Here is a 204,967-nt window from a genome sequence, read left to right as displayed (position 1 = left end):
TGCGTCTGTTCCAGAGTTTTTAAAGGGAGAGAGATAGCTAGCCTGCATTTAAAATCATGTCTGTTTTGGACGAGAAAAGGGAGAGCAATTCCTTTCCAGTCGAACTAAAATTGTTTGTGTGTGCGCAAGCGTGCACTGGAGGGAGAAGAGAAAACATATAGATTCGCCATATAGGGTCACGTCTTATTTAAAGAAGAAAAGAATCATATATTAATACGATGAGGAGGACTCCGAATAGATTTAATACTGTGGGGGAAATGCTGAACAAATATACATACAGAGGCACAATTTCTGCAGCACAACACACTCAAAGAAGGAGTCTTTGGACTTCTCCAGATTTGCTTCGGGTTCTTTTTGTTCCACTCCGACTCCCTTTCTGTTTCCACTACCAAACTTTGAACTCTTAAGGACATAAGTACATATATTCCAGCACTACAAACAAAGATCCAAACATGAACTTTTCAAATCTGTTTTTATTGTCTTTGCACATACATAGTGTGATAACAGTTTTTTTTTACTGTGTAGCCTGTCCTTTTTCAGGGTTCCCTTTGAGAGTTATAAATGATTATATATTACTGTTATTAGTGTCAGAATGATTTCCCTCCACCCTGGAGAAAATTGTGCTGACTTCTAGTGGAGGTTTAGTTGCTTCATCATCATCATCATCATCATCATCATCATCATCTTATTTTACTTAAACAGAAACAAAATCATAAAAATAATTCAAGGGATACCACGGATGCACCCGATGCAAAGATATTTAAACTGGTTGCCCGCTTAAGTCAACAGCAAAACCCACCAATCCTTTATCTAGTTATTTATTTGCCTTTGAACATCACAGAATCACATCAAGGGCAAATGACGTTTCTCTAAGTAAGCTATTCTACAGCATAAACATTTAGGAAATACTGATCTCCGTGAGCGCCGTGCCTCAGGCAAGCGCTGCAAGGGACAACAAAGACCAGAAGGCTGGACCCTCTCAGCCTCCCCCTCAGCTGAACGTATCCACAAGAGGTCCAGGTCACACACAAACATATACACATCTTGCTTTCTACAGCACAATTCCATTTTTTAACACTGTATATACGGCACAGGTGGTCTGACAACACGGATCGTGGCTCCAGCCCCCCGCTCGCCCCTCTTCGGGCTGGGCAGGCAGGGCCGCGCCTCGCCTCGCCAGACCGGGCTCGGGCATCGGGAGCTGTCCAGCTTACGGACCTCCTGAGGCGACCCTGGCACACCCCTCGGACAGCCGCCCGCCTTGATCCTCGCGCCAAGTCCCTCTCCGCGATTTCGGCTGTTCCGATTTTTTAAAAACAGAGAGGAATTCAGCGAAAAGCCTCGCGCGGGGGGATAGGAAGGGCGTGTTGCGTTTCGGGATCGCGTGGACTGGCTGGCGACCGTGCAAACTTTGGTGTGTAGAGTATAACATTGAGGGTTTTACAGCTGGGGGGAAATAGATGCCTCCAGGCAGCGCTGCTCAGAAACACACCTGCTCTTTTGTTATGCACCTGGGGCGCTTGGATCCCTAGGAGGGGGAGAGAACCCTAAAATAACGACCCCCAGCAAAGCCAGCCTGTGCTGGTATCCACACATTCTCCATGCCGGAGACATCCCTCCCCCAGCCCCTTTGCTTTTTCGCAGGTGCGCTTTCGGGAAATCTGCAGCTGCTCAGCCAGCGATGCCCGAGCCCGGGAACGTTGTCGGCAGGTTGTGCCAGGTGGGCACCCCCCGGAGCGACGGGGGCGGCCCAGGAGCGCTCAGCGAGGGGGGCTCTTGTAATTGCCATTGATCTCCTGGGAGATTGTCACAGCCTCGGCCCCGAGAGGGAGCCGGTCGCTGTACTCCGAGCCCACTTCAAATTCCTCGGGGTTGGTTTTGGACTGGGATTCGGGGATGGAGCTGGCCGCGATGCTCTCCTCGTCCCTCTCCAGCGCTCCTCCCTGGGCCGTGCCCCTCCCCTCCCCCTCGCCCTCCCCTCCCCCCTCCTCCACCTCCCCTTCCTCCACCTCACTGGGATCGAAGTTCTTCTCCGACTCCAGGTAGGACGCCCGCGGGTCAAAGTCAGCCACCATGTGCTTCTCCATCTGGTCAGGGTTCTGGGTTCTCATGATGAGCTTGTAGGTCTTGCCCTGGTACTTGGAGAGCAGGTGGCAGCAGGCAGCGCCCAGCAGCGGGATGGTGGCCAGCCCGAGCAGGAAGACACTCACCACCACGATGATGATGAGCGACGGGACCTCCTTTTTGGTGGTGAAGAGCACCTGCACCTGGCACTCCTCGCCCACGTACGTCATGCAGACCGAGTAGTTGGTGCCGGGGCTCAGGCCCTGGAACCAGTACGAGTTCACCCCTTCCTCGATCTGCGACCACTGGACCAGCGAGTGGCCCTGCCGGCCCTGCTTGCACAGGTAGAGCCTCTGCAGGTGCACCATTTCCGGCTGGGTGTAGAAGGGCGTGATCTGCACCTTGGCCGCCCTCTCCGAGACGTCGAGGGCGATGACGCCCAGGTCGAAGCTGTGGGGCTTGAGGTCGGCACTCTGGTTGAAGGCGTGGTTGGAGACGTACTGCGAGAGCTCGCTGGAGCCGCACTTCTTCTCGAAGCGGGGCGGCTGGAAGGGCGCCCCCTCCGTGCCGCTGCTGTTCCTGGGCGTGGGCGCCACGGCATAGTGGTTCCGGGGTGTCGGCCTCCCCGGAAAGCCCTTGGCTCTCGCGTCGGGCTTCATGACGCTGTTCTTGGAGGCCTTGCCGTCGGGCTTGCGGTCCCCCGGCTGGCGCTTGGGGCCACCGAGGGGGCCACCGGTGTCCTTCGGGGAGTCGGCCACAGCGACGTCGACCGAGGTCTGGTTGCTGCCCATCTCGTTGGTGGCCAGGCACGTGTAGGTGCCCTCCTCTTTCTTGCTGAGGTGGGGGATCAGCAGGGTGCCATTGCTAAAGGCCCGGAACCTCTCCTGGGCTCCCCCCGGGGAGCTCTCTGGGGGGAGGTGATTGCCGCCCGCCTCCCCCCCGGGAATATCCAGCGTCTGGCCTGATGCCTGCACCCTCCAGTGGACCACCGGGGGGGGGCAGCCCCTCCGCACTGCAGTGCAAGGTAAGGGCGAACCCGTAGTAGAGCGGGGTGTGCTCCAGGTTGGGGTGCTGGAGCAGCCGCACCTTCGGGGGCGTGCAGTGCAGGTAGGGAATCTTGGCCAGGGGCAGCCCCTTCCAGGGCTCCGGGGCAGCGCACGTGATGGAGTCCCTCTCCGGGATGGAGATCAAGGTGTTCTCCGTCCAGTTCTTCAGCCACATGAGCCGGCAGGTGCAATTGAAGGGGTTGTTGTAGATCTGCAGGTGGGACAGGGAGGTGAGCGGCTCGAAGGTGCCCTCAGCCACGTCGGCGAAGCGGTTGCTGTTGATGCGCAGCGAGCGCAGGTCGCGCAGGGTGTGGAACGCCTGCCCGGGCAGGTGGGCCATGCGGTTGTTGTTCATCTTGAGCAGCTGCAGCGCGCTGAGGTTGCGCAGGTCCCCCCAGGGGAAGTCCACGATCTGGTTGTGGCTGACGTCCAGGTTCTTCAGCTGCACCAGGATGGCCAGCGTGCCCTCCTCGATGGCGCCGATCCTGTTGTGGGCCAGCCACAGCGAGGTCACCTGCGTCACCTCCACGAAGGAGCCGCGCGGCAGCGCCGCGATCTTGTTGGCCGACAGGCTCAGCGTGGTCACGTTGGACGGCAGCCCCGCCGGCACCGTCTGCAGGTCCTTGTAGGCGCAGTCAGCGAACTGCTGGGCGTACTTGTCCACGCAGGCGCACGGCTCCGGGCAGCCGCGGCCCGGTGCCCACCAGGAGGCCGCAGCCGCCAGCCACAGGTGCAGCAGCGCCGGCGACGGCATCCTCGCCCTGCGGGGGGGGAGACGGGGCGGGGAGAGCAGGCGCCCGTTAGGCTGGAGGGAGAGCGGCCGGCTGCCGCCCCTCCCGCGCCCCTTCCCCGAGCCCCCCTTCAGGACGGGGCCTGCCCCCCACCCACTGGGGAAAGGAGCAGCCTCGCCCCGCCCGGCCCTGGGACGCCCTTCGCCGAGCTCCCCTTCCCCTTTCCTGCAATGCGCTCCCTGCAGCCCCACTTCGTGGCGCACAAGCCCTACCCTGCCCCGCGCCGCGTCGCTGCCGGCGCCCACCTTGCGCGGCAGCCCCGAGGGGCGTCTCGGGCAGCGCGGGGCGGCGGCCGCTTCTTCTCGCGGCCGCCCCCGAGCCCTCCGTCCCTCGGCCGCCGCCGCCCACCGCCCCGGGAGCCCCGTCGTCGCAGGGCTCCCCACCGCTCCGTCCCGCCGCGCCCCGAAAGTTCGTGCCTGCGCGCGCGCCCCGGTCGGAGCCCCGCGGCGCGCGCTCGTCCCCCGGAGCGCCCGCGGTTCCGCCAACCGGCGAGGGGCCGCCCCCGCCCGCGCCCAGCCGCTCCGCCGCTGCCGCGTCGCCGCCCGACGGCGGAGCCGTCCCTGGCCGAGCAGCGCCGCCTCCGCGCCTACAGGTGGCGGCGCCTCTCGCCGGCCCGGGACGCGCGCCCCGACGTGCGCGCTGCCCGCGGTCCTCCCCACGCGGTCCTCCCCGCGCCGCGCCGCTCTTACCGCTGGCTCGGGGTCCGGCCGGTCTCCTCAGGGGGGCAGCGTCGCCGGGAGGGACCCCGCGCCTGGGCGAGCCCCGCGCGCCTGCGAGCCGCGCCGGGGTGCCATCCACGCCCGCGGCGCCGGGGCGAGGAGGCAGGCAGCCCCGCTGCCTCCGGAGGGTCCCCCGCGCCCTCGGAAGCCGCCCCGCGCAGCCCGAGCCTCGCCTCGCCTCCCGAGCCGCCTCAGCTGCAGCCCCCTTCAAACAAAATCGCCATCTATTTACTGGGAGAGCCGGAGCGCGCGCCCGAGGCGCCCGGGCACGCGCGCCGCCGGTTGCTCCGGTGGGTGTGGACGAGCAGCGCCCCCTCCCCAGCGAAGACCATGCAATATTTAGCGCGTCGATAGGTCTCCAAGCGTCGCCCCCCTCCGCCCAGCCCAGCCCAGCCCCGCCGCCGCCCCGCCCTGGGATGGTGGGCCAGGCTATCCTTTGATTGCATTATATTACTATTTGATCGTCTTACTGGTTACAGGAGGGCGTGAGGCGTTAGTTGAAAGCATGTGGCTTGGAAACCGATTCCTAGCCCAGAAAGGGGCCTTGGGAAGAATCCGGAGAAATCCCTTTGCCCAAACCTGTCTCCTGCCCATCCGGGGTTCCTGCCCCCTCCTCTCCGCCTCTCTCCCCCAAACCCCCCTTTCTTCATACTCAGTGTCCCCCTAAACGCAGCTCAGCAAAATGCATCCGTTGCTTTATTGTCAGAACTGGAAACCACGCATCCATTTACTCATTCTCTTGCCCCTTTGGAATGAAAGAAGGGGAGAGAAAAGCAAACTCGCCTTCCAAATCAAGGCTACAGGCATTTCAGCTTCTACAACAAGGGCAAACAAAAGGGAAAAGGGACACAAAAATACCTGTGCTTCTACAAAAATCCAGGATCCACCAGCAGCCAACGGGACAGCTTGAAACCAAGTGTGCAAGCTTTTGAGTCCAGCAGAATTCTTCTTCAAGCAAGGTGGAACACAAAGCGGGGGATTGGCGAGGAAACCAGGGCAGAGTCTCCTTGCCGCCGCCCCCCCCCCCCCCCCCCAATCCCAGCTTGGGAACTTCTTCAAGCGACTGTCAGGCAGATTTTCAGGTTTTCATTAATTACAGATGGTCTCTGCTAATTAAAAGAGGCGCGAGTGTTGGAAGGGGGCTCTTTGTCGGAAGCAGAGGTGTTAGCCTACTCAGTCCAAGAGAAGCATCGGCTTGGTGCGCGCTGATACTCCTCTTTCCCCCTCTCGGAGAATGACTGAAATGAGTGGCTCTTTAGGGAAGGGAGCAGAGAAGCCGCTTTCCAACGGAGCAGCGCCTCCCTTCACACCAACGCCTTCAGCCAAAGGACCGCATCAGATTTTGGAGAACTTCTCCAAGTGCTGCGTTCCAGTGATGGCCAGGGCTGGATCAAAACGGGGGAGCAAAATATTCCAGCTTGAAGCTTTTATTTGCAAGGAGTGCAGGACATGACGGTCAACACCCTTCTTTAAGAATGGGTCTGTCTGGGAAAGTTTGGAAGTTAACTCCCATAACCACTGGTAACTGATCAGGCAGTCTGTGGAGGATGGGCATTGTAGATCAAACTATCTGGAGGGCGCCTGCTGTGGAACCAAAGCCAGAAGTGTCCTCTCCCTCTTTTTGCTCTCTCTCTCTCATTGATGCTTGTCATATTCTCCCTCTCTATCCCCATTCTGTGCTTCTGACTCCCTGCTCCCCATTAAAAGGGCTGCAGAAGGAAGGCAGTTCTTCCTAGAAATCAGGCCAAAGTGTGTAGCTCTCCCACTCCTGCTGTGGAAAACCTCAGAATGCCATCGCAAACCCACTTCGTTGGGAGCCAGTCCCATTGACCTCAATGGGGCTTTCTTCCAAGTGTACGTATACATGCTGGGCAGACCATGGGAAAGACCGGCCCGAGCAGAGAAGCTCAGAACCCGTGCTCCGTGGTGGGGACCTATCTCGGGGGCGCAGTTCAGCACCTCGGACAGAGCCTGAGCCGCTTGGCGAGGCCCTCCGCTGAGCTAGGGATCCCAGAGACCAGTAGGATGTCCTGCTGCTCAAGCCAAGCCCAGCAGGAAGAAGTCCTCCTGTCCCCCTCCCTGCCTGGCAGGATCGGGCAGCTGGCCTCACGTCACCCGCAGATCAAAGTCCGCCAGTGACTGATGACACGCCAAGATTGTCGTCCGTTGACACCAATGAGGCTTCGGCAAGGGGCGGCATAGAAATGTAATAATAATAATAATAATAATAATAATAATAATAATAATAATGATGATGATGATGATGATGATGATGATGATGATGATGAAGAACAATTTGCTCACTGCAACAGCTGGAAGCGTGGCTCACAAGCTCTCTGCCCTTGTTGGCATGACCCAACTATCCCACATTTCCACTTACTGAATGCGCTGGAACTCATGACCAGGAAGCCTCCGGGAGGAACCTCGCAATGGCTGGAACTCCAACAGGTGTTCACTGGCATCTCTACTGGATTTTGCATTTTATGTGCTACCGGAAGCCCACAGAAAGCTTCTGTTACTGGGCCATATAGGAATGCCATTCATAATGCCATGAATAAGTTTTTAATACCTAACGGGCTCACCACCAAGAAAGCCTTCCTCGTCTTTTGCAGTAGATGTCTGTTGGAATGGAAAGCTAAGATAAAACAGTGTGCCGCTTCCTGACATCCTCTGGGTGTGCTGGACCACAGTTCCCATCATTCCCAGCAGCCTTAGCAAGCATAGTGAAGACCAGAATAAGGACAATCGCGCAACATCCAACCAGAGCAGAGAAGCCTCCATTTTCCCAACTCCTCAAGCCCACGTCACAGTGTTCAGAGCCGTTCTGCCTGGATCCACAATAGAAGGATTCAATCAGCGGCTGTGCCAAGCGAAAATAATCTTAACTGCCTACAGATTGGAATATCCTTAACAGATATTCATCATAAATAAGTGACCGCTGGATCATTTTCGGACGTCGTGTGTTTGTCGGTTTGGCACTTTGGTGGAAAATGCTAACTTCCTTGAAATTGCATTCTGTGCGCTTCAGGGGTTCCCTAAATGGAACACCACTAGCTTGTTTCTGCCCACAGGTGCTGCGGCAGGGGGGTCACTGGACCTGCTCTTCGCTTTCTTCTCCCTTTCCCCTTTTTTTGCAAAAAATCGCAGGGCTGTTTTTTGTCATAGAACGCACCGGGACAGCGTTCCGGCACCTTTTTTTGACAGATTTTCCCATGTGATTGTGAATCGCCTGTTGGGCGTAGCAGGTCAGCAGCAAAAATCGTTAAAATAGTGCTTGTGGGATGCTTGTGTGTCGGCGCTGATTGTGAGGGCGCTGCTTGGCTTGGGACGCTGCTCGGCTTGGGACCGGCCGTGTGGTCGCGTGCTGAGTGCTTACTGCCGGCGGCGACCATTATGTTTGTGTGTGTGTTGAGTGACCGGCTACGTGCAAAAGGTAAATAAGTTCTTTATTTCAAAAAAAGTTGGTGAAAAGTTGGTGAACGTCTTTTTTCGTGTCAAAGTGTGACCCCAAGAGGTGAGTTCCGCCACCTTCTTTTTTTTTTTTTTTTACAAAAAAGCACAGCAAAGGACCCCCGGTCACGGACCCCATCCACCAAGGTACATGATGTGATCCAGCAAGCGGGTTACTCATCTGCTCTGAAAACACATTCGTGAACTGAATTGCATTTCGGAGAAGTTCTCGGAGACGCCCTCCCACTGGTGGATGGCACAAAGACCTGAGACGTGGGGCTGGAGGGCAAAAGGGCTGGGAGAAATATAAACAGACTCTTAGGCTACCTGACGTGTTGACGGTAGCTAAGAAGTGACCTTTTTTGAATGGATCTGCACCAAAACCAGAAAACAGCCAAACTCGGTAGCTGGGGAGAGTGGGGTCAAAAGTTGTGACATGCTGGGAGTCTGGCCCTGAAGTTCTCCACTCTTGACCTAGTCCCCTGTCCTCTTCACTGGCCACAGTGAGGGCTAGATGGGGCAGGAGCGATCGCATGGCTGACAGGCTGGCTAAAATCCGGGACAGAGACAGTGCGGTGTAATGGCTACAGTCCACACTCAGCCATGAATTTCACTGAGGTTTTTTTTTCCTGGCAGGAAAAAAGGATAGAAATATAATGGATAATACACAGAAATATTGTGTGCTGCAACATTTTGCAGCAATCCCAGTATGTTTTGCTTTGTTTTCAATTCTCCTTTTCATGCTGGTTAGGAAAGTATTATCCTGGGATGTATTTTCCGAGTCGTCTCCCACCTCCACCAATATTCAAATATGGGATCGCCACATCTGCTAACCTTCGCCTCTCTCCAGTTTTCCCCAGTGTAACCAAAATACTTTGGCTTACACAGGGAAATGAACCCTGCTTGGGCATTAGCAGAAGAATTTTGATGAGAAACATAATCCAGTTAAGTACTTTATTGACCTCCCTGCGCTAACTTAGTAGTCACAATTCATCCTCATTCCCAACTCTGGCGAAATCGCGTGGCATAAACCGCTGCAAAATTCTTCCCCTTTGGCTTTAATTATTTTTGAGGAAGGGGAGAAATTGATTTTCATAAATGCACTGGATTTGTGCTTTCTGAACAAAACTCTGCCAAAGGCTCTTGCTATTTTTTATGAATGGCTTAAATTAAGCAATACATTATTAATAACACTGAAACAGGATGGTGCTTATTATGAGCCATTTCAGGAGATTAATGCTAAGCGGCAAAGCTACACAGTGCCCCCACCCCACCGAAGGAGAAACTGTTATTCCACAGGCAATTAAAAATCTTTCCACATTTCCCACTGGAATCGGCTGGACCGACCCACCAAAAGGAAGTTCGGACGGCCACTGGCGGTCCAGATGTTCACCAAAGTGCCCGTAAGCACCGTTCCCACCTTCAGAGCTGCAATGATCTCTTCAGCTCCCTGTGCGATCTTGCCCGTCTGCCGAGATGTTTCACAGGATCACACAAGTGAATCCAGCTGCCACCATGCCGGGCTTCAGCCCCTGGATGTGATGGACCAGAGCGGAGACCCTTCACAAGACACCTTCCTGCATTTACCTGGTCCCCCCCCCCCGCCAGTGCAGGAATCCAGTTCAAAGCATCCCTGACAGATGGCCCGACCAGTCTGTGTTTGAATATCCCCAGTGATGGGAAACCCACTGCTTCCCCAGGCAGCTGATTCCACTCTCCAATGTTCTGTCAAAATGTGCTTCCCTATCATTTCAGCCTGGTATTTTGCATCCTGCAGAAGATTCAGCAAATCACACCAGCTGCCCAGTGTGATGTTGTGCAGAAACAGAGCACACAGCTCTGGCCACAACCGCAACTGCAACTACTGGCCACAACTTCGGCCATTTAATGACATTTAACAACCTATTAATGCTGTCAAATGGCGTTAGTCTCTATGCAGTTTGTCTTCCCAAGTCCATCGCTACCTCTCCGCCACTACAAACAAACCATATGGTTTCATTTAGTATCAATTCACCCAGCCTTTCTCAAAATGACAATTTCAGAGAAATGCATTCGCATCCTCCACCAAAATGTTGGAGAATTTCTGAAAGTCTTCCAACAAACCCCGATGCCAGTTCTGTAACCGCATCTCCCCTTCGAAGAAGAAAGGACCTTTAGAAGACCTAACATGGTGACCCAAAACTTTAAACCCTTCTTCCCCCACCAACACGCTGTGCGCCAGCTGCCAGCAAGAGCTTCCTGCATTTTACAAAAGGCAGCCTCACTAGAAAAAATAAGTAGACACAAATCGAAAATAGCTGCATTCAGACCATTGGGAGCACACACCAGCTCTCTGGGACACTGTCATGGAGCTGAAAGCTGCCAGTGGCACAAAAGCCTATCAGACAGGAGTTAGAAGCAGAAATGACTAAACTGGAATTCATCCAGGGAAGAGTGAATGGGGATTATGGATTTTTATTACACCAAAGACTGAATCCATAAAGGAAGCCCCAGCCTTGAACTTGGAAGAGCTGAGCCAGTGTGGTGTAGTGGTTAAGAGCATGGGACTGGGACTCAGAGGATCTGGGTTCGAGTCCCTGCTCGGCCATGGAGCCAACTGGGTGACTTTGGGATAGTCACAGACGCTCAGCCCAACCTACCTCACAGGGTTCTTGTTGTGGGGATAAGATGGAGGAGGAGATGTAAGCTGCCTTGAGCCCTTGGTAGGAAAAAGGCAGGATATAAATCAAATGAATGAATGAATGAATGAATGAATGAATGAATGAATGAACGAACGGAGCTGTCATGGGCAGCATATTTCAGAGGGCTTTCAAGGTCACTTTAAGTTGGAGATGACTTGATGGCACATTTATTTCTGCAGAAGGATCTGGGAAATCAGCTTCAAGATCATTATCTCAGGTACTCTTCCCTGCAAGCTGAAGGCCTTAAGGAAATGTAAATTACTATCCTCACGTTTGGACACTAACCTTTTGGACACCCTGAATAACCTCTTCACTTTTCCTCTGTAGAGCCTCCGAAATTCAGCTGCTCTCTTGAAATTCTCAAGCAAGAGTGACCTCTGCTGTCTAACACTGAGAAACATGCTCTAAACAGGAATCTGCCTTTGGCAAGCTCTTCCTGCTTCTCACAATCATGTTACAAGAAGGATATGCGGTAATTTAAAAAAAAGCTTTATTATTGCGATAATATTCGGCATCGATTCCCTCCGTCAGCTGTTTCTTTTCAGCAACTTTGGAAAGGCAAGCTGAAAGTATGACAAACAGCTGACAAATCATAGACAAGTATGTCAAACGGCCGGGAGCAACTAGGAAAGAGGCAGAAAACAAAATCAAGTAGAAGTGGGTGCTTAGCTTGACAATGAGCACAAACGGGCTCAGAAAACCAAGATGCAGAAAGGGCTCTGCTTGAGCAGGCGAACGGTCCCTCGAGTCCAGCTTCCCGGCAGTTTCTCCATATTCCTGCTTCCAGAAAGCTGCAGTCTCATCCTGACTGGGCCACTACAGTCCTGAGGTGGGTCGTGTCCCCTCCGCTGCCGCCCTACTGAGGGTACCTGCTGGTAAAACAGCAATCCCAGGTCTGGGCGGCTGGGGAAGCCATGGCGAGGCGTGAAAGCCTTAGAACAGACTGCTGGTTCTCCGTGTAGTTTCAGAAAACTAATCCTACCTTGCAGGAAATCCAGATCAGGTCTGGACAACTCCAAAAACCCGCCAGGGTGAGGAGCAGGGGCTTGTCTCATCATGCAAACTCGCCCATCGCCGCAGGCTAAGTGACTCCACTTTTGAAGCTCCCCAGGCCGCTGGGGGGGGGGCACACCTGGGTGGCCACAGACTCCTCAAAATTGAGCGCTCAAGCCTGAACAGCACCACAGCCTCTGAGCTCGGCTTATTGCGGCAGTGCTGGCCCAGGGACGCCTTTATCCGTTTTAGGGGAACAGAGCCAGTCCCGGGTTCGAATACACATCTTTTGGTTTTGCACTTTCTTACAACTTCCAGTTTACAGCAGAATGTATCCATGAATGGATATCAAGCATGATCTTAGGGTACATATTTTAGGAAAAATGCGTACAAACATGCATGTGGTTTCAAAAAACACATTTTCATGTGCTTCTTTTTGTGGAAGATCGACGCAGAAACAGGGCAGAGCAGGTTTCTGAATACACACAACTGACACGGGCCAGTCGGATCATCTCAGCTGGAGCCTCTAGTATGAAAAAACAGGGCATATAAAAAGAAAAGCTACACAGGGCTGTTTGGTTTGTCTTTCCCCATCATCCAGACAGAAAGGCCTGTGTGTGACGGAAGCTCGGAGAAGAGGTAGCACGGAGGCGAGCGCCACCGTTACAGATGCTTTGCGCATCTTTCCTTACTGAGTCCCCAGAGAAATAGTAAGAGAGGGATCAACAAAGAATGAGGCAGGCCAAGCAGCTGCGGGTCTGCAACTCTTCTGTTTGCCCAACTAAAAGGGAAGTTGAAAGAGGAGGAGCATCTTCTTTTGGGGGAGTAGTGAAGGAAAACCAGGTGATGTCTTGGACCACGACTCCCACTGATGCGGGATCGCGGTAGACCTGGAGGCCAAACAGGGAGTGTGTGTGTTTGTGTTCGGAAGGGCCGGATCCAGCAGCCTGCAAGGAGCATTATCAGCTGCTGAGCCCAGGAAATGCTCAGGGCAGCCGGGCTGCCTAAAACAGTTTGGGACGGAGAAGCGGTAGCAAGAGAGGAGCTGGTTTGGAGACAGATCTACTGAATTCTCTCTCGACTCTGGACAGGCAAGAAATGGGGCGAGCTGGAAGCTGTCAGTGAGGTGGCGGCAGGACAGAGGCCACCGTGAAGAGCAAGGTCTGCGATGAGAAGGGTCCTGGCATGAAGTCACATGGGCCAACCACACTCCTGTTGTGGCCGATGGGCTCAGCTCACTGGGGCACCTTTCAAGCCAGGGAGGCAGTCACTGGAAAGGAAAGAGAAAACGGGTTGCACGGAGAGTTGTGTCTGGACAGATCTCATGGGAGATCCCTGATGGCTGGGGCCAAAGAGCCGCCACAGCCTGCCTCGGTTTCCCCACAGTGGCCAACCAGATGCCTCGGGAAGAGCCGGACCAGGGCATGAAGGAAACGCCCCACCCGCCCCTTGGCTGCTCTCTTCCAGCTCAGGGCTCTGCAGAGCCCAAGATGACGAGAACAGCCTTCGGGTGCCGCTCAGCCTGGTCCCCAGCCCAAGTCAGCTTCCACGGCCTCTTCGCCAGAGACCTGTGTCCTTCGGGTGCCCATGCGAGGCTTTTTGCTTCTCTGCTAGAGTGCCGTGCAGGGAAGGGCAGTGCCATCCAGGGGCCGGGGCCGTGCCGTCCACTTTGCCACAGGGGGCAATCCCCTAACCCCCGCCCGCAATCCCATCCAGTTTCCCGCCGCCACCAATGTGCAGTGGGAAGGGAGGGCTACCTCCAGGGGATCGCATCTGGGGGGTGACCTGGCAGGCCCCATGGCCTGTGGGTCCCTGTAGTGGGTGCCCTCTGGATGGGGTGGACTGCAAGGCCCATCACTCCCAGCCAGCCCAGGCATGTAGGGGTTGTAGTCCAACACATCTGGGAATTGGGGCAAGATGTCGCCCAACGCCGCACTTGTGCAGTGAAGGACGGAGGCGGGAGTTCATATAGCGCTCGTGGCGAAACAGCTTAAGGGGGTCACAAGGTCTGCAGAAGTGTAAAAAAAAAACAGGCGAAAAATGTGGGCTGTGGGGAAGAGCAAAAGAGCCCGAGGAGGCCTCAGTCCGCTTAATCGCTGCTGAACATCTTTTGCTTTTCCGAAACCAACAAGGGGAAGGGAATGGAGTACCCTGGAAAAGGGGCACGGCCCGCGAAAAAGACGCCACCTTGCTCTGTTTTGCCTCGGCCACAAGTCCTTCCCCTCCCGCCGAGTCCCACTCCCGTCCTTCCACGAGGCACTGAGCCGCTCGGATCCCGCCCGTGGGTATCCTGTCTGCTGCAAAACGAAGCGTGTTGACCTGGCTCTGTGCCCCGAGTCTGGTGTAGACGCAGCTGCGAACGGCAAGGGCCCGCATCCGGCACTCACCACCTGGTCATCGTCGTTATCGTCGGAACTGCCGATCACGATGCTGGTGGCCTCTGCAAGCAAACAGAGCGCAGGCCGTCGATGTCGGGGGCACCCAGGACAAAGCCTCCGCCTGCTTTGGGGCCACCCCTCCTCTCGCCCTACCTGATTCGTGCGTCTCAGGTGAGGAGTTCACCTCCACCACACCAGTGGACCGTTCTGGCTCTTGCTCAGGGATCGCTGCGCAGGTCGGACTGGGCCTGGCGCTCGCCGCAAGCTCCTGCATGTATCTGCTGGAGGGCTCCCCGATTTGGCAGACGTGGTTTTCAATCTTCAGCACCTTGGCAGAGGCCTGGACAGCCTTTTCGCTCTGGCCGAAGGCTCGCTTAGCTGGGTGGGCGATCGGCGTGGCCTGCAAAGCAAAGACAAAAGCTCAGAGGCTCCTCGCAGGTACGCCTGCCATAGGTGAGGCGGGAGGCCGGCGCAAAACTCAGGTGGCAGGCAGCCCTCTCAGAGATCTATAATTAAAAATAGGTCATAAGGACATGAAAGCAGCCCGGCTGGACCGAAACAATGCTTCATCTCGCCCAGCGCTCCATTCACGTAAGAGCAAATCAGCCGTTCCCAGCATCGCTCCGGCGGGATGGGCCCACGAACTCCGCCTGCCGAAGCTCCTTCGCGACGGCGTGTCCGCAGGACGCAGCTTCCCATAACGGAGGGCGCACACAGCCAGCAGGTCGCCGATGGCAGCCTGCTCCTCCGTAAATTTCTCCAGCCTCCTTTTAAAGCCACCCAGATTGGTGCCACCAAGACCTCCGAGGGCAAGTGAACGCCAAAGGTTTAAGGATGCACCGTGAGGAAAAAGTCTTCCCTTTCATCTCCCACCAAGCAACTTCATGGGATGACCCCACTGGGTTTTATTATTCATTTATTTTCCGGTTTATATCCTGCCTTTTTCCTACAAGGGGCTCAAGGCAGCTGACATCCTTCTCCTCCTCCAGCTTCTCCCCACCACAACAACCCTGTGAGGTAGGTTGGGCTGAGGGTCTGTGACTGGCCCAAAGCCACCCAGCTGGCTCCATGGCTGAGCGGGGACTCGAACCCGGATCCTCCGAGTGCCAGTCCCGTGCTCTAACCACTGCACCACACTGGCTCTCACTGGCTTTATTACACCAGAGGAAGTAAAATTACTCCACTTTCTCCACACAGCCAGGGTTCTTGGTTATTAACATCTTGGGCCTCCACATTTAACGGTCACCTTGTGTTATTTCTTTGATTTCTACCTTACCTTTCCCCGAATCAACCACCATGCAGGTGATACAATGCACATGATCTTTGCCCCAAGCAAACAAGCAAAGCAACCACCAATATAACTTTGTACACAGAAGTAACATTTCAAAAATTCATTAAAAACCATAGATTAAAACTTTTAAATTCTTTAAAATACTGTATTTGAAGATTGATATAAGATGGATAGAAAGAGATGTTTCTGTGTGCGCACATTTTTAAAAACTATTTTAAAAACAGATATTGGAGTAAAACATGTATACAATAAATGCATTAAAACAGAATTCAAAACAGAATTAAACCAAAGGAAAAACAGCATCCAGCCCAAAAGACCAGCCTATAAAGCAAAGGCCAGCTTGATTGAAAAGATCTTTGCTGGCAGAGGCAGAGCAAAAATATTATTTTTCTTTCTATAAAGAACGGTGGGAACAGAAGAAATTGCAGGAGGGAGGGAAGACCGACAAACAGTAGAAATTAAGCTGCTATGGAGGACTTACACTTCCTCGAAATGTCTTTTCAAGGTTTAGCAAGTTTCGTTGTGTGGGCACACTCGTCCCCAGAGGCCTCGGCTGCTTTTTGCCATCCTGCAGAACTTCCTGTACACAAAAGTAGCAAAAGCAGAAGCGAAAGCATCAGACTGGAACCTGGCAGTTCCGGGTTCTAGTTGCCTCTCGACCATGAAACATGCAGGGTGACTCTGAGCCAGTCACTTACTCTCAGCCTAGCCTACCTTGCAGGGTTCTTGCAGTGAGGATACAATAGAGAGAGAGAAGACTTTGCAAACTGCCTTGGGCTCTTTGCAAAAGGAAGAAAGGTGGGTTATAAATGTAATGCAATAACAAGCATGCTGGGTTTCTTTATGTCCCGATTTTCTATGCTATCAAGATTCATCACGAATATTGTTTCTGTCTTCGAGGCTGTTAGCTATCCCACCCAAATAGCATCACGAGTATCGTTTCTGTCTTCTAAGCTATTAGCTATCCCACCCAAATAGCATCACGAGTATCGTTTCTGTCTTCTAAGCTATTAGCTATCCCACCCAAATATCATCACGAATATCGTTTCTGTCTTCTAAGCTATTAGCTATCCCACCCAAATATCATCACGAATATCGTTTCTGTCTTCTAAGCTATTAGCTATTCCTCCTGATTTTTCAGTCACTTGCAAATCTGATAAGCATTCCCTCCAAGTCAGGACACCTCCCTCCAGTATGAGGAGGAATCGTTTCTGTACACACTTGGGGTATGATTCCAGAACCAGCTTTGGATCCAGCTAGCAGAAGCGCTATCCAGTCACCTCTGATTAGGAGAAAGACTTTTCCACATGCACACAGAGCTTACCGAGTTCGCCGCCGACACAGCAGGCTGAGCAATGCAGGTCGTGTGGGCCATGCCTACAAAACAACCAGAAAATGCAATGGTACATTTCTTTCCCTGCACTGCATTCCCAAAAGGCGCACGCCCCCTTCTTGTTGCAGGATGTGCCAGAGGAGAAACGAAGCACGGAGAAACATCAGGAGACTGGAGATGGATCTGACAATCCAGTTCACACATGATGGCCAATCCGTGGCTTATTTAACCCATAAACTGGCAAGGGCGAGTGGCAGCAAGCCAATTGTCCCTGGCAGACTTCTCAAGTCCGATTTCAATAGACAAGCTACGATCACCCCATGCATATCATCCAAACCCAGACCCTCTGGGCTGGTTTGGGGTAAAACCAGTGCAAATTAAACCCCCCCCCCCAAAAATCATAAGTTAAAAATAGTCACGGTGATGACTAATTTCACTTCTCCTAGGAAGGAAACCAACCATAAAAGCACCATGTAGGGGCTAAAAAATTAGACTGTGCACTATCCTAAAACAGGGACCCTGGAAATCCTGAAAAGACCCCCTCCTCACAACCCTTTGGTGGCTTCCAGGCTTTGTCCAGTTCCCCATAGCCCTGCTCCCCCCCCCCCCCCCAAATCCTACAAGGCTGAAATGCCTCTTCTAGGACTTAGTTACCGCTACAAAGAGCTTTAAGCTGCAATATGTCCATCTCTTTATCCTCCCCTTTGGCTTTCAGCCTCACCTGAGAGCACCTCTGAAAGTAATTTGGCTCTTGGGCAGGAGAAGCCTGGTCACCCCCCCCCCTTCCCTATCAGCCACAGGATGACCAACAGATCTTAGAAGAAAGACTAAAACCGGACGCCATCCTCTGAAGGAACAACCGGATGCTGGAGAGCTCTCCTTCCTTCTCACCTCTCTCTCCTTTCACTCTCTGAAACAGAGAGTGGAGCTCGCTTCGGACCTCGGCAAAGTCCTCCATCTGGCCCTGGACGTTCACCACGGGCAGCTTCTCCCTCCGGAGCTCATCCAGGGACTCCCGGATGAACGGGTGCATGTCCAGCACCTCCTGGTCGGAAGCGAAGAGGTTCATTTTCTCCACCAGCTGCTTGCCGGACTCCATCCTGCTGACAAAATGCTCGGAGACTTTCAGCTTCTTCTTGACGTCCTCGCACTCCTGGTGCAGCTGGTGGTCCACCTTCTCCAGGAGCTCGTCTCCCTTCTGGCGCAGCCACTGCACCATCTCTTCCACCTTCTCCTGGATCAAGGTTTGGGTCTCTTGGCGCAGTTTTTGCAGATGCTGCATGTGATTGTGGATGCAGTTGTGTGCTCCGTCATGGGCCTGTCTCTTCTCCTCCAGCTCTCTGCTGATCCTCTGGAGGTCCTCCTTGCGGCTTTCGATTTCCGCCCGGATGTCACAGTACAGTTTGGCGTTGTAGTGCTCCCCATCAAGCAGGGCGCAAGAACAACACAAAGGTTTGCGGCACCCACGACAATAGATGCTGTGAACACAAAGCTTTCTTTAGTGGCAATTATTTCGTGGCTGTTCTCAAGGTGATGTTGTTCAAAAAAGAATCTCGTACAACCACGGAGTTCGTGTTGGAAGCACAGTACAAACAAAGAAGCAAAAATGTGTGAGAGCCAGGGTGGTGTGTGAGAGCCAGGGTGGTGTGTGAGAGCCAGGGTGGTGTGGTGGTTAAGAGCACGGGACTGGGACTCAGGCGATCTGGGTTCGAGTCCCCGCTCGGCCATGGAGCCAACTGGGTGACTTTGGACCAGTCACAGACTCTCAGCCCAACCTACCTCACAGGGTTGTTGTTGTGAGAAGATGGAGGAGGAGATGTAAGCTGCCTTGAGCCCTTTGTAGGAAAAAGGCAGGATATAAATCGCAATAATTAAATCGCAATCGCAGTATAAAAAATGTAGAAAGCTGCAACATGGAAAAGGCCTCCTCTGGAAATATCGGAATGCTTTGGTAAATTATTCTCATTATTATGAAAGATGGTAGTCTTACCAGAATTAAGTTGCTAGCAAACATCAGTAAATGGTTAATAGATCAATTTATTGAACTGTGGACTTGGATTGCAACCTTCTGGGACAGGTTAATATTCAACCTTATACTTAATTCTCTTTCACGAACAATACAGAAGAGAGGTTACCGCATGGTTCACATGTGCATCGCTAACCGGAGGCGAGGAACCTCAGATCCAGGTCTTGGGAGGTCCCGATCTGGCCCCTGGGGATTTCCAGGTGGCCACGCCCCCCCTTCCCTTCGCTCCACCCCTTGCATGGTTTCCCTGCTACGGAGGGTTTTCTTCCCATTTTTAAAGGCTGAAAGCCTCTCCTAAGGGTTCGGTATAGGCAGGAATAGCTTCAGACTGCAGCAGCCTTCAAAACCTTGTGCTCTCTGGGCACACTTGGCCTGCAGCACCCACAATTCCCAGTCAATGGCCCTGCTGGATGGGAATTCTGGGTGTTGCAGTCCAAATGCCTCTGCGTGCCACCAGGTTTGGGAAGGTTGATCTACAGCATGCTGGGGTGAGCTGAGGTTTTATTTTAGCTACACCAGTTTGATGCTATGCTTACCAACAGAAACGAGTCTAAACCAAACCTTAGATTGATGACTCTCCCTCTCTCCTCCCTCCCCCCCCCCCGCCAACTTGAAAGGAAAATAAACCAGGATTCCCTTTCATTTTGGCCATTTCCTGGTCTGCCACTATGTGCAGAACAAGAATGGCCACTAAAAAAAACTCTAGTCAGTTACTGAACAAGTCAAGTACAACACCGGGCGGACTGTTTAGCTAATTTGTTTAAGGAAGTACCGTAGCTTCCTGGTTTCGTAGCCAGCAGCTGAAATTTCTGAAAAGCGGCTTTCAGTTGCTTGAAAACCGTGGCTCTGAAGGAGTTGTTCAGCAAGGCGGGATTCAGACCACGGCCTCGGTCTTATACTCAGCCCCTTGGCAGCTTGTGGGTCTTTTGCATGCCCCCCCCCCCGCCCCTCCAAAGGTGGCCTTGGATGCAGGTGGGTTCTGCTTTCATTTCTTGCACTGCCATTTTAAAATCTATTTAAACCGCATCTTTAAAAAAAAACCTGCCCACTTTATCCACAAATTGGGGGGCACTTCCTCGGAGGAAACAGGAGGAGACAGGTGCACGGAGAAAGACACACGAATACTTCCCCTCGTGAAACCTCGGGCGCCTTACCTTATGACCTGGTTGTTGTGGGAGGGCTCCGAACAGAAGAGGATGCAGGACTTCCTGGCTTCTTCCAGGAAGCCCTGAGCAGTGTTGTTCTTCAGATCTAGGAGCTTCTGGGACTCATGGTTCTTCTGCTTCAGGTACCACTGGTGGGCGTCGTGGCACCGCGAGCAAAGAAACTCGTTGCACTCGTTGCACCAAAACTCTGCCCCCTCTTTGCAGCGGTTGCACGCCAGATCCCGGTTGGTGGTGATCTTCTGGTACGTGCTCAGCTTTTCCTGAAGGCTAGCAAAAAGCATGTTGTCCAGCAAGGCCTCTCCGCCGACCCGCCGGATGGAGATGAGGCAGATGGGGCACTGGCCGATGGGCTTGCTCTCCTCCAGGCATTCTGTGCAGAGGTTGTGAAGGCAGAACAGCAGCTTGGGGTTCTTGGCTTCTTTCCTACAGCGCTGGCACAACAAGAACTGGAATTCTTCCTCCATTTCCTAGGAAAAGGAGTGGAGGAAAATGGGTTCAGGACATGATGATGGCGGGCCAACTGTCAGGGAGCTTGAAACAAGGAACTAGGCTGGGTTTACATGAGCCTTTGGTAAAATGACTGGATTTTATTGACCTCATCCAGACGTGAGACAAGCCACATCTATTTTCCAGCAATAACCTATTTATTTTATTTTTAAACTTTTCTATACCATCCCATACTTAAAAATCTCAGGATGGTTTGCAAATCTACAAAGACTGTATTCACAAGCGGTTACTCTGACATCCAAACCAGGGCACTTGGCATTGTTTGTGGGTTAAAACCCCCCCCAGATTAACCCATGGTTTGTTCCTGGGTTAACCTCGGGTTGCTTAACCCACACATGCAGCACTTTTGGTGGCTGGGAAACCTTAGTGACATTTGCACAGAATGCATCCCTGCCATTTGTGGGTTAATTAAACCATGAAATTAAACCAGCTGCCACACGCTGCTGTTCGATCCAAAAAGCCACAACGTCTCTGCTCGTTTGCTCTCTCATGCTGGTTAACACTGCACTATTAGAATTAGAGCTTCTATTTTATTATTTTATTTATCGCTGTTGTAAATGTGTGCAGGGTTCAGTTAAGGTGCCCAGATGCAAAAGGAGGGGGGATTGTTTCTGTGCAAATGTAGAGAGAAGAGAAGCAAGCCAATCATAGCTAGCATCATGGGCTACCCAGAGATTAAAAGCACAGAAACCTTGCTCTCTTTTGGACTTGGCCAACCTAATTATGCCCCTCAGCTCCCCAACAAACCAAAAGCTATGCCAAGACAGTGCAATTCTTCACTTACCTATTCAGGAAGCCGTCTGAATTCAACACTGGACTTAATTCCACGAATCTATGACTAAGACTGTGACTAATTTCCTGTGTAAAGTACACAGGTATGAGCCCCATTCAAGACGGAGCTGCGCAAGCACAGACAGATGTTAGGATTTATTTGAATTCTCGCAGCAATGAGCAAGAGAGGGTGGAGGCATTAGCCCCATTGTAGACATAAGGAACGATGGCTTCTCTCCAATACCTGCTTACCTGGAAAGTAAGTACCATTGAACTCAATGGGGATTACCTCTGATTAGTTCATAAGCCGTCCAGAGACGCACAACTTAATTGGACGGAATAAAAATACCCAAATAAATAAATAAATCAGCACTGCTTGGGGACTCAGAATCTAAAAAACACTCTGCGTATGTTCTAAAAGCTCGTAGTTGGCAGTGGAGACCACCACCTGGTAGCAAGTCACTGCAGGGGCCCTGGGTGATCTCCCACTGAAAACGCCGGGAGTCAAGGCCATTCTCTTCCCTTGCGGGTCCTGGTAATTCATTCTCACCATTGGTAGGGACTCTGAGTGTTGACTACGAAACCCCTTGTCCACAGCCAGGAGAAGGGTGCTTTAATTGAACCTGAGAAAGCAGGAACTGCGAGGCCAAAAGCGCGAGTGCAAAGCGGTGTTTCTAGGAGGAGCAAGCCGCGAAGCTGCTTCCAAGAAGTTCAAAAGGCAGGGCAAAACCAGCAACTAGTTTTCATCAAGGACGTGGAAGGAGGGAGAACCGTCCGCTGGTCAAATTCGCAGACGACACTAAAACTGGAGCAGTGGCCACGACTGAGGAGCAGGTACTCCGGATCCAAAAGGATCTGGACGGACTACGGAAGTGGGCAGGAGACAACAGGGTGGCATTCAATGTGGAGAAGTGCAAGGTCTTGCACTTGGAGCATAGGAATGGGTGTCATAAGTACAGGTTAGGGGCAAGTGGCTGGAGAGCAGCACTTGTGAAAGGGACCTCGGGGTGCTGGTCGGCTGCAGGCTGAACATGAGCCAGCAGGGTGATGCGGTGGCCAAGAGGGCGAGCGCCACCCTTGGTTGCATAGCCAGAAGCGTGGCTTCTAGATCAAGAGAGGTGTTACTACCACTCTATACGACTCTGGTGCGCCCGGAACTTGAGTCTTGGGCTCAGTTTTGGGTCCCTCGTTACAGGAAGGATTGGGCCAGGTTGGAGTCAGTGCAGTGAAGGGCCACGAGGTTGGTGGCCGGTTTGCAGGGGAAGCCGTATGAGGCGAGACTGAGGGAACTGGGTCTCTTCAGCCTGGAGAAGAGGAGACTCCAAGGGGGTCTGTTGGCGACATGCAGGTATGTGAGGGCGTGTCACACGGAGGTGGGTAGAGACCTGTTCTCCCCTGCAGAGGAAGGCAGGACTCGCTCCAACGGAGCAAAGCTCAGGGAGCCAAGGTTCAATTTGGATGCCAGGAAGCACTTCCTGACAGTTAGGACTCTGAGGGCATGGAATGGGCTTCCCCGGGCGGTGGCTGAGGCCCCATCGGTGCGGGTGTTCAAGGACAGGCTGGACATGCACATGGCGGGCATGTCGTGAGCGGAGCCGGCTGGAGCCGGGGGTCAGACTAGATGGCCTGGGAGACCCCTTCTGACTGGCTCTGTTTCTATGTTTCAATGTTTCAATCGCTCTCCGCCGCGTGTTCCGCCGCCGTGGGAACACGGGCTTCCCTCGCTGGCGCAAATACGCCTTTGTTCCTTTGCTTCGGGTCAGAGCGGACTCGCCCCGAGCAGGACGGAGACGCGGGCGGGTGGGCGGCCACCTGGATTTCGCCACGGACAGGTGTGCTCCGCTTCCCCACCGCCCCCACGAGCCCCATTCAAGCCCCACTAAGAGCGAGCGCGCAGAGCCCGACCCGCGCGTTCCCTCCCTGCCGCGGAACGCCAGAGCAGGCCCCGGGTCCCGCCGTTCACACGAGACGTCTGCGCGTGTTCTGCGCGGCGGGGGCGAGCTGCTACACCGCCACGTGAGAAAGCAGTCCCTCCGACCTTGGCGGGAGGGAGGAAAGGATACCTGGGAAGGTCCGACCTGCTTGGATCCCGCGGCGGCGAGCCGGAGTTCCGTTCCAATCCGGATCGAGGGCGCAGCGGGCAGCCGCGGAGTTCACTTTCGTTTTCCTGGCGATGACGAGCCGGAGGAGGAGGAGGAGGAGGAGGACGGAGGGCTGTCGGGAAAGGCAGATTTCGAAAAGAGGGAGGGAACGGAAGAGAGGCGGCCGCGGGCGAGATGCCCCTTCCCCGCGCCCCTCCGCCCATCTTTGCCCGGCCCCCTGCGTGACGCTTGGGGGGCGGCCGGGGGCCCCAGCCCCCCCACAAGCCCCCCAGAGAGGAGCACGTGAGGAGGCAGCCGATGCAAGCGCCCCCCTTTGTTCCTGCAGGCAGGGCGGAGTCCAGACGAAGCTGCCACACTGCACATGCTCAGGGGTTGTCTTGCCTCGCCCCCGCCCCAAAAACCCGAGCCGGGAAATCGCTTTCCTGCGCTGAGAAACCCGGCGTGTGAAAGGGCTTGCAAAGCTTGGAGGGGGGCAAAGAGACACGCTCGCCGAGGGAAGCCCCCCAGAAGACCCCTGGATTGAATGGGGCGTATGGCCAACAGAAGCATTAATTTAAATTATTGTTGTTGTTGTTGTTGTTGTAACATCTCTGTCTAACAGATGCCTCTTTCTTAAATTTACAGTGAAATAGGTGGAAAAGGCCCGATATAGATCAGGATTCTCTACAGAAAAAACAGCTTAATAGACTGAATGCATAAATAGGAAAAGGATGTAGCTGAGGCCACAATCCCGTGCACTTAGCAAGGAAGTAAAAGCTGCAATGCAGAAATGCGAATGTGAAAGCGCCACTGCATTTCATGGGACTTGCTTCCGAGTAGACATGCATCAGATTGGATGGAATGAGCTGCTCGTGTTTCAAAGCAATTGTGTTTCAAAGTGTTTCAATTCCAATTGGATGGAATGAGTGCGCAATTGTGATTATTTATTGTTGTGAGCCGCCCCGAGGCCTCGGTGAATGGGGCGGCATAGAAGCCTCCTAAATAAATAAAATAAATAAATAAATTAGAGTAAGCCTATTGAATTTAATGGGTCTTGCTCCCTATTGAGCATTTGTTGGCTTGGCATGAGAAGTTCCGTTGCACTGGGCCTTACTTCTGCGTGAAAATGGTATTTGAGCAAGTGATATCTGATCTCTAGAAACACTGGACACAAGCCCCCTTTAGTTTCTGCACATGTAAATCCAAGATCAAATCTGATTAATATGCTAGGAATTCGCAAGTAAGATCCTGCTTAGCTTTTGGCTTGACCGATAGCTGAATGTTAGAGAGGGGGAAGGCGACGTGAAGAGAAGTGCGCTAAAGGGCTCTTGGAACATCCCGTCCTGCAAATCTTTCCCCCTCGCCCTATTAGTCAGTGGCCACGAAAACTCTTCTGGCACCCAGACTAACAAACGTGTCGCAATTTTCTGTGGACTGGAAGCTTGCTCAGCGCTTCCTGCAAACGGGGTGAGGGCAATGAAAAGTCAGAGGGAAAGCAAATGCCAAAAGAACAAACTGTGACCATAACATAGAGCTGTAACCAAGCAGTGGCTGCTGAGAAAACAAACATCCGCAGTGGCAGGCTTAACACGTGTAACTTTGCAACTCGGGAGTTTTTTTGCTTGTCCTTCCCTCCCAAGTTCCTTCCCTCAATAATGTTTTTTAGGACAAAGCCGGTGTCCTGGGTAGGATGCCGAGTCCCCCCCGCCCCTCCGCCCCAGTGGCCTGTACCTATGGGCATTCCCAAGATCGGATCGGTGCCCATTTCTCCTTTTTCTGGAAGATGGCCACGTTTGTCCGCGGCTGATGAAGAATTTCCCCTTACATTCTGAAACTTGCTGACCATGTTGTGATTCTTCTCGTAGGTCACAAGGATGATGTCGTTGCTGTTTGAACTGTGTTTTGTCCCGGGGGGGCTGCCTGCATTTCCTTTGCACACACGTGTCTGCGCGCGCGTTGTGTGTATGGTGCGCTTCCACTCCAAAGCGCAATTCCTATGGGCCGCAGCTGCTCTGGAAAAGCGAGCGACCCAAACCTGAGATCTCAGAAGCTCTAACCAGCATGAAGGGCGGCCTTCCCCGCCGTGGCGGCTTCCAGGTGTGTACAACAATCCCCATGCTGGCTGGGGATGGTGGGACTTGTAGGCCAGCACATTCCGAATGGCACCAGGCTGTGTACTGAAGTCCTCCTGGGGCCAGAGGGAGCAACATGCTCGGAAAAGCAGCATCGAGGCCCTTCCTGCTTCCTCCGCGGGCGGGAAGGAAATATGCAACCGGGAAGGAACCAACGCGGGTCAGGAGGTCGTGAGTTCCGGGACGTTTGCGTGCTTCTGCCTGAGCCGCTTTTTGAATCTCTCTGCGGTTTAGCAGCCACAGTGATGTAGAAAGCAGGAATAAAGAAGGGGCGGAACAGATCAAGAGGTCTGAAAGCAGGTTGGTTTGTTGTCGTGCCCGGTCAAGCCCTCCCCACTTTGGGGCAGCGCCTGGATCAAAGCCCCCCAAAATCTCCAGTTCGCACCGCTCGCCCTTGGCCTTCCTTTTCTCCTTCTGCCTTCGGCTTTTCCTGGCATGACTCACTTTCCCCAGGGAGTCCCGCCTTCCCAGCTTGTGCTCAAAGGATTTCAGCCTCCATTTGGCATTTTCCCTTCTCGGGAAAGCTCTGCTTGTTTTGATCTAGGACCCAAATGTTGCAATCCAAAGGACCAAGCAATGGCAAAGCCCGAGAGAGCCATTTTCTTAGTGCTTGGCAATTCGGAAGACTGCAGGGCCTTTTTTTATTTAGGAAAGTGTTAGCCAGTGTGCGTAGTGGTTAAGAGCACGGGACTGGGACTCAGAGGATCTGGGTTCGAGTCCCCACTTGGCCATGGAGCCACCTGGGTGACTTTGGGCCAGTCACAGCCTCTCAGCCCAACCCACCTCACAGGGTTGTTGTTGTGGGGATAAGATGGAGGAGGAGAGAAGATGTAAGCTGCCTTGAGCCCTTTGTAGGAAAAAGGCAGGATATAAACCTCAATATAAAGAAATAAGTGTATGTTGTACCCTTACACCCTTTGGGACAAGCTATAATTATATTATTACATGTTGCGTATCTATCCCACCTTTTTCTCCTCGTGGGGAAAGCTGGTGTGGGTTTATTGCAAGAGGAGAAAGGATGTACAAGCAGTATGAAAGTAATAATAAAAGCTACGGTTCCTTCCTGAGTCTCCTGATACACCATCTCCTAAATGTTATCAACTCACGGCGTATCTCATTAGCTGGCAAATTTGGATCTTTCCTGATGGTTTTTCTTTGCAGAATTAAGGGTCTGGCACTGCGAAGAAAGAAGAAAAATGGATCCACTCTTTAGAGAGGAGAGGGCTTAGCTCAGAGTTCGTCCAAACATGTTCAGCCGCTCAGGATACCAAGCCCTGCCGCTGAGTGATGTTGAAAGATGTCAGTCCTCTCGGTCCAGTTTCTTCTCATCGGGAGCCACGCAGGACTCACTGAAGCAGGTGCTGAAAGAAACAGGTAAGTCCTGGATTTAAGAACGGAGAAGGGGGCCTCCTAGAAGAGACCAAGCACTTACTATTCCCACCCCATTTAATAGAAACCAAATGCCCCTAAAAGCCCACAAGCAGGCCATGAAAAAAATACCCCTCTTTTACTCTTGGTTTGTCATTCATACCCCACCTTTCCTTCTCCAAATGCTCAGAGCAGGTGAAAGCAAAACATCATAAACAGAAAACTGGAAATAGTTTTACCACTGAAAATAGAACTCTCTAAACCTTAACATCCCCCACAAAAAGGGCAAATCAGTGGAGGATTAAACTCCAGGAGCAGTCCAAATAGTGGAAATGTTTTTAAAAGCCCCATTGGGATGGATTAACATGGCAGGATTAAAACCCTTGATATGAAATGGTTTTCTCGGAGAGGTCTTCCCAAGTTTCTGCTGAGCAAATTGCTGAGCTGCCACAAACTTCTCAGAAGGAAGTTTCACCCCAAAAGACAGCTGCTGAAAAGTCACTTTCCCTATTCCTAACCTTTCCTGGCTGGTGCCTTCCAGATGTTTTGGCCTGCTTTCCCAGAAGCCTTAACCAGCACTGCAAGCGATGATGGCATTTGTCCAACAAATCCAGAAAGCACCACATTAGGAAAAACTAATTCAAACACAGTGAGCGTGTAGTTTTGTTCCTAATTACATGCGAATGAACAAATAATACACTGTTCATGATGCATTAATTATAGTGATATTGCTAGTGTATGTTCTAAAGGTGTGTAGAATCATGCAAGGGCCAGTCTGTGCCAAGAGGGCTGGTCTTTCTGTCTGTCTTTTTTACTCTCCTTTCCGTCAGACACACCCCAAGGATGCTTATCGTGTATTTGCCATGGGCTGGTCACAACTCTCGTGTTCCTGTTCACGATCCTCTTTTTCCCCATCTCTGGCTGGTTTGTTCTGAAGGTAAGACTGGAGAAGGTGCGCTCACCTGCCACAGATCACAGGGGGGAGACCGTGGTGTGCTTAGCATCCTCGCACCTGTGCCATTTGTACCACCTGGAGAAGTGTTTCTGTTTCCGGGAATATTGTGTTGCCCCTGCCAAGCAACAGAACCATTTCCCGCTTTTTATTTAGTGTAGTTTTGAGATCTCCTGCATGCAGGTTGAATGCACTTAAGCAGGTGACGCATCAAAGTGATGAATCTGTAAAGACCAAGTTTCCCCGGCAGACTGATGCTTTGTAGGCATGTTTGTACTGGCTTGTACTTTGGCTTCCGTGTGTCCCTGCAAAAGGGGGTGAAAATAGACGAAAATGCTGTTGGCCTGCAGTAATTTGAGACTCTGGCCTTAAATTGGACTTATAGAATATTTTTTAATTTTTTATTTTCTAAAAAGCTACAAATACAAAGATCATATAATCAAAAACACACAATACATAAAATAAAATTTAAATGTCACCCAGAGTGCACTCTTCCACCGGAATGACGACTGCCTAGTCATGGTTTTTTTCCTTCATTTTTCTGCTCTTTCTGGAACACGCCCTTCCTTCCAAAATTGCAACATCTCCACTGGAGCTTGAGTACCTTCCCCTTTTCTTAAAACACACTGAATAAACAAACCCCATATAGTGTTAAAATCAATCTTCTTTACCAGTCCGATTTTCCCCTTTATCGCGCATGCCAACTTGTCCTTAACTGCTATATTCCAGACTTCTTCATTCCATTCAATTAATTGGAGATCCCAATTCTTTGCTATCGGGTCTTAGAGAGTATTTAATAGGCATGACTCACTGCAGTACAAGCCGCCCCTCGTTGGGGCCCCCAAGGCTCCATGCCAACGTCCTGGCCTGTCATCACTGGGGACCCCACCCAGCAAATCTCGTGGGGGGGGATGCCCCCCCACCCTTCTGCCTTACCCAGAGCCTTTTTTAAACAGGGATAAACAAGAGGCCGCGTTGTCAAGGTGTGATCCCACTGACTTTCCTCTGCGGTCGTCTTCCTGTGTCCAGGTCATTCCGGCATATGAGCGAGCGATTGTGTTCCGCTTGGGTCGGATCCGAGCCCCGCAAGGACCGGGGATGGTTCTGCTCCTGCCTTTCATCGATCACTGGCAGACAGTGGACCTGCGGACACGGGCCTTCAGCGTTCCGCCATGTAAGGTGAGTCCTTCCTCCCCGCAAGGAGGCCAGCGGGCCTCAGCTCCGCCAAGGAGCCACCTGCTCCTGAGCAAGGCGCTGGATCAGAACTGGGCTCCACTCGGCTCAGCATGTTGCAGGGCGGAAAATTCCACCTGAGGAAATTCCTCCCTGGCCTTCCCGTCCAGCTCCTCGTCGTTCTTTTCCCCAGCAAGTCATACGGATCTTGAAAAATCTTTCGGGTGCATTTATTTGTTCCGAGTTTCCATGCGTTGATGTGGCTGGCTGCTTAGGAGCATAGAAAGCTGCCTTGCCCCAGGTAGACCTCAGCCCAGTAAGATGGCCACAAACAGGTGACCGCTTTCTAGAGCTTCAGGCGCGAGATCCAACTGGAGATGGCAAGTACATGGAATCAGAGAATTATGGAACAGTAGCATTGGAAGGGACCAGCAAGACCATCAGGTCCAGCCCCGTGTCCAGTGCAGGGCTCCAAAGCTGTATTGCTGTAATGGTCAGGACATTTTTCCTGATGTCCAGCCCGAATCTGGCTTCCTGTGGCCTGAGCGCATTATTCCATGTCCTGCGCGCTGGGAGGTCCAAGAAGAGATCGTGGCCTTTCGGGTCCTTGAGTGTTCCTGCACTCTCTCCTCATGCAGGTGTGTGCTTTCCGACCGAGCTGAAGCCCTCTCCCAGAGCCAGAGCTCTTTCCTCCTCTTCCCAAATGCTTGGGCCGGGGACGGGAGAACAACAGGCAAAAGCAAAACGAGAATGATCTCCCAAGTTTCCTTTTGGAGCAAGGGTGGGCAGTGGCTTTTGAAGTGGAAATGTATTGTTGTATTGTTATATTTAATGGTAATTTATTATGTACTATTGTATTTCAATGTATTTTATCATGTTGTAAGCCGCCCCGAGGTTTCGGCAAGGGGCGGCATAGAAATGTTATAATAATAATAATAATAATAATAATAATAATAATAATAATAATAATAAAATGTGGAAGTCTCTTGTTATTTGGACAGTTTGGTGGCGAGCCTCAGTTGCTCTTCTTACGCCTAGGCTTGCCCTGGACTGTCAACTTAAGCCGCCGGCCAAGGTTTTTGCTTCCGTTTTCTTTCAGGGATGCCTGAAAAAGGGGAGTATTTACCTCTAGAGAGCCCCTGGGGAGGTGTTGCACTTAGCCACCTGTCGTGAAAGCTGTTGGGATCAATCCTCCTGAGTCCAGATGCTTGCCATATGTGAAGCAATACCTTTCCCTTGACAAGGGCATGTAAACATTCTCAAAGAGTGTGAGAGGGGCATGCCGGGCTTGAACCCAGGGCCTTTGGTGTGCAAGGGAGACACCCTGCTGCTGAGGTATGAAAGGGAACGAAAACAGCATTCTTGGGTCAGCTCCTCTTGTAGCAAAAGGATCTTGGCCATTGGAAGATCCATCACTTAGTGGTAGAACCTTCTACCGTGTGTGCTGAACGTCCAATTCCTGAAAACTCCAAGGAGGGCTAGTGGGGAGCCCCTCCCGAATTCCTGCAGTTCCGTATGGAAGAGACGGAGCTCAGCTCAACAGATGTCTTGCATCCATATGCAACTGCCTGCTAATGTCTGTGCATCTCGCCGCTTGAAAGAATTACTTGTCGCTTGTGCGTAGTGGTGGTACATCTCCGTGCTTGAAAATTACTCGGGGAGATTCACTTATGGGGGGGAATCAGCCACAGAGTCCCGTGTCATCCCCCGCAGCTAACGTCCCGCGACGGAGCACTGGTGTCTGTCGGAGCAGACGTCCAGTTCCGAATTTGGGATCCGGCGCTTTCGGTCATGATGGTGAAAGATCTCAACGTGGCCACACGGATGACTGCACAGAACATCATGACGAAGGTCTTGCTGAAGAAGTACCTGCGGGAGATTCAGACCGAGAAGCTGCGGATCGCAGAGCAGCTCCTGGTAAGGCCTGTGAGCCTTCTCGGGGGTTAGGGGAGGAACGGTCTTGGCCCCTCTGCCCAGCAGCTGGAATCCAGCGCTGCTGACAGTTGCAGTGGCAGCCTTAATTTCAGAAATTCGTTGCATTTAGGCTTTTTAAACTTTGGGGTGGGGAGGCGAGATGTGACCCCTCCCTCATATTACACGGGTGTTCGGAAGGAACCGCACTTCCCCTCCCTAGCAAAGGCCTAGTGAGCTATGGGTGAGCTATGGGTGCAGTACAGAAGTGGAGGAGGAGGAGGAGGAGATTGGAGGTGGGGCCATTTGGGAAGGCCTGGATCAGGTCCCCAGGCAGTTGTCCTGCAGGTCTGGGCTTGTGCACTCCCCGAGTTAGGCATCCTGCTCTTTTTAATTTCTAGCTGGAAATCAATGACACAACCAGATCTTGGGGCCTCGAGGTGGACAGGGTAGAACTGATCCTGGAGGGTGTATTCCAGACATCCCAGGAGAATGCAACACGACCACTCAGCTCAGCGCCCCTGATCCCTGGACTGGATAGCACCTTTCAGCAGCTGGCTCTTCATTTCTTCAGCAGCACTGCAGCGCTGGGAGCCACCCATCCAAAAGGAGGTTCAGAGACCGGTAAGCCCACGCCAATAGTTTGGGCCTGATCGAGGCTCCCTGATTGTTTGCCCCTACAGCTAGCAGCACTGGTAAGAAAAATGTGTGTACAACGCAGAAGAATGCAGAGGCAGGGCCAGTGTGCCGGCATATTTTAGCATATTAAAGCGCCGATTCTCAGTCACTACGCCTTGGAAGAGCATTTCCTCCTCTTGGAATGGAGAAAAAAAGACACGCAGCCTGGGACCCACCAAATGATCTGTGGCCAGGGTGGACACCGCTTCCCTTTGGTGAACCCCAGAAGTTCCAGACTGTCTCCCCACACAAGGGACAGTGCTTTTCAATGTTGTAAGCGCCTTCAGCCATCGTACCGGGCAGAAGCCCAGTAGAGACGTCTTAAACCGCGGAACAATTTGGCCTATTAGATCTCCATGGGGAAAATGGCTTCCACCCCACAGCCGAGTCACCCGTCTGCAACTTTGGCCACCCTGCAGCTCTTATTTACTTTTCCACCAGGCGCACAGATGGAGATCGAGAACGAGGTGGCGCAGACGGCCCTCCCCTTGGGCACCTCGCCCAGCAACAGTGGGGAGCGGAGGAAGCTCGATGCCACGGAGGTCCTACGAATTGTGCAGCCGTTCTTGTCTGAATCCTTAGTGAACCAGGTCAGAGCTTGCTACCAGATCGACGTGCTGCTGCCCGGCGGCACCAAGAGCCCTTACTTCATCGATCTCTCTGCAGGTGAGTGTCTTTCCTGAACCGAGCTGTTGGTAAGATGCTAGTATTCCACCCGAAATGGGCAGGGGCTCTGCCCATCCTCTGCCCCAGGATCCAAAGGACCAGGTACGTGTGCTGACCCCCGTTTCAGAGTGATTCACTCGCTTTGTTCCCCTCGCCCTTTCCCCAGGCTGCGGGAGAGCAGGTCCCGGACCCCCAGACCGCCGTCCTGACGTGGTGTTGGAGATGGCCGAGAGCGACCTGGAGGCCTTTGTCCTGGGCAAACTCCATCCTCTGAGTGCCTACGTCTGTGGGTGGATGCGGGTGCAAGGAGATCTGAATGTCGCCCTGAAGCTGGAAGAGCTCCTGAAGGCCATGAAGCAAGGAAGATGAACGGATTCCGTATGGAAATGTCAGCCGGTTCGGAATGCCACAACCAGGTGGTTGGAGGGCCAGTTGCGGAGAACCTGCGACACCCAGCTTGCGGCAACCACACCGGCTCCCCCTCGGTGTCCTTGGCACCTCTGAAAGACCCTGGGCAAACAACGAGGGGAGCCAACCTGCACGGGCCTGCCCGCACCTTGAGATCTTTCAGAGGTCCTTCTATCAGGACACAAGGAAAAACCTAATCAGTGACGGCCCCCACAGGCCAGTGACACTCCTTTCCTGGAGAGATGAAGGCTTTTAAAAACAAATTCGGCTGCTTCTGGCCTGTCGAGTTGATGCCTTTAAAAAGGGGACGGGTTGCTCTTGAGCACCAGGCCAGTGCCCCAGCCTGAGGGAGGAGGAGCAGGAGGTGCCCCCCAAAAGCGGCGAAAGCCCGTTCTTGTAGCCAAAGGGCTGCTGTGATTTGTGAGGTGGAGTATATATTTGCCCGGGCTGGAAACAAGTCACATCCCTCCGGGATCCCAGGGAGTCTGTCCAGCCCACCTGAAGACCGCAGGACTTTCTTCCAGCTTGTTTTCAGCATCTTTGATCAGCAAGTAGCTTCCACACTCGACATGTTTGTGCTTGTACCGTAACTTACTCTTGTGGTTGGTAGGGTATGTTGCTATGATCCCTCGATGTGAGGCGGCTTATCCATTCTGCGAGGGCAACAGGAAAACAATGCATTGCATACACAGAAAGCCAACCGATCTCAAGGGCGAGGCCTTCCAATTCAGCGTTTTTGCTGGTGACTCAGAAAAAAACATTTCCTGCAGTGAGAGAGATGCACTGCTCGATCCTTAAGATGGCTCAGTACGGGTTCGCTGGCATCGTCAGCCCAAGAGAAGCCAAGAAGGATGAGCTCCTCGGTTGTTTTCATTTCACTCGTTTCTTCATCCCTTTGTTCATACTCAGTAATAAGCAGCCAAGTCGCAACCACCGTCCTCCAAGAAATTAAGGGGTGTTCCAAGTTGCTCCGTGTCTGTCGTTTTTTCACGACCTTATTTTCCTCTGCAGCAGATCCTCTCCCACGGAGGAAAGCTGACGTTTTCAGCATTGCCTACCAAGGGGAATCTTTGCTGTTGAGTGATGGTCACCATTACAGCGCTGTGCATTTTGGGCCTCCCTCCTTACCGTTCTCGTGCCTTCCCGGATGTGCTGTAGATTCACCCAAGTCAGCTTCAGTCCACAAAGGCTTATGCCCAGATAGTTTCATCTGCCACAAAACTTGATCGCTTCTGCTGCAGAGACCCACACGGCTGGAAAATAACTCCGTGCGGCAACGTAATCCGGACGTGGCCGTGAAGGAAGGACTGGGGACAATCCAGCCACAACTTTCACTGAAGATGACCTGCATTTGGTGCCTTCTGGAGGCATCAGACTACAGGTCCCGTCACCCACATCCATCCAGATGGCTAGGATGGTGGGAGGGGTAGTCCGACACATCCAGAAAGGGCCAGGCTGGGGGAAAGTGGCTTTATAGGTTGTGCAGGAAGCAACCCCAGATGAGCACAGAGTGTGGGGTTTAGCTTAGGGAAAGGAAAGTTTTGGGGAAGCCTAAGAGTGGCATGCCATGATACACAGTATGGAGAAAGCGAAAAGGGAGGCTTCCCCCCCCCCCATCTTTCCTAATCCTGGAACCCCAAGGCATCTCGGGAAGCTGATTGGTGGGAGAGTCGGGACACGTAAGACGTATGTGCACATCTCAGTTACTATAGGCCTCACTTCCACGAGCTGTGATGCCCACGGTTTCAAAAGCAGGACTGGATAAATTCTGTGCTGGCTTCTGTGTCGCAGCCTACATGCCTCTCCGTGCCAGTTGCTGAGGAACATGGGTGGGGAGGTGCTGTTTCATAGGATCCTGGCCTCGTCGGAAGCCTGGCTGCAGGGCACCGTGACACAGTGAACTCTTCAGCGTGGGCACAGCATGAACTGCCGGGCTCATGCTGGGTCCTCGCCGCCGCTCTGTGCCGGAGCTCCCTGGGCAAGTTGGGCCAGCTGCCAGCATTCTGCCCGGCCTACCTCGCAGGGCCGTTGTGGCACCAAGCGGGAAGGAGAAGGGCGGAAACCGCTTGGCTCCCTTGGAGCAGAGGCAAGGTGCGGTTACAAAAGCGAGGCTCTCCTTCCCCGGGGACCCCGAGCCGCTTCCGGAGGGCGGCGTTCCGTCCCGTGCAGGGCGGGCTGGGACGGATGACCTCCCGCGCCCCTCCCGGACGGGCGTCGCCGCAGCCCGCGAGAGCCCGTCCGTCTGCGCGGCCCGCGCCGCTGTGCCCATTGCAGGCGGCTCGGGCGCGCTCCTCCGGCGGCGCGGCAGGCGCCGCTTCCTCTTGCGAAGGGGCCGGGCCGGGCCCGTGCGGGGGCAGGCGGGGCGGGGCGGCGCTGCTCCAGTTCGCGGAAAACGAAACCGAGCGCGCGGAGCGGAGCACGCGGGCCGGCGCCGCCGCAGACCCGGAGCGGAGGATGTCCCAGGAGGGCTCGGCGGAGCGCGCGGTGAGGCCCCGCGGGGCAGGGGGGCGCCGCGGGCCCGGTGCGCCCCGGTGCCGGGACGCGCGCGGGGTGCGGGCGCCTCTGGGCAGAACGGGCGGCGGGGGGGGGGGCGGTGGAAGGGGAAACTGAGGCAGGCCGAGGCGGGCCCGGCGGGGACAGGCGGCCGCGCGCTCCGGCCCCCCGCGGGAGGTGAAGTTCGCCGGGGAGAGGCGTGCGCGCGCCCCGGAGAGCCCCGAGGGGTGCCTTGCAGAGAGTAAAAATCCCGGGAAGGGAGGGCAGGGCAAGGCTGCGGGGTTGCGCCCCGTTGTATCCCTGCTGCTACGGCGGAGGGGAGGGCTCGCCCGCACGCACTGCACGCACGCACGCACGCACGCAGGTCTGTTTCGGCGGAGGCTGCACGTAACGGCGTCCCCACGACCAGGAGGGAGGAGTGGGGAACTGCCCGCCCGCCCGCCATATTTCCGGGCCTCGTCTTCCCGAGAGGAGCAGGAAGCGCGGAGGTGCCCGTGCAAGTCCCGGGCACCGTCCCGGAAGGCTGGCTGCAGTGGGACAGCGGCCCGTGCGGGCTGCAGACGCCACCTCTGAGCAGCGGGCCCTCCAAACTGGGAGCCCCCCCTCCCATCATCCCTGGCATGCACGGCCCGATCCTGAATTGCAGGGCGAGCGGCCGAAGTCTCACGACTTTCCTAGTTTCGTTCCCCAGCCGCCGCGTTTCGCTTCCCTTCGCGCTTCCCTTCGGGCGCCCCCCCGGCGGGACCCCGGAGAACTGCGCGCTGCTGACTCCTGGGGGCTCTTCCGTGGTATTTTACTTGGCCCCGATAAAAGCGTTGCCCGGCGGTTTATTTGTGCCCCCAGCTTTGGGTAGACCTTTTTAAAAGAACCGAAGGGTTTTGGGTTAGCAGTAATTGAGGGGTGATCAGCTGCCCCCCCCGTAAGGAAAAGTGGTAGTGTCTTTTTTTTTTAAAATCAAGGACACATTTGCTGCAGCGATTGCATGCCGGTTACCTAATCATCCCTGTTCTTATGTCCGCATAGTTCCAGGACTGTATTTGATATTTACGATTTCCTGTTGCTGCGGCTTCAGGGTGCCAAGAGTGGGGGGAAAACACCCAAAGAGAGCCCGCTGGGGGTCTCCAATCAAAGGCACATTTGCAGTGTATTCAGGCTTACAGGAAGTACCTGCAGCATGTTGGCCTCCTCTGGAGGGACGACCCAGATGTGGGTGAGGAAGGATATGGCGACACAACAGGGGAGGGACACAACCCAGAGGGGAAGCTCCTTCTGGGAGGGCAGGCGTTCACAGGTCCACGTCGTGCCCCAAGGGACCGGCCTCTCGGACAGCAGCATCTCCAGGCTGCCCTCGGACCCGGGTTCCTGGCCGGCTCAGGAATCCCGCCATCAGCCCAGAGCTGTTCTTACACTCTCGGCCTTTCAGCAGCCCTATCATGGCACGACTGTCGCTCGGTTTCTCCCGACAGGGCCCAGCCAGCAACCCTTTTAAGCATTCTGCCTGACGCCCAATCACGGCTGGTGAAAACCTGGAGGACAGCGTGTCTCCTTTCACTTAGGAGTGGAAAGGCATAAAAATCGCCCTTCCTGGAAAGCCTGAGTCCCCTGCAGTTGACAGCTGTCAAAAGCAGGCTGTTTTGCAAACAGCTGACAAAATGGTGCAGGTCTTGATTGCATACGTCACATTGAACAGTGTGGAAATTACTCCCACGAGCAGCAAAGCCCAGGAGCCTCGGTCGAGCTTCAGGGTCTAGTGTAATCTTAGCAGGCAGAAGCTCTTGACCTGCAGTCGAGCGCTGTTGAAACTCCTGCCCTGGCTCTGTGCTTTGCCAACAGGTATTGGATGAAGAATTCCAATTTCTCCTGTGTGAGCGATGCCGGGAGGACATCCACAGCCCGAAGCTGCTCCCATGCCTTCACAGTCTCTGCACCACCTGCCTGGAAGAGAACAAACCCATTGGCCTGTGCCCCATATGTGGGACGGCTCACACTCAGAACGCAGACGCTCCCCAGATCCAGAAGAATCTGCTCTTTGCGAATCTTCAGGCCAAGCTCAATATATACCGGAAGGTGGTTGGCGGGAAGCGCATCATTTGCGACAACTGCAAGAAAGACGGGGAGTTCTGGTGCTCGGAGTGCGAGGAGTTCATTTGCCGCACGTGCTTTGAGTCCCATCAGAGGTACCTGAAGCGGGAGAACCATGAAGCCAAATCGCTGAAGGACCTGCAGATGGAGTCCAGCAGGGACTTCCTCGCAAGCATCCGGAAGCAGAGCACCATGTTGTGCTCCAGGAAGGACCACAGAACCCACAGTCTGAGGTAAGGCCTCCATCCATGTGCCATTCCCAGGCGGAGAGGCAGTTCTTGCCTAGGAGCTGCCCCCCCCCCCCAGGAAAACAGAAAGGAAAATGCAGCTGGAGATGAATGGAATTGCATTCAATTAATCGAGTCAAGATTTTTGCATAGTGTGGCCCTGCAGACTTAATCCTAGTTTTCTCACGCTTGTCTTTTTCCTTCCCCATCCTGTGTCTTTCCAACCCCGGATCCTCACCATGGGTCTTGCTTTGCATCTTCCGGGCTCCCTGCCTTTCCTGATTTGGTCTCTAAACTTCAAAATATTTTGAATTAAAAAACTGAACTGGAGAGTCAGCATGTAGTATAAAGCACCAGCGCAGGACTGTTTCTGTTTCCAGTAATACTTCTGGGAAGTGTGTGGAGGGTGTTGTCTGCTCTAGGGAGGGGTTGCCTCTTTTTAAGAGCAAAGGGCCCGTAACCCTCTGACCTGGAAAATTATAGGCATCCTGTGTAGGAAAGGCGAAGCTCAGAGAAAGGAGGTTCCTAGGCCTGCCTCCCACCCCGCAGACGGCTGAAATCAGCCATTTAAATGCCATGCCTCGACCCAGCGAAAGCAGATGAGGTGCTGCCAGGATCCTTCGGACCTCCCCGTGCCCCAAAGCATCCGCTCCGCCCCACCTCCAAGGGGCTTCTCGCATTGGCTCCAGTTCTGAGCTCGCGGCTATGAGGCCAGCATCCTTTCCCAATCTGGTCGCTGGGTCTCTAAAAATCCTGTGAGCTTCTAAGACTTAGTCTAGCAGGCATATGATTGCGCTAGTAAAGGGGTGAGTGGGTTGGCTGGCTGGTTGATTGGTGTAGGGGGTTGTGTGCATGCATGCGGTTTTCCCAGGTTTCTTTGTAAAGCGTCATGTGAGGGAGTTCTCTGTGTGTGCGTGAGCGAGAGAGAGAGAGAGACTGCCAGCGAGAGAGAGTCGACGGTGGGTTTTTTGCTGCAGGATGCGCTTTTCCCGCTGGAGCCTGTTTCTCTGAGCATCGCCAGTTTTCCTTCCATGCAAGCTCTCATTTCCTTGTACGCTGTGGGGGAAATGGGCGGTTGGGCCGCTGGAGCTCTGGCTCCGCGCTTGCTGCGCTGAACCCCAAGTTTCTTGGCCAAGGTTGCGCCTGCGAGTTTCACCCGTCCGTCTCCTGTGACTCCACAGCATCTACTGCAACGAGTGCCAGCAGTCCATGTGCTGCATTTGTGCGCTGCTGGACAGCAGACACACGGGGCGGCACTGCGACATCCGCGCGGAAATCCAGCGCCGGCAGGAGGAGCTGCAGAACATGAGCGTGGAGCTGCGGAGCAAGAAGGGCCTGTACGATGCGGCGTACAACGGCCTGCTGGAGCAGCTGGGGGACATGGAGAGGGCACGCAACGAGGCGCGGGAGCGGATCCAGCGGCAGATCGAGGAAACGATGCGGGTGCTGCGCGAAAAGGAGGAGCGGTGTCTCGCCGTGGTGGAAGACCACCACCAGCAACAGGTCCAGGAGGTGACGGCGCAGCTGCGGGACATAGAGGGGGTGGTGAAGAGGATGGAGGCCAGCGAGCAGCTGGTGGAGAAGATGCAGCTGTACTCCACCGACCAGGAGCTGCTGGAGATGCACCCCTTCATCAAGCGGTCCCTGGAGGAGCTCGGGACGAAGCCAGTGCCGGCGGTGCGCTTCCAGACCCAAGTGGGGAAGTTTACGGAGATCCACGCCCAGCTCCAGGCTCAGCTTGAGCAAGCGGTGAAGGACGACGGTAAGAGTGGGCTGGAGAAGACAGGCGTTGGGTTGCTCTCCCGTCGGCACGAGGGGTGCCGCATCGGATTCTAGGAGCGAGCAGTGATTCAGATCCAAGACCTTATTTATTTGTGTCGATTTAAAACTTTGATATCCCGTCCGCTGCCGAGGTCTCAGGACGGTCTTGCAATACACGGCGCAGCGCAGCAGCCAGATTAATTACCATGCAATAAAATCCCCACATTAAAATCACACTTGGCTCACAGTTGCGTTGAGACGGCAGGACGAGGTTACCCGATTGCAGCTCCGAACTGAGTCAAGGAGCCTTAGTCCTCTCAAAGGCTAACAAAACCGTTCTCATCTCTTATTTTTGCACTTCAATCAGTCATCAAGGCAAGGAGCTCTGTGTTAGCATTTCTTTTTTGCATGTCCGGCTGCTCTGACTTCACAGGGTCACCCTCCTCTTCCTCCTGGGGGTCAGGGAACCTTCATACTGTCCCAGCCGTGTGGGTCTCCTCCCTTGGACCGGCTGGGGTGGTGGGAGTGGAACTGCTCTGGACCACCCACAGCCCCCCAAAGGCGTTGGGCTATGGCTTCCATCACCCGAGCTTGGAATTATGGGAGTTGTAGTCCAAGACGCCAGGGGGCACCAGTAGGAAGCTGAATTGCAGACCCACTGGTTCCGTGGCCCGGGCAAAAAGCATTCCTGGCGCAATGCAAAGCTCACAAAGGCATGGACACACCTGTAAGATGGCGGCAGCAAAGTAAAGCTCTGCTGCAGCAACAGGAAGCATCGAAATAAGCGCAAAGTTCTTTACTCACATGACCTGTTTTCTAACTCGGTGCTTTTCACTGTTTTTAGAAGCTGCTCCAGTGACACCCGAAACGCAACCCGAGCAGGTGAGAGCTGGCCCATTCGTGTGTGCGCAACTCGGTGCCTTCCAGGCATGTTGGGCCACAACTCCCATCATCCTCAGTCAGCAAGCACCAGATTGAGAGAGGGTGTCTTACCGTATGTTTTGCTGTTCCCTGGGAACGGACTAGAGGGATCAGTGGAAACGGGCTTGAAAACCTACTGCTTTCGACGTCTGTCACACTGTTTGTTTTGGGATGGTGTCTGGACAAAATCATTGCCCACATTTTTGTAGCAGTTCGATGTACGGCCTGGAAAAATTAAAAGCAGCCCTCACAAATAGGCATCGCTCTTTGGGCAACGGGGTGTGTCGATCACTGTGTGTCTTTCCCGTTTGCTCCTTGGAACTTGTGCAAGGACGGTTCCCCCTTGTCCTAATGCTCAAAGATACTTTTGAACTGGCAGTAAAGGTATAATTAATCTCTCTCTTGGCTTCAGAAAAGGATGGTACGTGCCCCCTTCTGCAGTTCTTTTGCGTAGCCTGAAGTGCCGGATCCTGCCTAATTTTGGAAGCTAAGCAGGGTCAGGCTGGGTTGAAATCTTGATGGGTGACTTGAGTCCTACATTGAGCAGGTGGATGGACTGCCTGACCCTTTCCAACTGTGTATTCTGTGAGGAAGGAAGGAAGGAAGGAAGGAAGGAAGGAAGGAAGGAAGGAAGGAAGGAAGGAAGGAAGGAAGGAAGGAAGACAGACAGACAGACAGACAGACAGACAGACAGACAGACAGACAGACAGACAGACAGGGGGAAGTGTAAAATTAACTGCATCAGAAGCTGCTAGCAATCTGGTCTAGCCTGTCGTTCTTTTTGCAAGTTACTAGTGTGGAGGAAACTCTTGAACAAGGTTGCGTAGACTTCATCTCAGTGCAACAGCTTTTCCCATGAATTCAGGGGAAATTCATCGGCACAGTGCAAGAAGAGGAGAGCCGGGCATGATGTGAGCTTTCGCTTTCGTTTCCCCCTGCTGTGAGTGCTTTTATTTCCTCAGGCTGATGGACCGCCGAACAACTGCAGCGGCAGCGGCCGTGACACCCCGAGCTGCAGCTCAGCCGACGTCCCGAACACTTCGCATGCCTCCGTAAGTATGTCCCTCTCCTCCTGCACCTCCAGCCTGCCCTGGAAACCAACCAAAGAAAACAAGGCCAGCGCACAGACGTTGAGAAAGAGTGGTGGCCCCGGTGGGTTGCGTCTGGTGCCAGCGTTGTCCGCGTTGGGCTGAGAGTTTGCTCTACTTCCTGGCATTTAATGGCACTTGTCGGGTGGGGGGGCTGAATTTAGCTCCTTTCTAGCTCTTGGCGAGAGAAAGACACGAGCAAGAACTTGCATATTCTTTTCAGCGGCGCTGTTGAGGCCACCTAACCGTTTGCACAAAGCTTGCTATTGGCTCTCTGCTAGTTTACCTGGCGTGACTTCCCTCAAAGCACCCTGGGAGTTGTAGGCAGGTGTGGAGGAGGCGATTGCAGACAAACCTGACAAGTGACGTGATCTTTCTGCGGGGAAAGAATTTCGCTCGGGGTGGGGGCGGCCGCTGAGACGATAACACGCTGGGATTGCTTTTGTGACCCACGCAGGAACCTCAGATCTCTGCTCAACAATTGCCTATATCCTTTAGGGCCCCATTTTGAAATCGCCAGCAAAGAGGAAACACATTCAAGAGGAAAGAGCTGTTCAGACCCCTCTAAAGGTGATTAAAGCGGAGCCTGAGGACAGAGAATGGGGAGACGCAGGCAACCTCGGTTTGCCTGAACAGCCGGGCACCAGTTCTGAATCTCTCAGAGGTAACAGCGCTGTGAGAAATGGAGACAGCCTAGGTGAAAACGAGGCCAACAGCAATCGCGTCCCTTTGTCTGAGACAATTGGAAGAAAAACCCTGCTTACTAGGTGTGGAAGTATTGGGACCAGTCCAGTTCTCGCGTTGTTGAAATAATCTTTCGTAATCATTGGGGCTGCCGGTAACGCCAGGCTAAGCTAATCTTCTGTGAAAGACCCCAAAAATAGCTAGCAGTAGGACTGCAGTGTTTGAACAGTGATCGGGCTGAATTGATTGAAAAACTTTCGATTGCCTTAAAAAAAAAAAAGCACCGTTAAGCCAGGTAGCAGGTTTGAGAACAAAGGAATCGATGTTAGTGATTTTTAATACAAGGGCTTGTGAATACTGCAGATAGCTGGTCTTTTCTGAGAAGGGGAATTTTCAGTGAGGGGAAAGAGGAGCCCTATCCTGGGAGAGGGGAGATCTCTGTAGTCAAAATGAACAAGAATCTGTTTCCTGATTAATTGGGGGTGCACTGGTATCCAAATGTTTCTTGCCTTTACATCTCACCCTGCCTTATAAATTAACCCACCAAGGTTACAACAAATGCAGATTTTTTTACTAGCCTAGAAGCCTCCTAGGAATGCTGACTACTAGCCACTTGGCCACATTTATTTACTAGCCTGCAAAGGGGGTTGGCAGCCCATCCTCCACAGCCATTCGGTGGTATTTCTGTGCTGAATGCTGATGAAGGCATTTCTTGCCTCCCCGTGAAAAACCAAATGGGCCTGCAGAAAAGGCACAGCGCAATCCATCCCTCCGCCAGTCAGCTTGTTCACGTATAGCAGATTCCTTGTGTTTGCCTGCACGGAATCTCTGCTCACCGGTGGTGACCAGACAAGTTGTTAAATAAAAACTTGTGCAAATCGTGGAGTTGGAAGAGGCTATTTTGGCCAATGAGTCCAGCAACCTGCTCGCTGCAGGAATCCACTCGGCATCTCTGGCAGATGCCTTTGTAGTCCCCTTGAGACCTATAGCTACAGCAGGCCCACCTCCTCTGTAAGCACCTGGATCCCAGTGTCAGGATGCTGTGCTCAGCAGGTTTCTGTCGCTACGAGGTGTGTCCAGAAAATAATGAGAATGATATTTTACAAATTCTTTTTTTGGAAAATTTTGCAGTCAAACCTTGTCTCCCAGCGATTTTTCCGTTCTTCAGCGCATCCCTGGAAGTTTTCCAGTGGGATGCGTTCACAGCCTGTGTAGGGGCTCTTTGGACGTTATCCACACGACCAAAGTGGTGTCCTTTTGAACCATTCTTCATCTTTGGGAAGATGAAAAGGCCGCAAGGAGCCAAGTCGGGGCTGTGGGGTGAATGGGGAAGCCCCGGGATGTGTTTTTCAGCCACAGACTCTGCCAGCCAAAGCACTGACTGGGTGTGTTGTTGTGATGAAGGATCCGAGCTGAGCCGATCTCAACAGTTGCCATCCTGTGCAGATGATAGCGCAGCTTCTCCGTAAGCTTTCCTCACCATTTCCAAAGTTTCTGATGCACTTTTCCCCATTTTCACACAAAATTTTATTGCATACTTGCTTGCATTTTTCGTGATACAAGGCGCTTGAACAGGGTGTCACAAAAGAGGTCGTCTCGGCTCTGACAGGCTGGAATGCAGCTGAATGCAGCGATCTCCTGAGTCCCAGTCCAGCACTCTAACCACTAGACTGCCCCCCCCCCACCCCCAACTTCAGCCACATGCCCTTGCGGCGTTAATCGCACGGCTGCGCTGACGCCCTGGCTTTTTCTCTTGTAGAAGCTGTGTCTTCGGGAGACTTTTTCTCAGATGAGGAAATCAGTGATGATGAATTTGCGGTGAGTTTGGGACCCACCAAGGACCCCGTTCCCCTGCCCCGACAGCCCGGAGCCCGCAAGGCACCCCCGGCCCACAAAAGGACAGTCGCATCCCTGTTGCTCGTCAGGTCAGGCCCACCTGATGGACAAGCCGTCAGAGTGGAACCAGTGCTCCCGCATAGTAGTAGTATTATTATATTATTATTATTATAATAACATTTCTATGCCGCCCCTTGCCAAAGCCTCGGGGCGGCTTACAACACAATACAATACATTGAAATACAATAGGACATAATAAATTACCATTAAATACAAAAATACAAAAAATACACTGAGTTACAAACATAATAATCTAAAATTAAAATTATCAGTATAAAACAAGTAGATAAAGAATATAGGAGGAGAAAAGAGAAGGAAGAAGAAGTTGCCCTGGCCAGATCATATGTTTTAACAATTAAAATGATGTTTAAAGAAAAAGGTCTTTACCTGGCGCCGAAAAACCAGTAACGACGGCGCCAGGCAGACCTCTTTGGGGAGTGAATTCCATAGGTTGGGCGCCACCGCAGAGAAGGCCCTAATTACTCCGCCGATGAAAGGAAGGGAAATGGCCTTGGTGCCAGCACGCACCGTGTGCCGATCGCTGGCACGCAGCCCGCCGGCCTTCACGTTTTCACACGGGCCCTCTCGGGCCCTCCTCTGCAAGAAAGCGGCTCGGCGCCCAGAGCCGGTTTGCATTAACGGATCGCCCCAGACCTCTCGGGTGTCACACCCCTTGTTCGTCTTCCCTCCAGGACATCAATCTGCCCGAGGACGTTGGCAGCGGAACCCACAGCAGCTGTGAAGAATTTGTGGGGCAGCCCTTCGGCAAAGAGGCAGAGGTCAATGCAGCCCAAGGGACCGTGATATTCTTTGACCTGAAGTTGCTGCGTAAGGACCGGGGGTCGCTCTGGGATCCACTCCAGTGGCATGCAAAGGGGAAGAGATGACGGGATGGAGGAGGAGTGAGCTACCCCTGGTGTGCCGCCAGGATAACGTGCAGAACCTCCACCGTCAGGAGCAGTCTGTCTTAGAATATCCTGTGCCTGGGACATGCCACAGGCAGGCTTACGGCCTCGATGCTTTGCTGCTCGAGCGTTCCCAGCGGCACCCGGGTGGCCGCGAGGGGAAAGCCGGTGGTGGGCCCCGTTGGCGTTTAGACTGACCCCGCACTGTGGCTGATGGGTCCTTTTGCAACCCTCTTGCTTCTTTTGCAGCCAGGGACGTCCTTCACCTGGTCGTTGCCGCGGACGAAACACACAGCTTCTCCGTCATGATCCAGCCGCTGCTGGCTTCTCCCGCCAACCACATGAAAAGCAGCCTCTGCGAGATTGGGCTGGACTCGCTCCTCAGTTACCTCGAGACCCTCCACAGGCCCATTCTGGTGGGCTACAAAATCTGGTCCATGAAGCTGCCGGTCCTGGTGGAGACCCTGCGGAACATCGACAAGGAGGAGAGATTCAAAGCCGCCATCCTGGGCTTCCTCGACGCCTTGCCCCTCCTCCAGGAGGCCATCCCAGACCTCACCAACTACACACTCAAGTACCTGGACAGCATCTACCTCTGGGGACAGCTGGATGAGAGCCAAGCTTTCGAGTGCGCCAAGACCCTGAAGGACCTGTGCACGGTCCTGGATATTAACCCGACGATGATGGCGTGGGGGCCCGTGGTCTCCTACTCCAGTGTGCAGTGTTACTGCTCGCTGCAGCCCCTGCTCGGTGAGAAGCTCCTCAGCAGAAGCTCTGTCCAGACCCTGGCCCTGCACAACTGCAGCCTCTCCGTGCTCCAGTCCGTGCACCAGAACGACCCAGCGAAGGGGCTGGAGAAGTTGTCCAGGCACCTGAACGCCCGGCGGAGAAAGGGCGAGAAAAAGATCAGGAGGCTGCAGAAGATTGGCTTCTTTTTCCAGGCACTCCCCGCTGGGGCTTGGCACACCGCTTCTGCAGCAGCGCAGAGCGTCATGATTCCCTGAGCGAGCAGTCCGGGCGCCCTGAGTGGCGGACACGCCGGTGGTGCGGCCGCCATGTCGGGGCGTGCCTGGCCCAGGAGTAGCAACCCCAGGCAGAGCCCGAAACTTCCAGCCACTGAGTTGAACCGTATCCTCAAAGGCATTTGAGCTGTGCTCTTCTCCACCTGGAGCAGAGTTTTTGCAAACGACCGGGTCTTACTGGCCCATGCACCACAAACCCACACCAGAGGACCTCGTGCTACAGCAGGGGGCAATCTGCAGGGGCAGAGGGGGCGGGCAGGCGATGCTCACAGCCCTGCCAGTCAGAAAGCGCTTGAACGATGCCCCTGCGAGGCAGGCCCCACGGTCCCGTTGGCATCCCCTCTGGTGCACGGCGGGGCTTTGGAGTGCGAGGTTCACAGGCGTGGGCAGCACATCTGGCAGCTCCATGCGTTTCCTAAGCACATCTGGAGAAGAGAGGGCTGGGCCCCATTCCCTCCTGAGCGCGCTTCCCAGCTCTGAAAACGAGGCTGTTCATTTTGAGTTGCCCCTGGAAGTACCAAGTCTCCGTTCCACAAGCCTTTTGTGGAAGGGGATCCACAGGGCTGGCGGTACTCGGAGGCAGTTCCCTCGCACTTTATGGGCCGCATTATTAAATGCTTTGTGTCGTCGTGTTATGAGCCCGCTTTCGGTGGCCCTGGAGGGAAGGGGCACGTTCCGGCTGTCCCCGGGTCGCAAAAGAGTTCCACTCCCAAGAAACCAGAAATTCGTCTTTAGGCGAAATGTGCATGCAGGTGGGATCATGTATAGGCAGGCAGCCTTCCTTCCACATTTGTGGGGGGTTGAGGGTGCAGGACCCCCGCGAGAGGGTCCCGGGCAAGAGTCCGAGGCCTGTGCTGGCACCCGCTCACTGCCACGCCAGAGGGTCAGCGCTGCCTGAGCTCTGCCACTGGACGTGCGCCCCCTCCTATTTCGTGGCTTCCTTTCTTTGCACCCCACCCAAGTCATCCCTCACTTCCGCTTTTTCACCGATGTGTTGCCTTTCAGTCCAAACAGGAATCCCAAAGTGACTTACAACTTTAAAAAATGGCTTTAAAATAAATATCTGCGCTCTTGGTTCTGGTCTTCTCTCCCGGTTCCATCTGCTGCCCGCCCTCAGTTTCCTGCCCCTCCTTTCTGGGCATTCAATCCAGATTCGACGGGGATCCGGCGCACTGCAGAAGCGGATTTTGCTGCCCCTGCCTCCCGTGGCAACCTTTTGGTCCCCTGAAAGTCCTGCCCAGAGCCAGGAGCCCCTGCCAAATGAGGCGGCCTGGGGGGGATCCCCAAAATCAGGAGGGACCTTTGCAATGGGGGTGTCAGGGACCAGGGCGTGGGAGGCCTGAGCGGAGAGCAACTGAGATCTACAGCTCTTCCCTCAAGACTCCCAGCTGCTGCTCATCGGTGGAAAGAGAGCCCCAGCTGGCCTTGGGACGGATCCTGCAAATACAGGGGCGGGGGGGGGGTTCTGGCCCCAGAAGAGCCCCAATCCTGACACAGCCCTCCCTGTTGCCAAAGGCAAATCCCAGATCCAGCCAGGAAACCTGGGGGTCTCATGTTCTTCTGCAGCCCTGCTGGTACCCTTCGTGCCTCGCCAGCCACTCCCAGGCACGGAAAGCGTCTTGCCTCCAGGTGTTGGGGGACATTCAGGCGCAGGGAGCAGCTTGCCCTCCAGGTGTTGGGGGACATTCAGGCGCGGGGAGCAGCTTGCCCTCCAGGTGTTGGGGGACATATTCAGGCATGGGGAGCATCTTGCCCTCCAGGTGATGGGGACACATTCAGGCATGGGGAGCATCTTGCCCCCCAGGTGTTGGGGGACACATTCAGGCGTGGGGAGCGTCTTGCCCCCCAGGTGATGGGGGACACATTCAGGCATGGGGACCAGCTTGCCCCCCAGGTGTTGGGGGACATATTCAGGTGTGGGGAGCGTCTTGCCCCCCAGGTGATGGGGGACACATTCAGGCATGGGGAGCATCTTGCCCCCCAGGTGCTGGGGGACACATTCAGACCCTGTATGAAAAACACACCAGACTAGATGAACTTGGTCGGATCCAGCATGGTTCTTCTCATGCACCTTCAACTATAAAACATCAGTGGCTGGGGATGATGGTCTTTGTAACCCTAGAGGGTGCCAGGGTAGGGAAACCCTGGTTTCTAGTTTCACCAGGGACTGCTCTGAGTGAGGCATGGCACATTAGCACGGTCGGGTTGAAGGGTGCCAGTTCCTCATAAAGGCGCCTCGGTGTGTTTTGACGGTTTCAGGGTTTGTGCTTAGCGCATCTGCATGGAGCAGGCCTTGTCAGCTGCTAAAAGGCCGAGGGAACTTCTGGATCAAGAAGAAAAACACTTTTAAAGAACCTGAAATCAAGCCCTGCCCTTGTAGAGTTGCAGTAATTTTAATTCCCCATAGCTATACTCGGGACCCCGGAAATGATTTGGGAAGGGAGCTAGAGGAATCCCAGGGTTAAACTGTGAAATTAAAAAGGAAACCCATCTGTATTGGAAAGGCACAATAATGAGCATTATAAGAGTTCAATCTTCCAGCCACCTAGAGTCCCAACTCTGGGAATAGATAGGATATAAATAAATCTAATAATGATTATATTACTATGCAGTTCCCAGCATTAAAGGTAGCTTGCAATTGATCACAGGAACTTGTGATCCGAGCCTAAATATTTGGCCTATGTTTATTTAATATTTATTTATTAAAACATTTTTATGCCACCCCATTCGCCGAAGCCTCAGGGCGGCTTACAACATGTTGCAATCACACACACTCAGAAGCAAGTCCCGCTGAGTTCAACGGGCTTACTTCTAAGTAAATGTCTCTCTGGTAGACAAGAAACCGGTAGCTAAGAATGCCCAAAGCCCCCTTAAAGCGGTTCAAACATGTTGGAGGCAGCAAAAAATTGTGTGCCTTCTAGGAACAGTCTCACCAAAGCATCTAAGACTTACCTATAAGTAATCATACTTAGAAGCCCCCCTGTGAAGATTATCACTGCAACATATTTAGCATATAAGTCCGCTAAATAAATAAATAAACATTGCTACCAAGCACAGAAGACTGCAGAGGAAACACGTAGGAAGGCAGGGAAAGAGAAGAAAAACGTGTGTAAAGGAACCAATTTTAATCCTGCAAAAAAATCCAGAAGCAGAAACCTCAGTAAAGTGGATGGTTAAAAGCTTCATTCAGAGAAGGCTTTAAACTTCCAAATCCAGCCACTCTGCCCCTTAAATTTTTCCCTATCCATGTAGGACCTTAAAAGTGGGTGGTCAGGACTTTGACCCCCCCCCCCTTTTCTTTGTGGACAAATTTAGGGGGGAAAGTGGCTGCATGGGAACGTTTAAACCTGGCCTATGTATAGTGATCTACTCCAGGTTTTTGCTTGGAGGCAAAAAAGGGGTGAAAGAAACTGTCCTACATCTTTAACACTGGGTGCCTTGAGCCTTCAGCTGTGCCAAAGAGTCTGACGGTGCAAGCTAAGCATTTCTACTCAGACGTAAGCACTGAGTTCAGTGACCCTACTCCCAGGTAAATGCACACGGCAACAACAGTATGGAAAGGACCTCTTGTGCCTGCTTGGGTTGTGGACAACGAAGGGCACCGGTTTCTGCATCCCAAAGGGCTGGATGTGCGGCTTGCCCTTCTGCAAAGAGGAAACGTTTCCCCATCAGGCCTTTCGGAACTGAGCCGCCAGAGTGGTCTCGCTGTTGCATTATTGTTATGTAGGAAGAATTTCTAGGCACGTTGAGAGCAGAAAAGTCTAGAATCCCCAGCATTTTCCCAAGCCAGCATAAGGGATGCCGAGAGTTTTGGTTGGACTTCTCCCTGCCAAAATGGCACATGCACCCTTAATAGATTTATTTGCCACCAGTCAAGATCCTCCTCTCCCCAGAGTGGCTTATAACAGCAGAATTTAAGATCAACACATTTGCAAGCCCCTTCAGCTTGAAAACAAGCTAGCTCAGCTGGGTCACATCAGCCAACGTGGCTAACACTGGGTCACGTCACTGGGACTATGTAAATTCAAAAGTACTTTCAGGACTTCTTCAGAGCACCTGCCTGTACCAAAGCGAAGTACAGGCGGGACTAACGTTAATCCCCGCCTCCCCCCCCCCTTCCCCTTTTTCCTTGCAGTTTGCGCTTGAGTCAGGGACCTGATGAGGGGAGGGGCACATGATTACCTGACTCAGGTGAGCTGAGGGTGGCTGTTAGGTGTTCCATATAAAAGGGTTCCAGAGCATGCTTTGGCTTTCATGCTAGGTACATGTATATGTATTTTTCTTTTTAACAGCCAAGATGGGGCTTGCAGAGACTTTGGTGGTAGTTTTCTTTTGTGGGGCTCTTTGGACTCCTGCAGAAATGGTCTCTTTGGACTCCTGGAACTTTGCTGCAAGGGGACCCATTGTTTGGGGGCCTGCTGCCCAGACCCCATCCCCTGAGGACCAGCTTTATGACCCCAGCTGGTCCCAGTCCTACTCCTGGGCTTGGGTGGATGCTTCTCAGACCAGGGGCTTGTCCGCCTTGACACCTGTGACCGCGAAGTGTGGGGAAGCCCAGGTTGTAGTGACTGTGAAAAGGGACTTTTTTGGGACTGGCAGGCTCATCCAAGCCTCTGACCTTATGCTGGGCTCCCCTGGCTGCCAACCCACGTCACTGGATGCTGCAGAGGAGGTGGTGATCTTTGATGTTGGGCTCCATGAATGTGGCAGTGCCTTGCAGGTGAGCTTCATACCTTCCGTTTCTGTCTCTCGGTGCTGCTGTGCTCGGTTAAAGGTGGCCTTTTGCTCAGTGAGTAAGTAAACTTGAAGCCCTGGAAGTCGGGTGGGTCAAATTCAAATTCTCTTTGAATTGCCCCAAAGAGAAAAGGCATTGGCCCAAGAAGCAGTTTGCATTAAAATAGCATAACTTACAGGTGCAGGTGTGAGTTTAGAAGTGATTTAAACAGAAATAAGGGTGTGAAGGTACATCAGACATCCATCCTGTTGAAGCTCAGTGGGTTTGGAGCTGGCCTGGCCTTGGAGGGGGGGACTGCCAGGGGACCCTGAGTTGCAGAAGGGGAGAAAGGTGGGATAGAAATATAACAAGTACACAAATAGCCTGGAAAGTTGTGACTTGCCTGCCTGTTTTGGTCACTGCTGAAGGAGCATGGCTCTATGAGGGATTAGTGCCTCAGACGGAGGATGACTTTAAATGAAGGGCTGAAAAAGAGGACTCAAGCCCCCCCCCCCCCGCTGCCCTCCACCTTGAAAGGATCACTGCAGAATCACATAGATCTGAAAGGACTAAGCAGTGCTTGCTTCTGCTTCATTCATGCTGCTTTAGGATGCGAGGCAGAGGTGGGCAGAAGGTTGCTTTCTACATCTTTTGGACTTCACCTCCCAGGAGCCTCACCAACATGGCCAATGACTGGAAATGCAGGGAACTGGAGTCGAGAGGACTTGGAAAGCAATGTTCTGTCCAGCTGTGCTGTGGGGCATACAGAGCAAATGGAGGAAGCAGCTACATTAGCCCAAGGGATAAAGCAAGCCAAGAGGTCCAGGCAGCAGTGAACGATCTTGGGGCTGGGGGCAAATCCAGCCTTCCCCTTTGTGGCAGGTGCCAACCATGGCTTCCTCCCTGTGCTAAAGGGTTGAGGTGATCTTCTTAGGGCTTGGTTACTGGCAAGCCTTTTGGCCTCAGGTCCTTGACATGGGAATCGGTTCTTGGACTGGAACAGGTGCGGCACCCTGCTTTGTGGGTAACCGGTGTGTGTATCCTGCATTACTCCTAGATGATGCCGGATTCCCTGGTCTACAGCATAACCCTTTACTACCGCCCCACTCCAGCCCCAAATGCAATCATCTTAAGGACTAGTCCCGCAGAAGTCCCTATTGAATGTCATTACCCAAGGTAAGGTGGGGAAACGAGGCTGGTGTGCAGGTTCTGTAGGATTTTTCTACTCCCATGTTCGTTCATTCTCTCTCCCTCTCTCCAGAAGGAACAATGTGAGCAGCAAAGCCATCAGGCCAACCTGGGTGCCCTTCAGCTCGACTCTCTCTGCAGAGGAGAAACTGAGCTTCTCCTTGCGTTTAATGACAGGTACGTCACAGGATGTGGCATTTCTGAATATAGTTCTCACACTAGCTGCCTGTTAGAGCGAAACTGCAGCTGCCACTAGCGAAGGCTGCGATGGCTTTTGAAAAGTCAGCTGCAGGCCCTGACTTTCGAAAACCTGGGCGTATTTTGACTCTTCTGTTGCCTCAACTGAATTCCCACCCAGCGTCCCTGCCACTGGGCGCTTCGTGGCTGATGCCAGCTCTGCGGAAGCACTGGGAGCCTTCTGGATAAGATTCTGTACCACTTTTGCTTTCCAGATGACTGGAGTGCTGAGAGAACGACCAACGGGTACCAGCTGGGGGATGCGATGTACATCCAGGCAGCTGTGGACACCAACAACCACATGCCCCTGAGGCTCTTTGTCGACCGATGCGTGGCCACGCTGAGCCCAGGCAGGCAGTCCACACCGCTGTACCCAATCATCGACTACAAAGGGTACGCGATCTCGGGAGTAACCGTCACTACCGCATTGGTGTTGGTCGAAGGGCCACATTCAGTCTTGGCTAAGTTCTCCGTGAGAGAGGGTAGTGCTGAGAGGTTCTGATAGGCCAGAAATAATTTCTCAGCCACCGCAATAAGTTGATTTTTGTCCCAGGGATATTTCGTCCCCCAAACCATGGGTTCTCTTCATGGATTGTCTGAGGTTAACAACTGGTGGCTTTTTAAGACAGCTGGGTTCAGCCAACACAACCCGCAGTTCAGCAACCTGGCAATCCATACTCAACCCTTGGGTGTTGTCTGAACCCAGCCTTTGCTGCTCCTTAGCTGCCTTGTTGATGGGAAATCGGATTCCAACTCCACCTTTGTATCGCCGAGGCCCAAGGACGACGTGCTCCAGTTCACAGTAGACACCTTCAGGTTCGCGGAAGACCCCGGAGACCTGGTAAGTGGCTTTGTGCCCAGCTCCAGCAGACTCGCCCCTCACAGGTGTGTCTGTGCCTTGAGCTACCGAAGGGTTGGCTGCTGCCACTTCTTTTGTGTCTGGCTCGTAGATCTACATCACCTGCCACTTGAAAGTTTCTGCAGCTGGCCAGACTCCCGATCCAGAAAACAAGGCTTGTTCCTTCAGTAAAGCAACCAACAGGTGGGTGACCTGGCATTACATCCATGCTAGGGAAAAAAAAAAGTGTTCCCAAGCTATTGCTCTCCGGGCATTTCGCATGACGGCTCTCAGGACCTCCCCGGCAGCGTGGCGGGAGAGGCAGCTTCAGCCCATTTGGAAGGCACCAGAGCGGGGAAGGCGAAACGAGAGGAGGCAGCTGCTCAAACAGCATTCTTGCTCAGTCCTGTTTCTACTCCACTTTTCAACCGTTGGCTATTTGAGCCAATATGGTGCATCATGAACTAGGGGAATTCATAGCCACAACGTACTGTGGTGTCGTGGTGAAGAGCCTGGGACTGGGACTCGGGCAATCCGGGTTCGAGTCCCCGCTCAGCCATGGAGCCCGCTGGGTGCATTGGGCCAGTCAGCCTCAGCTCAACCGCTCCCTCGCAGGGTGGTTGTTGTGGAGATAAGACTTGGGAGGAGGGGGGATGATGCGAGCTGCTTTGAGTTCATGAGAGAAAAGCAGGCTTGTAAATCCAATAGTAGCAGAACCAGCCTTGAGTCATCTTGGATGGGACAGGCCTTCAGAACACAGCCCAGCCCTGTGGCAGCCCTTCAGGTGGAGGATTCTTCTCTGAAAAGAACCAGGGAATGGTGGTCCTGCTTCACAGTGAGCTGGCGTACAACTGAATGGACCTTTTGTGAACCGACTAGGTGTAATTAGGTGATAAAAAGACATTTGGGGGATAGGCAGGTGGTGGTACCTGCCCCTCACAAGACCGGCACTGAGCTACTCCCTGAGGCCTCCTTATAAAGGTCCACGAATAGTTGATTTCATTCTTCTCTCTTTACTTCCCACCCAACCTGCTCCAGGTGGACCCCGGTAGAAGGCACCCAGGACATCTGCGCCTGCTGTGAAACTGGCAACTGCGACCTTCCCGACCAGTCAAGGAGTGTCAACACCTGGGACAGATGGCTGACAGGAAGGAGGCTTGGCCGAGACGCTGCCGCTAAGCAAGGTGTGTTCAGCAAACTGGACGGACACGAAGCCGAACATGTTCCAGCTGCATCCGTGTCCTGACCTAACAGTGAGCTCTCTATGTTCAAATGCAGATAAAACGAAAGACGTGGAGACCGATGTGATGTTAGGTCCCATATTCATCCTTGATGCGTACCTGACCTCCAGAAGACTCGCAGGCCACCGAAGCGGAATGATGGAATCCTCAACTAGTTACGGTAATTTGGAATCCTAATATTTCTACTCCTTGCAACGTTTAAATAAGTTTAGAAATTGGGCTGCTACGTCAGAATAACCTCAGTGCAGATTTCTGGATGGGAGAAGTTAGGTTTCAATTTGCCCACCACCGTAGACCTAATTTGGATCTAACCTACCTTTCCAGTAAAGGTAGAACTCAAGGCTCAGTTCATACGTAATGTCAATGCAAGTTTCAGTGTTCCTGCATTGTTAAACCAGAGGCAATGAAAGAACCCCACTTCTGCATCTGTGGCCCCAGGAACTCATGGGCTTTCATTAATGTGACCCAGATCAAGATGGTAAAGCACCAAATGTGTAACATCATTCAAACATAACCAAAGTAAATCAATCGCACCCATCACAGAGCATTTCCACTGCAGAGCAAGAAGTCCAGCTCCAGGGAGGGGTTGATCTGCAAACCTAACCTTGTTCTCCTCCGCAGGCTTCCTTCAAGCTCCTGGGACACTGGTGGGACTCATCCTGATAGCCATCGCTGTGATCCTGGCTCTCATCACTCTAGGAATTCTCTATTATAGGAAAAGACGTTCTGGCTCGTATTAAGCTGTACCATATGTGTATAAAAAAAGGAAAAAATAAAGCAACTCACTTGGCTTTGTCTACATAACCAGGGTAGAGAGAAGGAAGGGTGTCCATGCGGGAGTAATTTTCCACGAGGTGCTGAAATAACAATTGTGTCCTCTAAGTTTCTTAGTTGGTTGCAAACCCTCCTTTTGTTCCCAATCGTTGGGTGATTCCTGGCCTTTTGGGCAGGTTTACTAAAGTGTTGCAACACCTTTCCTAAGGTTCAGTTACTGGCTTTAGGAGCTGTCAGTTGAAATGTGCTGGGATCTTTCAATTTTTAGCCCTGCCTTCTGTCTTTGGACTCACAAGCCCTGCAACTAGAGAGCTGCTCTGCCGCTGAATTCGGCCTTCGCCACTGGACTACAGGCTAAGATGTACTTTGTTTAGCACAGAGTTTTTGAGCAATTTGTTTCTGGAAGTTGTTTGTCTGCTTTGTAGTGGGGGTGAGATCCTATAGGGTATTGGTAGATGCTTGGTAAAATTATGGCTAAGTTACTTATGTGTTCAGTGTATTTTCTTTAAAGGGGGTGCGGCAGCAGCCAACCTGGCTGAAGGATTTGGCTCAAAACAGGCAATATTCAGCCTGCAGAAGCACACCTTTTAAAATAAAGAGTACATACTTTCCTGGCCTTGAAAGGACTTCATCCAAAAGTTCAGACTTTGATCCTCCCTTGGGGAGGGGGTAGCTTGTGCGTGCCTGTGCATCAATAGAGGTTGTGGGTTTGGTTGCACTAAGAACATGAAAGAGCTGGATTTTAGGATGCCTACTGACCGACCTCATGCTTGGCTTATTCTCTAACACCGGTTTTAATTGTCCTTGCCATGAGTTACAGCTTCAGCACAGAGTTCTGCAGTCTTTGCATCCTGCACCGGGGTGATCAACAGTCTCTCGGCAAACTTTATTTGGAGTTTTTAGACGCCGTCCCATCGCTTAACGCCTCGGGACGGCTTACGTACCTCATCTGTCTCGCCCTGTGGGGCAGCACCCCCTTACGTCGGGAATGGGGCTACAGCAACGCGCACAGCCCTGCCTGCATGGGGTGGGGCGGGTGCAGACACGTGTCTCTCCACTCCACGCTATTATATTTGCCTTTTGTAGGGTTATTTGCATCGTCTTGAGATCTCTGTGGACGAAGCGGCTTCTAACTTTGGAAAGAATGAAAAATGAAGTCCGACGTGGGCCTGCCTTCCACGCGGAAGTCCCGCGTGGGCCACCGTGGCATCGGCACGCGCGCCCTCGCCAGCTTCGCTTCGCTTTGCCCCGCTCTGAGCTTTGCTTTGCTCTCAGCAACGGGATTAACGTGCACGCGCGCCCCCGAGCGGCTGCTCCCTGGCGCGCGTTTCTTCCCGTGAGCATTTGTAAACCGCTCGCGCCGGCGCGCTGACTTATCCCGCGCTCGCGCGGGACGGAAAACGAAAGCGGGGAGGGCGCGGTGCCAACAGCTGACGCGCCCGGAGCTGCTCGCTGATTGGTCGGCGGAGCGCGGTCAGCTGACCCAGCTGTGCGGAGCCGCCGGGGGAGCGGGGCGAGATGGTACGCGCGGCGCGCTGGGTGGGAGGGTGGCTGGCCTGCCCCCCTGGGGGGGGGAGCTGGGCAGGGCCCCCGAAGGCCGATTTGCACCCCGAGAAGGCAGCCGGGGGGGGGGCGGGTGCTGCAGGGCCCCCGCAGGCCTATGCACGGGCTTCCCTCTTGCCACCGTTGTTCTTGCAGGAAGCCGGAGAAGAATGCATTGCGAAATTCACTTCCCAGAATTTGCAGTCGTTCCCCCTTTTTTTATGCATACGAGAGACGATTAAGAACAGAGCTCGTTAGAAATCTGCTTTCAGAGTGTGGGGCTCTTGGAGCAGGCATGATGTTCACTGAGGACTAGAATGATGATGAAATGAACCGAACAGGCAGTGGAATGTGGCTGCTGTTTGTCTAAGGGGCAGGTATTCACGGATGGCCATGGAGAACAGAGGATTGTTGGCTCTGGGGTAGGGGAGGCAGTTGTAACATGCAACAGTGCCTTGCTAATTCTGAAATTCAGGCTTTGAATCCGACACTCTGGGCTTCACAGTTTAAATGTCATGCCCTCCCCAAAGCTGGGATCAGGTCCGAACTCAACTGGGGAAATGTTTGCCCAGTCTATCCATGTGGGCAAGGTGCTGACGGGGGATAGTTTCAGGGGCTTTCCCAAAACTTAGCTCTTCAGTTCCCTTTCTTGCTTTTGTGTGAAGTATTTGGGAGGTCTGATTCAAATGCATTTCAAAAGCTAGGCTGAACTCTTGGTTTTGCGGCAGACTAAATTCTGGGTTGTTGGCGCTAATGGTATTTCATCATGGACGCCAATTTAATTCCTCCCATCAGAGGTTCCGGTTCTGTGGCGACTTGGACTGTCCAGATTGGGTCTTGGCAGAAATTAGCACCTTGGCCAAAATAGTAAGTGAAACTCCTTTTGATACTAGATGTGCATTTTAATTCTGTTACATTGCACTTGGACCTTGAGCTTGAGTTTTTTTGCTGGATTTGGCCTAATCGCTGTAGGACGGGGACGGGGGGGGGCAGACTAGATTGTGGGGTTCGCTTTGCCTTATTCAAAGCTGCAGGCCCACCAGCCACACCAAGTAAAAAGTTGTAAGGCTTCGGCGAATGGGGCGGCATAAAAATGTTTTAATAAATAAATAAAATAAATAAAAAAAGATGGACACTTAAAACTGAAGAAAGTAAAGTCTCTGAGTAAGCTCTGAAGCAAAACAATTTACTGCTAATTACTGTTCATATTAAACGCTTGGAAGGCCGTTTGGCTGACCTGCTGATCTTCCAAGGATCTTCCAGCAGACCTGAATCTACCTTCTGCGACTCTTGAGTAACCATCAGATGCAGTTGTTACAACGTTCTGTGGAAATATTTCTGCTGCAAGTCAGAGCCAGAGCCCAAAGATCAATGACTTATTTGTTGGTTCATCTGTGATTCTAAGTTTAACAAACCCAACCAAATCATCAGTTGATAGTAGTGATGTTTGTGGATACATGTTTCTATCCTCCTGGTTAGAAATAGTTGGATGGTCCAACCTTATCAAAAAAACCCCTTTTTATTCCTTAAAATGAGGGTGGCATGAGATAGCTTGCTTATCAGGACTTCTTATTTGTTTTATTTATTTATTTGGAGTACTTGTATGCCGCCTCATTCGCATAAGCCTCAGGGCGGCTTCCAACAAATAAATAACAATATACAAAAATATACAGAATTCTTCTATGAAATTGATGGAGAAGCTCATGTTCCAGGCAAAATGTTATCAGATGTATTTTATGTTATCATTCTAGTCCTCTGTGAAGCTTAAGCTCATCTGTGCCCAGGTGCTGAAAGACCTGCTTGGTGAAGGAATTGATGTAAGTCTGAGATTCTCTTTTTCTCATTTGTATGCTTGTATTTTCAGATGTGCAAAACTAACTTTGTCCTAATTTAAGGGGATCAGAAGAGGCTGAAACAAACGGGCCTGATTCATCTGGGTAGGCCGACAGTCCCCTTCAGTCTTTTGCAAAACAATAAAAAAAATTTTAAAAGTTATACAGATGGCAGCCCTGTAAATTGGAGGATATGTCTTTATTATTTATTTGTTTAAAACTTTTGTATCCTGTCCTAGACATAAAAGCCTCAGAACAGTCCAACAACACATTGTGAACAGTAGGAATTGTTTTCATATGAACTGCCAGGTATTCTCAAAATGGGCTCCGTCAAAGCTTTGATCTCTTCTTTTGGACTGCAATCCCCATCATTCTCAGCCAGCATAGCTAATAAGGGCAGTTGCAGTGAAACGCGTGTGTCTGGATGGCATGTGTTTCTGTGATGGATAGAAAGACCCTCTTGGGGTTCCAGAAGGTGAACTTGGCACGAGCAATTTAAATATACTTGAATTGTGTGTTTTTCTTGCAGTATGAGAAGATTTTAAAGCTCACCTCAGATGCCAAGTTCGGTGAGTGTCTTTCTTTTTGGAAACCATGGCAGGTGCTTCTAGGAAAAGCAAAAGGAAGAGCAGGAAAGCATTCAGATGAGGGCAGTAGCTTTGTTGGTCTGACCAAAATGTGAGAAAATAGTGAACTAGTTTTCAAATTCTCCAGGGCTCTTCATGCAGGTCACTATTGAGCAGAGCAAAGGGCAAATTGCTGCTGTTATTAATTTCATTTCTGTACTGTCCCACAGCCAAAGCCCTCTCAGGTGGAAGGAGGAGAAATTCCTTACATGAAAGTCACGGAGTCAAGTTTCAGCAGGGGGACACTCTGCCGGACACTGGACTGCAACTCCCATTGGCCTCAGCCAACAGGGCCTGGGATGATGGGAGTTGTTGTTCAGGGACATCCAGGTGGCCGTAGGGTCTCCTCTGCCGTTCTAAGATGGAATATGGGAGTGGGTCAAATCTTGCTGTGCCGATTGCAGCTCGTGGTGTGCCCCATCCCCAAAACGCTAGGCGAGAGGAAGCTGGCTTGAAGGCATCTCCCCGTGTTTTAGGAGAACTTCACATCTGGATTCCAAGGCCTGGCCCGAAATCGACCTGTGGCGTGGCATCGGTTTGCGCAGCTTGGCCGGGTGCTTCCAAACGGACCGGCGGGGATGCATTTTTATTCTGTAGGCGCTGGGGTCGCCACGGGCCTGCCCTCGAGCCGCTCAGCTGCCTCTCTTTGAGGCGCCATCCCTCGCTAGACCGACCGTTCTCCTGTTGCTTCCTCCCACTTTGCCAGAGTCCGGGGACGTAAAGGCTGCCGTCGCTGTTCTCAGTTTCATCTTCTCCAGCGCTGCCAAGCACCAGGTGGACTCGGACTCCCTCTCCAGCGAGCTGCAGCAGCTGGGGCTGCCCAAAGGTGAGCAAAGGCGGCGGCCGAGAGAGCCTTCCAGGCCTTGGCAGAACAAGTTGGGTGTCCGCAGGGGCATTGAGCATCTGCATGATGGGAGTTCAGTCCTTTGCGCCGCTTACCTGTGATAAACGGAGCCATTTGGAGATGGGGGCTGGCCGGGTGAGGGCGGAGACGTGCTCCCTCTGCAGTATCTTGGTCCCCCACCCCTCCTTGTGTCGCAGAACATGTTGCGGGATTGTGCCGGTCCTATGAGGAGAAGCAGGCGCCCCTTCAGGACAGTCTTCGGAGGTGCAGCTTGAGATGTAAGTCAGCCGTTGCGTTTTGCATCCAGACCGCTCAAAAAGGCGCACGTGGAAGTTCGGGTCGATGCTGTCCTAACTCTGGGGAGACTGTGAGATGTTCGCAGGCTCCTTTTCAAACCGTCGTGTGAAAGGTCAGCAAGGCTAAACTACATTGGCCGCTAGAGTCTGCATGAAAGAAAACAGTCCTTTAAATTGCGGGAGGGCATCCTCCAGCCGGGGAGCTTGGCCGTGGCCCATGCGGGTTCCCAGTCCACACGGAGGGCTATTTCTGTTTAATTTGTGCTAGTAAAAAGAGGACATTAGAAAAATCGAAGAGTGAACTGTTGCAGTTCAGGAATGACTGCAATCCGGGGTTTGAGGAATGGATTTGAAATGTGCCATACAGGTGAGGCAGGCAGAATTTGGTCCAGTCGGTGTCCCTTACCTCTTGGCTCTTCTTGCCTGCCTGCAGTGAACTGCTTGGATTCGGTGTCCTGGAGAGTAGATTATACTCTCAGCTCCAGCGAACTTCGACAGGTCAATGAACCGGTGGTTCACCTCAAGCTCAAGGTAAAGGATGTCGACAGGGGAGTCCTGGAGCCAGTTGCCCTGACGCTGTCGGCAGAGAAGTTCCGAGTCTTGCTTGCAGGTGAGAAACTTAACACCGGGGATTTCTCTCTCTCTCTCTCTGCTGTAGCACCAGCTTTTGACCAAAATGGTCAGGGAATAGGATCGGAGAAAAGTTGCATGCCAATTGGGGAAGGAAACGGCTTGCAAAGGTTGGGATGAAAAGCCACAAAATATTCAAATACCTTTTTAAACTGTGCAGTTCTGGACTCCAACCAAACAAGTTTTTCTGACCATTGCAATGCACAGTCTGATCCTCCACAATCAGCATAGATACTGTGATAGATTTAAAAAACCTTGACTTTTATTTTTCTTACTGTTGCTCACAGTTGGGGTTATTAAACACTTTCCTTGGCGTGAGTTCCAAGGGAGACCACCAAGAAGACGCTGTCTCTAGCAAACTTCTGTGTTCAATAAGAGAGGCCAGGCATGGGGGAACAAGGCGTTTCTGTGCTTAATCTGAACCTTAAGTCAGTCTTACGTGCTTTCACGTCTCTTCCTCTCAGAGCTGAAGCAGGCCCAGGCCATCATGAAAACACTTGACTAAGGAGTCGCTGGGAGGAAGGTGCCAAGGCTGGAATGAACTCAATTTTGCCCGAAGGTGAAGAAGTCTCTTCTGGACAGTGATTTCATGAAGTGAGCGAGAGCCCTTGTATGAATGCAGCCGGCATTTCTCACCAGCAAATAGGCTAGAAGGCCAAGACCCAAATCTGTCCCTCTCTTCCACCTGACCTTTCTCAAACCTGAACTGCGGACGGACTCCACTGCAGAGCGCAATGGTGGGAAACAGCTTTTTTGCATTAAAACGCTCTGAAAACCGGCACAGCAAGGCGCATGGAGCGTTTTCCCAGCTGGGTTATGCTCACATGGCCTGTGCTGAAAATCCAGACCATGCCTAGTTCGGTTCCTGTGCGATTTACCCGCCCTGACGAAAACCTTCCCCAACAGCGCCCAGACCAGCTGTCCCTCCTCCATAGAAGGCCAGGCTGCCCTGAAGGCGAGCCCCCTCCCTCGCTTTCTCCCTCTTCTTGGGGGCACGGTGTTGACACCTCGGAGAAGCCACTCCCAGATTACAGTGACGCTAAGATGTTCGGGTTCTACAGTGCTAGGAGGGGAATCTACCTTCTCTTGCCCTCATGGTCTCGGCTGCATCTGTCTCCCCCGTCCCCTTTTGCAGAATTAGGAAAAACCCAGGAGAAATCTTGCCATGCAGTGTCGTGGCTGCTCGTCGTCTTTCACTAATCAAAGGAGGCTGGCTTGTCCTTTCCATTCACCAGGGAAAGAGCTATGTGAAAGTCATGAAAAGCAGAGCAGACCAGCTTGCCCTTCCTCCACCTTTCAGATCTCTGATCCGTGCCTTTTTTGCAGGCTCGGGGCCTGAGAGATTGGCTGGCCAGGTTGTATGCCTTGGAATCTTCTCTTTTGCAGCTCAGCTACTGAAACACTTCGATGGCTCTTTGTATGATCTCTGTCCTTTGTGGGGTGGGAGAAAATTAAACTCCACAGTACTAAGCGATGTTGAGCTGCCAGTGAGTGTGACTGTTGTGCATTTGTGTCCAGCCACTGTTCTTCCTTTTGCAAAGATCCCCAGGGAAGGTTGCATGAATGTTGCTTCGGGGTTCTGTTACGAGGGTGCCCTTGCTCAGCCAGCCAGCCAGCCCCGCTTGCAGGGGGCTCCATTCCGTCCTGTTCCTCACTCCGCTGCCGTTCAGCCCCAGCGAACATTCTCAGTCTTCATTGTGCGGTTTTTCCGGAAGGGTTTTTGAAGGGGGCTTCTGTAAACCTCGGAGTTCCCAAGCCTCCAGCCTTGACACTTTTCGCCTCTCGTACAGGGCTAGATCTGTTTTCCGTATATAAGCTGCTTCTCAACAGCCTGCCATGTGAGTTTGCCGTGGGTCGGCGGAGGAGCAGGACGAGAGTTGGCACTGTGAGGACTGCTCCCACTCAGCGGACTGAGAAACTGCCGCCTAGTTTTTGTCCTCCGAGCACTCCGTGCAAGCTGCTCCTGCGGAGGACGACTGCGCCTGTTGCCACCCAAACTGGGCTGGGCTTGCAGGGTTTCCTCTGCTCCCTTCGTGTGCTCAGGTGGCGTGCCTCTGGGAGCGGGGAACTGGAGCGCCTCTGGGGATGCGGCGGCGCTCTGTCAAAATGCCACGGGACGCAGCCGCTCACGGAAGCCTGTGCGCGCAGACGCGCGAATGCGCGATGCCACCCCGGTGCCCGACGGCGCTGCGAAGACGTGCAGGTGCGCGCTGCGGGCGGTACCTGCGCGCGGTCTTAAAGGGGAGGGCACGGCAGCCTGGGAGGCCCTCCGACCTCGCGCCGCGGGAACTACGGCTCCCGGCGTGCCCCGCGACGCGCCGCCTCCAATGCGAGCAGCGCGGGAAGCGTCCCGTGAGCCTCCGTTCGCTGCGAGAGCGCGGGGTCTGCGAGGCGAGGGAAGCCGGCGCCGCGGCTGCTCCGCTGCTGCTTGTCCCGCCGAAGGCGCGGGCTCAGGTGGGTTGGCCGGAGCTGCGCGTGTGCACAGGGACGCGAATGCACCGGGGCCTGATTCGAGCCCCAAACTGGCTCCGGCCCCCTCCTGCCTTTGCACCTAGTTAAGAGAAACTCTGAGGACATGCCGAGTGCCTCCCTCCCCCTTCCAGGAAACTGTTCTTCCTTTTCTCCTGTCACTCTTGTCATCTACTGCAGTCTTTTCCAACATGGTGTCCTGTGGATGGTTTGGACTTCCTTTCCCATCACCCCCAGCCAGCATAACGAATGGAAAGGAATTCGGAGTTACAGGCTAGAAGGCATGAAGGGTGACACAGGCTGATTCACTGAATGAAATCTTTCCATTGGTTGAACATGATTCATACTAATACAACTTCCTCCTTCCATTGCACTAGTTTATGGTTTCTTCTTTTTTTAATGTTCGCTATGGATCACTATGCACAATTATAAATATTTTAGATCACCTTTAAAGGCCAAAACCTATTTTCCCCTTCTGTGAATTTGTAGCCACCATGTTTTTTTTTTTTTGGAGGGGGGGAGTGTTTGTTTACTTGTTATTGTTTCCTGACTTTAATTTCAGTTCATGTTGTGAGCTGCCTGACGGGTGAATGAAAAGTAAAGGCACTCATCTGGATGAGAAGAGAGTTTCTTTGTGCTCCTGTGAGACGTGTTACAGCTCTCCCGCTCCTCCCAGCCTGGTTCCTCTCCATTTCTAGGATGCCGGAAGGCCCAGAGCTGTTTCTAGCCAGCCGGTACATCAATGCCAAGTGTGGAGAACTCCTTTTCTCAGGAAAGGTGGAGAAGTCGGAGGTGAGCAAGAATCCAGAAGTGCCCTTTGAAAGCGACGGGTACACCATCTCGGCCGTGTCGCGGGGCAAGGAGCTGAAGCTCACGCTAGTGCCGGTCCAGCGGAAGACTTCCTCCCTCCCTCCTCCTCCTCCCCCCAGGCCGGTCTGTCCGGCCCAGGGGCAGAAGGGCGCGCGGGAGTCCATGGATCTCGTCTTCCGCTTTGGCATGTCCGGCGGCTTCAGGCTGGTCCCTGTGGCTGAGCTGCCCAAGCATGCGCACTTGCGCTTCTACACCAAGGAGCGGCCGCCTCAGGCCCTCTGCTACGTGGACGTCCGGCGCTTCGGCCGGTGGGAGGTGAACGGCACCTGGCAGGCCGACCGAGGGCCGTGTGTGATGCTGGAGTATGAGAAGTTCAGGTGAGGAGCTTTGAGTGCCTTCTAGCTGCCCGGGGTTGGGCCGGTCCTTGCATCCCACTTCCACTTCTCCCTCGGGTCGATGGTGCGATTTTGGCTCCGTGAGAATCTGCACTCAGAGAATCCGCACGGGGGCCTCAGTCCAGGGATGGACTGGGCCAAAAGAGGACGAAGAACCAACCAAACTCTCAGCACACTTTTTCTTTAAGTGCTTGCTACCACTAACTAAATCCTTGGAGAAGCAGCTAAGTAATTCTGTCTTCCACCTTTCCTCCTGCCTGGTGCACACCCTTCTAACAAGCTTGGATCTGATCCATTCCAGGGAGCATGTGCTGAGGAATCTATCCGACAAGGCTTTCGACAAGCCGATCTGCGAGGCTTTGCTAAATCAGAAGTTCTTCAACGGCATCGGCAACTACCTGCGGGCCGAAATCCTGTACCGGTGAGTTGACACCTGGTGCTAGCTTGAATCACGATGGTCAGCGTCTGCTTGATTTTTTGCTTGCTTACTTGGACAACTGTTGTCCCCGTGCAAAAGGGCTCGGAGCAGAAGTACTGAGCCTCAGGGCTGTGACCCAAACCTGGCCCATTGGGGAACCCAAGCCAGCCTTCCAGGGTTTTCTAGCTGGCTACTCCTCTGTTCTCTTCACTGCAGAGTTTGCTGGCTTTCCAGTGTTCACAATTTTTCCTGATTCTGAGAGGCCTGAATGCTCTCCTAAGCCATAATCCTTGGCAGGAAAAGCTTCAAGCTAAAATAAGCTTGGGGTTTTCTCTACAGCTTGGGCTCATCCCTTTTGCCTTTCATCCCACCACCACTGAAAAGTACCCCACAAGCTTCTTCAAAATTCATTATAGCCTTTGGATGGAAACAGGCTCAGCACTCGTGTCCTGGGGGCCTCTCCCCACCTGTGAAAGCGTAGCTTGGCATTTGGGGCTGCAGGCAGAAGCAACAAGGGGGTGCAGAGTTTTGCGGGCGTGACTGTGTTCCCAGTTAAAGGCAAATACGCACGAGGCCTCTGGTACATCTTGCCAGGTGTGCCAGCATCGTTACACGATGGCACGGAAATGGTATCCTTCCAGATGTTTGGCTGTCATTTCCCCTCACCTGCATCTCCTTGCAGGTTAAAAATCCCTCCCTTTGAGAAGGCCCGGACCGTCCTGGAGGACCTGCAGCATCGGGGACAGGTGAGGCAAGGGTGCAGAGCCTTGGTTTGGGGTTTTTTCTCAGTGCAGGATTTGGGCACGTTTTTGGCACACGAACGCCCGGGATCCATGGCCCACTTCGCGTGCGATCTTATGCGTGCTTCCACAGAAAGACGGCCCAGAGCTCCCAGCGTGGATATTTTGTCTGAACATGCACAGAATTGTTTGCTTGTGGAAGGCGCCAGTAGTGGGAGAGCTTAGCATTCTGTGGGAGTGCCGATCTGTAGGGCTTCCCTCTCGCCTGAGCCCCACGTCTCTTCCTTGCAGACCTCCGGCATGACGCTGAGCAGAAAGGTGGCAACGAAACGGGCGAACCCCGACTTGCTGGAGCTCTGCCACATGCTCCCGAAGGAGGTTGTCCAACTAGGTAAGGGCCTAGACGGCGGCCCAGTGGAGGGCTCTGATCGTGTGTGGAGGGCGCGGGGTCGCAGGGTTCGTAGGAAAAATCCAAAACCATGAGAAGAAAATTACACGCGGCCTTCATGTGCTTCCTGGGACATCCTGTTGGACTAGAGAGGACCGTGGTTTGATCCCACAACGCAGTTCTTGGGGGATGAAAAGGACTTCTCAGTTGCTGGCATTGCTGCTCTGCAGCGAATCGACAAGAACAGTTTGCTGAGCTCTTCCAGTAGCTAACATTAAGCAAGTGAGGAAGGGGAACTTTCACGTCGGAATATGAACCTGCCTGGCATGGTCTGTCCTGAACATGTTGCCCTAACCCAAACACGACGGATCCATGGTTTCTTCTACTGCCCTAAGTTTCTAGTCCTCATCATTAGAGAGGACTCCTCCTCTCCCCCCACCCCCCAAAAAGCCAGAATGTTTAAGGCAGTCTTGAACATGGGATGTGCATCCATGTACAGGTGTACAGGAATGGGTTTCCAGTGCTATTATGGTTAGAGTGCACGCTTGTTCTCCCCAGCAGGTGGGAAAGGTTATGACCCAGAAAGTGCACAGGATTCCACGGCCTTTGAGGAGTGGCTGCAGTGCTACTCTGTTCCGGGCATGAAGTCCCTGAGTGACTCCAACAACAGAACCATCTGGTTCCAGGTAGGAACAGAGGTGATGGAGAACTGCCAGCTTGATTAGCTTTATGCCGTCCTGGCCTTCGGTTTAGAAGCACAGTCCACACCACGGGTCATCCGTTTTCACACTTCTCGCCGAGGGTCCCGTGTTTCCAAGGCAAAAATGCCCCACCGATTTCTCCCCTGCCGGTACCAGGGAAGTCTGTTTGCTCAAGAACTGTTTGCTCCTCTTTCGCCATTTTGCACTTCAAATTCTGGACTGGACCTTAGTTGTTCTTAGAGAAGGCCCGCTGAAATTAATGGCTTGGCTTAGTCGTGACTGAGGCTCTGTCTCAGCATCCTTTTATAACTCTCCCAAGGATCCCTCTATTAGTATTAGAGAACTTCAGTATTTAAAGCTCTAGTTCTCAGAAGCTTTCCAGAGGCTGAGAGTGGGCAAGAACAGTTTCGGGGGGGGGGGGGCTATGCTTTGCATGCAGAAAATTCCAGATTAAAACCCCCGATTGCCTGTTTCCCATCTCTGGCCCACAGATGACATCTGTCCGGCAGAGCTCCAATGCAGCCCTCGGGGGTCCTTGTCCCCCTTTGGTGCCCCTTTCCCCAACCATTTATTGTTGAATGGTTTCCTGGCTCTTCTACCGGAATTTCTGAAGTGTTGCGATGCCTCTTCAAAGGCATGAACTCCCAAATACACGAGCATTTGTGCTCCTTTGAGCACAAGTTCTTCCAAACCAAATTCAGCCCTTGGGCCGAGAGAGGCCCAGCAGCCCCTTCTAAGCCCCTCGCATCCAAGTCGGGAGCCAACCTGAAGTGTCCTCGAGTTGTCTCTTGCTGTTGCTCTGATCCCTTCTCTGCCGTTTTTCCTTCCACGCAGGGCGATCCTGGACCAATGGCCCCCAAAAGTGAGTGTTGGCATCGCTTCCTTTCCAGTATCTCTCTGAGCCACAAAGAGGTCCAAATGTGATGGTTTGGGGTTTGTTTCTGGGTTTTTGACAGTTCCGCAATGTTTCTGAGGGAGCCGGGGACACATTTCCTTGGATCCCCCTCAGTAAGGACATAAGAGGGTCTCGAATCGGGCGATCTGCTGGACTAGCCTTTAGGTATCTCTTAGGATACAGGCCAAGTCTCAGGTTTACAGGTTTCACAGTCTTGGCATTGTGAGCTGCCAGAGAGATGCACATCCTCTTTTTCTTGTCAGAGGTGTTTTTCATCCACCCAGTGGTAAAAGATCTCTGGAAGGAGGATAGGTCTGAGTTCACAAAGGCAGGATTCAAGGAACAAGCGAGAAGGAAAAAAAGGAAGAAAGCTAAGGAAAATCGTAGAAGCCAGAGAGCCTCTGCAGCGGCTGCCAGCTGGAGCCAAGCGTCCTCAGCCAGCAGCCTGAGCAGCCCTTTACCATTTAGGGCATGATGGTGATCTTTTGGCGAAGATACTAACAACACTGGAGCTGGCCTTTTTAATTCGCTGCTTGTTTTGCAGAGGGAAAATCACGCAAGAAACGGGTGCAGGTAAAGGAGGATCCTGATGCGCCAAGTCCAAAGGTAAGAGAAGTTCTCGACTCTACCGTATTTATACCTTTCTGGGAAGCGGTTTGCAGTACTCCTGGAGTCAGTCCTCTCTGCTCTATTTGTCTTCACCTGCCATTTATGAAGTTCCTGAGCCCATCCGCCCCATTAAGTTTCTTGATCCAAAAATCTCATGCTGAAACCTCTGAAATGACATCTCTGGAAAAACACAGCTCCCTTGCTTATGGAGCTAAAGCCCAAGGCGCAACGCGAGGGCAGGAATATTATAGACCAGTCCTTGGTCACGGGGGGCTTTTCCCCATCTTCCGTGCTAACTGGCTGAGACTGGTGTGAGTTAAGATCACAGGGAAAATATACGAGCAAGATGTGTTACCGAGCTCGAGGCTGGACTGCGCATGGATGGCCTTCAGGAAGGCAGCAGGGACCCAAAGGCTCTGCGGGGGCCATACAAGACCAAACTAAACCAGGATCCATCTAGGCCAAGATGGGTAATTTGTGGCCCTCCCAGTAGTGTGGGACTACAACTCCCATCAGCCAGTGGTTACGGACAAGGGGAATTGCAACTTATAGCCACTTCTGGAGGCAAACAGAAGCCAGCAGTTGACCCGCTACGCCGCTGGCAGGTTTGCTGGCAGCGTCCATGGGCTGCAGAAAGTGGGATGTGGAGCTGGACTGACCTCTTCCCGACCCAGTGCCCTCTGGTGCGTTGGACTACAAGCTCCCATATTCCCCAGGCCAGCATGGTCTCGGTCAGGCTGACCAGGGGTGCTGGGAGCTGTGTCCCCCAGGTGTTAGGCTGAGCAGGCCGGGGGGGTAATGGCCAGCGACCTTTGCTTTGATCAAGCTACCATGTCGCCTCTGCCCAGGTAACAGAGCCAGCAGCCAGGAGAAATTCCAGGATCAGCGCTCCTCAAGACGGCGCTGTGCGAATGAGGAAGGCCGGAGGGCGGAAGGGGAGCAAAGTGGTCCAGGAAACAGAGGACGCTGCTGTGAAAACTGGGGCCAGGACACCGAATACCAGAGCAAGAAGAAAAATCTCTGTCTTGCCGGAGTCTCCACCAAAGGGTTCTCCAGCCGAGTCCCGGAAAAAGCGCACATCGGCTCAGAAAAGGAGGGGTGAGGTGTACTTTGGTTTTAGGATTGCTGGGTTTATAGGACTTGCAGAGAAGTCCTCCCTGACCTCACACCTTCCAGATGTTTTTGGGCTTCATCTTCCATCTTCGTCTTTCCCGTCTAGAAATGCCTTCTAGTCGGGCTGCTTAACTGGTTTTTCCTTTTTCCTTTTAGCCAGAGCTGCTGCTACCACAAGATCCAGGCGAGCGAAGGCTCAGTGACCTGATGCAGAATGGCCCCCTCGCGTATTATGGTCTGGTCCCTGTGCTGCTGACCTAGGAGAAGGGAGCCAGAGCAGCTCTTTGTACGCAGCTTGCCCGTGCGGCTTTCTGGATCTTTACCCTACAGCATCTGGCTTTTTGCAAACAAGATGGCTGATCCGTGGACACTCGAGGGGGATTGTGGTTGCTTGGCTGTTTCCGGGCTTCTGAATTCTGTTCTGGGCCACAGAAGAGCAGCGGCATTGCTTCCCTGCGGCACTCTGTACCCGTTTATTTTCTGAAATCCTGCTAGAGGTGCGGTCCTGGGTTCACAGCTTTTGCTCAAGCCAGCAAGTGGGAACCTTGCCTGTGAGTGAGGCTGGCGGGAGACCTTCTTACCATGAGCCTTAAAAGCTGAAGGTGTGGTATCACTTCCCAGCACACCTCTCCCGTTCAGCCTTTTTAGAATTGCACCGTTGTGCGGTACGCAAGGGGAAAGAGCAAGCCGGCTATCGGTTATCCCACCATCTGCTTCAGCAAAGACTTGGGGGGCGGGGGGTTGTGGAGCTGCATGTTTGCATCGAATTGGTTTTCTGGAAGAGGTGACCCTGGTACTCCTCCTGAAGGGCGTGTGTGTGCATGCGCTCAAATCTGATTTAAAGTTAAAACCTTAAAGGTAAAGGCACCTTTTAAAAATGAATATAGCATCATAGCAGTGGGGGGATTTAACCCCTTCTTCCCCTGCTGCAGTCTGCAGAAAAAGCCTTCCTCCTACTGGACACTTTCCCTGTTCCCCAAACCCAGATTTGGCACCCATGAGAAACATGTCTCACCGTGCGAACATCCGCTTCGGAAGACAGATTTTCCTTGGGACTCCAGCGGGAGAGAAAAGCGTGAAGTCTCTCCTTTGGACCTGCTGCAGTTCCGATAATAATCAACCCCAGTCCTGCTTTATGATATTTGCATTTTTAAAAGAGGTGCTGTTCCTGAAATGCAAAGGCAGCTGTATGCTCTCATGTAAATCAAATGGCTACAGCTTTTCTCTTGTACTTTCTGGAAGGAATTCCTTTCTGGGGCTGAAGAATCACACAAACCATTCAAACACAAGCTTCAGCTAAGATGGCCAAGTAGTCTAGAGATGCTTTTGTCCCAATACGAAGGGAAAGTGGGTCATTTTACCTATCTCCTAGACCGCAAGTGGCATGATTTAATGGTTGCTTAAATGAAATGTTCCTCTTTCTTTGGTGATCACCTCTTCTCTTGGATGAACATTTTTAAAGTGCTTTTATAAAGGAAATCTGCTTTTTGATGCTAATAAAGATTTGTTTTCTTGAAAGAAGTGATCTACTTAAGAATGTTCTGCAATTGATTCAGAACTAACAGTTGGCAAGAAAACTTAGAAATACTGCTACATATCACTCCTCTTCATTTAGTATTGCTTCCATTCCTTTTTATTTTTCACATCAGATCCTTCTTCAAAAGCAGAATCTACAAACCCTTGGATGGATTGCAGTAGATTAGCAACCAAACCTGACTCCCAATTATTTTAGAAAAGGGACACAGGATTTTTCTTCCCCACCTAAATTAAGCTGCTATCATTCTTGATGTCTAATAACTTTGGTATTATTTGCACTTGATTATTTAAGTCGCCCTCCTTCAACATGGGCCTTGCCAGACACGCTGCCCTGCGGCTCCCATCATTCCAAACCAATGTGGTCATGGCGGCTTGGGATGATGGGAGCTGTTGCCCAACATACCCAGCGGGCACCAGGTTGAGGAAAGCTGATCAAGGTTATCCCAGTATGTGGTACGTATTTCGTTCCAGCCGCAGCACCAGGCTCTGCCTGTGGTCCCAGCCTTCTAATTATCTCAGCCTGGACTTAATGTCCACCCTGTACCTGTGCTAAAAAGTCGGGCTCTTGTGTCATGGCAGGCACAGAACAGGTTCCATGGAGATGCTGAATCTGTACTCATTTGCTCTCTGGCTCTTCTGTTCTGCCAGGCTGTTTCAAGATCAGCATGACAGATCGCACCTGGAATGGCGTAAAGGAAAGCTTCAAGCCACGTTCCTCCAGCGGCAGGTGACTGTTTGGGTCAGGTCGCTCCAGGAGGTCACACCTGGAAAAGGGGGTGCCGTTGTTTTGAAACGGAGCTTTTTCAAGCCATCCAGTTGCTGTAATGTTATGTTTCTCCCCTGCCCCCAGCATGTTCTCTACTCACATCACGGCCTCTTGGACTGGGAGGTGTGTTTGGAGCCAGGTGACCACAGTACTGCCGTGTGACTCGTAGAGGCGGACTATCAGTGCACCTGGCCTCTCCTCAGCCTGGAGACAGACAGACAGACAGACAGACAACCCACGCTCAGAGCAAAGGTCTTCCCAGTTTTGTGCAGTCACTCTCCCTGGGACACGCTTCAGATGCAGAAGGACACAAAGGAGAATCTTGCCTTGGAACACCCTTCCCCAACCCGGTGCTCTCCAGACGACTGGACTGCAAGTCAGCATGCCTGACTATTGGCCACGCTGGCTGGGGATAATGGGAGTTACAGTCTCATCTGTTGCTGGGGAAGCCCGCTTCCTTGAGAAGGCTTTAAAAAAAAAATCAGACGGCATCCTTGGACAAGCGTTTGCAAACTTCGTGGGGGAATGGGACAGGAGGACCACTGCTCAGCCTTCCACGGTAGCGCGGAGAAATCAAGAACAGAAAAGCTAGCCAGTTTCCCTGCCGAGGTTGCCGGTTCTCTAAAGGCACAGCTGTGCGGACTCTAGAACGGAGCCCCTGCAGTGTTTGCGCTGCTTCCCTCTTTCCTCACAGTCCTTGGGGCCTGGAAAGTTTGCTTCAGGGGGGCAGAAACAGCCTCAAGAAGCCGACTGAGCTCTCTCGCCAACCCCACCAAAGACTTTTGGAGAAGCCCAGCTCAAGCCCTAAAAGCTCGCCTGGTGCTCCTCTCCCCCTCCCTCGGGCCGCTTACCTGTTTCACCGTCTCCAGAACCACCGCTGGGGCCTCCACAGAGAATGCGCTCCAGGCTGGGCCCGGGGCCGAGCTGCCCAGCACTGTGTGAAGGGGGAAGTTCAGGTTGTACGCGTGACGGATGACCCCGGCCTCCTGGAAGGACCCTGTTCAAAAAAGCGCCATTTAGTGGAGGCAGCGAACACACGTTTGCGAAGTGGGAACCAGCGCTGGAAAGATGGCCCTGTGGGGTAAGGAAGGGGGCCTCCGCCACCCCCACTTCCCAGCCCCGCTTGGAGGCAGCTTGGGACTTCCCACTTGCGCCTGCGAAAGCCAGGTGAGAACTTTAGGCTTGCTTACCCAGGTGAGGCATCAGCACGTAAGTGAACTGGTGGCGCCCCATGTCTGCAGTGGCATCAGGTGACTTTGGCGCTCGCAACCTTCATGGGCAGAGGAGAAACACGTCTTTGTATTCATTTAAGTGATTAAATCCCACTTTTCTACGGAAGAGCAGTGCTCAAGGCAGCTAGCGATCAAGTGAAAACATCGGAAACGTGGCAAAAAAAGCCCCACGACCACGAGAAAGACAGACAGTGAAGAAAGCCTTTCAGCCACAGACCAGCACAAGGTCCACTGGAATGAAATGTCTTTCCCGGCCAGCAGAAGGGCAACGGGGATGGGGCCAACCGAGCCATCCTCGTCAGCGGCTGAGAGCGGCCGCCGAGAAAGCCTTCCCTTGTCCCCTCCAGACATGCCTCCAGCTATGAAAAGCATTCTTGTATCAAACAGCTGCTCCGGGAATCGCCGGGCTGGTTCTCTTCCTGCCTGGCCAATACCTGTCGCCCCCCAAAACTTACAGGGAAAGGCGCATCGTGTTGCCACGGACCGAGCAGCCGTATTTGCAGTCGTTCAGCAGTGCAACCCCAAATCCGTGCTCGGACAGGTCCATCCACTTGTGGCTCCACACCTGGGGGAAGGGAACAGCTCAGCAGAGAAGGTGGGCAAACCGCGTCTGATTGGGCACGCACGGGCCTGGGGCTTGGGCAGCAGTGTTTTTCTGGCCAGAGTCCCCACGGTCCAGAAGCCAGGGCCAGCGAAAGAGTGGAGGGAGGGGGCACAGAATCTCTTTCAGCCCAGGGGCCACATTCCGTTTTGGAAAAGGCCAAGCGGGGAGGCCCAAAATACCAGCATGTGTTAGGAGTTCTCACTACCAGTAGCTAAGTCTTTGGGGAGGCATTTCGATCTTTTAGAATGAGCTGGGCAGACGGATGCCAAGGATGGGTGGAGGGGAAGGGGCTTCCCGTAATGGGAACCCCAGAGGCTCTGCACTCCTGCATAAGCTTGAGGAAACGAGCTGAGGTGCCTCAGCACATGCTCACTCCAGGGTTCAGGGCCAGAGCTGAGCTCGGAGTCCTTTCAGGCGGAAATCATCTCCTGGTTTTCCTTCAAACTTTCTTGGGTTCGGTAGTGTAAAAATGGACGTATTTATTAATTAGGTTTGTACCCTGCCTTTTTTCTCACAAAGAACTCGGATCATTCCCCTTGACAGCCACCAGTTTGGACGGCTTTGAAAGGGGACTGATCAAATTCATGGAGCAGCAGCCATCAGTGGGTCCGGGATTCCGCCCCCGCCCCCCCGCCCCCCGGGACTACAAAATGCGGCAATGCCGTCTGGCACCTCACCTCGAACTTTGCCCAGTCCCAGGAGGTGTTGGAATGCGTTGGCCTCTGCAAGTGGCCAAACTGGATCTCGTACATGGCGTTTGGGCTCCGGACCTTTAGGGGAAATTCCACTTTGAGGAACTTGTGGGCTTCATTCCAGTCAACCTGCAATCGAGAGGCAAACGTGCTGCAGGGCGTGAGCACCGGAGGCGCTACGGCCCACGCCGAGGTGAGGGGCGCGCGGCCGGACCTGCGTCTGGAAGCGAACGCAAGAGCTCGGTGCTGCGTCCAGGACAATCTCTTGGGTGAGCACGCTCCTCTTGCCGATGCGCAGGGAAAACCTCACACTGCCCCGTAACCCCCCTGGCAGGACGATCTCCGGGGGTTTGATCGGCTCTGCGATGGGCTTTCTGAAAGAAAGACAGGCGATTGCAGCAACGGATTTGGTCCAGAAATGGAGGCTGCAGGGGAAAGGAAGGACAGGGACGGGAGAGATGGGTTTGTTTTGCGCAGGAACAAAGCCATCATCCAGGTGGCCGAGGACAAAAGCCCAGAAACTGCTGTTTGAGCTGAACATCTAGAAAAAACAGGAGGTTTCAGCTGGCAGATTGGGCTTCATTTTGCTTCCTCTCTGTGTCCCATGCCTCTCCCATCCCTGCCAAACGGCATCCGGGGTGTGTCTAGTTGAGTGTTGTCGAACCAAGAGCAACTCTCCAAGGTCTCGGGCACTGATCCTGCCCTCAGCTGCTTTCTGGTCCCGGTGGGAGGCGAAGGGATCGAAGCCGAGCCTTCTGCTTGCCCAGGCAGGTGCTGAACGGCTGAGCTATTGTCCCTCCCGTTTGTCACGACACTACATTGATCACCTGGGTGTTCTATTAAAAGCCTCCCTTTGATTTCATTCTGAAAAGCTTTTGCGCATGGGATTAAAAGGCTTCCTGGCATTTCATCCTGCCACTTTTGTGGGATACCTTTGAGGTTTTGTATGTCTGGAGTGAAGGAGCGTACCTGCTTCTTCTCAACCCGCCCCCTCCCCCCGACTCATGCTAACGGAACAGTCTCTGCCATGTTGTCTGTCTTTTATCTTGGGTGAAAGAGCCTGAGTGATTCAGACCAAATCCTGGCACGGGTTACGAGTATTAGGATGGGCAGCAGCACCTGATCTGCATTTCCAGCTGCTAAATTTTAGAAAGAGTGTGTGTGAGAGAGAAAGAGAATGAATACATGACTGAAGGAGTGGCTTTCGGCAAAGAGGGGGTCTCCCTTATCCTTTTACTGGTCGGTTGCCAGAATCCCAAGAGGCACAAAGATTTCTGCAGCACGTGGACCAGAAAATAAGGCCACAGTCATGTACCTGGTCTCCAGGTGATAGTCCATCACATCCCATGCATCCCAGTACAGTGGAACATCATCAAATACCACAAACTGGTTAGCACAGAAACCTTCGGGGACCACCTCTCTGCAACAAAACAGAATGATCGACAGAACTGCGTCACTTCGATTTCCGGCCGATGGCTAGAAATTGGGCAGAAGCAGATGTCAAGTTAACTGTAGGAGGAAGGCCTTGATAGTAAAAGCCATTTGATGGTGGAGCCTCACACGGTGTTGAGAAGAGATATCTGGCCGGGTTTTGTATTGGTCCCCTTCATCTCCACCCATCAGGGGATCAGGCAAGGGAACCTCCCAGGTTCGCTTCCAGTTCAACCCGCGTGAGTCCGAGGAACTGCCTTTTGGACTGCAGGACAATCAAGTACCGTGTGGTTTTGAAAGTACCTCTCCGAATGGGTCAAGCGGAGTGATGTCACGCGCCCCAAGGGATCCAGACGGACTCGGACAACACCATTCCTCATGGTCACGGAACCATCCGCCTGGGAAGGAAGTTTTACGGATGAAACGGACTTCCTCAGACCCTGTGTGGTAACCAAAGGGGTTGCCTTGCCAACACTTAGGGGTCCCCTCCTAGGCACACCGAGACAGCGAGTCTGATTGGCTAGGCTGACTGCTGATTGGCTAGCCTAAGCCCTGACTGCTGACGTGATGGCTAAATCCAGCTTCTGAAAATGCAGCCCAACTCACCTCCCTGGATACAGTCACGGCATGTGGCGGAGGCAAGGAGTCCTGAACGGCGCAGCAGCCCATGCTGGGAACGGTCACCAAGGCTGACATGAAGCGGCACCAAAGGAAATGGCTCGTTATTTTTCCTAGAATCAGCCCAAAGGCAGACATATGTGCAGGCAGGGGCCCAGTAACCCCCAGAGGCCCCCGAGTGAGACCCTCTGCGCATTACTGGATTGCCACGCTGTGGTTTGCGCATGCCTGGGAACTGGGGGCACAGCGGGGGGACCGATCCGCAAATGTGGGCGGCACAAGCAAGCGGGATCAGGGTTAGCGTCCACAGTAAACATGGCCGGGCACTTGTCAAGGGCCCATGGCCTCAGCGTCAGGGTGGGGCGAGCTTGTCTAGAGAATGATTCGCCATGAAATTGAAATCGGAGCATCGCTAGCACCTAATGCCTCGGACCCTCCTGGGCCCATGCGGGAGATGACTTCGGTTCGTTCCCATGGCAATGTGTTGACAACCAGGAGGCGCCCGTCGCTCTCTTGACCGCTCACCAACAGGCCTCCAAACAAGGTCTGCACGGCGTCTTTCAGGAGCTGAGCTCCAGCGCTGCGGATTTCTGGGGGAAAAGGGAAAGTATTTCCGTTATGGGGGCTTGCTCATCCACTGTGAGCAGAGGCAGTATTCACTGTTAAAAAAGGAACCTTGCACAACCAAAGTATCGCTATTTGCACAAATGGCACATGAAACTGGGAAAGCAAAAGAAGAGGAGACACGAAGCAGGACATTTTAATTGGCACAGTCACCCTGAGTCAAAAGAAATCCTAGTCAATCATATGTGGTTCTGAATTTGGCCGGAGAAGAAGAAACAAGTTGGAAGGAAAAGAAAAATCTGCTTGATCTTTTAAATTCTGTATGCACAGATTGTGTTTGGACATCATTGAACATGATGCTGTATCACAGCAGGAGCAAAGCTAGCTTTCCAGCCAATTGCGTGCCTTCCCCATTCTCCTTGTGTAGCCCAGCCACGAGGAAGGGATCAGACATTTCTGCTTCCCTGTTCGAGTGGACCATCAGAGCCACGTACCACGGAAGCCCACCCACTGCCATGAACTCTGTAGCATCGAGGGTCCCCGGTGGGGGAGAGTTTCCTTCCCCCGTCGGCAGTGACTCTCCAAGATCTTCCAGCCCCACCTGGAGGCGCCGAGGACTGAACGCGGGATATTGCGGCACGCAAAACGTGCGCTCGCGCTGAGCGACCGTCCTTCCTCCTCAGGCCCAGAGAAGCGGCACAGTGCCACACAGCTCTGCGGGCCCTGCTGAGGTGCGGTCTTCCGCAGGTGCCCAGCTATACCGACTTCAGAAGCCAGCCCTGCGGGCTGTCCTTGCCATGCCTTTTCCCTCCTGCTCACCTGAATAGTTTCTCATGGCATCCTCGGCTACCAGTTGGATACAGCTCCCTGGCAAGACATCGTGGAATTGGTTCAGGAGCAGCAGCCTGCAGCCAGAGCAGGGAGCAAAAAGAAGCATGGCTCGAGCTCACACTCTGCCCACTTCCCTTCCAGTGAAGCCGCAAGAGAATCAGGCATATTGGCTTCCTCCGGAATTTATTCTTAAGACAGGGCTGGGGAAAATCCAGACGCTGACTTATTTCCTGAAACATCTTCAGTGCTAATTTGAAAGCTGAGAAGTTTCTGGTCTCTGTTGTTAAGATATATTTAGCAGTGTACCAGGAGGACAAATGGTTTAGAGATCTGTGGATAAGCCCATATGGTGGCTTGTTTCTTTCTTCTGGCCTACAGTCCTAGCCTCCAGCTCGCATTCTTCCATTTGGATTTGGTCACCCATGTTAATATTCTTCCAGCCACACATTCCCATCAGCTGCAAAACACTTCTTATTGATACACTCTTACCTCCAGAGGTGCTGCAGTTTAGCAGAAGGGTACTGGAAAGAACTTTCCTTCGACAAGGCAAAGCTACTCAGAACCTCGATGTCACGGAGAAGGCGCTCGCACTCTCGATTCCCCTTTTTAATCTGATCCCCAAAACAGAACACACGTGGGCGTTAAAGAAATGTAGGAGCGGCGACTAATGGACAAAAGGAACATAACAAGCAGTAAAACCCAGTCCATTAAAAAAGACTGTAAATCTTACAAGGAAGTCCAATGCGCAATTCTCAAGAAATAAATCTGGCCTTGAACTGTAGTCTTAACTACTATACAGTGCCTGGTGCTAAGACACTTAATCAAAAAAATATTAGTAAAGCTTTTCAAAATAAGCAGCAGTATAATTGCTCCACTCCCTGCCAAAAGAAAAGTCACATGTTAGCAACATCTGTCCAGTTTGGGCCACCACCAGAAAGAACCTGCTTCTGGCACTTTCCTGCCAAGCATCTTGCCAAGGTTACCTGGGAAAGAGCGGCACATGCCGCCCACGGTGCATAAGGGCTACACACGGGAAAGGCAATCCTTCGACTTCAAGTGGCAAGACATCGCAAAAAGTGCACCACGTTGAATCTGCACCTCTCCCAAGGAAAGATACGAGACTAGAACCATTCTTCTCTTATCCCAAATGCGTCTCCTCCACCAGTTTTATCCTGCCCGGCACCGAACGCTCTAGAGGTACAGCTCATGGAATATGGCCTCATGAGGGGAGATGGAGTAATGCATGGGACATTTATGCAGACCATTCCCTGCCTCTGTGTCTTGTTTTAGGAGGCAGGAGGCAGGAACTGGGGAACACACGGGCCTGCTCACTCAAAGCCAGACCGGGCGCTGCAGCTGTGAGCGCTGACCTTACCCTAACCGCCGCCGACAGAGACAGGTTCTGTGCCTTCTGACCTGTGCGTGGGTGGTGTATGTGCCATTGTGCAGCTCCAGAAACAGTTCTCCAACCCAGGTGCAGAGCTGAGCCTTTTCCGTCTCCAGAGCAGAGAAAAGCTGGTCAGGGGTAGACATCTGAACCCTGCAAGAAGACAGGCGCTGCTGCTAATGGGAATGGCCGAACTCCCCATTAGCCTCAGTCACAGGCGCCTGGAGTGCCTGATCCTGCCCGATCTCGGAAGCTACGCCGTGCCAGGCCTCGCTGGAATCTGGTTGGGCGACTTAAAACGCTGTGAACCTCTGAGAGCTTCAGCTTCGGACAGGGCCCTGCTCAGTACAGCTGCCTTGCCCCACAGCATCTCTGCCCAAGGGCTCTGCTCTCCAGGGCGCCACCTGCTGTTTCAGCTACTAGATGGAAGCTCAGACAGCCTGCGCCCAAGCCCAGCGGCACGAAGCAGAAGCTCCCCATTGCCATCCCAGGCCTCTCCAGGCTGCGCTCAGAAAAGAAGTGATGCTGCCGGCCAGTGACGATCGGGCTTCCCCAACCTGGCAGCTTCCTCGTGTGTTGGGTGCCCATCAGTCCCAGCCAGCATGGCCCAATGGGCAGGGATCCTGGAACTGTAGTTCAAGAAGTCTGCAGAGTACCATGTTCAGGAAAGGCTGCAGTAGGCGAGGCGACGGTCTGACCTAAGGGAGCTTCCTACGTTCCGTGCTTGCCTTCTCCCAGCTCGGACTCTGGGTCCTGCTTTGCTCCATTCAGGGAAGCCACTCTCCTTGGGTCCAGCAGAAATCTGCGACACACTTGCATCACTGCGCTGTTTCTGGAGGGGCTGACGCAAAGAGAGACTGACCTGGGCAAGCCATCGGTGTCCTTCATCCTCCTCAGCCTGTCCAGCATCTTCTGCGTCGGTCCACCTCCTCCGTCTCCAAAGCCAAAGAGAGCAGCACTGTGGTTCACACGGCCCTTGTCCTTATTATTCTTCACGGTTTTTAGCATCTAGAAGAGACGTAGCAACTGTTACATTTGCCACAACAGGGTCCTCTGGTACAGAGGCATCTGAAGGACATGTTACATGTTTTTGTTAGAAATTCACCGATTTTGCATTTAAGTTTTTTAAAGAAATCTAGGGCGGCTACCATCTAGGCCTGGTGGCTTGCTAGCTTTACTGATCTTTATACATAAGATCAAGCATGAAATCTCATGGTTATTATTTGCCTTAGTTCCTCAGACACCCTTCTTAAAAAATACCTTTTCAGGTACAAGTATCTAACTGGTTTATTAGGGCAGTGAATTTTAGCAGACTACTTCCCCAGAGGTATAAAAAGTACACAAAGCAAGACTGCAATATTCTCTTAGGTCTGGTGTTGCAGTTACCTGCCCTCAAAACTGACAGAAGCTTTACCGGACCCCATATTCCACCATGACTTCAGCGACTTTCACTTCTTCCTTTGGGGAAGAAAGCAGGACCACAGAAATCGACTTCACTCACCTCTTCCACACAACCAGCCAGGCCGTAGGAATCTGCAGGGGGGAAGTGGGCCAAAACCTGAGACCCATCAATGCCTTCCCAGAAAAAGGTGTTGTGCTGTAAGGAGAAAAAAAGGTAGCCAATGAACAGCCCAATCCTAGTGGTACTTAATGAAGTTCCATGAAGTCCATGCAGCACCGGACATCAAAGCTTCCAGAACTCTAAAAACAGAGCCATGGAGGCTTCTAGACGAGTCCCTGTGGCCACACCAGAGGAGAAGAGAGTGCGCACATCGACACTCACTGTTGTAAAGTTATGCTATGGTTTAACACTACATCTGAATCAGCTCACTAGTGCAGATGTCCAAGGCCCGGACTCGCACAGCCAAAATGCTATTAGCTAACAAACTCTTCCAAACACAGGTCTGTGTTGTTACACTTCCCCCAAATTCAGAATGTCAGGCCAGTAGAAAACATCAACAAAGGGAGAAATGGATTCCGAATTCTTTCCCTGCCCTTCAACACTGCCCAGGCATCAGCGAAGAAAAAGCTGATGGACAGGCTTACCTACCATATGAAAGTTTTCGAACATCACATTATGCACATTATTATTCTGAATGTTACCACATTCCATCATATGCCCCAGTCCCTCCAGATCATTGGAAAAGTTTGCTAACCTACTAGAAAAATTTTAGCTGAAGGCTTTGCAATTCTATAGTCCATGCATTGCAACTGAACTGAAGAATGACTGTCTTCTAATTATTAATCTTATTAAAAGCTGTTGTTATAACCACTGTAAACCACCTAGAGAGCTTTGGCCACAGGCGGTCTAGAAATGAAATAAATGAAACTTTAGGGCTAAGTTTGGCCCATGCTCCTTGTACTGAAAACATCTGAAAATGAAGTTTTTAAAATGCTAATAAGCTTATATGTTTGGCAGGATCGGGGAAGCCATCAGCCACACTTCAAGCACACCTGGGCACCCTTTGGAGCGAGGCAAGTACAGCTGGTGATTGCTCAGTTTGCATGATATAGACTGTTTTTTCACTTAGAAAAAAGGGGCTCACCGGGAAAGAATTCACGAGGTTCCAGCTCAACTTCTGAGTTAGGAAACGGCGGATCCCGCATCCGTGCATCACTTGGGGAAGCTGTGCCGAGTAGCCGAACGTGTCTGGCAGCCAGAACTGTCCAAAAAGGAAACAGAAGCCAGATGCAGCCAAATCCCCACAGTGTCCACTCAAGGAACCACCTGGCCCAGCGGCCTTGATCCGGCACTGACCAAAGGAGGATGCAAAAGCCATATACCTCCCTCAGTTGTGCAGTGTGCACACACTTGCGCACACAAAGGTGTTCTCTGAAGGCGGATTTCTATATAATGGGGTGCAGAATGTCCAGGTAAGGTGGTCAGACCCGTGGGGTCCCAAGCTGGCCCTCCAGGGTTGCTCGGGGTCACACACTCCCCCCCAGACCCATTTGCCCTGGTCCGTTGGTGGCTTCCTAGCAGTGGCGCTTCTCTTCCCCCATCATAAAATGCTTTTCCTAAGACTTTGGTATTGGCAGAGAGATCTTTACGGTATCCGGGTATTTTGACCGCTGCTCGTTTTTGTTTTCAGTCCCACCTGCCACTGGGACATGGCCTCCAGCGACGACTCTGGGCCCTTGGACTGAAAGAGCGGTGCCCAAGAGGGCCACGTGGGGCTGAGGGGGTGTCGGGGCTGCACAGGGGGGCTCGGAACATCTGCTGCTGGTGCGAATGGAAAGGAAAACTGGTGGGGGGAGGAATGGAATGGAGTGTTCTGTTCAGTGCCGGCGGCCTGAGAAGGAGCAACCGCACCCTGCAACATTCTGCTGCAGAAGTCACTCTAAATAGGAAAGCTCTGTTTGGGTTACGCATAGCAAAGAGCCACTGAGAGGTCCATCTTTCAGGAATAGTTCCAGCTATGTAGAGCTGGGCTGTTTTGCAGAATACAACAGCCCACATAGCACAATGCCAAGAGTGCCAGGAGTAACCCCCTAACTTCTGCAGTTCCATTCAGAAGCTGCAAAAACGGGTTAGATTTTTCAATAGCTGTTGCAGCTCCCCTACACAAGCTGTGCAGTGATAGAGCATTGCTCTGATTGGGGTTTCTGGCTGCCAATAAACAAACAGGCATGGGGAAGGATCCAGCTCAGATTGTGCTTAGGACTGTGAGGGGAAGTGACACTAAGATATACATGTACCTCTAGACAGAGCTTCCCAAACTCCTGCTGGAAGAATCGCTGTCCCTGCAGGAACTGCCGAACCATGGATTCCCCACTTGGAAGGTTCCCATCCTGGGGAAGAATCACATGTTCCCAGAATCACATTTAAAAAATGGGTTTTAATAGTGCATTTAAATGTGATATTTAGTATCTACCTTGGAACTACTTAGGAGCATTTTATATTAAGCATATGCAGACACAAATAATCCTATACATTTATTAAGTCTCTAACTCTTCGTTTCCCTTCCAGATCTGGCAATTATCTTCACACTTGACCCATCCCAAAAAGGTTCCCTCCACAGCCAAGAATTAACTTGATTTTCCCATTCTTGCCTTTCAGGATCCAAAGGGAATTTAAGTTGTACAGACCAGAGAATACAATGAAATCCTGTTTATCATTTACAAAACAGTACAGTGGAAAGTATGTTGGAAAGAAGACCAGATTTCACGTTCCCTGGCCTTAGAAGCCTGTGCTGCACAGCTACCAAGAAAAAAAGAACGAGGCATCCTTACCATTTCTACCCAGGTGCCTCCAACAGGAATGAAACGCCCTTCTTTTGCAAAGTTCTGAATCATAGTATACAGGCCCGGATACCAGTTCTTCACCCATTCAAACTGCTGAGCCTGTAGAAGGAGGAGCATTAAAATTGACTAATTTTATCCACCCTGGGGGCTTACAAATGAAAAATAAGCCCGAAAATCCAGCTCTGAATGAAGTGTGACTCCAGAAGTTTGAATTAATATTCGACCTCATTTATAGGGATCAGTTCTTAATATTTATTTATTTGAAGCACTTTCCATCCTGTTCTTCACAGCTCCCAGGATACCTTACATCTAATTAATAACTCAGTACGACAGTCAGTCTCCATGAACAGACATGGCAGACAAGGGAAAAAGGATGGAGAGAGAAGAGATAGAAAAATTAAGGATTTTGGTAGTCTGGTACATCGGCACTGCTTCCCCTGTTCCTCTGGGCAGCCACCGGAATGGCTATTGGTAGGGACAGCTGAGAAAGGAGCAGCCCCCCGGTGTGGTCTTCCTTCAGGGCTAGTGGAACGGCTCCCCTCTCAACTACTCTTCAGCCAACCAGCGAGGCTACTGATCTCGTCTGAACCGTGGTGCCAGCAGCTTTCCATTTCTCCAGGCCATAAAACGATTGCTTTTAGAAGGCTTACCTTTAAGAAACACCTTCAGAAGACTTCTGCGATAAAAAACAACCCACATGTAAAATCAACAGAAACAAAGGTGTGCATATACGTGTCAATACCTGTGAGCAGACAAAGGTGAACTCTGGATTCTTCTCCATCAGGCGTATGACAGTTACCCAGCTGCGCGCGCATTTACGGATCGTCTCCTCGTAGGGCCACAGCCAGGCTAAGATGACAATTGCAGACATGCGTCGTTACGACTGTGTTGCCCAGCCCAACAAATTCCGCGCTTTTCACTGGCACCTGGCTATTTTGGAAGACACAAATCTACTTCCTGTATTACTACAGTCCCACAGTCACTGCCTCCCTGAAGTTCTCTATTTTTAGGGCTTTTCTCAGGATCAACTTTCCGTACTTGTCTCTGCTCTATAATACTATGCTGTGAGAAGCCGAGAACTCAGCAGTTCCTTCTTCAGCACAGATATTTGAAAAAGTACAGAGCTAACGGCCTTTGGGTGTATCTGATCGGAGAGGCCTGGACACCTGCAGAAGTCAACTTCCTTAGACCCCCAACAAGCAGCTATTCACTGTGGCATTTGTTTTGATTTTGTGGTGCCTGCAAAGTCACAATGCTATCACAATTCTTGGCTTTCCATAGGCCAGGAGGCAGAATATGGTTCTCGACCTGAGTCAATGTGGCAGTGCCCCATCGCATGAATGAGATGCTGGCTCTCTCCGTTCTTCTGACTGAAGAAAGAACAGGCAAGCTGATGCGCTTCAGGAAAAGTCGACGGGTTGGTGACATCGCACAAGTTCACCATCTGGTTGGCTATGTAGAGTGCCTGGAAGCTCCGCTGGTTTTCCTCTCCCAGATGCTGTGGGAAAATAAACGCATAAAGCCTACGCTAGTAAAACCCGTACCCCGAATCAGCCGGAATCGAGGAACACTTTTCAGTTTTGGAAAACTGATTCCTGAATATGAACAACCCACGAGGAGGATCGTTGATTAAGGGTCTGCTACATTCAGATGCTGTTCGTGAATTATCATGCAGTTCATACCATCTGTTGGACAGGCTACCAGGCAGAGCTAGTCAGAACTGCAAGCAAACATGCAACCAAGCCAAGCAATTCTGCACCCTATGGATTTGTTGGCAGCACTGAATCCCACGCTTGTCGCTTTCCAGCATTAGCTAGAAACCTGGATACATTAAAGTGGGGATGCAGGACCTGAGATGCAAAGGTCAAGCTGGCCCTCCTGTGGTCCCACTCTGAACCTTGGGGTTCTATGGGTGACATTGTCACCTACCCCTGGTTTCCCAGCATTTCCATGGTTATCCCCACTCTAAAAAGTTAAATGCTTCTCCTAAGGCCCAGTTAGTAGCAGAGAGCTTTAAGTTAAAAACTGCCGGGGACTGCCCCTTTTGCTTTGGCCTCCCACACCACTGGAATGGCCAACTCTACCCGAGAGCTGCCTCTTCTGAAAGAGGCTCAACTTACTGCGTTAGACAATAGCAAAAATCTTAACCAATGCATAGCTGACACTGAAATGCTAGAAACACGAGCAATGAACTTCACCGTGGCCATGTCGCGAAGGATCTCAAAGTCCACCAGCAGCTCATGGACTTCCCTGTTGAAGACCACCAGCTCTGCCTTGCGCAGGGAGAACCTCTTGTCTGGATCAGGCGGTGCAATCATGCTGCCCTTCCCAGCTCCAAAGAGACCATTACAGGCGACCTCCACATACAGAGACAAGCTGCAGAAGTAAACGAAAGCAACCGGCGCATCCTTTTATTGATTACTACAAGGGCTGGGAACAGGGCCTTCCTGGTGGCTGCACCTACGTTGAGGAATGTCATGCCTAGCTGCTGCTCCTCTTTAGATGGACACTCGGCCATTTTGGCAGGCAGAACTTTGTATGTTGTATCTGAGCTCCAAAGCAGTGGGGCAAGCACAGCCAAAGAGGTTTCGATCCTATAGAAACCAATTCCCTCAGACATCTTACTCTCCTAGTTGCTAGCCATCTGCAATGAACTGCCCCCCATTGCATCAGATGACTCTGCAAGTCACTGCTTTAAAATCAAGATTTGATGAGTCTGTTTTTTAGATGCTAACAGAGTATACAAAAATCAGCTCACATCTAGATAATCTGTCCTTTTTACCTTTCTAGAAAACAAAGAAATGTCCAGTTGGATTGGAGACCTTCCTTACTCACCTGTGTGGGTCTGTTTCTTTTAGATTTTCTGTCAGAATATAGCTGGTCTTCTCACCTTCTTGAGTCAAACCCTGTCAAATGGGAAATAGCTGTTTACCCTTCCGAATTACCTTCACTGCCAGGAAATGGGAGAAAACTTGAGCACATCCTGACAGGTTCTGCCATAATGGGAGACAGGAGCCATATAAAATCTATGGCAAGAGGCATTCGCTTTCATTCTCAGCCCAGTGGGAGGAATTGCTGCATTGCTCACACAGGGACCTTGGGGGGCGGGGGGTCATGGTGCATCCCCTGCCCTATGCTGACCCAAAGAGAGAAGTGTTGAGGGGGATTTTGGCTCATCCATGCTGATAATGTTTTCATGATTGCCGCTTACCTGAACAGGTTGAGCATCCCTCCAAACCATTCCTTCTCCTTCACTTTCCCAAAGAAGGTGTACTTCCTTTCCTGCCCATTCTCTCGGGATTTTGAGTTCTACTTTAAACCAGCAGGTATGCCACCTGAAGAAAGATTTACATTTCTGGACTGTTTTGAAAAATTACCAAGATTATTTTAAATTTCCATGGAACAATTTCAATGGGATGGTTGCTCAACACTTTAACCATGAATGGAAGGACACATCAAATAACCTACATGAGCAGCTTAGTGTGAGCGTTTTGTTTTACTGTGTAAATTTGGTTTTCTGGTCCTTATTTTTATTCATTATTCATTTCTAAATTAAATCTATTTGTCAAATAGTAGACATCAAGCACAGGGAAACATACTCCCTGACAGGCATTTTCTGCTTCATTCCAGAGAAAAATTGCTTTGCTTACTCCAAGAATAAGGTACCCATTTGCTTATTATAATCTAGAAAAAAGATGAACATTTTATTTCTCTGTTAACATAACCAAGGTCAGTTTCAGTATCCTATGTCCCCTTCCTTGTTCCACAAGGGAGTACTTACGTGCTTCCAAAAGAGTCCCCAACTTTTACAGGCCTGAATTCTTGTCTGATAGCTTCATTATATGGAATTCGTTGAGGAGTTTCAAAGCAGGACAGAGATGTCAATGGGCATGTATCACCAAACAACCTGAAATTAACAATATGCAAAAATGACATCAGCTTTTTGAAGTACTTTTTGAAATGATATCTACAGGACCAATTAAATGTAATGATTTTGGTGTCTCACTTTTGTTTTCGTGATTTATATGCCACCACCAAGCCAACGGGCATTTTCATGACAGTTTTAGCTATTTTCATGAATTATAATTTTCATTTGTGTGTTTGTTTTCGCAGGGCATGTACACCTACGTATCTTGGCAGACACTGTAAGCTACAAAAAGGTTAATAAGGAGATTTGACTCACAAAGGTATTCTCTTGCCCTATATGACATGCATCAAGAGGTAAGTAACTCAGGTGGCCAACTGGGTACACAGGGCCATGGCTGAGGACTAGAACCCGGGTCTCCCCATTCCTAGTTCAATGCTCTAACCACTATGCCACACTAACATGTACGCTTTTCATGGCAGAAAGCTAAAACCGCACAAGCTACAAGGGCCGCTTCAGCCCTTCGCAACAACACAGGAGCTTTTGCAGTCTCATAATAAGAACCAAGGCCGCCTCGAGGTTCTTCGCCCTTATGGTTTCAGCCTAACACGGCCGCATCAAATCGGCCGTCCGCAGAAGGGAAAAGAGGAGCGGGGGAAGGTTTTCGTGACGGACCACCCAAGCCCACCTGCCCCGCAGGTTGCAGTCAAGGAAGTACGTGTCGGAAATAAACTTGTCCACCCGCTCGAGGGTAGTGCGCCGGTGCTTCAGTACCGGCGGGTTTACAAGTGCTCCGGACCCCGCCATGTCTGCTTAAGATCCAAGCGCCCCCCCCCCAAAAAAAAACACTTCGGGTGCGGCAGGGAAATGGCTCCTCCGCGTGCAGAGGCGCTCACATTGGTTCCGGCCTTGGCCGAAGGCAAAGAGCCCGGGAACGCTGGCGGCCAAGGGCGGCCCGGCCTTTCCTTGCGGGGCCCGAAATTAATCCTCCTCGGAATGTGAAGACGAGCCCACGGAGAACAGCTCATCCGCGCGTGTGTATCAAAGGGCTTAAGGGGTTTGAGGCCTGCGGACCTAATAGCAACTTTCCACACTTCTTCTCTGTGAAACTGATACTGCACCTTTCCCCCATGCAACTCAAGATGGTGTAGCTTGTCTCCCTCCCGTCCCTGTTTTATTCAACAGTCATTCTTTGAGGTGGCCTAGCAATTGGCCGAAGGGCATCCAGTGGGAATTTGAATCCAGGTCTCCCCAACCCTAGTCCAGGGCTCAAAACTGTGCACCCCAGATGTGCAACTCCATCCTGCCCAAAAGCTGAATTCCGCTTCAAAGAGGTTCTTGGGGTGGACCAGTGCTTTTTTTGTCATAGAATGCACCGGAATAGAGTTCCGGCACCTTTTTTTGACAGATTTTCCAAGTTTCAAAAGTAACTTTTGAAAATTTGATGTTTGGTCCATGTGGATTTGAATCGCCCTGTCAAGCGTTAGCAGGTTGATGGCAAAATCATTAAAACGGTGCATGCGGGCTGCTTGTGTGTCGAATCCGATGCATGCGTACTTTGTCCGCGCTGGTTGTGATGGCGCTGCTCGGCTTGTGATTAGTTGTGTGGTCGTGTGCCGAGTGCCCACTGCAGGCGGCGACCGTTAAGTTTCATTACACAACTGACGTGTGTGGGTGTGTACAGTGATTGATTACATGTGAAAGGTAAATAATTTCATGAGTTCAGGCACCTTTTTTCTTACAAATAAAGCACTGGGGTGGACCATATTGTAACTGTATATGGTAAGAGTAGGGTATAAAACAAACAAATGTAACAAATGGGATGAGATCAAAGGCATAACAAGCAGGGCCAAAAATAGTACTGTTTAGCCAAAAGCCTTTATTCTCAGTATACCTTAAACTTTGAGAGGAGCATTTCAGCCACTGAAAATACGAAAACTGCACAAATGCTGTGAAACCAGCAAACTGCTGGGACTTGCAGAAAAGGATGCACGAAGGAACGCCAGGGCCTGGCGTTTGGCATCCATGTCAAATGTTGTTTTACAGACTTGGAATCAAATTAAATGAATAGTAGCATTAAAATGTTTACAGGGAAAAATAATTTAATGAAATACTTGTGGGTACTGAGTTTGATTGTGGGAAACAAATTCAGGTCCCCGTTAGCTGGACTGTGTCACTGTGGTAAATCTCAACTTATCCCAGTGTATGCTATGCCGCTATTATGCCAAATAAGCACATTAAGAATTTCCAGGCTGAGTCTTACAGCCTGATTCTAGTCACATTTACTAGGAATTATATCTAGTAAGACTGACTCACAAGTTCATAGGATGGGTGGCCCAACTGCACGCAATGTTTAGTTGTTAGTAACTCCAATGAGACAAAGAGACATAGAATTAGTAATCTGGTTCTTTTAGGCATATTTACTCAGGATTTAACTGCTGCAGAGGACAACTGGACTCATTCCCATTTTCCCAGTAATGTTTTCTTGAAAACAACTCAATGGAGCCGTTTCCCAACTCCAAAGTGCGGTCAAGGCGCTGCAGCGACAGTGTTATTAGATGGCGCCCCAAATCTTCGGGAGGCCATCTCCCCGCTGCGCCTTCTGCCCGAGTTTTCCTGAACCCCAACGCCTGCTTCCCTCCTCCTCGACCTTGCACCCCTTTTAAGCATAGGAGCATCCTTAGGCAACACCGTCTTTAAAGACAGACTTCAAAGCACATGCAAATTCTATGCAAATAGCGCCTTTCCCTCCTCCCCTTTGATCTGCAGCCGAGCCCAGGATCGTTTCGGTCCCTGGCACGCCCCGCCCCGCCGCATGTTTGCCCGGCAAGACAGCCCCCTGAGCGGGGCGGCGCGGCTGCCGGCCCTGCCCTGCCCTGGCACGAAGCCTCGCGGGCTGCGCCCCTTCCGCCTCCCGACGCCCCACGTCGCTCCTCCCTGGGCGGACCCTCTCACGCCAACTCTCGCGAGAGCGCCCGAGACGCGCCGCCCGGTCTCGCGAGAGCGGCGGGGGCGCCGTCGCCTCGCCTCCCCCGCCCCGGAGACGCTCGGAGAGGGCGCGCGAGGTCTCGCGAGCCTTCCGTCCGCTTTCCTTTCTTGCGGCGCCCTAGCTCTCGTGAGAGCGCGGGAGGCCGGCGCGGGGGCGGGGCCTGCTCCGGCTCGGCCGCCCCGCCGCTCTCGCGGTGCTTGAGGGGAGGGCTCCGCCCCCTCCCGCATAGTTTCCCCACCAATCAAGCGGGCGACCCTCGCGCCGCACGCGCGCGCGCCCCACATCCTCCTTCTGAGGGATTTAACATGGAGGCGGCCGGGCGAGGTCAGTGGAGGAGGCGGGGAGCGGGGGAGGGGGCCGGTCGCCGGTCTCGCGCGCGCCCCTCGTCCCCCCCCGCCGCCCCTCGTCCCCCCCGCCCCAGGGCTCCCCTCCCCCGCCGCCCCTCCCCCCGCTCCATAACTGTCCCTTTGTGCCCGAAAATACCTGCCCTCCCCCCCCCCACACACACCCCATCCATCCCACAGACCCCTTTCCTTGAAAGGGCAGTGCTGTTTGTCAGCCATCTTCTTTCATTCTCTCCACCCCCCCTCCTCCTAACCCTTCTCTGGGAAACAAAAGCATGACCCTAGTCCTCATTGACGAGGGAATGGCGGGGTGGGGGGCGGTGGGGAGAGAGAGGCCTCGGGGGCGCTCTGCCCGGGGTGCTGGCCCTGCTCCCAGCAGGTGCAGCGAGTTGCATGGGGCCGGGGCCGGGGAGAGGCCGGTGCTGGCCGGGCTCTGCCGCTTCGAGTTGTGATGGCGTGTATGCTTCGCGTGTACACAAGGGTGGAGCGGCTCGCAGGAGTGAAGGCTCTTCCGTGCCTGGTGTGTTGTTATCCCTGTGCATGCAGAGAACTGGCACGACAGGGGAGAACCGAAGTCCTTTGACACTCTCGATTTCTGTACATGTGGAGTGTTTCTTTTGGAAGCTGCCCATCTCTGCACATGTTCTTCTTCTGGAAAGCGGGGTAGGGGTTGTTCATTATCCCACCCTCTAAAAAGTTAGACAGTATTGATCCAGTTCTCCTGGAACGGAGTGGGAATTAAGCCTCTGTCAGTTACGTTTCGTGTAATTGAATGCTCCTCTATGCTGTTGTTTTTTCAATCCCTGTATTTATTTATTTAGAAAATTTCTATGCCGCCCCATTCGCCAAAGCCTCGGGGCGGCTCACAAAATCAATTGAAATATAATACATTAAAAATATGAAACGAATTAACAATATAAAATAAGTCACCCTGGCCAAAGAATAAAATAAGGAAATAATATCAGCAATTAAAATGACGTTTGAATAAAAAGGTCTTGGCCTGGCGCTGAAAAACAAATAATGATGGTGCCAGGCGGGCCTCTCTGGGGAGTGCATTCCATAGATTGGGCGCCACCGCAGAGAAGGCCCTCCTCCGAGTACCTACCCTCCTAATTTCCTTCACGGAGGGTTCCCGGAGAAGGGCCTCTCCCGCAGATCTCATAGAAGATCTGTATATAGAAGACTTGTGTGCTAAGGCTCATTTGTTCTCTGCACCTAGAAAGCTAGAGTTTCAGTGGACTTCGCCAGAAAATTGCATGTACAGAAATATAAAAAGTGTATGGAGGAGGGGTATAAGCTGCTTCCACCTCAACCCCTGCAGTCTGAAGCGGTGCAGCCTTGATCCAAGGCTGCAGCACCTGCTTTCCCAAGTGAACACTAGAAAGTGGTGCTTTTCATTAGTTGTATAGTTTTTCTGTGCCGTTCTTTTAAACCAAAACAGCACTTTGTTTTCTCTGGCCCATGTCTCAGTTTTCATGCTTTTCCTCCACTTGTGTGATGGTCCAGTGTCCGTTTGTTAGCCACATTCTGTGCTCTTTCCTATGCAAGTGGCTGAGGATTTTGTGGTTTGACAAGTGTCAGGATGTTTATGTCTGTGTGTGTGGTTTGACTGTGCAGTTGTTTATGCTCCTTTTACACATTCATATGCTGTCCTGTTTCTTAGCAAAACTGTTAGTCTGCTGAAAGGAGACATGCATGTTCTGTAGCATAGGAAATACAAGCAGTCTTAAGATCTAGTTTGCAGTTGAGTTTTCTTTGTCAAATTAAAAGATTCCATGAGCAAATGGCCTAAGTCCACCATGAGCCCCTTCTACAAAATGGCCAAAACTATTTCTCCCATTTTATGTATATCAGCATATTATGTAGGATAATTAAAATTATATTTTAAAAATTAAGTTGTGAATGCTTGGGAAATGTTCATTTAACTGTGAATTGTTTGTAGATATGGACACATCCAACCATCCTCTAAAAGCACCCCTTTTTATTGTGAACTCCTTGTTGTTCATGCCTTCACTGAAAACAAATATCTTTGGTTTATGCTGCCTCAGATATTGCATGTTTAACAAAATGTTCAGCCAGCTATGTTGCCCACCTTTTCATCCTTATATTTTTGAACAACAGGAACTTTGAGGTATTAACAAATTGGAACATGTTAATAGAGACAATATTTATAGATATATAAATTTGCATAGTTGCATAGTTATGCTTGTAAAGAAAATTAATGCTATATAGTCCATTACAAGGTGTGTAAACTCTTCTTAAAGGGTAATCAAAGTATTTAACTTATACAGTAAAAAAATTACTTAGTCATGACCTCTGGCTTTGCTAACTCTTAACCAAGTGCTCAGTAGCATGTTTTGCCTGTTTTGTTATTTATGCTTCTCAATCCATGTGCAATCCTACAGTTTAATATATCTGTATTAGTATAGCCAGGTAATTGCTAATAGGTTATTTCATGCTTGGTGTCAGATATGTTTTCATATTGTATTGTTTGTTGCTAAAATAATACAAATATTAAACATAATGAAGGAGCAATAAAATGGCAGGGTTACAGTCCAGCACAGTCCTGTTCTGAAAATAAATCAAAATGCTTAACATCTCAATTTATGTATTCTTCTTTGGAAATCAGCCTCACTATGTTCAGTGAGATTTTACTCCCAGATACATTGTGTGAAGGATTGTAGTCTAAAGGTGTTTTTGAATCTTGACCCATTCATGTACTGTGTTCCTTTTTTAGAGTAGGGGGGAAATGTGGTGGTGTAGTTTTATTCCTGCAGATGTTGTTGCTTTCAAACATAGCTCTTGTATAACCAGAATGGAGGGTTAAGAGAGGATTGGAGGAGAGTGAATAAATTTAATCTATTACACAATAACTAAAGACCAGTGGCAGTAAATTGAGCTAAGCTACTCTAGCTTGTATTTAGAATTGTTTCTTATGTCCCTTAGAATTTAATATGGTACAATCATGGTTACCTGCGGAGGCTACTAAGTGTATAATTTCTGTACTGTGCTGATGCACTGTAAGCAACATGAAAGCTTTTAACTGTGTTTAAAGCTGAAAATCTAAGCGTGTGTATTTTGGGTGTCAGCCTGCGTGGCCATTTGCACACACAATGGGGCTGTGAGCACACAGCAGTTCATGGTTGGTGGAGATTGTATTGTGTGCAGTGCACTTGCCTCTTTGACTTTATTCCACAACCCAAGATTGGCTCCTGCTGTGAGTGATGTCCATACCCAAATCACTGGTTGTGTAGCGGCTAAGCACTGCAGCTGTAACCCAAAACAAACTATGAATTAACCCCTGGGATCAGATGCTTTGCGGTCTGGGTTTAGATGTCACACTCATCAGAAGCTGATTGTGAGTTGCTGAGCCAGAGCAACAGCAGCAGTTGTGTACAGATAGTGCGTCCACTCTTTCTTGCTTGTGCACCATAATCACCCTTTCGTTTTAAATCGATGGGCTGTTACATGAAAAACAGGTCAGTGACCAGCCAGGATTCCTGGGTTGTACAAGCTGGGTGCTTACATCAAACAAGCAGCTTACAGCCTCTTTGCTTCTACTTTGCATTTTGACGAAGTCAGTAAATAACCTAGAAATGTTTAGGTTAACATAAATTTGAACCTGAGCTCCTTCTTTGTGGCTCCCAAACAAACCTGGCTTTGTAGCCCAACAGTCACTCCTGGCTTGTTGCTCATATATCCTGGGTTGTGTGTAAACGCTAAGCCATGGTTTACTAGCTCATGCCATGGAGAGCACAAGTAAACAACATCTAGTGACAATTCTTGGTGGGGAAATGCAACATCAATACTTAGTGCTAAAAGCTGCATTATTTCAGTCACTGGCTTGCAGATGCAAATGCCGGCTAAGTCGTTTTCCTGTTTCCTCATATAGGTTTACCCTTGTACTTTGCATCCTATTTTGTTACATGTTTACAAAGTGCTCTTAGTTACAAGGTCAGTCTAGATCATTCCGGTTCCTCAGGCCCAGTTTCAACTGCACCCTGTAACATTGGGGGGGAGCATACACATGTTTTCAAGGAAGTACTTTCCCTGCAGAGGATCGCAGCCTTATATATGCATGTATTGAAGTATATTCCAAGCTGTGATCGATGGAACTTACCTGGGAGTAGGTCTGCCTAAGATAAGCGCCTTAACTTTGTATCATACATGCCTTCCTCTTGAAAGACCATAGCTTCCTCCCACTTCCCACTCTTTTAAATCTGTACTTCTCTGTTATTTTATGTTGATCTTCTCCATCGCTTGTCTTTCAGATTGCCCTTTCAAGCATTTAATTGAAACTCTGGATGACAGGACAGACAAGAAGTTCTACAATGTTGCTAAACTAGGCGCCAAATACGGTAACAGGAATGCTTTCACTTTTATAATTTACCAATATGGCGTTGTTGATCAATTGTGTGGCCTCTGTAATATTTTATGAAGTGAGATGTAAATACCTTTTCATCTCTATGTTAGTATGAGTGTCTGGTTTTCTTCAGAAAGGTTCAAAACCGACAACTTGATTTAATGTATCCCGCATGCTGAGAATTACTCCTAATGTGTAAAGTTAGCCACTTAATTCATGCTATAGACTTTTCTTCTTAGTATTCCCAGAATAAACTTACTGTTTCAGGGATGTTTACATTTAAGATGTAAACTAATACTGAATTGTCAGCTGAAATTCCCATATATCAAGGGAATCACTCTAAAGGGCCTCACAGCTCTGTTACCGTGCAACTTAAGGTACAGCTTGAAGCTAGTTAATTGTCTTGCAACTGTGACTCAGGGAGGAAAGATCAGGGAGGGTTGTATACATTTTCTATTTTCCATTGGGCTGCTATTGGAACGCACAAAGTTAATCATGCATGACTCCCAAACAGCCCCGATTCATTTTAGCAGAACTTAATTAAAAATAGAACGACGTAGATTCTAAATCCTTTACTTTGACCATCATTTTCTGCAATGCCCAGAACAATTTAGCTGAATTAGACTAATCTTAAAGACACTTATTAGGGAGACTTAATTCCAAGTAAATATGCCTAGGATTGTGCACATTACCGTATTGCTGATTCCTAAAATTCCAGGTATAAGACAAGACGTAGCTTCCATGTTGATTAACCCCATCATTAAGGGTGCAATTCCATACACATGTAGACAGAAAAAACCCTTTAACCCTCAGGCCATGCTAGGAATTGTAGGCCTTTTTCTGTTTAATTTTGCACAGGACTGTGCCCTTAACTTTGGCAGTGTTAATGTAGGTTCCATTAAAAAAAGTTCATGCCTAAACTGTTGTTTCACCCTCTTGATTCATGCAAAAGTCGTGGAAAATGTTAAATACATGATATTTATGGAAATAATTTTAATTTCTTTCCCTACTAGCCTTCTAATAGATCTCTTGTTTAGTTTAAACAAAGGTGCAATGCAGCTCATTTCTGTTTCAGAGCTGATGTGTATTTCCACAGCTCTGCTCGATTACTGTACAAAGCAGTCCTGCGTACATTTACTAAGAAGACTTGCTGAGTTCAATGGAATGTACTGCCAAGTAAGCCATGCCTAGAACTGCAGCCTTAGTTTATCAGTTTGTTCAGCCTGGCTGCTGTTGGTCTGCACTTGTTATCTTATTAAACAAGAACACAAACAGTTCTTGTAGTGTTTCGCATCTGAAAAGCAGATTGTGAACGTGTAAGGCCACCTTATACAGAATACAGCCATGCCTCCATCTCAGTTGGCATTGTCCTCCAAAAAGGGATGGGGATCAAAAGAGCTGTCTTAGAGAGGCATAGTCTGAGAGCAGGATTCAAATTAAGTGCGCTTTTAAGGAACTGGGATAGGCTGAGGATCCAAGTAGAAGCTCGATCAGGATATTGCCCAGTACAGGCCTCTGGAATAAAGTGCAAGCCTCTGGTCACAGGTGGAAAGTCCCATGCCTTACAGGGCCAAACCAGGCCTTCTGGGGAACCGCAGGAGGTCATGGCACTTTTCTGTAGCTCCACCCTTTCCCCCCAAACATGGATAGTTTGGTGGTTTCCAAACTATCAACCTATCATTGTTTGTGTGTCATTTCTTTATCATTTATGCATTGTTTCCTCCATTCTAAAAGGTCACAGGGCCTCTAAGTTTTCATCACTGGCAGTAGGAGCTGTAAGCCAAAGCGCCTCTGCCACACTTTGCAATCTTGCCTGTCTGTCTGTCTGTCTGTCTGTCCGTCTGTATTTATTTATTTATTTGACACATTTCTATGCCGCCCCATCGCAACAAAGCCTCGGGGCAGCTCACAAAGAATACATAAAAACATACATAAATAATAATAATATAACAATTTAAAAGAAAAAAACATTTAAAAACCCCCGGTGCATTCTCGGCTAAAAATTTTAAAATCCTAATTAATTCAATAATTTAGCAGTTAAAATAAGTTTTAAATAAAAAGGTCTTAGCCTGGCGCCAAAAAACAAATGACGGCGGCGCCAGGCGGACCTCTCTGGGGAGCGCATTCCATAGATGGGGCGCCACCGCAGAGAAAGCCCTCCTCCGGGTGCTCACCCTCCTAATATCATTCACAGAGGGTTCCCGGAGAAGGGCATCCGTTGCTGTACCTCCTTCCATCCCTCCACCGATGGCCAGGTAGCCCTTTTGTGCTCATTTGCAGCTGTCTAGAAGTTGCGCCTAATCAATTTTGTGGCATGCTTCAGCTGTCCAAGAGGGTAGGCGGTTTTGCACACAGTTGCCAAGGTCTGATCGGCATGTTGTCCATTGAAAAGCACATGCAAAGGGGGGAAAGCAGCAAAAGCCCCCAAAGTATATGTGTGGGGATGAGACGAGAGCTCCCATTTAGCAATGTTATTGAACTGACAGTTCTCCGTATCATTACCAACATTTCTTAAATCTGTGGCTACTCCAGAAAGGGGAGACATTATCTTCCTCCTCTTTTGCAACCCCTTTTAAAAGCACTGTGATTCCCCGACTTGCTTAATATTCTTTTTGCAATTGGCCCACCTTCACTTCTGTTAATGAACTTTCTATGGGGGGGGGAAAGTACCTCAAACTCATTTAGAAAATTTTTTACTCGACATCACTAGGATTACCTGTATCCATTCTAAGTTGGTAATCATTGTCCACAATGTAGCAATATCTGATTTCTCTTAGCTCTGATCTCTCAAATAAGTATCCCCACCTTATCCTCTCTCAGAGAATTCAAGACAGTGTATGTAGAATTCCACGGCATTTTCCCATTCTGGCACTGGTTTGGTATATAAATAGTGAAAACAGCTCAGTGATTCAGTCAGAGACAAAGTATAGTTGGATATCTGTCAAACTGAAAAACTTGAAGATAATTACAATTTATTCAAGGGAAGATACTGCATGCTGTATAGAGGATTTGTAAATAGCTTTCTCTTTGGTTAGCCTTTGAATGAATCACCTAATGAGGAAGAAATTACACTGCCTGTCTTGTAAAACACAATTTTTACATAATTTAAATGAAGTTTTTGAACCCTACAGCAATAGTTTGTGCTCTTCAAAGCTGAAAAACGAGTATGTGAACCTGTTAAACTTGCTAGCTAATACTCTCCTATTTCATTGCAATATTTTATTATAACCTGCTGGAATTATTGTTAAATAGAATAACCGCCAGTTTGTTTTAAGGCAGTGATTCCTGTGTGTGCTACATAATCATTTTAAAAGTATCAGAACCTCCACTTTACCGTTTAGATTGCATTCTTAACTTTTATAGGTGCAAATTATTCCACAATGATCACGGTGGTATCTCAACAAGAAGGCAAATGAAGTACAAATGCATATTTCAAGTTAAAATTCTCTAAATTTGGACCATTTTTAAAAAAATGTAGTTCAGTTGATAGCAAGGCCACTTAAATGAACAAGCTATAGCTAATAAAAGGAAGTTTAAATTGTACTATTGATTTCCTGTCAATAAAGTGACTGCTGCATCATACAAGTTATACTCAAGGAGTTCACTTGCTGTCTTCTTGAATAAAAGAAATAATTGTGCCTTTAATTTTTAATTTAAGCAATTATAGATATTTTGTTTGACATGCAGTATGCCATTGTTTTGTTATAATTCTGTGCTATTTTTATGTTGACATTTTTCTCAAGTTGCCAACCCAAGGGGGGGTTAATTACCCAAGAGGGGGGTCATAGCAATGCAAAAGCACATTAAAATGAAGCACTGTACTAGGGAGTGCAAATAAATACATTGGCTGAATCAGTCATCTGAGACATTAAAATGAAAAATGCAGGAAGTATTTATCCACATTTGTGAACAAAGCAATAATAGACAATCATAGATGATTAACGTTCTCTAGACAAATTATGTTAGTTTGTCTTAGTCATAATAGCAAATAATTTCTGTCTGTGATGTATTCATCTTAAGTCTAGTAAAGGGAAGCCAGTCTTTACAAACACTGAACGCAGAAAAGGACTCTTAACAGTTTAAATAGAAATCTAACATTTTCATACAATGATCAGTATAATAAATAATGTACAATAATAAAAAACTCTTTCCCATACTTTAAATATATGTATATTATAGTTATTTTGATGTTTCTTTGTACTAAAACATATTTTAGATAACAAGACCTCCTTGGTTTTATTAGTATATTAGTATATACATTAGTATAAATATTAGTGTTTATATGAAATGTTTTTGTTGCCTCATACTTGATTTAACATCATAGATTTGAGGCAATCATCTCTGGGCACACATAGCTTTAATAATAATAAAATGTCCCTTGCTTAGCCGCATTAATTTTCAAGCAAACCATTGTACACACATCTCCCTTTTGAACGTATCAGGTAGTGTTCTTGCCAGAAAGCAAAACATCAAGAAGGCCCAGTTCGAATGCATGACTTGTTGTATATGGAGCAGAATTCTTAATGGAAGTTAGTCAATGCTATATAGTAATTATTGACCTGTCACATGAGGATACTGAACTCTTGTTAAGTTCATTAAACCAAAAGGCTAGCAAATAACTCTGACAGAGACCGACTAGAACCTTCTGGAATTCCACTGAGTTCTCAACAGTCTAAAATAATGGGAGCTTGGTTTAAACTGCTAATCAAATTGACACCTGCCAGGTGTGTACTAGATCTGTGCATATTGTCAAGGAACAATAAAGTAAAACCACTATTAGTTTCTGTCTTATTTACATGGGATCATTGGTGCAGATGTGTATCCTATTTTCATTTTGAATTTATTCCACTAAGGGCAGTTGTTCTGATCTGTGGAGCCATTTTTATAAAGTTCCCACTAAGATTTTGAAGGGAGTGCACACGTCAGTTCTGAAAACCCAAGAAAGCGAAATACAGGCTTTTACCTCCTGGCCTGTGCCTGTACCTGGAAAAATCCCAGCATGTTATAAATGTTTTGATTCATTCGGGTCCTGTTTCGAAATTGTGCTAAATGTAAAAGCAGCCCAACTCTTTGTATTGCCTTTTTACAGAGTATGTAGAAGATTCTCCTACCCAGTGAAAGCACAGAAAGCTGCCTTATACCAGGGCGAGCCCCTTGTCCCCCTAGACCGGTATTGCGATGGACCATGGCAGAAAGATCTTTCTCATCACCCTGCTGCCTGGTCCAGGGTCTGAGCCTGGGGCTGCCCGTGCACTACGACCCTGACTTGCACCGTCTGTGTGTACAAGCTTAAGCTGGAGTAACTGGACAATTCTGCTATTAAGGTTTCATACCGTAGGGCAAACATGCCGCCGTATCATAGTTTTGCACTCTAGCTGCCAGTAAGTAAGCCTTGGAGGAAGCATTCCAAGCTCTTAGAGTGGGAGAAATGCCGCACAGAAGCTGGGAAATCATTGAGTGATTGGTGGTTGGGCAGGAAGAGGGTGTGTCCTTCTGGAAAATCCTAGAGGACCAGATTTGGCCCTGGGCCTGAGATCCTGCACCCCCCCCCCCCGATTTAGAAAGGAGCCCGTGCACAGCAGGACCAGTGCCAGAATATTCCCATGTAACTAGCTTGTTCCCCCTTCCTGCAGATACCCTGCCTTACTCCATACGGGTCCTGTTGGAATCAGCCGTCCGCAACTGTGATGGCTTTCTAGTGAAGGAAGAAGATGCCATGAACATTTTGGACTGGAAAGCGAAACAGAACGTCATTGAAGTGCCCTTCTGCCCTGCCAGGGTCGTCCTCCAAGATTTTACGTGAGACTCCTTTTCTTTGTCAGATGTTTTAGCTCGACCCTCAGGCAGTGTGGACTGGATCGAAATGTTCAGGGCAGGGTGTCCACGGTGTTTGGATAGTCAAGTTCAACTATTTGTGAGGGTTTATACTGGCAATGGCTCCAGTACCCGGGGCACGTCTGTTTGGGAAAAGCGGTTGAGATAATGGGGTATTGTAGGGCTGCTTCCCTTCTCGGGATGCTTCCATATGCTCCAGTTACATTTGCATCTCTTCTTGAACCGTGCCGTATTTTTGCATGTGCCATATATTATGCAGCGTCAAACCTTTGGCCCATCTAGCCTGGTCTTGTCCACTCTGGCTGGCAGCAGCGTGTCTCCCTGGTTTTGGATGCTAAGCTTAGGCACTGTCACTTCGCTATGGCTTCTGCCCAGACCTGAGCACTGCCATTGAATTTAAATGCTGCTGATTTCTGTGGTCTTAAGGGTGCCTAAACATTGGATAGTAGCTGCTGAATGCCTGCAGCTAACAACATACTGCATCTGCCAGTTCAGCCTGGGCTCTGATTTAAATAGAAATGAAGGGAGCTGTGTTGGACTGAGTCAGTTTGCTGGACCCCTGCAGTGCAGAATTGCTGACACCAACTGGCAGGAGCTCTTTAAAGTCTCAGCCTCACCCCCCAAAAAAAGCCTTGCCTGGAGACTGCAAGGTTCATGAGGCAGTGTGAGTTATAATGGTTAGAGTGTCAGAGCGGGACTGAAAGAATCCAGGTTTTGGTTCCCACTTAGTTAGGAAATTCACTAGGTTTCTTCAGTCCAGTCACTCTCAATCTAACTCGCCTCACAGAGTTGTTCAGAGAATAAAATGGAGTGGAAGAGACCCATGTAGCCACCTTAGGTTTCTTAACAGAGGGGAAAGAACAGGGAATAAATGTAATAATAAATAAATGCATTGAATCTAGAACTATCTGGATTCAGATCATTGGCTTTGCCACTGAAGGTCAGTCATTCTCCCGTGCACTGAATACATTTTCTATTGATATTATTTCCAGTAACCAGATTTGTATCCTGCCTTTAGATTACTTTGACTCTAAATCTAGATGGCTTACAACCACTGAAATTAAAGCACATACTTTAAAGCCAAGAAAAAAGAAAGTGTTAATTGAGTCTTTTAATCCGTTCTTTGTTTCAGCAATGAATTCTGTGTGATGCAAAAAGCTGTTGGCATAGAATTAGTGTCACTTTTAACCATTTGCATGCTTGGTTGGCAAATGGGTCTTAGCAGCATGGACAGTGGTGGCAGGGATATCCCTTTGAATCTGCCCAAATTGTCAAAATTGAACTGCCCTTTCCATGGGGATTGGAAAAAGCACGTTTTATTCAGGCATTCCAGTAGCAACAGGGGCCTTCTCTTCATCTGTCCTTACTTTCATTGTCTTTGGAGGATAGTCTCAATTAGACCATTCTTTGTGTGAATATTTGTTTGAATAAAATACACATTCTTTATTCATTGCTGAACTATTAGATGGAATCTTCTAACACCATGTCAATAGGATAGGGAACCTATAGTATTGACTTTAAGGAATGTTTCTTCCGTTTGGCCACACTCAGTTAAATATTTTTACATTGCTCTTACTTGTCAGTGGGATTCCTGCAATGGTGGATTTTGCTGCTATGAGGGAAGCTGTGAAAAATCTTGGAGGAGATCCTGCAAGAGTCCATCCTGCCTGCCCAACAGATCTCACTGTGGACCATTCTCTACAGATTGACTTCAGTAAATGGTATTTGTTATAAAGCTGGTTTACTTTTACTCTCTGTTGTGTTTGTTGGGGGCTGGTACTGGTCATCGAATGTGGGTTCCTGTGTAGACAGCCTGGGTCTATTTGAAATTGCATCATGGAGAAGCCGGCGTGTAACCAGGTTCAGCATCTTACACGAGGAAGAAATGCGATCACCCCCAGTCGGTGCTGAACAGTAGTCATGTTGTCAGCTTATTCTTGCCTGACTGTTTATTGTCTGCAACAACAGTTTATCACTGTATTCAACAAATTGTATCTTACCTTTCAAATAAGTGGTGTTGATTTTTCCCGATTAACCTTGAACCTGAACTGAGGTGGCCTCAGCTGGACCAGGACACCAGAGTAATAATACAGTGAGCACCCCTTGCCTTTTTGTAGGTAGAATATAGTCTCACCATATCAGGTTTGGTTTCTTAAAAGGATCTCTTTTACATTGCATGAACATCAAATATCATACAAGGATTTTAAGGAACTTAATCGAAACCTTGCTCTTATCTTCCTTTTTAAAAAGTGCAATGCAGAACACTCCCAATCCGGGAGGTGGGGATCCACCGAGGTTGCCCTCAAAGCTTTCTCCCGTGAAGGGTCCTCGGAAGCTGCCCTGCAGAGGCCAGTCCAGCTGCAAAGGGCCATGTGATGGAGAATCAAAGCGCAACTCGGGTCAGCTTTCCGTGCAGATTGAGAACACCCCCCTGCTGTGTCCTTTTCATCTTCAGCCACTGCCTGAGTAAGTTTGTTTTATCAAGTCCCCTTTTGGCTGTTGGGAGTTGCTTTTGTTCTGCAGATGGAGAGTCCAGTGATTCTTTGACATTACATGTGTTAAATTTTACTTGGATCTGATCATCAGGTAATATTTCATATTTGCCCCAGTTCTAGTTCATTTATTGGCAGTCCTGCCCCTAAGTATTTGGTGGCTGGCTCTTTGTAAGAGTTCACGTCTTGCTTCTCTTTCCACCATAAACACTCAGCAATTCTAATTGTTTTTATTCTAAGGGTCTCTTGCAATACATGTGAACTGTTTGCTTTCAGCATGGAGCACTTTCTGCTTCCAGGGAGTGTATGCGTTCTTGTCTCAAACTATTCATACAGAGAATGAAAGGCTGAACTTAGCAAAAACAGATGACTGCCAATGGGGCTTGATTAGAGGTTTATAATATTTTGCATTATGTAGTTAAATGAGCATTTCTCCCTCTCTCCTAGCACTAAAACTGGTAGTCATGCAGTGAAATTGATAATAGAGTCAGGACCCATGGAAGGTTCCCCCCCCCCCCATGTTATGGAATTTGTTGCCACGAGATGTGATGATGGCTTTAGAGGGAGCCCATTAGTACTATTAGCTGTGATAGCCTGTGCTGAGATTTTGGGCTTCCCTGCCAAAGGAATGCTCTTGCCCTCTTGTTGACAGCCTTCTGCCAGCATGCAAAATATTTTTGTTTAAACAGAGATTTGACCTATAGAGTTGGTTTGTGTTCTCTGCTTTGGTGCGATACTACCTGTTGTTTTAATCCTATGGTATTTTCATTGGCTTCTGTTTTTTGAGATTTTATGGGATCTTACTGGCTTGTTCAATAGTTTCATACTATGTTTTTTATGGACTTTATTGTTTTAACCACTTTGGGTATATTTTAGGGGAGGCCAGAATGTAAATGCGGTAGAAATACATTAACGTAGATAGTGGCACTTCCATGTTCACAGGTAATGCACCTCCGAATACCGTTGCTGCAAGGTATTGTGGCTTCTCAGAAGCACCTGCCTGTTCACAACTGGAAACAGGGCCAGGTCTAAATCGACCCTTGGTCTGATGCAGCAGGAAGTGTCTCCATTAGGACTATTCATTCAGTTTGCTGGCCAAGCCATAGTTCAGACTTCTGTAGTTCAGACTTCCTGCCTATCAAATATCACCCCCCCACACACACACAATTCCCAAGGGCAGGCAGTGGGTGGTATGTGTGCTGCCGTCAGCACGTTTCTTTCTAGCTTTTCCTTTCCAGGGCGCGTTCCCGTTCTGGAGCAGAAAAGGCCGGGGGGATGATGATGTTCGATGGTGGTGTTCGACCCCATGTGGCCGAGGGTCTTTGAGCACCTCGGCCATACAGCCGCTTTGGAGCTGGGAAGGTGGTCAGGATTGCCAAATCAGTTTTATTAATTTATTTTTTATTTATTTTTCAATTTATATCCTGCCTTTTTCCTCAAAGGGCTCAAGGCAGCTTATACCATTCTCCTCCTCCATCTTATCCCCACAACAACACCCCTGCGAGGTAGGCTGGGCTGAGTGTCTGTGACTGGCCCAAAGTCCCCCAGTTGGCTCCATGGCCGAGTGGGGACTTGAACCCCGATCGCCTGAGGCCCAGTCCCGTGCTCTAACCACTGCACCACCCTGGCTCTCCACCACAGTTCTCCTGCATTTGCTGCTCACCTCTGCAGCTTCAGTGTTGGGGTCAACGCTGGTGCTTCCTCTCATTCTGGGACAATAGCGTGATGTTCACGTTCCCCATGGTGAGCCCGGCAATAAGGTGAACGTGACTTTTAGAATACCAAGAAACTGAAAGAATTTTCTTTTCTGTACCAGAAAAACATGCACACCCTTCACTGGCATTTGGTAGCAGTGGGCTTCATTTTATAACGAATGAAAGCTGAATCCTGCCGAGAGCTGTCTTCTCGTCTATTTACTTAAAAATTTCCAACAAAGTCTTGATTATTAGGCACATGCAGAGTCCCTGACTTAGATTCAGCAAAAACATAGTATCTGAAGGCTTTTGTTTGGAAAGTAGGAATACCTCCAGGTATATATGTTTGCCTTGTAAAAAGGGAAATTCTGGAATTCCAGAAGTCATTCATACTGACTGTTTACCTTACTGGTTTACTAATTGACCATAAAGCAACTAGATATAAAATAAGCAGTTTTTTTAATATTTATAGCATGGCTCCTACACCTTCTTGCTTGAGGTTAGCTATCTCTGAGAATGATTGCTCAAAGACACACCTTCCCTTTGTGCTCTTCTCTTCTAAGGCTGCAAAATTCTATTGGGTATTGGGCAGCTTATGGCCTCTGAGATGTTTTGATGTGTGGCTCCTATCAGCCCTACCAGGTTAGCCAGTGGTGAGGGATCACGGGATTTGGAAACTAAGACATCTGGAGTGCTACAAATTGCTCACCCCGGTATATACACTTCCCTGGGGCTAAGTCACATTTAATTTGGTGGAGGTTAGTCCCTGACTTGTTGATTGTCTTTAAAGAGGGAATATGACTGAGTCGGGAGTCTTTATTTCCTGCATTGGGAGGAAACAGGCCTCATCCATCCTGAACCCTAGGGCTAATAAACCTAATAAATAAATAGTTTCAACCTTCATTTTGCAACCATAAGTGAAGAATTAGTGAAATAAACACGGATATTTATATGAATTCTTTTCCTCCTCTCCTTAGGCCAGAAACAGTGTTAAAAAACCAGGAAGTGGAATTTGGTCGGAACAGAGAGAGACTCCAGTTTTTCAAGGTACGTTGATTTGAAGACAGTCTAACCCAACAACACTTTATAGAAAGACAGTCAAGGTCCTATTGGAGACCTGGAAGGACCATTGAGAAATAAACTTGAAGCATCTCCATAGCTTTCAGAATATGTAATTTGGAAGAGAAAAGGAGACTCTTGGTAGTGAACATAACAAATCTTTTGTCAAACTCAAGGCCTGACTAAGGTTATGTCAATTCTTCAAAGGAGTGGTGGAAGACCAATTGTTGAATAGTTTTTATCTCCTGTAGAGATTTTACATTTGTACTGTGAAGAGGAAAAAACATTTTGTGAACCATAATATTAATGTTACTTTCTCTTGACGCTAAGACTGTTTTCCAAAATTTCATCAAACAGAAAAGAGATGTGTTTGTTTACCAAAAAACCTATCTCTGATCCACTGACTGGCATTCACAGTTAACATAAAGAGCATGAAACATGTTTTATTTCTCTCTCTCTCTCTCTCTCTCTCTCTCTTAATAAACTAGTGGGGGTCCAGAGTTTTTCGAAATGTCTCGGTAATTCCACCTGGAACAGGGATGGCACACCAAGTAAACCTAGAATACTTGTCAAGAGTGGTATTTGATGTTAAAGGTTTCCTGTATCCAGACAGTGTCATTGGTACAGATTCCCATACGACAATGGTGAATGGCTTGGGAATCTTGGGATGGGGTAAGTTTAATGGAAAGTCTGTTCACTTCTTTCCCCTTGCTTCATCTGTGCAAAACCATTATCTGTTTCTTCTGGTGGAGTGCTTTAAATTCCCAAAAAATAATGGCTCATAGAACAAGAGAAGGCAGACTTACAAGACGGACTTGGTTTGATTGCTAGAACTCCCATGGTTGACCAGCTGGAGCCAAGTGCAAAGTAGCTGAAGTGGTGGAGCCGATCACCTGTTGAATCCCAGCAGCCACACACTTGAGTGACCAGCGTAAACAGATAAAAATCTTCTCCTGTTTTAGTCGACAACAGACTAAAGATCAGTATCAGTCAGCTTGGTCCATCTGCCTTCCTGCCGTAAAGCAGGTGAAACTGAGGCTTATGCAGAGTTCTCCATTGCGTGACCTTCAGACGAAAAGCAGTTTTTTGAGAGAGACTTCAGTGCACCCTTCGACATTTCAGGAGCTCAAGTGGTGTAATTTCTCCTTGCAGGTGTGGGTGGGATTGAGACAGAAGCCGTCATGCTGGGATTGCCCATCACGCTCACCTTGCCCGAAGTGGTCGGGTGTGAACTAACGGGCTCCGCCGACCCTCTTGCCACCTCGATAGATGTGGTCCTGAGCATCACTAAGGTAAATTAGGACTCTTGGCCGCCAAGCCAGCCATCTGGGGGTTTCTCCTTTGCGAGGTCATTAACAGTGGGTGGGCAACGCTTCACAGCCTGACATTTTGAAACGCGCTGCTGCTTTCCTGGAGAGACGAGACCATTTCCCACAAACCAGCTTTCTGGCAGCCCTCCAAGGTTCTCCTCACACACGTTCCCAGCTAACTGGGATGCGGTGCAGGCGCGCCTGGGCGACCTCCCGAGCAGCTGAATTGTGCTGAGCCCACATGGCACCTCTCTCCCTTAATTTGCCCCCAGTTTCACTCGGGGCGGTGCTGGCTAAGCTTACGAATCGTGCAGCTGAATCAAACGGAAATTTTTCCTTAACCGAAACGATAGAAATGCCACATTGATTTGCAATATTAGATGTAGGTGTGGTACATTTTTATAGTGGGCACCAGAGGACTGCAAGATCAGGCTAATGTTGGGAGTGACGGGGGAGTCGCGGAGGTAGTCCATTGAGGGAGCAAAGCCTTCAGGAGCACGGGAGGGTGCTTGTACAATTTGGCATACATTTTAGCATGTCTCCCCAAATATTTGACTGTCCCTTAGTTTGTGTGTTGTTCCGCCTTTGCTCCTTGCTGATGAGTGGAGCCTGTGGGTAGTCCCCTGCCTGCAGGCACATTTCCCTTCGTAGAATTGATTGTTGGCCTTCTGAAAATGATGACTGAAGAATTTTTCATTGTTCTACATGCAATATTTCAATTTTTTTTCCTCCTCCCAATAGCAACTGCGTCAAGCAGGATTTTCTGGAAAATTTGTGGAGTTCTTTGGGCCTGGAGTTTCCCAGCTCTCCATAGGTGACCGAACCACCATAGCAAATATGTGTCCAGAATATGGTGCTATTCTGAGCTTTTTCCCTATAGATAATGTGACGCTAAGGCATTTAAAACATACAGGTGAGTTGGATACCAGCAGAGTTTTTTAGAATTGCACATAAGAATCTATTGGTTAGAGCAGGATTATATTTCACAATAACTTGTTATAGGGCCAACATTTTCCCATATGTTGTGTTGTAGGTTCAGCTATATTAGCATTATGTCTCTCCACAGTGCATACCTTAGGAATTATTTAATTGGACTCCCTTCTATCTTAAGTACTTTGAGATGCTGTAATGATTCTTCAGGTTACTTTTTCTGGCTGATATATGGAGAGGAATTGAAACTACTGATCAGGGGCAGTCCATCCTTTGCAACAAACTGAATTAGAAAAAGGTAGTTTGTATATCTCATGCTTTCTGTTGTGCAGGCGCTGTTGCAATGTTGCTGTTGCCAGCAAATAGTTTTGCTTTACCTAGCTGGTGTTCCCTCCTAAATCTTCAAATGTTTCTCATAGGCTTTGATGAGGTCAAGCTTAAGTCCATGGAAGCATATCTTAAAACTGTGAAACTATTTAGAAATTATCAGAGCTCCACTGAAGAACCAGAATATTCCCAGGTATATCCAAATAACTTAGCCTCTTTCAAAATGCCTGTATGTCTGTCTCTCTAAATCACATACCCTTTTCTTAAGCCTTTGCCTCCCACTCCAAGGTAGTTTTTATATCTCCTAAGTTGAGAGTCCAATTCTGTGTCCCGACCAGCTTGCTCCTGTCATTTTTCTCACACTTGTAAACATCCTTTGCCCTGTCCCAGAGCTATCGAAGTCTGACAGGTGAAGCCCATTATGTGTTCAGTGTGACATTGGTGAGGCTGCAGTGGCTTGGATCAGTATCTTGAGGAGAGGTCACGGGGGGCTCAGCACTCCGCTCTTTCAGGAGATCAAGAGATCGGGCAGCCTCTGTGGGCTAGCATTTTCCCCTTAACTCGTTGACTAAGTCTCATCCTCAGGGCCAAATCCTGAAGTGTGAGATCTGAAGGACCAGATGCCTTTGCTATACATTCTCTGACACAGATTTATTACAATTAATGCAGCATTTTAATTAATTGAAATTAATTCTATTAATGTTGTGCATTTTTACTGTTGACCAAGTTTGTAGCCAGTCTTGGTTGAAAAGCATTGCAATAGGATTCATTCCTTCACACCTCAGCCTCTAGGTAGATAGCTGATTAGCCAAGTGACAGTTTGGTAATTGCTGAGATTCTAGCCCTTGCTGGGAGGAAGCGGGCAGGCTGTGGGGGTGCTTAGATGGGATGATAATCTCTCATTGCTATAAGTGATTAGACTAAATTATCGCAAATATATCACATGCTGGCACATAGCAACCAACTGTTTGTCCCCTCCCCATTTATATAAGTGGGTAAACCAAACCAAGTGACAACATTGCATGAGGTTGAAATGTCGGCTTCTGGTTTGTTGCCAGGCACGCAAGTCAGAGTTTGTTGTGGCAAAACAAGGCGGGTTACACAATAAAGCAGGAAGCCTATGTTTGGCTGCCATGCAAAGCGTCCCATTTCTGTTTGGTTTTGCACACTTGTGTAAAAGAAGGCAGAATATGCAAGCAGATCAGCTTGCCAGCTTCCTTCTTGTTCACAGTGAAATGCGTATATGCAAGCAATCCTGGCTTATTCTGTACAATTGTGGCATTTTATGTTTTTATTTCAAACACTAGCTAATATTTGTGTTAGGAGTTTTATTGGCATATTGTATTAGTGCCTTTCAAAAAATGACCTTTGCAACATGTAAGTTCTTAAGTAGGGTGACCTTCAAAAACCACACACACACACACACACACACACACACACACACAATCATATCTGATGTCAAAGATTGGTCTTCCTTCTTTTGCTAGTTAGGTTCTTTGCAAAATGTGAAAGCTAGGCTTCAGTGCAGTGATATAAACTGTGCAAAGCTTATTAACACGAGATTTTCGCCATCAGATTATACACATAAACCTGGATTCTATAATGCCCTATGTGAGTGGTCCCAAGAGGGCACAAGACAGAGTTGCCGTGACAAACATGAAAAACGATTTCCAGGCATGCCTAAATGAAAAGGTACGTACAACCGAGTTGGAAAGTTACTTCTCGGGTTTCTACATTTATGAAGTAAAATATCTCTTCTTCCTGTCGCAAGAGTCTTGTTGAAATTAAGTGCTTTCCAATTGGTTGTAGCATTTGAAATTCAGAGAGAAGCAAACTGTCTCAGTGACCGTCCCTCATGCTCCCACTGGGACATGCAAGTACGAGTATAGGAAATGCGTTTGGCCAAAGCCCGTTTCACTTGGGGCGGTTCAGTTCTACCATGTGGGTGTTTGACCTGGCCCACACAAACTCCCATCATCCATCTGGACTGCGGGGAGATGAATGCCCACTGGAGTATCCCATTCAGGTCTGGCAGCCCAGAATGAACTGAAATCGGTGGTGCTTCTTTCCCTGATTGAGTGGAGCTGCTGCCACTGGAGTTCGGCTCCCTGGTGAGCCAGGCTGCCCATCAGCACATTATTCCTATGTCTCCCTTCTTCCTTAAAAGCAGTTGCGGATTTGTGGCGAGACTGACTTCACAATAATACTTTGCTTGCCTAGGTCGGCTTTAAAGGCTTCCAGATCGCCCCCGAAAAGCAAAACGACGTGGTTCCTGTTGAGTATGAAGGGAACGAGTACAGGCTGGCTCATGGGTCGGTCGTCATTGCGGCCGTGATCAGCTGTACAAACAATTGCAACCCCTCGGTGATGTTAGCAGCAGGTACGCTTCGCCAGGTGCCCATCTTTACCTCTTGCCGTAACAGGAAGCGTGTGGTGCCAGGCTCTGCCAGTCTCCCAGCACTAGGAACGCTTTCCACTGTCGAAGCCACGCAGCATTTTTGCCGCTCTAATCCCAGCTGCACCCCTTGCTTGGAAAGGGGCCAGTCGCTGGTGTGGCGCCGCCTTTTCCTTGGAATCTGGTCCCCTTTGGGTGCCCGAAGCAGGGCTGCCTCGGGGGGGGGGCGGCTTTCAAATCCGTCATGGGCATCTTTCGCCTGCCACCCGTTTTGCGGGACAGCAGCTTTCTCACACATCCATGGTTCGGCATCGGCGGGGTTTGCTGATGTCGAAGTTGCAGCGATGCTGCGGAAACCGCATCTTGTCCCGGATTGGCCCAGGAGCATCAGGCGGCCTTCGTGGCAAGGCCCCGTGCTCTCTTTCTGAAGATGGTAAATTGCCAGCCCGTTGGCTCATGGGATCGAGGATCTTGAGCAAAACACCCCAATCCGGTGCCCTCCAGGAGTGTTTTGGCTACAGCACCCATCATCCCCCTGCCAGCATGGTCAATGGAGGGTACCACGTTAGGGCAGCCTGTGTTAGGAGAACAATAAAACAGCATGTATTTATTTTTTTATTTATATGCTGCATTTATTTATTTATGGATTTATATCCTGCCTTTTTCCTACCTTTATTTTTCCTGCCTTATTAGAACTTATACTGAACAGCCTGTGTTAGGAGAATGATGAAACAGCATTCATTCCTTCGTTCATGGATTTATATCCTGCCTTTTTCCTACCTTTATTTTTCCTGCCTTATTAGAACTTATATTGAACACGTTTGTTACCAAACAAAAGATAAAAACACACTGGGCTGCCCAGCCATCATCCTCGAAGGAGCTTTTGAAGATTCCTGCCTAAAACCATTGAAAGGAACGGAACAGGAGGGCTCATTGGACTGTTCCCGTTTTGGCGTTTATACAATATTTAGAGTTCTCTTTTTAAAGAAAGCGGGTGCTCAAACCTGGAGGCACTTTCCTCAAGCACCCCGCTCCACTCCCGGAATGTTGAGTTGGTGCCTTGAGTGTGCTGCTCTTTATCTGCATCTTTAACTCTTTCCTTCCATCTTTCTTTGTTAGGTTTGTTGGCCAAAAAGGCCCTTGAAGCTGGTCTGACTGTTAAACCTTACATGAGGACGAGCTTATCACCTGGGAGCGGAATGGCCACGCACTATCTCAGTTCCAGTGGGGTGTTGCCGTACCTCAGTAAACTTGGGTACGCTCTTCCTCGCTCTTCCGTGTAGAGGGTTAAGAGGCTGTGCGATTTTCACTGACCATCACGAGCACAAAGGGCCATGGTGAAGCCATCATGGGGGCTGTGGTGAAGGAAAAAGCAAGCGCCACATGAACCAGTAGCATGGAGCTTAGAGACTGCTTGGCATGTGATTTGTTCTATTTTTTTAAAGTATAAGCCCCTTGGCTTTTTAGCCAGAGTATGTTTGAGTAGTTCCAAATCTGAAACTGAAGGATCTGTAGCAAAACTTTATTTCTGAGTGGAGTATCAGAACTCGCATGTATTTTTTTAAAGCCCACAAGTTACATTATTTGTTGTTCCTTTGTTTTAATGTGCGTGCTCATTCAGTGACATCTAGCCGAGACATTGCTTGCCCTGGGTAGCTGCCTTTATACCACATGAAGCCCAGTATTGCCTGCTCTGACTGGCTGCAGCTCTTCAGCATTCAGTCAGCGAAGGGTCTTCCCATGCGTGCCCCATGTCCCCTTCCAAAGGCAGGAGAGGGGTCTCTCGGTATGTTGGGTGGAGACTTGAAGCCCAAGCCTTGCAGTAGTTCTTTTGGGATGGTCCCTTATGATTCAAGACAGCTTCAGATACTGAATTGCCTTGAGAGAGGTGGGTGAAGAAGCAGGACCCACCAATGAACCACTAAACCCTGGTTTTCTGCTCTAGATTTGAGGTCATTGGCTATGGATGTTCCACGTGTGTCGGGAATACCGCTCCTTTGCCGGAAGCCATTCAGAATGCAATTGTGGAGGTACGTTTTCAGACCTGAAATATAGCGAGCTTTGATCCTGCTGGCTTTTCAAGAAAGAGGAGTTCCGTGCGACCACACCGATGCTGTCCTCAGCATCCTGAAATACTGTGGGGTTTGCAGGCCACAATTAGAAATGGTTCTGTTCTAACTAGTGTGTGCTTCGGTGTTCCGTGTGCGTACCATGTACAATGCAGTCGTCCTTTCCACATTGCGGCCCCTTCTTTCTCCACCCGTCATGAAGCCTGCCACAGGATTCTGATGACTTAGGAATTTACTTGGTAAAGTATATGCAGTATTGAGGTTCCATTAAGTCATGAGCTGGCTGATAGACTGTTTGACTTCTGTTTAAATTCTGTAGCCAAGTGTTGAGGACCAGGCTGAAATACGAGAAGAGAACAGGCATCCTTGCCCGTAAAAGTACTCTCTTGATTAATTGGCTGTGTTCTGCTTTTCAGGGTGACTTGGTTGCTTGTGGAGTTTTGTCTGGAAACAAAAACTTCGAAGGCCGTCTCTGCAGCTGTATCCGTGCCAATTACCTTGCCTCTCCACCTCTAGTTGTTGCTTATGCTATAGCAGGAACTGTGAATATTGATTTCCAGACTGAGCCATTAGGTAACAGTCTCTCTGATTTCAGCTTGTTTCATCGTGGTCAGTGTTCCCCCTTCCCTGCACTGCTCAGAGAGCAGTTGAGAAGCATCCTTTCCATTTTCTAACGGTGCTTAAAGCATCTACTGGCATCTGTACTCTAATCTCTCTAGTCTCAACTACCTACATTTTCTAGCGTGAAAGACAAGTCACCCATTGTAAACTATTCAGGCAGCTTCCTCTTCGACTAAAGAAAAAGAAAATTAAAATGACTTGCATGAGAGCTGGGGGATTAGTGTGCGTGATCCCACTTCTGCTTTCCAGAGTACAAATAAATTATCATCATGGGTATGATAATCACGCGGCAACGAGCGCCTGGGGATGTTTGGCCTGTTCTCGGGAAGAATGTGACGAGCCGCTTTTGCCACCTGCCCCTGATCATAGGATGCAACATTTTTCCATAGGAACCAGTCCCGATGGCGAAAGTATCTTCTTGCGTGATGTTTGGCCCACTCGGGAGGAAGTTCAGCAAGCGGAAGAGGAGTTTGTAATATCGTCCATGTTTAAGGAGCTGAAGGAAAAAATGGAGGTAGCTCGTTGTTGTCCAAATTTTTAAAAAGTGGCCCGAGCGTCTTCTCCGCGATGCGGTGTTCTGTTGGGCGCCATGTTCGTAGCAAAAGATGTGCTGTACTCTCCTGTCTCAAACATCCTTGCTAGCTTCAACTACAAGGGCAGAATGCAAAGGGAATGTTTTATACTGTGCTAGACTTGGTCCATCTAGTCCAGCAAAGGGTTTCCAACAAGTATCTTTCAGGTGTATCCGTTTCCCCCCCAGGGATAGAACTGGGGCCCTTTTGCATCCAAAGCAAGCTGCCTTCAAAGTCCCGAGACCCAAATCTTCTCCCCGCAGGGCCCCAGTCCAACCTTCCAGGGTTCCTGAGATGGCAGTGCCAGTCGTCCTGGCCCCACCCCCACCCCCTTTGCTCTAACGCTGATGGCTTCACCTTGATGTGGGTTTTACCCCGTTCTGAACGGCTGAAACCCCTCTCTCAAGGCTTAGTTCTTGGCTGGAAGAAGTCTGTGCTGATACTGTTTGCATTTTTAACCCCACTGCTTTTGTACCCCACCCACCACTGAAATATGACCCCTGAGAACGTCTGTCTGTCTTTTTTGCAGAAAGGAAATAAGCGATGGAACTCCCTGGAAGCACCCGAATCAGTTTTATTCACATGGGATTTGAAGTCTACATACATCCGATGCCCTTCGTTTTTTGACAAGCTTGTGAGTCTCCTGGCATTGACTGTGATTCACTGGGATCTCTTGGATCCCATTTACCGTCTGCTTCCCTGTGCCTCAGAAATGCCGACGGGCCCAATGACTGACTTAATGTGGGAAGCAGGCCCTCGTGTCAGCCGGACCGATCTAGCCATCTTGCTTAATTTTACTGCAGACATCTTTGATACGAATCCTGGTATGTCTTCAGCTAACTCACCAGGAAAGAGGTGTATTCAATTTCTTCCCTTTCTTTTATCAGGCCAAAGACCCACTTCCCCTTCAGGGTATCGAAAATGCCCACGTCTTACTATATTTGGGGGATTCAGTCACAACAGATCACATCTCGCCTGCAGGAAGTATTGCCAGGGGCAGTGCCGCCGCCAGATACTTGACAAGCAAGGGGTAAGAATGTTCAGAGGAAAGGTAACGAGAAACCTGAGGATCTGAGCATCTGATCTTCAGAAATGGCTTTATTCTGGCAGTGGCTGTTTAAACAGATGAACCGTGTGTGCAATAGCTAAACTAGGTTACTAAGCAGGATTAGCTAAATTGCTTTCAGGATTTTGATCAGAATTTGGTGCATAATCTCCAGCTTTTACTAGGCCCTGTGGATAGTGTACCTCTTGGTACATTATCATATTCAGAGATAATCATGTAATTTACAGAACATCGGCTGCAGAATTAATGTACAATCAGAAGCGAATGGCATCATTGACTACTATTTATAACTGGCACCCGCTATGAAGAACTGAGACCAGTAGGCTTTCGAACATGACAGGATTAAATGGCGCAGGAGAACACTTTTAGATGCTGTTCATGGAGAAAATCCACTGCCACATCGCCTGTTTATTTTAATAATCTCTTACGTTTCCCCGTAGCCTCACACCCCGTGAATTCAACTCTTACGGCGCTCGAAGGGGAAATGATGCTGTGATGACAAGAGGAACCTTTGCAAACATCAAGCTTTTAAATAAATTCATTGGGAAACCAGCTCCTAAAACCATTCACTTCCCTACAGGACAAACGGTGAGGTCGTAATGTGCAAATAAGGCCAGTGTTGGGGAGTTGCCTGTAGGAAATGCCCCATAACCCTTCTCCCATCTCTCTCTTTCCTCTCTCAACTGCAGCTGGATGTTTTTGATGCAGCTGAGTTATATCGGAAAGAAAATATCCCTTTGATTATTTTAGCAGGCAAGAAATACGGACTGGGGAGCTCAAGAGACTGGGCCGCGAAAGGACCGTTTTTACTGGTACGTGTCTGTCATCTTAACCTATAAGTAACAAATACCCTCAGAATCACAGGCCGCCTGATCTTTGGTTTTGTAGAACTTAAATCTAGCACACTGTCTTGGGGGGGGGGGGGGGCTCCTGTCCTGAAAGACAGCCTCAAAATACTTTGATAAATTATGCCATCCTGTTTCTCTGGAACATGCATGACCTAGTTTTTCACTGAATCTTGAAGAGCAGAAGATTACGGCTTTTGACTACTGAATCCACAAACTGGGACCATGGTTAAGAGATTATAATGATCTTAAGTCAACTGTTTGACACAGGTGATTATGGATCAGAAAATCCCGTTAAATGAGGCTAAAATAATTCCTGCTCAAGTGCCATTATTTCAGTGTCAGATCTCGTTCCACCTGCGTTCTGCTCCTGATTCTCTGCAAAGGCCGCGTACATTTTTAATCCTCCTGCCTAGATCCTTCCCATCTAGCGTTCTAGGTCAGGTTCCAGATAAGCCGCACATCCCATAACTTGGAGAAATATTGGAGGATTAGATTGCATTAGAAGTTGAATGTGGCTGTTTTCACAGGGCGTGAAAGCAGTTATTGCTGAAAGCTACGAGAAGATCCACAAAGGCCATTTGATTGGAATGGGCATTGCCCCTCTGCAGTTTCTCCCAGGGGAAAATGCACCTGCTTTGGGCCTGACGGGCAAAGAGCAGTTTTCTGTCTCATTTCCTCAAGAGTTGTCCCCTGGAATCACCCTAAATGTAAAGGTATCTCCGACTGACTTGTTTATTTGGGTGTCTGTAACAATAGATGATCAAAGAATGCTTTCTTTCTCCCCTACGGTGAAACTGGCTATTGTCATGGCATGCCGCTGCTTCACCAAATGTTATACTTTGTTTTACGGCTGAGTTTGCAAATGTGCTTCTGAGGGGGAATTCAGCCCTAGTACAGGGTGAAGGGGCTCTTAATGCAATGCAAAAGTTTTTGTACCATGCTAAGTAGCTCAGTAGGCTCATCAAAAGCTCTTCAGATAAAGGAGAGTGGTGTACCAAGGTCATGTTGAATGGCAGAAAAATATAATTAGGGTCTGGGTGCGGAACGTCAAGCCTGAGGGCCAGGTCCCATCTCCCTGAATTGCCAGTCTGTGTCTCCTGAATTCCCTGCGCTTTCCCCCCAAATCCACCCCTTTACCCTGAAAATCAAAATGCCGTGTAGAATTAATATGCAACCCCCCAGACCAATGTAGCAACCGAGAAAATAGTGAATATTAAATCCCTCCAGAACATACTGACACATAAGCTGACTTATCACAGGGTGGAGTGTTTTGCTCGGGGATGCTTGGGGGTAAAAGTACACATTACGGTACCCTTTAGTTTCATAGCTTGTGAGGAAAGAGTTGGCGGACATGAGGTAAATCAGAGCTCAGAGAAGCACTAAAGTCATAGACGGCTGCCCAGAGGCAATCCCTGTGTACAACCTCCCAAGCTTTTAAAAAGTTTTGCCTGTATTTTTATGAAGCACTTCAGTTCCACAACCTCTAGGCCCTTGCTTGCTTTAAAGGCAGAGCTGAAATTCCGAAGATCTGGGCTCCACAATAGACTATCACCATAGAATACGTTTACCCTGGATGAAAATAAAGTATCTGATGTTTAGGGGCATTGGAAGATAACGTTGCTTTGTTCTCTCTTCCCTTTAAGACAAATACAGGTAAAGTATTCCACGTGCTTGCGTCATTTGACAACGATGTGGAAATGACATTGTACAGACACGGTGGCGTTCTGAACTACATGGTCCGAAGGCTTTCATAGAGCGCTGTTCACTTGCTGAGGACTGGGCACAGACCTCACTCCCTCGATGGAACTGCCTACAGTCCTGCTGAGCTCAGATACTTCGTCCATGGATGTAAAAGATTGCGAGTTGTTGTAGTGATGCAGCAAGATCCTTCCGGATTTTAAAGTAATATTCAAATGGTGCTATTGACATTGCTAAAAAATTGACGTGTGTGTCGTGAAAGAGAACTGTAAGTATGGGGGAGGGAGGAGGGGGGATATTAGACTATTTTGTAAATAAATGATGTGAAACCTGAAACTGAATTGTGGTGAAAAATTTAAGCAAGAATTTCTGCAGTTATTGTCTCCCTTGGGTTTGGCAAGTTTTAACTTCCTATTGCTATGTGTTAGTTTGCAGACAGCACATGGTCTGGAATGTTAAGGTCGGATAGTTTTCCTTTTTATTCAGGCATCCCACTTTCCAAATCAAAAGCCAGTCTTAGATCGCTGGATTTGGCCATAGATTAGAAGGTTGAAGGGAGCCCAACGTAGAATCGGTATATGATCTAGAACATTTTCTGTGAAGAATGCCAAGATGAAGAATCCGGAGCGTTTGTAGTGGCAAACAGATAAAATTGCAGCCTAGCTTGTTGCACCATACAAAGGTACTAATGAGCTTTTGACGTGTGACTAGCACGGACCTGCACTGGGAGAACTTGCCGTGCAAGAGGCAGTCTGTCCCCTAATTCGTCTTGGGCAGCTAAAGGTGTTCCCCTTCGCCAGTTGAGGCTGGGAAAGGCCACAAGCCTCGCATGCCCCTGCTTTCTAGGCTTGCAAAGCTTGTCTCTTCACAGATACTAGAGCAGGAGCTTCTGCCGCCCTTCACTGAAACGCTGAGCTGCAGCAACAGGTTCCTGCTTGTCCCCTTCTGAGTACTCTGTCCTTTTGATAAACCACCCAAAATAGATGGAACGATTTGGCCCGAGGAAGGTTGTAAATAACCCCTTGGATTGCTGAGGCCCTGTGGCCCTGTGCTCACACCCGGTCCAGTGGCCACGCCTAGAGGCCCCTGCATTCTAGCCCACACCGCCAGACATGCCCGTGCCATTCTCTGCTGCAGTCGCTTGGGCGGTGTCAGCACTGCTGGAGGGAACATTTGCCTTGACGTGTAAGAGTAGATGCTGCCTCTTGGCATCAAAGAAGGCAGGTGGGTCTTCACTGAGTCATGTCAGCTTAGTTTTTTTACCCCAGGTTCCGTGGAAATGGCTTTATTTGCAATGTGACCTATGGTTAATTATTTTAATAGTGAGAAGCAATCTGTAATTAAGCATTACCTCCTCCACCAGCTGTACACATTGTTGGTTTTACACTGTGGTGATTTCTGCTGCAGAAAAGATGTTCTTCGTAATTAAATTTTAATTTCAGTTTACTGTATATAAAGCTGCTTTTAAAAATCATGCAGTAGAATGTACAATATATTCATGAATATTGTACCACATAAAATATCTACTGAGTTCTGACTAATTTGGAAAGTTATTAGATTCTGATGGGGAGGTCAAATGACATGTAAATGTAAAGGACACAAATGTACAATTTTGTTTGGCAACACAAAAAACCCGCATTTCTTTCTGGACTCTTTGGAACTCAGCTTAACTTTTCAGATGAGTAGTGCCGAAAATTCTTTTAAGGACTTGTCCTGTGGCATTTCTTCGAGTCTTCCTGTGAATTGGGCATTTCCTATACCATTCCTGCGGTGCTGTCTGCATTTTTTCAGGACTAACCCCTTTCAGAGATTTCAGTGTTGACACACTAGCAAAGGCTTCCACATCACTGAGGTGTGAGCAAGAGTGCTTGGAGGTGCAGTTTTGTTCTGACAAAAGCAAATGGCAGTTGATACCAAGGCTGCCTTGAGCAGTTTTCAGTCTGACAGCAGCCGTAATGTCAATTGTAGTGTTCTAGTGTGAGGGGCTTCACACTGCCACAGTGTAATCGATGCTAGTGCTGGTGTCCAATCTGATAGCGCCCCGTGTACACTCTCCAAATTAGCTTTTCCAGCCTGGGATGGTCTTTGTTCGTGGGACGAGCTGATGGTCTTAGCATTTTCTCCCAAAGGCTTGCAGCCAGGGTGCCTCATACTCGGTGTTTCCTCATACTAAACTGAGAACCGCATTTGCCAGCCTTGCTTTGAAGGAACCTAGATCTTTAAATATTTGCAACTCAAGTGCAAGCTTCTACATTGCTTGCATGCAGCTGAAGAGCACGCCCAGAAATTGCACAGAATTATGAATGTGAATGCCATCGAAAAAGCTTTCATTGATGCCCTCATATCGGCACGTGAGTCTATGTATTTCTAAAAGCAACCGCATTTCATGCTATCCTTCTGTACTCTGAATTAGGTTGATGGAGAGTTGCAGTCATTTTCTGAAAAATGCATGGACTGTTGCTGTATTTCATGGTTGTGAAAGTTTGAGCAGGCTTTATGATTCTGGCCTGTGGCCATTGGCAGGAAGTTGTTCACATAAACGGAGCTCAAATTTGGATGCTGCCAGGGGTGGGTGAAAGCTGCTGTCATCTGGTTTCCTCTTCCAAACATGAGAAGTTTCTGCTTTTTAAGTTGGAAGTAATCTCCCATGAATTCAATAAGATTTACTTTAGTGCAAAAGTGGCTGAACTTGAACTGCCTGTCTCAGACGTAGGTGGGTGTTCACTCTAGATCACACTCATAGACACACTGAGGGGAATTCCACACACCTGCCTGATAAAGGCAGAAGCGAGCATTCTTTGCATATCATACAGAAGCTGCAAAAGGAGAGTAGGGGGCAGTGTTTGCTCTTTTTCTAACATGGTGAGGTCGTTCTCTGCATGGTCCTCTTGGTTTGACAGAAAACCCAACTACTAAAACCTTTGTTCCATCTCTTAGCAATGGCACGATGTACTTTATTCAGAAAGGCTTGGGGGTGAATCCACAAGTTAAATGGTGTTGTTCAGCCAGGAACAGGGCAAAACCATAGAAACTGGAACTATATTTTGTCTTCAGGTTCTTCTCTTCTGTTTGGATTTGGAAGAGACTCTTTGAATTTCATCCCTTCAAAAAGATTCTATTAGCAAATTGGGCACGGGAGGGACTGTTCATAAATTACGCACCTGCAAAATTATAAATGCATTTTATTAATCACATGTAAGCAACTGCAAATGAATGTCTGCTCTTTTAAGCCAGCATAACAGTATCAAATGGTTTTAAGTTCACTGATAAGTATTGTATAGAAATCTTAAGACAAAGTTCAATTTGCTGACAATTGTGCATAAAATGCTAAACTGATGTAAATTATTTTTAATAAAGAAAGTTGTACCATGACTGACTCCATTGCAACTCTTTCTTTCTGTGGTTTTAGAAGCATGCCAATATTTGATTAGTAAGTGCCGGCATAGCGGCTGGCAACGGGGGCCAGGTAGCAATTGCAAACTGAACAGTCTAGCATTCTTCTGATATTTATTAAGTGTAAAAAGTGTTTAAGTGTAAAAAGTGGACACATACCAGTGTTGAGCAAACTCATCTAAGTTTTCATGAATTGTTTTTTCAGATGGTGGTGTATCCCCACGATCCAGTTTACAATTTCAGACAGATCAGTTTGATCGTCAAGATGCAGCTACGTCACGTTCTGTCATTTGCGGCCTGTACATGTACAGTCAACATCTGGACGACTGACATATTCCTATCAATCTCTCAATTTCCACTGTTTCCCCAAATCAGATGAAGAATTGATATCATATCCTGGAATATCCTTAGAATTAGGTTTGCAGTGGTGGCCAAGGGAATAACATAACAGCAGTGACATCAGAGTTGCCCTGCTGCACCTGAAAATACAAACAACAGCACCCTTGAAATAGCTTTGAACTCATTCAACCCATCTTCAAGACTTTAAAAACTAGTTAGGCCATCTTCTAGTTCAAATTCAGTTTACTGATCTGCTAATTTTGATCCCCTTCATTAAAGAAGTAATTTTACATTCCTTATTCTACTTTTGTCTGAGGTATTTTGAGTTTGTGTTTGCCTAAAAAGTCTGGGATTCCCACTTTCTGCATCTTTGATGCTTCTTAAGAGTTAAACAAAACACAAGCAAGCGTGGGCGTTCAACTGAGCAGCAGTTCAAGTACCAATAACAACAAAATAATTACAGGCAGAAGAGTCTGTTCTGGTCTTTTTAGCTAGAGAGAATCTTTCACTTCAGTCAGCCTGGTGATGAACCAGTAAATGCTGGACTTGCATGGCAGAGGTTCAACGTAACACCCTAATTGACGGTTACAAAATCTAGCAACAAACAAGCACAAATATTTGCACCAGAGTGGTCATTTCATGTTCGCAAACCATTCTTCAGCAGAAGCAGTTACATTGTTGAGCAAACATCCTGTAATCCTAATGCATTTTAGAATAAAAGTATTTCAGGTGTGTGCATGTTTCCCCCCCTATTCTCTCTTCATCTCATCGATGGACTCCTTGCCCAGGTAGAAGATGTTAATGTTTTGAATTCCCAGAAGATACCTCTGCAGCACCCTAGTTGTCACTCTGAAAAAGGGCACCTGTATTTTGAGAAGGATTCTAGCTTTGCTTTCACTCCAAAATACTGATTGACCTAGGTAATTTTAAAGTGTAGTTATTTTCTACTGCAGCCCAACAGACCACATGTTTACTTAATGTTTATTGTAATTTCTCTGTTGGTGGCTCTGGAAGAATTAGGCTGAAACTAGAATATAAATGATCTTAATTAGCATTATCGCTGGAATCTTGCAAGGGCAATGCCACTGGCTTGGAAGTTGTCATTCTTTTAAGAAACTTCAAAGGAAGCTGCAGCATAAAATTGCTGAATTAGATCTTATCAAGACATTGTATTTGTTTCAGCTCTTATCCAAACAAGGTTATTTTTCCACCGCAGGTGCTCAATTTAGGATGCTTGCTAACCTCTACACACCTAAGCTTTATATAGAATAGTATTTGCTTCTCATGACTAATTAACATGTTTGCTAGTTTTTCCCCGTGTTGTGCATCACAGTTACGACGAAAAATGCAAGGACACCTCTTGGTCCAATGAGACAAATAAAAAAAAAATCCCCAAATTATACAGTCATGATTTTGATTAGTAAAAAGTCGCTTGGTAGTGTCCAAACTTTTGAATTCAACATTACACTGCAGCTGGCCAGGTCGCCCAGAAGGTGAGAGTGTCGAAATCTTGTCCGTGTCTTCGATCTTATTTATGCTTTTATATTTTTGCTAATTTATTTTGGTGAACCTTCGCGCCCTTCTTGTGCATTAAAATGCCATCGCTGCTGGGACGGGGTCCCAGGATGGGGAAAAATCACAGTGACTATTAAAAACCGCCCTCTCCAAATGGGCATAGCGGTCTTGCTAGCAACCGGAAGTTTGCTTACAAGTTTCCTCGTGCAAATTAGAGGAAATATATAAATAAACGCCGGCATTTCCTCCTCTGATAGGCGGGAATGTCCCTGAACTTCCGTGTGCGCCGCTTAATGGTCGCTTCGCCCTCCGCCCGGGGAGCTGCTGTGCTTGCTCGCGAGTAGCTGCACGGATGGCTTTGTTTAATTTAGATCTTGCAACTGAGAACCCTCCATCAACTTTTCCATAACATTTGCACGAACCCCCCCCCCCCTCTTTTGGAAGGTGACACGCCACACACGTATAGAATATTCGATTATTTCGATTTTGTTTTTTTTAATGCCGGAGCTATAAAATACTTCCTCTTGTGCAATCGGGCCTTCTGCGGTTGCATCATTCCCGATGCACCAGCCCGCTTGCCGCAAACGAAACACTCTGGAAATGTCGTTTTCCTGACGGCCTCGGTAAGAGAATTCCATCTACAGGTGTATCATCTTTCGGGCTGGTATGCACGCGCATTTTTCTATCTGCATCTACAGGCTTTAAATATATAGAGTTGCGGGATCTCGTCTCCAGACCAGGGCAGGGTTGGGGCATATCAAGTGCTGGATGCACCGTAATTTCCAAGTGCTTCTTCGTGGCCACCTGGTTGCCAGGGCTGCTGTTACATGTCAGGAAAAGCAGCCAAGTCTCAGGGGTCGATTCAGGCCCGCGCTTGCCTTTGCAGCGGTTGGTATTCTGCAAAGTATTATTCCACTTTTTCCCTCTGGCAAAGGAACCGAAGGCAGCTTGCACTGCACAGCTTCGTTGCACTGCTTGAACTCTCCATCGCGTAAAACCTTTTGCACCACCTCTGCTCTAACGTGTAGGTCCTCGTTTTTTGTTTTTTTAAGCCAAATAAATGTGCAAAGGTCAGAGCGTCGGACTTTATTTAATAGAGTCCAAGGGTTATTAGTTATTAGTAACAGAGTCCAAGGGTTATTTCCAAGGCTTTGGAAAGAAGATAGAATGTTGTAAGACTTTCAGCAGAAGGACCTATGATCAGAATTAGCATAAAGGAATACAGCTTTTAAACAAAATATTTCCTCTTGCATTGCTTCGTACTTTTAGCAAGTTGAATGCAAGCTGTGCAGCTTTTCTTCAAGCTTTTGAAAACTGGTGGTATGTCGGAGATGAAGTTTGGCTCCTGCAAGAGCCCAAGCCTGTGTTTGTGTTTGTATTTGTTTTTCGAATATTTGCTATTTGTTCATTCTCTAATCTCTAATTGTATTGTTATATATATGTTTTAGTTATTAATTATGCTGTGAGCCACCCCGAGGCTTTGTTGCAATGGGGGCCGCATAGAAATGTTTTAAATAAATAAATAAATAAGCCATGCTTTCAATAAGGTTTCCAGGGGGAATTTACTCCACTGAAGTCAAAGGCAGAATTGTGATTATAATTTTGCCCCTCACATGCAACAGGAAGTACAACTGATACTCTCTTGACATATGGAACAAAGCTATTGTTCGAATGGTTCTGTATTTTCACCAGGGCTTTATATTCATATGTATAATGGTGTGAATTCAGAGCTTCCATTTTCTTTGACCTTTTGCAACAAAATTATTCCTATTCCTTTTTAGATTACAATGTCTTCTGGAAGTAAGGAACAGCTGCTCAACCTGAGTAAGCCAGCATTCAGTGAAAAACAAGCTATTGAATTGGTTGAAAGGATATTTGGATTAAAGGTCTCTGAAATCAAACCGCTTCCCAGCTATGATGATGAGAATTTCTATGTTCGTGTTAGTAAATTGGAAGAGAAAGGAGAGGTCGCTGAGGAATTCGTCCTCAAAATTATCAATTGTGAAGACAGCAGGAATCCCGAGCTCATTGAGGTGCAAACGAGGATTATGATGTTTCTGAGGGACGAGGGCTTTCCGGTGGCTGCCCCCCATTTCACGAAAGACGGTGAAATCATGTTCCTGGAATCCATAGGTGAGACGGCTGAAAGTATAACCAGCATCAATATTGGCCAATAAAGCCATGCTTCTTCCTGTGCCTTTCCAGCTCTGCAGTGTGGTGATCAGAACGGCTTGGATAAAGACCAGAAGTGGGCCTTTTTTCCCCCTTCTGAAAGATTTAAGACCCCAAAATGCATGTCTGGTCTTGCCATTATTTAGTCAAAGTGGACTTCCTTTTGTAGCATGCTCCCGTTAATGGCTCTTGGGGTCCTGTTTAAAGAAAGAAACCAGAGTAGACCCTGAAATTTGCTTGCTGCCAGGCATTGAAATACACGTGTGTGTGAATCCAAATCCCTTTTCCATGCTCTGACTGAAGCGCCTACTGGTTAATGACTTAAGGCTCTCTCTTTTGCCAGATGCTGATTCTGCCCCTCGAGCGTACATGGTAAGACTCCTGTCCTTCTTGCCAGGCCAAACCGTGGCCACGCTCCCAATCGATCCTTCCGTTCTGTATGAGATTGGGCAGCTGGCTGCCCGGCTGGATAAAACCCTGGCAGAGGTGAGCGTCTAGGTAGACCAGGGCTTCACACGCTCTTTGGCTCAATGGGCACCCTTGGAATTTGGAGAGAATGTCTTGGGCGCTGTCACAAAATGGCTGCTGGGGGTTGTCCATTCACAAAATAGTTGCTGCCACAAGGCACGGTTGTCCACACCATGTTTATAGGATGGTGTGCTGCGTACTAGAAAGACACTAACTGGAGGTTGGTGGTGTTGTTGTTCTTCCCACCCACCCTGAAGAAATTCCGACATCCCTTGGTAAAAGCTCTGCATCGAGGTGAATTCATCTGGAATTTGGCTAACGTTCCTCTTCTGAAACGGTACATTTCTGCGGTGGGCCAGAGCAGGCGCCTGGAAGTGGTGGAGCAGGTCATCCAACGGTTCAGTGTCGAAATAGTGCCAAAGCTACGCTCCTTCCGGCCCTGTAAGTATCTCTCCCTCGTCCTCTCTCCATGAACGACTTAATGCACCGCAACTCCGTACTTAAATGTTTGGTTTTTCTTTTGCTCAGAGTATGTCGATGGGAGAAGTGTGCCAGTCACTGTGTGAGGGGGGAGAGGGAGAGGGAGAACGAGTGGCAATGAAACACAGGTGACTTTAGCACAAGCCATGCATGCTCAGCCCAGACCGCTTTGTGGTGTTGCGAGGATCAGTGGGGCGGGTGTGGGTGGACCGCGTGGATCCCTCTGAGGTGGAGCGATGCAGCACGGGATAAACAGGTAAGAACAACACCTGTGCAATAGATAGGGGAGCGAGTCCCCACACTGGGCAACATGCGACCAATTTCAGAGTAAACCTGTGATACAAGCACAAAGTGCAGGTTGTGCCGTGATTCCAGAGGAGGTCTCGAAAAGCAGAGGCATGCCGACAGTCTGATTTATTTATTACATTTACATCCTGCCTTTTTTCCTTTGAAGGAACTCAGAGCAGCTTATATCTCTTTCCTCCTCCTGCTCTCAGTCTTATCCCCACTACGACACCCCTGTAAGGTAGGCTGGGCGGAGAGTCTGTGACTGGCCCATGGGGTCCATGGCTGAGCGGGACTCGAACCCGGCTCTCCTGAGTCCCAGTCCCACCCTCTTAACCACTGCATCGACTGACGTGTGTTCTCTTTTTGGGCTGAGTCCCCCGTGAAAGCATCTGGGTGCCACAGAGGTGTAGCCATGCTATGCCGTGTGGCCCTTTCCCCCACCTCTTGCCGCTTTGGTTACATGTGGGTCACCCCAGCAGCATCCCCCAAGAGCGAGGGCCCTCAGCCAGCCAGGAAAATACTGGCTTTCCTCTGTCTTCCGTTTAGGCATCAATCATGGAGACCTCAACGACCACAATATTCTTCTTGTGAGAGAAGCGGGACTGGTATCCACAAGTCCACACTATAGGGTTTCTGGGATCTTGGACTTCAGTGACATGAGCCATGGCTGCTACGTTTTTGAAGTGGCCATCACGACCATGTATATGATGATAGAAAGCAAAGATCCCCTCCATGTCGGGGGCCATGTCCTCGCAGGGTTCGAAAGCGTCGTCCCCTTGACCACGGAGGAGCGGGCAGCCCTGTTCCTCCTCGTCTGTGGGAGATTCGCTCAGTCCCTCGTGATGGCCGCTCACACGACTCTTCTGCATCCCGAGAATGAGGAGTACTTAATGATCACAGCCAAAACTGGGTGGGAGCACTTGATGATGCTCTTTGAGACAGGCCAGGAAGCTGTCGAGAAGATCTGGTTCGAGACTGCGAAAACATACATGTGAAATGACCCTGGTTAACCTCGGATGATGCCCTTACGGGTCTTTATGTTCAAAATGTACATTTCAAAGTGTTGTGAGCAGGAAATGCAAGCCTGAATAAATTCTGCAAAATGTGCATCTGTGGATGTATTCTATTTGTGTATCTATATGAATTGCATGTGTATTGAAAGCAAAAACGGCAAAAGTGAGCTTGCTGTGCTTAGCTGTGTCCCATCGTAAGACGGAGATGACTTGACAAGACATAACAATGTGTGATTGTATATTGCGTACTAATAGCAATCTCAATTCTTCGAGTATGGACCCTTTATAAGGCCAGGACAGCACAATGCATGCACCAGATTCCATAGGCTTGAGGGAATCCCAACATTTGCAAAACAAAAAATCTCTGGGGAAATTTTAAAAGGAAAAATCAAGGAGGGAAGACTCCAGAATGGCCCAGTGGGAACTGAATATACTGAATGACAGCAGAATGCTCACAAGGGGGTTGGAGTGAAATGGGGAGGGGATGAAATTCTCTGTGCTGCAACTGTTCCTGCAACACTTAAAATAATAATATAACGGGGCCACTGCGCTATTTCAGCATCCCCCCTTGTCCCTGCCCTAGAGGGAGGACAAGGGACTACCTTACAGGGTTGTTGGAAGCCAGGTGAAGTGTATATATTTAAAAAAGGAGGGTATTTGCAATTGCAGTGCTACTTTTTGCCCCTTTCAGCACCCGAATATAAACAAAATCACACAAAAAGTCGAATTCAAGAGAGCTTGGGCTCCCGTGTGTTTCAAGCTTGTTTTGTGGTGAAGGAGCAAGCACACACGACGTTATTACCTAGCCTTCCCCAACCTAGCACCGTCCAAATGTGTTCGACTACAACTCCCAGCATCCCCACCCAGCCCGGCTGGGAGCTGTAGCTCAAAACTTCCAGAGGGCGCCTGGTTGGGGAAAGCAGCTCTGACCTAACAGGCCCTCGCTTGTCTCCTAGCAACAACAGCCCCTTTCACTCCTCCCACAAATAAACCGGAAATCTGGTCTAAGGAGACTGAATGGCCGGTCTAGCACGGCCTCTCCATGGTCGTGTGAACGTAAATTCCAGCCCCCTTGCCCGGGGAAGGCGAGTGCGCAGGCGCGCGGCGGCGGCCATTTTGGGAGCCGGCGGAGGCAGGATCGCGGTGAGCGTGCGGGGCGCGGGCCCGGGGCTGCGGGGGCTGCGGGCGCTCCGCGGGCCGTGGCCGCGCGCAGGGGGCCCCGCCGCCCCCGAGGGTGCCGTGAGGGGCGGGAGGGCCGCCGCGGCCCGGGCTTTCCCCCTCCCGCCGCCCGCGGCTCCTCTCCCGCTCCGCTTTCCGGGGATGACTTTGCATGCGCGCTGTGGGAAGCCCGGATCCCGGGGCGGGGGCGAGTAGGGCAGGCTGCTTGTGCCCCTCTCCTCCTCCAGACGGGCTGTGGCAGGCGGGAATTCAGCTGGTCGAGCGTGGTCCTCCTCAGCTGGGCGGCGGAGTGATGGGAGCAGCCGCATCTGCCACCCGGCTGCGCGTAGCGTTTGGGGTTGTTTTATGATTCCGTTGCATTTCTATTCACACTGCATTATGGTTATGCCCCTTATTCTTTCCTTTGGCAAGAAGCTCGCAAAGTTCTCCTCTCCGTGGTATCCTCACAACAGCCTTGCGAGGTAGGCTAGGCTGAGAGGCACAGGCTGGCCCAGGGGCATCTCGACCGAGTGGGACCCGAACCCATATCTCCCAAGTGCCGGTCCACTACTTTAACCATCACATTGGCTCCCGATTATTGCTTAGGGAGTAGCGGGGTTGTTGTGAACAAACCAAAAGCACCTTGTGTACCCCCCCCCCGCCTTTTTAAAAACCAACCTGACAGGTTCTGTCCTTGTGCATAGGAGAAGGAGGGACTGACTTCAGTTTCGTGTTCCTTTGCCATAGTCTTTCAGTATATCTCTGCACTTGCATCATCCCCCAAAGCGTTCACATGTTTATTTCTGAGCAGTTTCCAATGTCTCTGTGCCTGGGTATTTATCTTTCTATCAGATCATACAGGGGTGTTTGCATATATAGGCATGCTAAGAATTATGCTTCATACATCAAAGATGGGTCAAAAGTTGTGGCACCTTAAAGACTAACATAATCTATTATAGCGTAAGCTTTTGTGGAGTAGAGTCAGTGTCATCCAAAGCAGAATGTGTTATCCTCAGTTGATAGTTATTGATGTAAAGAGAATTAATGTAAACAGTGGAGGCCACATAAAAAATGAAAGGCAAGAAACAGTCTGTGGCAATTGTGTTAAAGCTTATATTATGCGAAGTAAGCATAGGAACCAGTCCAAGCAGAAATGATGATGATGATGATGATCTGGCATTGTTTATTTTGTCTGATGAAGTAGGTACGCTCTCATTTGTGAAAAGCTGCTGTACACAGAAGGTGGTAGGTTGGCCTTCTGGCAGTGTCTCCAGAGCCCTAGGATAGGTTGGAGTCCAGGCTTCAACTTCAGCAGAACACTAGTTGGTACTGGAAGTTCAGAGGAGTTTGGGAAAAAGGGAAAGCAGTAGAATTTGAACTGATTAGAAAATCTGTTGATGTATAGAATGATTTTATTTATTTATTTATTTATTTTGCAAACTCAGAGTGTGGGAAGATCTGAAGAGTCAGTTTTGGGACTGCAGTACATAGGCTGTATTTGTTTATTTCCCTTGGCAACTTTGTTTGCTATTTTGTTCACTTTAGTCTGATTTGTGTATATTAGTTTTTTCTTTTCTACTTTTTTCTATGTATTTGTGTATGTCATGAAAATAATTAACCCACTGTGGTTGGAATTGGGGCTGTTATTGCAGAGGCCCTTCCTCCATCAACACAGCAGGTATGGTTTTTTTCTGCCCCAGCGGGGGTCCAAAGGCTGTACTCCCCTTCCCTGCAGAGCACAGAGACAATCCTAACCTGTGCGCTTTTCTCACCTGTAATGCCCGAAATTCACAACTACATTAATGGCATCCTCTGTGTTGAAGGTGCCACAAAACTCTTGGCTGTTCTTGTGCCTGTAGATTCACATGGCTGCCCCAGAGGTAGCCTTAATAGCCATCCCATTCTGGAAATTTTCAGGGGTGCTTGTTGGTGTGACTTTTCAGAATCGGCCTTCATAAGATTGCATCTACTGTCATTATTAGTTCTGCCTGTACCTGCTGGGTAGAAAGAAATCAATGGAAATTAATTACCTTGTTGTGCTGAAATTTATCGTGCCAGACACCCGAGCTTGGTGGAAATGGAGGAAATCCCATTTGTACAACTTTTTGCGTGTTTACTTGGGCTTTTTCCTCTAGCAAATGTGCATAGGATTCCAGCCCTAATACAGGTTTCTGTAAGCTGTGACTTCATTCACTATTTCTCTGTTGTGCATAAGATGGCTGTCTTCAGTCCACATTTACCCCAGGACTTGGTGAGATTTGTCTCTGAGCTTTCAAGGGATGAGTTGAAAATGTTCCTAAAGGAAGTCCTCCTAAAGCACAGGCAGGTGATGCTAACCTCATTCTTGGCTTTAATTTGGAGAAACGGCATGCGCACAGGTTCTCTACTCCTTATTGCTGGCATGCGCCCGAGCCCTTCCTTGACCCATTAATGTGCATTTAAATGTTGGCCAAGCAGAGATGCTGCCACCTGTCTTGAATCACAGTGACTGTAGCACAAGGTGGGGGGGGGATGACTAAGACTGCGTGTGCAGATTGTGCTTCCTAGTTTTGCTTTCGCTATCGCTAGGGCAAAGAAATAACTGGCTGTGTGAGCAAGAGGTGAGAGTGAAAGTTGTAAGCAAGTGCAGGGCTATCGAAAGGGGAAGTTGTGATACTCTAAGAGGCTCTAATAAGGGTCTTTAATGACAGCCCCTCCAGAGACTCGATTAGCAACACATCTCGGCAGCTATGCTGATGGATGTCTTATTATGACATCTTACAATCATAATTACACTATACATTGGTCTACTTAATTAAACATTAGCTTTTGTTGTGGCCATAGCTTAGTGGCAGTCAGGGTTTGGTCCCAGCGGTTATTTTGATGGTTCAGAGCTAAGCACTGCCAGACTGCCTAAGGTGCATTTCTCATAGCCACTGGTCGTTTTCATTCACCTGTGATTAGGGGCGGCATTTCCACAGACGGAGGTGTGGTTGGCAGTTAAACTGAACCTTTAGTACAGCTTTGTCCACCCTATGAAATACCTGCTGACTGAGGATAACACTTCACCCATCTGATGAAGCCGACTCTACTCCAGAAATGTTTATATTGTAATAAACTTGTTAGTCTTTAAGCAGCTGCAAACTTTATAGTTGTCCATGTTACCATGTCAATCACAATATCAAATTTAAGTGTCAGACTGTGCCACTATAAAGCAACAACCTTGATTCTTCTATTGTCTTTTGGAAAGTGTAGGATATTATTGGTATATGACATCTTACTGGCCCTGCATCTGTGTTTTTCAGTGGGATCTCTTTTATTTATGTAAAGTATCTCTATATTATTCATATCTGTGTAATGCGTCAGAACAGTTTACGGAAAGAGATGTTGCAGCTGAAACTTTTTGGCATGGAAGAGCGAGGAGCCAAGTTTCAATTGCTAAATTATTGTTTGAAAGGTTGCTTTTAAATTCACAGGGGACAGCCAGTAAAAAAGAATTGCTGGCAGTCCTTTCTGTGATGATACATTAGCATAAATGCCATCTAAAAACACGTGCTTTCTTTTACAGGACTGTTCAGCCTAGAAGCACCATGGTGAGTTTCCATCCAAGTTCCATGGGCGTTAGGCCGTGAAAGAATAGTGTGAGAAATGGATGCAAGCATAGCGTAAGGATTGTGGGAAAAGGCTAATGAAATAGTGGGGCTAAGAAGCGTGTGCTGCTGGGTGCACAGAAATACCCAGAATGAAATTTTGCTCATTCTTCAGTGTATCTGAAAGGTGGCATATTTTGAAGACGATAAATGGGGGCTTATTTTGTGTGTTTAGACTACCCTGTGCCTTGCGGACATGTTTGGACTGCAACACCCAGAATCCCCAGTCATTGGCCCTACTGGATGAGAATTCTGGGAGTTGTGGGCCAGAAGCCTCTGAAGGCCACCGGGTCGGGGGAGGCTGGCTTAGAAGACAAGAGCCAACAGCTTGGCTTGCCGGGAGCGACTGCTGCTTTTGCCGCTGCTGCTCTCCAGCATGAAGACCGTTCAGCAGAAGGGCTCGTTTCTGAGATGTGTGGAAACGGAACAGGTGGCTCTAAAGCTGGACTCGGTTGTCTTCGTGGTTCCTGTTGCTTTTTCTGGGACACATTAAATGAGCTCTAACTTGGGATGCGGTTGAAAGGGGGAAAATGGTGCCTCTGAGCATATTCCTTAATGTCACTTGTTGAGAAATGTTTATGCAATGCTCCATTTGATTTTTTTTTTTTTTAATCTTCTTTGCAGTCACGAAGATATGATTCCCGAACTACAATCTTCTCTCCAGAAGGTAACTGCGTGGCAAAAAGGAGAAAAAACGCTATCATAAGCATTTGTAACTGTTACGTTACGTGCAATGATTTGAGTGTGTCGAACTGCGTATTGAGAGCGATTCCTCTGAGGGACTACAGTCCTGTGCCTGCACGAGACTAGCAAATCATATTGCACTCTGTGGGACTATATTCATAGGGCTGTGTGAGAACCAGCCTACATTTGATCTTGATTGCCTGAACAGTGCAGTCCTTCATGACTTCTAAAAGTGATAGTCTTCATTTCCAGCTTGATTGTAATCCTCTCTCTGAACTTGGATAATAGGCGTCCTGCTTCTGTTCTTCTGGACCACCTAACTCCCAGAACGCCAGTGACAGAATGCATTGCTTGTGTGTGACTTCGCGGCCGAAGGTTTAAATTACTCCCTTGCTACTTCTCTTTCCCCTTAGGTCGCCTGTATCAGGTTGAGTATGCTATGGAAGCCATTGGGCATGCTGGGACCTGCCTGGGGATTCTGGCAAATGATGGAGTATTGCTGGCAGCAGAAAGGCGCAACATCCACAAACTTCTGGATGAAGTCTTTTTTTCAGAGAAAATATATAAACTCAATGAGTAAGTCCAGTACTGTTATAACTGATAACTTTTCTTACATGTCTGAGTAGTGCTGCCATTTAAACTGCTTTCATGAAGATCATTCAAGCTTGATAAGATTAGAAGTTTTGAGTTGAGCTTGAGATGTTGAGATCCCTGGTCCCCTCCTTTCAGTGTCTGTTTACAAAGTTTTCAAAGCTTTTTCAGGACTAGCTTCATAGAGCTGAACTCTAGGATATGCAGTTTTACCTTTTCGTAGGGAATATAGGCATTCCCTTTTTTGTAGCAGACAATGTATGTTCGACCTTGCTATTCTTTAATTTCCTACATCTCCTCCTCGGGTTACTTTGATTTCTTTGAGCTGGTACACTGGATATTTTATATCCTTAAATTCAGCAAAGAGAGCACTTAGCCAAAGCTGGAAAGAAAGTGGCAACAGGAAGCACTTTCGGTCCAGAAAGCAGATACAGCAAAACTGTTTTTAACACATGCATTGGTGGCTTCCAGTTACATTTCCAGGAGTGGTCCTAGTTGGAGAAATACGCCAGAGTTAACAGACTTTCTTGTCAGGCTTTCCTATCTGCAGAAGGCAACGCCATTCCACCTCGTACAGGTCACTCAGCGTTCCCATCCAGGATTAATTTGCCCCTTCTGCCTTTGCCCCTGTGTTCCGGCGCCTGAAGCTTCCCCACCCATACTTCCGTCCTCCATGCCGCGTCCAGTACTGAATTTAGCAACCGTATATACTGTTAGCGATGTTTGTTCTCCGGGAAGCAGTTGTCCAGGTGCTTTGCCCGCACATGATTTTAACCCTGCCCTTTTGGAAGGCGCCTCTGCTTGACAACAGACTGTTAAATCGTGGGGTCTAACACAGTGCACTGGTTATCTTCCAGGGATATGGCTTGCAGTGTGGCCGGCATAACTTCAGACGCCAATGTGCTGACGAACGAACTGCGGCTGATCGCACAAAGGTATGAGGTCTTAATAGGACTTAATTCTGAACAGCCATCCGAGGACTCCAGTATCCCTCCCTGCCATGAAGCCCACAAGATGAGCCTTTGACTTGGTCTGGGTCTTGCCCACTGCCTAACATTTCAAGAAGAGTTATTTGATCGTGCGGGTAGCTGAGCAAGCATTAAAAGAAAGGTAGATGGACCACTACTTCGGAAGTCTGTAAACAGAATAAAATTTCTCGAGGATACTCAAAATTCATTTGTTCATGCCTAAATGTGAAGGGCTGAGCTGGGCAGCCTGTCCCCTCTAGTCGCTCGCTAAGGCAGCAAAATCATGTATCCTCCTTGATCACTGGACTAAAACAATTAAAAAGTTGATCAACGAACCAGGCAAAGCAGATTTTTTGTTCCTCTGGGAAGCCGCATCAAAACATAAAAGTTTATTTGTAACGTATAAATAAAAACTGAACTTGCTTAATATTACTACAATTCAGTTGTGAAAAATACATTAATGACTATAAAAGCAATCTATATGTCAAGAGAAAAAAATTGCCTGGCTGTGTGTAACAAGGTAGGAAGGGAGCATAAAAGTGTCAGGTACAGGAAAAATTCACTGTTTAGTCCTCCATCCTTACGGGTCTGGGACTCAATCTGCTACATGGGACCCACCTTTCATTGTTTACTGCGTTCGTGCAGCTTTCTGCTACTTGGCTACTCCGGGCCCTGCCTTCTCCTTTTTCTCCCTGTGTAGCCACAGTGTAAAAGTTAGAGTGCAAACTCCCAGTCTACTTCGTGCAGTTTCTTTCCAAACAAATACAGAGTTCTTTGTTTTAGGGAGCCTTTCTTTTTAGGCACTTACCCCCAGCCCATCCTAAGGGTTATTCAAAAACTGACTTCACTAAACACTGCGGCATTTTTTATGTTCCAGGTATCTGCTACAGTACCAGGAGCCAATTCCTTGTGAACAGTTGGTGACAGCCCTGTGCGATATCAAGCAAGCTTACACACAGTTTGGAGGTAACATTTTTACTTGAATTGGCAAAGGAACTTCAAGAAAATGTGTAGTGGGCTGACTTGACTTGGCCCAGCGCTTCTTTTACCTGATGAAAAGGACTCATTCCAAGCAGCTGTACAGGTTGTCTTTCCGTGTCCTACACTGGAGCGCACAGAGGATGACCCCAGGTGTATTTCAAGCTCTGCTTTTTATTTAAGAAATCTGTCCTTAAATGTTGTCAAGCTTGCCTGGATCTGCCCATTGTAGCCAGTTTTTGGAATGCACTCAGATATTTGCATTCACTGAAGACTGACTTTAGAATGAGATGGAAAGATTAACCTTCAAATGCTCTGTATAAGTAGCATAGCAAGAAATTGCAGATGCATTGGAAGTAATCAACCTTGAGCCATTGATTCCTTCCCAGAACTAGGGCTATATTGCATGGGCACCAGAGATGAATATCCAGTCAAATTTTTAATCTTCCAGACATCCTGGAAAAAAACCAGAAGGAAGGGGATTAATTTGGAGCTTATCTTTAAGTAGCAGTACAATGTAGCCTATTAAATCCAAATTCACAGCAAAGGATTTTGCAGTCGTCTTCCCCTTCTTAAAGCAGGGCTCTTGGCAAATTGTGCTACCTAATTTGAATAATCCGTAACCTTGTATTTAACAGGAAAACGTCCTTTTGGTGTTTCATTGCTGTACATCGGCTGGGATAAGCATTATGGATTCCAGCTGTATCAGAGCGATCCTAGCGGAAACTATGGAGGATGGAAAGCTACGTGCATTGGAAACAATAGCGCTGTAAGTTTCTCCTGGCTTAAAACCCTTTTTCTGTACTTTGAGAAATAATATAGTAGCAAGTGGAACAGGGGCGTCTGTGTGCAGAGACGCAGCTGCCTCCGTCTCAGACAGACAAAGCTCTCATATTCTTGAACAGGCAGCGGTGTCGATGTTAAAGCAGGACTACAAAGAAGGAGAGATGACCTTGAAATCTGCGCTTGCCCTCGCTATCAAAGTCCTGAACAAAACCATGGATGTTAGCAAACTCTCAGCAGAGAAAGGTAAACTGTATGCTGCATATAAAGATTTCAGGGTGACGTCATTGCTGGTTGTGGGCTTCCCTGAGCCAAAGGTGTTGTCTTAACATCTTGGCAGAGTGTTGCTAGGGCTCCTTTTAAGAATATTCTACCTCCCACGATACTTTTTCTGTGTCCACATATTGGTGACCTGATTTGCAACAATAACCTGGGCACGGCGAAAGACTGAACCCTTCAATTGTGTATAGCGTTAGCCATCAGAGGGTAGGCATTTCCCCATGAGGAGAAAGAATCGCCCTCGTTTACAGGCTCCTTGAGGCCCAGTTGGTACATTTCTTTTTGATTTGCTCTGGACTGTGCACAATGAATCACCTCATTGATTCCTGAAGTTTTCACATCATAACTCTGGGTTGCTAGCAGTTCGCACTTGTTCTTAGCTCTGCAAACGGCACTTGGCGATCTGTTAGGGACCATAATATTTTTCATCCTTTTCTGCTGGTAGTGGAGAGGCATCCCTACCAGTGCTGATCATTGCTGTCTCTAGTTCAGCCTGTCACTAACTTGGAGAACATAGTTTGAATCTTTGCCATGTCAGCCATGTAAGATGTTCTTTTCCATACTTAATACATGCAAGGTTAATACTTCTTGTAGGAAGTGCATGCCCCTTTTCGTTCATCTGTGATTCTAGATTAGCTCCCATGATACAAGGTTGGTTACAATAACATTTTGTTCGTTCCTTCATAGCTTCTATACCCCGCCCTTCACAATGTCTTAGGGCAGTAATAACATGTAATTTCTTCATGTTTCAGTTGAGATTGCAACTCTGACAAGGGAAAATGGAAAGACAGTAATAAGAGTATTAAAGCAAAAAGAAGTGGAAGAGTTGATAAAGAAGCATGAAGAGGAAGAAGCCAAAGCAGAGCGTGAAAAGAAAGAAAAAGAGCAAAAGGAAAAAGAAAAATAAATCTAGCATCTTGAAGATGGGGGAGGAGCCATCGTAATAAATTGAGGCAGGCCATGTTGACAGTGAGACAGATCCAGGGATGCTTTTTGCTGGAGCAGTCCCTTGTTCCGATGAAACACATTGCCTTTCCTCAGTGAATTATGATTTCTTGGTTCTTTTCTTCTTTATTTCTTTTTTATCACATAATAAAAGTTTTTAAATGGTATCTTCAGGGTTCTGATTATATTGGTGACATCTAACAGAATGATGCCATAGGAACCGGTTTGGTTTGAATTATATGGCTACTTGGAAAGGTTCAGCAGGGCATTGCCTCGTGTCTTCTCAGCCGTGGCAGGGAAACATTTATTTGTGGATCTATTAGTCTTTAAAGAGAGCTAATATTTGGGTACTAAACAGTTTATCTAAACATGTCTATAGTCACACTTAATAAAAGTTTCACTGGGCAAGACAGTGAATCTCAAAAGCATTCCATATTAAAATGGCTTAGAGATAGCTATATCTTTTATTAATAATGAGAAATGTTGTGTAAAACCTATAGCTCCTCCAACCTTTTTGTAGGATAACTGTCCTACCCCTAGAAAATAGAAATTCTGGATGTAAAATTATCTTAAAGTCTGTTTGCCAGCAAGAAAAATATTACGTCAAAAACTTCTGCCTGAAACAGATGCAGATGATTAGTTTCAACCAAGAGTCTTTGGGGTTTGAGTGGCAATCTACCCTGTGGACGCTGTGCCTGGAAAGGGGATCATCCAGGCTCCGAATGGCTGCCTTTCCAGGAGGGGCCCGATACGTATTACCACTTCAAAAAGGCCAGTACCACCCCATCTCTCTTTCCAGGAAGTTTAGAACCTCCTGGATCCAGCTGGACACCCGTCCCTCTTAGAGGCAACAAGCCCGGAAGGGCAAGGATTGTGCAGGCACAGGTAGTCCACCAGAGTTGGCCACGCATCATGACCATGTTCCACAGCCGAGTGATCCAATAAGTCTGGGTTGTTTGGCGCACTTCTACTGGAATCACTTTGACTGTGTTGTCCCAAGTCACAATGGAATTGGTTGATTTTATCTTCATGTCTTTTATATGCTCAGGCCGATGTACTTGATTTAAATTATTTTCTGAAAGGATCAACAGATCTTAAAGCATGTCTCCCCAGGATTAAGTTCAGTGAGACTTAGGGCATTACCATAAGTAGCCATTACACTTTTTAGCTGTAAGTCTTCTCTTTCCTGTTCCCCTGACTTTCTAATACTTTGTCCTTGGTGGAAAAGAACTGGCTAGAGTCTTGTAAGTAATTTGTAATTTAAAATTTGTCACATTTAATCGATAAAAACTTAACAGGATTCTTTGGAAAAAAAGTATATACCAAAGCCAAGGAACAACCATCCTGTTTTTTATCTGTAACTTTGTGTTAAACTGTACAGAAAATTAAGCCATAACTTGCAATTAACCAATCAAATTAAACAAGAGAATCAAAGGATTTAATTTGGTCAATTCTTTGTTGCTTAGTAGATCAGGCTCAGATGATACATTCATATGTAACTTTTGCACAAACTGGTGAACTTTTGAAACTAAATGAAATATTCCTTCTGACTTAACCAAGGTCAGGTTTTTAAGATATTTATATCTTCAAATGTAGAATAAAAGAGAAATTTGCTGATCCAATTAGATTGCTGAGAACAATGCAACTCTGTTATAGAGTGGACACAAAATACTGGATTCCATGGCCTGCTGCAGTGAACTAGATGGACTCCCAAGTATGACTGACCTGGGGATATTTTTGCTTTAAAAATTGGTTTGGATTGTAGATACCTGGTAAAAAGGGCAAATAAATTCCAAAGACACACACAATGCTAACTACAAGTTCTAGTGTTTATTCTATCTCCTTGGCTATAATGAGAATTCATAGGGAAAAACTCAACCCCCTGTTCCTGAATAAGTTTGTGATGCTAACCAATTTTCCAGCCTGTGTGACAAACAGCTGAAATTAAAACCAGGCTTCACCTGGGTTGTTAGCACAAAGGAGACCTTTGTACAGGTTTTTCGTGGCTGATTGGGTGCCAAAAGGATTCAGCTGTGTGCAGCTGGGATGCAACGCTGTTCAGGCTGCCTGAGTGTTAGGAGTGCAGAAGGGATGTGTTGTTCTTCACGAAAGCCACAAGACAGAATGTGCCAAGGAAAGTTTCTTGAAGTGCGGCAGCCAGCCTTTTCCAAATCGGTTTGTGCTTTAGGTGAGTAGTTTTGCCATCTGTTCATAAACAGAATCAACCCCCCACTCCAGTGTTCATTCTGTTTGCACTAATTAGAGAGCCAGTGTGTTTTTCTCATTAAGAGCATGGGACTGGGGCTTGGACAATCTGGGTTCTAGTCCCCATGGAGCCGACAGGGTGACTTTGGTCCCCTCATAAAGTTGCTTAGAATGCCCCTGTCGGGCTGTTAGAGGGATATAATTTTAATAATACATGGATTTCTCCAACTTCCCAGGTAAAAGTCATGGAGGGAAGGCTTGAGAACCATGAAAAGGCTCTGTATTGTAGTAGCTACGTTACCTGGATGTGGTCCAGGGGAGAAGCTGCTTGGTGGTAGAGCATAGGCTTTGCATGGAAGTGGTCCCAGCTTCAAAGCCTGAAGGGCCTCTGTCAGTCAATGTCGAGTCTATGAGTGCTTCTGGACAGGGGGGCTGTACCCCACTACCCATTAGAGTTGCTCCTTTCTTCCTTAATGGTTTTTTTGCGGGGGGGGGGGAGATAAAAGCAGTGGGAAGACTTGGGATGGTTAAACTAGAAGATGATGTTCTCTGAGGATGATTCAGAAACTGCTCCAGTGACAGAAGATGCAGCGCACGCAGAAAGGCAAGCAGGCTGATAGGGACAAGACCCTGTAATGTCAGTTCCAGCCCATTTATTCTGGCTGTATATTTCTGGGCCGGGTTCTGAGCTGGTAGAGCCCTACGCAGCCTGGGACCACCACATCTGAGGGAGCGCACCTGCTCGCTCCAGCTGCTCCATGTGTTATAGTCCTCTTCTAAGGTCCTTCTCCAAGGAAGGTGTGGAAGATGGCGATAATGGAGAGGACAGTCTTGGTTGTCCCCCCTCACACCAATTATACAATTGCCAGGTGCCACCATTGTTATCTTTTTGGAACCAGGTTAAAGATTTCCTCTCAGGCTCTTGGCAGCACCTGATAAGGTTTTATCAAGCCTTGGATTTTAAAAATCCATTTAATCTTTGTGGCCCACCCAGAGAAGTTTGGCTATTGGACAATATACAGATGTGACACATAGAATTAAATTCTGGATGCATATAAGCTTCCAAAAAATTCTGTGAACGAGGCAGTTGCAATGTGGTGATAAAAGCCACATCTTGCAGAACTCAGTACGGCTGCAAAAAGGAATAATTCCAAAGCTATCATAGGGAACAACTAAGTTCTATGAAAATCCCGGACGTAGAATTCAAGCCTCCATGTTCTTCATAACTTTTCCCTTTGGATTGGGTGTTGATCAAAACTGGCGTGAGATGGGGGGCATCAGCTAACAATTGTACAGTGGAATGCCAGAGGTGGTATGCAGATGTACTTAATTAGGCACTAAAAGGATTTCCAGGTGCACCAGGGACTGTTGTCAAAGAAACAACAGTGGCTCTTCATGCAGTAAACTGAAACATTGGATAATTAACAGAAAAATGAGCAATGCAATGCCCGCAGCTCAAATATGTCTAGAACTTACTCTCAGTGCATGAGATTGGAGACTTCCAATCCAAGTAAAAACATATTTCTTTTAGAAATATTTAGCAATTCCATCTATAAAGAGCTGACTATATATGTAGTATATACGGTATAATTTCCAAACATGCTGTTTTGCATTCAGAATGCTTGATCTATTCTCTCTCTCTCTTTTAAATTAAGATAGTCATTCAAGATTTGTGTGAAAACAATGCAGGCAGGAGGACCATTCCAAAACAGTTGCTGGCACAGTACTTTTCCTCCAGATAAATGTGTCCTGGCTTGTATTATTGATTACAGGTCTGTACTATAAACCCCGACACTTTATATATTTGACATTTAATGACAGTTTTCTTGACTTCAGTATCCCTGATGTCTACACAACAAAGTTCTGCATTGCACACCTAGGCAATTTTAAAAGAATTATCATGTAAGCATGTTTTCATCCTTTCTTTTATCATTTGCAGGTAAGCAAAAGAAATTGAAAGTATCAGAAATATATTTTGTTCTTGGGACATAAAAATATGATCGTGTTGCCTATCTGATACATTTAAAATCAAGTTTTATTTGTGGAGCAAATGATTTCTTAAGGAGGTCAGAAGATGGGTCAGCACTGCTTGTTTGTAAGTCAGGCCTCATCAATTTGAAATTGCAGATTTAGAGCCTGAGCTGGATGGGGGGGGGGGGGGGGACGGACCCCAGCAAAGTTCCAGGGGGAAAAGGGTCCTGGGCCTGTTGCTCCTTTTTGCCACTGCAACCTGCTTGTTCATCTGTCTCTCATTCTGGGCCAGACAAAAGGGGAAGGAAGAGCTGTATGTATTTGCTAGCTTTCTGTTTGTCAGGTAAGGAGGCGGTAGCAAGAGGAGGTTGAGGAGGAGCCCCAGAGCTGCTGCTGCTGCTAAGAGAGTGAAATCCTAGGAGAGTAGAGGTGGAAGGGTCCATGGAGGCCATCCAGTCCACCCCCTGCTGTTGCGGGACACCAAGTCACAGTATCCCACTCAGAGGGCTGCCCTGTTTCTCCTTGAATGCCTCCAGTGGGGGAGAGCCCCCCACCTCTCTGGGCAGCCGGTTCCACTGCCCTATTGCTCTGGCAGTGAGGAAACCTTTCCTGATGCCCAGCCTGAATCTGGGTTGTTGCAACTTGGCTTGATTATTCCGTGCCCTATGCTCTGGCATCAGCCAGAAGAGGTCCTGGCCTTCCTCTTCGTGGCAGCCTTGGAGGGCAGACGATGGGACAGGTGGGCTGTTGGTCTTGCGTAAGTGGAACCGGCACCACTGACGAGTCTGCTTATAGAATCAGGTGAATTTCATTACCTGTTTGCGCCTCCGCTGGCATCTATGAGCACACGGCTAGTTTTTCAGATGCGTTGCAAGTTCCCTCTGCATGGACCTTGGCATCCCCCAGGCAGCAAAGTCGTGGGAGGCAGGACAGATGGGCACTGTAGTCCAGCGCATCTGGAAGGCCGGAGACGGTGCCCCACCAGAACCCCCCCCCCCCCCCGCAGGACCAGAATAGAGCAAGGACAGACGCTCCTGTGCTAATGTTGGCGAGCTGCGAAGTTTGTGCATCCAAGCGCGGGGCCAGTTTCCAAAGCGTGGAGGGAGAGGGAGGTCCGGCCGGTGGGGGGAGGGAGGGGAGGGGAGACCCCCGCCAGGCAGCCGCGCGCAGTGGGGGGCGGGTGGTCCGGGAGCGGCTGCCCGCGGGCGCAGAGGGGGTCCGGCGCGGGGGGCCCTGGCTGGGCGCGCTGCGCTGCGCGCAGGACGGGAGGGAGGGGGTCCCGCCTGGCCCCTCCCCGGGGCGGGGCCTCGCCGCCCCCTTTTCCCACCCCCCCCCCGGCCGCTGGGCGGCGGACCCGCGAGGCGCGAGAGCGGGAGGGCGCTCCCTGTGCCGGCCATGGCGGAGACCCGGCGAGGCGCGCCTGCCCCGGGCGGCTGCCCCCCGCCGCCGCACGCGCCCCGCCGCTTCCTTCTCCTCCTCCTCCTCCTCCTCCTCCGGCTGGCGCCCCTCCTGGAGGGGAGCGGCCCCGGGCGCAGCGCTGCCCACCCGGGTAAGGCGGGCGCGCATCGCGCAAGTTGGGGGCGCGGGGGGTGCAGCGCCAGGGAGGCGCCGTGGGGACGCGGCCCCGGTCCCGCGGGGAGCTCTCCGAGGTGCTGCAGGCTGGCCAGCCCGGGCGGCGGGGGCGCGCCAGGCGGACCGGACCGGACCGGACCCCCTGGGAGAGCCCTGGCCGGGCGGGAGGGCGGGAGAGGAGGGCGGGAGAGCCCCTGGCCGCTGCCCTTCGGGGCATCCGGATGCAGCCCGGGGCGCACTTCGCTCCCCGTGGTGGTTGCGGACGCGCTGGTCGCCTGGGTTTCTGCGGCGGAGCTGGGCTGGCGTGCGGGGAGGAGGGTCTCTGAAGCGCCCCGCGTCGTGCCGCATCGCTGCATCCATGGGGTGCTGCTGTGTCCGTCCGGGGAGCCCCACGGGCCGGCGCCCCTCTTGGGGGTGCAGCCCTGAGCCCGGCTTTTCAGGAGCGGATGCTGAAGTGCGGGGAGTGAGTGCGGGTGGCGGCTTCCATAAAGCTGCACAGTTAGGAGTAGTAACAGTATCCAGAGAGCGTTGGGCAGTACGCAAAATCGATCAATCAATCGATCAATCAAATAGCAATAGGACATCATGCTTCTGTCCCAGCTTGAACAGTGCCTCTCCTTTCCCTGACAGCCCCCCAACAACGCTTTGCGGTGGGCGAGGAAGAGACCCACGAGCGTGGCCAAGTCCGTCCCGTGAACTTCACGGCTAAATGGGGACTAGAACCCAGATCTCCTAGGTCTCCACTATAACCACTATACCACACTGCCTTGGGGGGGGTGTGGAGGGGGGTAAATGGCACAGCAGTGACCCCCCTCCGATCGGTGATTTGTGCTCAGCCACAAAGTGAAAAAAGATGAAAAGGCACAATGCCTTTTTGTTAAGTGTAAAGGTCACTGGATTGCTGTTCAGTGTAAGCCCCATTCCAAAGGGTGGGAGCTCCTTCCGAATATCCATCCACAGGATCGTGCTGCGAAAGGTCAGGGAAGGAAAAAATGTGAACGCTCCTTGCTGGCAAGATCCCCCCGCTTGCACGCAAGACGTGTGCCAAGGATGGGCAACCAGATAGGATTTGTATGGGGGATTCGCTCCGAGCGCCTGACTTTCCTCCATCCACACCTCTAGCATCCCACCCGCTGCCTGTCGCCGTCCTCCTCCATCCCCGGCTTCATCTTTTCTAGGCTAACTCTGGTGCAGTGTGCTGCGCAGATCTGAAGGAAGCAGGAGGCTGTTCTTGTCCTTAGGAAGGAAGCAGCTGGGTTTTGGAATGTATAAAACATGATTTCCCCCCCTGAGGGCTGGGGATCCTGTAGGGATTTAAATGGATAAGGACATGGGCATGTTTCTGAAGCTATGGCGTAGATGCTCCCTTGCCCTGGGCAGATTTTAGATGGCTTAAATCAGAGCTGAAGGACAACGGGGGGGATTTGAACACCAGCATTGCAACCCTGGGGACAGAGTGCAGGAAGAGAGATTAGCAGAAAGTCTTTAGACCCTTTTTATTAAAACATGAAAATGCTTTTGACAGAACCAGGTTAAACAGATTTGCAGTTCTGCAGAAAGAACATTGGAGTGTTCTGAGAAAGCTGAGTCTTTCAAATATGCTGTTAACCCATTATATTAATATATGTTTATATAGTGAATTTTCCCTGTACCTTACACAAATTTATGCTCTCTCCTTATCTGGTTAAACATAGCCAGGCAATTTTATTCTTGCCATATAGAGTATCGTTTAGTTTTTAATGTATTATTTATTTTTCACAGCTGAATTGTAGTATTTGCTTGCTTAGTCGCACATCTTGCTTTTATGTTACAAACAAACTTTAATGTTTTGATGCTTCTTCCCAGGGAAACAATTCTGCTTTGTTTGGTTCTGGAAGGTTAGTCTTTCCTAAGTCAGTGCTATGGAAAATCCTGCTTGTTAGCTTGCAGCATGCATTATGCAGCAAAAGAGAAACAGAAGTGTTAAGTCAAAGGACAAGATGCACGTTTCTTATAACAGGTCAGTTCTGTGCAGGGTTACTCTGAAGTAAGTCATGATGTATTTAGTGGTGCTTACTCACAGATAAATACAGACAAAATTGCAGCTTGAGTTTCCTGCATTTCAGCTTGATGAAAAGTTTGCTTTTGAGCCACTTGGTGTGCTTAAGGCAGGTATTGAAAAACAAAAAGTAATTACTTGGATTAATGGCTAAACTGGAGGAGCGTTAGATTATTAAAATGTCCCTGAGTTTAGGGGATATTATGAAAATACTCACCTGAAACTTCTTCTGTTTAAGTGATTGCTATGAAGTGAAAGTTAATCCAAATAAAACGAGTAAAGGGAGAACACTGAATTGAACTGACAATTGACACCTTAATCTTAAATAACGCAGACCTGGACAGATTCTGAATTTCAGCAGAAGTACATGGAAGGGTGCAATGATTCTTCCAGTGATATTCGTGTTCCAGTGCCTCAAGGACAGATGTATCAAACTGGCCCACTGCACACAGTCGGTTGTGAACTTAAAGAATCACGTTTTGTTCTTAAAATTAGTGGGCATCTCTTAGACTAGAGAGACTGGTTCGAATCACTAATTTGGTTTCATCAGTCAGTTTAAATAATTGTTTTAGAAACCAAGACAACAGAATGTTCGTGCTTCACTGCGCTGACCCTTGGTGTGGTCATGTGGACTAGCTACTTCATTCTTCAGTAATCTGTTCAGGCATGAACTGAATGAGGCTGAATGTTTCAGCTTCTGTTCCTTCATTTTAATATAGCTATTAAGTATGTGTGAGAATGAACAAATTTGCTCGGTATTTTCTGCTCTGAAAAGGGTTCAAATATGAAACACTAAGGAAAAGGTTAATGACCTAACATGCTAATAAGTGCTAAGAAGAAACTGCTTGGTACGTCACAAAGCAAAAATGCCTTTGAATTATTATTTTTTTTAAAAAAAGGAACATTAATGCTGTTAAATTTAGGTGGCAATCCTGTACACATTTGTTTGAGACACAGTGTCATGAAACACAGTGTGATTTAATTTCAACTGAGTAAGCACAGGCTTGGGGTGCAAGCTGGTTGAAGCTGCAAAATAATCTACAAGGGGGATTACTTGTGTGGATGCTGCAGAATCACTTCACAAATCAACTGCTATAAACACAGTTTATTAACTGCTTCACTTTAAGCATCAGCAATGCAGCTTGTCCTTCTCTTACCCCTCTTTCTCTGCAGCTATTTGTCCTCAAGACAAGAGATTCAGAGTAGGGCAAGAAGGTGTCACTCCCTAATACAGAGGAATTAGGTAGCAGGTTCTTATATAACTCCAGGAATTAAAGCACTTGTGCCAATATGACATAGCACAAGCTAGCATGATGCTTTTACACTGGAAGTGTTTGGAAATACTCTGCTGTCTAACTGGAACTGGCTCGGGAAATTAGTCCTTACAACACAAAGCAACTACAGACAAAATGTACCTACACACTGAATTCTGCAGCATCAGGAAGCTGCATCTGCAACTTCCCAGGAGCCCAGAGGCTATGCCTAATCTGCATGTATATTTGCATAAATTGCCAATTCGTATTTCTCTCCATAAATCCACGGAACAAACTCTGTCAATGTGATATTCACCAGTGTTGGAACCCTCTGTCTTGGCTTTCCACAATGCCTCCTCCTTTTCTCTCTCCATCACATTCTAGCTTTTCCTTCTAGTTTTTCACGGATCGTGCGGTCCTTGCATCCTTTCTCCTAACATTGGGTGCTGTGATTCTGATTTCTGGACCCAGAGGTGAGAAGTCAGCTGTTTCAGTTTAATGATTTTACATTTTTTCATTGTAGGCTGTCTCCCTGTGCTTGCACTGGGAACGAAGCCCTGTGAATTTAGTGGCACTGACTTGTGAGTCAACCTGTGTAGGATCAGCCTGGTTTGCTTCAGCGTGTGTTCTGGTCTTGTTCGCAGATGGCTGGAGGAATCCACAAAGGACCCTCTTCTTCAGTGGCTGTCGGGAGCATTATTGTTACTGCCAGTAACATGGCTAGGCAGCTGACCAGGCTGCAAGCAGAGTAATTAGCTCACCTGCATTTATGTCTGCAAAATGCTAAGCACTTTCCAAATAATGCAGGAGGAAGCCTTGCTCTGCTCCGTTAAACTCGTCATCTGAGGTCACCCTCGTGCAGGTGGCTGGTATAGCCAATTGCATTCATCAAACGACCTGATTCCTCACTGGATTGTTGTGAAGCTTGCAACTTCCAGGTGATAGATCCAGCTTCTGTCTGCAAGCTGCTGTTTGCACCAACCTTTTTGCTTCATCTTTGAAGTTTCCTAGCAGTTTGGAGACTGCTGTGATAAATTTTTCATGCGAGCTGACTTTGGCAGAATGTCGTGATGTCAGCTGCCACATTTTCTAAACCTGTGGCTCCAAACTGTCTCATTTAGCGCTGTGCCGGTTTCCCACTGTGTGCTTAACCTCTGCATGGGATGGAGAGAAGACGGAACCATGCTGGGAATTGGTGTTACATATAGGCTAGGAACTTTCTGGATACCCTAACTGGCGTGGTCTCCTATTTATTTGCTTATGCTATTTCTATCCCACCTCCCTCCCATTGTGCAACTCGGGGTGGCGACACGCTGTTCCCAGGTGGCCTCCCCTCCAAGTTCCACCCAGCCCCAAACCTGCTCAGCTTCCCGCTGTTGTGCCTTCAGGCCACCCTCTGGGAATATAGCTCAGTCTCACCAATTTCATCATCATTAGGATCATTTATTTATTATTAATTTAAGATATTTGTATGCTGCCCTTTGCGAGAGCCTCAGGACAGCTTACACAAATAAAATTCCAAAATACAATATAATATAAATAATGTTGCCCACTGCTTAATGCCGGAGTTGAGGTTGACTGAGATGGAAATAAAAATAGAGAGGAGAACTGGCATGTCTTCGATCCATATCCATAGGGACTAGTGGCTCTAATTTGGGCTTTGGATGTTGGGAACCTATAGTCCAGCTTTTCTCAGCCCCAAATCTCACTGGCTAGCTTTGGGCAAGTTGATGTCTTGGCCGAAGCTCCTGGACCAGGCGGCCATGACGGGCTCTCATTTTATCCTCACATGCTTCCTTCAGCTCTTCGGAAGAGTGACTGATTAAAACGCTGAGGTAAAAAATGGTAATGCTGTCGTTCAGTCATGAAGTTCCATATGGAGCAAAAGTTTTTTAACAGAAATGTACGGAGAGCTACAACAGCCGGCACAAAACACACACTGCATTGCCAGTTTATGCTACCTTATCCTTGCATTTCTCCAGCTCAGTGTTGCGTTTATTCTGTTTATAATCCCCGTTGCTAGAACTTGGGTGGGACAATCCAGCAAGCAACAGGAGAAATGCATGTTACCTTTTTGGGCTGCACAAAATAGATATCTTTTCCCTTTTTAAAATTCTCTCCTTTATCAAGCCTGTTTAGCCAAGGGAGGCAAATTGCTTAAGGTAGGCTTTGTCTAGAAAAGCGGAGGCCGGCCGGCGCAGCATTGGCCCTATAAGCACGTTATCACCAATTTACCAGACCGTTAAGCAGCCATTCACTCGCTCACATCTGATATCTTGGAATTTTCATATTGTGCAACCACATCTCACCGGCAATCCCTGCCGTTTGCACATATATTCAGCTGTCAGCCAAAGGAAGTGCGTGAGAACCAGACTAGCTCCTCCTGTCACTCCCACTGGGAGTTGGAAAATAACCGTATTAACCCAGAAGGAGAATCTGCGGACCTTCCGTGGAGTCAGAGTCATTTCGGTGGCTGCTGCTGGAACTGGCGAGGCGAAACAGTACGGGGAGACCTTTTAGGCTGAGAAGATGCTGCTTGACTCTCTTTCTGTCTGGCGCCTCCCACCCCTCCAGCAGCCGTGCGATGCTCTCTCGCCTCCTGGGTGCATCCTGCCACCGGACGTGTCTCTCCCGGTTATCTTCACACTTGCATCTGCACGCTTCCATTTTAGCCCGGCTAATTTGGTGGCTTGGGGGGGACGTGACTGCCGTGGCACGCAGCCAGGTGCTTGGTTTCTGGTGGCAGAGGTAATCGCCACGGTGCTGGGGGGCGCCTTCGGGGTACATTGCTGGAACAAACGCCCCGGTTTGTATCGTAGGCAGATTCATTCCACCGCCATGAGCATGTGCTGAAGTGCAGGATCCTGAGGGCCTTGAGCATGACCTCCACTGCGTTATGATTCTACTTTGTCGATACTGAGCTGAGAGCAAAATCTGCAGAAGAGACTAGAAATGGTTGTGTTGCCTTTCCTGCTCATGTACGGGGGGACAGAAGAAGCAACGATTTCTGCAGGACTCTGCCTGTTTTCCACGGTGCTTAATTTCTGGCCAAACCTTTTTCAGACATCGCAAATGTATAAGCTCAAGAAGTATAATAATATTCTGAGTGACGTCCTGCCTTCTTTCCTGCCTTCTTTCCTGCCTCTCATTCTTCCTCTCTAAAATCTTTACAGTGCCAATTACAAGAATGCATAGAATTTTTTTGACATGTAGCTTCATTATCCCTTTTGCCCTTTATGCAGGTACTTCAGAACCTTCTTTTATTGCTAAAAGTGAAGACCGTTTGTTTAAACACCTATTTGAAGATTACGAAAGATGGGTTCGACCGGTGGAACGCTTGAATGACACGATCAAGGTGAAGTTTGGCCTTGCGATTACTCAGCTGGTGGACGTGGTACGTTCGAAGCGTCTTCTGCTTGTCTGGCTTTTAATTAGACGTTTTAGCATAAAGTAGGTGATGGTCTGAAGCCCACCACTTTGGAGTCTCTGCTTCACAAGCAAAGAACCCCACAGCTCCATGGAGCAGGGAGTGGGTACCCGGGGTTGTCTGACAGTCCCTGGCCACTTCCTTTATGCATGCGTGTATGTATTAATTAAATTTATACACCGCCACCCAGAAGTCCTATGCTGGACACCCCACTTTGCAATTGCATGAGGAATGCACTATCCAGTCCTATTTAATGCTGCATCAGTTCACACAGTATACGAATATACTGTATGGTTAGAAGTGCCCAAGGAGACCTTTGTCCTTCAGTCGAGGTAGTTCCTTTTAGGCAACCAGGATCAGCATCAATACCTGGAATTCTTGGGCACCTGCTCGGGCTCTGGCGTTGCAGCAGGACCCATTTCGAACACCTGCTGGATGATGCCCTGATCTGGCACGTGGGATGCTGAGTGGCCTGGAGACAAGATAGGGATTTCCTGCAAAGGCATGGCAGGAAATCATGGTGTCAGATGAAGGCATCCAGCCCTCCCTCGTGGTAAGCTGGTGGGGGCACCAGAGGAGGAGGAGGAGGAGGAGGAGGTCCACACAGTGCATTACACCCTCGTCCTCAAACCGGAAGTAGTCCCAGGTAGCAGCTGCAAAATATATGCTGTACGTTGCGAGCGACAGTCTGGAAATGGGCGAAGCTTGTAAAATGACACGTCACGCATGCAACGCTTTTTCTCCCAACAGGATGAGAAAAACCAGTTGATGACGACAAATGTTTGGTTGAAGCAGGTGAGTGTCATGCAGTGCAGTCCAGGTTGACTGTGATGCTCCCTCGTGTCGGGAGAGAGATTGAAATGGACGATTCGGGGCCCTCTTTCCCTTGGAGGGCACCCTCCTTGCTAAGGCTCAATCCTGCCCGTGTTTACCAAGGAGTAAGTCCCAGTGAATTCAGCAAGCCTTTCTTCTCAGGAGGCAGGTGTACTTTTGCCAGGTAAAGGAAGTAGTGTAGAGACTGCAGCAAATTCTTCTGATGTATCTGAACTGTATGTTCAGTTTCCATTAAAGCAACACAGAGCCAGCGTAGTACGGTGGTTAAGAGCGCGGGCCTGGGACTCAGGTGACCCGGGTTCGAGTCCCCGCTCGGCCATGGAGCCAGCTGGGTGGCTTTGGGCCAGGCACAGACTCTCAGCCCAGCCTACCTCACAGGGCTGTTGTGGGGGTAGATAAAGTCAAGAGCAGCCAGAGGAGAATGAGATAAGTTGCTTTAAAAAGGAAAAGGTGGGATAGAAATCTACCAAATAAATCATCTGTATACGTAAGAATGAGGCCATATATCTGATCATCAAATAGATTATTGAATCAAATTGTTTATATTACCTTTTTCATTTTAAATTGCACGAAAGTGTCTAATTCTATTACAAAATTTGAAGTCACAGAAGAATTTAGCGTTATGAAGTCTGTTAAAATTCCACCTGTCCTCTTTTGACTGTGTGACAGGAATATGTTTGTTTGCTAAGTAAATTCCTTTTGGACATTTTACTTGTTATCTTTTAGATTAGCTGTTTCAGGTTAACTGTTTCTAAATTAGGAGAAACTGCCTTGTTTTTTAAAAAAAGCTTTATCTTACTGTAGGAATGGGTTGATGTAAAACTGAAATGGGATCCTAAAGATTATGCTGGAATAACATCTATCCGTGTCCCTTCAGAGTCAATATGGATTCCAGACATTGTTCTATATGACAAGTAAGCGTTCAGTGTGTTTCTGCATAATAATTATTACCATCCCCCAACTTGCAGGAAATCAGATAATTTAAATATATTTTATTTTAATACATTAGCAGGGGAAAAAAGTGGGTAAAATTGGGTTCCAAGAATTATCAGTTGAGGCATACTAATGGTTTTTCTCTCCAGTGTGAAATTTTGCCTGTAAAACTGTATTAGTGGAAAACATAGATTTCAAGACAAATACAAAAACAGTCCTTATGGTTTCAGGAATGTGTTGCAGGAACCATAAGGGTTTTTTTTAAGGCTTTGCTACTCTGAAGGTTGGAGAAGTGTCCTTGGAAGTCCTCGGGGGTTCCTACCTGGCATGCAGGTGGACGGGACTGGAGAGGCCAGGCCGTGATGTTCCCTATGGCTTCCCCAGCCCCCAAACTTCCCCCAAATCATGCTTTCGCTAGTGCATTAGACCCAACTTATTAGGAACATCTCTGTGCGACAGAAAGAGCTAAAATTGCTCCATTTTTCATTGTTAGAATATTTATGCTACTGCAAAAAGGCTGGCGGTATTACTTGCAAAACATCTTTCCACTTGAGAAGGATAAAAGTACATGAAATCATTAAAAGTTAAGAAGGTCACAGCAAACATCCGAAAATAACTGATTAAACTGTAAAGTGGAAATAATTTAATACAATCCAAGCTCTTTGTGGCAGGCTATTTATAGAAAGCAGCCCGTTCTGTATTTAATAACCCTCCACTGCGTGTTCTTTCAGTGCAGATGGTCGCTTTGAAGGAACATCTACAAAAACCGTAGTGAAACACGACGGCACGGTTGCTTGGAGCCCTCCGGCGAATTACAAAAGCTCCTGTACTATAGATGTCACTTATTTTCCATTTGACCTCCAAAACTGCACCATGAAATTCGGCTCCTGGACGTACGACGGCTCGCAAGTCGATATAATTCTGGTAGATGAAGAAGTTGATAAGAGAGACTTCTTTGACAATGGCGAATGGGAAATCGCGGCCGCCACGGGGGTCAGGGGGAACCGGACCGACGGATGCTGCTGGTACCCGTTCATCACCTACTCGTTCATCATCCGGCGCCTGCCACTCTTTTATACCCTGTTCCTCATCATCCCTTGCATAGGCCTCTCGTTCCTGACTGTCCTCGTCTTCTATCTTCCCTCTTACGAAGGAGAGAAGATCTCTCTGTGCACCTCCGTGCTGGTATCCTTAACCGTCTTCCTCCTTGTCATCGAAGAAATCATACCATCGTCTTCTAAAGTCATTCCCCTGATCGGCGAGTATCTGGTCTTCACCATGATTTTCGTGACGCTCTCGATTGTGATCACGGTCTTCGCGATCAACGTCCATCACCGGTCCTCGTCGACACACAACGTGATGTCGCCCTGGGTTCGCAAGATATTTCTGCACAAGCTGCCGAAGCTGCTGTGCATGCGAAGCCACGTGGATCGGTACTTCGCTCCGGAGGAGGACCCCCCGAATCCCGCCGGATCCGAGGAGGAGCCCTCTAGGAATACTCTGGAAGCAGCCTTGAATTCCATCCGGTACATCACGAGGCACATCGTGAAGGAGAATGAAGTACGTGAGGTGTGTTCCGTAGACCCATCGTCTTCGGCTGCGGACGTGGCGAGCTGGGATCGCAGCGCGCGCGACGGCGTGGCGGAATGGAAGCAAAATCTCCATTGTTTTGTGTCGCGCTCACTTGCTCGGACCCTGCAGTCTCTACGTTGTAAAGCTGCTTTCCAGGAGAACCATTCTGTAGTGTTGCTTCTACCGTGGCCAAGCCAGAATGGAAATTCTGCGTTCTTCATCTAGGCTTTAGAAACGTCCATCCATGTGGTTCTGAGTATACATGCTAAAGATTGGGTTGCACATAGTTTCTATCCATTGGGTCAATGATCCAACAGTAGGAGACTTTCCATCATCCATCTCTGGTGCTGTCAGGTCATTCCCCAATTCCTGAATCCAGATGTGTAGAAATGTTTCATCCTCTTTCATAAGCAAGTCACAGCATGTTGACTGACATTTTATAAGGGCAAATAACTAACGACGCAGAGGTTTTTGTTTTTAGAAATGGATTATTCCCTGTAGACCCTCTAACAAAATGTTGCAGTGCGATATACAACTGCCACTCTTTTTCCTCCCCCCGCCCAACAGTTCCCTCCCCCTTGCCAGGATTTCATGGTTACTGAGCCCACTCAGCACCCCAGGGGAAGATTTCAGGCTCCCTCCCTCCCTCCCTGGGGAGCAGATCCGGAAAAATTCTCTATTTCTGCAAGCCTTGACGTTCCCCCAAGCCAGCTGTGACCATCCCTTTGAGCATGGGCGATGCCTTTTTTCTGTGTAGGACTGGCACTAATAGGCTGAAAATGGAGAAAAAGAAGGAACCATTTGCATAAATGGGCACCCTTGCTCTGAATTCGAACTGAAATGTGTAAAGATGTGAATCAGGAAAAAGGTTTGCTTCCCCCGGTACCATGTGGCAGTGACTGTCTGGGTGTGAGGCAGGAATCTTTCCCAGCTCGCCAGAGAGATGCATGTGGGGCCGAGCCTGGATTCTTTGCCAAAGCGCATTCCCTACCAGGAAGCAGTAGCCCTTCCCTAAAAGTAGTTGGGAACATTAGTCAGCATTTCTATCCATTGCCAGTCTGCATTGCAGAGAGTCAGCCGTTAAAAAAAGCAAACATCCAATTTCTCTTAAAAAAAAAAAAATCCACACGCCCCTTTTTGTACATTATAATAGCATGAATATAGTAAATTCTGCTGCTCAAAATGTACCATTTTCTTAGTGTTCCTGTTCAGGGCAGAGCAGTGCTGTTATCCCCACATTTCAAAAGTGGAGTTTTGGATTAAGGCATCGGTGGAAATGAACTACTCTTGGGTTTCCATACTGGTTTGGAAATATTTGAGATGATCTTTGTTTGAGGGGTAGCCTCCTTGTTCCCTTGTTATAAAGGTGTGTACAACAAGGTTCCCAGGTAGTATACCAGGCACTGACCTTCGTGTTCTAGCATTTTTTATTGGAGATTAAAAGTTAGAGTTAAGAGCTACCGTGGTGCAGTGGCGAAGAGCGTGGGACTGGGACTCAGGAGATCCGGGTTCTAGTCCCTTGACTTTGGGCCAGTCACAGACACTCAGACCAGCCTACCTCACAGGGGGGGTGTTGTGGGGATAAAATTAAGTGCACGAGGAGGAAATTGATGTAAGCCGCTTTGAGTTTGGGGTAGGGAAAAGCGGGATATAAATCTAATAAATAAATAACGGCCGGTTTTTGGCCCTTGCGATTTCAAGCTTTTCCCTGAAAACAATTGGCCAGTGGCAGCTAAAGGCCTCTGAAACCAGTTGGGGGCAAACTTGAGCTACTTTGGACAGGGAGGTGGCTGGAGTGCCCTGAACAATGGACAATTCTTTTCCCAACTGCCACTGTCCTGTCTCCTTTGCCATTGTGGTACTGCTAAAAACCTAACAATAGAAATCTCCGATGCTTTGAAGGATCAAGGGCAAAACAATACCAGAATGTGTGCTCAACGGCATGCTCCAGGATGCAAGAGTAAGGCTCTCTTTGGGTTGCCTGAAAAACCCTGAGTGTTGATCTTGCTTTTCACACCATCCGTTTGTCCCAGAAATCAGTTTGCAAAGCTGAAACTGTAAGCGGGCGTCGAAATGGACTTCGGGCCAAGGCGATCTTGTTCCTGCTTGTGGCTCTTGTGCTTCTCGCCGGTGGGTGGGCCTGTGTGCTCTTCCCCCTTGTTCTTGCAGGGCCGAGCAGCTGCCGGCTGGAGCTGGCGTTCCTTTTGGCACAGAGATGCCCAGATCAGTCCCTCTCTTGGCTCGATCTTGCTCTTGCAATTCAGGAGAGGCAGCCTTAATTCCCTGGGTGGTAACAGAGACCAGAACATGTTTTTCTTCTCCTGTCCCATCCCAGGATATGGTGTGTTTAACTTCTTTGAAAGCAGCCTAATTATTTGTTTTCTCAATGTATGGCACACGTCCTCAGTTCGTGGCATATTGAAACACACAAAATAAAGCAAGTTCTTTTGACCACCTGGAAATCTACGAGCAAAAACTCCTGACAGCTTTTCCATTGGAATTTGTCCGCAACTTATCATTTAGCTCCTCCGTACTAAGCAAGCAGCAAAGCTCATTTTTTTGATGATGATAACAAATAACAACTATATATTTTGTGCTTCAGAAAATGCATTAACTTTTCTTCTCTTTTCTCTTTAGGTTGTTGAGGACTGGAAATTTATAGCCCTGGTGCTTGATCGAGTTTTCTTATGGACGTTCCTTCTGGTTTCCATTATTGGTTCTCTGGCACTGTTTATTCCTGTCATTCATAAATGGGCAAGCATCACCGTCCCAGTCCATATTGGAAGTGTTAATTAATAAAGCACAGGTAGGGGTTCGGTCGTCTCCATCTATCTAGGAGTATTCATCTCAGCCGTAGCGGAGAAATTACCTGGCACACTTTAATATCTAACTATGAAATATCTGAAGGAATGGAGTTGGGAGCAGGCATTTGTGCCTGGAGTTAAGCATGGATAGCTTAGGACACAAGTAGGATATTTTTGGGGGGTGTTAGTTCCTTGTATTCCTATTTGGAGATCAGAACTCACCTGCTTGTCATCCGTGTGTCCTAAATCCTGCAAAATCTAAACGTGTCATTTCCATTTCACGAGCAACACCGACTTTTTCTGTTATGCATTAAGCTTGTGCAACTGGCTTGCGCAAGTGTAATTTTAGCTTGATTTTCTTCCCGTGCATAGATCGGAGTCTCGCTTCCATTAGCGTAACATCATTTACACTAGCAGAGTCACACTGTTGGATGCAGCCCTAAGTACGTATGTATTTATTTAAGGTATTTCTCTACCTTTCTCTTAGACGAGTTCTCAGAACAGTTTGCAGTGTGTGTGTGCAGCAGTTCATAGAATCAAAGCTGTGCCAAATGTTGTAATAACGACAATAATGCGGCATTTTAAAATTAGAGCTTTCTAGGGTGCCCTTTGGTAAAACTATTAAGGCAATGCAGAAAAGTTAGGAAAATGGCATTGCTTTATATGCTATCTCAGTAATGCTTTCCAAGGTTCCTTTAGGGCTGGCCAGTATTTTTATCCCAGTGGGAGGCCGAGAGGACAGGGGTTTGATTAAAGCAAATGCCTTTCTGTTTGATTTGCCATTCACAACTTGTAAAGTCCTAGAGCAAGATCCCTCCTTCAGCCAAAGTGAAACCGAACATGTGAACCGACTAATCATTTGCACAGTTATTTTCCGTCCCTGCTTTTGGGAAGCAAAGCAGGACTTTCAAGAAAATACTAACAAAACAAAACTTCCCCCCGCAAAAAAAATCTGGGATCCAGGAGATCTGTGTTTTAGTCCCCATTCAGCCACAACACTCGCTGGGTGATTTTGGGCCAGTCACTGACTCTCAGCCCAGCCTACCTCACAGGGTTGTTGTGAGGATAAGTTTTAGGGGAGAGGCTGTTTTATGTAAGCACCTTGAGTTCTTTGAAGGAAAAAAGCCAGGATACGTGTTACAATAAAGGAGCACGTGACTGTAATGCTATTTAAATGCACTTTAGAGAGAGTTTACAAAGTTGAAAAATTCTAATGTTGAGTATGGTTTGTAGTAAGTAAAAAAAAATCAGGCTCGTTGCTGGTACAAGATGACTCGTACTTGGTCCCTGGAAGCTCTATCGTCTTGTGAGCAGAGGGCTTTTTCAAAAATATCTGGAAAGATCTAGCTTTAACGTGAAGGGGTTCTAAAAATGATTTTGCAGTTTACCGGCTACATTAATGCACTTTGAGGTTGTTCTCTATTAATGAAAATAAACCAAATCTTGCATCTGATGCTTCTGTTTTATTAGTACAGTCAGGAAAAAGATAATTAAATCCGAATTTTTCAATTGTATAATACATCTTTACTAAACAACTATTGCAAACTGGGTTAATTAAGCATTCTTATTCATTTCCCTCCACTGCTTATAATTTAAATACCCATCATTCCCCTGCAAATCTGCCTTTTTATATAAAGAATTGAGATTATTGGTTCCTAGCGGGAAGGTCAGTCCATGTTCCTGTTTCATTATGTTCAACTTCTTCAAGATAGGAAGCTCAGCACTCAGGTTGTATATTCGGCTACACGGTGGATTTATGTTCTCTCAGTCTCGTTTCTATTTTCTGGGCTGCCCCCAATCTATTTTCATTTCTCTCTTGACTACTGCAATGCACCAAGCAGAAAAAAAAATTGCCAAAATCTTGGAAGTATCTCCCCCACCTCCCCCTTCCTTCCTTCCTTCCTTCCTCCCTTCCTTCACATCCCTCCTGAAATTCACCTTTCCCTTCACATGCCTGGCACAGCGCCTTAATCCCCCACCTCCTACTGGAACTAAGCCTAAGTTGAGACATATAAATGCAGAGTTCATCCTTCACCAGCTTAATGCCTTTTCTGTGTTTACGTTATAGACTGGAAGAGCCTGGGAACAGTGGGTTCAACGTAGTGCTGTGTCTTTAATTATCTCCTTTAATTATCCCACTAAGTCTTATCCTAGAAACAGAGCGAGTAGGAAGGGGTCTCTTGGGCCATCTAGTCTGACCCCCGGCTCCAGCCGGCTCCGCTCACGACATGCCCACCATGTGCACATCCAGCCTGTCCTTAAACACCCACACCGATGGGGCCTCAGCGACCTCCCGTGGAAGCCCATTCCACACCCTCGGGGTCCTGACTGTCAGGAAGTGCTTCCTGGCATCCAAATTGAACCTTGGTTCCCTGAGCTTGGCTCCGTTGGTGCGCGCCCTGGCTTCCTCTGCAGGGGAGAACAGGTCTCTACCCACCTGTGTGACACCCCCTCATGTACCTGTCCTGCGTGTCACCTTACCCCACGAAGTCTTATCCTAGAAACATAGTGGCTCAGAAGACCATCTAGTCTGACCCCTGGCTCCAGCCAGCTCTTGACAATTCCAGGGTAATAAAACACAGAGACCTTACCGATAACAATCCTGATTATTTTCTTTATAAGTAGGAGAATACTGCAGTTTATGACTTAAACCTCTTTTGCATATTGAAAATCTTTGCAATACTTGGGCTTATTATCCTTGCTGCTTCAGTTTGACTTACGGGGATCTCCTTTGGGCTTCTCTAGATGATCGATGCAAATATTTTATTGCATTTTTAGCCATTAACAAAATTACTGTTTCTAACCATGAAGGCTCAATCATGACAGTGCTAAATTCTGAGCTGAAAACAGACTTCGGCGTTTCCCTGAAGTCCTTTCAACATGACACACTGCTTTCTTCTCTAGAATGGAAGGGCTTAATTGCTCACGTGTTTTTAAAATGGCAAACATGACTGGGCTACTCCACTTAGACAAAGAACTTCCTGCACCCTCAGTCTGTTGTACGTGACTGGCAGAAATAGGGCAAAAAAGTACAATCTTGAGAGCAACAACTGGGATTAAAAAAAAAAGATGGTGCAAATTAGGAATAAACTTAGACTATTCCATACCCGTATAAAAAAAACTATATTTCATTGCAGGTGCTCCAGTGTTGGCCAGTAACAAGTCAAAAAGGTTCCCATTCCACTGGCGTTGCCATTTCTGTGGATGGCTTAGGTCAGGATCCCTTTGTGGCCAGATTAGTGAGTGGAGTATCTTTTTACTGCTGTCATTAAAACAGTGCCCTGTGTTGCATATATCCTAAAACCTTTGTTTGCTAAGTGCCAGCCAAGTTCTAAACTGTTCTGGCAAATGGCTGCTAAAATAATAGCATTTAGGATCAAATTATTTCAGGGCCGTGGGGGCTGAACAGTCTCCCAGATGCTGTACAAATAGCTAGCCCCTATCCGCCTCTTCTGTAACTCCTCTTCACGTATTTTTGCTGCTTTGTAGACAATAGAACAACGTCTGAATATTGCGACTTTCTTGGCGTTGTTGCAATGACCCTCATTGCTATAATCATGCGATGACCTGGCTTGAGTTGTCAGGACAAACTTTTCCGTCGTGGAAATCCTTGTCACTTTCGTGTCCAGCCTAAACACCACTCGTTACAAACCCTTTAAACGCAGAAACTGAAATGTTATATTAACTTCTAGAAGACTGTGTCTCTGGAAATTAAAATACTTCAGCTTCATTCATTACTTCAGAATAATTCAACACTGTTTTTTCAGGTTTATATCAGAAGTGGCTGAATTTAGTTAATTAATGTTTGGATATTCTTAGTTCACTACACAAAGATGAGAAATATGTATTTTAATGCAAAGGGAGAGCATTTAAGACATGTGGATTGTGAACAAGAATGCGCTTTTACACAGCAATGTTATCTACACGTCATCTCCAACCATCAATGGTTGCAAAAATAAACCAGCCGTCCCCAGAATGCATACAAGAATAAACACCCACAGGAAGATCCGGTCAATCACCATGGCAACGTACTTCCAGTCATCTTGAGTCTGGGGAAAAAGCAGACAAAAATGATCATTTTAAGCATACTTAGTTTAAAAACATATTTGCAAACCTGATCCTGCAACTCCCCGTATCTCTTCACCAACCCTTGTGTGGAAAGATTATTTGAACATTTTGTACTTCTAAGAAAAAAATAAAAATGCCCGAATAGTACTGTATGTAACAGCACCACAAATCAGAGGCATTTTTCTGGTATTCCGCTGCGGAAAGTTGTGCTATACTACTGGTATATTAGGTCTGCCATTCCGGTTTGTCCTCAACAATCCACTTTGTTCATGCACAGAGACTTCTTGTGGCTACGGTTTGTTAGCCGTGAACCGGAAAGAAAGAGCTATTTTGCAAAGAAACGAGATGGCGGCTTGAATTGGAGAAGGGGGACAAGTACGCGCTTTGAAAAACAAGTAAGACCTGCCCGTACCTCTTTGGCTTCGTTCTGCAGTCTCATGTTTTCGGCGATGTATTTAACGCTCTCGATTGCATCTCTCATTTCCGACGATATGACCGAAGACGAGACGAGAGCATCTACGGATTCGCAGCTGGAGCTCTGGGTCAGGTTGCCGTTCACTTTGATATATTGTATGTGTTGGTGTTGGCAGTAGCAGCACACGGCGTCCTGGCATGGGAAGTCGCCCTTGGGGCACAGCTTTTCCGGGGCGCCAAAGCAGTTGAAGCGGGGGATCTCAGTGCTGCTGGGCGGCTTCGGCTTCAGGCCCTCGTCCTCCTCTTCCTCGCTGACCGGCCTGGTCATAAACATGATCCTCGGGAGCACACCTAAGAAGATGGTTTTCACCCAGGCGGGCATGGTGTGCGTTCTGGGAGTTCTGTAGTGCACGTTAAGCACGAACACTGTGATGACGATGGAGAGGGTGACGAAGATCATGGTGAAGAGCAGGTACTCCCCAATCAGCGGGATCACCAGGGAGGTGGAAGGAATGGTCTCCGTGATGACCAGGAGGAAGACGGTCAAGGATAAGAGGACGGATATGCACAGGGTGACCTTCTCCCCGCAGTCCGAAGGGAGGTAAAACACCAAGACAGTTAAGAAGGAGATCAGCAGGCAGGGAATGATCAGGTTGATGGTGTAGAACAAGGGAAGCCGCCGGATGTAAAGGGAATAGGTGATATCCGTGTAGACAGCTTCGCAGCAGTTGTACTTGATGTCGTGCTTGTAGCCCGGGGCTTTAATGATGGCCCACTCTCCGCTTTCCCAGTATTCCTTGAGGTTCATGGTGGAACCGACCAAGACCAGGTCGATCTCGGCTTTGTCGTAAGACCAGGAGCCAAACTTCATGGTGCAGTTCTGGTAATCAAAGGGGAAGTAGGTCACGTCTATTTTGCACGAGCTCTTAAATATAGCCGGTGGCATCCAAGTGACGTTTCCAGTGTAATTCAGCAAGGCCTTTGTTTTGTCGTCCACCTGGAAGTCCCCAACAGCACTGGAAAAAACCAGCAAGTGTGTCATTTCGTCAAATACTCTTCATGCGTTCGCGGGAGGGCGACATGCTGGACTCCAGATGCTTTGGCCTGCATCTCTAATCAGCCCTAGCCAGCGGAGCTGAGGATGATGGGAGCTGAAGGCCAAGCTTTGGAGAGTCTCAAGCCTTCCAGGTGCAAATGGGGGCTCAAAAGGGTGACCTGCTTTACAGACGTGTCACCAGGGCAGGTCCATCACACAGGGCTGCACTGAGCTGGGCCAACTGAGATCCGAACTATGAGCGAGACGGGACTCCAGGGTTGTGACGGCACACTTCCCCGAGCGGTTGTGCCCCCGTCCCACCTAACTTTTGCACAGCCCATTGCCGCGAGCTGTTGTGCCATTTACATGGTGCCTGCCTAGCACTATATCAGTTTTTGGAATGAAGTTGATGGATGTAGGCCTGGGAACACTGCAAAAACCTTTGAGTTGGATCACAGGGGTTGCATGGTCTGCGGCTGCGAGGCTGCCCGAAATCGTGGTGAGCGACTGCCCTGCAGAGGAAACCAGAGTTCCATATTCTAGCCCCCTCCAGATGGGTTGGACTACAGTTCCCCTCAGCCCCAGCCAGCATGGCCACTGGGGAGGAATGCCGGGAACCTGCTGTCCCAAACAGCCAGTGAGACCCGGCTGGGGAAAGCTGGTAGAAATCCCAGGTTTTGCAGCAAAGACAACCGTGGCTTGCGTGCAAAGCTAAGAGCATGCAGCGCAGATTGGATGTTATCATCTTACTTATTATATAACACGATGTCTGGTTTCCAGATCTTTTGCGATGGCACGCGGATGCATTCGACGCCTCCATACTGCTCAGGATTCCACTTGAGCTTGTAATCGTTCCACATCTAATGAAAGAAGAAGAAGGAAAGTCCAGCAGCACTTTGATTTGGAAGTCTCAAAACCCTGTGCCTCTTAAGTAGCCATTTCCTCCCCTTGCACAAGTTTCTAGTGTTCGTTTATTTTTTGGCCTGCAACTGGCACCTGGCACAGGGCTGGTGAAATGCTGGGATGTGTAGAAATGTTGACTCACCTTTGTGATGACATTTAACAGCTTGGAAGGTCAATGCCTTCCCGTCTTAACACAAAAATGTCAGGGGAAATTACACCTTGCGCATTGCCGGCCGTGATATTTCAAAACCTTTTGCTGAGGAAGCCATCCAACACCTCGCAGGTTAGCTTGTTTGAATGCATACCCTGCACTGCTCTTCAAACAGTTTATTGAGACAATAAGTTAGAATAAAAATAACAAGAGGCAAGACACACAACATGATAAACAAGCTTAGCGCAGCGAGAGCCATCAAAGAAGCCTTGAAAATATCTAAACTGCAAAGGAAGGGCAGTGTCTTCTGAAGCACCGGCAGGGTGCCTGGAGGCTGCAATTTTCCTCCTTTCTTGACACAAAAAGCCAGGAGTCACTGCATTCCCCTCCTCTAGAGCCACATCCAAGCACATTGGCAGTAAGGGCCGAACAACCAAACAGCTGTTTAGCAGCCCTGAAAAACTTGCCACATGTTGGCGTAACCTCATGGAGAGGCAGCTGCCGGAGCTCCGAAAGAGGGATAAAATCGAATGCTACTACAACCGTTCAGGGATTTGATTATACGATGTGGTGTCTAGTGGAAATAAATGTTTTGTATCTGCTGCACCTTTCCCAGCAGCTCCAGATCACTAGCAAGGTCGGGTGCGATTATATGGGCAGGAATTATGGGTGATTGCATTCTTCTGGGACCTTGGTGGACGTGATTCCCTGCCTGAGAACTTGCTTGCAAAAAATGCTGTAGCTTAGGAGTTGCTTCATTTCCGACTTCTTCCAGATGTGTGTGAATGCGTGCAATGAGGAGATTGCAACCCAGAGTCTCTCTCCGGTGCCCCTAGAATCCCTTCGGGCCTCAAGCATCTGTGCTTTCATGTCATGCAAAGATGGCCAGCAGATGTCAGAAGTGCCTAAGAAGAGAAACGAACTCCGCCTTACACTTTGTGTTCAGGCTGTAACTGTGAGGATTTCCTTCTTGGAAAAATGTCTGGAATACAAGGTTTTGGTCTGGGGGCTTGGGGGGAGAGAGAGAGAGGAGGAGAGGACATTAAGGATTTGCTGCGAGGTGTTTTCAGTTTGCTTTCTTCTCTCCCAGCTCCCCTTCATCTCCGCTGCTTCTCCCACATCCCTACATATAAAAACGAAAACCTTAATCGTGAAGACCTGGATGGCTTCTCTGTTGCAGGCGAATTGCGAGGGGTGGAAAAACTTACGTGTCTCAGCCACAGATTGGTCTCCATTATTTGGTTCACTTCGTCCTGGGGAAAGAAAGATTATTCTTGTGTTTGAAACGCTTCCTTATGAAGTGGGATGGGTGTGTGTGAGTTTTTCTTGCATCCCACTGTTGGGTTGCTGAACAGGCCAAGAAAATCTCTCATGGGATTTTTGCTTTCAGGGCAGTTTCTCCCTCTTGCTGTTTTTGCACATCTGCCAAAACCATCTTTAAAAGAGGGTGGGTGGGAGTCTATTTATTTATTTGAAACATTTATATCCTGTCTTCATCTGAAATGGATCTCAGGTCATTGTTTCAGACTGGAAGAGCGCTACCCTGGACTAGTTGGTTCCATCACTCAGAAACCAAAACATTATATTTTGAGAGCTAATGGATGACCAGGCACAAATGGATATTCTGCAAACTGAGAGCTTTTCTGCATGAGGGATTTATTATTGAAGTACCCATAAAAATTTCATGTAGGAAATGTGTTGTAGGGAAGCCTAGCATGAAACTCGTAAGCCATCACTTCACCGAGACTTCTGCTTCCAGAGTCTTTGCGGGATTGAGATCAGCTCCTTTATTTCTGGGGGTGGGTGGGTGGGTTGTGTTTTCTCTGCTTTATTATCTATTCCATTGCATAACCAGTAGGTGGCACTGTGGCACAGCAGACGTGTGTAAATACACCAGTGTTTCATCCCACCTCTTCTGTATAATACCCTCGTTTCCTCCATCTGGAAAAAGCTGCAGGGTTGGTTGCAAAGAAGAGACTCTGAAGGATGGCGGCATCCTATAAAGCACCCCCAAAGTACCCCAAGGGAGGGCTCATGAGTGCACATCCAAGCCCGAATCATGACAAGGGCAGCCTTTACTCTACTCACCACCTTCACCAACTGGGAAAGGGACACCTCGAACCAAATGATGACCGGATCAGACACGTTTTCCACTGGCCTGATGATGTTGTTGTAATTGGCAAACAGCTCCTCATACAGCCGGTGCTCGTCCGGGGAGCAGCAGCACCCTGCAAGAGGGCAGAGTCAGAAAAAGAGCCCGCAGCTGTGGCTCCGGTGCTGCTTGCTTTTTCTCTTTCTCGTCCTGGGAGCTGGGGAGCATGGAACTGGGGCACCCGCAGCTCCCCCTTCTCCCCATCACCACTGTCTTGGCCCAGGCAAGATTCTGGCGGAGAAGCGGGCCAGGGTCCTTCGGCACCGGTCTGCCCACCCCTCTGCTTGGTGCCCTTCGGTGCGGTTGGGTACTTTCAGGTGCTGGATTTAACGATCTTGCACGGAGCACTCCCCCTAAGATGGTAATGGCTATTCTTTCCACTGTGAAGCTCACAACCGGCATTTCCCTCTCTTCGGATCCCTTCCTGATCTATTCTTGTTCTCACTGGGACGTGTGTGCTTTGCCTCTCAGGCCAAGGGTGGCCTGCGAGTCATCCAGTCCAGTCTGCAGGGATGGCGTGCAGCTCGGCTGGAGCTCAGCCCAGGCTTCCCACCCACCACGGGTGTACGTGGAGCCGCCACGAGCTGAACCTGCTCCCTTCTCTGTACAGAGCACCTCACCGACCGATGTGCTCGCTCCTGCCCGTCCCCTTGCTGGAGGGAACTTCATGACGGTAATTTTCTTGGAAAATTAAATCACAGTTTATTGTTGTTCTGCAGCTCCCCTCCTCCGGCAGCGCGCCCTTCCTCAGAGCTCGTGGACCCAGGAGACAGACAGACTGCAAGCTGGGCAGAGAAGGCCAGTGTGGGGCTCCTTTCGCAGATGCAGAATGCTTCCCCGTCTAGTTTCTTTAACTCCCGCGTGGCAACATGTGTGCGCAGTGAAGTGGTGTAAAGACTGGGATCCGGTGGCGATGTGGTGAAGGGCGGAGGGTGGGCTGCGTGTCTGTCTCCTTCCCTCACTAAATGAAATCTCGGGAAAGACACACGGGGAAAAGGAATCATTTCTAAGTTCAGTGCTGCCACAAGACAGAGAAGGTCATTGAAGGAAGCCGCCTTACCTTGGGCCACGCTGGCTTAAATGGCGAGTTTAGGGTGTGTGGCACCGGGTTTCATGCTAAGGTTTGCAAAGTGCCTCTAATACCCATCTGTCTGTCTGTCTATCACATTTCGATGCTGCCCTACAGCCAAAGGCTTTCTGCGGGGCTCATAGTGCAATATAAATATATTTAAAATACAGATAAAAATAAATAATAATGAACAAACCATAAACATAGTAAATAAATAGTATAATTAATAGAGTTAATTAATAGTAACATTATACTATTATAGTAGTATTTAAATAGTATAAGTGTATACAATTTTTAGAGTGGGCTCTTCCACAGGTGCAATTCGGGGTGAAGGTACGAGGGGAGAGAGAAGGTCGAAGTCCTGACATCGCTTGCAATGCAGTGGAGGGTCTGAGCTCACATTTGTCTCCGGATTGCAATCCTCTGAATCTGGATTGAGCCCTTCCTGGAAAAACTGGGGATCAAACCCAGGACCACAGGAAGGGAAATCTGCAGCTCCCAAGCAACGCCAGATGAGCCAGGAGTAGGTCGCCTTTTATGAACGTCACTTTTAGAATCTCAGGTATTATTTACTCTTTGCACAGGTAACATTTTGGCGCTTGGGGGACCTGTGGCAATCCCCCCGGGGCTGCTTTGTATAACAAACATATAACAAACACACAGCATTTGGGCAATTCAGGGCTCCCCCAAGTCTGCTCTGTAAAAATATCTTAAGCACAATTGTTCCCCGTAGCTTTCACATAAGTATGAAAATTAGCATCCAAAGCTCAGACTGTCTAAGATTTAGAATAAATCCACGCGCTTGCTTGGAAAAGAGACAGCTTCAATTCCCCCTCGGTTGGCCAAAAGAAACAAACAAAGGCAGGGAATTTTTCATACTGGATGTATATATAAATATTGAAGCTCTTTGGAGACAGTCCTTTTGAGGACTAGAACATTCACGCCTCCCGGAACGTGATCATTTTACCATATAGATGAGTGCACTTATTCCAAAGATTTTACTATTTCTGGCTCTGCCACATTGTTGATTCAAACACGCATTGCCAATTCCCCTGTCTTTTTTTCTCTCAGTTTCTGAAGAATGATAAGCCCTGATTAGTATTCCAAACCAGTTTTGCAAAGGAGAAATAAAAAACAACAACAACCGTGCAGGGGAGTTATCAAAGCAAATATGACCCTTACGACGTGCTACTCTGATACCTACGAACTTCACATCTTTTCAGAACCAAGACAGGCAGGAAGTGACTTCTGGCTTTTAACGACCTCCCACCCTCTCCTCCAAAGCGCAGAAGAAAGAAGGCTCACCTTGAAGAAGGAAGAACATAGCAAAAGCCAGAGGCAGCTTTGGAATTCTCCCCATTTCGCTATGAATTTGTCACTCGTCCACAGAGCCCCTGCCCAAGATCGGATCAGCTGAGAGCAGGAAGCACTGGCTGAGTAGCAAAGCTGAGTAGCAAAAAAGCTGAGTAGCAAAAACAGACAGCTTAGCTTCTGCTGGAAGCAGTTATGGGAATGTGCAGACAGCGGGACCTGGATCCATAGTTCTGAGCTGGAAACACGCTCTCTGTGTGTCTTCCTCTCTCCCTCCGTAATTACAGCTCTGCCCACGGCAAGAGATGAGAACATCAGCCAAAGGGTGTGGGCACAAAGTGCTCCTTGGACTTCGCTGCACCGGGTGTTTTAAAAAACCCGACACACACGGCTCCCGGATGCATCAGCTGGTGATCTGATAAGGCAGAGAGCGCTTGCGCTTGGCTCGATGGCGGGATCCAGCCCTTTCTCTGGACTCGGTGCCAGTAAGCATCTCTGTTCTGACTTAATGAAAATGGGGTGATTGAATCATGCGCGGAATGGACGTTCACCCAAGGGAGAGGCTCAGCTTCTTGTGGGCTTCAGAGGGGAGCTCTTTGGAGCCATTTGTGAATGATCCAGCCCTGGCCCCGGAGGGTGATGGAGCTCCGTGCCGTGGAGAGAGCAGAAGAGGAAGGAGGAAGGGAGCGGAGTCCGGGATATTGGCTGAAGCTTGGAGTTTGGGGTGCTCATCCTCAGCAACCAGGGCCCATCATGCTGTCACAGAGGAGGATGGGAAGGAAAACCAGCGAGGAGAACAGGCAGTATTGTGCCATTTCCAAATAGGCTATCTAAGAACCACCTGCAAGCTTTGATTGCCTCGGTGACATGGAGTGCTTTCTTCCAGCTACCAGCTGGACAGGGATAGCTTCCAGTTTCAATAATTGCACCCCGCTAACTTCCGGGTTAGACTACTGCAATGCGCTCTGCGTGGGGCGGCCCTTGCAGGCTGTGCAGAACCTGCAGCTTATGCAGAATTGCAGCAGCCAGAATAATAACGAGGACCAGAAGTTCTGAACATTTAAGAGCATTTCTGGGCTGCCATCATGAGCTGGTCTCTCCTTCCCTCTTTTCCTCTCCAGCGGACTCAGATGAAACATTAGCAGCCTGATCCTTTTATTAAAACAATTATTATTAAATTATTAATAATATCAATAGGTTACAGACAGTAATGCTCAAAGTATTATTCAATTATTAAAAGGTTTCAGAGCAGTCATGCTGGTAAGAGCTGAATCCAAGCCAGGACTGGTCCTCCTTCCTGCCCTTGCAGAAGATTCGGACTCCCTCGTCTGGGTGATTCCCCCAGGGGGAACGGTGGGCAATTCGTAACTGGTCTCCTTACTGGCGCCTGCTATTTTCATTTCTATCTCCTCCTCCCGCTGCTCTGAAATGCCTCCCTCCTTTTCTAATGTGGGCTGGTTCTCATGCTGTGCTGAGATTCTTCACTGAATAACCCTGAACCTGCCTCTGCCCATCTCTGCCTCCTCTTTATTTTTATTTGGCATTTTTGTATGCCGTCCCATTCGCATGAGCCTTGGGACGGCTTCCAACACAATAAATAAACAAGCATATAAATAATACATATTAAAATCCGGATTCACCCTGGCTGTAGAAATTAAAACCAATAAATAATATTAACAGTTATTAAAATATTGTTTAAAGAAAAAGGTCTTGGCCTGACGCCAAAAAATAAATAACGACGGAATCAGATGGATCTAACTGAGCAGGGCTGAGCCTCCAACACTTTGCAGGGCTTGAAACCACAACGGGGTGTCTGTCCTGCCCCGAATATATCCAGACACAACCATCAGTGTCTAACATCTTCCTTCAAGCGCTACCTGCAAGGGAGCCTCGGAGGAGGCAGGGCCTTCTCCGTGTTGGCTCCCTAGTTCTGGCAACCCTGCACTGAAGTCTGCATGGTCACCAGTGCTGTTGCCTTTTGGACGCTAGTTTAAAATTTGCCCTCTCCCCGGCTCCTCAGGGCATATAATGGCACGATGAGGCATTCTGTCAGCTTCTCAGCAGAGGATTACCAAGTTAGCTAAGAATATATTGTTCTCCTCCAAAGACTCTGCAGCCCACAAGTTTATTTGACTGGAGGCCAGGACGGTCGGGAGGTGCCCTGTGTGCTTTTATGGTTGCTAAAAGAAGGACCAAGCATCATTCCTTAGGCTGCAGCAGGATTTGAGAAGGATAGAGGGGGCAACCTTTCCCTCTGCTGAGAAGTCAGTTCAACAAGCTGCTTCCCCTCCAAAGGGCCGCAGCAAAGAGAGAGAAGAGAGAGAGAGGAGGGCATTGCGTTGGCTCAACCAAAAGATTGGCGGTTTTAGGCCCCGCCTGTTCGATGCACGGCAACTGGTTGCAGTAAGAACTTTGCTTTGGCTCCCCAATTGGTTAGTTTTCCTCTTCCTTCCCCATCCATTTTCCTTTTGTGTTGAGTCTTCTAGATGTAATGCCAGAGCCAACGCCTGTCTTTTCTGTTTTACTGATATATGAGTCACTTCGGGATCCTCTTTGGTGAAAGGGTGGAGTTGTCGTGATATCTATGACGAAGCAAAGGATTTGTGATTGTGCGTTGCACCTTAATCCTCTTCTTCAATTACTCTGCAACCATTTCGGTGGATTTTTTTTTAACTGAGGGCAGTCTGGTATCATATGGAAATTGTTCTCCTGTGTTTCACAGTTCCGCCATACAGCATCGGCAACTTGTGGTTGTGTAACGGAACACACGGAAAGGCAGAGAAAGAAGACGCTTGGGGTGTGTGCAAAGGAGCCTGACTTAATCCTACCAAGAGTCTGGAAGCCAAAGTCTTGGTAAAAAAAGCTTAATGTAAAGAAGCCCTGGGAAGTTTCTATCTGGACTTCCTTGGAAGTAAATTCAAGCACACGTGTAAAAAGAAAGTTCACGTTTCAAAGAGTGTTGGAGTCTCTGGTGCACTTTCATCTGAGCCTTTGCACATCTAAACCACTTACCTGAGAGTAGGGACCACGGGGGGTGTCGAACCCCAGACCCCAGTCCCAAATCCGACTGACCTGAGCGCCAAACCCAGCTCTCCATTTTCTTCCAAGGGCTGCTTCCATCGCTCCTGCCCGCCCCCTTTCCCAGGCTGCCCTTCCATCGAATGCTTCCTCCACTTTTGCACGCGCCAAACACACCCAGAACGGCTGATGTGCATCTGCCAAGGTTTGCCGGCTTGCAAAGTTTCTACAGCGCTGCCAGACTCTGGAGTTTTGGGAGCAGAAGTTTTGCTAAATTCTGCCCCACCTGCCTTTGATCTGCCCAGCCCCCACTGGAAGGAACTTCCCTAGAGCGGCTCCAAAAAAGCTTTTGGCCTCAGGCTATAAGAGGGCCAAAATTCCTGCCCTAAATCTGTCCCCTCCGTGGGGGTGTCAGGGGCGCACCTGAGGCGGGTGTCTGTCTGAGCAATTCCTTCCCATCTGTCTTGGTGCAATTGCTTTTTTTGCTGAAAAAGCCCCTCTTTTTCCAGGACAGAAATGCTGGGGCAGCAAGCGCTACTGTGTGCAAGAAGGGCTTCATTTCCGCAAAAATGTATATTTAATAGACAGTCCTGGCGCACCTGGATCCAGGTAGGCATATGGTACGCATACAGGTCCTCCCATTTCTATAAAAGACCCTTTAAAAGGCTTAAAAATTAAAGCTGCAGCCTCAACCTCTCCAGCCCCAACTCCCACCTCCAGCCCCAACCAGTTACGCGTCCTCCCGGTTGTGTCTGTCTGTCTGTGCCCCATCCATCCACCCAGCCCCTTCTCTCCGTGCTCCCTTCCTATGAAATGCTGCGCCCTCAGGCAGCCTTCTCCAATGGGATGCTCTCCAGACCTGTTTGGACTACAACTCCCACCACCCACATGCTTCTCTGCTGGCTTGGGATGATGGGAGGTGTAGTCCAATACACCAGAAGTTCCTGGGATGAAAAGAAACAGCGAAAAGACAAAATTGCTAGTGAAAAATCTTACACTGTAGCAGAAAATGACCTTGACGGAACGAGTAGATCTTCAAATAGTTAAAAAGGTTAAATATTTGGGGGTTTTTCTTACAGTTAAATGCACTGCATTGAAAGAAGACAATTATGTGAAACTACTTAAGGAAATTAAGAGTGATCGGGAAAAATGAGCTAGGATGCTAACAGCCCTTCCACGCAGCATCTCACTTAAGGAGGCTGTAAGAAAGCTCCTGGACCGCTCTCATCCTTATAGCATCAAGATATTATGCCTGACGATCATGTATCCTGCAACTCTCTGTTTCTGTGAGTGTACATAGTAAGCATATTTCCTGAAGACAACGTGTTTTAATGAACTTAATAAAAACCAAACACTTCAAGAGATATATTCTGCCGGAAAGGCCAAACAGATAAGTCTGTCGAACATTTCAACGAGTTTCAAGTTGCATAGAGAGAGGGAATTTCTTCACAGCGCTGGAGGTTCACCAGAATCCGAGCTTGATTGTAATCAGGAGACCATGTGAGACAGGGCCTTTGGTGATCCCTGACTGGTCGAATTTACAAGGGCTTCATGGGTATTTTTTGCTCAACGCACCATGCTCCACAAGACCCCAAGATGGGGGTGGGAAAAGGCCCACGTTAGGAAAGGACACCCTATGGGATTCCCCCCCCCCCCCACACACACACACGCACACACTCATTAAAACGATCTGAGCAAATAACTGGATTTGGGCATTATGCGTCTGGAACTCAGGGCAGGATCCAGCCCAGCCTGTGAGTGAGCTCCCTCCGGTGCTGGATCCAGCCAGTTTACGGGCTCACAGCCGGCGAATGGTTCTGAAAAAGCGGCTGAAGGAATAACCCGACAGTTCCCACAACGCACACGAAGACGAATATCCAGAGGAACAGCCTGTCCACTACCATGGCAACGTACTTCCAATCCTCAATGACCTGGAAGAATAAACAAATTAAAGTCATTTCATAAAGTGCCGATAGAATATTTCTTCCCGCACCCTCCACCGACCTTTTCCTCGCCCACTCTCCCTGTCTTGCATGGTTTTACTACATCAATATTATGTTGGGTGGTTCTTGCACTTTTTAAATGCCAGCAAATACATGATCCGGGACACAGTCTGAGGCTTCAGAGTCAGAAAAGGGCTTCGCCATACCATACGTCCCAGGGGACGTGTTTACCAGAGACTGTCCGAGAAGAGCTAAAGAAGAGTTCATCTGGATTAGCTCAAAGCTCCTTCTGGTCCAGCCAGCATCTGGCCTCCCACAGCGACCAGGCAGCTGTAAAGCAAGAGAAAACCCAGCAAGCTTGACTCCAGGGCCATTTTCAGAGTGGAAGCCATGTTGGGTTTTCTTTAAGCCCGGTGTGGTTTAGAATTTGAACCTCTACGGACAAACCACTGAGATCAACTGAGCTGACACCCAACAAAGTGTTCATAGGTTTGCAGTCCCAGCTCCATAAATGTAATCGCAAGCTGTTGTTGGTTGTCATTATTAAAAGTTTGTGCAGGAATGAGGAATCTTAGCTTGGCCCACAGGCAGCCCTCACAGGGTTGTTGTGAGGATAAAATGGGGAAGAAGGCGAGCATGAATGGTGTTCTTGGGTTCTTTGGAGGAAAAGAGGCAAGGCAAAGATAATGGTGGGTATAATTGATCAAATTATGGCAGAGATCTAAGAAATAAATGATTGGGGAGCAAACCAAGAGGTCTCTTGCTGGCACTTACACTCTCGTTCTTGTCCTCGCTTCTCATGTGTTCTGCTATGAAGCTGACACCATCAATGGCTTCTTGGACTTCAGGAGAAAACTTTGCCGACGATCGGAGCCTCACGTCCTGATGGCTGCCGACGTGGTTGGTGCTCTCCGTCAAGCTCAGGTCATACTTTTTGGCCGACGCGGTGTTCACGAAGTAGGTGGAGCCCTTGTGCAGGTTGGAGGGATCGTGGCAGAACGCCTGCGCTTTACTCTTCTTGTGGCCATGCAACTTTTGCCTGGCCGAGTTATTCTCCGGGCGTCTCATGAAGAGGAACCTGGGCAGCCGCTGCAGGAAGATCACCTTCACCCACGGGGGCATCGCATGGGTGCTGGGAGATCTGTGGTGGACGTTCAGCACGCAGACGCTGGTGACGATGGAGAACGTCACCAGTATCATGGTGAACATGAGGTACTTCCCGATCAGCGGGACATCGAGTGAGGTCGGCGGGACGATTTTCGAAATCAGAAGCAGGAAGACGGTCAAGGCGAGCAAGACGGAAATGCACAACGTCATCTTTTCCCCGCAGTCCGACGGCAGGTAGAACACCAGGATGGCCAAGGAGGTGATAAGCACGCACGGGATGATGAGGTTGATGGTATAAAACAGGGGCTTCCGCTTGATGATGAAGTCGTACGTCACGTCCACATAGTTTGGATCCAGGGGATTCTCTGTCCGGCGGCCGGGAAGAGCGACGATGTCCCATTCGCCACTGGGCGTGAAGTCGTCCATGCTGGCCGAGCCCGTTTTCAGAATCATGTCGATTTCGGAGTGGTCGTAAGTCCACGACCGGAACTTCAGGGTGCAGTTTTGTTCATCAAAGGGGAAGTGCTTCACCTCGATCTTGCAGGCGCTCTTGTAGATGGCGGGAGGCAGCCAGAAGATGCTCCCGTTGTTTTTCACGATCACGTTCGTGTACACGGAAACTTCGTATGTGCCGTCAGCGCTGGAGAAGCCAACAAGAGAGAGTGACATCGGTGGTACAGAACTTTGTGAGTTTGGCATCGCACGAGGGGCAGCCTGGTTGTTTCGCTCAATAACGTCTCAGTAATGGTGGGCATGTCATGAGCGGAGCCGGCTGGAGCCGGGGGTCAGACTAGATGGCCCGGGAGACCCCTTCTGACTCGCTCTGTTTCTATGTTTCTATGTCTCGGGGCTTTTCTGGATGATGAAAGAACTTACTCGTTTTGGGGGTTCGTGCTGTTCCAAATTCAGCACCAAGAGCATGAATGGGAAGGCTGTGGGAGGGATGATGTGGGGGAAGTTGCGTTTTATAGGAGCCAGATGTGTTAGGCATTGGCACAGAAAATTAATGTGAGAATTATTTTTGTGTAAAATGTGCCCCCCCCCTTTCAGAGAGTGGTGCTGCAAATAAGATGGTACAATTCCCATCCTGATGCCCATTTGGAGTGAGGGCATTGCTTTCTGCCCTCACTCTGAGCTGGCTTTTTGATAACACCACCTCACCATTCAGATGGGGCTACCTGATGACATGACAAAGCTAATTCGGGGACAGGGCAATGCTTCCCCAGCCTCCCTCTGGATCAGCTTTGTGGCTCATTCCAGGTGCTATGACATCAGGATGTTTATGACAACTTCCCTGAGTTCTTCATGGAAAGTAGATTACTTGGGAAAGAAGGAAATGATGACAAAGCCTTTATCATTGTTTAAAATAATCCCAAATTGTTTTATTTTGATCATAAGCTGCCTTGAATATTTATTAATAAGATCTAAGTGTCAAGCATCCTCCACAAGCTTTGATTAGCTCAGGGATAAGGAATTGGTGGCTTTCCAGATGTTGTCAGAGTCATACCGGCCATGGAGCCAACTGGGGGACTTTGGGCCAGTCACAGACTCTCAGCCCAACCTACCTCACAGGGTTGTTGTTGTGGGGATAAGATGGAGGAGGAGAATGATGTCAGCTGCCTGGAGTCCTTTGAGGAAAAAGGCAGGATATAAATCGAAATAAAATAAATACCCCCATCCTCCTCGTCCCAGCAGGGGCTGATGGAAGCTCAACATCTGGAGACCACAGTTTTCTGGTCTGGCTCATGATCCAGCCAAGCTCATCCATGGACCAAATGAGACACAACTCCACCCACTAGACTAACATGCAAGAGTTTCAAAGACAAGAAGCAGACACAGCTGGGAGGGGTAGTCAGCCCGCCTGGGGTTGTGGGGTGGGCAGAGGGGCATTACCCTGTTGCCCCATGCCACCATTCTGCCCCAGGGAGGTCTCTGTGCTCCGTGTTTGCTCGTTTCGGCAGGAGCTCTTGGGCTCCCAATTCTACACGCTGGAAGGAAACAGACTTACTTATTATACAACACGATGTCGGGCAGCCAGACTTTCTTGGCCGGTATCCTCAGCTTTTTTATGCCTTCGTACTCAGAAGGTTCCCAGGATAAACGGTAGTCCGTCCATTCCTAAAAGTGGAACACAACCACAATTGCAGTGTGAAATTGCCTTGCACACTCGCTTCTTGTGCAACATGCTAAAATGGTAATTGGGTGGAATTGTGCACATGCAACTGGAAACGTTGATGTTATTAAAACCTCGCATGTGATATGATAAAGGACTGTACTACTGCAGTACCAGGAGAAAATATTCTAACAAGTGACAAATATTTTTCCCCGTAAATCTGTAATTGCTTGATTCATAATGAATTCCTTACAGTAAGATGCCATAAATATCTAATCAGAGGTAAGTTCCATCAAGTTTGGTAGGTCTCATGCTTAGGTAAGCGCGCATAGAATTACTGCATTGCAGCTTTCTCCAATTCCATCCCCTTCCGATGAGTTGGACTACAGCTACCAGAATCCCCCAGCTAGGAATTCTGGAAGTTGTAGTCCAACAAACCAGAGGGCACCAAGTTGAAGAAGTGTATTTTAAAACAATGAGGACATCATTACAAAATTCCGATCTGAGCATACAGGCTTGGATATATAGAAACACAGAAACAGAGTGAGTCAGAAGGTGTCTCCTGGGCCATCTAGTCTGACCCCCAGCTCCAGCCGGCTCCACTTGGCCGGTATACAACTGGAGATCATATACCACTGGAGATCAAGCGGTCACTGGATTCTTACCTGATTTAGCCAGACGTTGGTGGTCATGATCTGTTCACGCTCGTTCTGAATTAATGGAAAGACACGGGACATTTATGAAAGCAAAGGAAAGCACTTGTTTGACTCCATTCACCAATGTGGCTGCTAATCCTCTGTTATCACTGTTTGCCAAACTGAGATTCCAGCATCACCTTAACAGTATTTCCCTCCGATTTTCCATGGCATAACCTCTAGGGAGCGCTGTGGTACAGTGGAATAGTGCAAATACACCGGTGGAAAAAAGAGTTGCTTTTGTGCTCACAATTTCCCTGCTGTAAGAAAAACCCCAAACCAAACCTTGCCTAAAGTGCCAGTTGGACACAGAAGGAAAACTTGAATGTCATCCGGAGAATCCCATAAGCATCGCTAAACAGAGAATAGTGAAAGCGCGTTTGATGCTTTGTGTGGAAAAGCTCGTGCAGTTTGCAATCATTCCAGCCCCTTAGCTGGTGCTCCTGATTTCAGAAAGACATCTGCCTGCCTGCCTGCCTGTCCATCCGTCTAGTTATTTTTTATATTTATATCCTTTTTATTGCAGTTGATGTGAGCTTGAGTGGACTCCGGGGGATGGTGGAGGACAGGAAGGCCTGGAGGAATGTTGTCCATGGGGTCGCGATGGGTCGGACACGACTTCGCGACTAACAACAACAACAACAACAACAATCCTTTTTATTCCTGCAAAGAACCCAAGAAGTTTGTGATCCTGGGTATCCCTCTGCCTCCTCTCCATTTTATCCTCAGAACAGATCCGGCAGGGCTGCCTTAATGCATTCACTGAATCCCATTATACTCAAGAAACCTGGAAAAATGGAAAGCTGATTCCATTTCATTCTTATATTTTTGCATGCAGAAAAACCCTTTATGATATTTATGTCTGGGAAGAAGGAACCGAGCGATGGGTGGTCAGGACTGGACGCCACGGATAGCCTGATAGCAGTGCCAGGAAGACAACAGCATCCTCATCTCTATAATGTCATCCTGGGAAGGGGACAACTTACGAAACACACAGGTGTTACTCAGTTGTGCAGTCCTTGTTGGAAAGTGGTCCCAGTGCAGTTTCTAGAATTGCACATTTTGCTGGGTGGATTTATTTGGATGAATGGGAAGGTTCATGCACTCCGAGGTGCATTAAGAAACGACAGAGAGAGACTGGATGGTTTCAAATGAGGCTTGGATGTAAACTGCATTAAATAAAAATAATTAGATTAGAGAATCTTCTTGAGCTTGCCAGATGAGCCTGGCTCCAGGCTATCTTGCTAGCCAGTAGAGGGGGAGAGCTTTTAAAGGAAAATGTAGAAATCAGAGAATTAATGGCGGAATCTCAACCCAAAAGGGGTGGAGGCTGGAGAGGAGAGGAGAGGAGAAAGGGATTGGTTTTGATAGGGCAGGAAACTTTAGGGTTTCTGGTAGACCGGCACAGGGGTGCAAGGAGTCTAGGAATTTCAGGGTTTCCCTGTTGCACCTTGAGACTCCAAGTTACCAAAAGCCTGTTCCTCCACTACCACGGCACCCACAGTTACCTCCCGTGGCCCCCACAGAGCCACGGTGGGGCTCCTCCCTCCCTGCCCCCTTCAGGAGAATTGTTTTAAGGAGCCTTGGCTTCAGACCCTCTCTGCTCTCCTGCTTCCTAGCCCTGGTCCTCGCGCTTCTTCTCTCCCAGCCGCTCCTTCGCTCAGTTTTGACAAGCCTGGCCCCGAAGGTGGCCGTCGTGGGACGGGCCACCCCCGCTGGAGCCACGCTGTGGGGGCACCCCCGGCGGTTCGCACCCATCAGCCTAAAACCCCCAGGGAGCCTGGCTGGACGTCCGTCCCTCTCACAGGAGCAAACGAAGTCGCTTGTGCCAAAGGGGAAGGCTGTTTGTCCCTCGCTGTCGCCTGTGGGAAGCGGTGCTGAGAGGCTGGACCGGGGCTTGCGAGATGCGTGTTCTGGCCCCGACCCTGCATGAGGCTCTCTGGGTGACTCTGGGTCAGTGGCCTACCTCGCAGGGTTGCTGTGAGGATAAAATAGCACAGAGGAGGAGTCTGTGCAGGATACCTTGGGTTCCTTGCAGGAGGAAGGACAGATGGTATACAATCAATCAATCGATCAATCGATCTAGCCTGACTGTGCCTATTTGCAGAGTTCCTGCAATGGATATAGATGGCACACAAATGTTCCAAATAAATAAATTTGTCTGGCGGCAGCCCTTCATGGCTGCAATCACAAGATGTCCTTTCCACCACAAATTCCTTCTCACTGGAGATGCCAGTGGCAAAAACGGGGTCTTAGGTATTCGGCCGCAGAGATATTTATGTCCCCTCCCAGAACAAGCTGCCGTTCCATCTGGGAAAAGGCCGCAGAGGAAAACGACTCCCTGCCAGCTTTTTGCAACAAGCAGACATTTTCCACCTGCCCCTTTGTGATCCAAAAGCACTTGAAGATAAATAATAGACCACACAGCCTTCCAGCAACCTGTCCTCGTATCTATCACATCGTTGTGTGTGCAGTCAAAGCTTTCTTTAAATTTATAGGATTTGGATGAAACGGAATAAAAGTGTCAGCAACACGACCTGTGTGTTTAGAAAGGCCAGTGTCATTTAATAACCCCATCCGCTAAGAACGAAGCTGGCGGCGGCTCCCATCAATGCCCGTTTTGCCTCTTGCAAAAATAGTCCAACATATTTTAAGTGACGGCGCTGAGCAGCTCAGGGTGCAAAGGGCTGGGCTGCTAGAGCGGATAAAGCCGGAAAGATAATTGAGCAATCCTTGGGTGACACCATGCAAATTTAAAAGACAACTGCAAATAAATAAATTAGAAGAGAAATCTATCACCAGTTTGCAAGGCCAGATACTCGAAGATATTGAACTAAATAGTTTAAATGGTACTTTGTGTTGTTTCTTATAAATCCCCCAGTTAATATTCCAGCTTTTTCTATTCCCCGCTTATTCCCCAAATATATTTATTTCTACGAAATGAAATGACTACTCTCTTTTGGACTGTTTGATCCATGTTTCCTAGATTGCAGGACATATTTCTAATAGCGTATGTCCGTCTCAGTCTTTCCATGGCTTTTCATCTGTGTCATTTAGGTCCGCTTGCAGACCCTTCCCCCAAAGCTCAGCTTTTCTGCGTAGCCAGGAGTCCAGGGCTGTGGGGCTGAAATGAGAGGCGTGGCAGCACCAAGAAAGCTTCAACAGGAAGGGCGTTCCAGAGATGTGGAGCCAACACATAGAAGGCCCTGCGTCCAATTGCGAGAAAAGATTTCCCTGGTGAAGGAATTTAGGGGGGCACTTCTAAGATCTTCTAAGACCAACACGGGCAAGTTGGTATAGGGAGAGACACTGCTTTGGGTATTTGGCATCTGGGAGGAAGACTAGAGTTCTGCCACTTGTAAAAAGTTTATGCCGAGATTTGCCTTCTGGAGTTTCTTTGTCATCTCCGTTTCCCCCGGGAAGGAAGAGTCGTTCGACTTACCACATTGATCAGCTGGGCCAGAACAACCTGCAGTTCTATAACGACCAGCTGCGAGGAGTTGAAGGCCGGGCGGATTAAGTTATTGTAGCGGGAAATGTTCAGCAGGTGGTTCATCAGCCTCTCTTCCGCGTCGGCCGTGTCGCTTCCTGCAACCAGAAAGAACCGAGCGCATCACACGGTGGAGGCACACTTCCCGTGGGGTTGTGTCTGAAAGCATCCCAGTCCCTGTGTGTAGAGCAATGGTTATATTATGGGATGCCGGCCAGGGTTTCCTCCTGAGCCAGACTGCTGTTGAGAGGACTGGACTCCACCACCTGAAGACTTTGTGTCCCTCAACACCAGCAGTAGCCCCCGCACGAGCTGGGTCCACGAAGAGGCTTCCCTGGGTCCTCAGAGGGTGGTGGCTCCTCCAGAGGACCTGCTCGCACGTTACAACAGCCAGAGTGGCCTACTCTACCCTTGGGGCTGTTGCATCTTGCCGGGTACCCACCGATACCACTTCTGCTGGGTACCTGCAGGCTGTGGCTTGCTGAGGTTTGTCAAGACATGTGGACCCCGGCCACAGGGATTGTCTGAGGGCTGGACAACCCTCAAGTAACTTTAAAACAAGCCATGGTGGGCTGTTGCGTTGGGTGAAAGGGGGCATAGTGTCCAAAGGGGATGCCCCCAGCCTCAGAGGATGCCAGGGGTCTCCACTTGGAGACAAGGCAGGCACCTCAAGACCTGCAACAAGCAGCCAGTCCTCCTTGAGAACAAAGATCTGGCCTGTTGCCAGAGCTGCCTGGGGTGAGGCCTGTGAGACCTCATCATGTAAGAGCTGAGCTCTCCAGGTTGCTGGAACATCTGCATTTCACATCCCAGGGCTCTGCAACCTGGCCTTCCTGTTCTCACTTCTTCTTTGCACTGGTCTCTCAGGGTTTCAGAGATGCGGTGCCACCACAAAGAAGGCCGTCCGATTGATCGCTACATGAGGAGATTCAACTGGGAAAGGAATTTAGAGGACTGCCTCTTTGAAGTTCTTACGAACTGGGCGAGTGGCCTTCTGCTAAGGCTCTGCTTCTTGGATTGTGCTCGACTCGGGCTCTCTTCAGACCCTGCTCTTATATCGCCGAGGACCATCCTCCACTCTGAAGGCCTCCTTTGAAGGATTGTCCAAGTCTGGATTAAAGATGAGGATGTATCAGTAGGAAGAGCCTCCAAGCTGCCCATCAACCATCGGCCGAGCAAGGCACAGACTACGTGGGCAGTTTTTCTTATCAGGGTAAGATGAACTATATTTCTATTTACATTTTCACAATGATTTCTACATTTGTAGCCATGCGTAAAATGTTAAGCCCGTGTCCACTTCATGCAAGCTGGGGTCCTCTTCGGCCCATGTAGTTACTCATCTCACCTATACTGTCTGTTCTTGACTCGACTGCTCTGCTCGGTTCCTCGTGACACAGCCCCCGAGTGCGGTCAGGCCGGAATCAACTCCGTCTGGAACATTCAGGGGCTTACGATGCCTTCACTGTTCTTCCTTCACTTCCCTGGTTTACACTGGATGCTTTCCTTCCCCCTAGAAGCTCGGGGTTTATAGAAATGAGCAAGGAAATACCAAACCGAGGATTTTTGCCCCTTCCAACCTGAGCCTTTGAGCAAGAAGTTTCAAACTGAAGGGGTTCACTAATAAACACCTCCAGCGTGAGGGAAAACGGCATCCCGCTGAACAGGAGATCTGGAAGGCAGACGTTACAGGGGGGCAGCACCAGCGCCTCGTCCCATCTGGCTCCAAATGCTTCTCAGGGGCTCAGCCCCCTCCGGACCCACTGCTTTCCTATCCAGGGTTTCCCAGCTGCTTCCGCCACGTCCTGCCCATCCCGCCGAGCAGAGTGCTCCACACACCAACCCTCCCACCATTCGCTGCTCTCCAAATGCCGCAGCCTTCGAGTCAGTCAGCATGCAAGCAATCTGCCTCGTTCCAGTTTCAAACATTATTTTGTTCCTGTTTTGTGGCAAAGAGTGTCATGCCACTAGATGTCAGCAATACATTGGCTTGGCAAATAGAGGTAATCGATGCTTTGGAGATGGTGAAAATTCATATTGTCCCTGAATCAGCATGAAAGGCCCTTTCCCGTTTATTAAATTCAGTCCTGGATCCATCTGATATAAAAACAAAACCACCGGATGGACAAAGTTCCGTCATTTTTCACACTCCAGTTTACTAATCGGTGCTAGACACTGACAGTTTCTAATTTTACCTTTTTGCTTTGCTTCCCTTCTGGAGAGGTGTGATGGGTTTATTCACAGCGGACTAATAACTTTTCCTTCACTGGTCACCTGTGGGGCCGTTCTGCCCGAGCGGCCAATGAAACACGGAAAGGAAAGAGTCACCGCAAAGACGTGCTTTCTACATCCGTGTCTCTAATGATGGCCAAAAGGCACCTTTCTCCTGCAGCTCACTTTTTCTGCAGCGGTTTCAGTTCCACAGCCAGAGTTAATACCTAATAATTCAGATGAAGGCCTGAGACAGAGCTGACAATCAGCGTTTACCGTTTCTAACCCCGGACCACGTTAACAGCAGCGTGGTCATTTCAGAAATGGAATCGATTTCCTCGCATGGAAGTTGGCAAGGAGAATTGCCAGCCCTGCAGTTTTACGAAATGAAATGAAACGCGCTCTTCTCAGCCTTCCACTTTGACAAGGCTGGTTCACGACACAGAACTCCAAATAACCCAGCCATCCGGCCAAGGATGCCTGCCTGGCTGTGGATGATGGCAGGTGTAGTCCAACACATGGAGGGCACCCAGAGGGGGACTGGTAGGGTCCATGTTGTTGTTCAAAACAATCAAGCACCTGCCAGTTGCCATCGGTTTGTTCCACTTTTGCTCCCTCTACCATCGGCGTAGAATTTTAGGAGAACCTGACTGCTTAAATTATTGAATGCTGCAGTTATTACCTCTATAGAACATGATTTATTCATGTTGCCTAAATAACTTCTCCTGAGCGTTATAATACCAAGGTGGTATGCTAAATGCAACTGCGAATGGACCCTCATTTTAAGCACCTGCCTTGGAAGTCCAAAAGGATTAAAAAGGGCGAAATGCCTTTCCGGGTCCAAGGTGGAGTTCCTCATTTTTGCCTATTCAGCCTCTCTTGGCCCTCATCTCCTCAGCCCCTCCCTTCCCCAAACGCTTATGCTATTTTAACAGCAAAACCCTCTCTTAAAAAAAAAAACAGCAAATATATTTTGTCAACAAAACTTGTCTTGAATAATAGCGTGCGAGAAGAGCTACGGGTTTTAGGGGAAATGGTGAGAGCTGGAGGATTTCAGCTGCAGACGGCTTGGTCCCCTGGAATTCAGTGGAACTAGATGGGGATCTCAGGGAGGCTGCAGGCTGGATTATCAAGCATCTTGGCTGGACTAACACAATATCAAACACTCCAATATTCAACCATATTCAGCAAATATTTGCTGAAGATTCAGCAAAGGAAGACATCTCTGCTCCGAAGAATTTTCTCCACCTTGCACCTGTTTCAACAACTTTTTAAAGAGTAGTTTAGAGAACCTGGCTCCTGCAGTGACGTTAGCACCCGAAAACTTAACAGAGCACCTCTTCAGCACTAATATTACCTAACGACATGACCATATGATCGGCATTGAATTGATATTCTGATCTGGCACCGATTTGGTTAAGGTTCAAACTGGCCGGTCTTCCTAATATACCATAGAAAGCAATCCTAACATCAACATTACTTATATACATTTCTCATTTTTCCCCTTAAAAAGGAACAATCTTGATTGGAAGTTAAAGGTTTTTTCCATTTTTTGAGATTTCTAAGTGCTGTTCCAAAGCCACTATCTTGAGAGAGAGAGTGAGAGAGAGAGGGAGAGAGAGAGCCACTCACCGTTAATAGAAAAGGAAAACAGAGCGAAGAAAATGAACTGGTGCGTCTTCTCCATGGCAGTTATTTTAAAAAAACCAGGAGATTTGTCCTTCTGAGGGAAGACACTGCGGCTGGAGAGCGGGCTCGGCCGTCAGGGTGGGACAAGCTTGGGAAATTGAAGCCAAATTGGGAGGCATTCGGAGAGTCTGCGAGGCATTCGGGAGAGTGCAAGTAGGACCCAGCAGGTTTTCTGGATGGAGGGAAGGCTGCCCGGCAATCCCTCCCCCTTTGCAGCTGTTTAAAGAGGAGAAGATGTGGAAGAGACCTTGTACACCGTGCGTGTGCTAATATGTGAGGGAAGGACGGACGGACGGACGGACGGAAGCAAGCTTCAACTCAACGGGCCATCAGCCACGGATGAGCAGTGTGGCCATGTGACTAGGTCCCCCTTTTAAAAGCTGGATCGGTCCCAGCGGGGAAAGTGACAAAGGGGCAGAGCCGCCATCGGACGGCAGGGGACTGGACCGCAGACTTGGCGCCAGAGTCTTCCTATGTGGGCAGGGCCTGGGAGGCGCTGGAAGGTCATCAAGCGAGGGGCATCAGGGTTCGACTCACACTGGGGTTCCCACCGGTGGTCCCATGAGTTTCTCACAACATGGACGCATGGAACGGGTGTGAGCAGGGTGCCCGGGCGCATCCGTGTTGGTGTCACGGCATGGTGGCAAAGCACGCGCTTCGCGGGGTTCGCACGCCAGCGTCTGCGCACCCTGGAAAGCATTTTTGGGCCTGCTTTCTATTTATCCGTCCATCCCTGGGATTTCCACCAAGTCGGCCTCAGTCTCTGCTGCCTCACTGGGCTGAGCCCTCCGCCGCCGCTTTGCTCTGCCTGTGGGGCAGCCACCTGCCCCTTGCGATGAGACATGCCTCCAGGGCAGCCATGTTGTGGCGGTGCCCGTTACACTTCCTCAGATGTTCAAAGGGGCCAGGGTGCCTCTCAGAGATTTTAATCCCCAGTCAGCCAGATTTATTTGTCTAATGAGGAGAGACAAAAAAACCCTACCAGCAAGGTCTACCAGAAAACTTTCTACTGAATAAAGCAATGCACAACGGCTCAGCAATCGGACCGACAAGTCGAATGCTTTTATACCCATAAGAGACGTGTGCAACATTGGCCGTCTTGGTCTGTCCCATCGACACTTTGGTCTTTCCTTCTGCCCGTTGTTACTCTTTGAAGGCAGGACAGGCAGTTCTAGTTCAGTCCACACGTCTTAACAACGGACAGACAAACAACCAGATTGCGATCACCATCTTGCACCTCAAAGGAGTTAATTTCTCTGTCTCAAGGGGAAAGGAGGCTTATGACTTGGCTCTTCTGCAGAAGCTGTTCTTCAGGTCTCAGCAAGGTTATGAAGAGTTCAAGCGCCGGGAATCGGGAATTGTGTATTTCCCCCAAAGGGCGCTTTTGGCACGACCGTACAAGATGGAGGCAGTTGGTCTGAGGCCGTCTCGGTTGCAATTGCCGGAGATGCGTTATTGCTCAAAAGGAGACCACGCTGTTTCCTGTTAGATGCTCCCACCAGAGATTTGGAGGGAAGGACGGATCTGGTGTGCAAGAAGCTGTCATTTCTGCATGCAAGACACTTCTAGACAAGGCCTCCAACACACCAGCTTTTCCGGCTTTACTGGCCGTAGGGTCCAGATGATAGTCCTCCCTTGTTTCCCACCGTATATTCAGTCTCTTTCTTTACCATGCAAAATCCTTTACAAAAAAAAAAAGACAGAATCAGTGGCTATTGCCTATTTATTTTATCACTTTTGCATGGTGCCCCATACCAACAGCTCTCTGGGTGGCTCACAGTGCTATATAAATAGATTTAAAATACAGATAAAAATAAATAATAGCAAACAAACCATAACACATCGTAAAAATAAAATACAATGTAAATGCACCCATATAAATAGGAATCGGGAGGAAACACAATATAACCAATAGCGATAAGCCGTCAAACTATAAGCAAACCCAAGAGTGCAAATAGATACTAAGATACTAAATTAAAAGGCTTGACTTGGTGCCAATCTCACCTCTCTTCAAAGAGAATCCCAAAAGCGAGGTGTGATGACCGAGGAGGCCCATTGCTGCCTCCTTTCAGGAGGTCTTGCAACAATCTGTCGGACACGAGAATGTCTGCGATGTTGAACAACTGGGAAAAATCAGCACCATTCCCTGATTCAACAGGTGCTTATGGAGGCACACCTGGGAGGTACAATGTAGCTGCGGTTTCTCACAAAAGCAAGGTCTCCCCACTCTTGGGCGGAGATTTCCCAAATGGAGGCGGAAGGAGGAGGGAGGCTGAAATCCTTCAGCAGCTTCAGAGCAAGTCCCTCAGAGATGCCAACATGGCTGTACCTTGGGGTCAAGGAAGCACGGGAAGCAAGAAAACTCTTGGAGTTTTGCTCAAGGGAGGGAAAGGGGAAGGAGTGCAAAGCCCAGCCACACCAATGTGAACAGGCAACAATGCAGTCCGTCTCCTGTATCCGGTTTCCTGGCATTTTTCTCCCTTACTCGATACAAATCAGCACAGAGGCCTTGTCTAGCGTTAGGCAGAAAAACTCTCCACTCGGTGCTTCTTTTTCACCCTCCTCAGCAGTAACTCCATTTCGGAATGGCACCTCGGTAATCCTATCCACCGTGGGCTGTTCACCAGAGGAAAATGCCTTCTTTTGCGCTTACTTTAACGTTTCCGCTCTCCCAAGGGTCCTTTGAAATCTCTCACCAGCTGCCTTTGTACCTTTGCAAAAATTTCCAAGAATCCGTTCTCCCTGCAGCGTTATAGGTAGTTTTCAAGCTGCTGCTAGAGCTGGGAAATAAAGATTGCCGCTCTCCATTCATTACAGTGCAGGCCACCTGGAAACACCTGGAGGGCGCCAGCTTGGGGAAGGCTGCTCTAACCGCCTCTTTGGTTTTCGTCATTCGAGGCTCAGATGGGGCCAAAGGAAACGGGGCAAATACACCAGCCTGTTTTGGGTTCATGTTCTTCCCGCTGGTGCTTAACCTTCGGGGGGGATGCTGGCCTTAGAAAGGGGGAAACACAGATGGTTGCAGGGAGGGGGCCTGAGCCAAGCAGAGAGGCATGGCTGTTGGGACCCCCGGAGGATCCGTGCTGCCCCCCTCGCCGGAGTTCCTGCCCCCCTGGCCAAATGAGAAGAAGTGGGGTGAGGAGGATTGAGGGAGGCAAAATGAGGGGAGAAGCAAGAACCCCCTCCCCACCCAAAGCGGCATGAAACCAGTCCGTCACTGGGGATCTTCTTCGTTAATTAATCTCAGAGTGGCTCGAAGCGATCCCAGCCAAGCCGCTGGGACGGTTTCCAGCCCAGCCTTGCTCAGTAAAGAACTGGCTCTCGCAGTGGGAAAGGCTGTAGTGGGGGTCTGGGTAGGTCCTCCCCGCTGGCAGCTTGCCGGCAGCTGGTGCGGCAGAATATCCTGCTTGGGTGCTCTGGCCCCCCGCCTGCGGGGTTGGCGCGGTCCAACAGGGGCTGGCGTTGGGGTTTGGAGGGGGAGATTTGCGTCCTCCCTTGGCTTGGGTGCAAGAGGGCAACTTGGCCTTTCTGGAACGAAGCCCTTGCGGTAGAGTCACATGGGACTAAATACGCCGCTTAATCGATATACATTTGAAATACGTGGCACTGAGCAAAGATCAGAGAGCATCTTCCATGCATCGTGATGGTAGCGGGATGTTTAATCCCCCAGTGCCAGGAGCCGCAGACCCAAGATTTAATTGGCTTGGCCTAGAATGAGAGAATAAATTATCTTAAATGAGAAGTATTTTTAAATCCTGAACCACTTGGCTTAAGTAAGATGACTATTTGGAAATTGAATTGGAATGTGCCTTTTCCTTCTCTTTTTTTTTTCATTTTTTTGGGTGGTGGTGCTGGAGGTCATGTGCTGATTTGGCCTAGCGCGTCTGGTCCAGTTTTTCTCAAAGTCATGGCAGTTCAAGCTTTGCATGGAGAAGCTCTTGGATTAAACCCTGGGATCTTCCCTTCGTGGTCCATTGCAGATGTTTCTAGCCCACCTTTCCAAAAGGTTTGAGGTGGCTAACAAAGCAAGCGGTGGAAATTGCTCCAAAGTTGGGTGGTATACCCCTCCAGTTTTCAGCCTGAGCTATCAAGACACCATCCATGGTGCTGAACCATATTAAAAACATGAATCGGTGCCATTTCCTCCCAAGCAGGACTCTTATGGGGGATGGATCTATCCAGGAGTAGAAATACTGTTGGCTGAATGAAAACCCCATGCTCCAGGGCTGTGGATTTCTGAATACCAAAGGCTTGGAGGAAGCAAACAGCATTGATGGGCCAGCCAGTCAGACCTCATCTGTGTCCCGTTCTGGGCAGCAAGATTAAGAAAGATGCAGGCAAATTAGAAAGGACCCAGCGGAGGGCAAAAAAATGACCCAGGGACTGGAAACAAGCCCTGTGAGGGGAGACTGAGAGAGCTGGACATGTTCAGCCTCGAGAAGAAAGGGCTGAAGGGGACATGAGATCCCTCTGGAAGTACCTCCAAGGCTGTCCAAAGAGGAAGGTCAAGCTCTCTTCTTGCTGATGCCAGAGTGCAGGGCACGGAATAATCAAGTCAAGCTGTGACAAGCCAGATTCAGGCTGGACATCAGGAAAAGCTTCCTCACGGTCAGAGCAATACGACGGTAGGATCAGCTGCCCGGAGAGGTGGGGGGCTCTCCCCCACTGGAGACATTCCAGAAGAAACTGGACCAGGATGCAGAGTTGTGGGTTTGCACCCGGATGCATCACTGAGCAGGCAAAGCAAAGCTGGGGAGATCAAGTGGCGCCCGAGGATGCGAAACCGGCCACCGCGCATCTCCCAACAAAGGAGATGCCCAGCTGAGCTCCCATCTGTCTCCTCGGTAACTTTGGACCTCAGCTGTGGGAAGTCTCGCAAATAAACCCAACCAGTCGGCCAAGACTAATCCCACCTAAGTCACTAGGACAGCTCTGCACGGGCAGCCCTCACCTGCAGGGTCTGAACTGAGAGGCGGTGAGCAGAAGAGGTGGGCAGAATTATCTCTAGGCAAACTCTTTGCTAGCTTAAGCCAGCCTGACGCCCTTCAGATAGGCTGGACCACAACTTCCCGTGTCTCCATTCAGTGTAGCCCCTGGGGTGATGGGAGATGCAGTCCAGCACATCTATTGGAGGGTCCTGGGCTAGGGAAAACTGACTTAGGCTATTCACTGATTTCAGTTGGGCACTTCCCTGCAGCAAGTTCATTTGCTCAGTTTGAGTTCTTCAAGAGTCTGGGTGCATGTGTGCACAAGTTTCTAGCCCTTAAGGCGGAAGGCCATTTGCGAGAGTCATTTTCTGCTCAAAAATGAGAGATCCTCTTGGAATTAGTTTGGGTATGAAAATATGGGTTTCTGTGAACACAGATCAGGAAGGGAGGGAGGAGGAATGAAGAGAGACTCAGGGGGCAGGTGACTTGCTTGTCTGTGTTTCCTGGTTGGTTGCTTCCTTCTGGCTGTCACTTTTCAGCCCCGGCAGTTGATTCCAGCACATGCCATGTGCGGCAAACGTTGGAGGAGAGCGCGATCGAGCTTTTCGCATTCTCTTGCGATGCAGACAGCAAGATCGACTCCTTGCGGGTTCCTTGCGTGTAGCCGACACTGGAATGCAAAGGGTTTGCATGGCAGTTCATCCTTTTCCAAGGCAGGAGGCGAGGAGAGGTGCGCGTGTTTGTACAGTTCTCCCAGGCCAGCTAAATCTAGTCTGAAGCAGTGTCACGCTGTGTCTTCCGATTTCCATCTGCACTGGAAAATACCCGAGGCAAAGGCACGAAGCTGCGGGAACAGAGGCAGCCTGAGGCGGCCTTCAGGACGCCTCTGCGATGAGGGTGCCTTGATGCTGGGTCAGAAAGAGACACATTTCCCCTGTGTGGAGGCCAGAACTTGGCACAGGGCTGGCCCTACAGAAAACAGTGGTAACCCAACTTCCCATCATCCCCCTGCGGGCATGGCTTTGGAGTGCCAGTGCATTTCCAGTTGCATTGCTGCTGCCACCAGCATGAAGAACTGGTCCCAAAGGGCTGCAAGGGGGACAGTTTGGGGAATTTCTTCCCTTGGGAACTCGGTTTCAAAAGATGAGTTGGACATTTGCAAGCCTGGGCAGCCCCACAATTCTGCCAACTCTTCTCCACTGGGTGTTGACAGTCCTGTTTTGGCTGCAAGGGCAAAAACTGAAACATTTTGGCTGCAGTCATCCTCATCCTCATCATCTGGAAAATAGGGAAATGGGGGGACGCAGTGGAAAGCTGGGAACCCTGAAGATCACGGTTCCACGAGGGGAAAACACCTCCCAAGAAGCAGCTTGTCTATTTCTTAAAACGATGTTAGCGCTTTTTGGCAGAAATGAGAGCTCCATTTTGAAGGCAACTGAGCAAGCAGGTTCAAGCAGTCAAGATCCAGTTCCCATCAGTGGCAAGACAGGAGAAGTGAACTATGAAATTGCCGGAATAACATGGCAGGTGAGGAGAGACACGGGGAATGCCTGTCAGTCTGTTAAAAGTCTTGCGATGGATTAAAACTGCAGAAGCCCAATTTCACACTCCTCCACCATGGCAAAAGGCTTCTTTTAGAAGTAAAATCCCAAAAGAGAGGAGCAGAGCCATTGTGAAAGCTTCAAGCTTTAAGGAAACGAGAGAAGCAATATTTCTCTCTCTCTCTCCAGAATATAAATGTATAGGCCAGAATTCCCCAAAGGAGGTCCCCTCTGGATGTGTTGGACGTCAATGCACATCTTCCCTGGCCAGCATGGTGACTGGAGGTGTACAAATATGGCCAGCAGGTTTCGGGAAGCTGAAACACACACCTTGAACGTGTTGGAAATATATAAAGGTGAATATTAGCGGTGTAAGGCGTGTACAAGTCAAGCTGGGACAACCCAGATTCAGGCTGGACCTCAGGAAAAGCTTCCTCACTGGCACAGAAATACGGCAGTGGAACCAGCTGCTCGGAGAGGTGGGGGGCTCTCCCCCACTGGAGGCATTCAAGGAGAAACAGGGCAGCCCTCTGAGTGGGATGGTGCGACTTGGTGCCCTGCAACAGCAGGGGGTGGACTGGATGGCCTTCATGGCCCCTTCCAACTCTACTCTTCTAAGATTCTATGCAAGAGAATGGGACCAGTTCCTAGAGGAGAAAGCTACTAGTCCTGAAGACTCCAATTCTAGAGGCAGGATGTTTGTGTACACCGGTCGCTGTCACACTCCTGTCCTGCTTATGGGCCTCCTGTGGGTACCTCGCTGGCCACTGTGTGAGCAGGATGCTGGGCTCGGTGGTCCATTGGCCTGTCTGATCCAGCGTGGCCCTTCTCTTCTGCTCTGCTGGGGGTCTTCCCGCTTCAGCAACAGGAAGGTGGCTTGGTACTTAGTCAAGGCCCCTCTTGTCTGCTCTGACTGGCAGCAACGCCCAAGGACTCAGGCAGAGAGGTTTGTCCCTGTCACCTGCCCAGTGAACCCCGGAATTGGATGTCTGGAATTAAACCTGAGGCCCTCTATATGCAAAGCATCTGCTCCACCACTGAGTCACCGCAAGGACACGTCAAAGCGAAGGCCGAGGAGCGAATGCCACGCTTGGAGAGTTCTCCTTCCTGCAGGAGTGACAGCTTCTTTTTTTAAGATGCTTCGCCTAGGGCTGGGGGAGAGCCGTTTACGCTGCTTAAATTTGCCTTTCCGAAGGAACAGAATGTATTGGACACTCGGTGGGAGAAAACAAATCGTACTTCACATCCATATTTAGCAGCTGTGTGTGTGTGAGAGAGAAAGAAACTCTAGAGTAGGCACAACGGGCATAATTTAGACTGGAACAGTAGCGAGGGGAGCTTTGAAGCTTTGGTTTCGGGCCCTTGTGCCCTGGGGCAGATTGACAGCAATGTCTGTTTTCGTTTTCTGAAGCAGCCCATTCAGAGCGAACTGGGGGTGAGAAACTAGCAGTCTCCTGGTCCAGACTGGAAATACATTCTGGCCTGAGGCCTTGCAAAGCTGTTTTCTCCTTCTGCATAAGAGCATCTTGCATGCTTTTTTCTTGTGGCAATCACGGGGCCTACAGCCTGGTCCTTTGTGAGCAGATACGTTGGGTTGAAGTTTATTTGTTTGTTTAAAACACTTCTATGCTGCCCCCATCGCAACAAAGCCTCGGGGCGGCTCACAACATAATTTAAGTGTATAATTGTTATATTTATGTTTTATTTAAAAACCCCGGTGACATCTCGGCTTAAAAAAATTAAAATTCTATAAATACAATAAATTAACAAAGTAAGTTTTAAGTAAAAAGGTCTTAGTCTGGCGCTGAAGAACAAATAGCGATGGCGCCAGGCGGACCTCTCTGGGGAGCGCATTCCATAGATGGGTGTGCGGGACCTTGGATCGCTCCGAGGAGAGAAGTGGCTTTTGACGCCCCGGTGTTGAGAGAATTGACTTGGGGCAAAGCACCACCTTGTTGTAGGAAAGAACGATCTATATTTGAAGCTAAAAATAATAAAATGAACATCTGTAACCACATATAGGTTATCTTGACCCACAAATAAGCTCAGTGTGTTGGATGAGACCAAGGAGACCTATTTATTTCTTAGCTCACACCTTGCCTTTTTGACTTTCTTTAAGGAACTCAAAGGGGCGTGTATAATTCTTCCCCTCCCGCTCTCAAACCTGACCCCGTGATGTGGCATCGGGAGAGAAGGGTTAGCCAGCTAGAAGGACAGCATACAAAGAAAAGACATGCTTGCTTCCCAGAGGGACGGGGCTCCAAAGCAGGCTTCCTGGAAGTAGTTGCTAGATGAGAGTCTATAAAGCACTCTGTGCATGCTCAGAGATTCATCCTGTGGTGATTGAGTTCACTTGGGTGAATGAAGAAATTTTGCAAAGGGACAGTCTGAGGAAACAACTGCATTGCAGGAAGCACGACTTGGAATCCAGCGGAGGGAATCAAACCATAGAATTCAATGAGCCCCCGTTCTCCTCCTTTGGATGCGATGGCTGGTCAGCGCAGCGGAGCGTTTGCCTTCTTGTTCATCTGAGCCAAATTAGGGCTCATGGAAAGATCTTTCCGTGGCCTCGATATTTACGACGCTGTGCCTTCCTCCGGGCTCAGACCCCTGGACCACGCAGCGGCTGTCGAGAGCTGGAAGGATGGTGGGTTTGGGCGATTGCTCCCACAGACTGCTGCCCGGGTTCCACGTGGTGATTCGGAATCGAAAAGTGAAATATATCTCGGGGAGACTGGGGAGGATGGTCTAGCCAAGATTCTGAGACGCAGGAGGAGGAGGAGGGGAGAGTATCTCAAGACCAGGTGCTCTGCCAAGCTAGGCAGCTCCTGGGAATGGCCAAAATGTATAGCCAGTGGCAGGGGTCTCTGGGGAGGAGGAATTCTCCGGGGGTGAGAGCACCCCTGCTCTCAGTCCCACAGCAAGGCCTCAGCAGAGGTGCTGAGGCCCGACTGAATGAGCAGCACATGGGGAGGAGGCCTGCTGGCCTTCCAAGAGCCCCTCCCGAGGGGAGGGTGCCCGGGCATGCTGATAAAGAGGGCTCCTGGAGGTCAGCACCAAACTGGGCTCAACAAACTGCTCTCTGCATGCTCAGAGAGCCATTCTGGGTGGCTGGTGCTTTGGAGCAGTTGAGAGTTGCAAGGAAACCAGTCTGCAGCTGCTGATGGTTTGAAGGGGGGGCTCAGCTTGTGACCGTGGCGGCCTGTCAGCATTGAACTCCGAGGCTGCTGGATGCTGGGAGGCCACCAGCTTGCGCTCTGTGCGTTATTGCGGATAGTTGTTATTTCCAAGTCAAGGGAAGCACTCCCTTGATCTCCTATTTCGTGTTCTCATTCGGCTCTTTTAATGCCTCTGTTCTTATCATCCAGGTGATGTGGGAAACAATGATTGCTGATGACATTATCTGAGTGCCCAGCAGGTAGATTAGACAGGGAGTTTCAAATCTGCATGTTTATTAAAAAAAGAAAAAAAATTGGAAAGGAGATATTATCTTTAATGTAGGATGATCGCCAAGGATTGTCATTCCTGGAGACCTTCAGCCTCTTTGAAGGCCAGCAGCATCTGACTTTGTTGGGAATCAGAAATCACTCGTTCATGCAGCGGTAATAAGTCGTGACAGGAAGGAGGTCATTTCGTGGACCATCTCTGCCTCCACAGCCACGCTGGCTGCACTGTCCTTCAGAGAACGCAGGAGAAGGCGCTTCTGTTCAGAGGGAGAACAGGGATGGAGAGGCAGCTGGCACTCCTCGAATCCAGGGTGGCACCGCTCCGTGCTGGGCAGCCCCTTCGAAGGGGGCTCACGCCAAGCCGCAGTCCACATGTCCCAGCGCATAAGATCTGGTGGGCCCCCTGCAGCCCTACTGTTTCCTTTCATGTGGTCACGGCAGAGAGATCCCTGTGCCCCATCGCTGCTCCTCGCTGCAGGGAAACCAGTTGCTGGGCGGGGATCCTGCAGGACAGTGAGACCAGGCCGTGCCCCCTGGAAGAGCACCAACAGTTCCGCGGGCTGGGGGTTCTGCACACCTGCCCCAGGTGCTTCATCTTCCAGGGCAGGTGTGGAGATGATTTACGACAAACAGCAATGGAGAACTTTAAGCCACGATGCAAGTTCCCGCGGCTTCTCCGTGCCGCCACCCCGACCTCCCCGGTCCTTCGCGTGAGGTTGCCTGCTGCAGCCCTCCTCTGCCTCCTCAGCGCCTCTGAGTGCTGGAGGGAACCGGCGTGGAGGGCAAAGCTCACCCTAAATGCCCCTCCATAAAGTGCCCAGAGCCTTCCGGACGGTGGGCTTGGGGTTGCCCGTTGCACGGAGGGACAGCACGATGCGCTCCCGGTAACACACTCCAGCGCTTCGCCCTGAATCCTGCTGAAAGCAGATGGGTGAAAGGAAGCAGCAGAAAGCCAGTTAGTTCTCCCGTTCAAGTATGATTACTTATTTAGGGGAAAGGCAACCGCAGTTTGATCTACCGTGCGCAGGAGCTGTGAGTGATGCGGCACAGAGCTGGGCACATTGCAAGTCCCCCGAGCAAAGCCTCCCGGGCGTTTTGTGGCCAAACGGGGACAGGGACCTGGATCTCCTGGGTTACGCAATGCAAGCACTGCAGCACAGGAGCTCTCAGTTTTATCAGTCTTGCCCATTTCTACCTCCGTGATATGCAGGCTGTTAAAATAACCCTGGGTGCCATGTCTCACTTTTATCAGCATGGTTGTCTTCTCCAGGCCAAGCAGCCTCAGAAGCATTTCGATGAGCATTCGGATCCTCACTTCTACCTGTCCATATACATTTATTCCAGTCTTTGTGGAGAGAGAGCTTGTGCTTATATGAGAGTCAGGGCAGTGTGGCGATCCGGGTTCGAGTCCCCGCTCAGCCATGGAGCCAACTGGGTGACTTTGGACCAGTCACTCACTCTTAGCCTAACCTACCTCACAGGGTTGTTGTTGTGGGGATAACCTGGAGGTAGGTAAGCCCTCTCTGGTTCCTTGCAAGACGATAGAAATGCAGTGTAATAGGAAGGAAGGACGGACGGACGGCCGGCCAGAAGGTGGGCATGGATTGCTGACTGCAAGGTGGGCTCAGGTGGGGGAATGGAATGGAGACGCATGCAGAGAGCATGACTGGCTAGTCGGGATTCCAGAAAGGAGTCCTCTGGAGTGTGCCCTGTTGTCTCGGGCTCCGTCCGTCTGTCAGTCTGTCTGCCTCTTGGGTTGGGAGCTTGGTTCCCTACAGCAAACCCACCAGCGGGCAGGGGGATCGCAAATGTGCTGCTGCCACAGCTAAAAAAGGACGGTTCTTCCCCTGAGAACCGTGTGTCTTGTGCTGAAGTGAGCTTGCTGTGGCAGCCATTTCAGGCAGCAGTCCAGGGGCACTGATGCAAAGGGGGGCCATGAGTTGCCCGCCCACCCAGCCCGCGCACATACACACACACACACACACACACACACACACACGGCTTTTACCCAGACAGGATTTACCTGATCAAGACCACCTACCACCTGCAACGCAATTAAGGTACCTTAATTGCGCCAGCTCTCCTCTCCTGCTTCAGTACCCCACTCCCTGCAGATCTAGCTGCTGAAGGCCATCCAGCAAAGCGGAGCCGAGCCCGATGCAGCAGGCCGCATCCTCCTCCCTGCAGCCCCTGCGACGCGACCCCACTGCCCAGCAGGAAGAGCCCCGCGGGGCCGGATGCTTCCTTCCCGCAACGTCAGCATCCAGGGGCCCAGCGCCGCCTCTTGCCACCCTGATCCAACATGCGCCTTCCCGTGCAGTTTCAACCCAGAGGACGTTAGCCGTCCAGCGCATTCATCAACCAGTTACATAAGGTGGGTGTTCTCCTTGTTGCCAAACAGGAACGCTGTTCCAGATTCCACCGGATCCACCCCAGGCCGAGTGGGTGGATGCCTGTAGGGCGCCACCTGCTGGTCCAGGTCGAGCGTAAAACCACGCCTGCCAATGGCATGTGAACAAAACCCAAGCCAGATAATTCGGATAAATTCTACAGCACTTCTCTTTGGGGAGCCCTGTTTCAACAAAATCCTTCCCTTGGCAATTTGCCTCCCGCAGTTAGGAAGGGAAATTTCAAGTGCAGCTGTGGATCAGAACTGCTTCGCTTCGCCGATGCTGGCAGTGGTCTTTTCGGCCTTGATTTGTGCTTGTTCCAGGTTTGGCTCGGTCTACCGGGATGCACTAAGGCTTGGAAGAAAAGCTCCCTAGTGCCGCTTGGAGCTTTCCGTGGTGCTGATACCTTTCTGTCTTGCTTCCTGAGAAACCCGAAGAGCTGTTCTTTTGCACAACCCTGCAACTCCAACACATTTTAAAGCATCTTCAGAACATCTTAAAGCACAGGGCCGCAAGGAAAATTTCCCCTCCCTGTTTGCTGATGGAAGCCGTTCTGTCCGCAGGAGATTTAATTGGATCCAACCCAATTAAAAAACCAACCCGAACATGAAACAACCAAAAGTCTTGTGGCACCTTAAACAGCATCAATTTATTATAGTATGAAGCTTTTGCAAGCTGGAGGTCCAGTTCATCAGATGCATGAACAGAGATGTAGAATTGCAACCACATGTTCAAAAATCTTCTGCGAGCAGGAGAGGAGCGTTGCAAGACTCCTGACCCATGCATGAAGCGGGGGCAGGTGAATCAATATCACTCTGGCTTTTTGGGAGAAATTGATGAGTAGAGAATTGGTAGTAAGTTCTGCTCTCAAGGGAGTAGCGGGCTTTCTCACATCCTGGAACAAGCAAAGTACTATTAATATTTAAGGAAAGGTGCCTTTTTTGTACCAGTGTAGTGGAAAGATATGATGCTAGAGGTCTCAGAGGCCTTTAAAGAAATTGCAGACTCTCTCTCTCTCTCTCTCTCTCTCTCTCTCTCTTTTAGGCGGATGTTTTTGGGTTTTTCTTCCACCCTTTCTATTTGCCTTTCTCCTTTGACTTTTCCTGCCACTAAAAAGATAGGGGGCAGGGAGAATGAAAGCAGATTTCTAGGATGTGGTAAAGGCACTCTGGGAAGTACCCCAAAAGTGATTCTCAGCAGTCATGCGACCACATTTGGGGTACCAAATTGCATCTAAGATAGAATACAGTCATTATGGTCAGCAAGTAATGCTTGCACTGGTCTTTCAGATGCACTTCGTCTGGAAGGTGCTATTTATAGTACACCCCTGCCCTGGGGCCAATTTCCATCAGGAAACAGACATGGCTGTCCCCAGTCTGCATTCTGTCCTGGACTTTAGGAGAAGCCATCAAAGAGGCAGTTGGTTTTTCATTAAATGCTGCTTTTTTAAAGTGTCCAGGGGAAGCACATTTTTTTAAAAAAGCATGTTGATCATAACGTGCTGTGTTGGATGCGTTCTGAACTAAAAAGTCCAACGATGCAGCTTTTTCCATCTCCTTGACCGTTGGTTTCAATCTCCCGTTCAGTCTCTCTTTTCAAACAGTTGCAATACATCACCTAACGAAGGGTCTGCCGTCTCCTTTCCCAACAGGAGTTTCTGTGCCGTTAAGCCTTGTAACACGGTGAGAAATTCAAACCATTGCCGCTTCCCCATCACTTTAAGTCCATGGCAAGAAAGGTGGTGCTCTCCCCTCTTACCCTTATGGAAAAGCACAACGGCTTTGACAGGAATCCAGCAAATTCAGCCTCACAAAACCCACACTTTCTAACCCCCATTTCTTTACCCGTAATTACTTTCCAAGTGCTATTAGGCAGCTTAATCAGATGTTTCCATCAGGACTCCAATAAGCAGCAACTTTGCAATCAGGTCTGTCAATATGCCTGGAAAATAATTGGCCAATAACTGGAGAAATGGCCACTGTCAAATGCCCTTTAATACATTTCCTCCTTATTTAGTTTTCCCTCCCTCTCTTGCCTCTGCTGTGTGGTAGAATGTGTGCTTTAGGAAACCGAAATCAAGCTTTCTCAGCTAAATGGCCGTCATCCTTATCCACTTAAAAACCAAAAAAATCACATTTTTTGGTGAAAGGGCAGAGAGAGGAATCCATACTAATTCACTCATCTTTAGATCTTGTGAGCACAGAGTTTGATGCTGTTTAACAGAAGAGGAAATGCATGACAGCTGATCCCTCATTTCCCCAAGCCACAAAACCAAGCCCAGGCATCCGCTGGAAAGACTTTGAAACCACTCTGCCCCCTCCCCAAGAAATACCACTGCTTTTTGTTTGATAAATAATCATACCGTATCATCCCTTCCCGGGGCAGAAAGCACAGATGTGGACACTACAGCACAGTGGAACATCTCCTGGTTAAGAAATTCGCACACCTAATGGCCGCCCCAAGTTCCACTGTAGCGAAGCAAGCTTTGGAGCTTTTCCGGGGATTCCTGCCACCCTCCACATTAGGAAGTTTGTTTCTGAGGGGTTCTCTCAAGCCTGCTGAAGCATTCCTCTTGAGCAAGGTGCTGCCATTTTGGTGACGTAAGCTAAGGCCCGGGATGACGTAAGCTAAGGCCCGTCGTCGAGGCCCCATCGGTGCGGGTGTTCAAAGATAGGCTGGACGTGCACATGGTGGGCATGTCGTGAGTGGAGCCGGCTGGTGCTGGGGGTCAGACTAGATGGCCCGGGAGGTCCCTTCAGACTCGCTCTGTTTCTGTGAATGGGTTTGCTGCTGGTATGTATCCAGAGAGCGGGACGTGGGAGGCCGGAGTACCCTTGGTTCAGCGAATGCCCGGGAGGCGGGCCCACACTCCAAGAGGTCAGCAGCCCTTGTGCAGCCGTGGGTGGAACAGGCAGCGTCCAGCAATCCCGCGTCCCCCGTGCTGGCCGTCCTGGAGTGGGGCCATCATGGCGCCTCGCCTCGCCTCGCCTGTCGAAACCGGGACTTTCTTCATCGATTGCAGCCCTGAGAACTCGGGGACAGCCATAGCCTCAGCTGAGCTAAGCCCATTCCCAGCAGGACCAGTGGCCTCAAATGGAGCATCGTTCCAGAGGAATCTTTGGCCCTCTTCTGTCGTGGTCTTGGGAGCTATCAGGCCTAGAGGCAGGAAAGCCCAGCTCTGGTACAGCGTCAGCAACTGGTGAGCTATTGCAATTGGAACTTGAAGAGGAGAATTCTTGGCCTCCATGGCCGCCCCATCCACCCAGACTGGCCACTGCTCCAACGGACACGAAGAGGCACAGGAAGGCTGGGAGTTTGCCTGAGCAACTTCCCGGTCCTTCCCAGCGCTGGCAGGACCCCACTGCTCAGCTTCAAGCACAAGTGCATTTCACGGCCTCTCTCAACAGCAGCGTCCTAATTAAATTCACAGCAACCTCCTTCTCAAATGGCATTTCCATGCTAGGCCTCAGGCCTTTCGGCAGCTAATCAGGATGCCGAAATATTCTGACATTTTAAATTGCTACCATAAACACTGCCGGCGTTAACCGCTCACAGCAACTTTCAGCATTAAGGGTACCCCTCGTTAAAGATTCAGGATTTCTGACATGCACTTGATTGGATGAAGAAGCTGTTGGTACTTGTGGGATGCTTCCTGCCACCCCTGATCTGTCTACACATTTATGAACCAGCACATATTACAAAAATACCAGAAGCTTAAATGAGGGCTGTCCTCTCCGATCAGTGCAGTGAGCCTGGAAGTGCATTTTGGAAGGCGAGACCACCGCCAGTGCTCCGCTGCTGCAGAGCTGTATGGATCCACCACCGCGACCCCGGACGAGTTGCAGAAGGGAAGAAATGGCGGTGGGGAGTGGGGGCGGTGGTCCAGGAGCAAGCAGGGGAGGCACCCGTCCAAAAAGATGGATCCAGGATCAGTGAGGAGCCAGCAGGGCACCTGAGCCAGTATTTAAAAATAAAACTAAAACCACAGTGTAAAGCTAAGTGCCTCAGGGAGACCAATGGCAGTAGTGTGGTGGATTCGGGGCACACGGGGCCAAAACACCACGGCTGTTTGATTAGCAGGATGTTTATTATGCTGTGAGCTGCCCAGAATGCTTATGGCCAATGGGGTGGCATACAAAGCGGATGGATTCCCACCCATCTTCCTGAGGCTCTCTTGCCACTGTGGGGAATTAATACTGGCCTAGCTGAACCACTGATGCAGCCCATCTCTTCTCCCTATGCGTTTGTAACATGAGGGACATCTCAGAAGAATGGAGCAACACAGCGCCAGTGTCAAGGGATCTAATAGTCCAATATTCCCCAAAGCGAAGGAGAGATGGAGAGCTTGTCCCTTCTAGGATGGGCTTGGACCATCTTCACGGGCTCCCTAATCACCAGGAAATGTGCTTTTCATCTCTCCAGTCTGGTGGGCAAGCAGAAGAGGCCCCGCTGGTAAAACAGAACCTTGATACAGTCAAGAGCTCAATTATGCAGCACGAGATTCGATTTACAGGCCAGAGGCTATCCATCTCGGGCGTTCAAGCAGGCTCAAGCACAGGGACACTAACACATTTGCTGCCAGCCTGAATTAAGCCAGGCACTAGCCAGATGCCAGCTTCTCCCAACAGATAATTTAATTTGGCCCCGGCAAAAGCAGAGTTTCAGGGTCTGTTTTATAGGCTTGCTTTTGGAAGCCATTTGAAAAGCTTCTGGGGAGAAAGGATCTCTGACCAGGCACGTCTGCAGGTTTATCTTCTGGCCTTGATACAGGAACAAAGGCATCGCGATCGTTCCGTCGACGCTGCTTCAGCAGAGGCCGATGGCTCCCTGTCCTGCAGGGCTGCAGGCGAGAAGTTGCTGCATTTGCTAAACCATCTTTCCCGTCATTCCCCTGTGGCAGGTGGGCCCAGACATAAGCTTGAAGGATCTTTTAAGGTGATGCTGATGCTGATGGATGGATATCAGAATTGGTGCCGGAGGTCAGACTAGATGGCCCGGGAGACCGCTTCTGACTCGCTCTGTTTCTATGTTTCTATGAATCCCAAGGTTCATCAACTAGATCCTGGAGCAAAATACACTTAGAAATGAAGAATTCTGAACCGACAAATTTGTTCTAAATTCTAGAACTTAAGCAGCTCATAGTCCTGAGCATAAAGTCCTACTCCTCTCTACGTCTTCGTTTCAGCCACATAATTGGGGAGAAGGAGGCGATTTTGTAATTTCGATGGCCACCGTCTCGGAAGTCAGAACTCCTTGTGATGCTCTGCCTTTCTTCCAGAGCAACGACACTCAAGGAGCGGGTTCTCTGCGTCTTCCTCCTCTACTCTCTCCTCCAAAGGGAACCAAGGCCAGGTAACGTTCCCCCTGGGCCTCCCTACCTCTGCTTCGCAAAGAAGCCACGGCTCCCTATTGACTGGACGCGGGCACGCGACGACCCACGTTTCTGCAATTCGGTGGCAAGCCACACTCAGCCCTTGAAGGTGGGCTGCCGTGCTCTCTGAACCCAGGCACGGTAGCCATCCCTGCTGGGTCATGCACAGCCTCCAACCCAACAACAAGCCATCGGTTCCTTCATGGGTTGCTTGTGCTTAAGAAACCATGGCTTGTTAGCACAGCTGGGTACAGACAGCGCATGAGCCTGCATTCAACAAGCCATGATTCGAGAACAACCCGTAGTCAAGCCTTGAGTGTGGGTTATCATGTCGTCTGGCATGAGAACCCATTATTGTCTGCCCCCACTAACAGGACCTCTTCCTCTTCCTCTTCCTCCACAGTCTTTGATCCACAGCAACGGTTTCTTTATCCTTCCCTTCGAAGGGATGCTGCTTAAGTCGTTCTGGAATGTTTGAAGCCTGGCCTTTTTCATCTTCCTGCCCTCCTCCAACCACCTAGGGGTATCCAGCGACTCACGATCTTCGCAGGTGTGGTTTATTCATGCAAAGCGCATGTCCAGCCAAATGCACTGCTTGCCTCTTGAAAAAATCGCATCTCCTCAGCTTCACAGCCTCCCGAACCATAGAATAAACTCTGCCTGTTCGCTTGTGACACTTCCCCAAGCCGAGGCATTTCCGTGCTCAATGTTTGACTCGCAGGTCAGATGCTTCCAAGTTGTAAAAATGTGTGCAGGGCAGCGGATGCATTTTTCACTTGGTTGTTGGCAGAGCCCCAGGCAGTCCTGGCACACAGCACTAAGCCTCTTGCTTACATTTTCAATTTTCCTTCCATGAAAGCTCCATTTATCACCAGCAACCTTTCTCCTGGCCGTTAATTTTAGCCCCCCTTCCCCCGGCCACACACGCATGCACACGATGCTTCATAATTTAGAAGGATGGGCAAAATTGCTGCTGATATCAGGAGCTTGAAGGAAAAAGTAAGAAGGGAAGGAGAAGGGAACTGGCAGGAATCCAGTCTGCAGAGTCTGCATGGCTGATGCATTTGCCTGGTTTGGGTTGCTTTATATGGCATTTGGCTCGTGCCTTTCTTGGGAGTCCAGACTGCCCTCCTGACAGACAGAGCCGTGTGTGGATGCAATGAAGCCGGTGCAGAGTGAGGGTCAGTCATAAAGCTGTATGGCAGAATGGCGAAGTAGAAAAAAACATAGATCTCTCTCTCTCTCTCTCTCTCTCGAAATAAAATCTATTTTGTTCATTTATGCTGAGGTTTGGGTGAGGGTTCCATTTCAGTGGAAAGCAGAGCTGAAGCCCAAGGGGTGGAACCAGAATACCCCAAGTGCAAACTGTCATTAGCTCCATCTCCCCTGAGATGTAAACTCACCACGTAACATCTCAGAGGGGAAGTTTGACCAGCATCTTGTGACACACAAACTGACCTCCTCCTGCTATTTCTGCCATTTTATTAGATTTCTTTGGAACTAGCCTAGATTTGGCATACGAAGTGAGTTGTCAGCCAAGGCACCCTGTGAAGTGCCTTTTGGGCTACTGAGTTTGGGAGCCCCCCCTGCCTCCAAGATGTAACTTTGCAGGTCACAAATGAGGTTTCTTTTCTCTCCCTTCTCATGTTTCTCTGTGCTTTGCAGCCACTTCCACCATCTTGGCATGTTCGAGAAAACACGGTCATAAACATCTTCCAAAAATCAAAGCACGGTTTGCCAACCCTGGTCAAAGAAACAACCAGAATCTAAGCAGTTCCATGTCTGAAGCAGCATTTTGTTGATCGCATATTTTGCAGGCCAAAATCCTGAAATCAGCAGATGGAACTTCTATCCCATTCCTGCCTGATCCGGGGCCTGACTGAAGCATCTCCCATCACTGGGCACTCCTTGGATGGTCATTTGGAGAGTCCTGGACTCCAGCCCAGAGGGCTGGCCATGTCTGAACTGCTGGACCCCAGCCAGCAAGGCCATCGACCACAGTCCAAACTCCTGGAAGGCATGAGCTCGCCTGGAGAAGTCCCATGCATGTAAATACTTACGAGCCCTTCCCTTTTCTGTGTTTTTGGAAGGGCACTGCCTGCCGATACTAGGCACCTGCTTGATCCACACGGCACAGAGATGCTGAGCTTCCTGCCGATTCAATTCCGGAGGAGATCCCGGAGGGCACTTTCCAGAGGTACGGCTAAGGTGAGAAGGGCAGGCCAAATAGGACGGGGCCAAAGCACCACAAATATGAGCCTATTCCCTTTCCTTCCAGCGCAGGATGGATCACTCTTACCCATCCGTAGTTGTATATATAATAACTCTGTGACAACCACACTGGGTTCACATCACAGTGAGGTCTGCAAAGCTTGCTCCAGAAGTTTGTATTCCAGCTTCCCCTGCCCTGGCTGTCTTCTCCCTGAGCCCTTTGAATTTAAAATTACATTCTCTTGGCAGGAGTTCACCGGCTGTTCCTCATGCTTCATTTCTCCATTTGCCATCCCTTCGTGCAGGGAAATAGCCTCCGCTCTCCTACCATTTTCAGAAGTCTTGTCTCGCCCCTATTGTTGCCACGAGGCCGAACACACAGCGGCCTTCAGTCCTTCCCTTGAGTTGCGACGTGCATTAAAGCAACCCTCTGGGGAAGGACCAGCATGAAAGGACCTGATAGAATAAGTGGATCGATTATTCTGGGTGCCTTTTTCGCTCATGTGACCAAAAAGGTAGCCAAATTGTGCTGCGTGTATGCATATTTATTTATTTATTCAAACTATTTCTACCCCATCCTCCATGAAAATCGTCCCAGGATGGCTTACAATAATTAGAACAATAAATCAACAGAGCAATAAATGAACAACATACATAATACCAACAAAAAAAACGCAAAATGTGACTGTAAATATTAAAACCAGTTAAAATGCCTCAATCCTTAAAATAATGGGTAAAAAAAAAAAGTTTTTACCTGGCACCGAAAGGAATATAAAGTCGGCGCCAGGTGAAACTCTCTGGGGAGTGCATTCCATGGTATGGGCGCCACTGCAGAGAAGGCCCTCCTCCGAGTAGACACCCTCTTTACCTCCTTCAGGGAGGGTTCCCGGAGCAGGGCCTCCTACAGATCTTAAGGGGCAGGCGGGCATGTAGGGAAGGAGACGTTCCTTCAGGTGTCCTGGTCCCAAGCCTGTACATGTTCAGCCTCTTTCAGCCTGGGGCCAAGTTCTACTTTGGAGATGCTCTGGGCGGCCACATCAGTGCTGCTGCTCTCCATCAAGGAATCGATCATTTATCGAGTTATCATGATTCCCGGGTCATGGCCTGCAATGAAGGTGAGATTTCAGAACCGTGGTCAGCAACCCTGGGACGACAGAGCTGGCAAATTATCCAGGAGACTGGGCTTGGGCAATAGGATAACACAATCATAGAAACAGAAACATTGAAACAGAGCGAGTCAGAAGGGACCTCCTGGGCCATGTAGTCTGACCTCTGGCTCCAGCCGGCTCCCCTCATGACATGCCCACCATGTGCACGTCCAGCCTGTCCTTGAACACCGCACCGATGGGGCCTAAGCCACCTCCCGTGGAAGCCCATTCCACACCCTCGGGGTCCTAACCATCAGGAAGTGCTTCCTGGCATCCAAATTGAACCTTGGCTCCCTGAGCTTTGCTCCGTTGGAGCGCATCCTGCCTTCCTCTGCAGGGGAGAACAGGTCTCTACCCACCTCCATGTGACATCCCCTCACATACCTGCATGTCGCCAACAGATCCCCCCTGAGTCTCCCCTTCTCCACGCTGAAGAGACCCAGTTCCCTCAGCCTCACCTCATACGGCATCCCCTGTAAACCGGCCACCAACCTTGTGGCCCTATGCTGCACTGACTCTAACCTGGCTATATCCTTCCTGTAATGAGGGGCCCAAAACTGAGCACAATACTCCAGTTGCAGGTGCACCAGAGTCGTGTAGAGTGGTAGTAATACCTCCCTCGATCTAGAAGCCACATTTCTGGTTATGCCACCAAGGGTGGCGTTTGCCCTCTTGACCACCACATCACACGGCTGGCTCATGTTTAGCCTGCAGTCAACCAGCACCCCGAGGTCCCTTTCACAAGTGCTGCTCTCCAGCCACTTGTTCCCTAACCTGCACTTATGACACCTATTCCTATGCCCCTAGTGCAAGACCTTGCACTTATCCACATTGAACGCCACCCTGTTGTCTCCTGCCCACTTCCATAGTCTGTCCAGATCCCTTTGGATCTGGACAGACTATGGAAGTGGGCAGGAGACAACAGG

At 49.3% G+C, this 204,967-nt stretch overlaps 13 protein-coding genes and 1 long non-coding RNA gene across 30 annotated transcripts; 9 read left to right on the top strand and 5 right to left on the bottom strand.

Moving 5' to 3' along the window:
- Positions 1-1,760: 1,760 nt before the first annotated feature.
- ISLR2 (immunoglobulin superfamily containing leucine rich repeat 2) lies at positions 1,761-20,402 on the bottom strand. Its single transcript, XM_044450491.1, is given in 4 exon segments — positions 1,761-3,062; positions 3,064-3,799; positions 18,158-18,265; positions 19,927-20,402. Coding segments are annotated over 4 exon segments (2,622 nt in total).
- LOC123033767 lies at positions 11,220-14,131 on the bottom strand. Its single transcript, XR_006416635.1, has 2 exons — positions 14,064-14,131; positions 11,220-13,014 (listed from the first exon to the last, which is right to left on the bottom strand). It is a non-coding gene; the product is annotated as an uncharacterized LOC123033767 (long non-coding RNA).
- A 4,803-nt stretch (positions 20,403-25,205) lies between the features above and the next one.
- On the top strand, positions 25,206-33,552 carry STOML1 (stomatin like 1). 3 transcript variants are annotated; one of them, XM_044450555.1, is made up of 8 exons: positions 25,206-25,394; positions 26,591-26,803; positions 27,628-27,734; positions 28,779-28,928; positions 30,636-30,839; positions 31,235-31,457; positions 31,953-32,177; positions 32,344-33,552. In XM_044450555.1, the coding sequence occupies exons 2-8, from the start codon at positions 26,677-26,679 to the stop codon at positions 32,544-32,546; spliced, it is 1,239 nt and encodes a 412-aa protein (XP_044306490.1). In that variant the 5' UTR covers positions 25,206-25,394; positions 26,591-26,676; the 3' UTR covers positions 32,547-33,552. The 3 variants fall into 3 exon arrangements, with proteins under 3 accessions (XP_044306490.1, XP_044306491.1, XP_044306492.1); XM_044450556.1 differs by lacking the exon at positions 25,206-25,394 and adding an exon at positions 25,595-25,729; XM_044450557.1 differs by lacking the exon at positions 25,206-25,394 and adding an exon at positions 25,611-25,717.
- Positions 33,553-35,005: 1,453 nt separating this feature from the next.
- Positions 35,006-46,738, top strand: PML (PML nuclear body scaffold). Its single transcript, XM_044450596.1, has 9 exons — positions 35,006-35,069; positions 36,912-37,393; positions 38,569-39,149; positions 39,993-40,030; positions 41,032-41,121; positions 41,656-41,821; positions 43,601-43,659; positions 44,430-44,565; positions 44,892-46,738. The coding sequence occupies exons 1-9, from the start codon at positions 35,040-35,042 to the stop codon at positions 45,644-45,646; spliced, it is 2,337 nt and encodes a 778-aa protein (XP_044306531.1). The 5' UTR covers positions 35,006-35,039; the 3' UTR covers positions 45,647-46,738.
- Positions 46,739-50,024: 3,286 nt separating this feature from the next.
- ZP3 (zona pellucida glycoprotein 3) lies at positions 50,025-54,657 on the top strand. Its single transcript, XM_044450490.1, has 9 exons — positions 50,025-50,384; positions 51,436-51,554; positions 51,640-51,743; positions 52,019-52,196; positions 52,527-52,644; positions 52,754-52,845; positions 53,680-53,825; positions 53,920-54,042; positions 54,504-54,657. The coding sequence occupies exons 1-9, from the start codon at positions 50,025-50,027 to the stop codon at positions 54,620-54,622; spliced, it is 1,359 nt and encodes a 452-aa protein (XP_044306425.1). The 3' UTR covers positions 54,623-54,657.
- Positions 54,658-56,121: 1,464 nt separating this feature from the next.
- On the top strand, positions 56,122-61,900 carry COMMD4 (COMM domain containing 4). 2 transcript variants are annotated; one of them, XM_044450615.1, is made up of 8 exons: positions 56,122-56,177; positions 56,994-57,065; positions 57,950-58,015; positions 58,560-58,599; positions 59,363-59,482; positions 59,698-59,778; positions 60,230-60,406; positions 60,891-61,900. In XM_044450615.1, the coding sequence occupies exons 1-8, from the start codon at positions 56,175-56,177 to the stop codon at positions 60,929-60,931; spliced, it is 600 nt and encodes a 199-aa protein (XP_044306550.1). In that variant the 5' UTR covers positions 56,122-56,174; the 3' UTR covers positions 60,932-61,900. The 2 variants fall into 2 exon arrangements, with proteins under 2 accessions (XP_044306550.1, XP_044306549.1); XM_044450614.1 differs by lacking the exon at positions 56,122-56,177 and having other exon boundaries at positions 56,617-57,065.
- Positions 61,901-62,807: 907 nt separating this feature from the next.
- On the top strand, positions 62,808-70,485 carry NEIL1 (nei like DNA glycosylase 1). 4 transcript variants are annotated; one of them, XM_044450589.1, is made up of 10 exons: positions 62,810-63,687; positions 63,964-64,082; positions 64,402-64,521; positions 65,201-65,264; positions 65,550-65,649; positions 66,205-66,332; positions 67,182-67,209; positions 67,787-67,848; positions 68,700-68,949; positions 69,121-70,485. In XM_044450589.1, exons 1-10 carry the CDS (start codon positions 63,511-63,513, stop codon positions 69,165-69,167), a joined length of 1,095 nt encoding a protein of 364 aa, XP_044306524.1. In that variant the 5' UTR covers positions 62,810-63,510; the 3' UTR covers positions 69,168-70,485. The 4 variants fall into 4 exon arrangements, with proteins under 4 accessions (XP_044306522.1, XP_044306524.1, XP_044306521.1 ...); XM_044450586.1 differs by having other exon boundaries at positions 62,820-62,880; positions 63,458-64,082; XM_044450588.1 differs by having other exon boundaries at positions 62,856-62,880; positions 63,594-64,082.
- Positions 70,486-70,565: 80 nt separating this feature from the next.
- Positions 70,566-87,544, bottom strand: MAN2C1 (mannosidase alpha class 2C member 1). Of its 2 annotated transcripts, none has more exons than XM_044450583.1 (26): positions 87,424-87,544; positions 86,652-86,777; positions 86,082-86,205; positions 85,706-85,776; positions 85,069-85,246; positions 84,179-84,368; positions 83,613-83,719; positions 82,859-82,969; positions 82,325-82,417; positions 81,172-81,288; positions 80,127-80,222; positions 79,488-79,633; positions 78,655-78,778; positions 77,728-77,849; positions 77,227-77,312; positions 76,263-76,433; positions 75,832-75,914; positions 75,529-75,623; positions 75,110-75,214; positions 74,009-74,168; positions 73,780-73,923; positions 72,954-73,063; positions 72,457-72,536; positions 72,118-72,263; positions 71,367-71,470; positions 70,566-71,264 (listed from the first exon to the last, which is right to left on the bottom strand). In XM_044450583.1, exons 1-26 carry the CDS (start codon positions 87,540-87,542, stop codon positions 71,117-71,119), a joined length of 3,156 nt encoding a protein of 1,051 aa, XP_044306518.1. In that variant the 5' UTR covers positions 87,543-87,544; the 3' UTR covers positions 70,566-71,116. The 2 variants fall into 2 exon arrangements, with proteins under 2 accessions (XP_044306518.1, XP_044306519.1); XM_044450584.1 differs by lacking the exon at positions 87,424-87,544 and adding an exon at positions 86,877-87,310.
- A 2,383-nt stretch (positions 87,545-89,927) lies between these two features.
- On the top strand, positions 89,928-120,719 carry IREB2 (iron responsive element binding protein 2). Its single transcript, XM_044450487.1, has 22 exons — positions 89,928-90,048; positions 94,340-94,426; positions 100,065-100,230; positions 101,850-101,987; positions 102,517-102,732; positions 105,430-105,499; positions 106,000-106,183; positions 106,664-106,803; positions 107,563-107,734; positions 108,171-108,271; positions 109,654-109,770; positions 110,299-110,458; positions 111,593-111,728; positions 112,419-112,503; positions 112,959-113,115; positions 113,553-113,677; positions 114,265-114,369; positions 114,623-114,765; positions 115,242-115,389; positions 115,491-115,613; positions 116,177-116,362; positions 117,293-120,719. The coding sequence occupies exons 1-22, from the start codon at positions 90,030-90,032 to the stop codon at positions 117,401-117,403; spliced, it is 2,889 nt and encodes a 962-aa protein (XP_044306422.1). The 5' UTR covers positions 89,928-90,029; the 3' UTR covers positions 117,404-120,719.
- A 2,182-nt stretch (positions 120,720-122,901) lies between these two features.
- HYKK (hydroxylysine kinase) lies at positions 122,902-127,109 on the top strand. Of its 7 annotated transcripts, none has more exons than XM_044450638.1 (5): positions 122,902-123,217; positions 124,376-124,727; positions 125,110-125,138; positions 125,492-125,675; positions 126,549-127,109. In XM_044450638.1, the coding sequence occupies exons 2-5, from the start codon at positions 124,382-124,384 to the stop codon at positions 126,995-126,997; spliced, it is 1,008 nt and encodes a 335-aa protein (XP_044306573.1). In that variant the 5' UTR covers positions 122,902-123,217; positions 124,376-124,381; the 3' UTR covers positions 126,998-127,109. The 7 variants fall into 7 exon arrangements, with proteins under 7 accessions (XP_044306573.1, XP_044306568.1, XP_044306574.1 ...); XM_044450633.1 differs by having other exon boundaries at positions 125,110-125,252; XM_044450639.1 differs by lacking the exon at positions 126,549-127,109 and adding an exon at positions 125,763-126,173 and having other exon boundaries at positions 125,110-125,252.
- Positions 127,110-128,108: 999 nt separating this feature from the next.
- PSMA4 (proteasome 20S subunit alpha 4) lies at positions 128,109-137,197 on the top strand. 2 transcript variants are annotated; one of them, XM_044450582.1, is made up of 9 exons: positions 128,109-128,158; positions 131,721-131,745; positions 132,427-132,469; positions 132,900-133,062; positions 133,935-134,012; positions 134,923-135,011; positions 135,662-135,792; positions 135,929-136,052; positions 136,838-137,197. In XM_044450582.1, exons 2-9 carry the CDS (start codon positions 131,743-131,745, stop codon positions 136,990-136,992), a joined length of 786 nt encoding a protein of 261 aa, XP_044306517.1. In that variant the 5' UTR covers positions 128,109-128,158; positions 131,721-131,742; the 3' UTR covers positions 136,993-137,197. The 2 variants fall into 2 exon arrangements, with proteins under 2 accessions (XP_044306517.1, XP_044306516.1); XM_044450581.1 differs by lacking the exon at positions 128,109-128,158 and adding an exon at positions 128,387-128,655.
- An 11,577-nt stretch (positions 137,198-148,774) lies between these two features.
- CHRNA5 (cholinergic receptor nicotinic alpha 5 subunit) lies at positions 148,775-156,538 on the top strand. 3 transcript variants are annotated; one of them, XM_044450632.1, is made up of 6 exons: positions 148,775-148,817; positions 149,312-149,463; positions 150,247-150,291; positions 151,135-151,244; positions 151,995-152,832; positions 155,473-156,538. In XM_044450632.1, exons 3-6 carry the CDS (start codon positions 150,265-150,267, stop codon positions 155,629-155,631), a joined length of 1,134 nt encoding a protein of 377 aa, XP_044306567.1. In that variant the 5' UTR covers positions 148,775-148,817; positions 149,312-149,463; positions 150,247-150,264; the 3' UTR covers positions 155,632-156,538. The 3 variants fall into 3 exon arrangements, with proteins under 3 accessions (XP_044306567.1, XP_044306566.1, XP_044306565.1); XM_044450631.1 differs by lacking the exon at positions 148,775-148,817 and having other exon boundaries at positions 149,257-149,463; positions 151,995-152,823; XM_044450630.1 differs by lacking the exon at positions 148,775-148,817 and having other exon boundaries at positions 149,257-149,463.
- Positions 156,539-159,559: 3,021 nt separating this feature from the next.
- Positions 159,560-163,461, bottom strand: CHRNA3 (cholinergic receptor nicotinic alpha 3 subunit). Its single transcript, XM_044450554.1, has 4 exons — positions 163,420-163,461; positions 161,908-162,017; positions 160,120-161,137; positions 159,560-159,688 (listed from the first exon to the last, which is right to left on the bottom strand). The coding sequence occupies exons 1-4, from the start codon at positions 163,444-163,446 to the stop codon at positions 159,560-159,562; spliced, it is 1,284 nt and encodes a 427-aa protein (XP_044306489.1). The 5' UTR covers positions 163,447-163,461.
- Positions 163,462-171,551: 8,090 nt separating this feature from the next.
- On the bottom strand, positions 171,552-179,202 carry CHRNB4 (cholinergic receptor nicotinic beta 4 subunit). Its single transcript, XM_044450553.1, has 5 exons — positions 179,062-179,202; positions 175,590-175,634; positions 174,820-174,929; positions 172,479-173,451; positions 171,552-171,692 (listed from the first exon to the last, which is right to left on the bottom strand). Exons 1-5 carry the CDS (start codon positions 179,173-179,175, stop codon positions 171,552-171,554), a joined length of 1,383 nt encoding a protein of 460 aa, XP_044306488.1. The 5' UTR covers positions 179,176-179,202.
- Between the last annotated feature and the right edge of the window lie 25,765 nt (positions 179,203-204,967).

Source organism: Varanus komodoensis, unplaced genomic scaffold (genome assembly GCF_004798865.1).
Source record: "Varanus komodoensis strain SLA01 unplaced genomic scaffold, ASM479886v1 scaffold67, whole genome shotgun sequence".
Classification (NCBI taxonomy): domain Eukaryota; kingdom Metazoa; phylum Chordata; class Lepidosauria; order Squamata; family Varanidae; genus Varanus; species Varanus komodoensis.
Note: the sequence above shows the minus strand (reverse complement) of the source record. Positions and strands in the feature narration are given on the sequence as shown.

What these genes read in the sequence shown, in the direction of transcription:
- STOML1 (XM_044450555.1), top strand. Translation starts at nt 26,677, where the DNA reads ATGTTCAGCCGCTCAGGATACCAAGCCCTGCCGCTGAGTGATGTTGAA. An exon ending in GCAGGTGCTGAAAGAAACAG is followed by an intron (nt 26,804 to 27,627) that starts GTAAGTCCTGGA and finishes CCTTTCCGTCAG; the next exon opens with ACACACCCCAAGGATGCTTA. An exon ending in CTTCATCGATCTCTCTGCAG is followed by an intron (nt 32,178 to 32,343) that starts GTGAGTGTCTTT and finishes CCCTTTCCCCAG; the next exon opens with GCTGCGGGAGAGCAGGTCCC.
- PML (XM_044450596.1), top strand. Translation starts at nt 35,040, where the DNA reads ATGTCCCAGGAGGGCTCGGCGGAGCGCGCG. An exon ending in AGGGCTCGGCGGAGCGCGCG is followed by an intron (nt 35,070 to 36,911) that starts GTGAGGCCCCGC and finishes CTTTGCCAACAG; the next exon opens with GTATTGGATGAAGAATTCCA. An exon ending in CACAGAACCCACAGTCTGAG is followed by an intron (nt 37,394 to 38,568) that starts GTAAGGCCTCCA and finishes GTGACTCCACAG; the next exon opens with CATCTACTGCAACGAGTGCC.
- ZP3 (XM_044450490.1), top strand. Translation starts at nt 50,025, where the DNA reads ATGGTCTCTTTGGACTCCTGGAACTTTGCTGCAAGGGGACCCATTGTT. An exon ending in CGGAAGACCCCGGAGACCTG is followed by an intron (nt 52,645 to 52,753) that starts GTAAGTGGCTTT and finishes TCTGGCTCGTAG; the next exon opens with ATCTACATCACCTGCCACTT. An exon ending in AGACGCTGCCGCTAAGCAAG is followed by an intron (nt 53,826 to 53,919) that starts GTGTGTTCAGCA and finishes GTTCAAATGCAG; the next exon opens with ATAAAACGAAAGACGTGGAG.
- COMMD4 (XM_044450614.1), top strand. Translation starts at nt 56,952, where the DNA reads ATGGTATTTCATCATGGACGCCAATTTAATTCCTCCCATCAGAGGTTC. An exon ending in TTAGCACCTTGGCCAAAATA is followed by an intron (nt 57,066 to 57,949) that starts GTAAGTGAAACT and finishes TTATCATTCTAG; the next exon opens with TCCTCTGTGAAGCTTAAGCT. An exon ending in GCAGCTGGGGCTGCCCAAAG is followed by an intron (nt 59,483 to 59,697) that starts GTGAGCAAAGGC and finishes CTTGTGTCGCAG; the next exon opens with AACATGTTGCGGGATTGTGC.
- NEIL1 (XM_044450586.1), top strand. Translation starts at nt 63,511, where the DNA reads ATGAGAAGAGAGTTTCTTTGTGCTCCTGTGAGACGTGTTACAGCTCTC. An exon ending in CTGATGCGCCAAGTCCAAAG is followed by an intron (nt 67,849 to 68,699) that starts GTAAGAGAAGTT and finishes GCCTCTGCCCAG; the next exon opens with GTAACAGAGCCAGCAGCCAG. An exon ending in ATCGGCTCAGAAAAGGAGGG is followed by an intron (nt 68,950 to 69,120) that starts GTGAGGTGTACT and finishes TTTTCCTTTTAG; the next exon opens with CCAGAGCTGCTGCTACCACA.
- MAN2C1 (XM_044450583.1), bottom strand. Translation starts at nt 87,542, where the DNA reads ATGGCGGGGTCCGGAGCACTTGTAAACCCGCCGGTACTGAAGCACCGG. An exon ending in TGGCTGGTTGTGTGGAAGAG is followed by an intron (nt 79,634 to 80,126) that starts GTGAGTGAAGTC and finishes CGTCTCTTCTAG; the next exon opens with ATGCTAAAAACCGTGAAGAA. An exon ending in TTCTGGAGACGGTGAAACAG is followed by an intron (nt 71,471 to 72,117) that starts GTAAGCGGCCCG and finishes GTCTGTCTCCAG; the next exon opens with GCTGAGGAGAGGCCAGGTGC.
- IREB2 (XM_044450487.1), top strand. An exon ending in AAGGCATTTAAAACATACAG is followed by an intron (nt 107,735 to 108,170) that starts GTGAGTTGGATA and finishes TGTTTCTCATAG; the next exon opens with GCTTTGATGAGGTCAAGCTT. An exon ending in CTCGGTGATGTTAGCAGCAG is followed by an intron (nt 110,459 to 111,592) that starts GTACGCTTCGCC and finishes TTTCTTTGTTAG; the next exon opens with GTTTGTTGGCCAAAAAGGCC.
- HYKK (XM_044450633.1), top strand. Translation starts at nt 124,382, where the DNA reads ATGTCTTCTGGAAGTAAGGAACAGCTGCTCAACCTGAGTAAGCCAGCA. An exon ending in CATGTTCCTGGAATCCATAG is followed by an intron (nt 124,728 to 125,109) that starts GTGAGACGGCTG and finishes CTCTTTTGCCAG; the next exon opens with ATGCTGATTCTGCCCCTCGA. An exon ending in TGGATAAAACCCTGGCAGAG is followed by an intron (nt 125,253 to 125,491) that starts GTGAGCGTCTAG and finishes CCCACCCTGAAG; the next exon opens with AAATTCCGACATCCCTTGGT.
- PSMA4 (XM_044450581.1), top strand. Translation starts at nt 128,540, where the DNA reads ATGATTCCGTTGCATTTCTATTCACACTGCATTATGGTTATGCCCCTT. An exon ending in TACAATCTTCTCTCCAGAAG is followed by an intron (nt 132,470 to 132,899) that starts GTAACTGCGTGG and finishes CTTTCCCCTTAG; the next exon opens with GTCGCCTGTATCAGGTTGAG. An exon ending in AGCTTACACACAGTTTGGAG is followed by an intron (nt 135,012 to 135,661) that starts GTAACATTTTTA and finishes TGTATTTAACAG; the next exon opens with GAAAACGTCCTTTTGGTGTT.
- CHRNA5 (XM_044450630.1), top strand. Translation starts at nt 149,257, where the DNA reads ATGCATAGAATTTTTTTGACATGTAGCTTCATTATCCCTTTTGCCCTT. An exon ending in TTACTCAGCTGGTGGACGTG is followed by an intron (nt 149,464 to 150,246) that starts GTACGTTCGAAG and finishes TTCTCCCAACAG; the next exon opens with GATGAGAAAAACCAGTTGAT. An exon ending in GACATTGTTCTATATGACAA is followed by an intron (nt 151,245 to 151,994) that starts GTAAGCGTTCAG and finishes GTGTTCTTTCAG; the next exon opens with TGCAGATGGTCGCTTTGAAG.
- CHRNA3 (XM_044450554.1), bottom strand. Translation starts at nt 163,446, where the DNA reads ATGGAGACCAATCTGTGGCTGAGACAC. An exon ending in CCAATCTGTGGCTGAGACAC is followed by an intron (nt 162,018 to 163,419) that starts GTAAGTTTTTCC and finishes TTCTTTCATTAG; the next exon opens with ATGTGGAACGATTACAAGCT. An exon ending in TGCAGAACGAAGCCAAAGAG is followed by an intron (nt 159,689 to 160,119) that starts GTACGGGCAGGT and finishes CTTTTTCCCCAG; the next exon opens with ACTCAAGATGACTGGAAGTA.
- CHRNB4 (XM_044450553.1), bottom strand. Translation starts at nt 179,175, where the DNA reads ATGAACCACCTGCTGAACATTTCCCGCTACAATAACTTAATCCGCCCG. An exon ending in TGGCCCAGCTGATCAATGTG is followed by an intron (nt 175,635 to 179,061) that starts GTAAGTCGAACG and finishes CCATTAATTCAG; the next exon opens with AACGAGCGTGAACAGATCAT. An exon ending in GACATCGTGTTGTATAATAA is followed by an intron (nt 173,452 to 174,819) that starts GTAAGTCTGTTT and finishes TGGCTTCTCCAG; the next exon opens with CGCTGACGGCACATACGAAG.